General features: G+C 41.8%; 13 protein-coding genes across 17 annotated transcripts; 4 read left to right on the top strand and 9 right to left on the bottom strand.

Annotated features, from left to right (window-relative positions):
• Positions 1-12,705: 12,705 nt before the first annotated feature.
• LOC147201216 (PAK4-inhibitor inka2-like) lies at positions 12,706-16,123 on the bottom strand. Its single transcript, XM_086118833.1, has 3 exons — positions 15,670-16,123; positions 15,500-15,545; positions 12,706-13,696 (listed from the first exon to the last, which is right to left on the bottom strand). Exons 2-3 carry the CDS (start codon positions 15,500-15,502, stop codon positions 12,770-12,772), a joined length of 930 nt encoding a protein of 309 aa, XP_085974959.1. The 5' UTR covers positions 15,503-15,545; positions 15,670-16,123; the 3' UTR covers positions 12,706-12,769.
• A 9,153-nt stretch (positions 16,124-25,276) lies between these two features.
• Positions 25,277-62,807, bottom strand: LOC147201215 (guanine nucleotide-binding protein G(i) subunit alpha-2). Its single transcript, XM_086118643.1, has 10 exons — positions 62,660-62,807; positions 62,361-62,527; positions 42,524-42,566; positions 38,777-38,918; positions 33,871-34,031; positions 29,077-29,205; positions 28,109-28,238; positions 27,149-27,302; positions 26,658-26,850; positions 25,277-26,235 (listed from the first exon to the last, which is right to left on the bottom strand). The coding sequence occupies exons 1-9, from the start codon at positions 62,761-62,763 to the stop codon at positions 26,660-26,662; spliced, it is 1,221 nt and encodes a 406-aa protein (XP_085974769.1). The 5' UTR covers positions 62,764-62,807; the 3' UTR covers positions 25,277-26,235; positions 26,658-26,659.
• Positions 62,808-64,616: 1,809 nt separating this feature from the next.
• On the bottom strand, positions 64,617-73,504 carry LOC147201214 (serine protease 33-like). Its single transcript, XM_086118644.1, has 6 exons — positions 73,389-73,504; positions 71,819-71,839; positions 68,456-68,618; positions 67,290-67,558; positions 66,666-66,805; positions 64,617-65,423 (listed from the first exon to the last, which is right to left on the bottom strand). Exons 1-6 carry the CDS (start codon positions 73,435-73,437, stop codon positions 65,139-65,141), a joined length of 927 nt encoding a protein of 308 aa, XP_085974770.1. The 5' UTR covers positions 73,438-73,504; the 3' UTR covers positions 64,617-65,138.
• A 7,105-nt stretch (positions 73,505-80,609) lies between these two features.
• LOC147201213 (sodium-coupled neutral amino acid transporter 3-like) lies at positions 80,610-103,060 on the bottom strand. Its single transcript, XM_086117188.1, has 17 exons — positions 102,843-103,060; positions 95,846-95,991; positions 95,641-95,661; positions 95,423-95,504; positions 95,222-95,337; positions 92,548-92,621; positions 92,163-92,255; positions 90,865-90,946; positions 86,900-86,982; positions 86,720-86,778; positions 86,150-86,320; positions 85,912-85,991; positions 85,743-85,843; positions 85,149-85,273; positions 84,910-85,054; positions 83,232-83,335; positions 80,610-83,144 (listed from the first exon to the last, which is right to left on the bottom strand). Exons 2-17 carry the CDS (start codon positions 95,947-95,949, stop codon positions 83,040-83,042), a joined length of 1,545 nt encoding a protein of 514 aa, XP_085973314.1. The 5' UTR covers positions 95,950-95,991; positions 102,843-103,060; the 3' UTR covers positions 80,610-83,039.
• Positions 103,061-105,950: 2,890 nt separating this feature from the next.
• On the bottom strand, positions 105,951-113,828 carry rbm5 (RNA binding motif protein 5). The gene is made up of 25 exons (XM_086117903.1): positions 113,704-113,828; positions 113,418-113,460; positions 112,730-112,910; positions 111,509-111,667; positions 111,358-111,427; positions 110,881-110,954; positions 110,175-110,258; positions 109,851-109,911; positions 109,461-109,526; positions 109,213-109,373; positions 109,020-109,117; positions 108,850-108,937; positions 108,699-108,767; positions 108,504-108,552; positions 108,319-108,419; positions 108,109-108,244; positions 107,931-108,022; positions 107,672-107,836; positions 107,447-107,587; positions 107,283-107,369; positions 107,030-107,206; positions 106,859-106,933; positions 106,646-106,746; positions 106,427-106,556; positions 105,951-106,313 (listed from the first exon to the last, which is right to left on the bottom strand). The coding sequence occupies exons 2-25, from the start codon at positions 113,432-113,434 to the stop codon at positions 106,188-106,190; spliced, it is 2,508 nt and encodes an 835-aa protein (XP_085974029.1). The 5' UTR covers positions 113,435-113,460; positions 113,704-113,828; the 3' UTR covers positions 105,951-106,187.
• A 1,478-nt stretch (positions 113,829-115,306) lies between these two features.
• brk1 (BRICK1 subunit of SCAR/WAVE actin nucleating complex) lies at positions 115,307-118,593 on the bottom strand. The gene is made up of 3 exons (XM_086118738.1): positions 118,430-118,593; positions 117,927-118,009; positions 115,307-115,813 (listed from the first exon to the last, which is right to left on the bottom strand). The coding sequence occupies exons 1-3, from the start codon at positions 118,545-118,547 to the stop codon at positions 115,787-115,789; spliced, it is 228 nt and encodes a 75-aa protein (XP_085974864.1). The 5' UTR covers positions 118,548-118,593; the 3' UTR covers positions 115,307-115,786.
• Positions 118,594-120,029: 1,436 nt separating this feature from the next.
• tex264b (testis expressed 264, ER-phagy receptor b) lies at positions 120,030-141,361 on the top strand. The gene is made up of 4 exons (XM_086117886.1): positions 120,030-120,605; positions 125,971-126,192; positions 135,751-135,916; positions 140,184-141,361. Exons 1-4 carry the CDS (start codon positions 120,351-120,353, stop codon positions 140,453-140,455), a joined length of 915 nt encoding a protein of 304 aa, XP_085974012.1. The 5' UTR covers positions 120,030-120,350; the 3' UTR covers positions 140,456-141,361.
• Positions 141,362-144,036: 2,675 nt separating this feature from the next.
• On the top strand, positions 144,037-172,151 carry grm2b (glutamate receptor, metabotropic 2b). 2 transcript variants are annotated; one of them, XM_086117222.1, is made up of 7 exons: positions 144,037-144,086; positions 150,217-150,448; positions 155,357-155,972; positions 165,229-166,066; positions 166,936-167,999; positions 171,511-171,703; positions 171,865-172,151. In XM_086117222.1, the coding sequence occupies exons 3-7, from the start codon at positions 155,460-155,462 to the stop codon at positions 171,936-171,938; spliced, it is 2,682 nt and encodes an 893-aa protein (XP_085973348.1). In that variant the 5' UTR covers positions 144,037-144,086; positions 150,217-150,448; positions 155,357-155,459; the 3' UTR covers positions 171,939-172,151. The 2 variants fall into 2 exon arrangements, with proteins under 2 accessions (XP_085973348.1, XP_085973349.1); XM_086117223.1 differs by lacking the exon at positions 144,037-144,086 and having other exon boundaries at positions 150,047-150,448.
• A 1,267-nt stretch (positions 172,152-173,418) lies between these two features.
• rrp9 (ribosomal RNA processing 9, U3 small nucleolar RNA binding protein) lies at positions 173,419-177,811 on the bottom strand. 2 transcript variants are annotated; one of them, XM_086117224.1, is made up of 15 exons: positions 177,597-177,811; positions 177,380-177,468; positions 177,134-177,246; positions 176,995-177,062; positions 176,845-176,886; positions 176,651-176,777; positions 176,448-176,572; positions 176,285-176,377; positions 175,992-176,092; positions 175,496-175,630; positions 175,296-175,358; positions 175,047-175,204; positions 174,797-174,876; positions 174,633-174,706; positions 173,419-173,796 (listed from the first exon to the last, which is right to left on the bottom strand). In XM_086117224.1, the coding sequence occupies exons 1-15, from the start codon at positions 177,678-177,680 to the stop codon at positions 173,694-173,696; spliced, it is 1,455 nt and encodes a 484-aa protein (XP_085973350.1). In that variant the 5' UTR covers positions 177,681-177,811; the 3' UTR covers positions 173,419-173,693. The 2 variants fall into 2 exon arrangements, with proteins under 2 accessions (XP_085973350.1, XP_085973351.1); XM_086117225.1 differs by having other exon boundaries at positions 175,059-175,204.
• Positions 177,812-177,963: 152 nt separating this feature from the next.
• LOC147201207 (uncharacterized) lies at positions 177,964-183,270 on the top strand. Of its 2 annotated transcripts, XM_086117227.1 has the most exons (6): positions 177,964-178,247; positions 178,464-178,618; positions 178,704-178,854; positions 180,789-180,964; positions 181,041-181,269; positions 182,189-183,270. In XM_086117227.1, the coding sequence occupies exons 2-6, from the start codon at positions 178,481-178,483 to the stop codon at positions 182,344-182,346; spliced, it is 852 nt and encodes a 283-aa protein (XP_085973353.1). In that variant the 5' UTR covers positions 177,964-178,247; positions 178,464-178,480; the 3' UTR covers positions 182,347-183,270. The 2 variants fall into 2 exon arrangements, with proteins under 2 accessions (XP_085973353.1, XP_085973352.1); XM_086117226.1 differs by lacking the exon at positions 177,964-178,247 and having other exon boundaries at positions 178,707-178,854.
• A 1,457-nt stretch (positions 183,271-184,727) lies between these two features.
• On the top strand, positions 184,728-187,458 carry cav4a (caveolin 4a). Its single transcript, XM_086118151.1, has 3 exons — positions 184,728-184,986; positions 185,962-186,149; positions 187,007-187,458. The coding sequence occupies exons 1-3, from the start codon at positions 184,765-184,767 to the stop codon at positions 187,155-187,157; spliced, it is 561 nt and encodes a 186-aa protein (XP_085974277.1). The 5' UTR covers positions 184,728-184,764; the 3' UTR covers positions 187,158-187,458.
• A 5,257-nt stretch (positions 187,459-192,715) lies between these two features.
• Positions 192,716-197,620, bottom strand: oxtrb (oxytocin receptor b). Its single transcript, XM_086118540.1, has 2 exons — positions 196,601-197,620; positions 192,716-193,773 (listed from the first exon to the last, which is right to left on the bottom strand). The coding sequence occupies exons 1-2, from the start codon at positions 197,523-197,525 to the stop codon at positions 193,529-193,531; spliced, it is 1,170 nt and encodes a 389-aa protein (XP_085974666.1). The 5' UTR covers positions 197,526-197,620; the 3' UTR covers positions 192,716-193,528.
• Positions 197,621-214,092: 16,472 nt separating this feature from the next.
• LOC147201204 (SLIT-ROBO Rho GTPase-activating protein 3-like) lies at positions 214,093-248,504 on the bottom strand. 2 transcript variants are annotated; one of them, XM_086117139.1, is made up of 22 exons: positions 248,001-248,504; positions 240,139-240,334; positions 234,040-234,202; positions 232,018-232,080; positions 229,300-229,491; positions 228,350-228,478; positions 228,048-228,269; positions 227,847-227,948; positions 226,398-226,595; positions 226,205-226,289; positions 225,336-225,363; positions 223,533-223,635; positions 222,550-222,610; positions 221,519-221,596; positions 221,116-221,250; positions 220,335-220,440; positions 220,029-220,256; positions 218,780-218,853; positions 218,490-218,670; positions 218,135-218,278; positions 217,368-217,641; positions 214,093-217,123 (listed from the first exon to the last, which is right to left on the bottom strand). In XM_086117139.1, exons 1-22 carry the CDS (start codon positions 248,065-248,067, stop codon positions 216,665-216,667), a joined length of 3,288 nt encoding a protein of 1,095 aa, XP_085973265.1. In that variant the 5' UTR covers positions 248,068-248,504; the 3' UTR covers positions 214,093-216,664. The 2 variants fall into 2 exon arrangements, with proteins under 2 accessions (XP_085973265.1, XP_085973266.1); XM_086117140.1 differs by lacking the exon at positions 223,533-223,635 and adding an exon at positions 222,838-222,868 and having other exon boundaries at positions 248,001-248,503.
• Between the last annotated feature and the right edge of the window lie 2,294 nt (positions 248,505-250,798).

Raw genomic sequence — 250,798 nt, 5'->3', positions numbered from 1 at the left:
ATCCAGTGCGCCTTTTAGTGTGGAAAATACGGTACATTTGATTTCTCTGTATGGTGCTTTATGCCACTCGTGAACAGGAATACTTTGGACTGTGTTGGTTTGATGCATGCAGTAAGTAAACCCACTTTCTTTGTGATACCATGTGAACATGGTCACACATCTGCCGCACAAATAACAGGCTGTGGAAAAAGAGAGACAAATTCAACAAAGGAACAGATTTGCCTCACATTTGCTTCAATCTGTGCCGTGCCAGCAGAGGGATGGCTTGAACCTGATCCAAGGCCCTTAGTGCTCCACCGGGGAGATCCAGCGTGGACCTCCATTGTTAGCTTTGTAACTCAAGACGGAGACATCACTCCTGAATAGCGCTCGCGGGTTGGTGAACAATCAGCCATCAGCATCGACGGCTTGTGCCTCCTGCTGTTTTCTAGCTTCTGTTTGTTAATTGCGGCCTTTTTGTGTGCGCGGTGTTGTTTTGTCAAGATGGTTCATTTGATGGGGATTTTACGAACTTGTTGTTTTTACTTTCGATGTATCATGCATGACCTGTCATGGCATTGGCGTCAACATGGCTTGATGTCTCCTGATGAGGGGGGAGCGAAGTGTGTGTGTGGGGGGGGGGGGCTAATAGAAACCACTTGAGGCTAAATTAAGCAGAGAGAGAGTATGAGTAATACATCAAACTATTTTATAGAGATACAAAAGGAAAAGATGGAACTGATGAAAAAAAAACATCCTGTCTTTCCCCAGCTGTTTTTATCCAGCTAGTCAGCAAGAACGGATTCAACATTTTTTAAGGTTCATCTGTTGCATTGATTGCATGCTCTTATTTTGCTGCATTGGGCCCAGAAAGACTCTCAAAATCCAGTTTTTCGGTCGTAGCCAGTGAAGTTGTTGATTGTTAGGAGTTGGCTCAATTGTGTCGCATTGATCGTACCCTGAAGCAATTGTCAGAAAATGGAGGAGCTGGTGATTGAAAGGATGATGTGCTGTCACATACGGCCTGCTGTGTCTCCACACTTCCTGATTGCTCAATATAACACCGGTAGCAAAACAGGAGTTCAGAACATTCAGACTCACACATGGTATTGGGTTGGGGGTTTCCGTTTACAACAGTGCTGTTGCACATGATATTTTGAGGTTACGAACGGGGTGCAAAGAACTAGTTTAGAACTCAGTCATAAAACCAAGGACCCCGTGTATATTGTGGTGTTAACATACTCTCTTGACTGTCAACAATAAAACTTTCCGTCACATGCAAACTTTTTCTTTTGAAGTTTTTTTATTTTCTCCCTCCACGTGGAAGTGATTAAAAGTGTCTCTCCTTCTGTTTCATTATTTTCTAATTAACGTAGCAATGCTGGCGGGAGAAAAGGGCAGAAGGTTTCTCATTAGTGAGCTTAGTGTGTCGGCCGTTCCAGATGTTTTACATGTCCCACAGATTTTTGCCCAGACTCTCACCTAATGACTTCATGTTTTTTTTTGGCTGTTATTTATGTGTCACATATGATTCTCGAATGAAGAATAATTGAAAGTTCACTTTTGCGCTCAAGTCATGGAAAACAGTCATCCTACCATCCTCGCTCACTCTGTATACAGCGCCCAAAGTGAACTGAACCATACCGCTCGGTGGAAACGGCTCAGGGTTCACAGTGGAGTGGTTCTGATTATCTGCCGTGTTTACATCCATGAGACCCCCCATTATTGGATTTGCACCACTACAAAGCGCATGGGCGTCCAGTTCAACGTAACAAGCAGAAATGTGTCTGGGTAGAAGAGGAGGAGGGTAATTGTTAAGGTGTACAGAAGCAAGAACCAGAGCAACATATTCTTGTTTATTTCTGTAGACATCATGTTGGAAAATACATACAAGTAACAAAGTTGGAGTGATCATTTAAGCATAGCTTTTCAATTGTTTCTATAAATCTAGTTGAGGGCCACAATGAAAGGCCATGGTGTTGTGTTTTCCTGGGCGACCATTTTGACAGCCTGGGAACACTTTGCTTTCTTGGTTAAAAAATTGGCTCAAATGTTGCAACCATATTGTGAGGGGACAGACAACATGGACGTTGAATGTGAGTAGGGTGTGAAAGAGATGTGTACAGTTGACACTATTGTGTTAATGCTGTGGGTGTCATTTATTTGCGTGGATATTATCTAATTCTGTCATGAAAAAAAATGAACATTTTACAAAGGCTTGATATCCTCTGTATGTATTTGATTGTGTGTCTAGCCTTTTGCTGATGATAACCATTTCAATAGTTTGCCACATTTACAACCTATGCCTAGTTGCCTTTTCATTTTATTGTGATTTAATTGCATTTTGTGACTCATCCAAATCAGTTTGTGTCAATTTGTTTTTGTTTTGAAGATATGCCCTGAACATTTTTAATGATTAGGAATTTTAAAATTTAAAAAGAATTTACTGAACAATTTAGAGTACTTCAGTACAAGTAATTTGGAGGATGAGCATTTGCTGAGTAAGCGTCCATTCAATTGGTGACAAAGAATCCAAGCTCATATTTAACCGACGTCAATAAGATGCTCCGATGGCCAATACGCGGAAAAATCCATTGCATTTTATGCAACACAACCCAGACAGTGTGACCTCTGATCACTTAAAGCATTTGATTCATCAATGCTCCGTGCAGTGATAAGAGCCATTCCCGATTATATGTGCCAACAGTCCATAACCCTATATCGTCAATTGCATCATCCTGTTATCAATGTAACATGCTGCTGAAGCATGTATTTAGACTTCATGTATGTCTACTGTAAAATTGGGCATGACTTAAGAGGTTCTATTGTCCCTAATAATTAGAATCCATCGGCCATTTGGCGCACTCACGTTTCTGCAGGCTCCGGCGTGTCCGCAGCACTCTGCTTTATTTTGGGGGCGTGTTTTATTGACATTCGGCCACCGGTCCTTGGGTCATTTTCAGTCAGGTGAAGTGTTGTTATCTTCACATTTGAAAGACAATCGCATTGAGTTGGTGTTTGCTGTTTTACACCTCAATGGGAGCCATTGAAAAGGCAGAGGGTCAGCATGTCAAAGCTCGCACTCTCCTGAGAAGTGCCTTGTCTGGTTGTGTTTTTAAAAAGGGGCTGCGCTGACTAGCCTCCCTGTTGTGTGCTGGATAATTGCGGTGGGTCGCAGGGAACAGTTGGGTGTCCCGGCCATCTGTTTATTCATGGACGTCGATAATGATCGGAGAGCAGATGACACTTCCCATCAAAGAAATAGCACTTTTATATAACACTGCTATTGCCCAAGATGATTTTTGTGGACTCTTGTGACAGTTTAAGTCAATGTTTTTCAAGCTTTATTGAGCAACGGCACATATCTTACATTTATAACATCTCATGGCACGCCATCAAACTAAAATGTCACAAAGATGATCTGTTTAAGCAATATGACATTTGAGGTTGTGGCATTGTACCGTATATTGTCGTGGCTGTGATTGGGTCCAAGACACCGGGCCAAGTGCTGAAGCGAATATTTTTTAGCTTTTATACAACAGTTCTTCAAGCACCATTTGCTAGTTAGCAGTCATAAATGTGTTGTTGTTGTTTTTTTTTTGGTGTTAGCCATAAGTGCGCCATGCTAACTAGCCAAAGCATCATCGTAAACATTCACAAAAAAAATGAAACAAATTAAGCTTGTTTTACATTTAGTGGGCGCTTCGCAATAAGCAAGTGACAAAAAATAGTCCAGAAATGCAAAATGACAACTATGCACTCGTTAGCCACATTAGCATGTTGGCCGACTGGACACCATTCATTTGAGTTACTGAGAAACAATGGTAACGCTTTTAATAGTTGTGATATAAGATACCAGTTGCATTTTTTGACAAGAACTGCATTCAATACTGAGAAAATAATGCAAAACTGAGATGTATTAGCTTTACAATGAACCCTTTTTGATACAGCTCTTGTATTGAACCTTAGTAGGTTATCCAGTAATATCCATACCTGTCAACTCATACGGTTTAGCCATAGTTCATACGGATTTTGTGGGGAATCTTACATATAGGGCCGTATCGCACAAATCATACTGATTCTGAAAATTTCCGGGTTTTTTTTTCACCAACTCCAAATATTTTGGAGTTGGTGAAAAAAAGTAACGCAGGAATACAACTCTGAACACAGTAATGCCACTAAGTAGAATGATGATTAGACATTAACCAGACATTGTATTATGGAGATCTACAATAAATATCATTGAAAATTTCGTGGGTTTTTTTCTGCCGTTATTTTGACATATAAAATGCTTTGGTATGTTATAAGGATTTTTTGCTCTTTATAAGGATTTTTTTGGTAGTTTATACAGGTTGGCGCTCCGAAAAGTTGACAGGTATGAATATCTAAGGTTTTGGAAATTATTGTATTTCTTCAAAAGTCAATAAAGGTTTCTGCTTTTTGGCACAGCATCATCATTCAGAGTTTGTACAACACTCAGAGTGTATAACATGATTTAAATGTTCTATTTTGCTGGAATGTATAGCGTGATCCCTAGACTTTTATGTCACAGGCAGCATCAATGACAGTCAGTGGCCCTATGCTGCTGCTGCTGTTGTATGACGTTAACATATTTGTCCAGGGGCGGGTGGATGCACAAAGTCAATCGGGGAAAAAACAAACAAAAAAAAAACAACCTAAAAACGCCAGAGAGGAAATTGATCGTTTGACATTTATGTTTCCATTCGTTGTTGCGGCCAACACTTCCTGCTTTCACGCTGCCTGATGATCACTGTTATTTAACTCATTGGAAAGTTGCTACCATTTTTTTGAAAAACAGAACTACATACTCATTTTGATCCAAAGTACATTAGCAATTTCTTTCTACAAAATTATTTCTTTCATGACCCCAACCCTTTGAATGGTAGTGTACTGCATATTGAGGAATGCTTCATCCAAAGTGCCTCCAGTCATTATCAACTATTTGCTGGAAAATGATGCTTGACAGCAAACCTATTTACTTTGGATCTCACTACAAGATATTGGTTCAATAAAGACGAACCAGATCATGCACACATAAAGAAAGCTTAAAGACGATTAACACACACCCCAAAAAAAACAACCCCCCCCACCCCCCAAACCTCAAAAGATCAGAGAGATGCTCCGTGTGCCTCCTAAAGTTCACTTTGACGGCCTGCAAACCCGGAGGATTGCGTTTGAAGAAGCAGGTCAACAGCCACGTGGCTTGTAAAAATATTTCCCCTGTTGGGATTCTGGCCAAGATAATGAAGCTGTGGCAGGAGAGCCCTTTTTTTGTGGATAGTCTCTTTCGACAGACTAACCTCCTGCCTCCAAAATCCTTCATCATCCTAAAGAACAAGGTTAAAAGCTCACACAGTCCAAGTGAGTGCATGTGTAATTTACAGTTATTTCTTGACTTGAGAGTCATTTTGGTTTCTTGGCAGGCTCAACTTCTTTTGGCTTTTCTATGTTTTGGGGGATTCAGACATCAGTCAGCAGCCTTTGTGCAGATGAAATGAATTTATTGTGTCTCATCTCCTGGCTGTGGTGAAGTCTGAATTGTCCAAATTAGTTTTTTGTAATTGATTTGATGAAGAAAACAATGACAAAAAGTCAGCTGGGATATGCACGATTGAAGACGTGTGGATTAGAGATGAGTGTATTGGCTGCAAAATTGCACAACTGATCGACGTCACCCTTGAAGGCTTAGATCCAACTGACCCAAAAATGTTTATCCTCCTCTTTTGCAAATGTATTCAACTACAAGCCACACTACACATATTTTAATTCATTCTCATTGCAGTGCATATATGTTGCAAATGTGATGTTATTTCAAGTTTACATCTTAATGCATTGCGCCAGTGTAATTGGAGCTTCGTGATTCTCATGCAGACCACAAGCACAAAAGCTGATTTACAGCTGTGATTAGATTTGAGATTAGGCCATTTCTCCATTTTAAGGAATTTAGCGGAAGACCTTTTAGGCACCAGTTTGTGTGATGTGATGTAATTTCTCTTGAATTCTCTTCATGCAGACCACACATTTTGCCATTACATATTAGCAATGTGCTTATTATTTTGGTTGCAGTTAAAAGTGGTATAAAACTGCATCACAGACAAAGCGGCTTCTAATATTTTTGTGACATGATTTTTAAATGATGAATTATTATTCAGCGAACTACGAGAGTAAAGGTGTAGGCACAAAACCATCCCAGATTCTACCTTTAACCACGGTAGGGTGAAGGATCCTGGGGAGTGTAAGCCATTTTAAACTAAAAAGGAAGAGGGCAACAAGCATCAGTCCCAAAGCGCCACCGTGCTTGCTTTCTGCTTCGATAGAAAGTTTTCAAATATCAATTCGAATTTCCTTTATTATTTTGGAATACTACGATTCAATTTTGAATGGTTGGGGGGGGTGGGGGGGGGTCATTCATTATTGTCAACAGAACAAATCCGGATTAAGAAGGCAAGTCTGAGCCTTAGTATCTTGTGAATATTTCAAAACAGTCTTTCTGTTATAAACAATGTGAAATAACAATAGCTGTCCGTATAATTTTAGGCTTGGAAGTAAAAGTGAAGTTGCATAAAACATAGACATAGAGTATATATAAACTAGACGATGTTTCTAAACATTAGCATTAGCAGTCTCCAGTGATACAGTTTTAGGTACTTTAGAGAGTGAAACCTTGATGAGAGAAACAACAAAAAAAAGACAAATGTCCTTAATGCGTTGCTTAAACTGGAGCAGATCCTGAGATAATTTTTTCCACACCGGTCACATGTTCACAATCACATTTTCATCTTTCCTTGGAGAAAAATGTTTTGGTTTTTACTGTTGCATGGGAAAAGCTGAACTTGTGGCTAATGTTTGTAATTGTTTCCAGGAGCCCGTTGGGCTCCGGCGTTCTCGTTCGACTGTTGTTGTTTTTTTTTTCTCGCTCTGTCTGCTCTGGTATAGAATAGCTGACGTCACTCTTCGTGCAGACCGATGATAGCGTGGCATTGATTGGCTTCAGGTTCCTGCCAAAGGTTGTGCGGCCGATTTGAGCGAGCGGAAGGGAGTGGGAGGGAACAAAAATAGATTCAGATTGGGTGGAAAATGTGCACATACAAAACAAAGTGGGTGAAAAAACAATGACATTTTGATTTGGAAGATAAATGAAGAGAAAGCTCCTAGATTTCATCATCCTGCCAAAACCGTGTGCTCACGTGCAACCTGAATATATATATATAATTATGACCTCATCTACAGATGACTTGGCCTATCTGTTTTCTTAAACATCAGATGTGGTCCTTGAGCACAACGTTTGCCCACCCCTGATGGAAATGCTTGGCTGCCAGAGCAGACATAATTGGACCAAACTCGTCTGCGGAGGAGCCGAGTGCACTTCTTGTGAAACGGACAGCACACTCAAGTGTCATATTTTGACATGTTTTCCTTTTCTGCATGGAAGCAAGTCTGACTTGCTTCTAGCCATGTGATGTTACATGCGTTTGCATGGTGATGTTGACTTTAACTTCTGTAATATCCATCTGCCTGTCCTCATTTTGGTCCCGTTGGAGCTGGAGTGTATTCCAGGCGACTAGCGGGGAGTGACGCTGAACCGGTCTCAGGTTAAACTCTTGCAACAAGAAGACAAAACAACATCGATACACACATTCACATGAATTGAGATTTTAACATGTGTTTTTGGGAGAATGTGGGAGAAAGTTCATGCAAACATTGGAAGAACAAGAAACATCAGTCATCTTGTAATCTTCCAATCTGCTAAGGCTTGCAGTTCTATTCATGTCTTGCTGCACAGTGTGATTGTCCCCAGTCACTGTCCATGCAAACATGCATTTGGACAAGGAGACACTGAGCACCCATCTGCAGTAGTCACCAAAACCTTTTAGTTTTGGACTTCCAGGATTTTGTTCAGCTCGTGATTATCGGAAAACATTTCATTCAAACTGGAAACCTGAAAGTGACATAAGTGATAGGACATCTCTAAAGGTGCTTAATAAACAAATACTGTATGTCACAGTGTGCTTCTTTGAATTTTACACTTCAATGCGGGAATGTATGTAGTTACATATTTTTCGGTTCGATAGGGTTCATTTGGCCAAAGCCTTCCACTTCAACAATCATCCTCTTTCTTGATCATCAAAAATAGTGCCATTCTACTGCAGTAGCGTTGAGACCAACATCCTGGGAAAGACTCAGCACAGGATGTACTTCCTACCGCTGCTGAGGAAACACTGACACAGAAACCGTTGAGGCAATTCTATACAACAGTCATCGAATTGTTACTGTGCTCGTCCATCACAGTCTGGTTTGGTGCTGCCACAAAAAATAGGGAAAATAAATCGAACTACTGGTACAATGGAGAGTTAGGACAGCTGAAAAAAAAAATCACTCGTACCCCCTTACCCACTCTTGAGGATTTGATGATTCTCATTCTGATTGTTGACGGTATAGGATGACTATAAAACTGAAAAAGGATGTTTCATCTACTGTAGATGCACATTTACTCTCCGCGGAAGACCCATTTTGACCTTTGACAGGTTCCTGGGCTGTTACAGCCTTTTTGAATGATGGATGTGAAATCGTCACATCCCGCACACCCTCTTTGTCTCATTCGTCAACCCTTCGCGCACGTGTGCTTGATGCATTGTGTCTATCAGCAGCTTGCAGGAACGAACACACATTAACCACGACTTCCTTGTTGAGGGACAGACGGGGAGATCGGCAGGAAGAGACTTTGGGAAGTCTTTCAGCCTTTCCAAAAGTGGAATGGCTGCACCCGCCTCCCATCACCACCATCACCAAGCAATGCTCCAGGATTTTTTTCTCTCCCAGGGCTGAAGCGCAGCTTTACCAATATATCATATATATTAAGGGGGCTGAGAAAATCACTTTAAAATAAATGGTAGAAAATCAACTAAAATACAGGAGCGGCTCAAGCGGGGCTACGCAGTTTTCTGGCGGGGCTATCGCCCCGGGTGAAGAGCCATCTCTGCACCCCACCTCAGTTAGGAGTAGTCCTATCCTCGCACTGCCGGCAACAACAGTGCATATTTTCGACGTGTTTTGCCACCCTGAAACCAGCTCACCTTCCTCCAGCACATAACAATACAATAGGCATTGTTTTGAAGTGGCTATTTTGCACCCCCCAGGCCCAACATTCAACCAGTACAGTACTCTTAAAAGACACCTCTTAAGTCATTATCAGTCTCGCGAGATAATCTGAATTCCTTCTTTTAATTTCTTCTAGACAATTCTCATATCGGGTGAGCTAAAAGTCAACTGACACTGGGAGGTGAAATATATAAAGATATGTTGTATACTGTATATAGATAAGGGCGGCCCGGTAGTCCAGTGGTTAGCACGTCGGCTTCACAGTGCAGAGGTACCGGGTTCGATTCCAGCTCCGGCCTCCCTGTGTGGAGTTTGCATGTTCTCCCCGGGCCTGCGTGGGTTTTCTCCGGGTGCTCCGGTTTCCTCCCACATTCCAAAAACATGCATGTCAGGCTGATTGGACGCACTAGATTGTCCCTAGGTGTGAGTGTGGGCGTGGATGGTTGTTCGTCTCTGTGTGCCCTGCGATTGGCTGGCAACTGATTCAGGGTGTCCCCCGCCTACTGCCCGGAGATGGCTGGGATAGGTTCCAGCACCCCCCGCGACCCTAGTGAGGATCAAGCGGTTCGGAAAATGGATGGATGGATGGATGGATGGATGTATATAGATATATGCTCTTTATCTTTAAAACTGCAGACTATTTTTTTTCAATGATTATGTACGGTAATGTGGCATATGCCTTTTTCCTATGCAGTATGTTGCTGCTAGACCTGTAGTTCATGTTCTTCCCTTTCCAATTATTATGTAACATTTTTGCTTACACACATATGCAGAGTTCGTCTGTCTCTTCAGGCCATCTTTGCCGAAATTTCCTCACACGCCCACTGAACCTGACAGCATTTCTTCTCAATTTACCTTTATTATTTACCTTTGACAGCCCAGGTCGCTGAAGTGTGTTTGCAAGAAGCTGCCGCCGTTTGAGTTCACAGGCCAGCGGCAGAGCTTTTGCTCTGGGTGGACACATTGACATGCCGTGGCTGCATTCACTGCGCTACCTTTCGGGTGTTTGCATTCCAATTGCGAGAGAATTCTTGGTTTATGAGGAGGGAAAACATAGTTGGAATGTCTTGTCTAAGGAGCTGATAATGACGGTGATGAAGAGACGGAGGAGGAGGTCGAGGTGGATGGCGAATTTCTTTGTTTATTTCTTTTGGTTCAGCCACCGCAGGTACAAATAGTAAACAGCTTTCGTAGGATGAGGTGTTTCGTCCTCCAAGTCTGTTGACGCACACACACTTGAACAAGCATCGATAGATGGGCCATGATGATTGAGAATGCTCCTTCTCAGGTTTCCCAGTGTTTGGTTTAGACGGGTTTAAAGATGGCGATTATTTGGAAATTCTGCAGGTTAGGATGGACGCCCCGGACTGTTTGAAAGGAATCCATGTCTACGTCAACATGCGGTCAATATTCGTATTAAGTTAAAAATTCAGGTTTGGGACAATTTCGTAATAACCTTCACATGCTTGAGTGGACGGAGTCACTCCCACATTTGAGTATCCCGATTTAATGGCGACCCACGGGCAACGTTATGACGCAAATGGACGGAAGTGAATAGAATTCCCGCTCACTGTCAATAAAACACATTACCGGTATGTTTCAGGAATAAAGCAGTTGTTTTCCTCCCTGTTCCAAAAGTGTGCTGCGTGTGACCGCATGTGAGTTTCGCCACGGTTGTTTTGTTTACCGCCGCTTGAGATGAACTGATTTCAAAACCACAAATCAGGTTCAGAGTTGCATTCTGAAAGGAAAACGGGCTTAGATTTGGTGCGCAGGAGCATGTGAGGGTTGTGCGCCATCAAGCCTAACGTCTCTGGGGAGCTGCTGTTGTGTTTGAAGGGCTGACCATGTGCACAGCAGGCCCACATTACAAATGCCCCCTCCTGCCAGCGAGTCACATCCTGTGCATGGCTCGCCCTTCCCTTCCTGACTTTGGGGGGGGGGGGGGGGCAGGGAGAGGCTCTGCAAATATGTGTACACATGGCACGGAATGCATACATGATTTTTTTTGGGAGGGGGCATTTCTAAAACATTGCCCCAGGTTGCTCTGGGTGAAAAAATACTTTTTGGTTTTCACTTTATATCATGTGTTAGGACTACCAAGAGATCTTGCACAGTTTAGCAGGATTCTGTTCAAAACGTAATGCACTTCAAATTTAACATTTTCAAGTAACCACAAAATATTTTTGATCAAGTTCATTTCATCATCAAGAAAAAACTGTATTTCAGGCCCACGATGATGGGGGGGGGGGGACTGAAATGAAGTGTTTGCTTGTTTTTGCAACAGAATTTAAACCTCGTTGACCTTTTATAACACTTCAACCTTTGTATGGCAACATTTGCATGAGTCGCGTGAGGCCTCGGAAGATTAAGAAGTAGATTGAAGGTTAAGAAGTAGATGCTGGCGTTTGCCTGTGGATTGGATGATCCACTGCCGCTGGAGCGCTTTCAAGGCCTAATTGAGGACAGGCCGAGGGCGCTGTTGGAGGAGTGAAGGCAGATGATACTGGAACACTGCACAGCCTTGACTGGTGGAAGGACGCAGCTGTTTTATGCAACACACTTTCTTGGAGCATGTGAGCTACTTGGATGAAAAAGCTGGACGATGAGCTTTTTGCGCGTCCTCGCATGGCTCTGGTTTTTTCTTTTCATAAAACCTCAGTGACCCACGAGTAACTTTATTTGTACAGCGGATACTTGTGATCCTTATTTCGATTTGCATTTAGCATCCTACTTCAGCCTTGCTCGTCTCAGTCCAAATCACATGGTTCTCGTGATGCCTTGCATAGGAAATTTGCTGTATAAATAAAGCTGCCTTGGCTTGCCTTTTTATTGCCTGCGTTAAGTGTTGTCACTTTTTTTTTAATGTTACTGGTACTGTATAAATAAAGTGAATGTCAAATGAGTTGAAATGCACGACACGTCGGCTTACCTCGATTCAATTAGCATCGAGGCAATAACTCTGCGTGAAAACAGGTTCAAATAAGGTAGAAGACAGAAACTCCTGAAAACAGAAAAAGAAGAAGAAAGAGAGAAGTCAGCAAGAAGAGTACATTGGGGTCCACTCTTGTCCAGCGTCACTGAGCATTTCACCGTCATCGAATGCAGACATGATGTGCTTTGAGTTTTTATTTTGGAAGCTTTTCTATTTTGTGGATGTCTTAACCGTTGATTGCGCAGGTTTTATAATGATCCGTTTATGAGTAAAGGAGTCACGCATACAGTTTGTTTTTTCTTCTCTGACTATTTTGTTTATTTTGAACTGAGAACAAACTCCAGGTCGACTGGAATGAATTGCGTTTCAACGTGGAAGTTCCACTGCATACCACAATGTGTAATTCTCTCAAAAGGAAACGATTGCAATGTACTGGCAAATGTTATTCTGCACAGACAAAATACTACAAACAGACATAGTGAGCATGATCGTGTCGATTCTGACGTCACAACCTCTGGTAATCCACAGATGTCATCCAAGTCGCAAGGTGATACCAACAGTGCATCATGCAAAAGCTACCCTGGACTGTATGCCGGTCATATTGCTTGTACACGGTAAAGAATTGTGCTTGAAAGGATTAAGAAACAGTTTACAGATTATTTACAAAAAAATTAAATGTAAAGGAGTTTTATTTGAGTTGATACTCTGAACAAAAAAAACATCCATTGTATAGAGTCAAATGTAGCCGATGATGTCGTTGCATATTATGGGCTGTCGGCTGCCCGTCTTCATGAGTGAAGTGGCGGTGAAGTGGTAGAAGTTTGAGTCGATGGCATGCAAGCCCGTGTGCGACTGGTGGAAGAAAGGTTTGAGTAACTGGTGTCCCACAGGGCAGGACAGTCGTTTCGGAGCCTCGGCAGCCCTGTTCCCTCGAGCGGACTCTGCCGGTTTCTGGTTCGTTTCTACGCTTTTAGACATCCCGGCCAGTCGCCGCTTCATGTTGACCAGAATGTCCTTGGCGAGACGCCGCCCAGCACTTGGCTTGAGTTCTGCAGGTTCTGGACACTCCGGTAGGTCCATCCAGTTTTTTATTAGGTCTGCAAAGCTGTTGTCCCCTAGAACCAGAGGCTGTCTGTTCCTACTTCTGCTTAGCAAGGCTGTCGTCCAGTCCTCTGGGTCGCTGGCCTCAAAGGAAGTCCAGCGCTCCAAGCAAGCGTCCGAGGTGGATTTGGGTCGGATGCGACTTGTCGGTCCAATGTTTGTACGGAGGCAAGCCGAAGAGGAAACTCGCACATTTCTTGTCCTTCTCAGAACAACACCTTCATCATGCCAAGAGGCCTCCGAGTAGCCAGAGTCAAGGTCCAGGCTCTTTTCACTGGTGGGTGGGCTTCGAGCCAAGCATCCGTCGGAGTCTTCTTCTCCTTCTTCCTCCAATGGGTTGGCTAGACAGCAGGCCGAGTCGTAAGTGTTGGCCTCGCCGGCTTGGGACACGCGCTGGTTCCAGAGTCGCTCCTGCTGGGCCTTCTGCTTACAGAGGTGTTTCACAGCAAAGGAGCGGTCGCACGGTTCGCTGAGGGGCCTCGGCCTGCTCGGCTGCTTCAGGTCCTGCATCATGTGTTGCGTGCGGTTCCGAAAGCACTCGCTGGAATCGCCCTTACACAGCTGGTGAACCAAACAGAGACAAAGAGAAAAACAATCAAAATGAAGGAGTGGACACAACAACGAAGCCCGTCTTCCAAGCCCATCCCATTTGAGAGGAGAGACCTGAACGCTTCCTTGTGTTGTTCCTGGGTCGGAGGGATTTTTAGCAGCTGAGATCACCGGCCTCGGTGAGCGTGCAAAAACATTCCTGACAAACCTTCGGGCGGCCATCAACACGTCAAAGCGGTGTGATCCGCAAAAAAAAAAAAAAATCTGAGAGCAGGATGCACATTTCAGATGGGGAGAACGCTCTCTGCTTCCTCTGGCAGGAGAGGAAATTTTGAAGAGGTAGAAATGCAGCTGAGTAGGACATATCCTCTCATACAGGATGTTGACTGCTACATGACTGTTCAAATGCAACATTGAGGATTTACACTATGATTCACAGTGACGTATTCAAAGTCAAACTAAAATCGACATGATGCAGCATCACACGTGAATCATATCATTAACAGAAATGGAAATGATGACTCTGTACACTCAGAAGCTGAACTTTTACAAAATCCTATCCACCAACCGGACAGTTTATGAGGTACACGCACAAAATGTATGCACGATTCAACACAAGAACATTGGGTTAATAAGAGCAGAATATGAAATGAAACTTCCTCTCTCTATACGACGCCTCGTGCGGTTCTGTACAGACGGCACTTTGTGGGCTTCTCTAAATCATGATAGCGGGCTGAGTCCAAACTATAAGACTTGTGAAAAAATATTCAAAAGCAAAGGAACAAACCAATAAATCACAACAATCGCAAAACTCTAACACCAGTCGACCACAGTGCCGCCCAAGTGATGAATAATAAAAGTAATTTGGGTTTTAAACCAGTCCCCATAGGAAGCATCACTCAGTGGTCCATTGATCACATCCCCAGCTCCACCGGCCTTCTCCTATCATGTCCCATATTACACACGCCACTTGCCTGATCTATTCATTTGTATGATATAGGTGTTCATATTTGTTTTTGACATTTTTATTTTACTTAACTGTGTAGATTAAAGTGTATGTGATACATTAATATTTTTTTTTTAATATCAGCTGACTTTGGCGATAGGCAAGGTACTCTAAGCACTACAGCTACTACTGTTACTACTAATACTACGATATCAATAAACTATCACTTTCCAGGAGGATGTTTACAAACACAACAATGTCAACAATTCTGCCTTTACTAAGAATGATCAGTTTTTATTGACACTATGTTTATTGCTGTGGTGCATTCATCATACTGCCGCTCTTTTGGTCATTTAGTTACATGAAAAGTACCGTAATAAGAAACAGCCTTGAGTACAATTGCAGTGCCCCACTGCGGCCAGTGAGTTTTTTTTTTCTATAATGACTAAATAGAAGAAAAAGTGTGTTAAATGTGTCCAGCCTTTCAATGTTTGGCCTTTGGAGACTCCATATGACATGGTGTTATCACAGCTGTGAATTCTGAACCATTTGGAACCCCTCTCCTCCTCCTTCTCCATCTTCTCGTTGTTCCCTAACTTTATGCACAGTGGGGCAGCATCACCATTTGCCACATTGTGCTCCCATGGCAAAATGTTCTCCTTGGCTGCCTTCATAAAACACACAATTGATTTGTCCACATGTGGACTCTCAGCGAAAACTGTTAGTTTTCCCTGGGCTGGTGGGTGAGTGGGGATTAGCACACAGTGCCCAACCGGTGAGCGGGCAACACAATGTTTTGCTAAGATGTTACAGATAAATCAAAACACTGTCGCCAGCATGCAGGAAAACGAGAGGAAAAATAAACTTACCATTGCTTGGAAGTGTCTGCAGTGAAGTTAAAATTTCTCCAGTGTTCTGCAAAGCAAAACACAACAGTAATGGTATACACAATTTATTACATTTCCATAGATTTACTGTAGTATATACAGTATATATATACCTGTATATATACAGTATATGTATAAACATTAAAACTAACCTTGGCATTTGGTTCCCAGCAAAACAACAACTCCTCATTTTTCATTGATATTTGTCTTTGGATGATGCTGTAGCTGCTGAGTCCCCACTCTTGTGCTCAACATGAAGGCTGTCAGCACACTTTGTTGAGGCCGAAGTGCGTGGCTTCAACCAATGAGCGCAACGCAGCCACACTCTCAACCAATACAAGGCGCCTCTAACAAAGCCACGCCTCCGGCAATTTATCATCATGAGATCTGTTTCTGTGGTCTGCAACATACATACTGCAGAGTTTAAAGTGCATTTCCCCTTTAGGGATTGTGATACCTGTAGTAACCCTACGTCAAATCTAATTTCAATTTTTTACCTGACCGATCCATCCATCCATTTTCAACACCGCTTATCCTGAACAGGGTCGCGGGGGATGCTGAAGCCTATCCCAGTTAACTTCGGGTGAAAAGTGTACGGCACCCGGAAAGGATTCACACCGACCTCCTTACCGTCACTGATCGCTGCCCGTTCACAAGTTAGGCGAGTGTCCCACTACTAGTGATGTGTCGTTCGCGAACGAACCGGCTCTTAGAGCCGGCTCCTAATAGGGAGCCGCTCATAATAGGACCTGAGTTTTTTTTCTCCTGTTCCCCCCCCCCCCCCCCTTTCGGTTAAAGCCGCACGTGATTGGTCAAGATCCGTGGTAGAAGAGGGAGGGGAGGGTTACACCTACACGCGCACACACACACACACACACACACACACACACGCACACACACACACGCTGCAGTGAAGAGAAGGGGGAGGACATTCACAGCACACTGTGAGCAAGCAGCACACGAACAGAAGAGACAGGGAGACGAGAGAGAGCTCGTTAGCGCTACAGAGAAAAAACAACACGGTGGAAAGTGGAAAGGTGAGAAAATGGATAGGAAAACACATTGAAATTTGGACTCATTTCAACTTATTTGATAGTTCAAAGGCAGCGTGTAGACTGTACAAGGTTAAAATATCCAATATCAAATTTTAATTTATGATTTGTTGTGTGGTAATCAAAGCTTACTTATGTCGTTTTACTGTAAATAGTTAAAAGCTTATAAATATACACAGAGATTGGAACTTTTTGTTGACCTTGTTTTGAGATGGGTTTTTGTACTTTGTAATTTATTTTTTGTAGCACTCCATGTTGTACTCCATGTTGAGTATGTTCAGAAGAATATAAATAAAGCCATATAAATAATAAATATTTGACATTCTGTATATTTTTTACATTAGTAATTCATTTTACACATAATGTTACATTATTTTTGGTCGTAAATTAATTTAAGCAACAAAAAAAAATGAGGAGCCAATTGGGAGTCGAAAGAGCCGGATCTTTTTAGCGAGCCGAGCCAAAAGAGCCGGCTCTCTAAAAAGAGCCGGAATTCCCATCACTACCCACTACACTCCATATCCTGCCTGCTTTTGATCTGCCTCGCTACTTCAACACACCTGATTTCAATGATCAGCTCATCGGCAAGCTCTGTCGAAGCCTGAAACCAACACCTGAGTTCCATGCACTACCCCATCAGCAATTTACGGAACCCAGTGAAATACAAAATAATAATAAAAAATAATAATAAATAGACATTTTCGTAGGCAAATAGTGCAAGATGATCAGTCCAAATTTAACTCAAATCAACTGTATTTATAGAGCACTTTCAAACAGCCATTGCTGCATACAAAAAAAATTAACTGTGGAGTAATGAGGAGGAGTAATCATCCCAGTCAGCAAAATTGGTCTGGCCCAGCTCTGGGGCAGACACGGCACGTACACTCGGCCCACATACCTCAATGAATGACGGTCCTGCAGTGGCCCACGTCTGGCATCCATGATCTGAGCCGCATTGTAAAACCATATCTGGCCCTACTCCGGCCCGACGCTGGGCCAGAACAGGTTCCTGATATCAGCCTGAATTCAACCTCAACTAAGCCACATCTTTCATGAGCCATATTTGACCCACATTAAAAAAAGTCTCAAAAACGACTGTTATAAAAATATGTTTATTGTCATAATTTGTGAACCTCACATATAACTCCACATACACTGGATAAATGCACTTTTCTTTATTTAACAGTGAACACAAAGTCCAAATTGGGATGCAGCTTACTTTGAACGGTATTTTTTTGTCCATCAAATTGTTGCGCTTTCCATGTCCTCTTTTCTTCTCATACTCTCCTTCCTGTCACCATCCCGATCAGGAGCCAGATCTAGCCATCTTTTGTTTGTGACATCAATTTCCTGGTCTGAGGCCCAAGATGTTAGGCTGTTAGGTCTCACAGCAGCTGTAAGAACTGAAAGAAAACAAGAATGGACAGTGTGTTAAGAAAACAAACATTTGTACATGTCATGAACAATGAATGGTCAGTAAAAATAACCCCTGAAATTTCTTATAATAATAATAATAATACATTTCATTTATAAGCGTCTTTCAAGACACTCTAGGACACTTTACAACCAAAACTAAACTAGGTGTGACACCGTGGGGCGGAATATTTGCCACCAAAAACAAAACGTGAATAACTTTTAAATAGTTTAGACTGAATTTGAATTACGTGAATTGAAGGTCAGTGGCTCGGATAATCGATGGATTTGTATATTTTACTCTGAATCATGTTGAATAACTGAATCTGAATTGTACAATCTGAATTTGAAACGATAGACGTTTTTCTTTGAAACTGTATTTGATCCTCACTGAAAATTAAATTCTGTTTACTTTCATATTCAGTCTTACAAATACAAAACAATGTTTTTTTCAACGTCAGATTTTGTTTTTGAATTGAGGTACTAAGTTTTAAATTAACTTTATGGTCAAGTATGAAGTATCCGGTTTGTATTGCAGCAAACGGAATCAAAATTAACAGTGCAGAAAGGGTTCTTTTTGGCAGCACCTCTGACTGTTCAATCAACTACATTTTCACAAGTGATGTGTCGGTCGCGAACGAGCCGGTACAAATAGCCGGCTCTTTGAAGTGAACGATGAGCCGTTTTTAGACAAAAAAAACGACCATGTATAGTAAGGCGTTTTTAGACAAAAAAAACGACCATGTGTAGTATGGCGTTTTTCGACGAAAAAAACGACCATGAATAGTAAGGTGTTTTTAGCCGAAAAAAACGACCATGAATAGTAAGGCGTTTTGAGCCCAAAAAAAAAAGGACCACGTATAGTAAGGTGTTTTTAGCCGAAAAAAACCGACCACGTATAGTAAGGCGCTTTTAGCCGAAAAAAATAACCATGTATAGTCAGGCGTTTTAGCCCAAAAAACGACCCTGCATAGTAATGCGTTTTAGATGAAAAAAAAGACCATGTATAATAAGGCGTTTTTCGACGAAAAAAACAACCATGTATAGAAAGGCATTTTTAGCCGAAAAAAACGACCATGTGTCGTAAGGCGTTTTTAGCCGAAAAAAATGACCATGTATAGTAAGGTGTTTTTAGCTGAAAAAAAAGACCATGTATAGTAAGGGGTTTTGAGCCGAAAAAAACGACCATGAACAGTAAGGCATTTTTAGCCGAAAAAAACCCGACCACGTATAGTAAGGTGTTTTGAGCCGAAAAAACCGACCATGTATAGTAAGGCGTTTTTAGCCAGAAAAAAACGACCACGTACAGTAAGGTGTTTTGAGCCAAAAAAAACCGACCATGATTAGAAAGGCGTTTTAACAAAAAAAAAACAACCATGTATAGTAAGGTGTTTTTAGCCGAAACAAAACGACCATGTATAGTAAACGCCTCGTTTTTTTTGGCTAAAAACGCCTCACTATACATGGTCGTTTTTTTCGGCTAAAAACGCCTTACTATACATGGTCGTTTTTTTCGGCTAAAAACTCCTTACTATATACATGGTCGTTTGTTAAGGCTAAAAACGCCTTACTATACATGGTCGTTTTTTTTGGCTAAAAACGCTTTGCTAAAAACGCCTTACTATACATGGTCGTTTTTTGGGGGGCTAAAAATGCCTTACTTTGCATGGTCGTTTTTTTGGGCTAAAAATGCCTTACTATACATGGTCGTTTTTTTCGGCTAAAAACGCCTTACTATACATGGTGGTTTTTTGGGGGGCTAAAAACGCCTTACTTTGCATGGTCGTTTTTTTCGGCTAAAAACGCCTTACTATACATGGTGTTTTTTTTGGGCTAAAAACGCCTTACTATACATGGTCGTTTTTTTCGGCTAAAAACGCCTTACTATACATGGTGTTTTTTTTGGGCTAAAAACGCCTTACTGTGCATGGTCGTTTTTTTGGGCTAAAAATGCCTTACTATACATGGTCGTTTTTTTCGGCTAAAAACGCCTTACTATACATGGTCATTTTTTTTGGGCTAAAAACGCCTTACTGTACATGGTGGGGTTTTTTCGGCTAAAAACGCCTTACTATACATGGTGTTTTTTTTGGGCTAAAAACGCCTTACTATACATGGTGGGTTTTTTCAGCTAAAAAGGCCTTACTATACATGGTCGTTTTTTGGGGGGCTAAAAACGCCTTACTTTGCATGGTCGTTTTTTTGGGCTAAAAATGCCTTACTATACATGGTCGTTTTTTTCGGCTAAAAACGCCTTACTATACATGGTCGGTTTTTTTGGGCTAAAAACACCTTACTATACATGGTCATTTTTTTCGGCTAAAAACGCCTTACTATGCAAAAACCCCTTACTATACATCGTCGTTTTTTCGGCTAAAAACGCCTTACTATATACATGGTCATTTCTTTTGGCTTAAAACGCCTTACTATACATGGTCGGTTTTTTTTGGGCTAAAAACGCCTTACTATACATGGTCGTTTTTTTGGGCTAAAAACGCCTTACTATACATGGTCGTTTTTTGGGCTAAAAATGCCTTACTATACATGGTCGTTTTTTGGGGCTAAAAACGCCTTACTATACATGGTCGTTTTTTTCGGCTAAAAATACCTTACTATACATGGTCGTTTTTTTCGGCTAAAAACGCCTTACTATACATGGTGGTTTTTTTCGGCTAAAAACGCCTTACTATACATGGTGTTTTTTTTTGGCTAAAAACGCCTTATTATACATGGTGGGTTTTTTTCAGCTAAAAAGGCCCTACTATACATGGTCGTTTTTTGGGGGGCTAAAAACGTCTTACTATACATGGTCGCTTTTTTTTGGCTAAAAACGCCTCACTATACATGGTCGTTTTTTTCGGCTAAAAACGCCTTACTATACATGGTCGTTTTTTTCGGCTAAAAACTCCTTACTATATACATGGTCGTTTGTTAAGGCTAAAAACGCCTTACTATACATGGTCGTTTTTTTTCGGCTAAAAACGCCTTACTATACATGGTGTTTTTTTTTTTTGGGCTAAAAACGCCTTACTATACATGGTCGTTTTTTTTTCAGCTAAAAAGGCCTTACTATACTATGTAAGGTATAGTAAGACGTTTTTAGCCCCCCCTTACTATGGGGGGCTAAAAACGTCTTACTATACATGGTCGTTTTTTTTGGCTAAAAACGCCTCACTATACATGGTCGTTTTTTTCGGCTAAAAACGCCTTACTATACATGGTCGTTTTTTTCGGCTAAAAACTCCTTACTATATACATGGTCGTTTGTTAAGGCTAAAAACGCCTTACTATACATGGTCGTTTTTTTCGGCTAAAAACGCTTTGCTAAAAACGGCTTACTATACATGGTCGTTTTTTTTGGCTAAAAACGGCTTACTATACATGGTCGTTTTTTTCAGCTAAAAACGCCTATACATGGTCGTTTTTTGGGGGGCTAAAAACGTCTTACTATACATGGTCGTTTTTTTGGGCTAAAAACGCCTTTCTATACATGGTCGTTTTTTTCAGCTAAAAACGCCTTACTATATACATGGTCGTTTTTTAAGGCTAAAAACGCCTTACTATACATGGTCGTTTTTTTCGGCTAAAAACGCTTTGCTAAAAACGGCTTACTATACATGGTCGTTTTTTTTGGCTAAAAACGCCTTACTATACATGGTCGTTTTTTTCAGCTAAAAACGCCTATACATGGTCGTTTTTTGGGGGGCTAAAAACACCTTACTATACATGGTCATTTTTTTCGGCTAAAAACGCCTTACTATGCAAAAACCCCTTACTATACATCGTCGTTTTTTCGGCTAAAAACGCCTTACTATATACATGGTCATTTCTTTTGGCTTAAAACGCCTTACTATACATGGTCGTTTTTTTGGGCTAAAAACGCCTTACTATACATGGTCATTTTTTTCGGCTAAAAACGACTTACTATACATGGTAGGGTTTTTTTTCGGCTAAAAACGCCTTACTATACATGGTCGGGGTTTTTTTCAGCTAAAAACGCCTTTCTATACATGGTCGTTTTTCTCGGCTAAAAACACCTTACTATACATGGTCGTTTTTTTTTAGGCTAAAAACGCCTTACTATACATGGTGGGTTTTTTCAGCTAAAAAGGCCCTACTATACATGGTCGTTTTTTGGGGGGCTAAAAACGTCTTACTATACATGGTCGTTTTTTTTGGCTAAAAACGCCTCACTATACATGGTCGTTTTTTTCGGCTAAAAACTCCTTACTATATACATGGTCGTTTGTTAAGGCTAAAAACGCCTTACTATACATGGTCGTTTTTTTCGGCTAAAAACGCTTTGCTAAAAACGGCTTACTATACATCGTCGTTTTTTTCGGCTAAAAACGCCTTACTATACATGGTCGTTTTTTTCAGCTAAAAACGCCTATACATGGTCGTTTTTTGGGGGGCTAAAAACGTCTTACTATACATGGTCGTTTTTTTGGGCTAAAAACGCCTTTCTATACATGGTCGTTTTTTTCGGCTAAAAACGCCTTACTATATACATGGTCGTTTTTTAAGGCTAAAAACGCCTTACTATACATGGTCATTTTTTTCGGCTAAAAACGACTTACTATACATGGTAGGGTTTTTTTTCGGCTAAAAACGCCTTACTATACATGGTCGGGTTTTTTTTCAGCTAAAAACGCCTTTCTATACATGGTCGTTTTTCTCGGCTAAAAACGCCTTACTATACATGGTCATTTTTTTTGAGGCTAAAAACGCCTTACGATACATGGTCGTTTTTTTTCCGGCTAAAAACACCTTACTATACATGGTAGGGTTTTTTCGGCTAAAAACGCCTTACTATACATGGTCGGGGTTTTTTTCAGCTAAAAACGCCTTTCTATACATGGTCGTTTTTCTCGGCTAAAAACGCCTTACTATACATGGTCGTTTTTTGGGGGGCTAAAAATGCCTTACGATACATGGTTGTTGTTTTTTCCGGCTAAAAACGCCTTACTACACATGGTCGGGGGGGGTTTCGGCTAAAAATGCCTTACTATATATATGGTCGTTTTTTTGGGGCTAAAAACACCTTACTACACATGGTCACTTTTTTTTCGTCTAAAAACACCTTTCTACACATGGTCGGGTTTTTTTCGGCTAAAAATGCCTTACTACACATGGTCGTTTTTTTTTCGGCTAAAAACGCCTTTCTATACATGGTCGTTTTTGCTATAAACAACCAAAACAACATGTCTTTCCTTTGTTTTGGTATAAAGAAGCACAAGAACATTTGGAAAATGTTGAAATTTAATGAACGTATCTTTTACAAAACATTTCATGAAGCACCTTACATTTCCTTCAACAAATGTGCAATTTACTTTTATCATTCGCATTGCAACTGATCCCATTGATTGTACAAACTTTAACAAGTAATTAGTATTGAAAAATATAGTAATGCACTTTATGATTAAACCAGATTTATAAAGAAAGGAAGTTTTAAACCATTTACACGTGCATATAAAATCTAAATGTAATCCCTGGCTACACCTTACAAACTAAGGAGAGTGCTATTAAATGTGTAAATGTGAGAGTGCTATTGATAGCGTCTGCTGTCATGGGTCTGTCTCAGTAACGGACTGAGGCTGCTGTTGTCTTCTTCTCTGGTCAAACAGTGTTTCCTAGCGGATACTCAATGAATTGCACCTTATTAAAAATATTAATTCTGTCTTTATGCATTTTTTTCATTTTTAAATTATCCTGCGGGCCTGATTGAACCTTGCGCGCGCGCGTGTGTGTGTGTGTGTGTGTGTGTGATGAATGGAATTCCGCATCGGTATGCAATTGTAAAACAAGGCTGTGTGTTGAAAAAATAAATCTGAAACTGCATTTAAGGGTGGCTCAATACTGGCTGGCCATGTGCGGGCCGGAGTTGTAAATTGATTTCTGGCCCAAATACTTCACTCCACAACTGGCCCTCATCTGGTTTGCCAGAGTCAAGCCAGTGCCTCCTTTGCCACTCCTGGGCCGTGTTCGGCCCACATGCATTATGCCAGTGCCGACTCAAGGCCAGCTGTGCCAGCTTCATGCCGAATCCGGGCCAGATGCATTTGCTGACTGGGATTTGTGTCATATTTTTACATTTTTAAAATCCATGTAGGGATGGGCAAAGTATGGCCATCATGACTTTATCCATCCATTCATTTTCGAATCAGCTTATCCTCACGAGGGTCGCCGGCGTGTTGGAGCCTATCCCAGCTGTCTTCGGGCAATAGGCGGGATACACCCTGAACTGGTTGCCAACCATTTCACTTCCATTAACCTGCCATACATGTTTTGGGAATGTGGGTGGAAACCCACGCAGGTACGGGGAGAACATGCAAACTCCACACAGGAAGGGCTAAGCCGGAATTGAACCCATAACCAGTCACCCACCGTGCTGCAGTTGTTTATTTGTTTGTTAATTGTTTTATTTTTCCCTCAGCAATGAATGGTCTGGCCCAAATTGTCCGTTTTAAAAAATCAAATGTGGTCGTCGAGCACCATTTGAAGAAGGACAGTGCACCCCCGGCATAAGGCTCTACCTACCGGCCGCGTCAAGACATCGCTTATCATAAAACATTGGTTCCTTTTGATGGTGCCTGAATACAAACACTCTGCACACCTCTTCTTGTGACTTTATGATAACAATTTAGCATTCTTTGGTTTCTCCGGCGGTTTAGAATTGCATACAAACCATTTGACCACGGGACACCTTGGGACACCTTCTCATTTCGTTTGCAAGTGAGGAATGGTCGCACTTATGTGATTCAGACCGGAGACTGATGGAAATTAACTCATTCATGTCAAGAAATAGGCATCGTCACACAGGTCTAAACATTTGCATGCGGTGCTCTCAAATCAATCAATCATTCTTGTTTGTTGCTGTTAAAATTGTGTTTTAGGCAAAGGCACAAATGATCGTGCGTTTAAAATAACTAATCTCAAAAATAAATCAATACAAATAAAGTAATACTTTTAAAAGTGAGATAAAGAAACATGCTTTCTAGCCAAAACATTAGGTACGTCCGCACAATCTTTTAAATAATTGTTTTCATGTTCATAACCTTGAATTACTGTCAGTCCATTTTAAATGTCCTAAACAAATGGGACTTGGAGTCCATTCTATTGAATATATTGACCGTTTCTTCTTCAAAAATTAGAAAAATGTTACGTTTTTCTTTTTACAATTACACATGGAAATCTCATCAACTGTATCTTAAATGCGGTGCCTCGCTGTATTCGCACGTTAGCGTTGCTAAAAATATGACGTTTTTGGACAAAAGGACAGGAGAATAAAACCTCACAGGACCAAACTTTTAATATTTACATTAACCAAATGACTTGATTTGTACTTTAAATACCAACAAACAAGATGCGTTACATCATCGTTCAACCTCTGTGCTTGGATGCATCGTAGGCTATGGGTACAGAGTAGAAATAGCCCTAATTGAACAGTGTGAAGAACAAATGTGAAGATCCACGCGTAAACAGATATCAAGGCACAAACATAAAGTCAAAACGAGAGACTCGGAGTGAAACAAAGAGTACACAATAATCTACAGTAGATCATCAACAGACATAATTTACAACCTCACAGATTGTGTTGAGTGTATTCAAACAAGTGGTACGTAACGGTTGTGAGTGGGTACAGGCTAATTAATGGAATGTCATGCAGGGGAATACTGTGATGCTTACCACATTGATAATTGAAAATGGCGTAGAAAAATGATTTTTCCCCCCACACCGCCACTCACATTCTGCATATGTTGAAACCGTTGTTAACATGAGTTGATGTGATATAAAATATTGTTTCGTACCGTCTTTTAATCAACCTTAAGGGGAAAATTAACATCTTAAAAAAGTCACGGGTGAAGAAAAACGACGACTTAAATCAAAATGACCACAAGATCTTCTTGATGGGTGAGGAATATTCTTTGTGCATTTTACATGCGTTCCAACAATTCAATGAAAGCCAACTCATTTTTCCACACGAGTGGCTGCTAAATTCCTCTCATCCCATGAGGGTGCTCAAACATTCATTCAGGGGACTATCAAGAGTAAAAGAGAGAGGAGGCGTGTGACAACTTTGTATGCATTTGTATGCAGGACCAACGTTACACAGCGATGGTAGCCAATCACAAATTGTTGAAATTCTTTCAAGGTTTCCCCTCTTGTAGGGATTACGTCTGTCGTGGTTTTCATTAAGAAAAGCAGTCATCGTCACATGGTTGACGCGGTCTCTCACGCAGTGTGCACATCCTGCCACAAAACCGAAAAAAAAGAAAAATACGTTAGCTGTTGATGAACTGACAATGAACCCTTTACATACTCATTCCGGTTTTCTCAATGTGTTGACAGAAAGTAGACGAAGCCTTAGGAAGCAGGTCTAAGTTGTGGCGCAGGTGGTGTCACGCGATTTTGGTGGATTTGATCGCTTCACTGAAAAATGTGGTGAATGGCATCATATTTGATATTTATGATATGACAACAGCGTGCATCAAAATCTGTGAATCATTGTCGGAATCAATTCATTGAATGCATTCTTATTATTAACAACATCTTTAGTCTTGTTTTAAAAGGACCGCTCCTGACCACCTGGTGAGTATGTGTGCGTGTGTGTATGGAGGGAGGGGTGTCACCAAATACCTTAACAGACTTTATATCGCTGCGAAGCACCTCACCTTCAGAAAAGCCCGCAGTCCTTCAGGTTATTCTTGATGATGACATCAGTGACGGCGTCAAAGACAAACTGCACGTTCTTTGTGTCGGTAGCACACGTGAAGTGGGTGTAGATCTCCTTGGTGTCCTTCTTTTTGTTCAGGTCTTCAAATTTGGTCTGGATGTAACTGGCTGCTTCATCGAACTTGTTGGCCCCTCGGATGAAAAAAACAAGAACATTTTTTTGGAGTTTATCAGTTGAAGCTAATTCCCCCCCCCCCCCCCCCCCCCAAAGGTTATCAACCAGTGTTGGTCATTAGTTTTATTTCAGTTAAATATTTTAAATGGAGGAACATTTTTGTTTTGGGAGTGTGCCAGGTGTAATTGAGCCACTAAGGACTAGAGTGGGCTCACTCAATGTTGGTCATTGGTGGAAAAAAAATAGAGAAGAGACACTTTTTCAGACATTACAGCGCTAAAGGTTTCAGGTAATAAATGTTAGTTCAGCGTGTACCTGTGTACTCTGGGAAGCAGATGGCAAGGGGGCTACGGGTGATCTTCTCCTCAAAGAGGTCCTTCTTATTTAGGAAGAGGATGATGGAGGTCTCGGTGAACCACTTGTTGTTGCAGATGGAGTCGAACAACTTCATGCTTTCGTGCATGCGATTCTAAGGGAGAGGTCATCCATTGAGCATCCCTATTGCAGTGTGAAAACTACAATCGAGCCAAGAGTAGCTGAAATCAAGGCAAAATATGCTGTGCGTGCCAAGATATCTGGTACAATTGCAATTTAATTAGAATTACGTGCCCCTTATCTACCACGACAACATGCAGTTAGCGAGCTAGCTAGCTAGCAATGCTTACACCCTGAATGGCAAAATTTAGGAGCCCACAGCCTTTCCGATGGCTGAGTGGAGGCCTGGAAGCCTGAGCTCGGTGGTGGCGAGTGTTCTTGTTGCAATGTGAAACCTTAAAGTGGATGTTGGGATGTGTAGGCATAAGAAATGTTGTATGTGAGACACAATAGCATTATGGATTATGGTTACATTAATCTTAATGCTAAACTTTTATAGGTGTAGGTTCTGTATCTGTTTTTTTTTTACTCAATTAGGTGGCTAGTTGATAACTTTTTTAAAGAAATCACGCCAAGATTCTCAAAATTCTCTGCTCTTTTGGCAGAAAAGTTTACTGGAGTCCTTCTTTTTTTTCAGTGTGCCACTAGGGGGAGCTATTGTTCAATATTTCAAAAGCAAGGACTCGCATTGGGGCATGTTGAAGCATTTAACACATAACCTGTTTAAATAATTGGGGTCAAACGGTTCAAGCCACTTTGGATTTGAACACTCACTTAGTTGGAGAGAGAAATGGATTGCGCAATTACAAGAAGACATGTTAAAAGCCTTGTAACAACGAGCAAAAAATCATCATGGGTGGAGATGAACATGCCACAGCAGGCTGAACGTGCCATCCTCACCATCTCTTCATCCTCGGCCAGGACCAAGTCGTAAGCGCTGAGCGCAACGCAGAAGATAATGGCTGTGACGCCTTCGAAACAATGGATCCACTTCTTCCTCTCGGATCGCTGGCCTCCCACGTCGAACATCCTGCAAGGCAGAGGTGACGCAGAGGACACACATAAGCGAGTTGATGTGTGCACGAGGTGCAGGCAAGCAAAGACCAGTGGTACGAAGAGACACAAAGAGAGAAAGTTCAGGTGACATGTAATCCCTGGACGTACATTAACATTTTGAGCCTGCTTTTTGGAAGTGAAGGAGGTCGAAATGCTTCACAAAAAGACTGAAAGTTGTGTACTTGAATGACATCACCGCTACTACTCCTGGGTCGAAAGATTGTTTTGACCATTTACAAGTACAAAAGAAAAAAACATTTTAGATCACTTATTGGACTGTTGCATAAACCTTGAGAATGACCACTCAAGTTTACTCAAACGGGGTAACTGCGCTACTATTGAGAGGCATATTGTTCTCGTCTATATGCACTTCCATAATTGTTAGCACAGGCCCATTTATCAAATGTTTGAACACATAAACCACCGCTGTCCATACATCCTCTGTAAGCGGCGGTGTCAGTCCATTAGTATCCCGCACGAGTGCTCAGGCTGCGTCTCGTCGTGTTTTATTGCCGCGCTTAAAAATCAGTTTTTAGAAACAGACAAATGCAATGTGTGGGTGTGGAACAAATTTATTTACTCTCTGGGTAATCATAATAATTAAGCTTTCAATTGCCGTTTTAATTTGGCGCAGTTGCTTATTTCAAGGTTCGATTCATGTCGAAATGAGCACTTTTCTGTTGGTGATAGCTTTTGTTTCAGAGCAGGTGAGCGCCGCTTTGATGTGTTTTTAGCGTGAGTGGGCGGGATTGGTGGTCGTTTTTTTTTTTTTTTTTTTTACTGCAGGAAGATCCGCAACGGTGCGGCCTTACTTGAAGTGCAGCTCTTTGAACGTGAAGTGAGTCTCCACAATGCCAGTGGTCTTGACACGAGTTCGCAGCACGTCCTGCTGGGTGGGGATGTAATCCACTTTGGCTATCCTCTCCAGATCGTTCAGGTAACTACGAAAAAAGTTGAGAAGGGAATCAAGATTTCGGCACGCTCAAAACGAGGCGCTTATTTTACAAATGGCACTTCAAAACTTTAGAAATGGATCCCGCACAACAAAGCAATATTAGGGGTTGAGAATATAATCATCTGTTTGATCATGAATACATACAGGTGTGTGTATACGTATATATTTTAAATCAAAATATCACCAAAAAAGCCATCGCATTCTAAAAATAAAGTGTTAAGTTTTTTACAATTACTTTTTTAGGAGGGAAATTGAAACATAGGAATAAGATACTTTTTAAGGCACAAATCGTCCCCCCAAATAAAAACAGTAGGAATATTTTTTAGAAAAATCCAAAACAAAGGTTTGGGGGGAGAAAAAGTTGCACTATTGCAGGAAATAAAGCAGGATTATTCGTCATATTATTAGTCATCTTAAGTATAATCTTGACAAATGTCAATACAAGAATCATATTTTTCATTATAGTTTTTTATGAAGTACTAATTTCTTGAGAAATAAGTTGCGATATTAGAGGAGGCATTTATTGCAAAAGAACCCCCCCCCCCTCTTTTTCAGAGTAGTCTGTTCAACTGAAAAAAAGTCATAACAACATGCACAAGAAGGAATCATTTCATTGCATGTTGCTATGTTGGAAAGAAAAGTAAAGAAGGTAGGACGTAGACAAAAAGAAATTATTTGCCTGGTTGAAACCGAACACACCGCCAGCATTTGAGGTGATACTTGTTCAATTAGCGGAGTTTTCTTTTTGAACAGGAGCGCCTGAAACGAGATGATGGATGAGGCCGTAGATGAGCCGAACGAAGCACGATGCACTTCTCAGGGGGCATGCCACCTCCTCAACCAAGAATCAAAAGGCTCACTCACCACACCATAAAACTCACCCAAAGCTGTAATTTTTTTCTTTTCTCTTTTTTTTTACTGCTGTTTACAGAAAAAGGACAGCGCGGTTTTTGAAGGTCAGCAGCTCTTAATGAAGGAAATTCTCTTCTGCTGCAATAAATGATGACTCCAGTTGGGAGTGTGTTTGACTATAAATGACTCATGGATGTTTTGAGATTAAATGAACTTGTCCGAAAACATATTATATCATTCATTTTTGACTCCACCAGATGGAAATTTGTTTCGCTGACTCCGCTTGTCTACACATTTGGTAGACCTTGTTCAGGCCGACACTTGATGTCTGATAAGCAGTGTAGGAAATGGATGGATGGTTATTATCCTGCAGTGGTGCAAGCAGGAGGGGGCCGGTCATGTGTCCTCTATGCAGTGGATGCGTCACAAGTACTTCTTCCTTCAAATAGGGAAGAGTTTGTTTTCCAGCGTGAGCCACGTTCAAATTATCCAAGGATCTTTTTCAAACATCTTGTTCTCCATCCGAGCAAGCAAACTACTGATTTGGACACATGATGACGGAGGTTGTCAACGTCACACATCAGATCACCAGTTACGCCCGGGATAATCCTCATCTCCTTTTCATCAAACCTAGAAGCAGAAGTGCCCTACGGCAAAGCAAGTTCCACATTGGTTTTAAATACCTGACAAGATAACAGCAAGAGCGAAGTAGGACAGAAATGATTCATAAAAGAAGTCAAGTAATTCCATTACAAAAGAACGCCGAGGCAAAATCTCCACCTCGATGCTTTGCCGTGATCATTTTTCCACTGACTAATGCTACGGCAAATGAACGCCCCTCTCCTCGCAGAAATAAACTGGCTTGATGGAGGAGGAAAGACTGCGTAAAAGATAAAATGTCCAACGTTTGGACTCATTTCACACTAACAAAAGATGATAACAATGAGTAATCTGTGCACTGCAAAGCAAAACTCCAACAGCACGTCTTCAAGGGCACTTTATTTTCTGGTTTTAATTCCCATTTGCTCTTTTATCTAGTGCACAGGTGTCAAACTCAAGGCTCGGGGGCCAGATCTGGCCCGCCACATTATTTTGTATGGCCCGCGAAAACAAATCAAACATGTCAACTTCCATCATGCTTGCTAAAATCTCTACCAAAATTTTAAATTCTCATATTTAATAAATAAGAGACATTGTAAGCATTTTCTTGGAACCAACCCCTCATTACAGAAACTTAAACAATAGTTGAAAAAGACGTTATTGACTTATTTTGTTTGGTTTCCGTCATAACGGCTCTCCAAGAGAAACCTGTATCCAATTATTCCATTAATCGATGGGCTACTTGGTGGAGTAATTGTTTCTAAAAATATGTGATGATAGGTGTCGTTCTACAGTGAAAGTTAAAGGGATGACAAAATGTCATGATCCTGTTCTTGTGTGTCTCCAGCAGGTGGCAGAGGAGGACTTTCCCTCCAACGTCCACACCTGCTGCCAATGAGTTCATGTATTTAAGGTTACCGAACTGTGTCACAAAAAGGTGCGATGTCAATGCACAAGAATCAATGGGACATTAATTGAAATTTTTAGGCAGTATGCGAAGCTGGCAACAGTCCCTGATGTTCATGTTCCATGCCAAAGCACAGCCCACAACTTTGGATGGGTGAGGAACCACACCATGAACCGATACCGGCCTAATTTTAAGGTGTCGGGTACTTGTGAGAGCGGAACTCACCGGTAAAATCAGTTCATTTTTCTGATTTTCAAACTTTACTTCTATGCCAAATCAAGGACATGATGCAATCAAAAAATATATACTGTGTATCTTCTCCAACCAAAGAAGTCGTTTTGTGGCTTTGAATGAGTCTCATGAAGACTCATTAAAGGGGCGTCTTATCTTGGAAACATGCAAACATTCTCCAGCAGGCTGTCAGTCAGTGAGCAAGTGAAGGCCCATCTGTGTTTACAGCCCACCTCACTTACAGCGGCATTACATCATTAACAACATCCTCATGGCCAGCTGGGAGCTTGTCTAGCCCAGTCAGCCTTTGTTTCACTCAGAAAATTGTATTTTTAGCAGGCCTTGCATTTGAATTCATTTGAGGAAAAAATATAAACAGCACTTTTCATGACACTGAGTCTTTTTCAGCACTACGGATCAAACTGAACTATTCTCACTGTCCGAATTCCTGGCAATGAGATAAAACTGAGGTACACTGGCTCTTTCTTGCCCCTTAAAAATGCCACACATGGATGCTGGTCAACACACGTTTTTTTTTTGTTTTGTTTTGTTTTGTTTTTTTAAAAACAATTTTAAAGTGATTAAACTGAATTAATCCCCATGCTTCTTGTGGTGTGTGTTTTGTCCAGTGTGAGGCAGTATAATACAGTCATATAGACACAAATGGAGAAGAGTTTTACAACTCGGAATATTATTGTCGCAGAAGATGAATATGTGCCTGCTGGATTGTCTGTGCACATGTGCTGTCACACCACTTGTATTCGAATAACTTTTGCTTTAACAGTAATAACTTGGCCACAAAGATGGTTTTGCTTTGTTTTTTTTTTTTTAATGCCGTCTATGGGATTTTACATTGTGTTTTTGTATAAAGCTAGCAGCCCTTGACAGTGATGTGGTTGTTTTACATACACAACAAGTAACTCTCTTTGTTTATGTCTAGTTTGACATTAAGCTTCAACTTGCACGGCAAACAGCTTGAAGTCTCTTTTTTTATTATTAATTTTTCAATATTTGCTGAAATGCTCCATGTTGTGAAGTGAGTTGAGCTCAATGAACTCGTGACTTTGAGCCTTTCATATGTCGAAATTGAGTTTGAGGTGATATTTCTTTAATTACACTTGCAGTGCAACTAGGCCACACTTTTGCATTGTATAAACGCAGTCCACAAACAAAAGGGTGACACTAACACCATGATAAAGGATTATTAAAGTTCCACATTTGAATTGCTTGCATGTATTATATTTTTAAAAATGGCACTCGCGTTTGTGCAAATAGCAGCCTAATGGAAAATTAACTGAACTCAATTACAGTTGATTGACTCTTGTTGTTTAAGTCTATTCATCAGCCAAAAATCATTTGAATTGATTTTCAAAATTGAGTGTCACCACGAGTAGCAACTTGGTTTGCAATCAACGGTCATCATAGCGAACCCAGGGAGACTTTTCTAAAGGTTGGGATTATCATCTCATGCGAGCAGCTGTGGCAAAACATGTGCACTTTCAATAATGAAGGAAAGTACTCAGGGATTCATCATCACGAGGCTTGTTGTCATAGTTTACTCTGTTTTTTTGTTCCCAGCCATCCGGCAAGATGATTGCTCTCATCTGCTTGACATATTAAAGAATCAAACCGCAGGGAAGGCTAAATAATCAGGTAACAGATGATATCTTGCCAGTCTCTATGGCTCCCCGGGGAGGTCAAAGCAGGTTTTCCAGTACAGACGAAGCATATGAAAGAGGCACAACTCGATACATCGCTAAATCTGAAGAAGAATGTTTTGCGCCAGCTGCGTGTGGCGCAAAACATTCCATCAATAAGCACCACAGTGCAGACAAACATGGCTACCCTTCCTCTTTGAACACAGTGCGAATTGAGGAAAAAGAACACATTTAAAAAGACATCAACTCAATAAGTTGCATTTACATTTATAGTGGTGGGACACTGTTGTGAATTGGAGCAGACTGCATGTGAACTGCTGAAAAAGTGAGACGGTATCAGGAGTGAACTGTATTATTTCCCCGACTGGAAACGTGCCTGCAAAGCATACAGATCCCCACTCACTATGCCGCAGAATCGTTGAGCTGGTATTCCCGCGAGCGGGCGAAGCAGCTCTGTATGCCGCCGTCGGCCCACAGCCGCAGGATCACGTTGGCCAAGTCGTCGGGTAGGACGCCCTGCTCCTCGGCGGAGGCGGACAGAGCGAAGAGCTGCTGGGCGTCGTCCTGCGGGGGCCACACAGAGACACACGGATCCTCGTATTCAAAATTCCGCATGGGGAATAATAACAGAATATGCTACTAGATTTGAAGAACTCTTTCCAGGTTGTGTTGCTGTTTTCTAATGGCGACATTCACAACATGTGTTGTTAATCCATGATAGGGGTTGAGGTCAGGGTTAGGGTTTATTGTTAGGGTTAGGGGGTTAGGGTGAGGGTTAGGTGTTAGGGTTAGGGTTGGCGTGGGTTTTAGGGATTAGGGGGTTAGGGTTAGGGGTTGTGGTTGGGGTTGGGGTTAGGGTTATGGTTAGATGTTAATGTTAGGGTTGGAGGGTTAGAGGGTTGGGGTTAGGGGTTATGGATAGGGGTTAGGGTAAGGGGTTAAGGGCTGGGGTTATGATTAGAGGTTAGTGTTCGGGGCTAGAGGTTAGGGTTAGGCCTGTGAATTGGGTTAAGGTTGGGGCTTAGGGTTAGTGGTTAGGGGTTACGCTTGGGAGTTAAGGTTAGGGGTTAGAATTAGGGTTGGAACTCGGATTAGGTTTAGGGGTTAGGGGGTAGGGTTAGGGTTGCGGTTGGTTTAGGGTTAGCAGTAGGGGTAAGGTTTGGAGGGTTCGGGTTGGGTCCTAGGGTTAGCGGTTACGGGGTTAGCGTTAGGGGTTACAGGTCACGGGTTATGGGTTACGTTTGTGTTTGGGTTACCTTTAGCGCTATGATCATCAGATACGTCCCTTTAAATGTGATTTTAAAAATGTCAAATGCCAATCTCCCAAAACAAAATGATATGGATAAATTACCTCCACCCATACTATATAATGAAGAAAGTTGCTTTAAACTTGTACACTGAATGAGTTTCAGTCATGACTGAATTTCATCCAGCCATCCATCTTCTCTAACCGTAACTCCTCACTACAGTATATTGAATATTGATTAAATTGAGCCTGTTAAATTATTACAGTCTCATAATCTGTTTCCCTTGTATGGGACAACAGTTAACTGTTAAATTGATTTATTAGGCTTTACTGGGATTGTTGAGGAAAAATAATGTTTATTTTTCTACCGACGAGCAGTAGCTGCAAGTGATAAAAGGATACAGTATATGAGTTGACAAGAAAGATGAACAAATGGACTAGTTTTGAACTTCAGTTGTGCCATTTGCACATAAATAGGTTCATTCATTCATATGCAATATGACTTTTGAATTCATGCCATTACAGCCGCGCTTCCTTATTTACCATCTCGTTATTCCACTTCAGATAGCAAGCGTGAATATGTTAGGTCATACTTCTTTGAATCAGGCCAACGATAACTTTTCATACTTAGGCTGATATTCAGGACATACTGTAATGCAAAATCTATCCATCTATTCAATTTCTATTGCGCTCGTTCTAACAAGGGTCGCACAAGAGGTTGAGGCTTTCCGAGCTGACGTTAGGACAAACAACCATATTCACACCCACGGACAATTTGGAGTATTTAGTTAACCTCATGTGCATTTTTATGGATTGCTTTGTGACTGACCTCTTTCCTACGGAGGTGAATTTCCTCATCTCTGGCATGCCCTAGCATGATATGAACATTCATCTATTCACAACGGCTGGCATGACGCAGAAAAGCGATCATTCCTAGCGTCAGTGCCGTGCGGTCAGGCGCGGCAAGAGTCTAACTTGCATCATAAAGAATATACTGTAAGGTAATAAATCCATCCATCCATCCATTTTCCGAACCGCTTGATCCTCACTAGGGTCGCGGGGGGTGCTGGAGCCTATCCCAGCTGTCTTCGGGCAGTAGGCGGGAGACACCCTGAATCAGTTGCCAGCCAATCGCAGGGCACACAGAGACGAACAACCATCCACGCTCACATTCACACCTAGGGACAATTTAGCCTGCCATGCATGTTTTTTTTGGAATGTGGGAGGAAACCGGAGTACCCGGAGGAAACCCACGCAGGCCCGGGGAGAACATGCAAACTCCACACAGGGAGGCCGGAGCTGGAATTGAACCCGGTACCTCTGCACTGTGAAGTCGACGTGCTAACCACTGGACTACCGGGCCGCCTAAGGTAATAAAATGATTTTCAATTCTAGTTCGCTTGTCTGCCTTTCTATCGATATGTGTTTTGTATCCAGTACATTTCCTTGTCAATATTGTTGAATTTGACAGATGCGAGACGAGAGTGAGGCAGCGAGCAGCTAAACATGGACGACGATATTCTTCAATCTATCCATCCATCCATTTTCTAATCCGCTTTTCCTCACGAAGGTCGTGGGAGTGCTGGAGCCTATTGCAGCCGTCTGCAACACACCTGATTCAGACGAGCAACTCATCAGCCAGCTCTGAAGCAGCATGAGAATGATTCTGATTATTTGAATCAGGTGTGTTGCTCCTGGGAGAGCTGGAAAACAGGCAGGACAGTGGCACTTGAGGACTAACTTTGGACACCCCTGCTCTCGACCAACAACCATTCACTAGCAATCGCACCTAGGGACAGGATAGAGAGTTCAGTTCATTTACCATGCGTGTTTTTGGAATGTGGGAGGAAACCGGGGTACCCGGAGAAAACCCACACAGGCACAGGGAGAACAGGCTAACTCAACACAGGAGAGCTTGGAATCAAACCCCCAACCTCTCCACTGTAATGCAGACATGCTAACCAGTCGCCCATCGTGCCGCCCTTGGACAATATTCAATTTAACAATTCTCAAAATTGGACTACCAAACTAAAGTGGATCTCCAAAAACCCTACTTGGGATTATGAGAAAAATTAAATTTCTACCGTGTTCTTTTCTTCACTACAGCATTCTCTGGTGGACATAGTGGGGAAAAAAAACAGACCACTGCAGCACAGGCTGGACAGTCTGGAGTATATAATACTGCGGCATCTGGAGTAGGGGTGTCCAAAAAGTCGGTGGGGAGGGGGGTGAGACACCCACATCCCCCATTATTGGTGCGACACCCCTGACAACTCCTGTGACTACTACTAATAATACAGTATATGGTTTCATTCAGAGATTTTCTTGATATACAACCTGTTAGTACCTCATCGTATCTCCATTTGCCAGACATAGTTCACATACATGCCAGTTTTCGCTCCCCTTTGACATGCAAGACTGAAATGGGTTCCCTTGTACACGTTTGCAATTGATCATGCATAACAGCATACCCACATGCAGGATAGAGTAAGTTTCAGTGGTGCAGTTGGTCCATTTTGCTTTCAAGTCTACAGAATGCATGTGCATGCACGATCCTTTTAACGGCTTGAAGCGAGACCCGAGGGACCTTCAAAGGCCACCGCACAACGCGAAAGGCTGAGGTATTGATGTTGATAACGGCGCTTTTTTTTTTTTTTTTTTTTACGCATTTCCACGTCTTCGTTTCACTAATAATTAGTTGGACTTGTGAGCTTGCAGTGAGTGTATGATAATTATGCCACGGCTAATTAAGCTGTCCGTTTGAAGCCCGAGTCCAAAGTCACACAAACACAAAATCATTAAGATAGTACAAATTGATGCGATACGTTGCCGCGAAAAAAAAAAACTTCTTGAACGTTCAAAGCGGGAGATGGGCTTTCAAACAGTCTCAGAGGAGGTCTGAGAATGAAATTTTTTTCCTGAACGCATTTGGCACTCTTTCACACAGGAATCGTTTCTCGGCATTTACATGTGGCGCCGATACGGTTCTGAAAATAATAGAATGCTTGATGCATTGCAATCGGTATACCACCACTCCCACAATAATCAACTTTTCCTGTGGTATGCAAAATGCTTGTGTGTTATGTAAAACTAGACCTATAAGAAAGTGGCCTAAGTGAAAAGATTCATGAGAGTCGTTAAAAAAATAGAATATTATCGGCCACCCGAATTCTAAGGAGCTCATTACAATGTCATCATTATGGATGCTGAGAAAGCACCTGGGCAATCAAATACAGTACGCTCTGCTAAACAAATTGCCAGCCAGCAGTTTTGAAAAATAATAAAAATAAAAAACAAAAATGCTTCGTGAAGCCAGTGGAAGAAACTGCAAAACTTTCTCATGTGAGAGGCTTTCTTTTCCCATTGGCGACACCCTTCCCTGTCAGATTAGAAACAAATTGAAAAAGGGAGGTAGTTAGTCACAGAGCTCCTCACCATTGGTAAAATACGTTGCGTATTATACATCTTTTGACCACTACAGATATTCAATCAGTTCAACCCACGAATGATTCTGACAGAAAATAACTTGTTGTAGTTCAAAGCTGTCAATCTTTTTCAAGCTAATTGATCTCGATCATGCAACTTGAAGAACACAACGACATGAAAGACATTTGCCATACCTCAACGTTGTTTTGAAAATTGCATCAGCAATGAGGTTAGACAGTTTTTAATTCCTGTTCAGTAACACACAGAAGACATTTGCAACTCATCAGGTCTTTCGTGACTTTGGAACGTGTGCGTCTTGAGGGTGATGAAGGAAGTTACTTGAGGATGGTAAAGATGGACAAACTGGCGATATTCGATACAAGCACTTTGGTGCTGCTGTTTTGGTTCTCAGCTTCAACTGATAGCGTCTATGAACTGAGATCATTAAAGTTACTAGGCTTTTTTTTTTTTTTAATGATGGAAAGATGACGTTAGGGGTTGCCTCAAGACAAGCAACAAAGCAAGAAATGCCGTCTATTAGGACATATGAGGAAAATCTGGTCAGTGGAACAGTGTATCACAATATGCAGAGAAAGTTTACGTTGTTAAAAATGTATGTTTGTGGGTGGGATCTTACCACTCTGCCAGGGTTGCTGTAGTCTATCTTGAGGCTGACCATGGCTTTAACGATGGCCATGATGGACTGTATGGTGTTACTGTAAACCACAGCTCGGTATTGCTTACACTCGTCTTCCGAGTAGCCGTCTTCGTGGATAATCCTATGGAGATGATAATTTCAAAATGGATGGACCATCTAATTGTATTATCACAAGGGCTCGAGCGATATGGCTTTTGTGAGGACGAGAAAGAAAATTCTGATTGCCAACGAAAAGGAAAAAAAAAGAACAATGAATAAAACAGACAGGGTAGTGACACGCGAGAACCGACTTTGGATCTCCCTGCCTTAAAGCTTACAGCACCAAAGATCAGAATTACAGGCGGAACATTTGCTTGTAATTTACAATGCTTTAGTATTTAACGTTACAACAGAGAGGAATTTTCAAGTCCAAAAACAGTCACAAAAAAAAAAAAAAAAAAGCATGAATGCATGTAGCTTTCGATTTAAGCCACTAATCTGTGCCTGACACAAGCAACATGAGTGAAATTTATGCATGATGTCCTTTAAGTCAAGATGGCGCCCGAGTAGGCAGAGTGCTACAAGTGCTCTCATGAGCCTTGCTTTTTTTTTTTTTGTGTTTGTTTTGTCACTTTGTGTTTGTTGTTACGTCGTGTGGACCTGATGTGGACTTTTTTCAGCATTTTTTGGCCACAACATTCATCAAGGAGGAGACTCGGTGCTCGGTGGTTGCGCCTTCTCGGCAGCATGGGTATACCAGCACTGTTTTTGACTGGGAGGAATGTCGGCGCCATTTGACTGTCGTTGCTGGAAAGTCCCGCGGCGCTTGTGTCTTGCGCCTGTAATGGGCAGCATTTTTCACAGCCTCGCTTTGTTCAGCGGAGAGATCGGTGCTGTTGAACGGTCTGCGGCTGGATGGATGTAAGTCTTGAGGAGCCGACGATGAGAAGAAAGGAGCGTTAGCGCGGAGCGCCGATGCGGATTTGGAAATGGGAGTCGCGGCTTGGAGTTTGAAGCGGATTACGTGGGACAGGAGAAGTGAACTCATCTCTTTTCGTCAATGGACGCTACAGCTTTGTTGTTTGCTTTCAAAACTTAGCTTGTAGCAGACGTGTGCACATTTTCAGCATGACGTCTCTGACCCACTGGTGAAAGGACACTTTGATCTTCTCCTCTTTCATCTGTAACTGCTTCAGACAACAAAGTGTATGCAGAATAGTGGTGAAGATTGCACGACTGTCTGTGTCCTATGCGTTGTGTTGTGTTATTTTTGTTATTTTGACTTCAAAATGGCGCCGCGAGAGTGGCTGCCTTTCCAGCAGCTCCTATATTTTGTTGTTCTACTTCTTCCTTTCATAACTTTGCTGCTGTGAATTGGGAATTTCTCCATTGCGAGACTAATAAAGGTTTTCTTATCTTATCTTATCTTAACGTTATCGCATTGCCTGTACTCTATTATTTTCTGGACCACGAAGCAATGAACTCAAAACATGACAGAGCTGCATTTATATCAAGATATAGTTCAACTGAAACGGGAGCCAACTTTAACACGTACAATGCACATTAACCTTTTCATGCACCCTGTAACCCAGAGGGGTCAAAATTCATTTCACATTGTGGGCCACATACGGCCTCGGTAGATGTCAAGTGGGCCGGACCATGAAAATGATACCATACTCTGCTCTAAATGTGTAAAGAATAAAGTATTCACATGTCCTTGATAGCGTCTGCTGTGTTGGGTCTGTCAGGGTGACAGACTGAGACTGCGGATGTCTTCTCTGATCAAAACAATGTTGGCTTCTACTCTGATCAAAACAGTGTTTTCCCTAGCGGATACTCCATGAATTGCACCTTATTCAAAATATTCATTCCGTGTCTTTTATGCATTTTTTCACTTTTAAATTATCCTGCGGGCCTGATCGAACGTCCTTGGGGGCCGCGGGCCGTATGTTTGACACCCCTGCTGTAACCTGAAAACACGATACACTGTCCACTTGTAGTAACCGCTGTCCCTGAAAGGCTTAAGCGTGAATACAATATGAATGCCTTAAATAATAGCTCCAGAGTATCTTTATAAACGCAAAACAAATTCTCTAGGTGTACCTAATATTGTGGCCGTTGGATGTGCATATCCGCTCCCATGTATACCGAGCGTCATTCAGCACGTGAACGTGCTGCGTGTTCAGCACCATTGTCGATCCCGCCTTCCCCCGAGCCTGATTTCATCGATGCCATTTCTGTACACCTGAAAGAGGAATCTGACTATCTAATGCTAAAATGGAATCTTTCAAACTAATGAATCAACCCGTAGAGGGAGAACGCACGAGATCGTAATCCTATTAACTCTCAAGCGAAAAGTGCTTGCTGCCTAACAACTGCAGTCATTTAGCAGACACATTTAGAAAAAGGATCGTTTTCCTCAGCGGCGTCAGGAGGATCTGTCCTCCGTGTGTGGCGTTATATAATCAATTCATGTTTGTTTCTAGTAATCTGACACAGATGTGCATGTGTGTATATGTGTGTGTGTGTGTGTGTCTGTGCGTGCGTGTGTGTGTGTGTGTGTGCGTATATGTTTGTGCTAAAAATCATGCTTCAAAAAAAAAAAAGTGACAGACTGTTTTTGCTCGGAGCTCATAAAAAATGGATCCGATGCCTGGCTAGCTTGGAGGAATGTGAATAATTAAGTCATTTAGGATCCTACGTGTATTCGAATCGGTGAACTGGCACAACACCGTCCTGCTGTTCTTGTACTTTGAGTCGTAAGAGGCAAGTACAGCCAACAGAGGCCACACCAACCCATGGAAGCCACCCAGGACGCAAGAGCAGATTTCTGTTATCAAAACATTGCATGGTTACTGCAAATATTGAGCTACTACTTAGTGAGGATGTCAGAATGGTCTGAGGAACATCGTAGTGAGTACACAACTCTTTGTGGTCTGTTTGTTACATTTCGTCTTCATTGGTATTGAACAATTTGTTTGTTGTTTGTGAAAAAAAAGGATCGCAAACCAATTCAAAATAAACAATCTTACAGCCTCATTCAAAAATAGAACACATTCATTTTTTTTAACTCAAAATTCGACACCCTATAATGACAAACCGAAAAAAATGTTTTTGAATTTGGCGCGAATGCCAGGCATCATCTGACCCATAACATTACGACAGTGTCAGCATGGCGGGGGCAGCAACATGCTGTGGGGATGATTGAGGGCAAGATGAACGCAGCAATATCTGGAGACATCCTCAACTCAACTGTATTTCGAGAGCACTTTAAAACAACCAAAGTGCTGTACATGGACAACAAACAATAACACAATAAACGAGTGACAAAAACGGTAGAAAGCAGAAAAACAGCAAAACCAAAAAAAAATCAAGTCAAAAAGTAGCCACATTAGCTAACGCGTTATATTCTTGGACAAAAGAACCCGATGCAATGCAAATTTAGAATTTCCAGCCTATACATGCCACATTTTATTACCGGTATTTTGTTTATCTTTGGAAACATTTAGGGTTCAATTAAAGTCCTTTGGTCGAACTATGATTCAAAAGTGTTGATTTCATGCCAAAGAGGGTGTTTCAGTTCATTTGCATGAAATGATCCGAGATACAGTCTGCAATGAAAATGTTCATATGAATACTTCCCAAAAATCAACAAAGCCATGATGCATTCATATTAACAATACAAAATTATCTATGTACGATATGCATGGACGACAGAGAAAACGAGAACGTTGTCATCATACGTACTTCATCTGCTTTACGATGGTGCTTTTCCCAGACTCCCCAGCACCTGTTGGAAAATCAAAGATTCGAGTTTATAAAAAAAAGAAGAAAAAAAACCCTCAAACATCTTTGTGAGAAGAACAAAGTTGGATTAGAGTTCAAACTGTCTCCAAGAAAACAAGCAAGCCGAGCATTGAACTGTCAGTGACATCACAGGAGCTCCTCTGGGTCGTCGGCTCTCTTGATGTTGTTCTTTGTGAGACGCATGGAGAGCCCATATACGAGTGTGTGTTTGCTTCTCACGAGAGGGAAGAGGGATGTTTTTAGGCTCACCGCATCACTGGAGGCAAGGTTTTTGTTTACAGGACTGTGGTAAAAATAGACTATTTTAGTGTGGAGCAGGTGGAGCCAAGGGAGACACGGTGAAACGTTAGGACATGTAGTGTACGACAATGAACATGTACAACAGTGAGTGATGCTTCAAACTTTGTGGGGAAGAGTTTGTGGCAGTTGTTCCAGAAAAAAAAACGTGTGTATATAGAAATATCTCACGAGAAAGTGGAGCAAAAACAAAAGTGTCATGTGTTGAATATCGTTCTGAATGAAGATTGTTTCTAAAACAATCCCTAAAAATTATTCGTGTGGCTCCACAAAAGAAAGGAGGCCACTACTATGTGACAGATGTAAGACAGAATGCCATCTAACGCAGAGACTGCTTTGACTACAGTATGTACTGAATTGTAGAGCGATATACGTAGCACCGTTTTAGTTGACCTGATTTTTGCGACGTGGCAAAAAAAATGAAGCATTGAAATCTGGTATGAGTTGCCCCTTAACCCACTATGTAGGAACTTGAGTGCCTTCGTTCGCATCAGCAGTTATCTGGCACAATTGTGATGTGCAATACTTTTCCTTGAGGGTAGTCCAAGAGCCTGACCTCTTTAGAGTGCCTCATTGTCAGCCTTGAGTGTGCAGTCGTCAGAAAGACAGAAAAGCGAGGAAGGGAGACAATGTTTGTTTTTGTTTTTTAAGTCTGACTTGAAAGCTATTGTGTGGATTTGGCCGCTTTAGAACGCCTCGTTGTCGACCACGAGTGTGCCCATCTCACGGTGAGAAAGACAGAAGAGCAACAGCCAGGAAGTGGACCAGGGCTTCAGGTTGGCAAAAACACTTTCCAGTTCCCCGTTGTCATACCACGGGTGAAAGGGGTGTGGTCAAAAGCGGACACGCTCATAGCATCTGAGCGCAGAGAGATTGGCTTGTTTTTTCGGGATTTTGAAGCCTCATTTTGGATACTTTATTATAATTGGGATTTTGTTAATATTTTAAATTGTCAGGGACTCTTCTGTGTGGTGTGTCAAGTTTACAAGATTTTTTTTTTCATTTTCACTTTAAAGGAGCTTCATACATTTTAAAGCAATTATAAAAAAAATTTGGAGGTGGCATCAACTACTTGCTATGCACGGTAAGGCTTCGTCTCTAATCCTGCAGATTGGAAGGGTTTACTGTGGTTTATTAACTAACTCATCACCATATACATAATTCCATGCAAAAAAAAAAACATCCATTGGTTTGATTTAACATTTAAGTTTAAGTGTATGTGTACATGATGTTGTACTTGTGCATATATTATCATTATGATGGTTAAGTAGTAGTGGGAGTGGGAGTAGTAGTAGTAGTAGTTATCACCTTTTTTTTAAATTGCAGTCTTTGCTATTTGCAAATGACATTCTACTACATTACTACATTGAATTGATTTCAATTAATTATTCAGCCCACGTCGAAATTAGAGGCAGACATATTTGATCTGAATTCTTGTGGGCACATGCCCAGCACTGTCAGGAGCGCGCCACCATGCACTGCCCCTGTCACGCCATCTTGACCCAGACGCCAACAAACGTAAGGCCAGAGTGACGACGCCTGAACAAACAGGAGAAGCAGCACTAGCTCCCTTTGCATTGTCGACACTCATCATGGTCACGCCATTTTTTTTCCCCCTCCCTCTAAGTGACACAATGTGGCGTGCCAAGCTGCAGTAGCAGCAGCACGGGTGTCAACGTAAAGCCTGGGGTGGCTTATTCTGTCCGATCAGCTGCCTTCAGTGTCTGCCCGTTAGACTGCCGGAAAGACCAACTCATTTGGTTAATTCTTTGTCAGTCTTTCCTGAAAGAGTAGGGAGAGTATTGGAGCAAAAAAAAATTTAAAAAAAAAATTTCCAGGACATTAACAAGGAAAATAGAAATCTGAAGTTCATAAATATAAACACAGCAGTGTATTGAGATGAATTTAATTAGTGCCGTGACTACGCTCGTAACTTAAAACATCCTCTTTCCTTGAATGAATGGAAATGCCATTAATTCCTTCCAGTCTCTTGAAAAACCCAACAAAAGTATTTGTAATGTTTTTAAGAATAAAAAAAAGTTATATGGTGTTGTACTTCCAAAACGTTTTACTTCAATTTACTGGACATTGTACTGCTCTTTCGGGTGCGGGAACCTCTGCCACTTATGAGCAGTGTAATACAGACATACAGAGCTACATACGAAAACCTTTATTAGTCTCGCAATGGAGAAATTCCCAATTCACAGCAGCAAAGTTATGAAAGGAAGAAGTAGAACAACAAAATATAGGAGCTGCTGGAAAGGCAGCCACTCTCGCGGCGCCATTTTGAAGTCAAAATAACAAAAATAACACAACACAACGCATAGGACACAGACAGTCGTGCAATCTTCACCACTATTCTGCATACACTTTGTTGTCTGAAGCAGTTACAGATGAAAGAGGAGAAGATCAAAGTGTCCTTTCACCAGTGGGTCAGAGACGTCATGCTGAAAATGTGCACACGTCTGCTACAAGCTAAGTTTTGAAAGCAAACAACAAAGCTGTAGCGTCCATTGACGAAAAGAGATGAGTTCACTTCTCCTGTCCCACGTAATCCGCTTCAAACTCCAAGCCGCGACTCCCATTTCCAAATCCGCATCGGCGCTCCGCGCTAACGCTCCTTTCTTCTCATCGTCGGCTCCTCAAGACTTACATCCATCCAGCCGCAGACCGTTCAACAGCACCGATCTCTCCGCTGAACAAAGCGAGGTTGTGAAAAATGCTGCCCATTACAGGCGCAAGACACAAGCGCCGCGGGACTGTCCAGCAACGACAGTCAAATGGCGCCGACATTCCTCCCAGTCAAAAACAGTGCTGGTATACCCATGCTGCCGAGAAGGCGCAACCACCGAGCACAGAGTCTCCTCCTTGATGAATGTCGTGGCCAAAAAATGCTGAAAAAAGTCCACATCAGGTCCACACGACATAACAACAAACACAAAGTGACAAAACAAACACAAAAACAACAAAAAAACAACAACATGAAGGAGATGTTCACAATTGCTCAGTAAGCTGCAGTTTTATTGGTGGTTCTTCGCAGAGGATAAAGAATATATACTGTATGTCTGTGAGTATTGTAATCTATGTTTACATGTGTTGCTCCGCCATTAGTGTTCAAATGTCCATTGCTTCAAGGGTTCTAATCCCACGACACCGATGCACTTAGTTAGCCTTAAGATAAACAGGGTTTTCCTGTTGGTACAGAATGTTCTTTATGTTTATTTTGATGTTTTTTTAACAATGCTTTTGCAGTGCATTTCCCTTTTTTCCATTTCCAAATCTTAGCTACGTATAATTACTACGTATAATTGTAAATTTCCCCAGTGTGGGACAAATACAGGATATCTTATTAGCTAAAAATGTTTTTTTTGCTTTTTTTTTTTAATGACAAGGCTTAAAAGTCTACACTGTCTGCCTCCATTCAGCAGATTCACTGACAAGATGATAAAAATAGTTCAATAAAACAGTTCAAAGATTTGGCTTGCTCTATGACTTCTTTCCTAGTACTCACGCCCAAATTCTAGTGTTGAAATGAACACAGAATCTCTCTGTGGACACACTTGCATGAAGGTCACTTTCCCGATTCCAGAATAAAACACGGCCATTAATATTTCAGGCCCAACGGGAGGTAAGCATGTGAACACTGGTGAGAAAGATGAGTGCAGCCTTGTTCTTCATGCTCAAGATAGTTTTGAAGAAAGGGGGACCACCATTGCTCTGCAGCTTCAGGGAGGAAACTCCAGCTTTTCATATTGTTGCACCAAAAGAGGACTACAAAAATTAGCTTGAGGTGAGAAGATTAACCAACATGAATTAGATTCAGCAGAGCATGAGGGCTTGTTTCACATTCAATTTCAAACATGGAAACATGCACACACGTACTGACAGACACATACTAGTTGATACAGCAACGTCTAAGTAGAAACAGGTAGAATCAATTAGTAGATTCATAGAATGTTGGAAACTCGGTGGACTATGTAGAAATGCTTGTTTTGTTGTGTTTTTACTGCATTGGAGAAAAAACACACTGCGGTATTTGACAAGTGAACGAGTTGGTGGAGCAGCATCCTACTGCTCAATCCAACACTAGCATGGAAACGGGAGTCCAGAAAATTCAGAAAGAGATTCTTCCATTCCTGGAATGCAAACCCCAGCATGCTAATGTAAAGTAAATAGAGCATGTTTACGAGGCTAAGTAAATTAGCACATCTGGATCACCGCATTACATGCTGCATGTCCGACTCAGCACATGTTATTTAGCAAGATGAATCTAAAGGAAGGAAACGACAAAAATGATATTTTGGGGTATGAAGCAAGATCTAGCCTGCAATATAATACAGTGGGTAACTATATTTATAATTTTGTATGTTCCAGTTGCTAAAAAGCAAAGCGTGGAGAGTCTCGGTCGCCGAAATGAATGAGTGCTATCATTGAATTGAGGCCAAGAGCCTCACAAGTATCCACATTCTCTCAATTATTTCTCACCAGCACCTTTTATATTATACAGTATAAAACATTTTAAAAAGCTGCAGTGGCCAGAAGAATTTGCTTCTCCCAAAACAAAGTACAAAATTATTAAATCTATGTTGTGGGTCATATATTATATTTGTCATTACCTAGAAATACACTCCAAACAAACATTTGGGTGTCAATTTTGAGCAAGTTATTAAACATGTTGCAGAAGCCTAATTACTTTTCAAACTTTCATCAAACGAAGGTCAAATATTTACACGGTGGCGTCAGCAGAGAACATCAAACGGCCTCAGATGATCAGCACGTTCGGCTGTGTTATTACTGATAAATCCGCAGTGAGACCTAATGGATGCATGCTGTCTGCACCGCAGCAAGGATGGATCAGTAGAGTGCAGTTTGCAGTTCTCGCATAACCTCAATAAATAAAAGCAGTATTTCAGCCTGTGCCAGAATCATTCTGTGGTTTCTTTTTGCTTTCTCGGTCCTCACGGCTTAGGAGTAGTAACTTGAGCTGTGTAAGATGAGGACGGACGGCAATGACACAACCACCCAAAATTCTCACTCTCCGTTTTATTTCTTAAGACGTCACATTGTGTAGCTGCCCTATGGCTTTTTGGCGGGATAGGGAAGAATAATCTAAGGTTATCCAACTACAGTGTTTTGTTGTTATTTTGATGGCAAAAGTTGGATGCCGGAACAGAAATCAAAAATCGGAGGTTGATGTTCAAGGCTTTTGATGGGGTACGGGTCAGGGCCAGTCAATGTTCTTCCACACCAAACTTACCTAAGCACATTTTGCCTTGAGTAACATTCATGCATAAAAAGAAAAATGACTCGTTTCTTTCGGAGGCGTGTTCCAAAAAATTTTGCAACCTTGCTGCATGCATGTTTGCTGCATGCACGCTGCTCTTTCTGGTGCGGGCACCTCTGCCACTTGTGGGCAGTATAATACAGACATGCTGAGATACATGAAGGAGATGTTCACAATTGCTCAGTAAGCTGCAGTTACATGAGTCATTCTTCACAGAGGATAAAGAATATATACTTGTGAGTATTGTACTCTATGTTTGCATGTGTTGCCCCACCATTAGTGTGCAAATATCCGTTGCTTTAAGGGTTCTAATACCATGACACCGATGCAGTTTATTAGCCTATACTGGTTTGTTAGCATTAAGATAAACAGGTTTTTTTCTTGTTGGTACACATGAATGTTCTTTAACGTTTGTGTACATTTTTTTAACAATGTTTTTGCAGCAAATTTCCAAATCTTAGCGACTTATAATTCGCTAAAAAGGTTTGTGTACGACATATGAGATCTTTGGTGTAGGAGAAAAAAACATGAAAAAGAAATGACATTCAAACTTTTAAACTCCTCACCAATGTGAGTTTACAGCTAGAAAAGCAAACGCTTCTCTTTTGGGAGAGGTTGAACAGACTGTCGGTGCAAGATTCATTTTAAAGCTCACCCTCTACTGATTAATAATAAATAAGGTTTATTATAGAGGACCATCTGAGCGTATCCCGCTGCTATTAAAAAATCCATACTGAAGCACTGACAGTGGGCACCACATCTCCAGCTTCGCCACAATCCTCTTCACCTAACACGTGAAAGACGGCAGACGTGCGCTGTCACAGCATCATAAATTGATCGCCTTTTGGCACAACACCGCACTACCTTCACATCCCTGCATTCGGCAACTGTCAATTTGCAGCTGCAAATGGCTGTGACACAATTCATCTAATCCTGGCCCACTGCCCCCCCAACACGATGGTGTCACGGCAGCTCGCCACCAACGAGCTTTTACAGCCATTTAAAATGTTAACCTCCAGTGGGCGTCGATGAAACAAATCAGAATACAAAACAAGCCGTGTGTTTGCTGACGGACACAGGCTGAATTGATTTGTTTTATGGAGTAAACATATCTTTGTGTCTGTTGGATTTATTTCCTAACAGCAGGGTTGGCTCTCCACCAGTTTTGAATGCAATTTGATAAAGACCGGGTCAACATTGAAAGGAGTCAAACTAAAGGAATTACGGTGTTACCGTAAACATCGTATAATCTTTTGCCAGGCATGTAGCGCAGATACAAATCCAAGCCTTTTATTGCTGCTACTAAAACTTTCAGAGGTGGCCATTTCATCAATCCGGATGTAAGCCCGTTTTGCTGACAAATGGCAGAAACACAACCCGATTGTCTCGTGTGTGTGTGTGTGTGTGGATTGATTCCATTAACTAGATATGGAAGCGCCTTGTGCTTCCTGTACAGTAGGTGGCGGTATGCAAACAGCTGTAATTTGCTAATGAACCAAGAGGGAAGAAGAAGAAGCAGAGGAGGACGAAAGTGCAAGTGCAATCCACGTGTTTACAAATCATTGTTTCATGGAAAATGAACCACAAAAATGTGAAGTGATGACCCCAGTTTTGTTTGCATAATTGTTTTAATCTGATTTATATTTACTGTCATGCTTACTCCGCACTTTGGTTTGGTATAGTTTTGACAAAGTTGTCATCATGAACGCATAAATGACTACAAGTCAGTGTTTCGTATTAATTCACAGTTCATTTGCCTTTCTTTGAACGTAAGCTTTACCTATAGGACCAAAACGTTTATGTTAATCTGAATTTACCGCTTTATCCTCACAAGGGCATGCTGGAGCCTATCCCAGCTGTCTTCGGGCAGTAGGCAGGGAACACCCTGAACCGGTTGCCAGCCAATCACAGGGCACACAGAAACAAACAACGATCCGCACTCACACTCACACCAAGGGACAATTTATGATGTTCAATCAGCCTGCCATGCATGTTTTTGGAATGTGGGAGGAAACCGGAGTACCCGGAGAAAACCCACGCAGGCACAGGGAGTGAGGTCGACGTGATAACCACTGGACCACTGGGCTGCCCTGCTCTGAAACATTTCACAAAAATCATTCGCATTATAGTTTCAGTAGTTCTCCCTGCTCATAGGTTTCAAAATGTTCATTGAAATTGGAAGATTTTTATGTCCAGTAAGTAAATCTTTTATGTTAATTCCTTAAAAGTGTGCAAATATTTTATGTTTACAAACAAAAATATTTAATTCAAAACTACGATATATATTATATAGTATATACAAAACAGGCTTTTTCCTGTATGCGGATGATTCCTATGCATGATGATTAACAGTGTCATTACTAGTGTATTGATCACACCTAAAGCCGACTGCATAGGATCAATTGCCGTACAGTGCGCCTGTCAACCACGTGATTGACAGGCGGTCTCCCCAGGGTGTAGTTTGCCTGTTGCCTCAAGTCAACTGGAATAGTCACCAACCCCCCCACAGCGATGCTGAACAGGAGAAGCCGAGATGAAAATGGACAGCTGGATGGATAGTGATAAATAGCAGACGCTTTCCCCCTCCATATTTCTGGAACTCATACAGGTGTACATTCAGGAAAAAAAAAAGTGCTCATGTTCGTCATCAATACTCCATCTCCTGCTGACCGAGTTTGTTTGGGATGAGTGAAGGTCCATTTTAGCTGTGATAATGTGATCACAAGGCACAGCAATGATTACGTGGGGCCCAACGCTACATGACTCATTCTGCTGCATGACTGGATTGATGAAGCCCTGACCTGTCTATAGAAATGCAAATGATTCACCGTCAAAACAAGAAAGCGTTGATATCAGTACTAGTAGGAATAGTACAGTTCACAATATTCTCTATCAAACCCAACATTTCTGTATTGTCCAGATTGAGCATATTTACATGAGTCAGTATGGGATGTTGTCGGGTACAACCCTTTGTGTTTTTCTTTGACAGAGTCTACGCGAGAGATACATTTGTTTTACCACTTGAGTGAAAAGAAAGATCCACATTGTGTATACTCTGTAATCCATGGAGGTGGGTGGCACAAGCAGGCAACATATGCCGAAAAGGAGAAAATGTGGTCCATGGTTGAGGGTTCTATAGTACGTTATAGCGTCTGGAGTGGTTAAAGTAGGTCACTAGTTGTGCAAGGAGGAAGATGAGCTCCACTGCTGCTCTCTGCATGGAAGCAGACCGCGTTGAGTGTACACAATGTTTAATCCCTTTGTTCTGTTTGCTCAACAGCGTTCGCTGTACATGGGATGTACGTGACCTGAATGCTTCATTCGCACCCCACAACTCAATCTGCATCTTAAAGCCACTGCGGTATCAACTAAAACATTTTTTAATGCAGCATTGTGACTGTGGGATTGACTAAGTAATATCATTCTGTTCCGTTCAAGTTTCTTCTTCTACGTTTCCTCTTTCATTTTAGAGGTGCCACATGGAGAAGACATTAAAGATTGATCCACAATGTAAAAAACACAATAGGGAAGGTGGGGGCCGGGGGAGTTAAAACAGTCCTTTAAGTTGGGACAACTTTAAAATATGAATTATTGACATTTATGGCAACAATGTTAGTCATCATAACAAAGTAAGCAAGTTGTTTCCTGCAAAAAAAATGTGGGTCTATAAAAGAAACAATTAGTTCTGTAAAATATTATTTCTTTGTTATGAAATGTGGTGTGTTGTCCATTTGTGAATGTGAAGGGTTGTTCGTCTATTTGTGTCCTGTGATTGGCTAACGAGCAGTTGAGGTGGTACCCCGCCTACCATCTGAAGACAGGTGCGATTTGCTCCCGCATGCCTGCGACCCTAGTGAGGATGAGATGTTCAAAAAAATGGATGGATGGATTTTTCATGACAATTATAAGATGTTCGGGAAGTACTCCAATGTGAATAGATGAATTCTGAAAAATAAGGTGGCATTGGTGCATCCGCAATTTGGAATCTTCAATGAACCTAGCCTGCATATTTTTGGATTGTGGAAGAAAACTCACCCAAAATGTTGGAAATAAAATGCAGTTTCCACATAGGATTGCCAGGGCACAGTTTGGAACCCAGAACCTCAGAACTGTGGGGCAGATGTGCTGACCACTGATACACCATGCTTACCAAGCCATGAAATATTGGCCCAAAAAGAGATCAAACCGGATGGCAATGCCTTTCAAATCTGAATAACGTCCTGTATCTCAAGACATAACAGAACAATACATCCATCTCCTAATACTGATGACATGCATTTTTCTGCTTCCGCCAGCATGGACAATGTAAAGTATATTCAACCCAAATGTGAGATCTATTAATTGGCTCTTCTTTGGAGCATATGCGCCATTGTGCAGCGTAGGCATGGAGCTGCTAATTGACAGATTTAGCTGACTATCTTCAAAAAGGCTCCGGTGAACATAATTACAGCAGCAATCTGAGCAGCTGTAACATGACATGCATATGATACGTGAACCTTATAATCAATCACTGATCCCTGCAGTTTTGCACTGAGCTGTACAGACTGCAGCAGATACTGGAGGTAATAGTGTTTCATGACCGTACGGTACAGTAACATCACGGTCAGTTTCCTGTGAATACATATGGACCGTGGCGCGTCTTTCTGCACGGCTAATCTGATTTCTAATGCATGCCTGTGGCCAGTGGGGTGGGTGTCACCGGCACTGCTCTTGACTGCTTCATCTCACCAAGCAAGGCAATGACTCACCACTGGCAACTTCAGACATGAGACATAAGACGACGCTCTTTGTCTAATCCTTGTCATTTGGAAGATGTCGCTGTTGCTGGATCAAAGTGAGGCATACTGCAAGAGGTGGCAAGTGGTCTTTTAGGGGCCCTTCATCAAGCCATGGCTGGCATTTCAATTGAGTGGCTGGAGGATCTCTCTCTGCTGAGCAAGAGGTTCCTGCCACCGCCTCGCATTGTAGTAAATAAAGACAACCAGATAAGTCTTCTCATTGTGCGAATGAAGGTAGATAAGCACTCAGGTTGATCCTATTGTGTGCTTCCCCCCGCCCCCAAAAAAAAGATCATTGAAAGACCCCAGTGAGAGGCAGCAGAGACAGTATAAGAGTAGGAACCATTTCGGACAGATAAGACCTTCTTTTCACATCTGGCGGAAAAGGGCTCCACGGCTTTCTCTCCATCTTCCTGTCATCCATTAAACCACAGGTGTCAAACTCAAAGCCTGGGGGCCAGATTACTTTTTTCTTTTCTGATTGATATAAAAATGATTTATTAGATATAAACACATAACGGGGTAGGACTAGATACGTTTTTTACTTCTTCCTACTCCCTTGAACATAATAACTGCGTTGAATGAAGACTGATTTCTTTCTTTTTACTATTTTATCTACCTTATTTTCTGTCAAATTATTCCTGTATATGTTTTATGTTCAATAAACAAACCAAACCAAACCAAAAAAAGATCTGGCCCGCCACATCATTTGACGTGGCCCGCGAAAGCAGATCAAACATGTCAACTTCCATGATCCTTTCTAAAATATCTCCCAAAATTATAAATTCTCATATGTAACAAATCAGAGAGATATTCTAAGCATTTTCTTGTTACCAAATCCCTCATGATAGCAACTTAAAAAATAGCTCAATCAACAGTTTTTCTTGACTTCTTTATCTGGTTTTAGTCATAAACGGCCCTCCTAGTGTAACGGTAACTAAAATGTGGCCCACAAGTAAAATGAGTTTGACACCCCCGCATTAAACAGTTCAATAGAGAAGATCCAGTTTTTTAAAGAACTCGGAGCCAACCCCCCCCATATATATATATATATATATATATATATATATATATATATATATATATATATATATATGGGGGGGGGGGGGTTGGCTCCGAGTATATACATATATATATATATATATATATGAATGTATGTATGTATGTATGATATTCTATGTTTTAAAAAAAAAAAGGATTAAGAGGTACCACATCCATCTCATCCTCTTGAAATGAAATGGCGCACGGTGCGCCAAGGCAAGTATGGCATTGCATTATTGTTGCACATAAAAAATAATAACAGATGCAAGAGCATCATGTGACACATGCCACCGGCAAATCAATCCAAAGCCTCACTTTCTCCTTTGCTCCGGGTATAATGAGACATCCGTGACATGCTCCTCAAATGACTCACATCGGACAGCCCAATTGTGTTGTGCGTCATGCGACGCGTCAGAAGTCGCCAAGCGTGCACTATTCGTCTTTGATGGAAATCAATACGCACTTTCCCTTGTGAGAGTCCCAATGAATCACGCTAATCAACAGAATGTGTACAATATTGTTAATCGATGGCAAAACCTGACAAGCTCTTCAAGAGGGCTGAAAAACTGATCCAGCACGAAGGAAAAGAAGTTGTACCGTAGCGCAGGTCTGCTTGGAAGTACAGTGGTTCAAGGATCCAAACTGATGCTCTCTCTCTCTCTCTCTCTCTCTCTCTCTCTCTCTCTCACACACACACACACACACACACACACACACACACACACACACACACACACTCACACACACACACACACACATCAACAAAGTATTTAAATGGATTTGTGAACAATATTTGAAAGAAATAAGTCTCCAGTGTACAAAGGAAGCTTTAGATCTTTGAACTCAGGTCATGAAAAATGACATCTTCAGTGTAATTCTTGCCTGCAACTCTAGTGTTGGATATGATTCCATTTTTTCCCTGTAACAGTGTAAAACGGTGCCTAAAAAGCTTGTGCAGGGCACAAAATTTAAAAATAAATTAATAAATAAAAGGCCATTACAATGTGAGCGACGTAGCACGGCATCCCATCCGACAGTGACGCCGCTTTAATCTTTCAGCTGTTTGGATGCATTAAACGGTGAAGTGTGCCTCTGAGCTTGGGTTAAAAAATTGGATACGATTCATTTCCTGCAGATCAAACCAAATACATTTTTTTTAGGCTACGGCAAGCTCACTGCCTCTCCAAGCACGAAGAATTGATGTTTCATTACTGCTGACCTGATGCCTCATCTTTAGGGAGACAAACGAGGCTGTTGCACCACTTGCACTTGTGGAGCATCTTTAATTGTTGCTATATGAAGGTGTGGCCTCATTTGTTATTAACAGCTTTCCCTACTCTCTGCCGAATCGGTGAAAGAAGTACCGAGGTAGAAAATGATTTTGTTTTTTTTCTCAGTTGAAAGATTTGTCGAGACTTGCAGACACCGGAATACCCTCAAGTGTGGCTGTTGATTGACTGTCACCCTCGTAAATGCCTTTCTTTATCTCTTCACGCCTCAACACAATTGACTTCCAAAAATCGGGTTTATTTAACACTGACAACGGTGAAAACATTGCACTGAGACACAATTGTTGTTTCAAAATGAATCTTAGGGTGAGCAAACACAATTATGAAACAAACTGGACACTTTATTAGGTACACCTTCAAGTCCACTCTCATCCATCCATCCATTTTCCGATCTGCTTTATCCTCACAAGGGTCGCGGGGTGTGCTGCAGCCTATTCCAGCCGTCTTTGGGCAACCCTCAACCGGTTGTCAGCCAATTGCAGGGCACACAGAACAACCATCCATGCTCACACTCACACCTTGGGACAATTTGGAGTGTTCAATCAGCCTGCCACACGTGTTTTTGGAATGTGGGAGGAAGCGCGAGTACCCGGAAAAAACCCACGCGGGCACGGGGAGAACATGCAAACTCCACACCAAGAGGTCGGAGCCGGAATTGAACCCTGCTTCTCTGCACAGTGAGCCCGATGGGCGAACCAGTCGACCACCTGGCCGCCCCCACTCTCATCCATTAGAAGTAATCTGCATTTATGTAGAAAATCATACTGAAATGCCAAACCACTGCAGTACAAATATTGTTTACCCTGTCAGAACGAATAATAATTCGTCGAGCTCTTGTATTGGATTTTATTAGCATTTTACCCATGAATGCATCGGAGCAGAACAATGCCCTTTAATTTCGGTTCAACAAATGCAATGAGAAGATTTGAGCTAATCCAATCAGCTGTACAATATCACATGGATATGGTTTTCTGTAGCGATGATTAACGGTATGTAGGGCAGCTCTTGGAAATGTAGGACTCAACAACTTGAATGGGATGAAAAAAACATGATCCCAATCAGCTTGATCAGCAAGTATTTTGTTTGCCTGCTGTTTTTTTTCTCCTTGATTATTATTTTAAAAAATGAGCAGTGGAAAACCTGATGGATGAAGCAAGTATAACCATGGCAACCGCATAAAAGAGAAACAGACTGTGGGGTTGCAGTTGGGCTGCTATTAGGCCAACTCATTAAAGAGGAGGTCAAATCCCCAAATTGTCTTGACGCTAATATGTTCTATGCACTTCCATTAGTCTAAACACGCCTTTGTAATGAATATCGATATTGCATATATATATATATATATATATATATATACACATATGCCTGTCCAATTATTTTTTATACTGTATTTTGGTCTTGCTCTGGGTCAGCTGATGAAAATTCCTACTTCATAACAGCAGATAGCGTTCCATTTACGTAGCACTATTTTTAATCTTCCTAATAAAACGGATTTCTAAGTATCTGGCAAGCTAATTTTTGCATTTCATCACAATCCGCCATCAAGCTGAAAAGTGCTTTTTTTTTTTGGTAAGTCAACAGAAACAAACTTCATCGAGTGCCTCTTCCAACAGCTGACTTTGGAGTCAAATGCAATTACGCAGATAGATTGGAGTCAAAAGTGATGAATACTCATCCTGAAAAGACTTTGCCACTCATACGCTCTTCATCGAAGACATGAGAAGTGTGATGGAAAAGACCGAGCAGGAAAATAAGGTGATATTAGACTGCATCCTGAATTATGAATGCCGCCCATAATGGGAGTGTGACTGGAAAATGAAAAATGGGGAAGGATCCAATTAGGCAGAACCCTGAGGAGGAAGCGTTTAGACGTAACGGTGGATCACATGAAGGCCTCGGGACTTCATTGACTCTGAAGTTGCAATGCAATTTTTATGTTTTGCCAGTTTGTTTCTGATCGGTACTTCACCTGGTCTTGTGCTGCGTCAGAGACGAGTGAGGAGTTGAAAACAATCAGAGCATCTATTGAAATATGCTCTGACTATGGCTTTGATGGTTGTCCAAATGCTCGTCAAAGCCTTAAGGTCTGTAGATATTTGCATTTGTCTATCATATGCTTTAGCTCAACTTAGAGTGACCTTTCAAGAACATTTCAGACTTCCCAGTTTTCTGCATTGCAGCGTCATTGTTTTGCCCTTGACGTTTGAATCGAGTGGTCTCCAGGTGGTACCTGAAGGCACTGACACAACCCCATCGTGGATCGGTGTGTCGTTAAGGGAAAAAGCCAGTAACATTGGTGGAAGTCCAACACGATTGTGACGCAAGCCATTCGGATAAAGTGTCGTCTTCACGGGAAACAAATAAATAAAGCCAACCCACTCGTCAATTAGTAGAACTGTTGACACTTCTACTGGTCAACTAGTAGAAGTGTCGGTCCGCGCAGCACACTAAGCAGTACTTTTGTATTTTAGATCATATAAAATGAACGGTTAACGTCACCCACAACAACTGTTTTGCACGAGCCTTCTTCACACACACGCACACACACACACACACACACACACACACACACACACACACACACACACACACACACACACACACAGCTCTTCCTCCTCACAGTCGTCCCAACTGAACCATCTAACCTCAAATCATACTCAGATATCCATCCATCCATTCGTCCATTTTCTCATCCGCTTGTCCTCACAAGGACCGCGGACATGCTGGAGCCTATCACAATAGGTGGGGTACACCCTTAACTGGTTTCCAGCCAATCATAGGGGCCACAGAGACAAATAACCATCCATGCTCACACTCACATCAAGGGACAATTTCGATTGTTCCATCAACCTGCCACATATGTTTTTGGGAATGTGGGAGGAAACCGGAGTACCCGAAGAAAATCCATGCAGGCCCTGGGAGAACATGCAAACTCCACACAGGAAGGCCACAGCCCGAAACTGAACCCTGCACTTCTGCACCGTGAGGTCAACGTGCTAACCAGTCAACCGCCCAACTATTGATTTCAAAATACTTGCGCAAGAAACTCCAAAAAACCAACATCAGTGAACCCAACACATGCGATAACAACTACAAAGGACAGTGACGGCCTCCTAGATTTAATTTTGCAAGTGGCCGTTGTAATTTTATTTGAAATAAGACTGAGGACAGTTTAAAAAAAAAACAAAAAACAAAACAGCCCACTGCAGCCAAGTGGACTGCAGAGCACTCTGTTAAACAACGGCGTCCACAGCTAAGGTGCAGTAACATAGTGTGTTGGGGGGGTCCTAGCTACTTATATGCTACAACACAGGTGTCAAATCCAAGGCCCGGGGGCCAGATCTGGCCCGCCACCTCATTTTATGTGGCCTGCGAAAGCAAATCAAACACATCAACTTCGATGATGCTTGCTCAAATCTGAACCAAATTTCAAACCAATACATTTCAAACTCTCCTATGTAATAAGTAGGAGAGTTATTGTAAGCATTTTCCTTTTACCAAACCCTCATTACAGTCATTTAAATTAATAGTTGAGCATTATTCTTTTTTGGTTTCATGTCATCATGGCCCTCCAAGGGAAACAGTAACTACAATGTGGCCCGTGACAAAAATGAGTCTGACATCCTTGTGCTACAATATACTACGATAAACTAGCGATGATGAATCATTTCAACAAATGAGTGAACAACAGCGGTTTAAATGTATATATTGACTTTGTTCAACAGAGCCTGTAGTACCTGCTATAACCATGAAAAACGCATCAAGTGGAATGAGCAGAGCAGAGCCACATGACGCAATTTCAATGACGGGTTCTTTTGTTCTCTTCGACTAAAGATATTTTTCTCCACTGCCAACCCGTTTATCTGTTCTGCTCTAGCATCTCTTCTGTTGCCTCAACAACATAACCATCAACCGTGACGCCAGATAATGAAGAATATAAAAAATGAAACATGCCAAGTACTCGATTAAAAATCCTGGTAGGATTCAATTGCTTTGTAGTGTGTAGCGATACTGCTGGACATTTGCCTGCATTTTATCAATGCTGGCAGGGACGAAAGGGGATTTACTGATATTATTAAAACATGTCAATGTAAAACATTGCTTCGGTAAATCTTTTGGCGCAGGTCACGTTAAAATGCCTGAGTGCATCAAATCAAAACTGCCCGAGTGTGTACTCCAGCGGAGACAACGTCAACGTCAGAAAACAAAAAGTCAACATCCGAGTCGAAGATGTAATCTGTTCACCTTGCCTAAGTACAGAACAAAGAATGTTTCTAGAAAGAATTAGTGATATTGATGAGAGACGTGCCGAAGTGTCTAGCGTGTCAGTTTGTGGGTGGTTATTATCGTTTGTGGACAGACAGTCTCCCCTTGAGATGTTAGTCATGTCAGTGAAAACCTATTATTATCTTCTTGCGCCCAGGGTGGGATTTACACATAAGTGGCAGTGGATGTTTTGCTGTTGAGAAAAAAAAGGTTACCCTTGGATATTTTCTTTCCAGTTTAACAAATTGTGATTGTCGTCCTTGCTGAATGAACATACTTCAAGTAGGTTCTGGCCTCAATTCACTTCAAATAATTAAAAATCGGCGGTCCGGTAGTCCAGTGGTTAGCACGTCGACTTCACAGTGCAGAGGTACCGGGTTCAATTCCAGCTCCGGCCTCCCTGTGTGGAGTTTGCATGTTCTCCCCGGGCCTGCGTGGGTTTTCTCCGGGTACTCCGGTTTCCTCCCACATTCCAAAAACATGCATGGCAGGCTGATTGAACTCTCTAAAATTGTCCCTAGGTGTGAATGTGAGCGTGGATGGTTGTTTGTCTATGTGTGCCCTGCGATTGGCTGGCAACCGATTCAGGGTGTCCCCCGCCTACTGCCCGAAGACAGCTGGGATAGGCTCCAGCACCCCCCGCGACCCTAGTGAGGATTAAGCGGTTCGGAAAATGGATGGATGGATAATTAAAAATCAGGAAAGTAGCAAAACATCCTTCAAGCAAGGTAGCTTGTCAAACACGAACGTGCAGACAGATTGGCTTGACCCTTCCCTAAAGCAACACGGATGCTACATGATTTGGAACTTTAGCTGAGGCCCCTTTCTTGGCTTGAATGTGCAACCTATCTGTCTATTCATACACTGAGAAGGCAAATCATACAATTTCAAGACATTCTTCACAAAGGGGAAGATTTAGGACAACGCTCTCAGTAGAGTGTATCCTTTATGAGACCGTGGTTGAGAAATGGAGTAAGACTTTGTTGAGTCGTGTATTTATTAATTGTACAGAGATGTTTTTGGGTGGTCATTAAGCATTCTTTAACCATCACACAGGGAGAAAAACTGCTATCAAAAAAAAAAACCCGACCACTGCTCTCCAATGTATATCCTTCAACTGCCAATATCGCTAATATCCTGCCAGAATGGCGGCGTAAACAAATGCACACGGGGATCAGCCACACGACATCCGGAATCTAATTGGCCGAGAATCAAGTTGGCTGCGTTCACTCCCACAATGGCGCAAACACCCATTTCTAATTGTGCCAGTCTACAAAAATACTGAAAGGAATAAAATTCCACCCACGCACACAGTTAGACTCCAATTTGTGCTAGACTTGGGCTGGGCATGAAACTAGCGCCCTAAATCTCCACAGTTTAATGCAACATAGCTCTCAGTTTTTGCAAATGTTTTTCGAAATTATCTTCAAACGTGTATAATGTATTTAGAAACAAAACTGTGATTTCACTTTACGGGCTCTTCAACGCCTTGGCCCATCATTCAACGCCAGTGTTGCTTTTACAGAAGCAAAAGGGACAACAGTCTCTCCATTCTGGCAAGCAACGTCTGGCAACATTTTACATAGTTTACAGTCCGCTTCTCCACCTTCAGATCAGTTCTGAAATTGTCCACCTAGCACAATATGTTTGTGGTGCTTATTTAAGATTTCATACAGACATGCTGGTGTGGGCCTGGTGTAGAACACACACACACACACACACACACACACACACACACACACACACACACACTTGCTGGCCTCTCTTATTGACTTGTCAGCTGACTAGCCATCCTGCAGCTCTCCATCCTGGCTTGCGTTAACAGCTTGTCACAGCAAGATGACACACGTCCTCCAACACTCTCGCAAAACCAAGCATCCTCCCACTCAGCAACGCACGTATACACACTTTTGCACATGAGGAGCTGTACAAGATAAGATCAACGAGGAGTGAGGTGAATGCAATTTGCACTCATTTAGAGCATAGCGCTAATTATTGTAAGTTTTACCTTTTCCAGAGCCAAAAATAAACAGGCAGGTGTGTTACAAAACTAAAAGTGTAATTGGTTCAAAAGAACATTTGAAGGTACAAGCCAGTTTTGATTGCTGTCTAGCGTGATGTGTGTGTGTTTCATTTTTTTGTCACATTGCAAATAATACATTTAACAAATGAGAGCAATTGATTTGACTTTATTGATATTCAATTATGTAATTCGATCATTTTTGACGTTTTTTTTGCCAAAATTGTTGAATAAAAATGTATTTATTTATGTATTCATTTGAATTTATGTTTTGATTTCATGACCTCATTAAATAATTGTTGAAATGATTTACTGGAAATAAAACAAAAAAATGTATCAAACTTTATTTAAGTCGAATTTAAAATTACGTTTGAATATACCACATTTGATCTATTTTATTAAAGAATTGGTATGTGATTTATAATCAATATAATTATGAATCGTAGCATTATGAAATAAGAGTCATTCTTTCAAAGAAAAAAAATATTTATTTTTTTTTATTTCTATTTCGTTTTATTCTCGAAATATTTGCCCATCCCTGTGATCGAGCAATAGAGGAGGGGCAAATGATTAGAGCTATCAGTCAGTATGAGAGTATCATGTGGGCGCAAAATGAGTAAGACTGACACTGTCAATCAAAACCGAGCATCATTACCTTTGCAAGGACACATTTACACAAATGACATCGTCATTAGAGTGAACATGTATACCTAATGTCGTGACGAGCAAGTGTTGCATTGCCCGTCAAATGATCATCGGGATACATTGTACCTAATTGTTGGATCAGAAAACCGAGGCTTGCCTAAAAGCAGCAGCTTGACTTCTCTGGCCGCCTTCTCTCCGTCTTCTCGGAGGTTCTTGTCGATCATTTTGGACCTCTCCGCGGCCGCCTTGTCCTCGGCACTCACCGTGCAGCCCATGGCTCCAAGACAGGGCAGCGCCAAACCTTTCGCCCGGCAAAAAGGCTCTCTAAAGAAACAAAAACCAGCAGAATGCTATTAAAAATATTTGAGGGGGAGAAAAATCCAATGGGGGGAAAAAAGTCAATGTCCGGATGAATGGGAGGCTAAATGGTTCCGGATCATGTGTGTTGGCTGTTACCGGTGGTCCATTTCCAAACAATCAGAACTGCGCGTGCTGCTCGCCTCCACCAAGCAGTTGAAATGTTCTCCCCTGAGTCCAGATCGCCGCTGCTCCCATCCCATATGCGACCTGTCTGCTTTTTTTGCCTCGCGCTACGGTGGCCAAGAAAGCTCAAAAGTGAGAGCACAAACGCAAACCAAAAAGGTGAGCAGAAAGCTGTGATGGGTAAATTTTAGTGTTCAGGGGACACATTTGATTCTTTAAACGGAAAGATCAGCCAGCCACCGTATTCATAGTTGAGGATATAAGATTATGATGTTTTAAAGTTATTTATAGACAATTACTCAAATCATCTTTAATTTGAGAGCACTTTAAAATACCATTGTTGGCTGGTCGACTGCTTAGCACATCCGCTTCACAGTGCACAGGTTGATTCTAGCTCCGGCCTTCCTGTGTTGAGTTTGCATACTCTCCCGTGCCATCGTGGGTTTCCTCCGGGTATTCCAGTTTCCTCCCACATTCCAATAACATGCAACACTATTGCGTGAATGGCTGTTCGTCTTGATTAGCTGGCAACCAGTTCAGGGTGTACCACACCTACTGCCGGGATAGGTTCCAGCGCGCCCCGCGACCCTTGTGAGGATAAGTTTATCAGAAAGTGGATGGATGGATGGATGGATTATGGCTATTGCATAGAGCGCTGTACATGCAGCATTAAAACAGTATTAAAAAACAATACAAAATTCTTTTGAATCAAGGAACATTTAATAAAATGAAAATGTTCACTTAAATATAGCCTATTTGAAATTAGCTAATAATTGAACACAGTGGTACTACTGAGGTATCACCAATATTACTTTTATAGTCTCCAAGTCTCACGATTATGACCAACTGTCAAAGTGTGCATTAAAAACGAGTTTTAAACCCCAAAAGGTATTTTTAATAGTATTGAGCATGCAGCTTCTCTAAAGCAGATATCAGATGTCATGAACAAATTTTACCAATAGATGTCACTATAAGTGTGACTTATAGTGACAGTAATGATAATAGATTTTTTTGAAATCACATTATTGATTTTTTTAAAAATGTGCACAGACGCAAATGGTTATTGTAATATGGGGAAATTACAGAAAGGGTGTACTCTAAATAGACACAGGTCCCACACCAAGTAGTCTCAGTTAACCCTCACCCCACCCCCAGCATTTTATTTGCTATTATAAAATTTATTTATGAAGTGGTTCGAATAATAAATGGATGGATGGATGAATTATATTCTTAGCCCCTCTATTTATCACTCTCGCCCAACTTCAGCCCCAGGAGAAAAAAAAATCCTGCCGCTGTCCTTTAACAAAACAATGTTTTCTCATACATTAAAATAGCTGGAAAATTATTTAACAACCAACATTTTTTTACTCGATAACAAAGTAAACAATTCAACAAATGAATAATAAAAAATAAGAAAATGAAAAAGAATCTAACGCAAATTCAGCTGGAATGTTGGAAAAACAATTGTGACAACTATAAAACAAACTCCAACCCCATGAATCCAAAGATGTTTGTGTTGCTATGGATTGAATATACTTTTATGTTAATGGATGACCAAACGAGGGTACTGGTGACACAAGTGAAGCGATGGCAGTAGAAAAAGGGAGCAGAGGTAAAATGCATCGCGGCATATGACATTGAATTAAACATATAAGTGTGAAGGGAAGCTGTTTTTTAAAAATAACTATTTGTCATCATTTCATGGATGAAAAAGACGATGAAGATGTTTGGCATTGTTTGTTGAAACCGGATACCTCAGAGGAGCTAAAACTTCTCAAAACATTGGCATGGATCAGTACCAATATCAACATTGGTATTGTCGATATTTGGATCGATCCGCCAACGCGAAATTTTGTCGTGGCAATTTGAAGTCATAGGCAGTGCGTACAATATTCATTCTCACTATTCGGCCATAGTAAACGAACAAAAATTAATGTTGATATCAACATGATTTACTTAAAGAGAAACAACCCCAAGTAGAGTAATACAAACATTATTACATTGCGGAGCAATCATAAAAAACGCATTCATAACTTCAAATGTCACAACAGTGCAAGAGAACAGTTTCTTTCTGATCCCAGATTGCAGCATTCACGACAGTGCTCAACGTTCAAATTGACAACTTCACGTCGAAATGTAATTCAATGCAAAACTTTACATGAGGTGAACCTGTGGCAAACAAAAAGGACGTTGTCATGCTGAGACATGTGACTGCTTACATTTCGAACCTTTTGTCATGTAAAATCTCTAAGTGCGATAAAAAGCTACGTACGCATATTTTACTGTTCGCTTGTGATTACTTCATCAAAAATAACAGAAAACCTGAGAGATTAAAAAAAAAAAAAAGAAAGAAATTCTTCATTAGGCAACTCAATCAAATGAGTTTACGGTAGCTCGCTTCCTGTAATGTAATTTTAAGCCCCCACTGTTGACATGATGTTGATGGTCCTCATCACATGAGCACCAGGGAGGTGAAGATTGTCGGTAGAAGAGTGAGAAGTAAAGGTGCCGAAAGGAACACCAACGTAGCCCCCCCTGTGGTGGTTGTGCCAGGCACAAAGTCGACGAAGCCCGGCTGGTCGCCAGTGACGCGATCCGCGATCCACATCTGATATCGGGACACTCGGGCATAGACTCCTGGGATGTCGGGCAATGCGCATCCTCGTCCAAAGCTCACCACGCCGAGTTGGATCCACCGAGTAGCGTTTTTACTCACCAACGGACCGCCTGAATCCCCCTGCAAACAGTGACACAATTGCCAACATTTTTTCAAAGTCTAAGTACGTTCAAGGTACAGTATTTCCAAGATAATAATAATGAATTGCAAATATTCTATGAAGCTCCAGTTACAGGTCGCAGACCCTAAGGAGGCCATCCCAGATTGAAAGCCACTTGAGTTCATCCAGAGAAAGTGAAATGTAGTTTTTAAGTGATGGATGGATTGAAGTGTTCTGGATGAACAAAGACAGTCAATCAAAACTGTCAGAAATGATAGGTAAAGTTTGAGCTATCCTCAGACTTTCACAGAAGTCTCAATTTCACAATTTTGTGCCCCTTCTGTAGAAATTTACAAGGCCACAAGATGGCGCCTAAGACCGAGTCAATGGGGAAGTACAGTACTGTATTAACTAGTGTCAAGTTTTGCCTGGGTTGTTTGTGGAAGTTACAAAGAGTCTTCGGCTGCATGGGCACATATATGGTGTGCACGCGTAGTGTGCATTTTTTTCAGAATGAAATAATCCCTCCATCCATCCATTTTCCGTTCCGCTTTATTCTCAGAAGGGTCGCGGCGGGTGCTGGAGCCTATCCCAGCTGTCTTCGGGCAGTAGACGGGGCACACCCTGAACCGGTTGCCAGCCAATCACGGGGCACACAGAGACGAACAACCATCCGATCTCAAACTCACACCTGGGGACAATTTATTGTGTTCAATCAGCCTGCCATGCATGTTTTTGGAATGTGGAAGGAAACTGGAGTACCCGGGGAAAACCCACACAGGCCCGGGGTAGGACACGCAATCTCCACACAGGAAGGTCGAACCCGCGACCTCTGCACTGTGTGGTTAACGCGCTAACCAGTGGATCACCGGGCCGCCCAGAATCAAATAATCTGTAAATTATTTATTTCAAGGGTGATGTTTGAAATTAAAATAAATTACAGAGGTTTGGGATTGTAGTTTTTGGTTTATTTAAAATGTAAACTATTAATAAAACTAATGTCTTGTATTATTTTGTCATTTTTGTTAACCTTTCTTTTGATGGCGGCGCAGACACCCGCGGCAGCTCCTCGTTTTATGTTGAGAGTGAAGAAATTTCATCTGTGCTGTATGTTACACATACATACAGCACATTTGACGGTAACGTTGAATTCAATTCAATAATTTTCAATTCAATTTATGAACACAAGAAGAAGTGAACAAAACGTCCAATAATACTGTGAGGCTGAAATATTCACCATGTATTGAATATTTCAAGTTCACCTGGCATGAATCCCGGCCCCCATTTTCGGTTCCAGCGCAGATCATGTTGCTGGTGATGATGCCGTAAACGTCGTTGCAGTCGCTGTTGGATACCACAGGAACGGTCACTTCCTGTAGTGCCTGCGGCGACGGAAGCGGGACTGACAAGACAAGAAAGCAGTCATTTTAAAAATTGACTCCAGCATGTCTTTTTCTGCTTCTACAATGTAAAAGACAACATGCACATTTCACACTAGATTTAAAAAGGAAACAAGACAGTTGTGTTCACTCCTACAATGGCGTAAATACCTTTCCAAAAACAAAATAATTCCAAAAGAAAGAAAACCCCACTCATGGGCACAGTTAGCCTCTGCCTTGCATTACACTCGTGCTGGGCCCCCCGAAAGATGGCCACAAATTGTTTAAAAGTCTGTCAAAAAAGTCCATCTCGACAGTCAGCAGAATATCAGTGCCTCTGTCATTACTTTGCTGTTGGCCTCTCATGGTGTCCTAGCATCAAACAAAGGGAGTTTGCAAACGTGGATGCAAACGGAGTTGCCGACTACTGGTATCGAGTAAAGAATTGGGTCATGTGTCAAGAATACAGTACAGAACATATGGAGCAAGCTAAATAGATGTACGTACCGCCGCTGTCTATCGTGCCCCATCCGGTGACCCAGGTTTCGGTTCCGGCTGGGACGTCACTGCCTTGAGCGGCGAGGCAGACGGGCCGAATAAAGGTGGTGAACTCGACAGGCGAGGAGAGCCGCATCAGGGCAATATCGTTGTCGTTGGTAGTAGGGCTGTAGTCCTCGTGGAGGATGATTTGCGCCACATCACGCGCCTGCTCGTTGTCATTGGTCCCCTCCTGGGTTTGGCGGCCCAGAAAAATCCGCAGGCTGGAGGAGGGTGTGCTGTTAACAAACACACAACTCAGTGACATCATCGTACTAGTCGGCACAGAGATACTTTTTGCTTCACTTCACTGGTCATTCTGCTCCTCCTTCTGGTGTGTTTGCACTGACCACCTGGGAGCAGTATAATATTGACACACGAGTTCATACATGGAGACGTCACAATGCTACCTTCAACACTTTGATGCTATGCGTTAGCGTTTGTTACGGTTCCTCATTAGGGGCTCTACTTTATATTCGTGCCTAGCACATAGGGAGGTCTAACTGTGTGAAGGAGCAGGCTACAAGTGTTAGTATTTTCGCATATGCATGCATCTTAGCACAGTTCAACCTGGTACCCGCAGGTGTTAAGTTTAGTTTACTTTCAGCTACCAAATTGTCAGATGCATTGGGTGCGTGTCAAGGGAAGCATTCTGGGTACACCGAAACGCCGAGCATGGCACAAAGCTGCCTGCCAAATTCCCAAACACGCTAAACAAGGCTTGTACTGGTACGAAACTCAAGATGCACCAGATTGTATGCTGGAGCGCACTTGTGCTGCGTACCAATATAGAGGCCTATATGTTAGCATTAGCATTAAGGCAGCTGACTCGACGTGGTCGTGTTAAATTCTAACTGCGTAAGTCTCTTTGTTTTGTTTAATTTGACAGTAAAATTCAATTGTGAGTGGCAATAAAAGGCCTGTAGTCTCATTTTTGAAGAAATGCTCACTGCCGCTCGTCATGAGTTCAGATCACTGCCACCATGCAGTGCTCAGAGCAACAACAAAAAAAAAATGGCCAAACAATGGCTTGAACTTTAAAAAGTGCAGTTAAATGTAGTTAAATGTGTTTTAAATCACGTGGGGAAAGGAGGGGAAGGGGGGTTCAATGTACTTCCGAGTGGAGAGAGCCTCACTTTTGCAAGCAGTGAGCGGCACACAGCACCCATTGGTTGTTGATCAGCGATGCTCCACATATGGGGAAGTTATTCCTGTGTAAGCTCGCCTGCCAGGGCCAAGCCCCCTCGGGTGCCGTCTGACCGCCCACAATCCTGGAGTTCACCAACACTGTGCCACATACTGTATCACACACACACACACACACACACACACACACACACACACACACACACACACACACACACCACATTCAGATTTCCCATTACCATCATCACAATTAACACAATTACATTTTTGTTGTGACTGACAAGTTGTCAATTATCTACGGTGTGTGCAAGGACACACCCATAGCGAGCACCCCCCGCAGTTTGGTGCTGATCCATAAACTTGGGTTTAATGACCTTCCACAACTGCAACTGTTGGAATAGTCTCTTATGGCAAATGAAGAGAATTTTAAAAAAAATACCCATCCCTTGTTTACTAACATCTAGGCTAAAGATTATAGTTAACAGAAGCATCGCAAAGGCACCATTGGCACCTGAGAGGATTCTGAAGAATTATCACACAGAATAAGCAACATTTCTCCTTGATAGGTACAATTTATTGCCTCTTTTAGATTTTTTTTTAATTGAGTGTCTTAAAAACATATAGTAAAAAAAAATCAGTGTGACAGTAACACTCCATTACGAATAAGTCAGGTTACCATCCAAGCTGTCATGGTTAGCATCAGTTTATTTACACGGCCAGCGCTAGTTTAATATTGCTCCCCACAGAGTTATATAGGAATGGACTAACAATGCCGCTTCTGAGAAGAGAAGCCACCAGCTGCCATCTTACGTTGCCACTCACTAAAGGCACCGTACTTGAATACATTCATTTGTCTGCGGCATTTTCACATTTTTGTCCTGTCTCTACGGCAAAAACACCACAGTGCATGGTTTACGGTTGGATCACTTAGTCTGGAAGAAGCACCACATGCAAAATACATTGGTAAAAATGCGATTATAAATTTTCTTATTGAAGCTATATCTCAATGCTCAATGCTACTCAAAGATTTGTCCCCTACCTGTGTCCATTAGTAAAGCTTCTTTTAGTGCCCTAAAAGTTTATGTCACTAACCTCTCTCTGCCGCTACATTCACTGCTACTCTGTCAGTAGTGCTCACAAAAATACAGTTAAGAAACGGCAACATCCTTTTATCATCTATACTTATTACAAGAATTTACAGTGGTACCTCTACTTACGAAATTAATTGGTTCTGGAAGAAATTTCTTAACTAGAACATTTTGTAAGTCGAGACGCGTTTTTCATGTAAATGCCCTAATTCGTTCCAAGCCCCACCAAAATTCAGACATAAATGTTTTCTGAAGCATAAACATGCATCAAAATATGTAACAAATGCATGTTACATGTTTGATTATCGCACAATAAATAAGAGTTATGCATAATGTAAAAATCAAACAATAGAGTAAGGAATAAAAATGATGGTCATTTAACTTTTAACTGCGTCCTCATCGTTTTTTTGCCCTCTTTAGTCCATGTTCTCTCTTGGAAATGGTTTTTGCCTGGCGTTTTGTAAAGAACGGATCCATGGACGTTTGCTTTTCGGCTTTTAACAATCCTTCGAAAACGTCAGAGGCAAGCATCAGCATAGTGAGAGATCGCCGGACTGGTGAACACTTTTTTTCTGGGTGATTCACATTTACACAAAACTAAGGGAACGCTCCATGGCCCGAGGGGCGAATGACGAGGATGCTGCATGGATGCATATCTAATCTATCTACACACATAGACACATACGGTAGAAGTCCCTCTTAGCCAATGGGATGCCAAGAAGATGCGAGGTAATAGCCAATGGCAGAGCAGCTATAAGTATGTTTTGTTCAGGAAACTCAGAGTTGTGAGTAGCAGGCCATACTGTGGTTTTACCTTTCGTATCTTGAAATTTCTTTCGTAACAAGAGGCAATATTTTCCCGTTGAGACGTTTCGTATGAAGAGACGCTTGTAAATAGAGGTACCACTGTAGTGGTATCAGTTCTGCGAATAACTGTATTCAAAATAACAATGTAGTAATGGGTAGTCCATTTAAGAATAAGAAAAGAAAACCTTTATCCGTCTCACATTGGAGAAATTTCCAATATATAGCAGCAAAGGTATGAAAGGAAGAAAGTAGAAGAACTAAAAGTATAGGAGCTATAATAATGACTATTTGTCATTATTATGCACTGATAATGAGTGACAAGCGAACAGCTATTATCAGACCTGACTCACTAGGCCAGTCACAGGACAGAATTTTTCCAGCGATTTTTCCAATTGCCCAACTTCTGTGAATGTGGAGGTGTGACAGACATAAGTAATTGTCGTCTAGCGTACACTTTCATGGTCAGCTAATCAGGGCCAGAGTTCAGGTAGGTATGTGGGTGTTGCCTCAATGCATAGTACAGCCACACAAGAGTACTTGATCCGCCAAGTTAAAAACTGGCCTTTTGTGTTTGTCGAACTCCATTGTTAGCAACTTTAATCTCATAAAGCGGTCTATCACTGACTCACCCCAGGTTGATTGATTGAATTTACAGTACAAAGAGTTTAAAGCACTGCTGTGGGAAAGATTTTGCTGAAAAAACTCAGAAGTAACAGGGGGTGTGTACCAATTGTTTGCGAGCTGGGTGAACGTTTTCTTTTGTGTTACACTAAAGTGAGTTAAAAGCATGGTGGAAACCTTTGGTAGTTCAGAAAATATTTAAATAGAACCCACAGTATATGGACCACTAGTGGTCAGAAGTTCAATAAATATGTTTGATCCAAATTCTATTGCATATTTGAAGGTTTTTCGAAAAAAAAAAAGTAATGCAATCATTAAATTTATTCTGGAGTAATTTAGTTACAATTACCTTTTGCCAAATTAACTTGTAATCACAACAATTAGTGAGCAAATTGTCCAACACTGAGTAGTACTAATACATTCAATATTGTTAATCACAGGAGCCTTCCTATTTCTAATTCACGGAACTTAGTACAGTGCACTCTATTGCATTATCCTTGCTGGAATACCTCTCCTCGACCATTTTCCCTCAACCCAACCGAGTGAGACAGAAGGCCGACCAACACCGAACTTCAGGCTATTTGAGGTCCGGTGTGAGGCGTATGGCTCTATAGTGCCTGGAAGTCATTTCTGCTCTGAGTTACAGTATCATGAATAAAATAAAATTGAGGATGTCAATTCAAGGTTTGCATTAGCATTCTCTGACTTCATGTGGACATGTACACACACATTTGTGTATGGTACACCTTACACAAACCCACACCCACTCAAGTGATGATTAAGCAAGCATTTTTGCTTCATGTTTTAAAAAGCAGTCGAATGGAAAATTTCGCTCACCATCTGGCTGCCCAGCACCACCTGCAGGACAGAAAATCATAAAAATGTCAAGAATGCGGGTGGGGCAAATATATTAGCCGTAATTAAAAAAAAAAAAAAAAAGAAACAGATGAAAAAACATGCAGGCGACAGGAAGTGACTCAAACATAATAGAAACCCAAACTGGTTTGTTTGAATGACGCAACTACACCATAATGATTTTTAAAGACTATTATTGGCTTATTTTTAAATTTGGCATATAAATTGAGGTTAACACATTTTTTGAGGCCAAGAAAGACAAAATTTGTCTTTTAGCTATTTGTGTGCTGGCCCTGTCCCTATCCGTCACGAATCGCGCGGTTCTACTGCATCGTTTTAAGTTGCAACATTACCATTCACCACTAGATGGCAGACAAGGCTTGATTGCACTTGCATGGGGTCTTGCATTGCCCTATACTACAACATGAGTAGCCCAATGATTTTTAATGGATTTTGATTCACATACAATATTATAATTTTGAGTGACTTGATTTTTGTGGGAAAAATACCAAGTCTTGGGCTTCATATCTATTAAACTCGTGCAACCACTTGACAAAATGAAATTCAGTAAATTTATCACACCAATTTTTTCAGTGCATGATTCAAATTGTTTCAATCAGACAGAAATATATGCACGCACATATTTTGTCCATATTCAAAAGATCATTTTGTCATACATCTGGCTAGGAAGTCTGTGGTCCTATGTGGCCCCCTTAGTAGCACTGATGAAAAATTGTGGCCCCCCCCTTCATCATTAGGTTGCCCATCCCTGATCTAAGGAACGAATTTCACATACATGTTAATAATGATTAATATCAATTACAATGTGATTGAGCCACAGAGGTGCAGGGTTCAATTCCCTTCCTTTGTGATGTTTGTATGTTTACGCTAAGCCTGCGTGGGTTTTCTCCGGGTACTCCAGTTTCCTCCCACATTCCAAAAACATGCATGGCAGGCTGATTGAACACTCTCAATTGCCCCTAGGAGTGATTGTGAGCACAAATGGTTGGTTGTGTACCCTTGCGATCGGCAAACTAGTTCAGGGTTCTCCTACTGCCCAAAGACGGCTGGAATTGCCTCCACCCAGCCCGCGACCTTCGTGAGGATAAGCAGTTCTAATAATGGATGGATGATTATCAAGTGAAAAGTAAGGAATAATGAGGATCAACTTTAAAACTTTAAAAGTTAAGGTCAGTGTAATTGGATGGAACATCACTTAACATATAAAGTATATAATATTGAGTAACATGTTAAATGATCAATTAGCTCTGAAAATATATCATTATAATGTTGACTTCTCTTTTAAGGTATTATAGTTGCACTTGTCTTGTCTAATGGCTGACATAAAAAAAAAAGAATTTACTTTAGTTTAGGGGTTTTTTTTTCCTTAAGACAAAAGTCACAACTCAAGTCTCAAGTCCAAGGTGTATTCAGTCAAATCGAGTTGGACAATGCTGTGACATTTCAAGTGTAATGACCACCATGTCATTGACACACAACACACAGTCTGTAAATATGTACTTAAGTAAAGAGAAAATGAAGCAGAACTCACCAGTGACCAAGACGGCGAGGAGCACGAAGCAGAGCCGACAGAATTCCATGTTGCGAATGAAGGGAGGGCCGAAGACAAGAAAGTCAAGAGTGTGCTTCAAAGCCGGTACACCTTTCCTGTCAGCACATACACGCCCATGAGGAAATAAATTATCTTTGTTAATACCAGCAGTTGAAAGCAGCAGGTGTACACACCTTGCGTGCCGCTCAGCCGCTGACAGTACAGCGTAACCCGCCGTCGCTCACACAATGGACTGAAAACAATGGAGAACATAAAAATGACGTACCGTATTTGAACACATGAAAGTCCACATGCATACTGCACTGCAAAAATAAGATCCGACCAAAGTTACATATCTCAGATAAAGCCAAACTATGTATGTCCTTATCTGGCACTTTTATTTATTTTACTTGGCAGTTTTGGTGAAACTGAATTTGCCTTCTTTCAAGCAGTTTTTCCCCCCCGTAAAAATATTCACAAGGCATTATAAGTCACCCTACCTACCCCAACGAAAACCCGAACCCTGATTATTCAGATATATTTACACATTATGAGTATGTACTTAAAATAAGAACTCCCAGAATTATGTGACACACATAAAAACTCATCAGGAAGGCATCCGAACTAGGCAGAATATTTTGCTGAAATTAAGTCATGTATCCCTCACATCACAATGACCCCTCCCCCACTTTTTTTTTAAGCCCAGCTTTGGCAGTGTTGTCGCTTTATTAAGCAGTCGTAGCACAGTGGAGCCGTCATGACTGTCGTCACGCTCACTGAAAGGAATTTTGGAACAACTTTACCAGAAACTAGAAGTTCTTGCTTAACGAAAAGAACTCGTACTTCGAGGAATTAATGTACTAGGAGCAACCGTTTCTGTGGGTTGTTGTTGATCTGTAACTGAATTTGGATGGAATCAAAAGCATCTATTTTCTAATCCGCTTCACCTCTCAAGGGTCACGGGTGTGCTGGAGCCTATCCCAGTTGTCCTTGGGCGGCATGCGGGCTACACCCTGAAATGGTTGACAGCCAATTGCAGGGCACACAGACGAACAACCATTCACATTCATACTCACACCTGAGGACAACCTAGAGCAATGGTTCTTAACCTGGGTTCGATTGAACCCTAGGGGTTCGACGGAGCCTCTGCCATGGGGAGACATACGTGACTCAACATGTCAATTAGTTATGACACGCCCACTTGGCCATCACTGGCAGCCAATGATCACATTATATTGCTTGTCCAATCAGTGCTGTGGGAAATTTAGTTCGCTTTGTAATCAACGTGTGACTGTCTTGATAGTACGTAAAAAAAAAAAAAAGTATACATATCCCTTGAAATTGTATTTACTTTTTTCTGTTTTTAATAAATGTGGGTTTTTTTAATATCTTTAATTTGTATAAAATATACCTATAGATTTTTTAAAAAATTTTTTTACTAATGAAGGGTTCGATGAATGCGCATATTAACTGGTTCGGTTCAGTACCTCTGAAAAGGCTAAGAACCACTGATCTAGAGTGATCAATTAACCTACGTGCATGTTTTTTGGAAGGTGGGAGGAAACATGAGTACCGGTACCTGGAGAAAACCCACGCAGTCACGAGGATAACATACAAACACCACACAGGAAGGCTGGAGCCGGAATTGAACCCTGGGCCTCTGCAATATGAGGCCGAATGCTAATCAGTCGCTCACCATGATGCCGGGATAGAAAACATTACATTTCTTATTTATTTTTAAGGGTGGCCCATTGTTCCGGTGGCGAGCGTGTTGACATCACAGTGCAGAGGGCGTGGGTTCGATCCCAGCTCTGGCCTTCCTGTGTGGAGTTTGCACGTTCTCCCCGGGCCTCCGTGGGTTTTCTCCGGGTGTTGAGGTTTCCTCCCACATTCGAAAAGCATGCGTGGCGGGCTGATTTAACACTCTAAATTGTCCCTAGGTGTGAGTGTGACTCTAGTTAGTTTTTGATTTGACTTTTGTATTTTCTATTCAGTTACTTTACATTTGTTTTAAGAATGGGTTTGTTCGATTTTATCAGTTTTTTTAAGTGATTTGTTTATTTTAGTTTTTAGTTTTAGTATTAGTTTTGTCTCTTTCCACGTGTGGAGTATTGGTTGAGTGAAACAAAAAAGCTGCTGAGTACTGTGTAAAGTAAAACCCCAAACAACTGTTCAACTTTCTGAATTCTGTACATCTGTACAGTACCACCAAAATAAATACCCAAAACGCTCATGAATGAAATTAATTGACAAATAATATTTATATAATTAGCTACCATCAGTTTTTGTGAGTTTTATGAAGGTAAAATATACTTTCAGACAGTTAAAAAATCACTCATTTTTACATTTGACATCTTTAATGAAAATGTTGTTTCAATTTTCGTTATTTCATTAGTTTTTGTTAACTATAATCTAGTATCATAAATAATATAAAATAAATACAGTCATTTTATAGAATAGAACAGGACCGAATATTTGAGCATAGTAGAGGGAAGCAAGTAGGAAAGGGAAGCAAGGGAAATAAGTAGGAAAGCAGCCACGTCATGCAACGGTGGCATTTAGTGTTTGGACAGAAGCAAGTTCTGCTGAGACACAAATGCAGTCAGACAAGTTTACAAGTGCAATCAAGCGTTGCTCTCTGTCGTTTCCTATTCAGCATTGAGCAATCTTCTTTTTCTTTGAATTGTCTATCAGCTGCTCACGAGTGTGTAAGGAATGAGAAACAAAAAAAAAAGCATGCATTTTCTTTCCTGCTTGTAACACATAAGGTTGCTGAAGTCAGGTTTAACCCAGAAAGTTGCCAGCCAAACGCAAATTATTCGGTGACATGGAAACAACCGTTCATAATTGCATTTATTGACAAACTAAAACCGAAAGATGAAAAATAAATACATGATTTCCGTGTAGAGGGAACTGCGGTACCTGCGAAAATGAACAGGGTAAGCCAGGGGTCGCCGACCTTCATGGGAGTGTGAGCTACTTCTTATATACTGATTAGAAACAACAAATTTGCCCCAATTACCTTTAAAAATATGTGTTGTTATTAATAAATAATAATATTCATTTTCAGACATTGGTCACGTATGTTAATGACGTTTCACCATAATTTTTTATTTTTTTTCCCAAGATGGCGCCCGAGTAGGCAGCCTTCGGCAAGTGCTCTTCAAGAGCCTTGCTTTTTTGTTCTTTTTTGGTGTTTTTGTGTCTTTTGTTTTGTCACATGTTGTTTGTTGTTTCATCATGTGGACCTGATATGGACTGTTTTCAGCGTTTTTTGGCCACGAAATTCGTCAAAGGAGAAGTATCTGTGCTTGGTGGTTGCGCCTTCTCGGCAGCACGCCTGTACTAGCACAGATTTTGATTGGGAGGAATGTCGGCGCCATTGACAGTCGGTGCTGGACAGACCTGGGGCGCTTGTGTTTTTTGCGCCTGTAATGGGCAGCATTTTTCACAACCCCGTTTTGTTCAGTGGATATGTCGGCGCTGTTGGACAGTCAGCGTTGGTGCGGCTGGATGGATGGCTGCTGAAGTTGAGGATGAGGATAGAGGAGCGTTGGTGCAGAGCGCCGATGCGTATTTGGAACCAAGAGTCGCCGCTTGGAATTGAAATGGATTTCCATGGGACAGGAGAAGTGAACCAATCTCTTTTTCGTCAATGGATGCTACAGCTTCCTGTTGACTTTGAAACTTAGCTTGTAGCCGACATGTGCACATTTTGAGCATGACGTCTCTGATCCACTGGTGAAAGGACACTTTGATTCTCTCCTCTTTTATCTCAAACTGCTTCAAACAACAAAGTGTGTGACGGAAAAGTGGTTAGGACTGCACGGCTGTCCGTGTTTTATGTTATGTGTTGTGTTTATTATTTTACTTTATGTTAACTGTTTTGTTAAGCGCTTTGTTACAGCTGCCGCTGTTGTGAAAGCGCTATATAAATCAGCATGTATTGTATTGTATTGTATAATTAGAAAACGGGTAGAATAATTTTGTGCAATATTTTTCGTTTTTCATACATATCTGCCAGTGTTTACATTTTTGAAATGAGCATCTTGACAACATTGCTCAAAAAAAAAAAATCATAATGTCCTATCACTGGTGAGCTATTTTATGAAAAGCTCTGGGGACTACTTATGCCGTTCGCACGGGTAACCTGGTGCCTGCAGAGACCAATGTTGGTGAGGCTTGGGCTAATCCGTATATAGAAGATGAATGGATGGATGTACTGTATATTGGGGATGCATGTTGTTCATCCCAATCTTTTCAAATGAAGAGTTCAATTAAAACCCTTTTGATTTAAAAGGCTCCTCTAAATATAGTTGTAAGAAACATTAAGTCTACTTGGGATGGTTGAAAGAAAAAAAAAACTTTTGTCTCGTGTTTCGTTGAATAATAAATTTGATTTGAACACATTGGTCTTTGAGTCAAGGTGCGTCATGGTGGAGCGCAGGCAAACAAGGTCGGCGGACCCAAGTGCTGGGACGCAGGGGAGGCAAGACAGGATATATTCAAACATGTATTTATGAACAAAAAGGAGTTTTTCACTTGAGCAGCAGAATCATGATTAAATAACCAAAATAACCCCAAAACAGTGACTCACCACAACAGGCAACATGTCATGTGACAAGGCCACGAGACCACACGCGGGCACAATAAGTGGACATTCAAGACACTCAACTAAATATACACGCTGATGACATAACACTAGGGAGCACATTCGTGGCAGAGGTCATCTGACTGGCTGATCCGCTAAAAGGCCAGGTTGATATGATCAGATGCGGACAAAGAAATAACGAGCAGGTTCGTTCACTTGATAGTGATTTGTAATTTATAGTAATTTGATAGTAATTTCTTTTTACAGCCCTTCTCTTAATGATTTGTTCATTTTCACTTATGTCATACAGGTTAATGGTTTAAATTTTTGAAATGTTCAATCTTGGTTTCATTTTCTTTTAACCTATCCCGACTCTGGGCAATTAGCAGACTATGCCCGAGGCGTAAACACACATTCTCAATCAAACTGACGCTCTCATTGAATAGGAATGCGAACTAGTCCAACAACAATGACACGAAACACATGACAATGATCGATGTCTTAACTCAATAACATCAGTCTTTTTCAAAATTCTAGCAAACTATGTTCTGAGTTTCAACTTTGTCGAGGCCAGTTTTCTGTTTATCCATTAAAATAAAGCAATGTCTGATTTGACTCGTTCGTTGGAAGTACATTTCAATAACGTAGCAGCGGTATGAGGTAGGGAAGCACAAATATTTCATTACTGCACTTGGGTAGGTTTTTTCCAGGCAGGTTTGTCCTCGAGTATTTTTCTGACGGAAGACGAGGGCTATTTCAAAGAAAAAACGGGAAGTTCACAAACAGCGGCCTCTAGTGGACAACTATAGATTACCAATCAAGGTTCCTTTTGCCAAAAGACCGATCTCGGTCGTTTCTCAATCAGAAATGCCCACTACAGTACGAATCTCGTATTAATTCCACACTTTGCTTTTACAGCTACAGTATTTTTTTTATTGAACTCGATATTATAGATTAAATGAAGCCACTTATTTATCTTTAGGTTGACAATACAGTATACAGTACATAAATTATTTTTTTGCCAATGAAATGAGTGTTTGTATTCATGTCTAAATTTCCCCATTGTGGGACTAAATGTTACCCTGTCTTAAATAAAGATCAATGTATGCTGAATGTGAGGCAACAGACTCAAAACTCAGTGATGCCGGTAATGCGTTACTCTAAGATGTGGACATTTTCAGTAACGATTGATCTAACGTGTGACTTTTCCCAGTCTAGTCATCAGGCTAGAGTTACTCTTCAAAATCACAAAATGTTACTTTGCAGTCTGTACTTACTTTAACTTGAAGGAGATGCCAGGATTTCAATGAGTAGATGCTTCCACCACCACCACCACCGCAGTGGTTTCAGCAAGTTCGTTCAAGTAACTAAGTAACTTTTGCAAAGTAACTGTGGCAAGACTGGCAAAACTAAATTGAGAACATTGTAATTTAAAAAAAAAATCTAGAATGACTTGAGACCAGCAGTTTCTGTCCAAACATAACATTTTTGTATTGTGCAGCTTTTGTTTTGTACCTCTGAGATATTTTCCATAACTGTCAACTGTAACCCTTTCAGGGAAAGTGGTTACTACAGTGAACAGCTTATCATGTTATTAGGTTGTAGGGTGCATGAAAGGGTTAAAATATTGACTATAATTTTTAATCTGAGTGAGATTAAAAATTACTTTACTTTTTACTTTATTACTGTTCTGATGGGGCGGCCCGGTAGTCCAGTGGTTAGCACGTCGGCTTCACAGTGCAGAGGTACCGGGTTCGATTCCAGCTCCGGCCTCCCTGTGTGGAGTTTGCATGTTCTCCCCGGGCCTGCGTGGGTTTTCTCCGGGTGCTCCGGTTTCCTCCCACATTCCAAAAACATGCATGTCAGGCTGATTGGACGCTCTAAATTCTCCCTAGGTGTGAGTGTGGGCGTGGATGGTTGTTCGTCTCTGTGTGCCCTGCGATTGGCTGGCAACTGATTCAGGGTGTCCCCCGCCTACTGCCCGGAGATGGCTGGGATAGGCTCCAGCACCCCCCGCGACCCTAGTGAGGATCAAGCGGTTCGGAAAATGGATGGATGGATGGATACTGTTCTGATTTTGGGGCAGCCCGGTAGTCCAGTGGTTAGCACGTCGGCTTCACAGTGCAGAGGTACCGGGTTCGATTCCAACTCCGGCCTCCCTGTGTGGAGTTTGCATGTTCTCCCCGGGTGTGGGTTTTCCCCGGGTGCTCCGGTTTCCTCCCACATTCAGAAAACATGCGTGGCAGGCTGTTTGAACACTCTAAATTGTCCCTAGGTGTGAGTGTGAGCGCGGATGGTTGTTCGTCTCTGTGTGCCCTGCGATTGGCTGGCAACCGATTCAGGGTGTCCCCTGCCTACTGCCCAGGTGACAGCTGGGATAGGCTCCAGCACCCCCCGCAACCCTAGTGAGGATCAAGCGGTACGGAAGATGAATGAATGAATGAATGAATGTTCTGATTTTTTGGGGTTCAAGAGTATTGAGTAAATGACAACAAATGAAAATTTATAGTATTAGTAGTGCTGTAATAGTAGTTCCGGTAGTAGTAATTGTCATCATCAACAATGATAAAAAAAGTTGGAGTACAAGACTGAAAAGATGACACAAGCCGTGATGGAAAAAAACAACCCAATTAACCATTATATTTTATTGTCAAACTAAAGCCTGCTATTTACACTTTACAATTTACTTTGGCAAATGCAGTATGCCTCACAAATAGAAAATGTTTACATTTATACACATCATCAATATAAAGCCAAGTCTCAATCCCCAAAAGCTATTCATAAACTATGTGTCACTTCCAGAGACGAGAGTATTGTAACGTCAGCTACAAAAACATATTTAGGAACAGGAATTGCATGTTTGACATTTTCTATTCACTGACCTTGCAGCATTTCTGTGTTCAAAGGTTAAAGGCATTGTTTTTTATTTTTTTTCAAGCGGTAGGTAGTTTGTTGTCGTTTTGGTTTTGTCCCTTCAAATAAAGAACTCTCTTGCACAACACAGGACTGAACTCAAACACTGCAAATACATTGTAAGGGACAGACAATGATTTCCTTGAGTTGCTCAAAATTGCTCTGTGAAAATATCTTCATAGCATGAATCTAAATGGCTAGAGCTAAAAATATTAGATTTGATATACCCGGTACATAAATAAAATCTGGCATCTGAATATAAAGTCCTTTTTGGACACAAGCAGTATATCTTGGGGGGGAAAATAGATCTTTACAAAAATGATATGCATTCATTTACACTTGAAACTATATTGTATGTACTGTTTTCCCATCAAAAAACAAACAAACAAACAAACAAAAAAAGACAACTCCAAACAGCAAAAGCAGTACATAAAGTATATGCATGTTGTTAGCGTTATGTCACCCCAATGATAACATGATCCACAACCCTAAATTAATTACGTTTGACAGGAACAGGTGATAAGATAAGAAAACCTTTATTAGTCTCGCAATGGAGAAATTCCCAATTCCTAGCAGCAAAGTTACGAAAGGAAGAAGTAGAAGAACAAAATATAGGGGCTGCTGGAAAGGCTTCCACTCTATTGTGGAAAGGATTTCACTTCAAGAGACAAGCAATGGAATTTTGATCTTAAAATGTATCTGACACCACTGCATCAACAACAAATCAAGACTATTAGCAGACACGTGCTTGCTTAAGTGATGCTTTTGTCATTCACTCATCCTTCCCTTAAAAAATATCTCTGATTTATCCCTCACATCTGAGAGACCATAATGCTTATTTTAGAGGTCATAAATGGGACTTACTTGTGAATAGTAGGATATTTGAGTCAAAGTTAAGGCCATGACTCAGACCGTCATTACATTTTTTTTGATGGTAGTTGAATTTGTCTTTGAGCTGTAAATGAAACAAGAAAGTGACCTCCCGCAAAAATGAAAAGATTTCTAATCCGCTTATCCTCACGAGGACATCATTAGTATGAACAACTACAATATCTGTTTGTCTGTAGACAGCATAAAAAAAGTACAACCCGTAAAGCAACTACCGTTGAATGGATTAGTTGACTCTGAAAAATTTTGGACATCTTGGGGGGTTTTTTCTTTGCATCTTAGGGTTGTTTGGCATTTTCTTATATCACTCCCACTTAAAAGATTAAACATTTTAAGATTTCACTTTAAACTCAAAATTTGACTCAGGTAATAAAGAATTTTGTCCAGAACTGTCTATGCAGTATAAGGTCACAGGTAGTTGTGGAATCATAGTTGTATAAAGAGTGATGAGCAGTTGTTAAAGTTAAAAAAAAAATTATATATGTACTGTGTGTGTGTGTGTGTGTATATATATATATATATATATAGAGTCAGTTTGACATAAGATTAATCAAAACTAAATCATACATAATGCTTCTGAGCATATAACTTGACGAGTAGTTAAATACAGTTCTTTTGAATTTAAAAAGACAGCAGTTCTATAAAATAGACAGTAGACACTCCTGTTTGAATGTCTTTCCTCGACTTGAGCGTGAGATAATAACTTAGCCATTGCTTTTTTTTTTTAATTAGACACTTTAGAAATGTATACAATGTTTGTTTTTACAGTACTGGCTGCCGTTGTTCGTGGGTAACGTGGCTGGATTAGCGCAAAGATGATCGCAGCATGAGTTAATTCATGAAATTAAAGAGCATTATTTCTGCTCTGGTACACTCACTGGCCACAGTCAAATTAGATCTGTCCGCAAAATATTTGCGTTGGCAAGGATAATAAAAGAGGTGATCATTTAAAAATATGCTTATTATCGTATTTGCGGTTAAGTGCACTGGATCCAACTAGGATGTGTGAAAACTTCTGTTAATGTGACGCATTGTAGTTTTCCTCCCATAGAGTCATAAAATGATCAATGCCGCTTTGATGCCTGCGCATTCTCAGGTGTACCTAATCGAGTGGCCAGTGAATGTATGTGTATAAATAACATTGCAGTAAAACGTTATTTCAGCTCCGTCAATACAAGTGTGACATTTTGCTTGGCATGTTTACGTGCCAGCTCTTAATTCTCGTTGCTCCTCCGTCCCCGAACACACTCACGCAGGTTCTAGTGGCCCCCGCCGGCACTGCCGCTTCCTGACGTCCAGTCGATTATTATGAAGCTGAGACTCATTATCATGAAAGAGACACCCAAGGCGGCAAAGCAGGCGGCCTATAATAAAAAATTTGGGAATGGCATCAATGCATCGCCGGAGGCTTCACACGATCGAGATAGTGGAACAGGTCTAACTGATCTCACCAGGATCTTGGGAAGAGAGCTCATGGGTTCGCTTTCTTTGGGAACAATGCGGATGTAGAAGACAGCGGGGAAGATGAAAATAAGGCAAGGAGCAGACGTAGCACCTGGAAACATGAAGCATAAACGTGTGCAACAAACATTAGCAGCACACTATTTCAGCACTGTAAGCAAGTTCTTAGTTATACTCACACAGTCTCGATATGTGCGCACTAAAAAAATAGCCGGGTTGCTTTGCTAGCCCACTTCCTGGGTAGCTGTCGATTTTCAGCAGATTGGGTTAAAACAAACATTTTTTTGAAGTGGCGAGTAGATCACTTAATGTACAAATTTATAATAATAATAATAATAATACATTTTATTTATAAGCGCCTTTCAAGACACCCAATTTGTTCTTTTGTTTCATGTGTGTTCGCGTAGAAAGTTTTTGGAATAATTGTGAAACATTTTCCACAAAAAGTTGCAAATTATAATCAAGAGAGTGTAAGTGAAAAAAGTGGGACAGATACAAAAACAAGTAGCAAATGAACAACAAGCTGGTTGGATAAGTGTGCACACCCTAAAACTACTGCTCTAATGAAAACCCTCAAGTCTTTTTGGAGTAAAGTCTATAAATTTGGTACATCCTGATACTTTTTGACCACTCTTTTTTTGGGAAAAAGTCTTCCAAATGTGTTGTGAGGACATCAATAGTGGTCTTCAGTGCACGAAAACACAACGCAAATGTTGTCTGTTTTATCGCTGATGACCCGAAAGGGTCAAAGTGCGTTCAAGGTCGTCTCTCTGCCAGTATTGTTGTTGACAGGTAACTTAGCTTCTAAATCTGCTATATGTTTGTACCCCTGCGTGTTTGTCAAGCTGTCGGCTGCCTTGAAAATGTCCTTGGCAGTACAGTATGTAAACACTTTCAACTTTCACCTGGCCAAAGAAAGATGACCGCAATTCCGTGAAATAAGTGGCACAGTAATATTGACTCTATTTGGCTGACTTTTTTTCCTTCCCCCTTTTATCTGTCAACATGCAATGGTCACGTTTTTGATTTCCACGGAGGGGTACTGAACGGGTAGAATAATGTCAAATGTAGGTTCAGACTGTAAACACAGACACAATATGTAAGTCATAATCCTAAATTTGGATACTAATTTAGATACAGCTGTATATTATACATTACAGAGTACCTTTGCAAAGATATTAAAGGGGAAGTCAACCCTCCCCTCCCCTATTTATTTATTTATTTTCCCACAATAATATGTTCTCTGCACTTCACTATTCTAAACACTGCATTTTGATTCATACCGCATTTGTGGAATATGAGTTACCGAGCAAAATCCAACCGGCCATCACAAGCGGCGGCCATTTTGCCATGACCTGTCAACTGAAAATGACATTACAGTTGCTCAGGGCTCAGGTAACGACCAATCATGGCTCACCTGTTTTCTGAAGCTGAGCCATGATTGGTCGTTACCAGTGTGAGTATCTGGTGACCAATCCAGGTTTACCAGAGTCACTTGGGACATGTTAACGCTCACTTGTGAGCCTAATAAAGAAAAGCACTAAAGAAAAGGGAGAGCGATTGTGCAGGTGTACCTAATGTGGCCTGTGAGTATAGAGCTTACACTTAGGTGAAACCTGATATTTATAGTACTGTAGTACGAAATAGCTTTGAATAATATGTACTAACCGATGATTCCGAAGATGCCCAGAATGTTGGGGGCAAAAATGACCAGCATGTTGATAAGCATGAGTAGGACCAGAGCGATGGCGATGTGACGCAGCCAGCTGAAAGCCTTGGTGGGGAACAACATCTGCTGGATGGCTCTGCGCACCTGTGTACACACACACACACGGCAAGACAAAATGAAATTAGCCACATTACTGTGCTGTATGGTAGCCTCCAAGCAGAAGAAAGTGAAAACTTACGGGGAAGAGCACGATGGGGACGGTGAGTGTGACGGCGGTGAGGACAGCCACACGCACGCACAGGATCAAAGTGTCGTAAGGATCAATGCGGCTGTAAGTGTGAAGCAATTCTGGCTCCACGTTGCCTGCAGGAATACATTCAGAAATGTAGTAAATATTCATGTATATTCATATATACACATTTTTTAGATATTAAAAAATGTGTTATTCATCATCTTATATTTACAGTTGATGTAAGTATATAAGTAAAAACCACCAAGTTGAAATGCCAGGTTTCTGTGAAGTATTAAAAAATGTCTTTTGTTATTAAGACCCTATTTTATAGTAACTTGAACTCTCATTTAACATCTGTATCTGTAATAATATGAGGAGATTAAACATTCTTCCATTTTGTTTTATTGTATTAGTATGCTTTCACACTCAAAATGGCCCTCTGTGAGGAACTGTAACTATAACTCACTAATTGTGACCGATGACAAAAATGAGTTTGACATTCTTGTTGTAAAAGTAGCACAGTATACTGTACGTTTTCTGTTAACAACTCCAAAACATTCAATGTGTGGATATGATTTGGAATCACATATGAGGGCTCACCATAGAAGGTTAGGTAGCCAAAGAGAGCTGCCAGAAAGTACATGGTGTACATGACAAAGATGGAGATGTTGGACACCTTCTGCATCTTCTTTTTAGTGGGGCTGCAAAAAAAAAGTGCCGTGTAGTTTGAATTTTAAAATGATTAACATTTTGGAGACAAGCAACTCACTTGCGGAGCTCAGTGTAAATGGGGAGGACCTCAGGGTGGCAAACAAAGGCGAAAGCCAAGATGGGGATGGTGTAGGCTGTCTGGAGAAGCACACAATACATTACACCTACAGGAAGTGAACAAGGAATAATAATATGAATTGTTCATTTCTAAGCTGCTTGATTGAAGTTCTTCCACACTAAACCCATCCAAGAATGACTTCATGAACCTTGCTTCCATCTCGGGTGTGTGGGCTCACCTGTGAGTTGAGGGTGAACATGCGCGGCGCGCAAAGGGCGTCGTCCTCTTCGCGAGTCAGGAGGTGATCGCCAACGTGGTTCGACACGTTCAGGCTGGGGTGGGCCGTGGTGTGGTTGAGCGAGTTGAACTGCTCAAAGTGGCACGGAATTTGGAACTTCTTGTAGATGACCTGTAGGAGAGAAAGGGTATTTGAAAAGGAACTGCTTGGTGAAGACATGAATGGGGCTCATGACAGAAAGAAGTGCTGCGCTACCGAACTTAGCAAAACGCACAAGTACACTGGCAACGATGTTAACAGAACACACAAACGTTACAACCTGAATCACATTGTATGCTTTCCAAGTTAACTTCAAGGACATCCACTTCTATGCCTTTCTGTGACTCTTCCAGTCTCTCTTTATCTCTATTTCAACCATCCGATGACATTTTGCGACAACATTTGAACAGTAACCTGAAGAGGACCGTTTTCAAGACAATTTCTAGCTGAACCAGGAAATGGAGTGTGCCATTCGTGGATCAAACATTTGTTGTGAATTTCCCTTAACCATTCCCTCCTCGGTCAACATACCGCAGTGAGGAAGAACACCATGCAGCTGAGAGAAAATCCGCTGGTATAGCCAAGGTAACCTGAAAGAAGACAGAGTAACAGAGGCGATTGATAGATAGATAGATAGATAGATAGACAGATAGACAGATAGATGAACTTCGAGTCAAACAGTATGTGGAAGGGGATAGCGTGTCCACTTACCCAGCTGCTTCATCAGGGCCAGGGGCAGGATGACACTGGCGGAGACCATGATGACCAGGTAGTTGCCATTCAAGTACCAAAGACTAAAGAACAGGAGGGGGAAAAAAGTGTACCGGTACTTATTTGAGCTGATGGGTTTTGAATATCATGTCAATTGTCATTTTGCTGACCGTGCAAGTGCAACCATATTGATTTATTTGAGTCCCCAACAGTGAAATCCGGCACGTTGAAGTTTTGCCGTGACGATACTATGCAGGCCACGTAGCCCCTAAAACATGCATGACCTTTATTGCATTGGAAATTTCAAGGTTGGCACTGCCCCCCTTTCAATCCTGTGTTGCTGACTCACCACCAACTAAATGTGGACACTGCATGTACCTCCCCCATTCAACAAGCTCTCCATTGATGGCATTCATAAAACATAACACCTGAGGGATATACAATATGTGGAGTAGATAGAAATTCCCAATGCTGATTGACTTATCCTAATTTCAACCATAGGAAATAATGCAGGCATGTGTTCCTCGAGCTGTTACCGCCAGAAACCTTTTATTTTGGGTTGAAGTGCAAATTGTTCCAGTTTTGGGGTATTTGACTGTGGGGGGTCCACCGAAGTAAACCTGTTCGCACAGAATTTTCATCGCCAATGTTGCTTTGTGTCTGTCCGTCATGGCTGACCTGCACTTTTGTGAGATGGACCTACAGTCATTTTTTTCCCATTGTTTTGACACCCCTTCAGAACAGTTTACAGTCAACAGACAATGTGCCGACCCAACGATGTGTTTGATGACTGTGGGAGAAAAAAAATCCTCAACTGGCATGCCAAACCAAACAAATATCATCTCGAGGGGGCAATGACGGTAAAGTGCAAACATCGATCATTGGCATCCGTGTAGCAGGACGAGTGCTCCAAGTGTGTAAGTGTGTGTGTGTATATGTGTGTGTGTGTGTGTGTGTGTGTGTGTGTGTGTGTGTGTGTGTGTGTGTGTCTTTTTGAAGTCCAACAATTGCAGGTCATGTCATCTTTTAAAACCCTCCCAGCAGGTCATTGCGGCTCAGTTTTCACATCAAACTTGACAGATCAAAAGAACAAGACAATTCCTGCAGGTTGTTCGAAAAATATATGCCAGAACAAATTTATTTGATGGAATTATAACCTCATATCAAGTTTTGTTTTGGTGTGATGATAAGAAAGCTGACGATGTTTCTCTTTCTCTGTAATATTGGATCAACAATGCTGTGAGACTACGCAAGTCATCCGTGCATGCAGCAACGTGATCTCCCGTGTTCATGTCTGTGTTGATGTTCCTGTGTGTGTATATGTGACCTCACCTAAGGAAAACTGGGCAGACACTTCTTAGAATCAGTCATCGGTTTATATTTGAACTGTCTTCTTGCATGCAAGTTTTTATTAAATTGGAGCTCTCATTATCCTCAAAGTACTTGTTCTGTTTCTTTTTCCAGAAAGAGTTAGCATTTTTTCTTTGACATGGTTACAGTATGCTGCAAAAATTTGGCAGATGATGGACCACCATGTGTGATGTTGGCATTGACCCGCACTAGCAACTACAGGCTGCAAAGACATTGTTGACATTCTGTTATTTTAGATGACATATCTGGTTAACTTCTTTTTACACTTCTACAATTCAAATTGAGATGAGGTGCAGTTTTGGCCATTTTTTTTCTGACTTACACGTCATTACTTATCATTAAAATCAGGATTGTTGTGATGTATTAATATGACCGAACCTTGAGTCCTTCTGTATTTCTAAATCGAATTCAGTCATTCTGCCTCATTTTAAATCAGAAAATCAAATATATAATCACATGTTAATGAAACTATTTCGATAGAAGTTTTAATACTGTTTTTCAGTATTTAGATGGAGACATTAATATCATGTAACGTAACGTCAGCTCATTTTCCAAAGTTTGCATCATCACACTGTCGTCGTGTATAAAGAACAGCCGAACAGTTTAAAACCTAACCATGTACGTAACTTTCAAACGTAGGCGCGCCTTCCTTCTCGTATTTTGTAACGTAGCTCTCATACTGACAAGAACCCCGGTTGCGTGTTCTTACATTTCACTTTTGAAATGGGCCTTTATGTAACCAAGTGAAATGTGACACTTTGTTTGCTTCCGAGCCAGAAGAGTCAATTGAAAGTTCACACCCCTGATTTCAACTTCCCCTTGTGTGGCCAATCACATAAAAATGCACTTTATTTTTACCTCGAATAGTGTGTTCGCATCTCATACTGCTATATATACATTTATATCATAATATTTTAATTACTTCTGAAGTGGAAGGCGTCATTTTGTTCGTCAGCCTCAAGTCATCGGCATCTATTTTAAGAACCGCGGGCTGGAAATTAAAAAAAAAAAACACAACTCCCTCCGCCCCTCATTCCACTCTGGCTGCTCGATGCCATGGATTGGAGCAGCGGGAGGCACGCCAGGCGGACATGAACCTTCGATGAGGGGCGGCGCAGAGCTGACATGTCCTCGCGCTCGGAATGAAGACCTCGTGTTACCATCTGCTGCTGTCACTTGTTTGTGTGTATCTGGTGAAAGCTCATTCAACTCAACTCAGTGAACTTGACATGTTCACCTACAGTGAACCCTGCAGTGAAAAAAATGTAAGCATAAAATGCAGAGAGAATGTGAATTGTAGAGTCAGTGTGTGAGACGTTTGCTTTCAAGAGGGGATTGGTAGGTTGGGGAGGTTATTCGGTCAATTCAAACGATGGCAAGTCACGATTGTCTGAGCATGAGCTGTGGTCAACAGCAGCTCCTATGTGAGTGCGCTCAACGTGTGTTTACTGTTCGATCAAAGTTCAATAAAAAGCTGAAAAGGGCAATCTGCGACTTTGGACCTCCTTTCCCATAGGAGGGCATCGCTCGTGTACTGTTAAAATCCATTATAAAAATAAATAAAGTCTCCACCGATTTCCTTGGTCAACAGCAGAGAAAATTAATGATGAATTAGAGGGGGGGATTTGCAATTTAATTTGTTGTTGTTGTAAACTGCTGCTGGCCTCATTTGGCACAGAAAAACAATTTTGTTGAAAGTTTTAAATTTGATTTCGTCAAGTAGTTGCATGAAATAAAATCATCTGGATCAGGATTTTTTTTCTGTACCATAGATTATACATCTACTTATTAATCATCTGAATCTGGACACATTTTTGAGTAGAATAGACATCGACTTGAAAAAAAAAAGAACTGGGTCAAGATGATTTCATTTTGTGCAACCACTTCACAAAATAAAATTGAGTAAACTCAACACACCATTTTTTTTTCAATTTGTGCGTCTTATTTGAAATTCAAGAAACCACTGCACATGTAACACTTATTTAGGGGGTATTCGTGGACACGGTGTCGCAAAAAGTACAACTTCAAATCAATAAGATTTCATAGAACAAGAAGACTTCATTACAAATAAGGTGCTTTTCTGTGATGTAGCAGGTTAGCGCTTGACGACAGGGGAGAGTATGGTATGAAAGAACGCGACACCATCCACCACCTCTCTCAGCCAACATAAATAACCATATTTTTGCACTGTGTAAGTGTAATTAGGAGGTGTCCCAACACTTGTGTCTGTCTTGTACATCCTTACTTCTCATTCTGTGGTACTGTTGCTTTAAGTATACACGGGAAGTGAAGGATGGGAGTGGTCCGAAGCTATGTGGCAGCAGTCCTTTTGGAGCATGTTTGTTTTTACATTGGAAGAGGCAGAAGGAACCCAGAGCAAATGCTGTGCGGTCTGATGCAAAGCAACTTAGGCATGACTGAAAGTTGACCTTGCAGCTAACACCAAATGAGCTGACAGCAAGACGAGCCCCACCCCCATGCTCGTTCAATTACAAGCTTCCATTCTCATCACACCCCTCCAGTGCCAGCTGATCGGCCCTTGACTAGGCAAGCTGTGAAGTCACAAGTGGTGGGCTGTAAATGCTGCTACTCACTCTGCGTTAGGGTCAGCCTTCAAGAATGCTTGGATGACCAGAGGTAACTCGGACTTCACAATGTACAAGTAGCTGGACATGGCTGCAACAGAGAGAAAATATCCAACCGTGAGTGCGCCTCGTTGTAATAACTGGCACACTCTTAATGTGAAATCTGTGACGGTAGATATTAGGGTCAATGATGCTATTGCATCATTCCAAAAGCCCCATTCCATTTTAAATCAGGTCCACTAACCATTTCAGTTATCAAGAGTCTGATATTTATTATATTCATCTCGCATTTAAGGTTTCACACGTATTTAAAGTTTTTATTTATAATCTTCTTTAATAATTGGATTTGCATTTCTCAAAAATAATACAGCACAAAGTTATCCCACCGCAGCTTTGTGTAATGCTGTTTTCCTTGACATTCCAAAACAGGCCCCTGATGACTAAAGAATATAAAGTGAAAGCGGTTTCAACTCTTGAGCTTTGAGAGCGATATTATCCACCTGCACTGCGAAAAACTGTCCTAACAGTTTTGTAGCGTTCATCTTAATTTGAGCAGATTATAGCCCTCCGCAACAGGCATGAGCATCTCTAACACTGTGGGTGATGTGATATCCATCCATCTATCGAGCTATTCATTTATCCATCCATCCGCCGCCAAGGGACAATTTAGACGAGAGCAATGGTTCTTAACCTGGGTTCGACCGAACCCCAGGGGTTCGGTGGATCGGTCTCAGGGGATCGACGGAGCCTCTGCCAGGGAGGGTAAGGCACATCCGACTCAACATGTCAATTAGTTATGACACGCCCGCTTGACCTTCACTGCCTGGTTCATTTTGTGCACAATTAAAAAAACGTAAGTCTTGAAATTTGATTTAGGTTTTTTTCCTTTTTTTAATGAATGCATTTTGTTCTGTCTTGAATTTGTAAAAAAAAAAAAAAAATCCGATTTTTATTTTTCACTAATCAAGGGTTCGGTTAATGTACATATGAACTGGTTGGGTTCGGTACCTCGAACAAGGTTAAGAACCACTGGACTAGAGTGTTCCATTAACCTGCCATGCATGTTTTGGGAATGCGGGAGGATACCTGAGTACTCAGAGAAAACCCACACAGGCAAACATACAAATTCAACACAGGAAGGCCGGAGTCGGAATCAAACCCTGCACCTCTGCACAGTGAGGCGTACGTGATAACCAGTCTACCACCATACCGCCCGTAATGGGATATGTGCCTCAAAAAAATGCTAATGATGTAATTAATTGACAATTAATCCAAAGCTACGCCCAGTGTGATATGATATGACTCACCTCCTATGTTCTGCAGAGTGATTGCAATACCAGCAGCCATTTTGCCAGGAGTGCCAAAGGCCCTGAAGCCCAGTTGTTCGTAAGCCCGAATTCCTGAAACCAAAAAATTGTCACTTGATATCTCAGAGACACTGCCTACAATTCGTGGACCATTTCTCCTACAAGTGGTCTTGGGTAAACATGATGGTCTTTGTCATACCCAACTTTCTAAAAAAACCACTACAGTATAAGCATTCTCCTTCTTATAAGCTTCTGAGGGTATAATAAAAGTGAAAGAACCAACATCTGAAAAATTCTATAAATAACTGTTTAACATTCTTCAGAGGTAAGAGAAATGATCATTTGAATATTCAATGATGTAAACAACCGGCTAAAATATTCTTACCCACGATGCCAGAGGATTTGAGAAGCAGATGAATGGAATAAGATGACAAGGCAGCCACTGCAGTTAGAAGAAACCTGCAATATGATGCAATTAAGTTACATATTCTGTCCATGTCCATTTCAGTTATTCATATACTGGTTGGAAAGCAGATTCACATTCTAAGGATAGTGTCCGACTACTTTTGTCCAGCGTTACCAGTTCTTTCCATGCCATGTTAGAGAAGTGCTGCTGTTCAACTTCCCATTTTTGTTCAGCTGCTGTTAGTTTGCTATGATTCTCAGCTGGTATTGATGAGCTTTTTTTTATTTATTTATTTTTTGGATCATTTGTGATTGTTGACATGCATTTGAGTCCAACTGTTTGTGACGTTTGAAAAAAAATGGGCATTGAGTAAAACTTTGGACTGCCATGTTCGCTTCTCAGGTTAGCCTCTAGCTAGCTAGCTAGCTGCCACCGTCATATGTTTGGCACTTGGAATCAAATAGTAGAATGTTTTGACATTTCAGATTACATTAGTGGTTCGTTTATTGTTCTACCTGACTGTGAATTTGATTGTGAGTGTTGGTGGGTGGTGAAGGTTAAATTAGCCTGCGCGGGCCATGCACAAGCGCCATCGATTTGCAGTCTGGTCGCGGAGAGGAAAACATCTCCTGCTCTGGCTGAAGTCTCAAAAACAAAAAGCGAACAGAAAAATGCTGGTAGTCATTCAAGGGCTTGGAAAATACAGTCTTAGAAAATTGGCAACACTGACTAGCTGCTCATTCCATTTGATGGCCTATAGCTGCTGGGTAGAGAAACAGAAACATTCCTGTGTATCATTTGTGTATTATGATAAAACCACATCAGAGAACTTTACTAAATCAGCAGAGAACTGTTTTAAATTGTTAAATAATAATAATAGTAATATGTCTTCTTGAAAGAAAAAGTGAGGTACACATTTGCGACTAAAGATCAAAACATTTTGTTGTTTTCAAAATATTAGATGGTTAATTTCTGCTCGTGATGTTAAGCTGTTAATGTATAAATAAAAAAATATTATTATCATGGGGACAGTTGGACTCGGGAAGGAATTATTCTAAACAGAGGTTCCCTAAACCTGAGCCGGAGAGAGACACATTGGTTACAATTGCCAGCATCTCAGAAGAGATCATGTCCTATAATAAACCCACCTATATGCATGCTCTCTCACAGACTCCAGAAAGGCCACAGCCCCAAAAATAGTCCAACCTGCAGCCCGAATGTGGCATCTGGATTTGCTCACTTATGTCCTCTTACCATGTGCACAGTGCAGCTGTCAGGCGTGGCCTTGGTAGCCGCTGGTCATTTAGTCTGCCTGCCTGTTTGTTTGAATGCAGGGTGCATGTACCAAGTGGCAGGAGTGGGATAGATAAAAAGTCTAATGTCTGCCTTAGCCGGGTGAGCTACCGGACACAACTGCAAGCTTATAAACACAACTGCAAGCTTGCCTAACCTCTCTTTGGATGTATAATAATCAACCTGTATGGAATCTTTACTACCTCAATGTTTGGCCTCAAACTTAACATTCCACGCCTCACCTGAGACAAGCCAATGGGATAGAACTAACAGAGTTCGGCATTCTCTGAGTGCTCTTGTTGTGTTTATACGACAGATTTTTGGCTGATCTCTTGTACTGAGTCTCATTAGACCCTGCGGGTGTGCCTAATGAAGTGTAGGTAGGTAATGTGAGTCAAGCAGCAACAACTGTCCATTGAGAAAACACGCAGACACCAAACATGTAAATGCTGGCGCTTTCTCAGGGTTTAGCTTCTATCTGACATGAGTCAGAGCTTACAAGGCCTTCACCCACCCTGAAATACTGACTGGACTTAAGGGCTTGGGAAAGGGGATTTGATGTGGGTGGACCCTCTGACCAAATAGGAATGGAGAACGGTGTGTTCACTCGCTTGTTTATGATGACAAACGGCATTTCCATTCATGTATGGGGCTCTATAGCCTTGAATCGTATTTAATATTACTGCTTTTGTTGTACTGTAACAAAACTATATGATGCTGTAACTACCCATTCAACATACAGTGAATGGGTAGTTACAAAAAACACTGGTCAACAATTTTTTTGCCAATTCTCTCAATCAGTGATACAAGTAAACTTTTCTAGATGAAGTCTTTGTGCTGATTCCAAATATGTCCCAGTTTTTTCTATAGCTTATCCGGTTTTAATAACAATAATAATAATAATGATAATATAATAAAATACCATAGCAGTACAATGCATGGTACAAGCCGTATGCTCAAGCTTTTATAGATCACATTTATAAAATATCTCAAAAACCTGATGAGCTAGATAACAAGGGACATTATTGAAAACAGCATTAAAAATATGCAAAGGAACACATTCCTATCAAGCCATCACTGATGAAAATTTGCTCTTGACCAGTGTAGTTTATCACCGTGTGTCATGCAAAACAACTTTTTCCACATGACTTCTTGAGAGTATCCGCAACCATTAAACTGGTTGTCTGTATGCTATTTTCTGGAGTCCTTTCTCACCATTAAGATGAATTGTCAACTAATTTTGCCTGCAATGGCTAGCTGAAGTTAGCCTGGCAGGTTTAGAGAACATCGATTTTTCTTGATTTTTGTCAAGATGAAATGAATCCTAAATAGGGCACTGAATATCTTTGGTACTACTCACAAGAAGAGGAGTATGCCAGTGTTGGCCATGGCATAAGCCAGTCCCAGAATTCCACTTCCCATAATGGCATTACCCAGGTTGAAGACGGACATACCAAAGGAGGTTTTCCCTTCAAACTGATACAACAAACAAGCAAAAAAAATATATATAAAACAATAACAAATGAATAAACTCGGAATGTAGTCGTTTGGGTTTTCTCACATCTGTGAATCGGACTGGTTTCTTTCCATCCGCACCGGGCAAAAATTCCTCATTCTCCATTCCTCCATCGGTGTCATCGAATCTAATGTGAGAGGTGAAGGCAATTATTTAGAGTGAATGTGAAACGCTTATTTCATTCCCAACATAGTTCAAAGCTTATGGTTCATTCAAGCCAACAACAGTAAATTAAATTGAAATTCAGTATAAACCTGTCATACCTGTCTGTTTGAGTGCCATTTCTGTGCAAGGATCCACCCATTGATGCAATAAAATAAACATGCAATAATGGAAAACAAAAGCAAACAGGCATTAGGTCAACACTCACCCAACCTGTTATGAAGCTCATCAGCAATGACAAATTCTTGCAACAAATACGCTTGGGACTGCACTTGGACATGCTTGTGAAGTACAAGAAACACTCACTGATCGTCATCGAGCGACGTCTTCATTGGTACGTCAACATCATCGCCGAGGTTGTAACTTTTGCCATTGGATAAGATGTTCATCTCGGACTGAGCTTGATCCATCGTGAAAGGTGGATTATATTCGTTGTCAGCAAAATTCAGTGTCTCTAATGGAGAAGGAAACACATGTTACACATTAAGCAAAGTGGACAATGGACAAATAAAATGGATGGACTATTCAATTAACGCCCTACTTTGTAATATGAACCCAAAAATCTGCAAGTAATGCCTACTCTCAAAAGGTTTATAATTGTTTAGATGCCACAATGTGGCAGCAAAGCGCCAATGTCAAAATGAAACTCCCCAACTCATTTCAAATACATCCTAGATCCCAAATTGCCACCAGATGCCGCAAAATTAATTCTTACATTACTTTGGCCAGAGCTCAAAAAGAGTGAAAGGTGAGGTTTTCAGTGAGTAATAGGAGCGATGATCCCTCACAAAATATGCAAATATGTGAAAGCCGAATTCTGAACATGCAGCCTGTACTGTATTTTGCTGTGTGAATGAAACATAGGTGAAGTGTACTTTCTTTGACTTCATTTAAAGACAGACATGTTTAACATTGGCAAGAAATGTCCAACACAAAGTAAGCGAAGCCTACTGATGCTTTTATTCATCACATATTGTCAGCATGATACCATAATTGGCCATGTCATTTTTGAAAGTTGTTCTTAGAACAAGAAATTCAGCAAACAAGCGGAATCCAGTGGCCTCGATTAAAATTTTGCGGCTTACCATTACCAAGATAATGAGGCAAAAAAAAAAAAATCACCCAGTTTTTCAGCACTTAAATATTATTTTATTTGCTCTAAGCTATAATGACTTTAGTGGTTATGCGATTGGACTAATGATATATCGCATGCATGGAAAAACTCAACTTACATTGACGAAGAGCTCAATTGCATTTGGGTCTGCAGGAGTGAGTGATTTAATTCCAACATAGGGCGGCGCTCATCATTTTGCCCGTCCAAAATATCAATTGAACGATACATATATTTTTATGGTTGTAGTTTCAATGCAGTGATGCACCGTATCACACTTAGAGCTGTGTCTGATCATTTGTTTCGGTTGTATTATTTGTCTCTGCGGTTCAATGGGCTAAAAATACAAAATACCATGAGGAACCTTTCGCTTAAAAATTGAAGGCAAAATGTTTCCTGTGATTTAGTAGCTCGCTCTTTGCAGAATATCGCAGCTCGGCCAGGCAAACAAATCACACCGTCTCAGGTCAAGGCCTGGGGGTGGGGGTTACTCTTGTGTTTTGAGAGTCGACACTAGTTTCACACGCTGGAGCAACGGCCGGTGCAACAGATAATAAATGGTTTAACAATACTACTAAGAATAAAACGACTCAAAACAGCAACTCTCAAATGGCTTGCAACATCGCTTGGACAAGTAAGCTAATATCACAATCCCTTATAAACTTAGTGCTCATTTTTACATGAACCTGATTGGGACATGCAATGGAACCTCGATAGTCGAAATCCTCAATGAGGAACCAATTTACAGGTATAACTGGAAATAGCCATTGAACCAGAAACAGTAGCTTCAATACAAAAATGGCCGACTTCTTGTGAATGTTATAGCTCATATAAACTTGAGCGCTAACCCAGTGATGTGTGGTGTTTTAGGAGTGATTTGCCCTCCCAGACCTGCTCGGATCTTGCAGTGAATCATAAATATTAAACCTGTTCAATATTCAAAATGGAAAATCTTTGTGTGCGTGATCAGCATCAAGTTGGGCAGAGCAACTCTCCGTGACTGTGACGTGAAACATGACGATAGGCAAATAGGAAGTGACCAGTGGCTGGAATTCGGTTCAGGTTTAAAACCAAATTTTAAAAAAACAAAAAAACATGATCATATAAATGTAACTTGTTTGACTTTAGGATTTTTGGAAAAGTGTAGTTAAACATTAATTTTAAAATCTCTCATGTAACCATTGTGGAGAGCAAATAAGTAAATTTACTCAAGACATAGTCCAAACACCTTGGGCATACAGAGTACTATTTCAAGCATAACTTGTAGGATTGCTTGTAGAAAGTAAAAAGGTTTTTTTTTTTTGCTTTTCGCTTACTATGACAATGTGGGATTTTTTTTCTTGTTATCCGAAAATTATCCAAAAATGACTTAGAGGCAATTATGCAATAAGACTATTTTTGGATTATCAAAATCCCCAAAACAGAAGTTTAGCACCTTTTATTAATTCCACCAATTTTGTAGGATGTATGTAGTTCAATTGATTCTTTAATCATTTATATTGAAATTAATATGTACATGAATATGTATCTTCTGAATTCCCCTGATATAGAAGCGCAATTCTAACTCTTAAGGTTAGCCACCTTTAAGAGGCAAGAACAGATTCGTATCAGGCTAAAAGTGGGACTGCTTCATGAAGTCATGCAATGTAACTGTCTTAAAAACATTGACAGTGTCTTACGCTGAGACAATGTGTGCACTGTTAATAAGACAAGGTACAAAAGATAAACAAATTTCCTTTTTTTTGGACAGTGATATATTGTTATTGTCATTACTTTTATAAAAATGTTATCACTTTTGGTGAAATTTGGCTACACAAAAGGATCTTTTATCACGGCAAGTGTTGCACCCCAAGTGAAGTTAGTCTTTTGTTCTTTTCATAATCTGTATAGCTTCATGCAAGCTTATCATCGACTCTTTGCTTTTTCCCCAAGAAAGTGCTGAGCATCTGTTCATGACTAATACAGCTCATCTCTACCTCAATTTGACCCATCCATCCATTATGCAAGCCGCTTATCCTCACAAGGGTCGCGTGGTGTGCCTGAGCCCATCCTAACTGTCTACGGGCAATAGGTGGGGTAAACCTTGAACTGGTTGCCAGCCACTCGCAGGGCACAAATGGACGAACAACCATTCGCGCTCACGCTCACACCTATGGACAATTTAGAGTGTTCCATTAACCTGCCATGCATGTTTTTGGGATGTGTGACGGAACCAGAGTACCCGGAGAAAACCTAAGCAGGCACGGGGAGAACATACAAACTCCAAAGTCAAACTTTTGACCTGAGGAATGGTATGTACTTACAACTATTTTGCCATTTTTTCATCAAATTTATTGATTGTCAATTAATATAATAGATCAATAAAAATCAATAAAAAAAGTATAGATCATATACTCTGATTATACATAGACAAACAAAGATGCACTGAACTGACATTTCAAACAAACTCATTTCTATGACTTCAAGGAAGTGCCAAAATTACAAATACCAAATTGTACATTTCCATTTCTTTTTTCCACATTAAAAAAAAAAAAAAATCGAGAACAAGCAAATATTTTCCCTTCTATCCAAAGTCCATTGCCAGTAGCCTCTTCCCAAAAGAGGTTAGTGGATGTGGGTCCAACGTCATGCCTGTTGACAAAACCACCACGAGACGTTTGTTTTTGGCCTCCAGTAGCAGTCCACATATATATATATATATACACACATATTGAAGCTAAAAACAGCTTCCACTCTTCTGAAGAGACTCTTACAAGATGTTGCCATGGCTGTGCAAATGTTTATATTCTTCTAATGAGATGATGTGGCTCGCTACCAATCTGCTTTCAAGCCTAGCATGTCTTGATGCAGTGTTTCCCAACATTTATTTAGCCAAGGCGGCCATTTTACATTCGGAAAATGTAAAGGCACAACACCAAACAAAAATGTCACAAGAAAAAGAAATTCTGAAATTATGATAATATTGCCTCAATTTACCAACAAATTAACTGATATTCTCACAAGACGTCATAATTTATTCTTGTTGTATGAATGGCAACAGTTGGTTACATAGGTTTCATGTACCGACTGCCGTCTACTCAACTCAACTCAACTGTATTTATAGAGCAATTTCAAACAGCCATCGCTGCATACAAAGTGCTGTACATGGAGCAATTTAACATATACAATAAACAGTAAAACAAATCGTAATAAAGACGGTAGAAAGCACCAAACAGTAAAACCAAGAACAAATCTAAGTCATGCTGAGTCGAATGCCAAAGAATATAAGTGAGTTTTGAGGAGGGTTTTGAAGATGGGCAGCCAGGAGGCTTGCCGAATGTTCAGTGGGAGGTCATTATAGAGAGAGGGACCAGCAACAGAAAAGGCTCGATCCCCTCTGAGCCTCAGTTTAGTTCTTGGTACTTCTAATAATGTCTGGTCCGCAGATCTGAGGCACCGGGCAGGTGTGTAGGGGCGGATGAGCTCAGAGAGGTAAGGTGGCGTGAGATCATTTAGAGATCTGAAAACAAATAAGAGGATCTTGAAAATAACTCTAAAATGTATGGGGAGCCAGTGAAGGGATGCCAGAGTAGGAGTTATGTGCTCCCTCTTACGAGTACAGTAAATATTCCCATCCCCGGAATTCTATGGAAAGGAATGTCCTTCACCCGGAATAAAAACTTATGCATTAACATTTTGACTACGATATTACGTGTTACCGGAACTTGCGTAAGCGGAAATTCCACTACCCGTAACCCGGATGGAGGTGTAATGCCGCGGGAGCTTAAATACACGTAACGCCCACCCGATGCGACGGAAAATACACAACGCCGAAACAAGTTTTCACTTCGCGTTTTTCGATCATCAGATTCTAAACGACGATGTGTAAGTGAGTTTTTATTGCGTGCGTTTTACTGTAATTGTGAATGATTTTAATTTTATTCACTTACGACCTGGAGAACGCGGCACGAGCTTAAAAGCAGCACCCACTCGACATGACCGAAGAAACGTGTTCGCTTCGCCGTTTTCATTCATCAGATTCGAAACGAAGACGTGTAAGCGACTTTTTATTGGCGTGCGTTTTACTGTAATTGCGAAAGATTTTAACTTTATTCACTTACGTCGTGTAGATCATGGCATCGAAACGTAGAAGAACTGTAATGACTGTAGTGGAGCGAGTGAAATGCATCCGTTTGAGCGAGGCTGGACACAAAGTTAAAAAGATCCAGCAGACACTTGGAGTCTGAAAGACGCAAATCTACGAAACATTAAAAAACAAGGCATTGATTCAACTCCTGATGACAAGCCACCATCCAGCAAGGAAGCAATGCAAATGGCAACAAAAATCCTTCAGTATGCACAAGAATTACCAGACATCGGTGATCAACGGGACAGTTACTTGCAACTAGCAAGAAAACTGTATGACACGCAGGCAAACATTGTCATAAACCAAAGAATGCATCCAACAAAACAATCCAAAATATACATTTTTTTCCCCAAGACAGAAAAAAATAAACATTAAAATACTGTACGTATTTTACTGTTGTGATTTTTTTGGGATACACCTGTATTGCAGTTTTTTGTTATATAAACAGTTTTTGGACAGTATATTTTTGTATTTTATTGATTGTGTTGTTACACGTGCATTTTGTCAACATACTTGCAGGTTCATAAAGGACATGTACCATGCTCATTTCCCAAATGAGGAATTTCTGTTTTCAGGACAAATTGGACAGCGCAAACACGAGTCCGTACTAGAGAATATTTACTGTACCAGTCAAGAGGCGAGCAGCGGCATTCTGGACCAACTGAAGGCGCTTAATGGAGGACTGACTGACTCCAAAGTAAAGGGCATTGCAGTAATCGAGCCGGGATGTGACAAAGGCATGAATTACTGTCTCAAAGTGTTCATGAGAGAGGAGAGGTTTTATTTTGGCCAGCTGTCTAAGGTGAAAGAAGCTGGATTTAACAACGGCACCAATTTGCCGATCAAGTTTGAAATCACTGTCCAGTTTAAGGCCCAAGTTTGAGACTGTTGACTTAAGATAAGGAGACAGGGGGACCAAGTCTACAGGATGGGATGTACAAGGGCCACTGGGACCAAACAGTATCACCTCTGTCTTCTTTTCATTGAATTGAAAGACATTTTGTGTCATCCAGGTTTTGATTTCTTCCAGGCAGGATAGAAGTGGCCTTAATGAGAAGGTGTCTTTTTTGCTCAGTGGGACATAGATCCGGCAGTCATCTGCATAGCAATGGAAGGGAATACCATGGTTCCTTAAGATGGAACCCAATGGGAGCAGATACAGCGAGAACATAAGAGGCCCCAGAATTGAGCCCTGTGGAACACCACATGACAGATGTCTAATGGAAGAGTATTTGAATGTTCTACCTGTCACTGGCATGAATGAAAAGAGAGACATTAGTTGGAGAAAACGAAAAATAATTTTCGGACCAATTATGTGAAAGTGGCTCTCGATCGCACAGCTGACCCCCTGCCGGATGAAAAAAAAAACCCACCTGCGCAACGTTTGCTTGAACTGGTGAGAACCTGCAGAGTTCGCTGACCGCAGCCGGGCTTATCTGCCAACTAGGACCCAACAGGAAAAAATCCATGCAACAGGTTGTTGGTGTTTAGATGGTGGGGCCAAAGTCAAAAACGATGCCCCGCCATGACCCAAAAAAGGGGTTTGATCAATTTGGATTTTTTTTTTTTTTAGGAGGATCCCAATTCTGTGTTTTGCTCGAAATAGATCACAGACCCGAATGAGAATAAAGCATTTCAGATAACAGATGGATGAATGAAATAACTTTTGATCATTTAATACAAGCAATAATAAAGACATTAAATACAGGCGGAATATTTAACTGTTTATATTACTTTGTTCTTTTCTGTTTGTTCAACTTAACCACAGAGAGTATATTCGGCAAAAAAAAATTGACTTTTTTGGGAGGGTCAATTATTTTTGTCTTGTGTTGTAATGTGCTACTGTGAATAAAATGTTTAATCGGCAAAAAAAATGGCCCCAACAGAACCCTTTTTTTTTTTTTTTTTTTTAATCAGCTAACTAGTCCCTTCAACCAGATCAATCCAGTGCGGCGCACCAATGGGGCAATTAAAACATAATAAACCGTAATATTATAGAAAGAAAGAAAGAAAGAAAGAAAGAAAGAAAGAAAGAAAGAAAGAAAGAAAAAGGAAACATGCCTTACCAAAAAAGATTCAAATGTGAAAATTGGCAGGATTAATTCCTCAGGCGCGTGACGGAGAGAAACTTGTCCTCCTCAGTGTCGATATTAATATGCGTTTGGGAGTTTTACGCACAATCAGAGGGTCGCTCGCCTCGGTAGCGGCGAGCAATACTTGTCGAGAAATGGTCGGCATTGTGAAGCACGTTGCAGCCCAAACTGTGGGGGTTGCAGAAGGTCCGCCTCCTTTGGTTGCGCTCTCCAATCCCCCCTGCAAACCACTCACCCACCCACTCACACTCACGCCACCCACTCACACACACGAGCGCTTCTCACACAAGCACCGCCGCCTCCTCTTGTGGCTCAAGTGGAAAACCATTTACGCACAGAGAGGCCTGTGCGTAAAGCACGACGCTCGTGTTTCTGCTCAGCGTCACGGTAAAAATTCATCATTCCTAAAAGACATTATCGTTACCCCAGCCTCGTCGTGTAAATCATGCTGGTCTGGTCTCAACATTGAGGCGCAGCAGCTTGTTAAGTGGAGTCCAGCGTTACATTTCCGGCTCACGTCTTCCAAGCACGCGAAAACAATGAACGGTCATTTCCGCCACGAGAGGTCTTAAGGGAAGCTAATAATAATCTATAAAATACACCCAGTGACCATTACATAAGGTACACCCGCATGTTTTAATCCAATTGACTCCGTTTTTTATGGCTGTGTTTTACAAGGTTTATTGAGACACGTGTTTTTACGTGAGAAAGATCTCACCCACACCGCCAGACAAAATTGTCACGAAATGCATACATAAGTCACAAAAAGTTAGGGATATTGGGCCTTTGGGTGAAATTTCAAGAACATAAAATAGACGATAACCTTTACAAGTGAACTTAGTTTGACTCTCTCTAAATGTTTGAATGCACTACCTCAATTGGACAACTTTCTGTTTTCTAGCAACACTCATAAAACCGCTGGTGTCGTGTATCTCCTGTAATATTCAATTAGGCTGAGCGCTCCCAATTCAATCAAGACATAAAGCGTCGTCTTTATCTTAATTCATTAAAAATCGGTGAACTCAGAGCCAGCCACTCAACAATGTTCCATTTTTCCGTCGTCTTACGTCACCACGTCAGGACGTAACCTACTCAATACATGACAGCTGGGTTAAAACTAACACACATTAGCAGTCGCGCCGAGTCGCCGACGCGAAAGCTGGAACCAAAGTGCGTGGTTTAACATTCTAGTCGGACCCTTTAGTGCGCTGCGCCACTTAAAAATGAGCGGGAAAAATGAGAAGCAGTCCGCAGAGAAGGAAATTACCACGACACGAGTGCTATTTGCGCGTGTTTGTGTGTGCGTGTGTGTGTGCGTGCGTGTGTGTAACTTTTTTAGTCTCCCTTTTTATTTTAATTTTTATTTAACAGGATCAATATATAAGACATTGCCTTTTAAAATTTGGATAATTATATGCATGTAAAACATCTAGCTTCAGTGTATTTGCAATTTTTGTCCCAGGCAGTCTGGTACCATATCATCCCCTGGCTTGAATATTCTCAACAGATGGACACGGCGTATTGTTACGCTTGCAGACATTTTAGCCCTCCTAATACTGTTTTTTTTTCATCACTGTAATCTTATGACTACAATTTCAAAGTCTGAAGAAAAAAAAAAGGCAAATAAGATTTCGAATCTGTCTTTTTAGCCCTGGGTTGAATGTGCCCCCCCCCCCCCCCCCCGCCATCAAAACCCCTGGCCCCAGCCCGGCCCCCTCAGTGAAATTGATCCAGAACCGCCACTGACTAGCACCATTCTGGGCAAAAGCAAACGGAACTACCTGTTAGGGGGGGAAAAAAACAAAAAACGGAAATTTTCAGAATCCGTATGATTAGTGCGATACGGCCATATACGTAAGATTCACCACAAAATCCGTATGAACTATGGCTAAACCGTATGAGTTGACAGGTATGTGAATGTATTGATAGTTCCTGGTTCCAATTGGTACTTAATGATACTTAAACAGTCCTCTTGATCATCCTGTTCACATGTTGACAACATGAGACCGAACGAAAAAACACAATTGGTCAACAGTACCATTAACGATGCTTCAAACCAGGGGGGTACAGTGGGTGGGCCTAACAGGGCATCCATCAAATTTGGAGGATGGAGAAATGAACTAGCTGTATTGTACTTTGGGCGGCGGCCCGGTGAGCCAGTGGTTTGCACGTCGACCTCACAGTGCAGAGGTCATGGGTTCGATCCCGGCTTCGTGTGGAATTTGGATGTTCTCTGGCCTGCATACGTTTTCTCCGGGTACTCCGGTTTCCTCCCACATTCCAAAAACATGCACGGCAGGCTGATTGAACCCTTATTCCTAGGTGTGTCTAAATTGTTCCTAGGTGTGAATGTGAGCGCGGATGGTTGTTGGTGTCTGTGTGCCCTGCAATTGGCTGGTGTCCCCGCTACTGTCCGAACACGGTTGGGAATGGCTCCTGCACCCCCTGCGAGGACAGATCGGAAAATGGATGGATGGATTGTACTTTGGGGGACAGGGGGCTAAAAGAATCACATTCCACGAAAAAAAGTACAGTACTCTTACCACTTTTGAGGTTCACTGCCAACGCTAAATAAGCACAACTTCAACATCCAGAGCAGAATTTTTTTTCAATCCCATATTTCAGTGGACATGCTTAGGACCTCAAGAAGAATAGCATTTTTAATCACATTGTTGTATAGTGTATCATTTAAAAACTCTAAAATGTTTCTACAGCAAAAAAATTTGGGTTTGAAATAGCAAACCCAGGACTAAGCCATTGCTGGGTTATTCATACCCAGAAAATTGAGTTGAGGATTTGACCCAGCACGACATTGCAAAGGCAGAGAGGCATTTATGGCGCATGACAAGCGCCCTGATATATTTACACTATTCATTTTGACTGTCAGCAAAGCAACGGAAGCTTTTATTTATGTTCAAAACCAAGATGGGCCTTTGGATATGTACAATTGGCAAGCTCACTGCAGTTAAATTATACATCATTTGCACACCAGGTAAACGTGTGACTGATGATTTCTTTTTTTAAGGGACCACAAGCCAGTTTTTTTTAAATGTAGTTTATTTGCTGTAAACAGACAAAACCTTTTGTATAAACTGTACAATCTCTGATGTACTAAGGAATATCCTATTAGAACCACACAGAAAAAGAAAATATGTACAGGATTTACTTTGACTGTGCATATGTACAACATAAATTATATTTACTTATTTAATATGCCTACATGTGAACTTCTTTTTTTTTTTTTTTTTGGACATGGTGGCTAGAAGTAATGAACACACGCTGGAGAATGTGTTGTACCACTTTCACTGTTCATCTCGTTCACTCCAGCTCAGTAAAGCGAGCAAACATGGCTTTGCGGACTGCATCTTTGTACGTGTCCGATGCAGAGAGGGTGTAGTTGCTGCCTTTAGTCCCAAGTCCGGCTCCTTTGGTTCTTAGCTGGGCCTGCAAGAATGAGAAGGGAGGAGAACAAAATCAAGTGTGTGAGTATAAAATCTCCCTATTTGTAATTTCAATATAGCTAGTTGATGGTCTACACAGCAACCACTCCTAAACACCTGAATGGGTGCAGTGATGCCCTGCTGATTGCGACCAAGGCCTTTGCCCTCCTTCCAGCCCATAGCTTGCAACATTTTGTTGCCAATATTGTCACTGTTGAGGCCGTCTCTGGTAGGCTGCTCATAGTTACTGCAGGAAAGGAAGAAACAGATTAGAATGTAATTACAACACACAAGTAAACAACAGAGTGTTAAAAGTTATGAAAAAAAAATTCTTACACAGCTGGTGTTGGCTGACTGAATTTCTTCTTTTTGGGGGCAGGAGGTTCAGGGATGCCGTATTTTTCTCGTCTCTCGGCTGCTCTGTCTCTGTACTTCAACTATACACACAAATAATTAATATGAGTCTATTTGTAAACATGGGCTATAAAGCGAAGCAAATGTGCTACTCGGGGAAAAAAACCTAAAAGCATTAAAAGCCTGAAGGCAAACCTCCGTTTCTCTTCTCTCCAACTCCTCCAGCTCAGCTTCACTCATTTGGGATCGTCGCATAACTTCCAGGTTTTTCTGGGAAGGAACATGTGATGTGAGCAATAGGTTGACATTGTTAATTAGGGTAAATAAATAAATGAATGAATGAATAAATAAATCAATAAACGTTACCTTGTGGAGGTCAGACAGCTGCTGATGCCGTATTAAACCTTCTTTATTGGGAAACTGCCTCCTACACAATAAGCAGGCGAGCTTCTTCCAGTCGGTCAACTTGTCCTGGCCTCCCTCTCCACCGTCGGCTGCCTCCTCGGGGTCACTGTCTCCGCTGTAGGCTGCCACAAGGCCACACTAACAGAACAAATCACTTTTTACACTATAATTGAAACACTCATTTGATCAACTCCAAAGTGAGAGAAAGACTAACCTTGGAAGTGTTGGAGGAGCTGGTGGCCGCGTCCTCTTCAGGAATATTTATCATCTCGGGAATGATTCTGTCTAGTACACCGGCTTGCTGAAAATTTAGTAATATCCACTTAGAGAATAGCAAAGAGTAACATATAACAGAAGTTAATAAATATACTGCGGTACCTTCTTCTCAAAAAGCGTGAAGCCAGCATCAGCAGCAGCAGCCTCCTTCTTTTCCTCTTGACTGATTGGCTGGAAGCTGCTCCTGAAGTTTTCCTTTTGCTTATTAAGACTTTTAGCCCAGCGTTCCATATCTTTGGCAATCTGGAAACAAATCATTGTGTCAAAAGAGAACATGACAGAAAAAACAATTGCTGTCACTGTGCTGCTGTAGGACAAACTTGTTACCTGCTGGGCAGTTTTGCTCTTGGGCTTTTCCTTTTTCTCCTTGCCTTCACGGGGTTCTTTCGCGTTTGCTGCGGGTGGAGCATTCGCATCGACTGACACGGGGACGTATGTCTGCTTCTCACCATCCCAATAAAGATATTGCTGAGTCTGAGAGTTGTAGTAATACTGAGGAGGGGAAAACAATCAAAAGTGAGAAACACCAGATAATGACCCAACACTGATCGTGACAGAAGCACTTTTGTAATTGTGTACTGCTTACGTGCGTGTTTGGGTCATAGTAGTAGCTCGTCTGAGGGTCATAATAATAGCCAGATGATTCATCATATTGATAAGTCGATGTATCCGGAACAACTGCGTCAATTAAAAGGCATTATCAATCGAAACAACAACAGGAAAGTAGTCAGCTGAACCTGGTAACAATCACAAAATGTTGATACCAGTGGTGGCGTCCGTCTTTTGTCCCGAGGTCGTAGCTGTGGCCGCAGCCGTTACCGGGGCAGCAGTCACAGCATCGGCACCTGGGAAATGTCCTGCCTGAGATTTGGCTTCCAACTGCTGAGCCAGCTGCAATGCCTGTAAGCAATGCATTTGTCATTTCACCTACGGAACACTGTTCACTCCATTAGCAGTACAAACAACCACAATACCTGAATAGCAGGCTGACCAATTATATGGGGCTGGTAGACTTGCACAGGAGGGGAGAGAACTACCCCAGCAGCAGTCGGAACAAGCTTCATACTAGGGGCAGCTGTAATTATGTCGATAAAATGTTGCCAACTACTACGGGGCAGAGAAACATGATGATGATGATGATAAGTTCAGCGTTTCATACCTCCAAGAATCCCATTCTCCTGTGAGGTGCTGGCTTGATGATAGTATGGCTGAAAAGAATGCAAAAAGGGTCAGTAAATCACACTACAAGTGATAAAATGGCTCTTAGGGCCATATGCTGCTCTGCCACTAGAGATGCATTTACTGGATTTACAGTAGCCAGTTCGCAACTGGCGACCTCTTCTGTTCTACTAACCTGTGACATTGGAGTGTAGCCTTCGTGCAAGAGGCTGTACTCGGAAACTCCTTCGGCGTTTGGCTGGGGCTGGAAAAGCAACACAATCAGAAATCTGCAGAGATTGATTTAAAAAGGAAGAAAAAAAAGAAAAAAAAGGCAATGCTTTTACCTGACTTGAGGACCACTGAGCTGCAGCAATAGCTGTGCTAGCAACAGAAAAGGCACTGACACGATTCCCATCGGGGAGTAGTAGGTCCCTAGAGTTACAATTAAAGAACAATTACTGCCCACTCAATATACATCCATTTATCAGTCGCAAAGCAAGGAAGTTGGACACACTTTCGAGCACTCTTGGCATAATCGACTCCAATTGTTTTCCCATCCAGTTTGAGACCAGGCTGCAGTCCTTGTAAGATGGTTAGCAGCTGAGAGGCCTCCTGTGACCAAAAATACGGTAGAAATGTACTGATTGATATTCCAACAATATAGTCATTGAGAGGGAAAGTGTCGTCAAAAAAGAAAATGGTTTTACCAGAGGAGAAGACAGTTGAACAAAGGCAAAGCCTCTGTTCTGGCCCGTCTGTTTGTCCTTGATTAAGCGAATGTTGCTCGGCGAAAGATTAGCATATGGTGCCAGGACGGTCATGATGCCTTCCACAGTGCTCTGGGGAGCAATATTTCTAAGGATGATTGCTGTGAATGAGAAAGAGCAAATCAAACACATGTCCTTCTGTTCCAAATGAAGTGGTGCAATATATTTGTAAAATTAAACGCCCATACTGTCCCCACAGAAGTCGCCACCGGGCTGAGATTCATTGACGTCAGCATTACTGCTCGTCTCACATTCTGTGGAGAAAAAGACAGACTTGGTGCATAAATGTGACTTTTAGGCCAGTCAACACAAAGGACCATCACTAAAACCCTTTCAGAGGTCTTTCGAGATAATACCAAGGTTTGTAATTCAGCCAATTGAGCGGGATTTTCTCTGAAGTGCATGCTCTGCCTCCCGCCTGCGCCGAGTCAAATGTAAAAGCGGGACGGGACAATTGTCCATCTTAAACGGCTTCTAGAAGTCCCCAAAATAAACACTGGGCTGCATCCCAACATTGTTGCCGCAGCCTGCTTGCATTGTTGGGGAGTCGGTGGCCTCCTGTTAATTTAACTACTTACCGACTTTAGCTGCTGAACACCTGAAGCACTTCAGCCGCCTCCGGAAATTGTACAGGCCACACTGCAAGTAACCGTTCAACATCATTTTTATTATACACCTGCACAATGCCCTCCTGCACAGTGCTGCCTGAGACAAGCTGAAGTCTGTATTGGCGCAGCACATCCGACTTACCTGGGATACCACATAGCCTCTCGGACTTATGAAAATATACAGCTAAATGAAGACAAAAAGGACTGGCGCTATATGAAACTTGATGACCTATCTTCATGCATGGAGAGTGTGGTAGTTTTTCAAAGTGAACTCAAGACCGCGCATCAACTTACAGTATTGCAGAGCCAGTCGCCGTAGTTGTGTCTGGGATGACTGTAGTGCATGTCCACATTTTTCCCTTGGATGGCCAGACGTTTCTGAAAGAAGAATAGAAATGTTACCCGATTGTTTGTGGCGTGTGTTGATCTCAACTCAACAGAGCAACCATTTTGGAAGGGGAGAGGAGGGGGGAGGGACCCCCGGAATGTATCCTTTGTTAAAGACAGACGTGATGTATGTGATGTGTAGAAGGATCTTAAAGTGTTTGGGACCCAAGTGCTCGAGGTGAGCAGGAGTAAAGTGTATTACGTGACCCTAAAAGACAAGTCTGACTGCGTTCTGGAAAACCACAGATGAGCTCCCCACAAAAATGTTGGCATAATGACTATTAAAAAAAAAAAAGAAGAAAAAAAAATCCCCCATGGATTAAAGTTTTTTTTTGCATGGGGCTATCCAAGTCTATCTAATCAGTAATGCCAGCGTAAACTGTGTATTAAGAGTGCTGTATATTTAAAAAAGGCCTCACAAGTCTAAAGAAATTTGCAGCATAGTACTGGTATTACAATATACTACCTCAAAATACAGTATCATCCAGGGGGGAAAAAAAAAATCACATCATGGGCATAAAAAAAGTTTCGGCTCAAAGCATTTAGGTTGCCTTTGGGGTAATTTTGCCTCGATCTCCAAGATTAACACTAGACTTGGCGATTGTGAAGCAACCTGATTGGTCTCCATCCATCGGGTAGCATCTTGCAAGTGATAAAAGTCCACGAAGGCGAAACCACGGCTTATACCTAGAGACAGCATTCAAATATAGACGGGAGGCGTGTTAGTTAAGAGTCCATGGGCATATTATTAAAACTGTTCCACAAACTGCTTCACGACCCAGGCCTTGCTCGGTAAACAACAGGCCAATCCTTATGAGTTTTACCACAGTAAAACGAAAAGGAGGAAGGAAAACATTGCCCAATACCACTGAAACCCTTGCGCACGCCAGGCTACGTAACAAACCTGTACCTACTGCTCTTCTTACCTATACAGGAATCCTAAGGATGACACTTGAAAAGCATCATTTGAGGTTTTTTTCAAGAACTTATCGAGCCATGTTCTGGGTAAATGGGTCTGACTGGAAGCAGATTTGCCCTATAGATCAAAGGCTAGGGGAAAGTCAAGGTCCGTCACATATCCCAGTCTCACCTGTCTTCTTTTTCATCAGTCTGACATCGGCAGGCTGGGGACCCTCCAGTTGATCAATGGCAAAACATATCTGCGTGATACACAAAAGGGTCAGATCAATACAATCCTAAAAGGCTTCCTTCCACACTAAGAAAAACAAAACAAAACACACATCTTCCTCTGTGACGTGAGAGGAAAGACCCCATAGCATGATGGTCTTGCTCCTCTTCTCATCTCCTGGTTCTCTTCTGTAATCTTGATCTGAGTAGTCGCCATCAGAGTGATATCCATCTTCCGATCTGTCGCTGTTGCGTCTTTTCCGCTCTCTTGGCTAGAACACATACAAGGCCAATGCATCAGTTCCACTCGCATCATTCGACAATTGGAATGTGACACACAGTGAAACATCATGGGACAGACATGCGTACATAGTTTTACCTAGGATTGGGGGCCCAAAATTCACATCACTATATCAATTGCCTCCCTACACGGTAAACGGTGTATATCACCACAAAAAAAGATTTAACATAAATAATAATTTAATAACTTAGAATAAATCTTGATTTGACAGGGACAATGCAGTCAAACAGTTACAAGCTTGCAGCTGATATGATGCATGAAGAAGTTATAGAGACAATGGTCACTCTCAACTTCAGTACCCAGTGGGGACATTGAAGTGCAATATAAAATGTAAACTATCCATCAATTCAAAAAGGCCAAAGAAGCCACACATTTCAATAATCAATAATCAAATACAAAGTCTGGTTAAAAATAAATATAATGGGGGGCTGGGGGGGAAATGAGGACTACAGTTCCTAACTGAAAAAGTTGTCTTCCATAATAACATGGAGATAATTTAATTCAAGTGTTTCTTATTATGCCTTACTTTTTTAATTCATTAGTTGATTTTAACATACAAATTCAGGTAAACGTGCTTTTCTGGAAAAAGACAAATTAACTGGTATGTCATATTGTCATTATAAAGATTAATTCACTACAGAACTCTTTTGATCACGTTTTTGTATTTATTTTGCAACATTTTTTTTTTTTAATAATTCTTGGATTGCCTCGCTCACGCTATCACCAGCGGGTGATTTCTCATTTATCTGTCAAATAAAAATCACAACAACACAAATGTAGCCTGGCTTCTGCATTTAGAAGCGGCCATTTCTGGCACCTGTTTTTGGATGAATGTATTGTACGTAGGTGGAACGTCCAACTTAATTTCAGCTTTCCGTTTGGCTGTGTATCTTTCTTTATGCTTATTTCTTTTTCTCCGGTCGCTTAGTAAGTCGCCTGGTATTTTGCTGTTTAAATCTGCTTACGCTCCACTGTAACGCATTTCCGACCAGACCTATGTAACAAGTGTAGTGTATCACTGTACTGTCATCACCTCTGGACTGTCTCTGGATCCTCGACGATCTCTATCTCGCTCTCCTTCATTGCGCTCACCACGTCTCTCATCAGACCAACGGCGATCACGTTCTTGGTCCCTTTCTCGTCTGTCGCGCCAATCAGAAGCATCACGGGGCGCGTCAGATCCATACCTGCCGCTCCGTTCAGTCCGACTTATCCTATTCAACAGGCGATTGCAAATATGAGTCAAGTGTGCCAAAATAACATCCCTTACAATCAGATTGTTCCATTTATCCAGTTCCACTTATGATGTTCAAATATGACAATTTATTTATGAAATATGGCTGTTCAGCTCGACATATTAGTGGCGAACAGCGTCAGGCAGAGCAATTAAATGCAAGGACGAAAAGCTCACCAGTGGCAGTGCATTGTGATTTCCTCGGAATTTCGTAGAAGTGATCATTTGAAAAAGAAACACATATTTCTGCCTCCTATCTTGTTGAATAAATGTAGACCATTGTTTAGGTACCGCTGATAGTTTCGGGGTCCTCATACTGACAACTGCCACTGTTAATAGCATAAAGTCTGAGCAATTGCTATTCCAAAAGTATTTGGAAAACGGTTAGGCCTTCGTATTAATCAGTGTCCCAGAAGCAGCTCTCAGTTTCAATAGTTTGTTGACCCCAGACCTAAGAATTAACTGCGATCATGTAGCTGCAACTCACCTCTTATCTGCTCCCATCTGTCTCGACTGTTTCCACACGACCTCTAGAAAATGAGCATTAAAAAAAGCTGATACAAATGTTGTTCAGAAAAAAAACAACCACTGGACATGCATTCACAAAGGCAAAATGGGGCAACTGAATGGCTCAAACACGATGGCCGCACAACACAGCTCAAGTGGACTCATTTGAAGCTCCGTGATTTCAAACATTTGAATTTAATTTTAACTAGGCGAACTGAAATAAATGAACGGTGCCACGTTGACATTTTCATTCTGCACAAACTCACCAGTGTGGTATTGCAAATGCTCCTTAGCTATTTGTATATTTTCGAAATCGTTGAGGCAGCTACTATGAAGGACGTCTCTCACAAAAGAACGACGACGCTTTCTTCTTCCCAAGATGCATCGGGGTTTCACTGCATTCAAGTAATTTTAGTATTACCCCGATTTTGTCTTACAGGAGGTTTGGGCTAAGGATAAGTCCTCCTCCAAGACATCGTTATAATTGATATTCAATTTTCACCTTATATGATGAGGTGATAAGATATAACAAATACTATTCAGGAATACATTACAATTTACATTGTTTACGTGTTATTTTTATATATATATATATATATATATATATATCCATCCATCCATTTTCCGAACCGCTTGATCCTCACTAGGGTCGCGGGGGGTGCTGGAGCCTATCCCAGCCGTCTCCGGGCAGTAGGCGGGGGACACCCTGAATCAGTTGCCAGCCAATCGCAGGGCACACAGAGACGAACAACCATCCACGCCCACACTCACACCTACGGACAATTTTAGAGCGTCCAATCAGCCTGCCATGCATGTCTTTGGAATGTGGGAGGAAACCGGAGTACCCGGAGAAAACCCACGCAGGCCCGGGGAGAACATGCAAACTCCACACAGGGAGGCCAGAGCTGGAATTGAACCCGGTACCTCTGCACTGTGAAGCCGACGTGCTAACCACTGGACTACAGTGGACTACATATATATATACATATATATATATATATATATATGGGGCGACCCGGTGTGTGGGTGTGTGTGTGTGTGTGTGTGTGTGTGTATATATATATATATATATATATATATATATATATATATATATATATAGTTTGATTGATTTATGTATTCTTATACCAAGGTCTATGTGACAAAATCATTTTATGTTGCTCTTCTACTACTACCAAGTTGTTACTCTTCACTTCTGTTTGCTGATGCTCAGTTCCCCTGGAACACCGATGGTATAAAAAGAGGATGATGACTGTTCGCGTTGTAGATATCCCGTGGTATACAGTGATTCCCAACCAGGGGCAAAAGTACGGTTGGACATCGCAGAGGCTATTTGGGAACATGTAATATATAATTTCCAAGGTGAAATGTAAATATGCTCAGTCATTTCATGAAACCAGTCAATAAAACTTTGTTTGTGCCCTACAACTTGTTTCCCTGGGGAGACAAGTATGCTGTTCCTGATAATTAAAAATCTTAACTGCCTGTTTAATAGGGAAGAGTTCAAATGAGCTCCGTTTTTTTGAGGGGATTGGGTAAATGTAAAGTTTAAAAATATACTGTAACTAAGTGGCAGCAGCCTCAAATTAGATCTTGATCAGACCAAATAAAAAGGGAAACTATAATCCAATTCATGCAGAAATAGCTGTCACAAACACCGTCCAAATTTCTTCATGATTATTAAACACTTTTCATATTCTATTCACTTTATATAAAAGCATATTTTGGCCGAAGTTCGCAGCGGTATGAAACTGCAAAGTATTATACAGTAGGCATCCACACAATGGAGGTATAGGGAGGGTTGTATTACAAAATTCAAACAAATTAATGACAAGATTCAGTGCCCCAAAATAAATAATTCAAGGTTGGTTTCATTTTCAATTGGGATTTTCTCATATTTTATTACAGCATTTAAATGACATATGAGCAAAGAGTGCACTGTACACACAGTTCTTATTAAAGACCACACAAGACTTGGCACAAAAGGATGGTCCCCACTCATCAATTCTGTATTGTATCATCGACATTATGTAAAGTGGTCCAACGTGACCTTCTGTTACCACACAAGTACCAAAGTCCCCAAAATGTTATAAGGGAAGTTTTTGATGGTTATTTTTTTGTTTCTTAAAAATACCAGGCCCAAGTAACACACACTCAGATGGCCATTTCCTGTATACTACACACACGGTGGTGGCATCATATAAAACCAGCAAAACTAGTGATACAATTTAAACATTAGCATCAAAGAAGGAGAGTGGAATTCATCACGCAAACTCAAAAAAAAGAATAAGTGGGTTCCTGGGAGATGGATGGATAGCATCGGGATACTGCAATTTTCCATGACGATGTTTAAGTCAAGGTCTCGCCTTTTGTTACCTGTAAAAACAGATAAATATATACCAGTAGTATGGCACATTTAAAAGTTACGAAAGGAAAATCGCTAGCGGCTGGCACACACACACACACACAATAAATGAAAAAAGCTAAAATTGAATACTCGCGGGGCCACACTGCACATAATATTCAAGGTTCTGTTTGTTTTGCCATTGGAAAATTATCTTTTTTTCAAGGCTTATACGACACTGTTTACTCTTCGAGGTTAAACACGGCTGCCATATTTATTGGGACCTCATAATGTTACAAGCAAACAGTGCAATACACACTTATATACTGTATACTCATTTGACATTAAAGTTGACCTGAATTTGAAATTATATCTGGTGTAAAGTGCTCGTGCAAAATGGCACACAGCAATGCTGATTTGAGTAACCCACCCTTTTCTGGAACTCAAAGGTATCCCTCATGTTATATTTATCCCTTTGTTTCTGGCAGTTGAAAGGCTTGTGTTTTAGTGTTCGTCTTTGCTTCTATTGTCTATCGTGTCTCCGGTGAACAGAGCGGAATGCTAACGGGTACTAGTTTGCTGATCACTGGCGAGATCGTAACTGCTCGTGTCAGAAATCCATAACTCTAAGTGTGATGTTTAATGTTCATTTCTCCTTTTCTTTGTCATTTAAATTGTTTTAATGTGGTGGTTTAATATTCATTTCTCCATTTTCTTTGTCTTTTGAATTGCCTCAACATGGTGCGCTGAATGTAAAACTATAGTCATCTTCTCAAATGTATAGTTTTGTAATCTTTTTGGGTGTCTGGAACAGATTACTCAGATTTACATTATTTCCTAGGGGAAATATGAGTTCTATTTTTTTTTTACAAGTTGGTTTCACCCAGACTTTTTGGGAAGAGCTGAATCACACAGAGGTTCCACTGTACTTGAAATAAAACGAGGACAACAGGGGATCTTAACAACTTTGAAACAACAGGATAAAGGGAACAGTGTGCAAAGCTCGCAGGAAAATGTTTTTGTGTCCGAAAAAGGTGCTGGTCGGAGAGCTCAAAGCTCATATTGACACGGATAAACACCCAAAACACTGTATGGGGAGAGAGTTCTATGAGTGCAAAGTTGACTGAGTTCTGTCATCGTTAGACCCACGAACACTGGATGGAGAAGAAAACAATTATGAGGAAGAAAACTAAAGCCTGTAAAGTGGTGTTTTTTTGTTCTTTGTTAAATTGTGAGACTACTGTTTTGTTATTGAAGCGGCTCGGATGGATGGAGCTTTTATTTTCTACCCATGCATAGCAGGCACAATATGTTGGAAAAAACATTGTCATTGTAATAATGGCACATGCAGCACAGAATGCCAAAGATGTGCAATAAATTCATATGAAATTGCAGGCTTTAATCTAATTTTGACCAATCAGATGAAACCTTAAATGCGCATCGCCATCCAATGGGAGAACTGTATTGAGGGGTCTTAGTAACACTAAAGAACTTAGAATACTGTACATTCATTTTTTTCTGAATGAAAAAAAATGTTTTCTTCGTTAGAAGAATTTCTTTAGGTACATGTTAAATATGACAATATCATCCATCCATCCATTTTCTAATCTGCTTATCCTTACGAGGGTCGCTGGCGTGCTGGAGTCTATCCCAGTAGGCAGGGTACACTCTGAAGTGGTTGCTAGCCAATCGCAGGACAATATCACTGATATTGCGAAATGTAACACCCATACTGCATGTTTTTTTTCTAATATAATGCAGCCTTACTTTAAGATTATAGGAGTAATAATGCATGAGATCTTTGGGTATCATTTCATTACCCTGGGGCTGGGCATATACACGACAGCTACTTGTGATTATGGTGGGATGAAAACATGTTTAAAGAAAAATAGTACGTCTGACATTAAAGAAAGATAGTATGTCTGAATTTATTTCATTTAAAGGTGAAATCAAGAAAGACGAGGTAGTGCTGCCAATAAAAAAAACGTGGCAAGTCTGCGACTGTTGCTTTCAGCTTCGTGCCGGAATTCTAATATTCACCCAATCACGATTCGTTTTTATTTACAGTGTCGCCCCAATACACCTGTGTAATAAACAGTGTGAGGCACGTGTGCAAGACCGCAAACGCCAACACGTCATACTTACTCTTGCTTCAATGTATTCGATTCTCCTCTCCAAGGCTGTCAACTTCTCATTGAGGGTCGCCAAGCGGGATCGGCACGACATGTCTAACAGAGACACATTCAAAAACGCATAGTCATCAGCGTATTCTAAAGATATATTCACCACCACAGTGGACGTCTACACATCATGAACAGACATGTATGGAACGTTCATATTCAGTCTATTTGCCAAACAAAATATGATGGTAGCCGTGGCGAACCAGCGGTACCAACAGGCAATTCGAAAGCAATTTATTACCATCAGTTTGGGGGTGCTGTATTGTTTAATGCGAGGATTGTCCAACAAGCAAACTATTCATAATGCTGTAATGCAGCTCGACATCATTGTGCCATGTGTGAAGAAAACAATATAAACCCACAAGCTAGATGCTATCTGGGAGTGGCTACGGAGGACATCGCCAGCCTGCGAGCCAAACGCCAGAAAACTCGAACCTAAATCATACACCGTAGAAAAAAAATGTTTACCAAAAGAGTTAAGGAAGTCAGTAATTTTCTTGATGCTGCTCGTGATGACTTCGATGTACTCCCGGTTGGCCCAATCTTGGTGAATTTCTCTCTGCACTGGATCTTCCTGGCCGGCCATGTTGGACGAGTCGAGTTTCGCTTTGCGTTAAGCTAGCGTCCAGCTGTGTAAAACCGGAAATGACCTGGAAGATTCAACGCAAAATCGAGATAAATGCCATTTTAGGGATTTAACTGTAAAATACAGCATAGGCTTGATAAAACGCAGTTTTTATATCCTAAAAAATGTCAGAGTATTTGATGTAGATTTGAATAAAACCAATGAATACAGTACTGCACTTTTTTTCTAGTGGTATTCTGCAGGTACTATATCGGAAACTGCTGTCAAGTATGTTTTACTTGACATTAACAATCACATTTTCATATTCCTTAGAATAAATGCTTTATTGATACTGACAAAAGAGGTTTTAAGAAATAACATTGCAGTAGGCAATACCAGGGGCGGTTCTGGATCAATTTCACTGAGGCTAGGGGTTTTGATGGGGGGGCACATTCAACCCAGGGCTAAAAAGACAGATTCGAAATCTTATTTGACTTTTTATTTCTTCAGACTTTGAAATTGTAGTCATAACATTACAGTGATGAGAAAAAAACAGTATTAGGAGGGCTAAAATGTCTGCAAGCGTAACAATACGTCTGTTGAGAATATTCAAGCCAGGGGATGATATGGTACCAGCCTGCCGGGGACAAAAATTGCAAATACACTGAAGCTAGATGTTTTACATGCATATAATTATCCAAATTTTAAAAGGCAATGTCTTATATATTGATCCTGTTAAATAAAAATTAAAATAAAAAGGGAGACTAAAAAAGTTACACACACACGCGCACACAAACACGCGCACACACACACGCACACACAAACACGCGCGCACACACACACACTCACACGCGCGCGCGCACACACGCACGCACACGCAAATAGCACTCGTGTCGTGGTAATTTCCTTCTCTGCGGACTGCTTCTCATTTTCCCGCTCATTTTTAAATGGCGCAGCGCACTAAAGGGTCCGACTAGAATGTTAAATCACGCCTTTTGGTTCCACCTTTCGCGTCGGCGACTCGGCACGACTGCGTAATCTGCGCTCGGAGGGGGGGCCACGGGGGGGGGGGACAGAATCGGTGCTACAGGGGCACTGGCCCCCGTTGCCCCCCCCCCCCCCCCCAGAACCGCCACTGGGCAATACATTAGTCCAGTGTTGAGCGCATCTGCCAGCTCTGAAATTGTGTGTTCAAAAACGGGCTCTGGCCTTCTGGAGTTTGCAGGTTACTCCCGTACTTGGTTTTCTTTTGGACACTCCGACGTACTACTTCCAAGAGAGTCAGTAATTTCTCGCAGCCATTGCTATTCCGGGAGTGGAATTCATTCTTTTTTAAAGGGTATAGGTTATGTACTGTATGTGGAAAGCGGGTCCAGCTTGCGCGTTATAAAAAAATATATATACTAGCCCTCTTATTGTTGACACGGACACAAGGAAACGCAGTCGTCAGTGTACCTCGTTTGAACTTTTCGGCTGAATTTCACAATTTAAGTTATTCCTAACGTTAAATGTGTTCAAAATGGAAAATGAGACATTCATCTGAAAAACGAATTTTCTTTTGGCGGTGTCGTCAACAACCGGGGTGTTCAAAAACTATTACCCCCGCACCCCAATTACTGGCTGTAATGGTACATTCCAGGAAGTTTCTTTCATTCATTCATCCTGCGACCAGGTGGTTTCATCGCTAAATGCATCACAATTTCAGTCCACATTGGATGAAAGAAAATTCATGCGTTTATCCAATTGTGGCTTTATCCAACACCGTGTCCTAGTTGTGAATACACGACGATTCTTAAATCTAGTGAAAGATTATCACCGACTGTCATGTCAGAGTGGACTAGTCTGTGTGTGGCTGTTAGCTTGTTCCTCACTATTTCGATATTAGCAGGTTATTTTTTGTACTCCGGACTCTTGTCAGATATCATTATATTAACTGGATCTTCTCCTATAAGAAAGCTGATGTTTGTCTACAAGTTTAAGGAAGGACCTTATAAAAAATGTGCAGAACTGTTTAAAGAGGCCAACAGGATCGGACCTGAGCTCTCTTGTATCGGAATATTTTATGATGATCCCACAAAGGTAAGAAAAACACGCACCAGCTATAATCAATATGAGGCATGTTTGGATTTAGCACTTCACCTCGAAGTGTTGGATTTCGGTGGTTAATATTCAGGTAATACACGAATTCCATCGGTAGATGGCAACATCACATTTCTCTAGTCTCGACAGTATACAGCGACAGAAAGGTACAGTCGGGCAATAATTTCCATGGACAGAATTTCAAATAAATACGCACAATACATTGGAATTCATGCATGACAGAATTGGGATGAAATATACATCTCATCATAATAATGAACTGAACCAACAATTTGGGAATGGGTGACTCATTTTGCTTTTATTTGAGTGTTGCTGAAGTATATCTGGACAAGATGTTTTTAATTTCAGATTTGAACCAAATACTATACATGCTTCCCTTTCGGCCGCTGGGACGTGTAGCAAACCTCATCATAAATTAAGGTCTTTGGGGAGACTACAAACAGTCTTTTCTGGCTTGAGTTTATCTTGTGTGGCCTAAACTTGGATTCTTTCCTCTTTCATCTAGAACTTCTTCAAACAACTAAGCATATGCAGGAAAAGTGGTTAAGATGGCATGACTGTCCGTGTTTTATGTTATGTTTTGTTATTTTATGTGAACTGTTTTGTAAAGTGCTTTGTAACAACTGCAGCTGTTGTGAAAGCGCTAAATAAATAAAGTGTATTGTATTGCATTGTCAAGAAGTGTCACCTGCTTTTTTTCCAAATTTTAATTGTTGGGCGTTGTATATCTTTTAAATTAATCATCCAATTAATCGGTAATTATATTTTTTTCCAGTTAAAAATTGTCATTGTCAATAAAATAAAAATCCTTATGGGTTAGGCCCTCCTCAGAGAGACAAACACTGTAGAAAATGGATGGCTAGAAATTCTTTGATTTTCATTTACCCCAGTTAAACCATGATTGTAATCAAGAATATTAGGAAATTGAAAGCAAGAGACAGTTTTAAACAATGTCAGGTCATTTGTCACTTCCCGTTGCCCCCAGGACAGATCATCTGAAGCATCTAAATCATCTCTGCTTCATCACTGTGCGTGTGTTGTAAACTGGTAGGCTTTCCTCCACCTAGACCACTACATATAAAATGTTGTGGGGTGGAATTGTTTGAGATGTTTTCCTACCTCCTGTTCATGAGAGCTTATCCAAACATCACTGAAGCTGCGCACAGCAGGCAATAATATTTGTTGGAACTGCTTCTGATACCTAATCCTGGACACGCTCTGCAGTCTTCCAACTCATGTGGTGTGTTTTCCCACCTGTGAATCCACCAGACATACTGTATTTTCCATTTGGCTTAATCCAAACAGAACTTGAAATTTAGAAATGCCTTAATGTTGGAATGCTAAATGACAAGCGTTGAATGACAGACAGGCAACCAGATTCTGCATATTCTCGTGTCAATGAACTGGAAGTTCCATCGTTATGGAAAGATGCACATTCTACAAGATCGTCCAACGGATCATCATGTATAAAAAGAAAAAGCAAAGCGTAGAAATGTTGAAAAAAAAATTCTAAATAGCCCAAAATGAACCCCAATCTATTACCCAAAATTCACCTGAATAGATTTAATGTAGAATACAGTGGTGCCTTGAGATACGAGTGGAGAGCGATGATTATAGATATACAGTATGGGCGTTTTGTCTTATGAGCGTGGTTCAGGAACAAATTTAACTCGTTTCTCGTGGCGCCACACATGCTCGAACCCCTATCCTAACTAGACTGACACTATACCCGGAAAAGAGTGTGGGCCTCTTGCCTTTGTCTTACTGTACCTTAAAAGAAGCTTCATTAGCAAAAGGGAACTCTGTTGTGAAAGCCACTTTAACGATATGTAATCAGATTTAAAATTGCAGCATGTTACTGCAATTGTGATTGCCCATCAATGCCTCCTACATGATCTGAGCGGTCTTTTAATAGTTACGGCACCTTTCAAATAGCTCAGACAAAATCTTCCTTGCCCAATCTTAAATCTTCCTTTCACAAGCCGACAATTAGGATAGCACTGGGTGCTGGCACTGCACGGTGTCTGCCAAGTCCTGATTTAAATTCAAATAATTGGTGTAATGATCTCAGCTCATTAGTGTCCAAGGCGCTGGGTGCTTTCAGTCCTACACAGGAACCCCAGAGAGTGCTCCCAAATAGGAGCACTCCTATTTGGTGTCTAACCGGGGAGACACTTGCTATTGATGTTTGCGGTGAGAAGATTTTTCAAAAGGTGCAGCTGACAGAGGAGCAGTGTCTGCATGACTACTCTCGTCCCCTGACTTGTTCTTCTCGTGCCCTTTTCTCACATTTACCACCGTTAATTATTTCCTCTGGGGAAACTAAAAACTTCAGCAAGGACTTGAGTCGTTCCTGTGATGGTTGCCATGGATACTGGGCCGGAGTGTCTCTTTTTTATTTTTTTTGTTCCCGGAAAAAAAGGCATCACATCGTCTGGGCCCCGCTCATGAATTCCTCCTCCCTGACAACTCTTCAATTTCAAGCGGTGTTTCCCTGACCTAATGCTGCCTCTTCTCTGCCCTGTGGCTTACTTCATCCTCGACGAAGATGTTTACATGCTATCCACGTTCATGTAGCTAGTTCAGGCCAGTGTTTTGACATACATTGTCTTCATTAAAATCGCCGGCGGTGAGATGAGACGTTTGAAAGTTTCAGCAAGCCGCGTTGAGGTCATAAGATGACGGAAGCTGAGAAGGACGAGTTTGTTGGAAGATGCGAATTAGTGCAGCCGGTGTCTTGTGGAGCCTGATGAAATAGTCCACAATCTCACTAACGCTGTGCCTGACAGAAAGTCCATGTGAAAGTATTTGATATGCCAGGGAAACGGTTGCCTTTCCCCTTCCATTGCGTCACTCACCATAAATCATAAAGAACATTTTAATTCAATGCCACTGGGATGCATTGGATTCATAGTGATTTATCCTCGGCCAAATTGATTTGTGTCATCCTTTTGTTTGAGATGTCCATCTATCCGTTGTGGTCATTTATCTTGTTCAGGGTCACAGCGAAGATAGAGACCGTCCTAGCTGACTTTTAGGACAGAGGCGGGGTACACCCTTGCCTTGATCAGCAGTCAATCGGTCTAAATAATTCTTCACATTGGATGCAATTGAACAGTGTTTCTCACCCTTTGGTTGCACACCGTACTGAGCAATCCATAGCGTGCCGTGGACACAGCCATTTATTGTGTATGTGCTGTGAGGGCGCAAAGACACGCGACACACCCTTAAAATGAAAAATATTCAATTCAAACAGCATCGTCAAGATGACATCATAAAGCGCATCTCGTATAACAGAGGGTCTTGGCGGAGAGATTTCAGAGTGTTAACAATAATACACCAATGCAGAAAGCTTCCCTGTTAATTCCTGTTTGGCCGCTACGCAAAGTACTTCCAAATATGACGACGTTGGCATGCTGCAAGTACAGTGTGAAAAAGGCGAAGGAAGGCAAATGTGCGCTACATTTTAAAATCACTCTTACTCATGCAATTTTTAAGAATGTCATGGAAAAACAAAAGCAAGAACAAAAAATGCTCTTTGAACTCTCCCATGGAGAGACCAAAGACATATAAGATGAGTTGTCTACGGCTGCGTGGCAGTTGATCTCTTCTTTGAAGCGTGTTGAGAGTTTCTTTTGGACAAAAGTCATGAAAATAGGCTTGATAATATTCTCACCATGGACGTTTTGGCGTCTCACCCGATTCGGCTTCTCAACCTAAATGATGTCTTATTTATAAAAGACACTTTCAATGATTAAATCACAACATCATTAAATAGCAGATGATAGTTTTTTCCTGATATTAAGTTTGTACTTAAAACCCAATTTGGTATCACTGTTCTGTCACATGAACCCCCACTGTTGTCTTTTTTTCACCGGTAGCAGTCGCGGTAGTAGCAAAATTTCGACAGCGTAGGCACAGTGAATGCAGAGGCAAAACAAGAGCCAATTGCTTTTTTTTCCTGGATTCTCTACATGCAGTTCTGCGGTTATCGATAAACCCAGTTGGCTGAGAGTTCCCACTTGTGAACTCCCAAAAGATCCATCCGTGATGTCAAGAGTGTGCAGGGTTGGATCATTCGTGAGCAGAATATGGAGCACATTGAAACGACCAATCTCAATATTTCACTCTGTTTTTGACACATTATTTGTCCTGCGTCCTGTGACATGGAATCGCTCGCATTGATTTGGAACAATGATTCGATTTTTTTCCCCGTAATTGCTCTTAATATGATCCTCCCTGATTCAGTTGAGATTTAGTGAACGCACCTAAAATGCTTACAGCTCCTCGTTCACACTTTTTCCGTTTGGATGTTTGAACTAAAAAGGCACGAGCGCTACTGTATTTCATTCAAGTGCATTTTCAGAGGCTCGCACAGCCCAAAATCCAGTGGACAGTCCAAAGTCGTACACAATTTGTTGTCTGAGCCTTGTTGACTTCCAATTCCCAAACGCTTTCCACTCCATACGGTACACTGTCAAGTGAATTGATTTGTTCAAGGTTTGCTACCCTTTTGTGAAACATCTCCCCCCCACAAACAAAAAAAATGAGTATTTCTGGACCGATATCTGTGTGCTAAAAGTACAAATTTTGTCAAACTTATTTTCCCAGGAAAACTTTGGTTGAATTCCAAATTGTACGACTTGACTCCTCGAGGTTCCACTGCATAATAGAATTTCTGCTAAGTGCCATTCCACATGGGGTGAGAGGATTGAGGATTGGTTTTTAACCAAATTTGATCAAAAACAAAAACTCAAAATGAATAGCTCAAATCTTTGCGGTGATCGGTCACAGCTAATATATTAATAATAATACATTTTATATATAACTGCCTTTCAAAATACTGTTGTGGAATGTGAGGAGGGCAACGCCTGGGGACAAAAAAAATACCTGCACGACAAACACATTTTGTTGAACACACCAAAAACAGTCATTATCCTGTAATTTGTAGTTCTCTGCAACACTGTTGAGCCGGACGAAAAGTTTGCATTATGACAGCGCAAGAAGAACATCAACGCGATAGGTTCCCTGCACAAATCCCTCTACCTTAAGTGTTCTGTGCTTCAAATGGCACTCGGCATACTTGGATGTCCCAAGAGAATTCATTTGTATAAAGCGTTGCCTCTCCCCGCTCCCTCCATCGTCCTCTACTTAATTGGCATCGGGTTCCTCTGAAGGCCCAGAATGCCAAATCCGTGTGCGTTTCCTCTCGAAATTTGTCACCTGCCTGATGATACAAAAATATTCATATAGTCAGCGACTCAACCCTTCAAAATAAATGCTTGCCTGTGCATGTTCTGTTCTACTAATCCCCCTTTTCCGACGATGTTTATTTCATTCAAAGGTGCCCGGACCGCAGTGCCGCTGCGCTGTGGGCAGCATTGTGAGTGAGGGGGAGGACAAGGCCGACAAGGAGCTTCTGAAGTGCTACGAGACAGCTGGCTTTAAAGTGTTCTCCTTCCCTGAAGTCACACACGTGGTCACTACCTCATTCCCCCACAGGACCGTTTTCTCGATCCCCCTGGGAGTAAAACGGGTCTACCCACGGCTAGAAAGCTACATCAAGGTATTTTGCCTTTTTTTTTTTTTTTTTTTTTTTTTTGTGGCGCACCCCTCCGTAACACAATCTGCCTTCTATCGCCTTACAAATATTGCTGGAATCTCAGGCTTGCACGTAGAAATGTGATCCAGAATATGACTGTGAGGTTGGAAAAAAGGTCCTCTTAGAAACAGGACACACATATTTAGTTTGGATGGAGAAAATATTTGAAGCATTGTCAAACATGTGTTAAAGTGGAATGTCTATTTATTGAGATAGGAAAGTTACCATTGCATCACACTCATCAAAATTCACAATCCGATTCATGATCCTTGTGCTACTTTCGAGTGTCTGTCAAACTTGTGTTAAAGTGGAATGTGTATTTATTGAGATTGGAAAGTTATCATTGGTCAAAATTCACAATCCGATTCCTGATCCTTGTGCTACTTTCTAGTGTCTGCTCCAGTTGGATCACAATGGAAAATTCCCGTAAATAAAGAAAAATGTCTAGGGTAAAGAATCATGTTAGGCTTAACTACAGCGTTAACTCTACAATCACACGGCTGATTTCTGAAAGTCAAACATTTCTACGACTAAACTCCCAATACGTACAACATAGCCCTTATGTCCAAGCTGCAAGAATTTTGCCTTCTGGTCTTTGGAGTAAACAAAATAGATCATCAGAGTGCAGCTGGATGTTTGTTGGGATTCAATCAAGGACCGCCACTCCTTCATATTTAGCTTGAAATGTTTGGACCAAAAAACCCCCCCAAAAAAATAGTGTGTGCAATGTATGCTGCATCATTTGTTTCCATCGAACAGTTCTGGGTTGAGTATCCTTTTAGTAACGTCAACAATGATTAAAAAAATTCAAGCGTTTCAGTTCAGAATTAAAAAGGCCTTCAGGCTTTGATTTTCGCTCTTAAGCAACTGCATTTACAAATACCGTTTTGTAAAACTATATTCCTTCACTTCCTGGCAGGCGGAGATTTGACAAGACACATACACACACACACACACACACACACACACACACACACACACACACACACACACACACGATGAATCACAGGCTCATTTTAGCGGTGCAGACAAAAGAAATGAAACAAGAGGGTGTGTGTGGGTGACAAAATGAATCATTGCTAGAGGTGAAGTCAAACCGAGGAAATTAAGTCCTCAGTTTGTAACCTCATGAAGTTTCTGTATTTTTAATACTCTTTTTCACATTTCCCAGTATGCTCAGGAGTTGAGAAGGTATTATTTGGGTAGCGCAGCTAGCTGATTTATTTTCCTATACGCGTGGAGTCCAAAGAGAGGAAAAGAAAGTCAACATTCTTTTTAGCACCGAATGATGAAGGGCCTTACTAGGTGCTGCTTGAGGGATGCCGTGTAAATGAGTCACTGGCATGCGCTGATTTGTGTGGTGAATCCGGCGATTGTTTAATTATGCAGCAGGCTCAAAACAGGTGGCAGCACCACAGGTTGTCTTCAGTTGCGCTGCTTCTGTCGGAGGAATGTTGGCCCGCATCCTGTCTGGCTACCGCCGCCATCTGTTCGGACGCTGCCTAAAGCTGGCTGCCCTCCAGCGGCACTTAGACAAGTCGAAGAGGTCGACGCACGCAGCCAATGATCTAACCGGCCACCGGTCTTCTTCTTCTTCACCTAAATGCATCACATTTTTTTATCTTTGCTTCCCCTCGCATAGCTCAGCTGTCTGTTTTAGTCCATCCTATCCACCTGTGCACCCATGAGATTTTGTGCGTGACTCATGCAAGAGCGGTACTGTAGTTGCCCAGGATTGCTCCACTGGTATTGTTCCATTCAGTCGGAACTCAAAGACAACCTGTGAAGTACTCGGATTAAAATTTTGTTTGTTTGTTTAAAAAATATATTTTTTCATATATGAAATTATAGAAATTCTGTACAGACCGTGGCTTCAACGTCACTTGCGGTCCGCGGCTGACAATGATTTCACCCATCATTTCAACAGGAGGGCGTAGACCAGGGGTGCCCAAACTTTTTTGACCGGAGATCTACTTTTCGTTCAACCAACCTCCCGCGATCGACCCGTTACTGCTCACGCGCGCATACGCACGCACGCATGCCATGACGAGCAATAGCCTGACGCTGAGGGATTCGACGCACCGAGGCAGCCTGTTAACGATCGTAGCTCACGCGTACTGTTTTAAAATGCTTCTCTCGGCCCTGCAGATACCCATTCTTTGCCCGTCCCCTCAGTGAATTGTACAAAACAAACTCTGAATGAGAATAATGGTAACGATAAAAGATATAGCGCAACAACTCTGATCACAAGCTGCAACTGCAGACTGCTGAGCGCTAACAACTTGCGGTGACGCAGTCACACGTCACCGTAGTTTAAAGATCACCTGCTTTCTTTTCTTTTTTAAATACTTTTTGTCAAAGTGAGACTGATAGAATGATTAGGGTGCAGTGTGCATTAACACAAAAAATACATTACTAACATGCACAGAGACACAAATGTTTGTGTGTGTGTGTGTGTGTGGGGAGGGGGGTTCCCCTCTACACCCCTCCGATCGACTTGGGACCAGTCCTTGATCTACTGCTCGATCGCGATTGATGTAATGGGCACCCCTGGCGTAGACTTTTTATGTTCATTGTAGCCTTTTGCCATTCCAAAAACCCAAACTTTAACAAACTCTTGACAGGTCTTCTAGAGCTGCAGATCTTCCTTTGAACTATATTGAATAACACTGTCCATTCGGGGCTGGTTCCCCGTGAATAAAGCATGCAGTTGACGTCTGACACATTGAAGATCCCAAATGATGAGACCTTTTCAAAGCAGCTCATCAGCATTTAGCAAATCTGGCTCACCGCGGCAGGATGATTTCTCGCGGTCAGACACCTTTGTTTTGCCACCCTGTGGTCAGGCCTGATATTTGCCTAGTCAGACCATCGATCAGCCCCTGAGTCTTTCTTCTGTGCCTTACCCCTCAAGTGTTGAGCTTCATCACAGATGCGGCAGCGTCTTGAGATTCTATTGGTGCGCAGTGGCCCGGGTCTTCGGACCTTGCAGTGAGGACTGGAACGGGAAGATAATATTGCTGACATTCACAGAGATGTGAAGGTTCGAGAAAGGCAGACTATGGAACATTTGTTTGCTTGAGGGCACGAAAGCTGATTGCCAGCACTGAGCCTCTGTGCTGAATATAAAGCATTTTTACCTTTGTTCCTCAATAACGTCCTTATTTTTAGCAACCGACACATATGGCAACATGCTCACGAAGCCTCACAAAGTGCTGCCTCTTGCAATTTTGTGTTGGTCTTGCCACTATGGCGAACCTTGCAAACCGGGGCGCATCTGCTTGTCCTCAGGGCTTATGAAACATGCAGATATTTGGCTATGATGTAAATTGAGAAAGGTCAAAGAAGGTCATGGGGGTTGGTACTCTGGACAAAGACATGGAGGCGGAGTTGTATGCTGGGGAGACGATAATGTCCACACAAACGCGAGCACCATTACTCAAGACTGACGATCAATCCGCACAATTGACTATTTTTTTTCACCTAATTTATTATGTCAATCCCTAGCTGACTGAACCACTTTTAAATAACCTTTTTTTTCCCCCAGTGTTTTCAATTATTTTGCCGTTTCTCCAATTTATTTATTTATTTTTAATTACTTGTAATTAAATGGACCGTAATCAAATTTCAAGCCACAAAACCAAGTCAGTGTTCTCTCTTTGATGGAGAACGTTGCATCAGGAGCCTGCGAGCGAACACTTCCCACTGGGGGCTCCACAGAGTTTGCCCCTTCAAACATGACTTTCATCTCCAGGCATCTGGGACTCTACTGTTGGTGTTAAATGTCACATCTGCATTTGATTGATCCGATTCAAATTTGACCCTGTCGCTCTGAATCAACATGATGCTGCCAAGTGTGATTGCGAGTTTAGAAGGTGACTTGTTTCTAGATGGTTGCGTGCTGCCGGCGATCTAATCAATCAAGTTAAATGTGTGTTAAAAGCGCTTTTAAAGCTGCCTCCATTGATACGACTTGACTGCTGTCTTAGATGTGATATTGTGTCTTGCCACTAGCGAGATTTACATTCGTTTGAGGTTTGCTCTGTATGTTGTAGGTGTTGCACACTTTAGACAGTTGTCTTGTTCAAATGCCGATCCCAGCTGAGTTTTAGATTGGTCTCGGCCAATCGCAGGGCACACAGAGACAACCGTTCGCACTCCCATTCCCATCCAATGATGATTTGGAGTCTTCAGTGAAGCTAATGTGAATGTTTTTGGCAAATAGGAGGAAGCAATCATGGAAGCTACAATGAGAAAACCAACACAAGCCTGGGGAAAAGCAAGAAGCAATGCAAAGTGCACGCACGAAGGCCGGATTTGAACGGCCAACCTCCGAACGGCAGGCGGATGAACCAAGCACCGACCCCGCTGCGGTGCCCTCAAGGGATTTTGTGAATAGCAATCGAGGAGGCCATCTTAAACCGTTCAAGTATAAGTGCGACAGGGATGGGGTCCTGTTAACCAAGTTGAAGGGGTCTGGGACTCCAGCGGGGGAAATAAAGAAAATTGCGAAGATAAACAAGAGGCTTAGGAATTAACTGCTTTATTCAGGTCACTGACTTTCAGGCATTCCTTTTTCATATTGTCATGGCTGAACACGTCAATGAAGTGAGAATTGCGGCTTGAGTGACAGCAGGATTGTACTTTACTGGCAGTGAGTTCTGTCACTCATGTCTTCAGCACTTTTGCACCTTTAGGGCTTTTCTGTGAAATGTAGACCAGAGGCTTCATGGATCGTCTCATCATTTGTACTTGGATGAGAGAATGGAGGTGTGAGGTTTACCTCGCCGTGATCTTAAAGTCAAGTGTCATTCTGCTTTGTAGCCCATGAGTGTGAAGAATGGTTTGGCACTGCCGTTTAACGTACTTTTGGTAAATGGAAATGTAATGGTGTTTTCTTTTTGGCATTTGAAGAAGAACTAAATAGTTGATTAGACGTTGATGACATCCTGAACGTAACGCGAGTCATGTAATCGCTAAGCTATGTGACAACATCCTTTCTTCTTTACCTGCATTATGCATTTGCTTGGCTTTCTAGGAAAAGGAATCAACTGTCAAGCCATAATGTACGGTATAGGCTAAGTGTATCGGCATGTTTTACCGTGGGAGATGAGAATTATCTGCTTTTAGAGTTCTAAAAATACACGACAGTGTTTCATTTATTTATCCAAGGGAGCGTGACGCACTCACTGTAGGGTCTCATGCAGATGTAGTCCCCCAGGCGAGGGACCTGGAAAGAGAAAACACATCCTCTTCCTCTTGTTGACCATCTATCGGTCACCAGGTCCCTCAGGATGTGCTTCAGTTAGGCGGTAAATAAGCAGCATTTCATCGGTGGAGTCTTTTGGTCAGGACAGTGAAAAGTAAATCGGACAATCGAGCTGCACAATTACAAAAATGTGTTTCTTTGAGCAGCGTGACAAATTTGTTCAGTAATTGAGGTGCTTATTTACTGTGCGTTGGTAGATGGTTGAAAGCATTCGTTTAGCGAGGAAAAATGATACACTTGCACTAAGCAGAGAGAGAGCTGTTCTCAACAGTGCCTCATTTATAGACATTTGAAGTGACAGTCATTTTGTCAGCCAGAGTGATTTCCCTTATGCATTCCCTTAATTGAGCCGCAGTATAATCTGTTCGAATAGTATAATTTGTGTGTAAAGTCTGAAAAGAAATGCTCTTCCCATGACCCTGATCGTCTTTTCTGCCTTTAAGTGCTCGCACTGGTCCCAGTGGTCCCCGATCCTGCGGTATATGGAGAAAATACAACAAAAATCGATAGCGCACCATCCTCAATCCCCTCCCCAATTGTACAAGCATAACGTGTTGTGCGTGTCAAGAATTCCACTGTCGGTCTTATTATTTGGCCTTTGCTCTTTGTCCCAAGCCTCCAGCCGGGAAGTAGCATAGCAAGGGAACAGCAAGGCTCCATTGGTTAAAGTCTTCACAGATAATGATTACAAGGAATCAATCTTACCTGTCCTATTTTCCACACGGTTGAATTCACAGGCCTGACAACAAGTCCTCAATGAAGTATTTTCAGCTAAGGCCTTCACATACATTAAATATAGAGTGGATGTCAAAAGTCGATAAACACCTGTTCAGATACCCTTTTTAAGATTTAAAAAAATGAACCAAAACAAGTCACTTCAAGGCTTTTTTCCACCACAGTTTCAAAAAGATTACTGTAGTCCCCTTCCCATTTTTTTTATATCACAAAAGCCCCGCATTTGAATAGGTGCGTGTTGACTTTTTATAGCCACTGAAGCTAAAATAATTTTTACAGTTTTCCCAAATGTAAAAAGCCACAGTAAGATTTGTTCACACAAACAACAGTTTCCTGCCTAGTCAGAACTTGATGTTCCGCGTTGCCATTGATCACCGCTGTGTTCCAAAAATGATTCAAAACACGTAATAGATGATGTTGAACCGGGCGACGCGTTCTGTCAGGACAACAAACAAGGGCACTCCAATTTATTTTTGGTTCATCCCACCAAAACCTTTGTGCTGCTATTAATATACCGTTCATATTAATCAGATGCTGAAAAATAGTCAAAAGCAACCTTTAACAACTGTCTAAGCCATTTTTGATTAAAAAATAAATCTATGCAAAACTGGAATGGTGTTTTTGCCGGGAAGCCGGGAACCCCATCAAATTGGTCGGAAATGCGTACACACAAAACAAATCTACGACTAATTAGCGGATATAATGAAAGTCCACTTAAATTATTCATGTAGCCTAAATGAGGCGCTGACTGCGGTGCTTCAATTATAGCCGGACAAGCATTGCTGCCGGGCTAAAGTCTATCACTGGATATGATGCTTTTGCATTTGTGGTGTATTTTATTGACCATTTTTACAGAAGACAGACTGGGTGCTGTAATCATCACATCGTATCACTGAAATATTACCTGTCACTACGCTCCTTGTAAAGTAACAAAACAAAGCTCAAGGATCATGATTGCGATTCTTGAACTTTGTATTACAGTGCAATATGTATTCCTATTGTGATTCATTTCGGATTGCTTTTTTTTTTTTACCGGTCATTTCACTTTATTTTGCTTACTTGTCGAGCCATCAGTTATACTCAAATAAAAGCCCCCCCCCCCCTCCCATCCACCCTACATCTCAAAAGAACAGGAATAGGAAACTGTTATCTGCTCATTTCCTTCTTGCTCTTTTTCCTACAAATTTATTTGAAGCTGGGATTCATTTTAGGTCAATTCTAAAGAAGAGCGAAGCTGAACTGCGATCGGACTACATGAAACAACATGACATGATGGGGTGGTGGGGGATGGGGGAGCAGACTCCCTTGGTTTTGATCAGGACCTCAATGCATGCATGCATAGATATGACCTATCTTTATTTGAAACGTTTATTGCAAATGGCTCACAAAGCCCACATCCTGAAGTTTAAAAGTAAAAATTATTGATGCCTTTGCAGAGGACAAAGAGGTTGATTGTGGAAGATTTGAGTCCTTTATTAGACTGCAGTCTCCTCTTAAATAATACTACTTGTCAGTTCATTTGAACTCAGAAGCGTCGCTTCCCTTTCTGTTCCGTCAAATTCTCCGACTTCCATTATTTAGAACAAAAGGAATATCGAATGGAGAACGGACCGACTGCATTACCGAGCCAGCTCCCCTTAATGCGCTCTTTTTATTTTAGTTTGACAATTTCTGATGGCTTGTGTCTGTCACGTAGCACATCAGTATGCATTATGCAAGACATATTCTAAGCCTGACGTTGGATACACAAGCTTCTGGGGCGGTCGGGGGTATTGATCATTGATGTTGAAATCACCGAAATGGATGTTGCTGCATATGGTCGAGCAAGGCTCGTCAACAGCTGAGACAGATGCTGAGAAAGAAGATGGGATGGAGTTTGAAAAGAAGTCAGATGTCTCCTGCAAGAATATACTTTGCGCGCGCGTGTGTGTGTGTGTGTCTTTGTGTGTATGTGAATCCTAGAAGTTGTGTTCCACAAAAAAAAAAAAGCTTCCTGTCTCCACTTTTACTTGATTCAAAGTGGACTATCAGCGCAGCCCGCAAGGATGCTTTTTTCTCTCAGGAAGAAGCCGTAGATCAATCTTGCCGGTTGAAAGTCTTGGAAGGGCATGCGGAATTATTGATGGCTCCAAACACTCAGACTCTGGTACTAGCGATGGCAGCGAAACCCACATTTAACATTTAAACAAAGGCGTAACATTCTAAACCATAGAGACTGTCAGTATCACAATATTTTGGACTAAATGTCTTTAGGCTTTTCCTCTCATCAAATCAAGCGATCGCAATTGTAGATGCATAAATCAAATGCTTTCCTGGTTTGCTTGAGCTTATTTATTTTTATTTTTTGATTTCTGAATAAACTCTCATTTGAGCAGGTTGACCTTCAAATGTTCTTTCAGCTGTTAATCGATGACCCTGGCCTGCGGCACCCTGTCAAATGTTTAGCTCATGCCGAAAGTGTGGAAGTGAGCGGCGCAAGAGCAGAAGAACAAAAATGCGGCATATGAAAGGTTAATGAGCAGTGAGAAGCGGAGCGGGGTTTTGTTATGTGAGCCTCTGGTTGATTGACGTGAATGGGAAAGATGGGAATATGGCAGCGGTGATGCAGTGTTCCCTCACTGATCGCGAGTGTTACATTCCAAGGTGCACTCTGAATAGCCGAACAGCATTTGACCAACATTTTGAGTTTCCGAACAGTCTGAGTGAACCAGCGTGCTCAGAGTGTATGTCCGAACGCACACAGGATGAAGGAACAGGGATTTTGGGGGTTACGAGCTCGAGGGCGCATTCGGAATTACAGTATACTCGGAGCGTGCTCTGCTTCACCCGGACCGCTCCGGAAACTTAAATGTGTCGTTCGGTTATTCAGACTGCCGGTGCGTGCTCTCGGCACTCCCAACTGGAAGGCACGGTGTGCCACTGTGTCAGGCAGTCCAGATGGAAACAGTTCAAGCACGAGGTGCTGATTGGTTGAGGGCATAGGCTGCGTTTAGAAATTAATGAGGGGGGAAGAGCGTTCTCTGAACACACACACTCTCAGAGCGAATTTCTGAATGCGCTCTTAATGTTCATACTCTGGGTCTTTGAAAAACAGACCCCTCGCCCCTCAAAAAAACAAAAAACGTTTGTCGACCATTGCGTTGCATTGTGATAGTACACTTAGCAAAATATCACTCCAGAGCAGTCTTCAGTTTGGGACCGAAAAAAAAAAGCTCTTGCAGTCCAGCAATTTTACAATGCTGTTCCATTGTCAGTTGTCAATTCATGGGTGATGGAATCATGTGCTGACAAAAAAACCCTCACATCTGTCCAAGTTGTACTTCAAACTAAATGTACTAAAGGAGTACCATCTTTGGAAATTTGGGAAACACTGTCTCAGGTTACGCTGCAAATTCTCACTCCGAAGCTATCAGGTGCTGATAGCAAGACGTCAGGTGCATGTGCTTCAAAGAAGATAAGACAAATTGACTTGCATTTTATTGTCTGAGCTCACAAACTTCATTGTGATGTCATCACAGGACAGGAAGCTGTGTGCACACCCGTTCCTCGAGATCTACAGTAACGATGTGATCCACTTCATGGCTCCGTTGGCTCGGCAAGGAGATTTCTACGTTCCGGAAGCCCGTCTAGCGGAAAGGAGGCTTCCAGAACAAGAAGAATTGGACTCTGATTCGGAAATTTCAGGTATTTTCAATTGCACCTTGGCCTTAATGGACTTGAATGTGTTTTTGCACTGTATATTGTATATGTGCACATACCTGTATATTCTTTTGTCCTCTGCAATACCTGATTAAATTATCTTAGTTTACTAAGTCGGTAAACTCTTGTTTGTTGCTGCATGACTGTATTATACTACTTCCCCCAGTGACCCAAGAAACATATACTAGAAGGAACACAGTGATTGGAACAGATTAGTGGCATTTCCATTTATTTCAATGGGCAAATATGATTTGAGATTTGTTTGCTGTAAGTGACGAGCTTGGTCACCAAATGAAATAAACCTGTATTCCAGGGGACGGCCGTATGTCCAATTTCAGTTTTCCTTTATTTCATTTATCATTTCATAACTACTGTACCGGTACATATAATTTTGGAAATGTTTGAAAACTTGACACACAATGGCAGCCTGGCCAAGTGACATTACTCCATACAACACTGGAATCAAAATGGGAGTTGAGATAATTCAGAGTGAGATTCTACCATCCCATTAAAAAGGATCAATTAAAAAAATTATGAAGAAAGTCTATCGAAATTCAAAATTAGAACATGTTTAACTCTGTGCTTTTTACAGAATTGCAACTACTGGTAGAACAAATGCAACACTACTCAATTTAACCCTTTGAGGGACAGCGGTTACTACAGTGGAGAGCTTATCATGTTATCAGGTTACAGGGCCCCTGAAAGGGTTAATTGACCCTGGTTTTTCCGAGTGGTCAGTAGATCGTTACATTATAAAGCCCACATGTCATTCAGCCGTGTTAGATGACCCTGACATTGTTTTTCCACGTCTGTTTTAATTTATGAGGAGCACTGTGTTGTGATTTACACCTTTTCAGGTGTTAATGAAAAGAGCAGACACAACAGCATCCGCTGAATGTGTCCTGCCACTCACCCAGGGGCTGACAGCAACAAGACGTATGCCATATGGAACTTTCACTGTAAAAGATGCGCAAGTGTTTTAACGCTATTCCACTTGACACTAATTTATCCTCATGAGACTTCTATGCTTCTGAGGGAGTGTTTACCACAGTTGCTGCTGTATGAAGCGCATCCTGTTATGCAATGTGTAAAAAGAAGCCCGTGTGATAGGAATGGCAGAATTTTTTTTTTCAGTTCCATAAAATGAAGCCTGTGTTTGAAATCGACACAAGTGGAAGGTCGTACGATAGATCTGTGAACATCTGAATTTTTTTGGGGGGGGGGGGGGGGGTTGTTCAATATATGGCCACCTTGCCCAAGGATGTCACAAGAGAAAGGGCTTCACTTAGTGTTGGATTGGTCAATTACTGTACTGATCGTTGTGGAAGAACGCTTTGTGCTTAAATTAGAAAAGACGATTTCTACTGTGCTGCCGTCATAAACACAATTGTGGTTAATTGTCAAGAGGTGACAATTGGGTTATTTTTGACCCCACTGGTTTTCACCCTCTATCCCGCAGGGCACTGAACAATCGCAAGTGTTGTAGAAGGCAGCGAACGTTGCATTTTCGTCAGGGTTCGTTCAAGCTTGCAAATGTTTGCCAATCGGTCGCCACATGTTCGCCTGTACATTTCTTTTCACAAGAACAAAAACTCAAATACTCTCGGCAAACATTTGTGACCTTGAACGAAACCTGCCGAACTCTGACGTGAACGCGTATTTTTCTACCTTCGCCAACGGTCGCAGTTGTTGGCCTCTCAGTGGGATCAAGGGCTTTAGGGTGCCTAAATGGGTAAAAGAATGACATGGCAACAAACAAAATACAACCAAACGGAGAGATGCAAGTTCCAGATCTGTTAGACAGCATCTTAGGAATTCTCCTGTCACTTTGTGTTCCATGTCTGTTCGCACAAAAATTAATTCGGACTGTTTGCTGTATGAAAATTCATGAACATATGCAGATCTTCTGGGACACACACGACACCTGAATTTTACTCTGCGTTCTTCAGTTCTTTTTGCGACCCAGGTGGAGGCACGTTCTACTGAACACTCCATATTGTATTTCAGTTTATTATTCCAATCGCTAGTCCACCAGTCAAAGGTTTTGAATTTGTATTCCAACTTTTGACTCATGGAGTGTATGTCTCTCCGATGCATTTGGGAGAAAAATGCCTACAGAATCAATTTCCACACCAAAAAAACTGAAGCACTCCTGCAGTTTATATTTCTGACCCAAATCCCATTTAGCGGTTTGATTTTGGCATTGATACAGTGGCATACCATGAAGTATAACTCATTCCTCTTCTACCCTGCAACATGCATGCTTTTTTTCCTTTTCATTTTGTTTTTGTCTTGCCTACATTCATCAAGGGCATACACTCTACATGTAAGTTGATCAATTAAGATTGAATCAATCAAGAACGCTCAGCTACCTTTAATTGTACTTTTTGATGACACTTTTGTATCCTCGTATGTCGATTATTCAAAGGCTTATTTTAAGCTTTCAACGGCATATGTTCTTGGCTTTTCAACATTTGTTATATAGGGTTGAAAACATGCTACTCACACTAGAATTGATTATTACATTACCTGTGATCCAGTTCTCTCTTTAGTTTGGTCCTAATGTTCTCTCTATCGCTCTAGCTAGCTAGCTAGCTAGCTAGATAGACATGCAATATTATAATTTAAAATACCCTTGTGTCACTATAGTTAACTACCAATATATGTTAGAAAGAATAGTTTATGCATTTTCAGTGTATCGTTGACCTATTAATATACCGGTAATAGTTCTTAACGCTACACTCATTTTACGAACCTTATACCCATATTTTCCCACAACAGTGAACTATTCAGCATTAGTTCAACATGAAAAAAAAAATATTAAGACACTTTGAGCCACATGGCTAGAAAGGTAACCCTTCAGACACTCATTCAACCCTCTAAATTGCTAGAATGTAACTAAGCAGCAACCTGGCCCTCTTTATCTCAAACTTGAATTGAGAGATTTTCTAAAGTCAGTTAATGATCTGCGCTGTTTGCATGCTGATATTTGCTCGCCTTGCCCTTCTTGTTCCACGCGAAAGGTTAGTTCATACTGTGTGTTTATCTTCCTCATTTAGTTGGCCGCTAATGACAGACCTGTTGCTTATTTGGACATATTGATTTGAGAAAAGCGCACCCTGCCACACAAAAGGCCAAAAAGGGCAGCAGACTGGTACAACCAGGTGTAAAATTGATCCTATTTACCTGCAAAGGGCAAACTGGAAAAAAACAGTGGCAATCGCAAGGTCATATATGTAATATAAACTTCCCATGAAAGAGAAGAAGGCATTTAGTGGATGTAAAATGTCTTAGTGGAGAAAAAGTGCAAATTTTGACCTTCCTCGTTAAGCCAAGAGGCAATGCAAAATGTCACTGGGGCAGAGTTAATACAGCTTTGGAATGCATATTTTCGGTGGTGTAAAATGTAAAAGCAGGAGTATGAAAATAGTCATATTATTTTGGTGAGCAACTTGTTTTGGAAAAAGTCATTTTACCAGGTGAATATCATGTCAAAACTCCCACAAACGTCTGAGGCGAGCAACCGCAGTATCACTCGAGAGAGCTGCCAAATATTCCCGTACTTGATTAAATATTGGACTTTTTTTCCCCACAGTTTCAAATGATTGCTGAGTGTCTTAATAGCATCTCTGTGGCATGTTTTCATCCGAAGGCTTTTTCTTGTAACTTATCAATTTTAACCTCCAATTGTTTTTCTCTCGAATAATTTTTCCATCTGCGGTTTCAAAGAAGTAAGGGCGAAATATGACTCTGCTATTGACAGCCAATTAACTGAACTAGCCAGTTCAGCTATGTTAATGACAAGGTGAAAGTGTCATCTTACCAGAAGTGCGAATGTGGGAATATTTCCCGTCTAAAAACACACCTGTTCAGGATTGCCTACAACACATAGCTCTTCCATTTCCTATGTTTTTATGATTTTATGTCCTGTTTTTATATAATATCTCGCTTACTAATTTTTACATTGTATTTTCTTATTGTCTGTACAGGGTGGCATGAAAGGCGCTTTTAAATAAAATGCATTTATTATTATTATTATTATTTACATCCATAGTTACATAAATGCATTCTGTGCAATCAATGTTTAGGAAAACAATGGTGGAGTTGCAATGCAACTCAAATTGGAGCAAACAGATTTTGTCTGAACCTCTCGGATTATTTTGGAAGCCCTGCTTTCCTCGTGTTTGTTTATGGAAGTGCGCCCGCCATCTGTCCCCATCTCCTCCTCTTGTTTTTGATGGCCGCTCTCTAGGTGCAGACTCAAACAGCGAATGCAGCTCAGGGACTGGGATTTTCCTGTCAGACAGTCGAGAGACGTCACTGATGGCGTCCTCGACCCGGTCCGAGTCCATCCGGGACAGCGGGTACGCAAATCACACAGGGGAATCGTCCAGGGACCGCTCGCTCGTGGAGACAGACTGGGAACGGAATAACCAAGAACGGGAGCAGTTTAAGAAAGGCTTGAGCCAGGTGAGCCTTGACCCCGTCCCGCACTTGTTGGGTGCTGTTGGTGGCGAGGAGTGAAGTTTGACCCGAGCAGATTTCAAGTCTTAGACAGTTGAACCATGTCTAAGACTTGAAATCTGAAAAAAAAAGTTCTCAGGATGCGCTAAAGTTTTTTTTCTTTCTCTGTGATTCAAAGTCACAAGCCCACTCTTCTCCTGTAGGCATGAAACTTAAATACACATCTTCATGTGTGAATGTCATTTTTTTTCACCATTTATTATATTACAATATAATTTTGGCTGATTGTCACCCTAATGACTGGATAATATACTCTTCATCCTTGCAGCAAGGATTCCTGCTGAGAGATTTTCCCGCTTTTTTTTCTTCCAAGAAGTGCTCCTCTACGTTGAGCAAAAGAATTTTGACTTGAATGATTTCCACTTTGTGCCTCTCAAGCTCATTTCTAAATCTGATTATTATTGCGCTAAGGAATTTATAGACGTGCCCAAATCGGAGGGGCCATTCGTTGGTTGTGGCTTCTTCAGTTTTCATTCGTTCTCCTGTTTTCTTCTTTTCGTGGGAACATTAGCGGGATCAGAGGTCATTGACGCTAGACCCGAGAGAGGGGCCTGCCTGTCTTATGATATCTGTTGTAGGTCATCCCTGAGGTGTTTTTTTGGTGAGGATTTTCCACTTCAAACTCATGCACAAATGCCTTTATTTTGATGCTGGTGCACAAAAAATTTTTTAAATAAATAAAAGAAAAACTTTTCCAAGTTGTTCCTTCAAAGTTGTAAGCGTACACGTATCCAAAATATATTGATACTGTAGTATCAAGAATCAAGATACAGGGCCAACTGAGTGATCCAGTCCTAGTGTCAACCTGTGTTCAAATATTTGTTGTGTTACACATTCTGTCATTTCTGATGGCCACTGATCATTTTAACACACGCACCCGTGCTTGTGCTGTTTTTAGTTCTCTTAAAAGGTTCCAATAAATGTATTTTTTGAAAAAGATGCTTTGTGAATGGATGATTCCTTTCCAGAATCTCTTAAGACTGAAAGGCATGATGATGGTAATGCTTTGGGTGGATTTTTGCCAACCTTAAAGAGCCAAGGCCCCCATTTTATATCCGCTCCCAGCACAACACCAACCAAATATCTCACAAAAAAACGTAGGAATACTGAAGTGATCTCATCTGAATTTACTTACTGTGAAATCTGGACCTGTTTAAATTGAACACAAAGCTGATGTAGCCATAGGAAGCCTCGACATACTCTCCAGAAAAGAGCAGCACAACGGTGATTCAGTTTCAAGACATGACTGTGTTTAAATAAAGTACAACATTACAGAAAGCAATTTCGGGTTTAAAAAAACAACAACATTCCAACAAGGTTTTATTTCTGGGGGGTCCATTTTCTATTTAGGATTTTTCAATGAATAAAAATGTGTGATGATGGGAGGATGCAATTTTTATTTTCTATTTTCTTTTTTTAGATTGATGACAGTTCCAGTATTCGGAAGAATAGAATTCCAATGAATGAAATCAAATACAGTGTACAATAAATAAAATATATACAGTATATATTTTTTGTGCCTGAACGCTCACCACAACAAAGATCTGAATTCCAGGGAGAATATTTGCCTTTACAATTCAACAACACAGAGATAAATCAACAGATTTTTTTTGTGGATAAAAAAATGTTCGAATGAATGAATTATCTTTGCCTCCTGTTGTAATGTTACTGTGTTAAATAAAACAATTAAAAAACAATCAAGAAGAAATTGGCCAATTTCAAAATAGCAAACTAATATCCACCAAATCTGTTGGGCCCTCGTTTTAAATTATGAGTGTGTTCCCGGAACACATGTAACTCCTGTCTCAAGGCACCGCTGTACATCACCTCCAATGTAGTATCCAAAAGTATCGATATTTGATTTTAGAATCCACTTTAGAGCGTAAAGTGTCTTGGAGGGATCGAAACTTCACACTGAATCTCTTCATCACCAGTACACATTTGGTTCTGGTGTTTAAGAGATTCATGGACCCAGAAAATTTGAGAAATCCTGAAGCATGTCATTGATTAAATGACTCTTGTTTGGACAATTATCACCCTGTCACCTCATCCGATTATCCTCGCTTGTAAATTCACACGCCACTTTACTGTTCTGTTTAGTCGTCCAGTTCTAGTCGGCCATTGCTTGGCTCTAACCTAATGTCCCCCCACCCGCCCCATCCCTTGTCCTATTGCTCTTTTTTCCCCTCTCCGGAATAAATATGGCAGCAGCAGTCTGCAAGACCACCTGATGACCCGCAGCTTGTGATGTATGTGCAGTCATATCCAGCCATAGCCTTCATCTCCGAGCAAACAAGAGATCACAGCGAGCTTTTCACAGCAAGCCACTCGGTGGCTGCGAGTGTGCAGGCGGCACACACACACGTCATCAAGTCAAAGGCGCGCCATAAACCTTGATATGGAGTAAATCACCTTTGCGCATGTGGCCTGTCACGAATGTTCATTTAGGACTCTTCAGACTGCCATGTTGGCCTTGATGAAAATGAGCAATATAATGGCTTTTGTCTTGTTTTAAATCAAAGTTCGTGAAGCCCCCCCTAACTTCATACTTGATGATAGTGTGAGTCACTGTGCAATGGTTCCACAGCTGCCCCAGTGGACTGAATAAGAGCCTGCTGCAGGATACCACGATTCATTCTTAGCACTTATTACTTTGCACCGACAGAATTAATCGGGAAACATTTTATCAAAGCCCGAAATAGATCACATTCGGCAGCCCCCCCAACCCCAAAATTTGTGCTTATGCAGATACTTGCCATTCACACGTCGAATATCGACTGCAGTCAATTCTTTTGATTTCAAATAATTCTTTTGATTAATAATAATTCAAATAATTGATTTGAAAACATTTTTTTGGTCATGCAGCCATTCCACTTGGGGGGAAACTAAACTATCCCGGGATGCCATCTGTTTTATTTTATTTTTTTAAGATCTGATGTTGTATTTCAAAATAATGGTGGCCTGCAGATAAAGCTGTCACAGACCCTGTGGCCATTCATATCGGTGCTTATAAATCTCAGCAACTCTCCCAAGAGAAGCGTAGCCCGTAACCTGCTGACCTGAGAGCACAAGCCACACCTCTTCCTGCATTTATGGTTTGGTGAGCTGGATTTTCATTCGAACAGCAGTCAGAAATGTCTACTCATCAGCCAGATCTTAACATTAGGTACAGTACACCGACGCAACTGACCCATAAATCAATGAATATATTAGCATATGTATAAATCACAAGTCAGACCAACTCACACATGCCAAGAACAATAATGAAACATTTATTCAATTAAGAGTGGCGGGAAGGAATGAAGTACAAATCTTTCATGACTGTTCTTATATTTTTCATGTACTGTATTCATTCTCCCCATCCATGGGCTTATTTCAGACAATTGTTTGATGATTCTGGGCAAATATGTAATACCTAAAGCCAGCCTAAAAATCACCAGCTTCGGCCATTTTAAATATTCTGTGTCCAATCTGGGAAAAACAATGAGATGTGAGTGTATTTTCTCCAGTTATTATCATTTGGTAATTGTGCATTTTTCTGTTGCAAGCAGATGCTAGCGATCTCTTAAACCACAAACAACCTTCAACTGGATTTTTTTCTCCCTTCTTCTCAGTACGAGCACTATTTACGGTAAGTTAAGGTATGTCTGAAACTATTTTATGCTCAGTGATTTTTTTTTGTTGTTGTTGTTCGATCCATCCATATTTACAGTAAAAGTGTTTTTTTTTTTAAGTGAACATTTTTACTTTATGCTTTTGTACATCTGTCCTTCAATCCTTGATTGTGAAGAATATGCCATTCATATTCAGTACAAGAAGAAATTGGGCATGTATTATAAATGTAAAAAGTCTACAAGTCGTATCGGAAGGAAAGATGAACAGATATGTCCTGGATCTGGCCCAAGTGTAAAGTCGGCATATGCTAGGTCGGTGATTCAGAGTCATCATATGTTGCGGAAAATGAAATAATTTGTCTTCATTTGTCCCCCCCAAAAAAAGATCATTTACAAAAATATATTTGTTGGTCTATCTATACCAGTGACATATAATGACAGACAGAACAATTGAATGCTTTCTCCATTAGATGGCAGCGCATCCACCATCTGCCATTCACACAATATAAAATCATGGCTTCCTGCAAGCATATCAGCTTTGTGGTGTTCAACTAAATTAAAGGTAAACTTTTGGAGATATTTTTGTTTTGGTAGAGTGCAGTAAGATTTTTTTTTTTTTTTTTTGTAAAACGTGCACCTTGGCTCAGTAGAGGTTGGGGAACACTGTGCGTGGGGGTTGTTTTAGCATTTAGCATCAAATACTGCTTTGGTCAAGATGGCAAAAGAGAGGGGGGAAAAACCTACGGACATAACTAATTCTTTAATTTACTTGTAATCGATACGCCTCTGTGATGCTGAAAGAATGCTGAGTGTTCATCTGTTAAAGGTTCTCCAAATAAGATAATCTATAGTTGGTTTATACGTTCTAAATCCCAATGCTAAAGGGCTTTTTGTCCCCCGAGGTTAAACGTGATAGATGAGATTCACGGATGTAATAGAAGCCCCGAGGTGCTATAATTACCAGCAGCAGATGTACCCCAGCCCTGGCTTGTTTACTGTGCACACACACACACACACACACAGATTTACTGCTGAAATAGCTTCAACTTCCCTCAAAGTCTGAGAGCTTCGAGAAATGCCTTCACACACAAGTCCGTATATGAGTGATGAGAAGAAGGAGATTGACGGGACAGGGCATCAAAGGAATGGGACAGAAACAAGGCGCCTCTTAAACACTCTGAAAATCGGGCAAACCTTTCGATCGTGGAAATGTGAAAATCTCTTTCCACGCTGAACTTTGAAGGTTGCCTCAAAGTGGAATGAGGCTAAAGAAGGGCAGAGTGAGATCATCCGCTGATATTCTGGTTATCAGCAACATCACCAAATTGATTCAGAGTCTGTCAGGAAAGCAAGGACAGGGGGTGGCTTATCAAAATCTGATGATGTACAATTCAACCGAAACTTTCAAGATAAAAATGTTGCCACGTAAGCTACATGCATGACGTCACGTGAGACTAAACATAAGAGATATACTGCACACATGCTGTATTTGAAGCAACCGCATGCCTTTTCTTAAAAGTCTGTGAGCTTAATGCTAACACATTACAGAAAACACCATAGACAAGCTACCGAATTGCATCTCCATAGCGGTGTGATAAATCTTTAAGCAATGAATCTTTCCACACTAACGATGCAACAACACATGTAGACAGACAATATAACAATACAGCCATATCTGTGAAGAATGACTAATAATAATGACTGAGTCACGTACAGTTTTTCTTCCTTTGCATGACTGTATTATTGGCCTACTGCCGTGCGGGTGCCAAATCTCGCACACCAGAAGGAGTTGCAATGAATTCATCTTGACGCACAAATTATTTTAATTCTTCAAACAGTCTATTTCATTATTGTTATATGATTTTACAAAGCCCGGTAGTCCAGTGGTTAGCACGTCGACTTCACAGTGCAGAGGTACCGGGTTCAATTCCAGCTCCGCCCTCCCTGTGTGGAGTTTGCATGTTCTCCCGGGCCTGCGTGGGTTTTCTCTGGGTACTCCGGTTTCCTCCCACATTCCAAAAACATGCATGGCAGGCTGATTGGACTCTCTAAAATTGTCCCTAGGTGTGAATGTGAGCGTGGATGGTTGTTTGTCTCTGTGTGCCCTGCGATTGGCTGGCAACCGATTCAGGGTGTCCCCCGCCTACTGCCCGAAGACAGCTGGGATAGGCTCCAGCACCCCCCGCGACCCTAGTGAGGATCAAGCGGTTCGGAAAATGGATGGATGGATTTTACAAAGTACAATATTATAGCTTGCTTGTTTGCCATTCTAAAATATATTGCAAATTTGTTTTTTGTTTTTTTTTTTGTGGAAGCTGGAACCATTAATTGCAACTTCATTCATTTTAAATGGGGATAGACAATTTGTGATATGAGTGTTTTGAGTTACTAGCGTGGGCATGGAATGAATTAAACTTGTAGCTCAAGGCAGCCCCATTAAAATAAAGGGATGGGAACTTGGCGGTGTTTATATAATAAAAAGTTATGTTCTCTATTATCGGTTAACTTCTTTGTACACTTGTATGACAGTCAACAATTCAAAAAAAAATAAAAAAAGTGAATTTACTTTCCCATAGACTTCGTATCCAGCATTAAAATTTGAGTACACATATTTATTATGCTGCACTTTGCTTCTTTTTACACTTGTATAACCGTTTCGAAAGCTTGGTGGCAGTTTAACCCCGGGCGAAATGAAGTGAAGCAAAGTAAGAACAGATGAGCTTATTTACATGGACGACTGTATTGCTCGACTTAATGTTTGGGTGAAGAGGGCAAATAAACTCATTAACAGCCGCGGCAAAGTTGTCAGCACCAATGAAGAGAACACATTGCAGCATCCACTCAACGGTGGTACGAGAAGTGGGTATCATTTGCATAAAAGTCATATAAAATATCTTCAACATGGCAGAATCATTTAGCCAGATGTCACCTTTAATAATTGGGCCTTCCTTGCACATGATCTATAGGCAACATTTTTACATAATTTATTTTTTTGCAGCTCTGGCACAAATGTTAAGCAGGATTTTCAAACCGTTCTTCTCACGCATTTTATTGCGAGCATCAATCTGCTTAATCCAGATGATTTTAAACAATTTATCAGTTAAACAAAGAGCAACAAAAAACAATTTAACAAACAAACAAACAAACAAATTTCATTATCATGCACTAAACGTGCAACTGTGCAAGATTTAAGATTAATTGACTCATTAGTCGAGCTTCTGTCCCAGCATCAATTAATGATCGGGGGGGGCACTTTTGATTCATTATTTTATTTTTAGTATGCGGCCCAAGAAATCAAATAGAATACTGAAATAAATGAGATGAAGCATTTATGGTCAATTCATGGATAATTAAAGGTAGATTCGTTGTCAACGGTTTTTACTCTTTCCGAGTTATTCCTCATTGGATACATTGATTGCCTGTTGTCACTGTTTAGCAGTTATTTGTCACTTTTTAATAATTACAATAAGACCCAAGACCGCCGCATCCTCACTACAAGTTAGCAGCACTTTGTTTCAGTCCCCCTAACCCCCTGTTATTTGCCCTGACATTAATTGGCATGTTTCTATCTAAAGTCTGAATTCCGCCCACTTGCCATCCATCATTGTAACGTAAACTACAATTGAATTTCAGGAGAAAATTGGTCCCTTTGTGTTAGTTGAGAGAATTATGTAACAGGCTGGACCTGCTCGTCATTTTAATTGCCGCTGCACAGCGAAAGACCTTATTTGCCCAACCCGTCCTGCGCAGCTATTGTCCTGAAATGAAGTGTGCGCGTGTGCACACGCGCGGTTGCGCGTGTGCTTGAAGTATGTGAAGGTGTCTGAACTGCTTGAAAAACGAAGCCGCAGTCACATATTCTGTAGAACCAATTTGATGTTGCTTCCTGAGCCAAATGATGGACTTAATTTGGTTTGTGTAGCCCAACACCTCGCCACTGCTGACCAATTATGCAACAGAAATGCTACTGATGTCATATTCCCCCGGGAAAAGGGGGTAATGCTCAATTAGCTGCGATACAGACTCTTGAATATCCGCTAAATCAGGGGTCACCAACTCTGGTCCTCGAGGGCCCCTAGCCTGCATGTTTTAGATGTTTCACTCCACCAGTGCACCTAATTCAAATGATCTAGATTGTTATAGGGGCAATTTAAAGAGTTCCATTCACCTGTCACACATGTTTTTAGAATGTGGGAGGAAACCAGAGTACCCGGAGAAAACCCACGCATGCACGGGGTGAACATGTAAACTCCACACAGGAAGGCCGGAGCCAGAATCAAACCTTGCACCTCCGCCCTGTGACACCGACGTGCTAACCAATGCCGCCCCATCTTGATTATATATTTAGAAATTCATTGTGGCAGTGCACAAACCTGTTGCCAGACCTCAGTTTTAAGGGAGGCACAAGAAATGCATGGCGGGATTTTGTTTGGTGGGTGGGATGTTGAGGGCCCAATATTATGACCTTACAGTCAGTCAACAGCAGCATTTTTCACAGCCCCGCTTTGTTCAGCGGAGAGATCGTTGCTGTTGAACGGTCTGCGACTGGATGGATGTAAGGCTTGAGGAGCCGACGATGAGAAGTAAGGAGCGTTAGCGCGGAGCGCCGATGCGGATTTGGAACTGAGAGTCGCGGCTTGGAGTTTGAAGCGGATTACGTGGGACAGGAGAAGTGAACTAATCTCTTTTCGTCAATGGACGCTACAGCTTTGTTGTTTGCTTTCAAAACTTAGCTTGTAGCAGACGTGTGCACATTTTCAGCATGACATCTCTGATCCACTGGTGAAAGGACACTTTGATCCTCTCCTCTTTCATCTATAACTGCTTCAGACAACAAAGTGTATGCAGAAAAGTGGTGAAGATTGCACGACTGTCGGTGTCCTGTGTGTTGTGTTGTGTTATTTTTGTTATTTTGACTTCAAAATGGCGTCGCAAGAGTGGCTGCCTTTCCAGCAGCTCCTATATTTTGTTGTTCTACTTCTTCCTTTCATAACTTTGCTGCTGTGAATTGGGAATTTCTCCATTGCGAGACTAATAAAGGTTTTCTTATCTTATCTTAAATTAGCTGCGGGGGAAAGGCTGTCTGTACAGTATGTGCCCTATGATTGATTGGCGGCCTTCACGGCCAGAAATTATTCTGTGCGCACGTTGTGGCTACAGGATATTGTGGTCACACTGTAAATGTTGTGTCCAATCATGTCTGGGGTTCCATAGTCACCAATGGAAATGATTTATGAAGACTGCCTGTCACATGATTGGTGTAGTACATGTTTTAAAATAATATATATTATTATGATTATTACACCGGTTATAATCCCCCAAGGGGAAATCCACATTAGACGTTTCTGTATTTTATTTTATTTTTTTATCCTGCACACTACACAGAACCAAATCACAAACATGGAAGCATGCAATGAGAGATCATATTGTGAAAGGGGCTCATAAACACTGCCACCCCTCTTGAGCTTTGGAGGAGGTTATATGACGCGTTGCTCAATGGCACTTCCACGGTAGCCAGGAAGCAGATTAGCATCTCTCTGCAGTGGGACTTAAATTGTAACCCTACGGTTTCAAAGCCCAAGTCCTTCCAAATGCGCAGGAGCACACTCACCAAAACCTCCAGCTTTATTGTCGAGTGCATGCGCCACTCAACTGGAGTGTGTTTGGGCTTCAGTGAGATAAAGGTGAATGAGGTTGCCAGGTCCTGAATGAAAGGTCCTCCTTTTGTGTGGCAAATTTTTATTTGGAGCAAAAGTGAGGGTGTATTTTTGCAGGAATCAAATTCGCTTTATATGTTTATATATTTATTTATTTATTATTATCATAATTTTATGTGATCGCTCCTGTTCGCCAAGCTGTAATTTTGTTTAAAACCGAGCTTCTCCCAGCCTGCCTCGTTTGGCTTTGTTTGGAAGTTGCTGGCAGGCGGGAGCGCGCAGCGTGGTCGCGTTGCGCTCACTGAAGCAGCAGAGGCGCGTCCGCGTTGCACCACTAGCGAGATTTTGCAGCTCCCTCTTGTTTCGAAGTTCGTTCTGACCACTTCCCCGCGAGGAGAGCTCGTGAAGTTAAAAAAAAAAAAACTAAACAAAACAACCCACCCCCGCCACATTATTCACAATCTAGATCGCTTCCATGTATTTTCTGTAGTGGCCAGTGGCAGCCCGCGCGAGGTTGGACCTCGCTTGGTCCAGCGGTCCGACGGCTGGCAAGTTGGAGAGTACGAAAGAGTTTTTTGCCAGTGTGAGCAAACACTTCAGAACCAAGGACAGATCCAAGCAGCAGCCTGGCAAACATCTTATTACAAGAGGGCTGGTCACCTGAAGCGGCTCGCGCTGCGTGCGCGATCACCAAGGAGAGCTGCACACCAATAACATTTTGGGTAAGACACCACGCTTTCTTTACTTCCATTGAAATTTATTTTTTCTGCATCATGAGCCTGAACTCCCTCTCCATTTGTTGTTGTTGTTTTTTATATACATATCTGGATGAGAGATAATTCCACATTGTATCCCAACCTGTCTTCAATTGAATACAATTTTAGATAAAAAATAACCTCAGTGTGACTAATTAGTTTATGAAGCAAACTTAAAGCACTTGCTAAAAACAGCAGAAACAATCCAGGTCTGCGAGGGACGTTTTATATTTGTAACGTTTGCTCCAAAATATGTTTAGACAAAATACCAGTCCATGGCCTCTTCCTTAGGTACACCTGTAGGTACTGATGGTAGGTCTGATGAACAAAAATCTGCTCTGACGAAAGTAATAATGCTAAATTTGTATACACCCAACTATGGTTATTATCGTGTGTTCTTTTTTTTTTACTTTGATACAGTTCCTGCATTAAGATCCGATCTGTATTGTGCGAGTGTACCTAATCTAGTGTCCGTCGGACGTCAGATCTCCACAGTGATGGATGACAAACGCGGTTGGAGCTGTCACTCTCACTTTCTGCCTTGCTCTTCCACACGCAACGTGTTTGTGTGGCGTGAAAATCAGGGTTGAATCTAAACAAGTGGCATTGTTGCACTGCACTTTTGTACACTTGAAATACCACACGATTTAAAAACATCAGACGCCAAGTGAATTGTGGACGCACAGGAGACCAGGATGAAGTACAGGCAGGTCTTCCATATTAGCTGACAGCAGGTTGATGATTTTAAATGGAGAATCGCCCTTCCTTTATTTTAAAACATGGTCATTTGTCGCCCCCCCCCCCCCCGCCCATTAAATTTGTTTGATGTTGTGTGCACAGAACCTGGTAGTACTCAATCTCGGTCATGAATGATAATCTTGTCGGTGTCGGTGGTGTAAACACGTGGAAGCTTTTTTTAAATTTTCATTCCTTATACCTCACGGGAGGAGTGCCGCGTTCTGTTAGTACAGTATTCAAATTCATATGTACGCATTCAATTAAATGTCACCGCCAGTGGGCATCTGATATTCATTCAACATCAATTGATGTCATAATGATGCTTGCACATTGGAGGATTCCACCAAAGTGTGCACAGGCTGATTAGTATCCGATTAAGCTAATCGTAAACGGTGCATGCTTTTGAGTGATTTTCTTCAAGGAGATGCTGAGCATTCACATCGCATCCAAAACATCCATCCATCCATCCATTTTCCGAACCGCTTGATCCTCACTAGGGTCGCGGGGGGTGCTGGAGCCTATCCCAGCCGTCTTCGGGCAGTAGGCGGGGGACACCCTGAATCAGTTGCCAGCCAATCGCAGGGCATACAGAGACGAACAACCATCCACGCCCATACTCACACCTAAGGACAATTTAGAGCGTCCAATCAGCCTGCCATGCATGTTTTTTGGAATGTGGGAGGAAACCGGAGTACCCGGAGAAAACCCACGCAGGCCCGGGGATAACATGCAAACTCCACACAGGGAGGCCGGAGCTGGAATCGAACCCGGTACCTCTGCACTGTGAAGCTGACGTGCTAACCACTGGACTACCGGGCCGCCCTGCATCCAAAACATCCAATTAAATCTCAATTACGCCCACTGTCGACCTTATCAGCATAATGTTATGAAAACCAATAGGAGGGATGGATCAAACTCTGCCTTTAACAGACTTATAATACTTGCTTTTAATTGTCACTGTTAGAGCGGTATTTATTTAACAATAGTGTATGTTTACTGCGTATTAATTTTCATGATCATGAGGGACTCTTAACATTTTTTTTTAGAAGTTTAATTGATTGTGAAGTCGAGTGTATTTTGTGTAATTGAATGTTATCTTGTAGCGAGGCAATATAGAGTGTCCAAACTCAACTCATTTAATTGATAGGTTGAAGTTACTTACCGTAATTACACAAGTTAACAGAAACGGTTCTCTTGTGATGCAGTGAAGTTCAGCATAAGACAGACTAGGTCCAAAAGAATAATCACAACTCTACTTTCTATATAGAGGACTTTAAAAACACCTGCAGTTGCATACGAGGTGCTGTACACAAAGTAAAACTCTTGACTCATTCAATGACGATAACAACTATAAATTAATAACATAAATGCATCCATCCATTATCTGATCCGCTTATCCACACACATTGGGCAGTAGGTGGGGGACAACTTGAACTGGTTGCCAGCCAATCCAAACCGGTGTACCCAGAGAAATCCGACGCAGGCACCGCGGGGAGAATATGCAAATTCAACACAGGAAGGCCGGAGCCAGATTCAAAGCCACAACCTTTGCACTGTGAGGCGGTGGACAAGTCGACCATCATGGCACCCTCTCTCTCTCTCTCTCTCTCTCTAGAGCAGTGGTGTCAAACTTATTTTTGTCGCGGGCCACTTCAGAGTTACATCTTCCCTCGTAGGGCCATTACGACAGTGAAACCGAATAAATGTTGAATCACCACATCGTATTATTACTTGTACACAACAAATCAAATACATGGATTACTAGTTTTAAAATCTGTCAACTGTTTTTTGTTGTTTGTTCAATAATTGTCTCAGTGAGTGTAAACAAATTATTGCAAAATCTCAACATTATTTATGACACATGACAATTTGACATTGTGGTCCAAATTTGAGCAAGCATCATGGAAGCTGATACACGTGATTTGCTTTCGTGGGCCACATAAACTGACGTGGTGACGTGGATCTGGCCCCTGGGCCTTGAGTTTGACACCTGTGCTCTAAGGCATGACGGAGGTCAACTGGTTAGCACGTCTGCCTCACAGTGCGGTGGTGCAGGTTCCGGCTTCGACCTTCCTGTGTGGAGTTTGCATGTTCTGCCCGTGCCTTGCGTGGGATTTCTCCGGGTATTCCGGTTTCCTCACACATTCCCAAAACCTGCATGGCAGGATCATGGAACACTCTAAATTGTCCCTAGGGGTGAGTGTGAGCGCGAACAGTTGTTTGTCTATGTGTTGCACTGCGATTGTCAACTGGTATGGAAGACTCAGTTGTCCATAGTTGTGAATGTGAGTGTGAATGGCTGGTTGTCCTCAAAAGGCTTGAGCTCACTCGCGACCCAAATGAGGACAATTTCTATAGGAAATGGATGCAAGGATGCTTCACCAATGTTCACAGTACAGGTGGTTCTTGTTATGTCGGGCTCCCACTTAACATCTTCACAAAGTTACACATCGTCGTGCACACTGTGCGACTGTACGTGCCAATCACAGCATAGCTGACCGTGAGTCTGCACTGACTCACACATCACACACTGGCTATATTTGGACGAGACAATGAAGAATGGTGTTATCGAGGCATCTTTTATGCTAATAGGGAATGGACATGTACTCTCTGACTGCCTCCTTACGTTTGAAGTTTCGGAGACCGAACACACTCGTCCGCTGCGTCTACATCGGCGTCCTTTTAATGACCTGATTGAAAACTGATGGCATCATTTGAAGGCTGATTGAGCCCCTGGTTATCTTTCAAATCGGAAATGCCTTTTTTTTTCTTTTTTTGGATTACTTGCGTTTCATGTCCTCTATGGCGTCTGACTGCATTTGCACTTCTTAGGGCTTTGAGAGACCTCCAACCTCCATTTGGCCTAGTTTACAAAGGCTCCCCTAATTGGCTGTTCCTTATGGCGCCATTAATTCACACGGCGACCTTGCCTTTGCAACCAGAAAGCTGCCATCTGCTCCAGTGCGGAAGCGCAATTAGACTTTTTCCACGCTGGACGTGTAAGTGGCACTCTGACCTTCACTCTATTAGGTCAAACGTGTTTGACGACGCCTGCGCCTCTTTTTCTGCTTTTCGTGTTGCCCCCCCCCCCCGCAGACGTAACTTCGATCACATCTTCACACTCTCTGCGAACCTCCTCGCTGGATACAAAGCAGCGCATTCATCAATGCGCCGCTCGAGCTGCCACCCACAACCTGATGTAATATTTATCCTGAGCGGGGGGAATGCAGCATTCATTAGACACTTACCTTCCTGTTGTTTTCCTGTTGGGAATGCCACAGAATATTCTTTGAGCACATTTTGGGGGCGAGCTGCCTGCAAGCAAGGCGGATTGATGAAATGTCAACGGTACATTTTGAGTCATCACCTGTTTCGGAAATATTACGTAGCATGCGTGTGGAAACACTCAAAAGTTTAAAGAAAACGGAATATGAATTAATGAGCGTGTTCGGCATCACTATTATAATTTAATGAGCGCTCGTCATTATCATTCGACATCACAACAACTAAAAAAAATCCAAAAGCCCGCCCCTGTCGAGATCCATATTAGCATACACTGCCCGCTTCCCTGCAGTTCAACCCTCACTTATTTTTTTTAACCCACCAAGTTACCATGGCAACCCCCCTTCAATGAGGAGCACCACCATCTATGTGTCATCTCCTAGTAAGCTGGGAAAATCCTCCTGACTTGAGAAGTGTCTGGAATATCTACGGCTTGGATGTGTCACGCCTCATGAAAAATAAATAAACAGTTTTCAGGGTTGCCCTATTATTTCCTAACAGAAAGATTTGTCTACACCAGGAGAATGGCAAAAAAACAACAACAACAACAAAATGACATACTCTTATTGAGAAAAACTACGTTCCTTTATGTTGGTGAGTGTATCATAATGTTATTATCATCATGGAAACGTAATGGAAAATAAATCCCAATAAAGACAATCGTTTAATGGCAAAATTGATTTCCTTTGTATATTCTTCCTCTTTTCAAATGTTCTTCCTGCTTGACTGCTCTGGACTCCAACGTGACATCACTGCCAAAAATGTCCTGCTAATCATTCGTCTCTCTTCTATTTCCACCCATATTTTCAACCGGTGGGGTCACATTAATGACCATATTCTACATTTCATTTCTAGGAAGTGGTCAACATGCTTTGTCCAATATCAGGAGACACGCACTGTCTGTAAACCACCACCTCCCTCCACTTCGATTTACCGAGCCCAACATCCTGCTCCCGCCATGCTGAGCGACACGCTTCGCCTCAGGTCATCGGCCATTCCGGCACTTTCCTACTGGCCCCTCCACGTCCTCCTGCTGGAGCTGCTGGTACCGGGTAGCCTGCCCAGCATGTCCAGATTCCCCCCTGCGGCCAAGCGTGAGATCCTCATAGACGGTGACTTGGTGATCGGCGGCCTCTTCCCAGTGCACCACAAAGGCGAAGGGACGGAGGACTGTGGTAAAATCAACGAGGAGCGAGGGATCCAGAGACTGGAGGCCATGTTGCTGGCCCTCGACGAGATTAATTCCAGTGATCGCATCCTTCCCGGACTGCAGTTAGGGGCGCACATCCTTGACACTTGCTCAAAGGACACCTACGCTCTGGAGCAGTCCCTCGATTTTGTCAGGGCGTCCCTCACCAAGGTGCACGACCCAGGCTTCATCTGTCCGGACGGGTCCCGACCCATCCAGAATGAGGTCCAGCTGGCCATTTCGGGGGTCATCGGCGGATCCTACAGTGATGTTTCTATCCAGGTAAATGTGAGAATTGAAGCATGCAGCAGTCAAAAAATGAGATTGACATCCCCGCTTTAGGGCGAAATGTAAAGAAGATGCCTTTGCAGAGTTGGATATCTCTATGCAGGCATCCGCACTGAGTTTGGAGATTCTCAGAATGATACCATTAAGATGGCAGATGCATTATTACAACTCGAGGAAAGGCAGGCATGTCACATTTCTATGACATGACAACCATGCCACACATGAATTACATATTGCAGTAGTCAAACCTTGAGAACTGCGCCTACATTCCATCGATTTGAAAAAAAAAGAAAAGCGCCACATCATCAATTTTATATCACTCTGTGGTTGCTTTTGACATCTGGCCGCATTTAATCTTGTGTTTAAGCTCGACTGAGTCTCTGTTTGATTTTCGTGCTCTGCATTAGAGCAAAAGTGAGTTGGATGGCTCCTCATCACCAAATCTATTTGCAGTTCCTTTGCCTCTCCCTGTGGGAGTTGAAAAACATTTTGGCACTGTAATTGCCAGCACCTCCACATAAAAAAAATAACATATGAGAGGAGGAAGCAGCGATTCTTTGAATAAGGCTACGACGCCGGCGCCTGATTTAAATCGTTCAGTCTTGAATCACTTCTGGGCCCGAGTCCAGCATCTCTGTATTGATGCTAAATGATGAGCATATTCATGAGCGTGTCTCCAAAAGACCGCCATTGAAAGTCACGGGCACAATCGCAACCTCCTTTGCTCGCTGTTATGCCGACACCTCTGATAAAAGAACAGCATGCTGGTGCCACTTTTCTGCCAAAGTGCAAGAGACCACCCAGGGCCAAAATGAAGCTCATAACGCCACTGTCTCAACACTCAACTGTCTGTTTTGATGCAAACTGTGAATGGAGCCAAAAGTGTAACCACGGAGTGTACATACTCCACCTAAATATCTGAGGATGAAAATTCTGGTTGAACTTCAAATGCATTATAACTTCCAACTGTTCAATGTGTCAGTACTTTTCTTTTTGCGCAATTTGTTCTCTGTTCACAACAGGTGTTTGATCCATGGGAAATTCCAAGAGCGTTCCACTTTTTTTTTGAGGATTTCAGTCTCTCTGTATCTCTGCTGCAAACTGCTGATGACACTGCGGCATGCGAAGCTCAGCGGTCACTTCCTAAAATCATGAAGATGTTCCGTTGATCGTTTGGGTCTCATGGTGTCAAAATTTAAACAGTGTGGTGAAGCGGACTGTTTCAAAACGGATTCTAATTGAACTAGGAAATGGATTGAGGCATTCATGGATCAAGCCCCTGTTATGAAATTTGCCATTTGCCATTCTGAACCAATCATTGAAGTCCTATTTTCAATAATAACAAAAGACAGCCCAACGGTAAGTACAGTTATTTCGGTGTAAAAATGTTAATTACTCATTATACTAACAACCCATTTCAGTCTTACGGTAAAGACCTGCTCGTTCATTCAAATTTGGACACCCAAAACAATTTCAAAAATATCAGACATGACACCATTATTTTTTCTGCTATTGTGTGAATGCAAAATGGCTGCCCATCCTGGCACTTCAGATCAGATCAAACGTGTTCGAGAAAAATCCAATTTAAAATCATGAAATGTCTTTTGGAACACATAAAAGACATTTTAAAGTGTGATAAAGATTACTTTTTTTTACATATCTCTATCTATCTATCTATATATATATATATATAAATAAATATATATATATAAATATAAATTATGGCGCATATATACAGAGACGTTTATATGAATTTCTTTCAGAAAATTGCAGGTTTACATAGTCTCTCTATAGGGTACGAGTGCCTGCCAAGACTGATCCTCATAAACTTAGGGGAAGTGTCTATTCTTGCCATCTGTGAGATTTCTCCGTTGGCAAGCAGCAAAAGCATCCACCTGTGTGTGAGAAAGAAAGCTGATGGAAGACGAGCCAGTCTCTCGTGAGCCTGACAAGGATTCTCTCATAATTAAACACTTTCATCATCTTTTTTTTTTGTCTTCCCTGTCTAAGTCTTAACTGAATATAAAAGAAGCAGTCTGAACCATCTGGTGGAGGATGGAATTAGCCTTGAATACTGATGTTCAGTTACACTGCTTGTCTGAACGCCCAATTCGGATTTCGTGCCAATATTCAGTTTCTACAACAACAGAAGAACCTCCAGTGGAAGTGCAATTCCTCATAGGTTGCTCAATTTTGAAATGTGATCAAAAGCTACATAAACACACGCGCGCACACACACACAAACTGTCGAACCACTGGCATACATTAGACAGGGGTGGCCAAACTTTTGACCTCAAGTATACATTTCATTATAAAAACGAACAGATGGGCCATGTTACTCGTAGATAGGGTGATTTAAAAAAACAACACCAGCACCAGCACCAAAAGAAAAAAAAAATTAAAATGTGCATGTTAAACATGCCAAGTAGGGAAAACTGGGGCTTGATGTCACACTTTTTTTGAAAGACTTTTATATATTTCTTCAATACGTACCAGATGAAATATGTAATTTTCACATTACGGTAGTGTTATTTTTCTGTTTTCTTTTTTTTTTTAACCATGAAAGTGAACACTGAGCTGCACCAAAGAAAAGAAATCCTTCAAATAGGTGCCCAATCTTTGCTAAATGAGAAATAGGCATTTATATATTTCCCACTGGTGGCTAATTGACATCGACATAGTTTCGGTGAAGCTCCTGAAATTCAAGTGCTCCTGTCAGTGCACCGCAAGTGATTGACACTTCGTCAGTTACGCCTTATGTTTCTAATAGGCTGATTTTTCCTCAGGTACGTGGTTTCCTTAAAAAGGATAATGAGGCCAGAGAGGACTGATTTTTATTTTTTCACACGGATCATTTCACTCATATACTACTGTCAGGTTATACTGACGGTTGGAACAAATGTGACAGAAAGTGATTCTGAAAAAATAAATCGGAAAATTCCAAATCTCCTCTTGAAATAGTTTCAATAATAATAATAATAACAATAATAATAATAACAGGTCAAAGCAACTTTTGGCTTTGCTGCTCGAAGTCCTTAAGTAATTAAACCACAAAGTCAGTCAAGAGGAAATCTTGTCATTTTGAGGCCTCGATCACCAAATATAAAGCACGAATGCGCCATATCTGCTTAAAATTAAAAACGCAGTAATAGATGATCACACAAAACATCTCTGTAGCGACAATTTTTTTTTCATACTTCTCCATCCGTTGCGCTGCTTTCATTTCAAATGTCTGCACTCACTTTTGCACACAAACTGGAAAGTGGAGCTTTCACGCAGAGGGTGAAAACAAGAATCGTGTTGACAAAGGTGTTTTAGTTCATATCTGCTTGTTAAATCTCTCAGCCTCCACCATCCTTTCGTCTCACTTGCCTCACACTGTCGTGTTTGTGCCTGAACCTCTGAACATATTCAGTGCAACACACAGTACAGTAGCTCTGCTCCCAATTAACACATCACACCGACACTCACAAGTCAAGCAAGGCTGGATGACGTCAATTCAGGGCCTACACAGTCAGTATTATTGCGTACTTACTGATGACCGGAGTGGACGTCGCTTCGTCGTGTCCATCTCCAGCATGTTTTTCTTGCCTGTTCTCTCATTGATCATCCCCAAGGAATCTGTCGCCGTGTGTGTCGGCCGGCACAAAAACGGTGCAAAATATACAGCAAGATTGTGTAATGCAAGCAGTTCTAAGATTTATGTGAAGTCAGTGATTGGTGGTGACATCTTTCATCGTAGGAGGATCGAGTGAGTTGAGTTTGCCTCATGTGTCAATTGGCCTTTCTCAAAAATCAGGCCTGAATCTTGGCTCAAGTAGATCGAATGTCATGACAGATGGCACGGTAATAAACGTCAGCGTGGAAGTCTTACTCCATTCTTGTCATGTTATTTTGATATAAGTCACGCAATTCACTGGCATATATTGAGGAATGAAATTAATATATAGCTATACATGCGCATTGGCTAGAAGAAAAATTCCTGAATTGGACATCTTTAACTAAAAATTTCAGATTCATATAGACCATTTTTGTTTACTAAAATATGTAAATTGCTATTCATATATCGGGAGAGAGAGAGAGAGAGAGAGAGAGGAATGTGTATTTTTTTGTGTGTACTGTATGTTTATTTATCACAAAAAAAAAAAAATGCTTACAATTCTTTGAAGCAATTCCCAGCAATATGTCCAACCATGGCGGGCCGGTGGTCCAGTGGTTCGTGCATCGACCTCAGTGCAGAGGTCGTGAGTTCAATCCCGGATCCGGCCTCCCTGTGTGAAGTTTGCATGTTTCCCCCGGGCCTGCGTGGGTTTTCTCTGGGTACTCTGGTTTCCTCCCACATTCCAAAAACATGCATGGCAGCCTGATTGAACACTCAAAATTGTCCCTCGGTGTGAGTGTGAGCGCGGATGGTTGTTCGTCTCTGTGTGCCCTGTGATTGGCTGGCAACCGGTTCAGGGTGTCCCCCGCCTACTGACCGAAGACGGCTGGGATAGGCTACAGCACGCCTCGCTCCCCTTGTGAGGATAAAGTAGGTCGGAAAATGGATAGATGTCCAACCATTCTTAAAAATCCCATGCTTGACTCCCTACGGAACAAAGTAAACAAAATATAATGGGGAATTATTTTTTTTCTTGCCCCTTTGGAACCCTTATCACACTTGCAATCTTGCTGGATAGATTGTCACATGAAGAATTATGCTTCCAGTGGATGATAGTACGCCATAGAGTTCCTTCATGCTTTATCTATTATACAAAAGCGTGAGCAGTTTTTCTGGAGTGTTCGGTGAACCAGAGAAGGCCGCAGGTCTTCAAGTGTCTGCCTGAATGTCATCCGCTGGAGGACTCCACTTGACACGCACCTCTGAGACATGCAGATGGACTTTCTATGTTGAGATGACGAAAATAATCGAGTGAAATCATGACAGCGACATGAGTTAGGAAGCAGTCTATATTCCGAATGTCTTCTCTTTATTTCCGACTCTTTGGAGTTGAATCCCGTAACGCTGCCATAACTGCAAGACATTGCTGTGGATGAAAACAACACAGTGCACTAACTGCTTTAGATATTCAGGCAAAACATCAAATGCATATTCAGTCGTATCGCCGCCATGTTTCTGGATTCTGGCGTCTCATTTTGGTCAACTAAAATTGCTTATAAGAAAGTCTCGAATCACGCAATGACGTCAGAGAGTCTGAGCTTCGCGACCATCCCCGATAATCTCATTAGCTCATAATACTCACCGATGTAGAAATGAAATCCTCCATAACGCATCTTTTAGCGCGCTCACCGAGGCAGAAGTTGTGACACGCAGAAATCGGACCAATTTTTTAGGGGATGAAAGCACTGAACTGTAAAGAGCATCTAATCTGCGACATTCTGGTTGCTGTGCCAAAGTCAATGTGTGAGACTTTGAATAGGAATCTTGGCCAAGTCTCACGCTACGCATCAATCTCGAGCACACGCCGCTGAGCTGCCTACCTGGTGTAATCTTCACGCTTTGCTACTCTACGGAACCTACTTTCCGAATACAAAAAATACTGACAGCATATATGACAAAGTTAACAAGACTTAACCCTTTCATGCACCCTGTAGTAACCGCTGTCCCGGAAAGGGTTAAACATCGTTCAGTTTCACATGCCTGATCCCACGTTCCACAAGAAAAGATATTCCGAACATTTTAGTCCTATTTACGATGTTTTCTAAGACCTTGAACAAGAACAGCAGTGACAGGAAAAGGATCAACGCACACAAGAGAAAATTGCCATCCATGCCAAATGTGGGGATCTCGGTTTATTCTCGTTCATCCACAGCAAAATGAAAGCAACATGATGATACGTTGAACCACGGAAACGAGGACTTACTTCACCTTCCGTTGCAAAAATGGCAACCAGCCGTCTCCTAACATTTCCTGTGTACGACCTGGCAACAGAGGTGGCTAATCCAGGTCTAGAAAGTAAACGGCCGGCCACTTGGCTTTAGCTGCACAAACAAGCCGGTTGAGGAGAAACACCCGTGGCTAAAGCCACACTCTGGGTTTTTACTTTTGGACCTGGATTTGTCACTTGCGTCTGGCGGGAACTTTCTGCGTCAATTTATCCACATAAATAAGACAATCTTTATCATACATTCATGACGCTATCTACCGACCAGCCATTGCTCAGGAGGTAGTGCGGGCCATCCCGTAATTGGAAAGTTGGCTGTTTGAATTTCGTTCTGTCCGAGTTTTTGTTTGGTCCTCGGGCAACACTTCACCCACTTGGCCTCCATTGTCACTCACACGGGTGTACGGCTGGGTGTAAATGTTTGATGCTACAGTTGCTTACTGGCAGCCACACTTCTGCCCGCATGCCCCAGGGCATCTCTGGCTACAGGATGTACACTGAAAAAAAATAGTGTGTTGGATTTGCTCAGTTGTATTTTGTCAAGTGGTTGAATGATATAAATCCATCTTGATCAAGATACTTTTTTTTTTAAATTTAGATTATGCATGGCCCACTGACCCAGTGGTTAGTGCGTCATCCTCACAGTGCAGAGGTACCGGGTTCGATTCCTGCTCCGGCCTTCCTGTGTGGAGTTTGCATGTTCTCCCCGGGCCTGCGTGGGTTTTCTCCGGGTACTCCGGTTTCCTCCCACATTCCAAAAACATGCAAGGCAGGCTGATTGAACACTCACAATTGTCCTTAGGTATGAGTGTGAACGCAGATGGTTGTTCGTCTCTGTGTGCCCTCCGATTGGCAGCCAACCGGTTCAGGGTGTCCCCCGCCTACTGCCCAAAGACAGCAGGAATAGGCTCCAGAACCCCCCGCGACCTTTGTGAGAATAAAGTGGATCAGAAAATGGATGGATGGATGGATAGATAGAGTATAGATCCATAATAAATGTATCTATATACAGATGATTCTGTCAGGAGATAAAAGAGGGAAACTTTTTTTGTGTACAGTGATATTTTTCCCATCAAAACAGGTACAGTATTGTATATAATTTATCCTAAATATGCATTTTCACCTTCTACTTGAGTAGATTTTAGAATCTGTCCTTTTTTTTTTCTTTTACACGTGCAGAGTCTGAGTTCTTCTGCTGCTACCTCTGCTGTTGGCATTTTTCAGCCTGCTGTATGAAAAGCATCGTCCGTATTCATCGTTGAATTCATATACATTCACAAGCCCGCTGCACAGACAGAAGAAGCAACGAGCGGGTGTGTGGCATGCCTGTCTAAATCCATTGCACTGACTCACTTCATACCCTCAAGAGCTGCAGCTAGGGTGCTGCCTGTGCTGTCTCTTGTCTTTGGGCTGTTGCAGCAGAAGGAGGTCAAATGCGCGGGTACGTGCCGATGACAGCTAACGTTTTTAATTTCTCAGGCAACCCGCTGGTGCGTGTTATTGGTGGCGATATATGCATTGTGTCTCTGCTTGGTAATATACTGTATGTTACTCTGTTTTCAAGGGTAGCAATACCCTTAATACACCTAAAGCTATTAAAGCAAAGTATTATTTAGGAAAATGAAACTAGGCCCTTCCGCACTCTTTGGCTGTTTCAAGTTATGGGCAGAGAGAAGTTCTCATTTGTCTTTTTTTTTTTTTTTTACATCCTGTGTAGTATTTAACCCTTTCAGGGACAGCCGTTACTACAGTGGACAGCCTATACTGAGTTAACTTTATATGAGATGAAGCTGACCTTGGCTACTTGCGTCACCTTTTCATTTTTGTTTTGATTTACTAGTGCAGTTTTACATTAAACTACTGCCACAGTGACAGCCATATTGTTAAATGAATGTCCCTTTTTACAGTGACAACCAAACCTGCCGATTGTCGTCTTTGTAAAGGCAGAAAGGGTTAGGGACAGATAGATTGGCGCAGGGAAGGGAAGCAAAAAGCCTGCAGGAACAGCAGAGACGCTTAAGCGCAACAAAACAGCCTGATTAAAAATAATAATAAATCCTCCTCCGTGGCCATTGCGGGTGTTGGCATTTAGCTACGGATCTTATGGCTGGAGCTACGAGTGATGCAGGCCCTGACGGAGTAAACAGCTTAATATTAACAAACACTCCACTGCTCCATTCAGCCGAAGCACTGCAAGTCAGTGAATGGTCCCACTTGACACATGGATGGGTAGAAGTGACGTGTGTTCAACTGAAACAAAGTTGTGGCTTTTGTTTTTGGTGTGTTCGGAAAAATCCTGTTCAATTCATCAAATGATTTTGTTTAGGATTACACGATTCCTCTACATGACCATTCGTTTCGTATGCAATTCACTGCATCAATAAAATCCCTTCAACAATTAATTTCCAACTTAATACCCATCTTTTATTTTTTTTATTTTTTTTACGAGGTCAGATCCCCTTTCAATCAAGCAGATGGGGGTGTCGTGAAAAATCCACAAATCCATCCTTTTTTTCCATCTGCTTATACTCACAAGGGTCGTGGGCGTGCTGGAGCCTATCCCAGCTGTCTTCGGGCAGTAGGTGGGGGGGAACACCCTGAACCGGTTGCCAGCCAATCACAGGGCACAAATAGACGACGAGCCATTCATGCTCACAATCACACCGAAGGACAATTTAGAGTGATCATTTAACCTACCATGCGTGTTTTTTGGAATGGGGGAGGAAACCAGAGTACCCGGAGAAAACCCACGCGGGCACTGGGAGAACATGCAAACTCCACACAGGAAGGCCGAAGCTGGAATGGAACCCAGCCAGAATCGATGTTATCGTAGAATAACTGAATGTTGTTCATGCTTTCTTTTTGCGTCTTACAAGTGTGCAGTTCTATGTCTCCAGATATTGTGTTAACAAGCTTTTATCCATCAAAAAACATCAACAACAACAACAACAACAAAATAAGCAGTAACTCCCTAAAGTGTGGTGCAGGCCCTGCATCAGGAGGCGTGCACACAGATAAAGAGTATTGAGTTCCATGCAAATAGCCTCTTGCTTGAGATGAAGGTGGAAGCGCAGAACAAAACAGTTACCGGAGGGGCCAAATTAACAAATGCTAATGTCTCTCTTTTGGACGCTCCTTGGCAATAAATGTCCCCGAGTGGACCGTTCCCACAAGCATTTTGCAACCTAGCTCAAGATAAATGTTTAATACATGTGAGAGAAGCCATAGGCGGGTCATAAACGTCTTCTAGTAAAAAACTGTATTCACTAAAAATTTCAGTGCGCCACATCATATCACGGTCAAATCGGGTCTTTTGCTGTAACATTGTTTCCGAGCAGTAAACCTCCTTTTGTTTTTCTGTGAAGGTGGCCAACCTCTTGCGACTCTTCCAAATCCCTCAGATCAGCTACGCCTCCACCAGCGCCAAGCTAAGCGATAAATCCCGTTATGACTACTTTGCCCGCACCGTGCCCGCGGACTTCTACCAGGCCAAAGCCATGGCGGAGATTCTGCGTTATTTCAATTGGACATACGTGTCGACCGTCGCCTCAGAGGGCGACTACGGCGAGACGGGCATCGACGCCTTCCAGCAGGAGGCCCGCTCTCACCAAATCTGCATCGCCACCTCGGCCAAAGTGAGCCGCTCCATGAACCGCCAGGGCTTCGAGAACGTGATCCGCTCCCTGCAGCAGAAGTCCAACGCCAAGGTGGTCATCATGTTCACCCGCAGCGAGGATGCCAGGGAATTGCTGGTGGCCGCCGCCCGCATGAAAGTCTCCTTCATTTGGGTGGCCAGTGATGGCTGGGGGGCGCAGGAGAGCGTGGTGAGGGGCAGCGAGACGGCAGCCGATGACGCTTTCACCATCGAGCTGGCCTCCTACCCCATCAGAGAGTTTGAAGACTACTTCACGAAACTGAACCCGTACACCAACACAAGGAACCCCTGGTTCAAAGAGTTCTGGGAGCACCGCTTCGGCTGCAGCCTCCAGGAGCACGGATGCAGCGACCGCAGCCTCAGAGACGGGACTTTTGAGCAGGAGTCCAAGATCATGTTTGTGGTCAACGCGGTCTACGCCATGGCCTACGCCCTGCACAACATGAGGCAAGCGGTGTGCTCTAACACATCCAAGGTCTGTGAAGCCATGAAACCGGGCAACGGAAAACGCTTCTACAAGGAGTTCATCCTGAAGACCAAGTTTGAAGGTGAGCAAAGGAATTTCATATCTAATAATAATACCGACCAGACCAAGACTCGACCCGAACAGTTCCGACTGATCGACAGACAGATATTAGTCACCCACACTGGAATTTAGTGTTTCAGTCGTCTGAATTTCAGATATTACCGATAGGAAAAAACATGATAATATTATCGATATGTATGTACCGTATTGGCCCGAATATAAGACGGCCCTGATTATAAGATGACCCCCTCTTTTTCAAGACTCAAGTTTGAAAAAAGACTTTTTGAACACCAAATAAATTTTTATACAGAAAATAATGACAGTACAGCTGAAACAAATGATTATAACAATATATTTGAGAGAAAAAGCATGTTATTTTGCCTCATTCAAATCTTAATATCTGAACATTTAAATATGTAAACTAAAGCGCAATCACATTCGTAAATGAATGGCTTCTGGTTTTTGAAATGTAAATTACATCACAACTTCTCCTCAGCTGCCGATTAACCTGGCCGATCTTCGACCGACTTTTCTCCAGATTGTCGCTACGTTTCTCCATTTTCTGTTATCTCTTCGATTATTTTCTTCTCTTTTCTTTCTTACCACTATTTTTTATTTTTCTTCTTCGTGCTACCGCTATTTTTATTTTTATTCTTCGTGACAGGGGTTTGCGTTGGCCTGGGGAGTCAACTTCAGCATTCGCTTCAATGGTATCTGGCGCCATCTAGCGTCGTGAATGGGTATAACGTTTAGACCCCGAATATAAGACGACCCCCACTTTTTCAGTCTTATTTCAATGCAAAAAACACCGTCTTATATTCGGGTCAATACGGTATTAAAACATTTGAAGCAAATGACTGAAGTGCTAATTCTTCTTCTTCTCCCTCCCAGCTCCGTTTCGACCCGTCGACACAGAGAACATGGTGCGCTTCGACTCGGTTGGCGACAGCATCAGCCGCTATAACATCTTCCACTACCACAAAGAAGACGGGAAGTTTGTCTACAAGAAGGTCGGCTACTGGGACCAGAACCTGACCCTGAACACCACGCTGGTGAGCTGGCGCGGCCTGTTGCCGCCCACCTCACAGTGTAGCGACCCCTGCAGGAAGAACGAGGTGAAGAGCATGCAGCCCGGGGATGTGTGCTGCTGGATCTGCATCCCCTGCCAGCCCTACCAGTACCTGCAGGATGAGTTCACGTGCGCCGATTGCAGCTTCGGGCAGTGGCCCCTAGACAACCTGACGGGATGCTACAATCTGCCCGAAGAGTACATCCGCTGGGAGGACGCGTGGGCCATCGGGCCCGTTACCATCTCCTGCTTGGGAATAATGTGCACCCTGTCTGTGGTGGGTCTGTTCTTCAAGCATAACGAAACACCCGTGGTGAAGGCGAGTGGACGTGAGCTCTCCTACATCCTCCTGCTGGGGGTCCTCATGTGCTACAGCATGACCTTCATCTACATCGCCAAGCCGTCCACCGCCGTTTGCACGCTCCGCCGACTGGGCCTGGGCACGTCGTTCGCCGTGTGCTACTCGGCCCTTCTCACCAAGACCAACCGAATCGCTCGCATCTTCAGCGGCGTGAAGGACGGCGCCCAGCGGCCGCGATTCATCAGCCCGGCCTCGCAGGTGGCCATCTGCGGAGCGCTTATCTCCTGCCAGCTCCTGGTGGCTGTCATCTGGCTGCTGGTGGAGGTGCCCGGCGTGAGGAAGGAGGTGAGCCCGGAGCGGAGAGACGTGGTCACCCTCAAGTGCAACAGCAGGGACTCCAGCATGCTCATGTCGCTCACCTACAACTGCGTCCTCATCGTCCTCTGCACCGTCTACGCCTTCAAGACGAGGAAGTGCCCGGAAAACTTCAACGAGGCCAAGTTCATCGGTTTCACCATGTACACCACCTGCATCATCTGGCTCGCATTCCAGCCCATCTTCTACGTCACGGCCAGTGATTACAGGGTAACTATCATTCTGTTAGGATGCTGCAGAGGGAGGTCAAATGTATTTTTATAGGCGATATAATGTATGAATGCATGATACATATTTCACTGCGCAAAGTCTCCCACATGTTGAACTGATTATATATCAACATATACAATTTAAACGTTACTTTGAACTACATTTGAACACTGGAAAACCGGCATTTGTTGCCTTTCCACGCTTCTTGAATTTCGACTTTACCGCAAAATCCAATCATTTTGATCCTTTAGAAATTTTTAGGTTTTGCAAATTTTTTATGCTACTCCTTATTTCAACAGCACTTGTGAAGTTTCATCCTTGAAAGAAAGAAACAAAAAAAATGACGCCATTTACTTTCGCTCCTCTTAAAATTGGACTTTCAGCACAATAAACAATGCCACAAAAAATAAAGTTGTCTGGGATGGCACAGTGCACATTTTGACTCGTGTGATCAAAATTTGAGTTGATGGAAAAAATAATCATCATTTATTTTGACAGCATAATAAGAAACAAAAGTGAAAGAACGCTCAAAAATGAAAATGCCCATTGGCTCTGCCATCCTTGGTCTTGGCAACTGAAGCGTCTGTGTATTTGTGTCATGCATTCTTGCATAATTATCACCCTGAAAACAAAGGTGTCACTTTCACTTCATATTTGATCACTCACACAACCATGAAACATTCTTCTCATGCCTTCTCAAGTTGGAGCGAAAATGTGAACATTTCATTAACGACTGATTCATTCAAGAGTGACTCATAATAACGAGTTAAATTAGTTGCAGCCGAAGTTATCCGTGAAAATAAAACAAAGAGTTTTGCATCGTTGTTGCACGTGAATAAAGTTTTGCTTTAGGTGTTACACATATGGCTAAAGGTGGGCTTTAATCTGTGTGTCACAAACAATCAGGAACAAATAGACACATTTTGCATAACTGTGTTGCCCAGCTGCACTGCCTCATACTGATGGCTGTTTCCAACATTTTTCTAATCTAATTTAGTTAAACGACAGGCGAAAAATGACAGAAACAAAATAACAATTCCAAAATAGGGGTTCTTCGGGGTTCAATATTACAACTTAGCGTTAAATAGAAATGGTTGCAGAATCATTTCTAAAAGTCAATGTGGAATATTACTGATTTAAGCAATAGGAAAACACTGGAGTGTGCCAAAGATCCTGTAGTGTGAATTCAGAGATTTGTTTCTAAATACAAATATTAAAACTTGAACACCTACATGTCCCGCGCGAGTCATTTTAGTGATTATTACTATTTCTCCCACGACAGCGTACACTTAGCTAGCTAGCTATGCGTACATGCCGAAAATGTATCTTTCCTGGACGTCACAAATTACCTTACGTAACTGTGTCATTATTTATATCGTCAAGCGAGGAGGTGCCGTGGACAAGCCCACTGCCCGCCGGCCTCCGAAAAAAGGATCAGAAGTCTGTTAGCTTGTGAGCTAGCTGATTAGATCCTACCTCGCTCGTGATTTAATCATGTAGCGATGTGTAGGCAGAGGAAAATTGCTGGAAAAAGTAGCATCCATTTTTCAGCAGGAGGGGACAACAGCTTGATGTTTTTTAAACGATTTTGAAGCTTCATTTTACGTACTCGTTCAAATTTGAAAGGGTTATGGTGCAGTGTGTCAAATTTTCAAAACATTTATTTTCGCTTTGCAGCGACTTTAAGGAACAAATCAAGAGACTATTGGGAGTGAAGCAAAAATATCCAACAGCCTTTGCTGAAGTGTTTTTTCCCCAACCCACAGTATTTTTCCAGGTGAAAGTTAAAACATGTGAGGCTCCTCCTGCTCGTTTGGGAGGTCATGGGGTGTTTCTATTCACTTCATGCTGCGCATCTGCAAATAGAAGTTCCTTGACTGTGGGGATAGCCAGTGGCATTGGAAGATATGATGCTCGGGCAAATGACCTCACCGGTCAGTTCATATTAGAGGCTGAAACATGACTAACATGCCCCTGACTGTTCATTACAACTACATATGATCGGCACTCTTATCCGCTTTTGCCTTCACATGCAGTACACACACTCACATTTAGGCTTAAAAAAATAGACATGTAAGGACAAAAGTACTTGGAGGTGCTGACTGGATTGCTAAAATCAGTATATTACGCTGTAGGTGCAATCACAACCTCACCGTGTTGTTGTGGGCCAAATTTGTGCAGTACGTTTCTTGAGTGAGTTCTGCTCTGCCATATTAAGTGCCCTGGAGCAAAGTGTTGAACTCTCTGTCTCTCCTCTTCCTAATAACTGTGGGGTGCGACGGTGTGATTCAGCCCCCTTACTCTGACTGACATCTCAGTGTACCATGAATTTGCCCTTAGGTGAAAAGCAAAACATTCTATTTATTCATACTACCTTTATTTATATAATTGTGACCTTTGGAAGGTTCTATATAAATTATTACTATCACTATTAATCCGTAGTAATAGTAGGATATACTACAGTATACATACACACACCCATGTAGGTTGACACATGACTGAGCATTTTGGTTTGTTTGTAGCTGGTATCGGGCCGAATCTTTGTTCGGCCGTACCTCCAAAATAATCACGTTTTACAAGACCCCAAAAACGGCATGTTTGTTCAACCATGAACATCGCATCGTCAAACAGAATAAGTCTTTTTCAACGCTTTAGATTGGTCACTAGTTTGTAAAAAAAAAAAAAATAGCACCCACACATGTGGACAGACTAGGAGTATCTTATAGATTTGTGAAAAAATATCACATTTAACAGATTTTACAAAGGAAGTTCTAACCCAATGCCAGCGATATATAATATGATAACTTCAAAACATTTTATAAATAATGACCGCATTGACTGGAAAGAAATAAATCTGAATTATTCGTTTACATTTTGTACACATTTGTGTGCATGTTTGTGTTTTTAATTGAATGTTATTTTTTTTATTTGACTGATGGTCTGACATTTGTGTCCATCCATCCATCCATCTATTTTTCGATCCGCTTTATCCTCACAAGGGTCGCGGGGGCTGCTGGAGCCTATCTCAGCCGTCTTCGGGCAGTAGGCGGGGGACACCCTGAACCGGTTGCCAGCCAATCGTAGGGTACACATAGACGAACAACCATTGGTGTTCACAACCACAATTTAGATTGTTTTGTCAACCTGCCATGCATGTTTTCGGAATGTGCGAGGAAACCGGAGTACCCGGATAAAACCCACGCAGGCACGGGCAGAACATGCAAACTCCACACAGGAAGGCCGGATCCGAAATTGAACCCTGCACCTCTGCATTGTGGGGCCAATGTGGCAACCAGTCGGTCACTGACTGGGAAAGTCGCACTAAATATTTCAACGTTTGGATATGCACAATTTATGTAATTGGTGATTTAATCATCCAGTGGAATAATGAATTCTTGGTTGCTATGTGATGATGGGGGATGGTAGGAGCACAGCTGATGCATTCAAGTGATTTTGGAGGATGAGTTGAATGCGCATTGTTCACCCTCTGCCATCCCATGTATCCTGGCAGGTCCAGACCACCACCATGTGCATCTCTGTCAGCCTGAGCGGCTCCGTGGTCCTGGGCTGCCTGTTCGCTCCCAAGGTCCACATCATCCTATTCCAGCCTCAGAAGAACGTGGCCTCGCTGCGGGTCACAGCCAACCGCTTCAGTGCCACCGTGTCGGCCTCCGCATCCGCTCCCAGCTCCAGTTACTCCAAAGGTGCACACATTCACACAACCATCAACGCCCCCAAAAATCCATAATATACAGTATGATATGCACCAAATACGGTCACCAAATATGGTTCCTAGCCTGGTGACGTGTTTGATAACATCACATGATATGACATCATTGAAACATTTGTTCTGAACATCTCTCAGGGTCAGCGTCCAACTATGTGCCAGCGGTGTGTAACGGTCGCGAGGTGGTGGACTCGACGACTTCCTCTTTGTGAGCGCATGCTATCATCGGTGCGAAAAAAGGCCCGGTTGCTAGAGAGACAATGTGCAGGCTGAACCGATGTTGCCCCAGCAAGCAGTACGGATGGCTTGTACAGATTTCATATACTGTGACTTGTTTGATTTACACTTTGATGTGGACGTGTTTTGGTGAAAATGTGGTAGGAAATCATTCAAAAAGTTAGGCACTCCAAGGCCGGAATACTCTGTTGGGGGGACAGGGGTGGTGGTGGTGGGGGGGGGGGGGGGGGGGGGGTCAAACTGTCATTATTGTGAAATCTTTATTGACTGTACAGGTTAGCGTGGTAACATTGTCAACAATCGTAGTGTAAAAAAAGAAGTTGACCGTGGAAATAGTTTAGCAAGCTCTATTTTTGCTCATTTCAATTCAAAATGAAATTCAGCAAATTGCCATCATGAAAAAAGGCATTACAAATAAACCACACTAAAACAAAAAGAATATTGCTTTTTTTTTTTTTACTAATTAGAAATTACTTTTTTTTTGGTACAAAATCCTAAATTCTGGCGAGAAGTGGCTCGTGACGCCTTGCACCGTGCCTTGTCCTGACTCGTCGTGTTATGTGTGGCAGTAGCGTAATTCGGATGTTCTTATACCTTCTTGTCCTTCCAGTGCTGTGAACATATCCAATGTTTGAAGACTAATGATATTTAACTTTGTCTGTCTGTAAAAATGTGACCAACTGTAGTAAGCATAATATGGAAAATTAGGCAACTACTGATGTATGAATGTGCCGATATAGACATTCTAGAACGTGTGCTTTTATGTAACTAATGTAAATAAAAACATTTTTTGTAATATCAGAATAGAGTTGTGTTTGTTACAAAAACGAGCCAATGAGAAGTGTAATTGATAAAGAACTTGACGCCATCCTTCAAGTATAAATAATTCTTTTTTTTGTAGTGTACCGAGCATGAGCAATTGTATTCATACGGGCATAACCTATGTCTGCTTCCAAGTAAACCTGAGAGCCATCCAATTTCATAACACGAACATGTTGCTTTCATTTGTGCAGAATGAAGTCATTTGCTGAATGTATTTAAATTGAAAGACTTTCACCACTTTTACGCTGTGACGCACAAAAGAAAGGGGTAGCTTGGCGCCATTTCAGTTAAATGGCATCTTTCAAAGCTCATTACTTTGTGTGGAAAATAGTAAGTCAACCTAGAGAAAGACCCGAGATAAATAAATCCATTTGGGCACCTGATTCAAGTTTTTCAATACACTGGATATTAATCATTTCAGTTCCACTTTCAGACTTAACTGCTCGTCGGCTCCTTTTTAAAGGGATTAACAGTGCAAACTTAAGTATAGATTAGCATTAGCAAACATTCGCATCCATTCAGGAAAAACATTCCAAACATGAATTTTCCAAGTTTAGATTACCAAAACAAATGTTACAAATAACCAATTTTCCAACACTAAATAACCAAGAAAGATACAAATAGAAATTCTCATCTCATAGTCATGTTCTGGTGTCAAAATTTAATGTTTTTAGGGTACGGCAAACAAAGGAATGAGCCTCACTGTTTCAATACTTCAATACTTTTGGAGGTGAGTGTTGTGATCCACCCATTCGTCCTCACATCAGCACAATGTAAATTCTTTCGCTGTCAATGGTGTTACCAAACAAACATCATTCTCAAAAGATGTTTTTTTTTAAATAAACAGCAACATTGTGGCAAAAGGTTTTGAACACCTTTAATCTACAAAAGCAAAAGAAAAAAGTCCATTACTCTGCGGTCGGGGCTTCATCTTGATTGGAAGGTTTCCTTTTCAGGGGAATGATACAGATGCCGTTGCGAGCCTCTTTTTGTCTCCACCATCGACCCAATCTGCACAGACAAAGATGAAATGTTAACACCGAGGCTCACAAATGGAAATCCCTATTTTCCAATTGATGCGTGGACAACAACTAATGCACTTTAACGACAAAAGTACTGGGATAAACCATTTATTCAAAATGATCTTTTCCTCCTGATTCTTAATTCTTTATTTCATCAAGAGAGTTTGTGCTTCCAACTTTGTGGGTCCAGAATGAGGAAGGGGTTTTGTGATAGACAGTATCCCAAAGAGATGCCCTCTCTCTGGTCCACTTTCAGTGACCTCTGACACCACAATGTTCAATAGTCCCTGGAGGGAGAGCTGCAGAGGTGGAACTAACACCATATTTTCTCCCTGTAAGGTTCAATGGGCCTTTGCCCCTCCAGTAAATGCTCGCAGATTAACAAATACTACTACTACTGGTAGGTGTGAAAATTCACAACTGATTACCCGTATATGCTAACGGCTACCTGCTAAACATTAGGCAGAGTAAATGCTCAACTTAAGGTAAGCAGTCATCAGCGACATACTGTCTAAATATTTTTTTTTTTAAAGTACGGTTGACCCCTGCATTCATGATGTATGATGAGTTTCAAATAATAATGAAATGGTGTAGGATCATATTTTGGGTTAGGGGTGAAAAACTACCATTAGCTAATTTCTGTGATATTAATGGTTTAAATTAATGCTAGTGACTAGCAGGTGATTTTGAACAGGGAACAGGTCATATGACCTTTCGCTTAAAAGAAAAGTAGAACACTCCCATCTAGTGGACCGAGTACAACTGGTGCGGAAAAAGAGGTCAGAGCAGTTGCCATGGAAACAGCAGCATTTCTGCAAATCTTACCTGTGCTCCTGGCCGACACCCGCCACCAAGAAGTGACCAGAGTGTGAAAACTTCAAACTGTTGACAAAACCGACCTGAGGGAGGGAAAAACGGGGATGCACAATAAGAAGACATGAAGGCTCACGGTGTTGCGTGACGGTCAGTGTGTTTCAAGATGCTTTTACCACTGGAATACTGAACAGAGGCTCAAGCCCTCGATAATTCGGACCACACTTCCACACTTGCACCTGAGAGTTGCTGGAACCTGTCAAAAAGAACCTGCTGTCACTCTGGATCAACGGGGCAGTGTTTGCTGTTGTCGAGCACACTCAACCAAATGGAAATGTGTGTGTATCACACTGAGCTGAATACATTTGCATATTTTCAGATGAGTCATGTAGGTGTGTGTGTGTGTGTGTGTGGAAAGTAGCTCACAGCCAGAGGCACCTGAGGCTACGACGTCGGTGTTCTGAAGCGCGGCCACCGCGGCGACCCAGTGAGGCTGCTCCAGCCCGGCATCGCCATGGCAACCGTGAGCCTGCTTCACTGTACTGAGGGGCTTCTTCTTATTAACGCTCCAAAGACACACGGAGCTGAGGAGGGGGCGGCCCAGAAACGGAGGCAGACGTGATCAAGTTGACATGCTGACAATGGCGACTGTCAAAAGCCGATGACAGGACGTACCCGTCGTCAGCTCCCGTGATCATGTGCTCCTCGTTGATGAGCTGGATGCAATCTATTGAACCCCTGCAAAAACCAACCAAAAAAAAAAAAAAAAACAGTTGTGAAAACGTAAAAGTCGATGTCTGTGTTTTTATTAATGTTAGAAACTTCAACAGTGCAACACTGGCGCCATCAAGTGATAGATATATGCAAACACTCACTCGTGGCCGTGGAAGACGAGTTGCGACTCCTCTGCGATTTTCCACACCCGCACGGTGCGGTCGCGACCGCCGGCCGTCACGCAGCGTTCTCGGCTCAAGCTGTCCAGTGCCGTGATGGCGTCTTGATGGCCGAAGCTGTGCGAAGTCATCACGGTAGGTAAATGCATATTATTAGAAAGAAAGCCATTTCTTTTTTTACAACTACGTCACCCCACTAAACATAAGGTAGAAATATTGATCCCACAGAAGAGAATTTCACTATGACTGTGACAATCAAAATCAAGAAGTACATTATTATTGCAAATTTTTTTTGACAGTTTCTTAGTGTATAGCAGGGCTGGTCTACTTAAGGTGTCACATAGGGACGTCCCGATCATGTGATCGGATATTGGTGTTGATCATGTCATTTTCAGTTGATCCAGCCCCCCCCCCCTTCCAAAAAAGCATGATCGGGGCATCCCTACTCTCACACGAGTGTTAGAGTGAAGTCACCCACAGTGTCTCCACGTAGGCATTTTCATCCACATTCCACACTTTGATGGAGCGATCGTGTGAGGCGCTATACAGATCGTGAGTTCCCCTCCTGAACGAAAGACCCTGCAAACAAGCACGTTCACTCATAAGCGCTTCTCCATGTGCTGAGTTGGAAGCTTGTTTCAACAGCAGATCAGCAATATGGCCTTAAAAAAATCAATCTCAGCTGCTGCTTAATAAAAAATATATATAATAATAATCACCCTGAAAATACACTCAAAATTAATCAATGAATTGCCCTTAGTGACCACCTACCGACACAGCGCCTTTGTGTCCTGTGAATTCGTAGAGATGCTTGCAGGTTTCAGCTTCCCAAATCATGATCAGCTTGTTCATGTCTCCGGTGGCCTTCAAAAGTGCATTTTGTTACTCAATTTGTATGTGACTTTGTTTGTACTGCACATGTGTTGGTCCTCACCAAATATTTTCCGTCGGATGATATGGACATGCACAGTACTTGAGCAGTGTGTCCAACATGGCGATCCTCCGTACCCTTCCTTCCACCAGGTATGACTCGCAACTTTTTCCCACTCTCGATATGCCCTGAAGAAATATAAAGGTGGACATTTATAGCATTTTTTTTACATCCACAATGCTGAACATACACTGAGGGTATCTTACATTTAATTATGGAGCAGTCTTTTGCAGATGAGAATATGCACTTATCGTCTGGGCTGATGACCAAGCAAGTGATTGGGAGCTTGTGTCCTCGTAACAGACGAATTTCAGAAGTGTCGGGTGGTAATAGCTAAAAGACAAAATATTTAATTACCAGTCACCAAGTGCACCGAGTGTTTAACTTTGTTATTCCTTACATCTTTGGCAATAAGTCGCTGTAGCTTTCCTTTCTGTTCAAGCTGTAAAAATAAATAAATAAAATAAATGACACAGAAGGTTGCATACCAAATACATGCACGTTCTTCCCACAAAATGAGTGTGTCCATACTCATAGCAGTCAGTCTCACCACTTCTTCTTGAAGTCTTCCCGCAATCAAATCAGTCTCAAACGATTCATCTTCTACCTTTTCTTCTTCTAATGAAGATAGGAGGAGTAAGTGTAAGAAAATGTAGACTAAAGAATAAATGGCATTACTATAACCTAACCTTGTTCCTTTAACTGGTTGAGATAAAGTTTGGCTAATCTGAGTTTCTTCTCCTGTGGAGTCTCATCATAGTCATGCTCCTCTTTGGGCTGTCTTTTCTTGGCAACTACCGGACTGTGCAGCAAAAATAAGACACACACACATACATACATACAGATATATATATATATATATATATATATATATTAGTTGTTAGTATTTCCAAACATATATCATATATCGTAACAAGTTTATCTGAATTGGCTACCTCTCTGTCTCAGAGCCGCTGGAAATCTCTTCGTTGTACTTTGAGTTCTGTTTTTTGCCTTTAACTTTCCCGGCCGTGTCGCTGTCACCCTGTGTCAAAAAATATATTTTTTAAAAATAGATTAATCGTGACATGCAATGAAAAGTGTACATTTCGACGTGCAGAGCAACATTTAGCGATTAGCAGTGGCTAGCGTGTCTCAGCTATTCATACTTACTTTCCGCTTCGATATCACTGTCTTTTTCCCAATTTTCGCTACTTGAGGTTTTTTCGACCCCTTGATAAAGAAAGACGACGACATCGCGAAACGCGTCAACAATAACTACGTTGTCGTGGAGAAAAGAAAATATCCCAACTTTACGAAGATTCAAGTGAACATTGGACGCACATGGGTAACATGCAGGTCAACCTCACTTGAATTACATCGGAATGATATTGGTGCTCATTGGCCGATGACTACTACATCCCGCCTTTATTATCAGGATCTGTTATCTTATTGGCCTCAAAGATTTCAGAAGAACAGGAAACAGTCCCCAGGAAAAATAGGTCCCTCGGAGAAAAATGAGTCGCAGGGTGTGTTCCACATATAAAATTTTAAAAAATCATACATCACCGTTACTCCTGACACATTCATACCACATATATTTAAAACAAATAGAATTAGTTTCCTTGGTGAGTTGAGCCAAAAACCTTCCAAGCTGCTCATGAAACAGTGGGCAGTATCACACCGGGCTCCATGTACTGGAGTACTGCAATAGTACTGCTACTTCCTCTACTACGCAGTATTCGCATTTGCATATATTGCACTGCCTTTGTCCTCAGTGGGTGTCGTTGCACTTTAATTCCTCGATACAAGCTGAGGGACCAGGTGAGGTTCATTTCCACCACTGTGTCCTTAAAACGCAAATTTATTTGCTCCTGATACACACAGATAGTGTTTATCACGATGAGCTAAATGGGCAGTGGAGGGGTCGAGCTGAGGACGCGGCGTCAACTAACTTTCCATTTTCGTCTCCCGCCTGTGGGGGAAAGTTAGACGCCGTTCCCTGGGGCGAACTTTACAAAACGTGTCTTCCCTCTCTAGATTTCCCTTGAAACCTTATGCCACCTAAGAGAGAGGCGGGGGCGATTCCATCCCCGACGCCGGGAAAGATGCTAAAGATCAACACGGTCCCACTGGAGGCTGGTCCAATGGAGGAGTTGGCCGAGTCCACTTACTCTCCTTTTCTCCACACCGAGGTAGGATACGTTTGTCTTGAACGCCGCACACACGTGTATCGTGCACTTTCCCCCACTATAGGCTTGATTTCCTCTCACCCGACAGCAGGAATTTGAGGGGATTGAAGACGTCGAGAGTCCAGGCATCCGAACGGACACAATCAGCCTGCTGATGAAGATAGAACAGCTGCAGGCCCAACTCAAATATGAACGCAGGTGTCGAATTCTGGCTGAGAGAGAGCTGAGGGATATGAAAGGTGGGCGTAAAGAAGAAAAAGTTAAAAAGATGGGGAGCATCTCTGAACGTTCTGAACTCCTGTTTCCATGCCATTATCGTGTTGAAGAGGATAATGTGGAACTTAACTTCATAGTTGAGACGGAATATTCCTTCCTTCCTATACTTGAGCCCAGGCGTGACTAGCAAAAAATACAAGTAATTGAAAGCATCCAAAAAAGTTGGTGATTGCTTATTTTAAGTGTAGAGTTTGCAGTGATTTAAAAAACAAACAAACTTTGTCAATCACATATGCAGAGGTGTCAACAATATTCATTACTCAAGTACAAGTATGCATATTGTGATTTAGTAATACTTTAGTCTAAGTTGTAACTATCAACTCCAGATTTTGACTTAAGCAAAGGTATAAAGAATAATGGTTTAAAAACTACCTAAACTATAACAGTAAAAGGAATACAAGGAGAGAAAAATTCATTGAAGCGGAAGTCAACTCTGTTTTTTTTTTCCAAAATGTTTTATGTGCCCTGATTGTCTAGACATGTTTTTCTGATTAATCTTGCAGTTGTTAAATAATAATTAATCTGATGAATCCACACCATCCCAGAACATTTGACTTGACTTTAAGGTCAAAAGCTTGGGCTGCATCACAAGTGCATAAACTGTATATATGATCCAAGAGGAGAATATTATTTTAGGAAGATCATCCCTCTCGGGACCCTTCTTATGCGCTAACTGAATTTTTGTTTATTATTTCGTATTTTATCACAGCGTGACTGAAACGAGCCAATCAGAGACTGTAGGGACAAAAGTCATGACCGAAGGATGCACAATCATTTGCTCATGAGCACTGTGGCTCATAGAGGCTCATGGGGAGACAGGCAGGCAGAGTGGAGACTATTATAGTTAAAAAGGATCAATTGAAAAGCTCTCCACTTCATGTGGAGGGATATAAATATAATGTTTGAAGCTCAGACGGCTGTATGTGGATGGCTGCGACCACCGACGTGACTGTTCCCATCAGGTCCTCAGGTAACTTAATGGCCTCTTTTATGTTCTGAAAAAATACAACATCAAACCGGTAACAATTCATTTTGAGTCAATGGAGAGGAAGTCACATTAAGATAAGATAAGAAAACCTTTATTAGTCTCGCAATGGAGAAATTCCCAATTCACAGCAGCAAAGTTATGAAAGGAAGAAGTAGAACAACAAAATATAGGAGCTGCTGGAAAGGCAGCCACTCTCGCGGCGCCATTTTGAAGTCAAAATAACACAACACAACACAACACATAGGACACATACAGCCGTGCAATCTTCACCACTTTTCTGCATACATTTTGTTGTCTGAAGCAGTTATAGATGAAAGAGGAGAGGATCAAAGTGTCCTTTCACCAGTGGATCAGAGACGTCATGCTGAAAATGTGCACACGTCTGCTACAAGCTAAGTTTTGAAAGCAAACACGAAGCTGTCGCGTCCATTGACGAAAAGAGATTAGTTCACTTCTCCTGTCCCACGTAATCCGCTTCAAACTCCAAGCCGCGACTCCCAGTTCCAAATCCGCATCGGCGCTCCGCGCCAACGCTCCTTTCTTCTCATCGTCGGCTCCTCAAGCCTTACATCCATCCAGCCGCAGACCGTTCAACAGCACCGATCTCTCCGCTGAACAAACGGGGCTGTGAAAAATGCTGCCCATGACAGGCGCAAGACACAAGCGCCCCGGGACGGATTAGCAATGTTAGCATGCTGCCGCACACGCTTGTTAGTAAGCAAATAGGTGAGTTTTTCAGTGAATTTCTGACAGTTCGTTTCACCATCCCCCCCCCCCCCCAAAAAAAAAATCAGTAAATTGGGACTATGTCCTCCCCCCAGGGAATTTATTACAGTATTATAATTAAAGCCGTTAGCCGAGGTTGTGGACATGATAACACATAATAGTATTTTGTGACGCTCGGCGCAGAGATGAACACTCTCATGGTGGAGATGCGACACACGGCTCACGACCTCCGAGCCACGCTGGACCACATCCTCCAAGGCGGCGACCCGATGATGGCCACACACAACTCCCAAGAAGAAGGCATCTCCTTCCTGTCGGAGCACGAGGCTGACATCGTAGCAGTAGGCGACAAGCCAGAGGTCGGCACTCATTTGTCAGTGTCGTCGGACCAACTCTCTAGTGTGTCGTCACACGTTCAGTTTTTGTCACCCTCAGGACAGCAACAACTACATGTACCTCGCCGAAAACCTCCGGGTTCCGAGGAGTCTTTACGAGCATGTGGGCGAAATTGCAGACTTCAAGAAATACACCGGAGCGCTGCTCATGATGCTTTTTGACAGAGAGACCCTGGCCACACACTCGCTGCAGGGCCGCAGGAACGCTATGAGTGGGGAGGAATGCCCCAAACCCCAGCTCCCACCTGAGATCCTCAGGAGTATCATCGGTAGGTTATTGATTGAGAACGAATGTCATGGAATGAATAATTAAGCTTTCACGCCAGTGTTGCCACGAGTGAGACTTGCGTCAGATTTTGTTCCGTATTTTATTGATTCTTGTTTGCAGTATCAGTTGGGCATTAGTGGTAGTGCTCTTGAGTGGATAAGATCCTATTTGGCCGATTGAAATTTGTGTGTAAACCCTGGTTGCTCTGCCCCACTGTTGATGGTCTTCTCCAGGGTTCACATCTGGGGCCTCTGCTGTTTTCATTGTATATACTGCTCTAAAGTTCCATCTGAAGAAAAAAAAAATTTCCTTCCACTGCTCTGCGGATGACCGTCAGATCGATGTCCCGCTAAGAAAAAATGTGCTTTCCTAATTAGGCTACTTGTCCTTTCTGGAAGAAGTCAAGGCCTGGCTGGCACAGAATTTCTTTAATTTCAATGAAAAGAAAGTCGTGTCGTTTGGTCCCAGTGGCCCGTGTACATTCCACCCTGCTGACTTGGGCCCCCTGGCGCCTCATCTAAAACCAACAGTCTCGAACTCGGGTGTTAAACTCGATAATAATTTCAAATTTAACCGGCAAATGGTTATTGTGCACATGCTCGAACTCACTCCTGACAACATCTGAGCATGCGCCTGAAGAGACAAACGGGGGGTCTCGTGTGTTTGAGCATCAGTCTGTGGTGAGTAGTAGATGCAACTATGTGTGATATGCCTTAGGTTCTCACAATTGGTCCCTTGCTCAAGCAGTCAGGATTGCAGACTAGCCTCCTTCCCACAGCCACTTTTTAACCACTGTTGCCCTCGATGGATAAGAACTCGGTGAAGGAACACAGGGGGTGTCCGTGTCGGGATGCGGGATTCACCGGATGACATCATCACCTTTTGATCTGTCTTCATTATCGTCTCGTCACTCCCTTCAGAGCATGTGGCGGTCAAGTTTGGCGTGGACAGAAGCCAGATCAAGACGGCTATCCGGACCAAGTTGAACAATGAGGACAAATTGCTGAAGAAGAGAATGGGCTTGGTGAAAGTGGAACACAAAGCCGACGTATCTCTGCCCGACAACGCGTCAATATGATTGATGCCAGTCGGCGGCGTGCTTTGGCCTTCATCTTGTCTGCTCGTGTGTGTGCTGTAATGTAACCGTGTGACAGGTTGCCTCTCCTAATCGACATTATTCAATGTAGTGCTTGAATTAGGTTATTTTTACCGTAGCAACCTTTTTGTAAACTTGGGACGGCTCTCATTCGACAGTATTCTATATCCTGGAGAGCAAATGTACAGTGCTTTTAAGCTCACGTATGCTAGAGGCGAGTTAAGTTCTTATGTTAATGTTCTATGTTTGCTTTGGCGGCTTTGTCGAAAAGCTATTCGTTAGCCAACAAAAACACTTTTACGATTCACTTTCATGGATGTCCAGCCCAGGATGGGTCGCCTCCTTGCTTACACATTTTCAACCAATCTTCAACATTTCAATCAGTATTGACTTTTTAAATGAAACAACCCAACTTTGGGTCAGATGTTTTTTTTTGTTTTTGTTTTTTTTAATGAGCACTTTTGGTTGCAGTTTTAAGCACACGTTCTCACTAATCAATAATTGCTTAGTTTCACACGGTTTAACTCGTTGGACACTACTTTAGCTTGTATACATGGTACTAATTATTTGTAAGGGGCAAAAATACAAGAGCTGTATCCAAAAACCTTCTTTGACAAAGATACCACCGCTCAGTTTTGATTGATACAGTCAGACCAGAGCTGTTTTTCTTAAATTATATTCTGCCAGGATACATTGTCATCTTGTTTCCTTCCAAGGGTCCAAGAGTTGATGAAACTAATTGAACACAGTAGGTAGCGGGGCTACAATTCCATCTGAATGTTCAGGAATGCACATCTTAGATTGTGTCTGGTGAGTTTAGGTGCACATAAACAATATTTGATTAATCACTTTGTTGTTGTGCTTCATTGCATTTGTGCCAATAATAAACTGAAGGGAATGGTTATATTCCGCTCTTGCAAATTTCATTAGATCAGTGTATGAATGGGAATTTTCTCCAGCAATGCCGTCAGTGCTGAACTGCAATTTTGAAATTTGAAACTCTCAAATGACCCCGAAATATGGTCTCAAATCATCACAATGTTTTGGAAGACATTTTGGGGATAGAGCAGAGTCAGCTCGCTTAGCAATTTCCGTTTATATTAATCAGCCTTGGAGGAACAATATACTTATGTTGGCACAGGCTATGGAGGAACTGGAAAAAAAAACCTGATCACGTAAAGACACAAATTGAGGCCTTGACAGCTTCTGCCAAAATAGTGCCCTTGAGATGTTCCATTTATTGAAGAGATGAGATGATTAAAAACGAAATTTGTATACACTAGTACAATAGCAGGAAGAAAGAACACCAAACCAGTTTTTGAGGTATACATGCAGTCACATTTTCCGTCTTCATTTGCAATCGTGGGAAAAAAAGGCATATAGTGCATGAATCCGTGCTATTCATTCGTTTTGTGAATGTCGGGGCTTTGCAGTGAGATGACTAACACATACAGTGAAGGACCACCGCAGCCACTTGTGTGCAGCTGCTCCTCCCAACAAGAAGGCTCATTAAATCCCATTTCAAAAGGATGGAGGAGGGTGTCGTCGATGAATTATTCTCATTGATCACATCCCTTCCGTGACACGATCCCTTGTTTTTAAAATCGGACTAAATTGCAACCTAAAAGCGTGCGACCATATTTTTGGGATGACACTGCGAATTTGCAATGAGCATCTCTCTTCTTTTATCTATCACACACAAGAAAAAGACTCGACAAAGAACCAGTGTGAACAGTTCAAATGTGCAGTCCTCTTTAAAAAAAAAAGGAATGTGTGCTAGCTGCAGGGACTGTCTAAAATGTATTTATTCAGAGGAATGTAACAAGATTTCTGTTGCAAAAAGACCTGTAACACAGTTTTCTAAAGTGTCAATGTGAAGGAAGAAGGCAGTCGTTTCCAGCGAGGCTTTTGTTGGAAATTGCTATGCTACATATATGTATACTTACTCAATATGTTTATAAAAGTAAAAAATATATTTATACTCAATGTGAACAATAAGACAACGTGCAGTATGTGTTTCTGCATTTAGAAGTGAATAGTTTTGAAGGCACAGCTTTGCGGCAGCAACACTGATCCATAAAACCAGACGAGTTTTTCGACCTCTGACGTAAATGCATTCACGGATCTGCCACATTTGTGAGCCACTCCTATTTGTCATTTAATATGATGAACTGGCATAATATGGGGGGTTGGTGTGTGTGTGTGTGTGTGTGGCCAGTATTTATATCCCTCGATCGTCTCACAGCTCAGGAAAGTGATCCAAGTTGAAAGGTCATCTGAAAATACCATCCAGGCCAACGCAGCCTTCTCAATATAGCCCCCCTCGCCCACAGCTGAAAGGGGCTGTGGCCTCAGTCGGGAGTTTGTACTGTCGGTACTGTGTTGTGTTCACCTATCTCAATGGACGACCTGAGGAAGGGGGGCGATTTGGAGGAGGTGGAGATTGACCTGAGGGACTCCAGTGACCCAGAGGAGTTTGAACAACCAGAGACGCTATGGAAAGTGGGGCGCTTTCATGACCAGGAAGAAAAAAGTATTCATTCGTCTTCCCTTGTGGATATCAGCGATACCAAACCCTTGCTCGATGTTCGAGACCCTCGGGGGATGAACGACTGCCTTAAGGTAGCAATTGCTAATATGCTAAAGCAATTGAACTGTGGACAGTGACTCGGATGAACAGAATTGTTCACATTCTTTTTTCACATCATCAACCTGTTGCTGGGCGGAATTTAGGGAGCACGATCAGTCACAAAAATGGCGCCTGGCAGCCACGCCCACATTTATTTATACCCGATAATTCTACATCATTGGTAAACATCCATCTTTTCATCTTTGATACAGTTTATCGTGTTCAGGGTCACAGGTGAACCGTAGTCAATCTTGATTTAGGGAAAAAGAAAGACTACACCCTGGATTAATCGCCAGTCATTCACAGGGCACATATAGTAGGGAGACAGCCATTCACATTCACACTATCACTGTTTGGGTACTGAACTCATGACCACTACACTGCGAGTGACAACATTGCTGCTACTCTGTATGAGCTATAAAATACTTAACAGAATGAATAAATGAAAGACACTTCCCCAATGCAATCATAGTCAAGATCGAAATTATTAAAACACCACAATCGCTACTCTGTATTAAATATAAAATGAATGAATGGAAGAACAGCGGGTGGCCCGGTGGTCCTGTGGTTAGCATGTCGACCTCACAGTGCAGAGGTAGCGGGTTCAATTCCAGCTCCGGCCTCCTTGTGTGGAGTTTGCATGTTCTCCCTGGGCCTGCGTGGGTTTTCTCCGGGTACTCCGGTTTCCTCCCACATTCCAAAAACATGCATGGCAGGCTGATTGAACACTCAAAATTGTCCCTAGGTGTGAGTGTGAGCTCGGATGGTTGTTCGTCTCTGTGTACCCTGCGATTGGCTGACAACCGGTTCAGGGTTTCCCTCACCTACTGCCTGAAGATGGCTGTGATCGGAAAATGAATGAATGAAAGAACAGCATGTACTTTTTGTCCCCGGCATTTGGTCTTGTCAAAGAAACTTAAAACCTTGACCCATGGATCAACATACAATGTTTTTCTTTGGGCCTGCAGGTGACGTTTGAAGATGTTATTGCTGAGCCAGTGTCGGTGCGCAGCGGGGACCGAGTGTGGATCTGGAGCCACGCTTTGTTTGAAGTCTGTCGAATTTGGGTATACAGGATCATCACAGTGCTTCTGGCCATCCCCATGTCCATCCTCTCTGGAATCCTCTTTGCTGTTCTCAGCTGCATACACATATGGTAATTGTGCCGGTTTGAAGAAAAAAATGCTAACAGTCCACTTGTTAACACGTACACAACAAAAGTTTATGTTGCTAAATAATCTGGTTGAAGTTATCAAAATGCAATCGTTTGGAACGGGTTGAAAAAAAGTCAACAATCAGTCAAGGCTGTCCTCTGTTTTAGTTTGTTAAGCATATTTTGCAAAGAAAAAAAAACATTTGGATTCCAAATATTTGACACAATTTTTGTTCAATCCAAAATATTAACGAGTAAATTTTGAATTGATCACTGAGCATTTTATTTTAGTTTTTTCACAAAATGCAATTGTGTTTAACTGTTTGACATAAAAGTACAAAGTAAATTCAATGTTTTTTAAAAAGATTACTCACATTAAGGTAATATAATCTTTATTTAGCTACAAATAAATACTTTAATCTGTGATTAATGCTTTTGTTGTCATCACAAACATATAAAGTATATCCAACACACATTTTAAGAAGACTCAATCGGTACCGTTTTACATAAAATCACATAAATATATTAAGTTATCAATGATTTAAAATGAGTCACTTAGCTGAGGGCCACGACACGTGTAAAAAAGGATCAACCCTGAAATGTAAAAAAAGAAGTGTTTCACGAGTGAATCTGTGCTCGTATAATTATGCTGTAAATGTAACTTAAATTGTGAAAATGGACCATCATGTTATTATTCAATAGATAAATCAAGACCTTTCGCTTTTGCATCCTGCAAAATTAAAAGCATTGTTGCTCATCGCCAAAGAGAAAGCCATATATCAAGCTGTCTACAATGAGTGTACATTAAATGTACATACAGGACAAAAAAGATACTGGGTGTGTGTTGTTGTGTTCACCAGGATGATCAGCCCCTGCATTAAGTGCATTCTTATCGGAACACGCTGGCTGCAGAACCTTTGGAGCGTCGTGCTGGACGTCATCGCGAGGCCCTTGCTGACCAGTGCCGGGCGGTGTTGTGGCGGCTTTAGCGTTCACTTGGCCGAGGAATAACACATACTTAGGCTACCTTTGAGTTGTAAAGGAAACACAGCCACCAAGTGGATGACCTGATTGTGGACTTCATCATAATGTGTTTACAGCAGCTTTGCTAAGAGTTTGACAGTGTATGAAATTTGTAAACGATAACATGTGCCTGACACATTTAATAGTTAGGAACAGTGTGCAGTTTACAACTTTATGTGGTACAAACCTTTCTATTTTTTATTTCCTTCAGATTTTTTGAAAAATAGATTTTTTTTTAAATGAATGAAACATCATACTCCCGCACAAATGAATTTTTGGAAAATTAAAATAAGTGACCCCTCCAGAAGAGGATAACTTACCAAACTAGTGATGCATTTATGTCTTGTTATTATTATTATTCCTGCATCTTGTCCAAAACTGACCTTTATAAGAAATTTCATTTGATTAAAACTAGTTATTTGCATATTACATTGCATGGATGATTTAAAAAAAGACATACCCCCTCTTCCACCATAAAATGAATTACAACATAGTATAAAACAAAATGTTTTTTGAGTAGTGTATTGACAAAAAGACAACAGCAGAAAAGTGTCCCACATCCCTGATAGAGCGACGTGTGGCCACAGGGGGGCAGTCTTACCTCACACAGACGGTACACTTAGTTTGATGCTTTGTAACATTTTGTAGCAAATGAAAAGAACGAAAATGAACAAGGCCAGAAGTGTTTGTCCCTGAAATGCGGATGAAAAACACAATGAGCAGTACAATTCGACACACAAATGCTGTTCAGCGGGGGCTTTCTGTGATATTTGCATTGAGTCACAAATTGGACACACCTCATAAGTGAGTGCAAAACATGCATAGTTGACTGAAAGGAGTCTTTATTGTATTCAATGTCTCCTTCCAAATTAAAATCAGACTTTCACTTCACTTTCACATGTTCATAGAATATTTCAAAATCGACTGTTAACATAATATGAGAGATATCCTGTCTGGTTCTCCAAATATAATCACAATGACATTTTACAGAATCAACACGTTCCTAGAGGATGCGGCAGTGAAAAAAAGCTTGCTACATATTGGGTGGAGAGTAGCCTCTCTCGTTCCTTTCTCTGCTGTGTGGCGCATCCCAAGTTTCTGCGGGAAGAAACAGCATAATGTGATTTTAAAGGAACATTGTTTAGAATATAGCGCTATCTTGTGATGAAATACTAGAATGCGACGACCACAACTCCAAGTACGTGCATTTAGAAGCACTTGCACTGTCAGTCGACGATAGTCGACTGAGCAAGCCTTCCACCTCAGCAGATGTGCAAGCAAACGTTTTTACAAAAGGCTTCTATAAATCTTTCAATTGACAAACTAATTGCACTGATTTATTTTTGACCCATGCAGTCGTCATCATGTGACTTCCTTAAGTTTGTCAGCTTTGAGTGTCCGTAGCGGAAAGATGGCGGCGAAAAATGGCAACCTCCTGTAGCGTTTTGAGCCGGAAAAAAAGGACCACATATAGGAAGGTGTTTTAAGCCTAAAAAACCGACCATGTATAGTAAGGCGCTTTTAGCCGAAAAAAACAACCATGTATAGTAAGACGTTTTTAGACGAAAAAAAACCCGACCATGTAAGGCGTTTTTAGCCCAAAAAAAAAACGACCCTGTATAGTAATGCGTTTTTAGACGAAAAAAAGACCATGTATAATAAGGCGTTTTTCGACGAAAAAAACGACCACGTATAGAAAGGCATTTTTAGTCGAAAAAACGACCATGTGTCGTAAGGCGTTTTTAGCGGGAAAAAAACGACCATGTAGAGTAAGGTGTTTTTAGCCGAAAAAAAAAACCCATGTAAAGTAAGGCGTTTTAACAACAACAAAAAACGACCATGTATAGTAAGGTGTTTTTAGCCGAAAAAAAGGACCATGTATAGTAAGGCATACATAGTGAAAGGCATTTTAACCCGAAAAAAACGACCATGTATAGGAGGGCGTTTTAAGCCGAAAAAAACTGACCATGTATAGTAAGACGTTTTTAGCCGAAATAAACGACCATGTATAGTAAGGCGTTTTTAGCCGAAAAAAAACGACCATGTATAGTAAGGTGTTTTAACAACAACAAAAAACGACCATGTATAGTAAGGTGTTTTTTAGCCGAAAAAAATGACCATGTAGTGGAAGGCATTTTAACCCGAAAAAAACGACCATGTATAGGAGGGCGTTTTAAGCCGAAAAAAAACGACCATGGATAATAAGGCGTTTTAACAACAACAAAAAACGACCATGTATAGTAAGGTGTTTTTTAGCCGAAAAAAATGACCATGTAGTGGAAGGCATTTTAACCCGAAAAAAACGACCATGTATAGGAGGGCGTTTTAAGCCGAAAAAAAACGACCATGGATAATAAGGCGTTTTTAGCCGAAAAAAACGACCATGTATAGGAAGGCGTTTTTAGCCGAAAAAAAGACCATGTATAGTAAGGCGTTTTTTAGCGGAAAAAAACGACCATGTGTAGTAAGGCGTTTTTAGCCGAAAAAAAATGACCATGTCTATAGTAAGGTGTTTTTAGCCGAAAAAAAAGACCATGTATAGTAAGGCATAAATAGTGAAAGGCATTTTAACCCGAAAAAAACGACCATGTATAGGAGGGCGTTTTAAGCCGAAAAAAACCGACCATGTATAGTAAGGCGTTTTAACAACAACAAAAAACGACCATGTATAGTAAGGTGTTTTTTAGCCCAAAAAAATGACCATGTAGTGGAAGGCATTTTAACCCGAAAAAAACGGCCATGTATAGGAGGGCGTTTTAAGCCGAAAAAAAAACGACCATGGATAATAAGGCGTTTTTAGCCGAAAAAAACGACCATGTATAGGAAGGCGTTTTTAGCCCAAAAAATGACCATGTATAGTAAGGCGTTTTTAGCTGAAAAAAACGACCATGTATTGTAAGGCGTTTTTAGCCCAAAAAAACGACCATGTATAGTAAGGCGTTTTTAGCCGAAAAAAAACGACCATGTCTATAGGAAGGTGTTTTTAGCCGAAAAAACGACCATGTTTAGTGAGGCATTTTAACTCGAAAAAAAACGACCATGTGTAGTAAGGCGTTTTTAGCCGAAAAAAACGACCATGTATAGGAAGGCGTTTTTAGCCCAAAAAATGACCATGTATAGTAAGGCGTTTTTAGCTGAAAAAAACGACCATGTATTGTAAGGCGTTTTTAGCCCAAAAAAACGACCATGTATAGTAAGGCGTTTTTAGCCGAAAAAAAACGACCATGTCTATAGGAAGGTGTTTTTAGCCGAAAAAACGACCATGTTTAGTGAGGCATTTTAACTCGAAAAAAAACGACCATGTGTAGTAAGGCGTTTTTAGCCGAAAAAAACGACCATGTTTAGTAAGGCATTTTAACTCGGAAAAAAAAACGACCATGTATAGTAAGGCGTTTTTAGCCGAAAAAAATGACCATGTATAGTAAGGCGTTTTTAGCCCAAAAAAACAACCATGTATAGTAAGGCGTTTTTAGCCGAAAAAAATTACCATGTATAGTAAGGCGTTTTTAGCCAAAAAAAACGACCATGTATAGTAAGGTGTTTTTGGACAAATAAAAACGACCATGTATAGTACGGCATTTTCGGACAAAATTTTTAGCCGAAAAAAACGACCATGTATAGGAAGCCGTTTTTAGCCGAAAAAAACGACCATGTATAGTAAGGTGTTTTTAGCCGAAAAAAACGACCATGTATAGTAAGGCGTTTTTAGCCGGAAAATACGACCATGTATAGTAAGGTGTTTTTGGATGAAAAAAAAAACGACCATGTATAGTAAGGCATTTTTGGATGAAATTTTTAGCTGAAAAAAACGACCATGTATAGTAAGGCGTTTTTGGATGAAATTTTTAGCCGAAAAAAACGGCCATGAATAGTAAGGCGTTTTTAGCCGAAAAAAAACGACCATGTTTAGTAAGGCATTTTAACTCGAAAAAAAACGACCATGTATAGTAAGGCGCTTTTAGCTGAAAAAAATGACCATGTATAGTAAGGCGTTTTTAGCGGAAAAAAACGACCATGTGTAGTAAGGCGTTTTTAGCGGAAAAAAACGACCATGTCTATAGGAAGGTGTTTTTAGCCGAAAAAACGACCATGTTTAGGAGGGCGTTTTAAGCCGAAAAAAAACGACCATGTATAGGAAGGCGTTTTTAGCCGAAAAAATGACCATGTATAGTAAGGCGTTTTTAGCTGAAAAAAACGACCATGTATAGTAAGGCGTTTTTAGCCCAAAAAACGACCATGTATAGTAAGGCGTTTTTAGTGGAAAAAAACGACCATGTGTAGTAAGGCGTTTTTAGCCGAAAAAAACGACCATGTCTATAGGAAGGTGTTTTTAGCCGAAAAAACGACCATGTTTATTGAGGCATTTTAACTCGAAAAAAAAACGACCATGTGTAGTAAGGCGTTTTTAGCCGAAAAAAACGACCATGTTTAGTAAGGCATTTTAACTCGGAAAAAAAACGACCATGTATAGTAAGGCGTTTTTGACCGAAAAAAATGACCATGTATAGTAAGGCATTTTTGGATGAAATTTTTAGCCGAAAAAAACGACCATGTATGTAAGGCGTTTTTGGCCGAAGATTTTAGCCGAAAAAAACGACCATGTTATAGTAAGGCGTTTTTAGCCGAAAAAAACAACCATGTATAGTAAAGCGTCTTTAGCCGGTGCTTTGGCTCAGTGGTAGAGTGATGGAGTGCCACACCAGAGGTTGAATGTTCGATCCCTGGTTGTTGAAACATTATCTACTCTTTAACCACCATATACAACTTATTTGAGGAAAAACACAATACAACCCGACAGTTCATTGTGGTGGGTTAGCTCAGTGGTAGAAAGCTGAAGTCCCAAATCCAGCGGATGGGTGTTCGATTTCCAGTGTTTGCAAAAAAGGTCACATCTTTCTTTAACCACCATTTGCAGCTTTATTGAAGAAAACACAAAATAAACAAGAGGTTATGTTGTGGTGCGCCTTACTATACATGGTCGTTTTTTTTCGTCTAAAAACGCCTTACTATACATGTTGTTTTTTCCGGCTAAAAACACCTTACTATACATGTTCGGGGTTTTTTTCGGCTAAAAACACCTTACTATATATATGGTCGGGTTTTTTTTGGCTAAAAACACCTTACTACACATTGTCATTTTTTTCGGTGAAAAACGCCTTTCTGTACATGGTCATTTTTTTCGGCTAAAAACGCCTTCTTATACATGGTCGTTTTTTTTGGCGAAAAACACCTTTCTGTACATGGTTGTTTTTTTCGGCTAAAAACGCCTTACTATATATCACTGGTGTCAACCTCATTTCACATGGTGGGCCACATACGGCCTCGGTAGATGTCAAGTGGTCCGGACCATTATAATTATACCATACTTTGCTATAAACAACCAAAACAATATGTCTTTCCTTTGTTTTGGTATAAAGAAGCACAAGAACATTTGGAAAATGTTGAAATTAATGAACGTATCTTTTACAAAACATTTCATGAAGCACCTTACATTTCCTTCAACAAATGTGCTATTTACTTTTATCATTCACATATATGCATTGCAATTGATCCCATTGATTGTACAAACTTTAACAAGTAATTGGCATTGAAAAATATAGTAATGCACTTTATGATTAAACAAGATTTATAAAGAAAGGAAGTTTTAAACCATTTACACGTGCATATAAAATCTAAATGTAATCCCTGCCTACACCTTACAAACTAAGGAGAGTGCTATTAAATGTGTAAATGTGAGAGTGCTATTGATAGCGTCTGCTGTCATGGGTCTGTCTCAGTGACGGACTGAGGCTGCTGTTGTCTTCTTCTCTGGTCAAAACAGTTTCCCCTAGCGGATACTCAATGAATTGCACCTTATTAAAAATATTAATTCTGTGACTTTTATGCATTTTTTTCATTTTTAAATTATCCTGCGGGCCTGATTGAACCTCGCGCACGGGTGTGTGTGTGTGTGTGTGTGTGTGTGTGTGTGTGTGTGAGGTGAATGGAATTCCGCATCGGTGTGCAATTGTAAAACAAGGCGGTGTGTTGAAAAAATTAATCTGAAACTGTATTTAAGGGTGGCTCAATACTGGCTGGCCATGTACGGGCCGGAGTTGTAAATTGATTTCTGGCCCAAATACTTCACTCCACAACTGGCCCTCATCTGGTTTGCCAGAGTCAAGCCAGTGCCTCCTTTGCCACTCCTGGGCCGTGTTCGGCCCACATGCATTATGCCAGTGCCGACTCAAGGCCAGCTGCGCCAGCTTCATGCCGAATCTGGGCCAGATGCCTCTGCTGACTGGGATGTTTCCATTGAGGCTGCGGAAGTAATGACGTGCCCGTGAAATAAGATGCCAACTGGACTGTCGGATGGAGTCTCAGTGTGCTGGCTCCCCTGTGCTAGATGTGTGCGAGAGGCTTTTATGGCTGCCGTCCTTCTTGATGGCGTACGCGGAGGAGTTGCTGTGATGGTGGCTGCACGAGGATGCCGCCACATAGCGTCGACAGCAGAAGAAGCCGCTCGCCACACCCTGGAACATGTGACCGGCAAAGAACATGTAGATCCACGGGTTACAGCAGCTGTTCAGACTGGCCAGCAACATGGCGATGATGAAGGCCGTGTCTGTCAATTACAAAAAGTTGGTCGGTATGACTACATGTGCAGTTACGAACGTCTCTCCATGCGAATTTTTCAAGTTACGAAATGCCTCAAATAATTTTCAAGATACAAAAGGTAAAAATATTCGCAGCTCCGACTTCCCTGAACGCAACATACTTATAGCTGCTCTGTCATTGGCTATTACCTGGGATCATCCTGGCATCCCATTGGCTGAGAGGGAGCCATACCCTACGTGTCTGTGTGTGTAGATAAATAAATAGACAGATTTGTGTCTATGCAGCATCCTCATCATTCGCCCCTCGGGTCACGAGCTTTATGTGGAAAACGCTTCTGTACTTACAAAATGCTCTAGTTAAGAAATTTCTTCCAGAATTAATTACTTTCGTAAGTAGAGGTACCACTGTAAAGTAAAACTGGTGTCCCATGAGAGTTTATCAGGCAGTTGCATGAAACTCACTTAATTTGTTCCAAACTCTGACCATTTTATCTTTCTTTGTGTATCTTTGCCAGTTACGTTGATAGGCAGAACAATGAAATGCTCCTCATCACATACATGTCAGAATGTGGTAATGGGCCTGTGTATCTGGTTTTTATTTGGTGGTGTGCTGTGTGATTTTTTTATTTTTTATTTTTCAAAAAATAATGCCAACCACACAGAGGGATGCCAGAGGCACGATTAAAACCTTGAGCCTTAGAACTGTGTGGCAGACAGGCAATATATAACATGATATTATTATTATTATTTTTTTTAAAACCCTCTTTGATACATTTGCACAAGTGGAAAAGAGACATTCAACAATTTCACTTTTGTATATCGACAGTACCTAGACCAGCCACAACTTGGGTCAGCTGGGGTGATCTTCCAAATCAGCGATAAGACCGCAGAAACATCTGGCATTATAAGTAACCTTGATGGATGCCACACAAATTAAACTTTAGGTTGCTTGGCGCTTTTCCGTTGGAACAAGTAATGATACATTTCCTCAGTTCGTGTGACTGTCCTGCATGGAAAGAAATAATGTATTATTCATGGAAATGATGATAATTCCAGTGATGGGAGGCACAAAACACACAGGGGGGAGTTTGCCATTGGGAAAGGGGGAAAGAATCCCTTGCATGTTTCCATGCAAGGGATTTAAGCTTCGCCAAAAGTTTTTTTTTCTCCTGAAGGTGCTGACCTCTTGTGTGCGAGATGGCATCAGCCTGTTCATCTGATGAATAAACCGGGTGGGAAAATGATTGCGACGGAGTAGTTCCGCAGGGAAACAACAGTGAACTTTCAACCTTGTTTGACTTATTGTTGACATATATCCGAAGTCAGAGATGAAACACTTGTCTTCATTTCACGCCTCTTTAACGAGCGGCGGTGCGAGAATGAAGTTGAGGTCGTGTTGAAATCCAGAGGAGGATTACTTTGACAACACCATTGTGTATCCGATTAGGAGCGTGTGCGATATCAAAGACCAGAAGTTAAGCAAACAGTGGATGAGTGCACAAAATCCCATTTGGAGTTCAAGCCCCGTTGGGCTCATTTAAGTGAACTTCCCTACATGGCTTCGAAACATGAGAACCGACCAGGAATCCAGGGATGAAACTAGAACGGAACTCGGGAGAGCGCAGACACCCACTCAGAAATGGAATATGCCAAATAAAAATTCACGTTAAGTTATATTGTGAATAAAAGTGGAAACAAATCTGAGATATGCACTAATTACTCATCCATTCATCCATCGATTTTCCGATCTGCTTTATCCTCACAAGGATCGCGGGGGGTGCTGGAGCCTATTCCAGCTGTCTCCGGGCAGTAGTCTGGGGACACCCTGAACTGGTTTCCAGCCAATCACAGGGTCACACAGAAAGGAACAACCATCCGCACTCACACTTAGGGACAATTTATAGTGTTCCATTAACCTGCCATGCATGTTTTTGGAATGTGGGAGGAAACCGGAATACCCAGAGAAAACCCACGCAGGCACGGGGAGAACATGTCAACTCCACACAGGGAGGCCGGAGCTGTAATCGGTACCTCTGCACTGTGAGGTCGACGCGCTAACCAGTCATGGCAACAAATTAAAACAGCACATATCGTTTGTTTTGTTTCTCACGTGTTCGAGCAACGTTTGTATGATTTGACTTTATTGTATTCAATATTTACAGCCAAACAATGAAATGCTTAGAACGCTGCCAATTCTCTGTATTTCTGTCTGCATCACACGTACGACATTCATGGCTTTCTGATGACAGTTCAATGCATTTTGTAATCACCACGAATTGACCATTTGATTTAATCCAAAGACTGACTTGATGTCGCTTCTCCCAGTGGAGTGCATTGATCCAAATAAGAATATAACCCTCGAATTATAGAAGAAAAAAACTACTTCATTAAAGATTTGCACGATTGCATGCCAAGAATAACTGAAAGATAATGAAATTTTAATCGTTTCCCGCTCTTGTGTCCAGTCTTTGGAGTCCTCCATTTCCCCTCCCTTGTGGCTCCGGGGGACTTTTTCCTTCCACTGATAAACACTGTCAGTGATACCCTCATTCACTGAGGAAAGGTCCCATTGGGAACAAGTCTGGTACACCATTCAGGCCCAATACTTTGGAAAAAAAAATCAAAAGAAGATATTATCTCTTATCTTCTCTGTAAATGAACGACTTTCCAAACACATTACCCTTTTTTTAAACTTCAACTGCGTTCAACTGACTCATCTGTTAAACTCAAAAGTTCGCTCTTATTTATTTATGTATTTAATTTATTTCCGGTTTGTCCTGTTCGTCAAAGTTAGTGTCTATGAGCGCGTAAAAGTCCATTTTGCGCGCAGCTTACCTTCCCGTGGAGCCGCATCATCCCACGCAGACCACATCTGGACAAAGAAAAAGGGGGTCCAGCACACGATGTAGGCCAAAACCACCACGAAAGTCATTTTCACGGTGCGTATCTTGGCTTTGGAGATAAGCCTGACGCTGCTCACCCGACAGAGATTACGCGCATCATTGAGCGATGGAGCCAAGACGTGCTCCCTCCTGGTTTTCAGGTTAAAGTTCTGCCAGATTTTGACACAAATCAGGCCGTAGCACACGCTGAGGACGCCCACGGGGAGGATGTAAATGCTGATGTTCATCCATGTTATGTAGGCCTTGGCGCCCCACGGCTGCACAAAATCCCCCCAGCAGTCGTACACGCCGTCCCCGACGTCCCGCAGGGAAAAGATGTACACTTGAGGCGTGCTGAATATCAGACTGAGCAGCCACGACGTGCACACGCACGCGCGGTCCCTTCCCCGGCGCACCGGTCGGAGTGGCTGGCATACGGCCAAGCACCTGTCGATGGACATCAGCACCAGCATGTAGGTGGACGCGAACATGCCCACCACCTGCGCGTACTTCACCAGCCTGCACAGCGCGTCCGGTCCGTAGAAGCGGAACGTGATGTCCCAGATGAGCTGCGGGAGAACCTGGAAGACGGCCACCACCAGGTCGGCGATGCTCAAGTGCCTCATGAAGTAGAACATCCGAGATTGGCGCGTCTTGGCGGCGCGAATGGCCCACAGCACGCACAGGTTGCCGGTGAGCGCGAGAAGCAGCACCAGCACCAGCACGGCCACTTCCGCTTTCGCCACTTCGTCGTTGCGTTTTAAAGCGTTCGCGGCGGCGGTGGCGTTGGCCGAGTGACTCTCGTTCTCCCACGCGCGACACCTGGTCGCGGACGAGTTGTGCGGTCCGGTGTCGTCCGCGCGTAAAAAGTCCTCCATCGTGCGTCAAAAGCGCAGCCGGTGGTCACATCATGAAAACGGAGTCCACACAATGTCCCGCCAATTGAGTTCCGTTTACTGTTCAAATAGAAGAATAGGACATGATGTGGTCTCGAGCATTCCTTTGAGAGTTCAAGAACACAACACTCCACGTGTCTAACTGAGTGCACTGTGGAGGTCTGTTCAGCTGACGGGCTGTATGGGTACAGCAGTCTCCTCCCCTAATCGCATTTTCCTCGGGGGGAACCTGAAGGATTATGATAAATCACATGCAAGGTCTCTGATACATATTGCATACGTATAATCAATATGCATATCTATGCCAGTCTGTCTGACTGTCTCTATCTGTTTAGCTGTCTACAGTGAACAAAAATGAGTGTTGAATTTACTCAATTTTATATCATCAGGGAGTCTCACAAAATGAAATCATCTGGTTGCAGATAGATGTGAAGTAGATGTACAAAATGTTTCTGGATCCATATTATTTCATTTCGTGCAATCGCACGACGAAATAAAATTGAGTAAATTCAACAACAAAAAAATGTTTGTTTTTAAACATATAAAGAAATACTCTTTGGCCTCCTCTCCCGAAAAAAAAAGTGCTTTGATGTCACAGTAAGTTTTTAGATATCATCCTCATGAAACAAGTGGTCATCTGAGCAAATTCCATTCAGAAAAAGATTTACAGGCAATCAAAATGTTCTTCGAAGAGGCGACATAGTTGAAAACAGAAAAAACAAATACTAAGAGAGATTGGAAGTGAAACTTGGCTCAGGTGAAAAGACCACAAATCGGAAAGGGTCTATGTTTTGGCTATTTATCTTCATATTTTCCTCACTTTATTCTATTTATATCAGGGGTGTCAAACTCATTTCACAGTGTGGGCCGCGTTGGGTCTATCGCGGTAACAGACTGAGACTGCTGTTTTCTTCCCTGATCAAAACAATGTTGCCTTCTGCTGTGATCAAAACAGTGTGCCCCCTAGCGGATAATCCACGAATTGCATTTTATTTAAAATATTCATTCTGTGTCTTTAATGCATTTTTTTCACTTTTAAATGATCCCGCGGGCCGGATCAAAACTCCTTGGGGGCCGGTTCCGGCCCGCGGGCCGTCTGTTTGACACCTCAGATTTATATATATACATTAGGGTCATGTTTTGTCATTTTTCATCCGTTAATCAATATATGACTATCGCTTCCCCCGATTGCAATCCAAGACACAAGGCCACATTCTTTTTTAATTAAAAAAAAGAGGGCAAGAATAAAAAATACTTTCAAAGGTCATACAATAGACATTCATTGGATCCTAAACCGTAACGTTCCACCTGATATGGACTCCAACTGCGCACCCCAAACGCATCACCAGACTGGCATGTTGTGACAGTCAACCGTGATATAAGCGCAAGCGCCGTGGCACCGCGGGACTGACAGGGAGCCGGCAGAGGTCACGGCAAAATACACTCCGCTCTTTCTACTGCCGCGTGCGGCGTCTCGGAGCTCTTGCACAGGTATGAAAGCGGCGACTCGTCCGTCTAACCTGAAGCATGTGTGTGGCGCCGGAAAGCTCACAAAACGGGGTCATTTTAGAAGCTTGCGGGACCGCTGCCAAAGCTAAACAAACACTCTAGCTAACAGTTACTCTCTTTCACTCACACGCCTGTTATAATAATAATAATAATAATACATTTTATTTATAAGCGCCTTTCAAGACACCCAAGGACACTTTACAATAACAAAAAACACAAAACAATACGGGTTGAGCAGCGGCAGCCAAAACGCGCCAGCGTTCTAGAGGAGTTATGATCATGTGTATGAAACGGCAAAGCGCATGAGCTCATGTTATTTTCCGTCTCGTATTATATTCAATATACTGTATTGTCATCGCCGCAATGTGAAAACATACGAGTTCTCTTTCAAACACGAAGGGGAATTTAATCTCATTTTAACTACGAGGAGTAAATATGATGTCGTTGTGGACTAAGAGGCCACATTCATGTTTTGTTCATAAATGTCTCAAATGCAGACACGGAGGTGGTCAACGTGCGGCTCACGGGCTTGATGACACTCCGAGGATCACCTTTAAAAATATAGAAATGAAATAGTTTTGAAGCATAAATAAACACTCGTCATTTTGTAGGAGACTGGACTGTCTTGTTCAATGTTATTTATTCCTTGGTTGTGAATTTTGTGATTTCCTGACTTGATTTTCTGTTCTGATGGATTATTTTCGATTTTCTTGGTGTCATTGAAGTTATCGTTAATTTACGATTTTCGGAGGCGGTCCTTGAACGCCTCTCGAATCGAACGCAAGAAGAGAAGGCACGGAGAAGGCAAAGGACGTGCCTGTATTGGTTGACATTGTGAAAAGCATTAATAAACTATACGTTCTAAAAAAACAACACCGCAGCTCTCCTTTTTCAGAGCTGCAACAATTTGCTTATACAACATTTAAGCATATTTGTAGTCTGTTGCTGTAGGAAATCCATTTGGGATGAAAACAACTTTTTTCTCAGAATGCTTGATTGATTGAAATGCACACATAACAATTTTTGTCATCAAATATTGCCGTGTGTCCATCTTATAGGTACACATTCTCCCAAGTGCTTCAGTCAGAAAAGCGCATCCTGCTGGCTAGTATTACAGTCAAACCTCGGTTTTCAAACGTCTCTGTTCTCGACCAAAACGTTTTTCGACAAAATTTTTCGAATTTTTTATGCCTCGGATTACGAGCGAAAATCGGTTCTTGACCAAACTGAGCGCACTTGAATGCACCACTTGACTCCTCTCGCCTTCCTTACACAAGGAAGTGACGCTTCCTCGTGTAGCATTCCATTGTGAGCAGACGTGTTCAATATATATTTATTTTTTTAAAAGAGTGCGGTTTCGGTTTTCGAACAGCCTTCTGGAACGGATTATGGTCGAAAACCGAGGTATGACTGTACTTTAAAAAGTTGCTTGAAGTCATTTGGAGAAATCTTCAATATTATGCTCACTTGGCAAAGCCAAATTTCACCCTTTTCTGCACCCTGTAACCTGATAACATGAGCTGTCCACTGCAGTTACAAATTCAACAAATTACATTTCGTTTTTTGTTACACCCCTCATACAAAGTACATATTGATAGGAGTACCACAGGCACTGTAAGGGGGAGAAAAGCAATGATGATTTTAAGGGCCTATGACTGACAGGAGCCCTGCAAAATATTATTCTCAATATGTTGTGTTGAAGTGGCAGTTGCCCAAATCCTATGCAATTATCATCGATAGTAGACGATAATGACATACAGCTTTTCCTTAACTTTTTAAGGGGTACACCCAACATCAACATCCCAAAGGATTTGGGGCAGGTCAACTCTCACCCCATGTCGTTGAAATAGCCGCACCTTACTTTGGAAAAAAAAGTCCAAACAATGACTTCATGATGAAGCATCCAAACATGGTGATAACATTTGATGAAAAAAATCACGCATCACTGCACCAAATTACTATTTTGCTACAGTACATTGCTTCAAAGTGACACATAGGCACAACAGTTGGAAACGACATAACGTGCAGAGCTAAACAAATAGCAAGTTGTTTTTATGATGTGCTCACTTGGCTTGGGTGTGAGGGGGTGGGGGCAGGGGGGGCACTCCAAAAAGTTGGCATGGATTCTCAAACCACAACTGAAGTTTGGGGAATGTTTTGATGTTTGAATTTTGGTCATGCAAGTCAAACTGTCAGGTACATCTCAATAAATTCAAGAAATAATGGAAAACTTCAGTCATTCAATTACAATAAATAAATAAATAAATAATTCACTCTGTTATATGGATTTACCACGCAGAGTGAAATAATTGATATTTTAATGTTATTCTGAAGATTATAGCTAATAAAAAAACCCAAAACAAAATGCCCCAATTCACCATCTTAATAGACAATGAAAAATGGTTTTGATTTAATTATTTGCTTGGGATTATTTTTTGGTGTGCGGTGATTCAACATTACGCTGGAGTTCACCTTTTTGAATTACCGATTCAAACGAACAAATCTACAATATCATAATTGATGAATCTGCACCCGGATTATTTTTCTAATCGGAAACATTGCTTGCCATGACTTTAAGTGTTCAAAAGGACTTTGGCAGTTATTAGATGAGCTACTGCGAAAGCAACGTCCTGGTTGCCAAATGGTGCTTTCCCCCCTTTTGCCAGTGAAATAATAGCACCAGGAGCACATTGCTAAAATGACAGTTTATAATAAGACTTCCGTTGGTCAACAATAGCAGTGCCTGGGGTCCACAGAACAAGAGACCAGACAGATAAACAGGAGCTAGTTGGCACAAACTGAGCCCACAATTATCGTGGGAAACAGTCTTTTATTTGTGCTTTAATGTATCATTAGGGGCGGCCCGGTGGGCCAGTGGTTAGCACGTCGGCTTCACAGTGCAGAGGTACCAGGTTCGATTCCAGCTTCGGCCTCCCTGTGTGGAGTTTGCATGTTCTCCCCGGGCCTGCGTGGGTTTTCTCCGGGTGCTCCGGTTTCCTCCCGCATTCCAAAAACATGCATGGCAGGCTGATTGGACGCTCTAAATTGTCCCTAGGTGTGAGTGCGGGCGTGGATGGTTGTTCGTCTCTGTGTGCCCTGCGATTGGCTGGCAACTGATTCAGGGTGTCCCCCGCCTACTGCCCGAAGACGGCTGGGATAGGCTCCAGCACCCCCCGCGACCCTAGTGAGGATCAAGCGGTTCAGAAAATGGATGAATGGATGGATGTATCATTAATAAAAATATGATCACCCCAAAGTATTTATATTGGCTTCATCAAGGTAAACAACGATTTGATGATCCTTGTTCTTTTGTGCTTTCTCCTTTTCATCAATTTTGCTGCTGTAAATTGCGAATTTCCCCCCCCCCCCCCCCATCGTCTTTTTCTTCTTTTTTTTTCTTTTCATTTAATTCTAACTGGTGTTCAATTCATGTTTTGTCGCAGGGGTGCAGTTGTGAGCCAGCCGAACCTAAAACCATTCAAGGTTTTTTTTTCCTCCTGTAGAATCAACATGCGCGGAGAAGAAGCAGACCAAAACTGTGATGTCGAACAGTGTTGATGCAATGTGATGACAGCACTTGTTACACGGTGGCCTGATAAGCAAATAAGCGACAAAAGTAAGCATCCGTATTAAGACCACGTCTGTTTTCTCAGCCCGTTCACCTCCTACTTATGCCCTCAAATGTTTCCCATATGCTCCATTAAACTTTTCAATGATAACAGCGCACAGTTTCTGCCTTCCTCTTCGACCACTTCAACTATTTAAAAACACGTTTGTTTTAAGATAAGATAAGAAAACCTTTATTAGTCTCGCATTGGAGAAATTCCCAACTCACAGCAGCAAATTTATGAAACGAACGAACAACGGACAACATTTTTCGCTGTTCGATTGTTTGTTCGTTTGTTGTTTGTTCATTCATTTGTTCGTTGTTTGTTCGTTCATTTGTTCGTTCGTTCATTGTTCGTTGTTTGTTGTCCGTTCGTTGTTCGTTCGTTCATTGTTCGTTTGTTCGTTCATTGTGCGTTCACTCGTTCGTTGTTCGTTCATTCGTACGTTGGTTGTTCGTTGTTCATTGTCCGTTTGTTCGTTATTCGTCCGTTCGTTCGTTCATTGTTCGTTCGTTCATTGTTCGTTTATTCGTTCATTCATTGTTCGTTGTTTGTTCACTCGTTCGTTGTTCGTTCGTTCGTTTGTTCATTGTTCGTTCGTTCGTTGTCCGTTCGTTCGTTATTTGTCCGTTCGTTGTTCGTTCGTTCATTGTTCGTTGTTCGTTTGTTCATTCATTCATTGTTCGTTGTTCGTTGTTCGTTCACTCATTCGTTTGTTGTTCGTTCGTTGAGGTGCGGTGACAAAAATTGGTTTGACAATAGCGGGCGACATCCAGTTTTATCCTGTTTCAAATTCACTTTTACCCATCATAAGGTGAAAAAGCTACTAAACCAAAAAAAACAAACAAACATTAATAATAAAATTATAGTCATTAAATAAAATAAAAGTACAAATACCAATCTAAGACAAAACAAAATGTAAAAAAAACTACACATTAATAAAATAGGTGGAATAAAAAAACAAAACTATATCGGCATGTGAACGATTTCTTTGCGCCATCCACAATCACTTTTGGAAGACAAATCAGTTGTTCTTCCTGATATGCTGTCTTCGATCGGCGGACCAACCCCTCAACTGGTCGCCAGACAGTCACAGGGCACATCGAGAGACAAACAATAATACACCCCCGCAATAATACACGCCACCACTGACTGGGAACCGATCCCACGCTGCTCACACACAAGTCAGGCGAGTGTACCGCTACACCATTAGCGACTAATACGGAAAACCCCCCCCAACAAACTGATTCATTCGATAAAAATGCCATCTGGCAATGTCACGATTGGGAATGATTTGGGACCTCTTGTCCTTTTATGATCAAAATTAACCACAGAGCCTTGGGGTTGTTAAAGTTTCTAATTTGTTTCTTCCTGACGTGGAAACGCTGATTATGTGTGTTTGTTTGCTCCGTTGCATGAGAAACTGAGGAAGCTTCGACAAGTGGTTCGGACGTAATTGGTGTGATGATGATTGATCAAGACAAGCGGATTAGTTCGATTGGGAGCACATGCAAGCAAAAAGAGGATGTTTGGTGTTGAAAAATGTTGGTTTTTTTGAAAAGCAAGTAAAATTAGAAACGACTGTAAAATCTCTCCCAGATGGCCGCCATGTAAGACTATGACTACTCGTGTAAACAATAAAATACCGGAGAAGATTTATGACTTTGTTCAGGGTTGATTTATCATCAAATATTGAGCGATAAGATGTCTCATGAAAATTCACTGACACTTGTGCATGAAGCAAAGAAATGCATTTCATATTTTGCAGAGTCTGACAAATTGAATTAAATTGTTTTCAGTTAAAAATTTTTTTGAATGTAATGATAATGCAGGCGGCTTGGTGGTGCAGTGGTTAGCGTGTCAACCTCACAGTGGAGAGGTCGTGGGTTCGATCCGGGCTCTGGCCTTCCTGTGTAGAGTTTGCATGTTCTCCCCGGGCCTGTGTGGGTTTTCACCGGGTACTCCAGTTTCCTCCCGCATTCCTAAAACACAATTGACAGGTTATTGGGACACTGCACATTGTCCCTAGGTGTAAGTGTGAGCGCGGATGACTGTTCGTCTATGTGTGCCCTGCGAGTGGCTGGCAACCGGTTCAGGATGTCCCCCGCCTACTACCCGAAGGCTCCAGCACACCCGCGACCCTCATGATGATAAGCACCCTCCCACATTCCAAAAACATGCACAGCAGGTTGATGAAACACTCTCCATTGTCCCTCGGTGTGAGCGTAAGTGCGGGTGGTTGTCTTTCTCTGTATCTGGCCTGCGATTGGCTGGCAACCGGTTCAGGGTGTGCCCCACCTACTGCCCGAAGTGAGCTGGGATCGGCTCCAGCATACGACCCTTGTGAGGATAGAGCAGATCAGAAAATGAACGGGTTCTTATTCTTAGTGGTGTCAGGTTCTTTACATGTTCAATTTGGAGTTCCTTCTTTGCCTCTCTTACGGTGCCATCACAAAAAACAAGGCAAATGCAGTTAATACGACTGCACCGAAGATTGGCGAGATGTCGCCATCATCAATCTATGCGGATTTTGGCTCATTTAAAAAAAAAATTGAATTCCCAATTGTGCGCCCTGATGGCAATTCGGTGACGGAGGTTGTAACGTAGTATGTAGCAATAATGCCCAAGGGACCAAAGCGATGGCGCACAGGTGAAGTGGAGCTGGGGAGAACAAAGAAAGACGGGAAGTCAAACAAACTGAGAACACGTCAGTGACGTTTAAAAAGAAGTCAAAACAGGAAAAAACACAAGATTGCTGAGTTCCTCCTTTGTGGCAACTCAAGTGGCGAAGCCTTCCCCAAAAGTGATTTTCAACATGTCACTGGCTGTTCCGCATCACTATCAATAGGCCTCACCTTGACGGCAGCCTGCTTCTTTCGAATCCGGTTCTGACCTTTCCTGTGAGACCTGACCTCTGCGCTCCTTGCCTTTTCCTCCCTCGCTCTCGGGAAATCAAAAGGAACTTTCACGGAGTGTTTCACCGGAATTGCTGCAGACCTGCCAAGCGACACGATTGCACGTAGCGTCCATACTTGGGCCATTGAAGTCTTTGGTGTCCCTGTCGAGTGATCACCTTCAAATGGACATAACCTGATTTAGAGTCAAGCAATGATACTTGTTAATGACTTGAGCATGTTATTAGTTTTTTTTTTACGGAAGGACAGCAGGGTCTATCTTTTCATTCACACAGTTGCTTTATGATCTCATCCAATGTCTCTTTTATTAGCCTCAAGCTAAAATGTTTGGCTGATTGCTTCAGATATTTACTTTCATTAACAATGTTCTGTTCCAATGAACTGACATTAGATAAAGAATTAAGAGTATTTTGTTGAAAATTGTATGCTTTTTCATTTCTTTTTTCTTTTTTTTTTACTTTGTAAAAAAGAAAATCATGAGAGGAGCGAGCGGTTTGCAATGGTCGATAACTAGTGTCTGTGCGCGCGTGCGTGTGTTGCATGTCTGCGGTTCAAGCTCGGACTGCCACCGCACAATGACATCTTTCAAGTGCGTTTCTTGTCAAAAAGTGTAAACAGCCCAGAAAAATAAATCTGAGCTCATAGATTTATTTTTATCGTCCATTCAGCAATCCAAGAAATCGAACAACCAACCAACCAACAGACCCACCAACCAACCAACCAACGAATGAACGAATGAACGAACAACGAACAAACCAACCAACCAACCAATGAACAATGAACAAACGAACAACGAACATCAAACAATGACATCACTTCCAACATCCCCCATCCATCCATCCATTTTCTGATCTGCTTATCATCATGAGGGTCGCGGGTGTGCTGGAGCCTTCGGGTAGTAGGCGGGGGACACCCTGAACCGGTTGCCAGCCAATCGCAGGGCACACATAGACAAACAGTCATCCGCGCTCACACTTACACCTAGGGACAATGTGGAGTGTCCCAATAACCTGTCAATTGTGTTTTAGGAATGCGGGAGGAAACTGGAGTACCCGGAGAAAACCCACACAGGCCCGGGGAGAACATGCAAACTCCACACAGGAAGGCCGGAGCCGCCGGGATCGAACCCACGACCTCTCCACTGTGAGGTTGACGCGCTAACCACTGCATCACCAAGCCGCCTGCATGATCATTATAGTCAAATGTTTTTTAACTTAAACGGGGAAAACATGCAAGCTCCACACAGGAAAGCCGGGGCCAGATTTGAACCCTGGATATCTGCCCTGTGGGGCTAACCAGTTGTCCACCGTGACCCCCCCCCCCCCCACTCTTATTTTTTTAATCACTGTTTACTCTGTTTCATTTCACTAACGCAATATTATTCAGAGTAGTGTGTTTCAACTCGTGCTGGCACATACAATACATTCACGGTTGAATAATTTTTGGGTTTAGCTCCCTTTGAAAGTGAAATCCAAACTCACTGGACTTGACAAATGTATTATATTAGATTGAAAAAAAAGTATAAGCCATTGTAACATTAAAATACAAATATTTGGCTAATCAGCAAGACATCGAAAACATGCTGGGTAGGGGCATTTGAGGACACCCCTGTACGAAAGGGAGACAATACAGCACTAGCGTTACGCATACAACACTTGGCAAATTACATTTTGCAGACGCGGTTATGAAGTATGCGCTACATCCGGGTTTACATCACAATGTATGCATGCAGGATGTGAGGGATAAAGTCGAGCTCCGTCATGATTCTGCTGGAAACATTGGAAGGAGACCTGCCGGGTTAGCTCGCTTGTTGTCAAAAGGATTAGTCTGACTTGTCAGATAGACTTCATGTTTTTCTCCTTTCTTCCCTCCAAATTTTGCTGCTGTAAATTGCCAATTTCTCAATTGTGGGACAAATAAAGGTTTTATTATCTTATCTTCGCATTGTTTGGTTCTAATTCATTTCCTCAAGACCTCTGAGCTCTTGACAAGCACGTGGAAAAAGTCCCACTGTGCCTTTGGACGGCTTCTCCTACGTGGCGACCGGCCCACTTTAAAAGCCATCAGACGTCTCGAATGGACTTTTTGGGCTTAGGAATGCAATGCTGCTCAAATGATAAACACTTTGCGAGAATATTCGTGCGGTGGTGGTGGGAATATTTTCTATTTGCTTTTTTCCATTGGTCACGGACGCTGCAATCAAGCAGCGACCGCTCTGGATCGAAAATAGAACATTAATAAGAAAGCAAGGCTACGGTTTTATTCACACGCGGTTACCGTAAGCTTTCTATGTTGACATAGGAAGAGCTCAGAGTGAGCAAACAAACTGGACCTCCCCCCAACCCCCTCCCAATACGCTAATTCCATAAGTAACACATTACAATGGTCATGTGGGAACAGGATCCGACATCTGCGTCTCATCCAGACACAGATGATAGCCATGAAATCTGATGACGCTTCGAGCATTGCCGAGAAGGCAACATTCTTGGAGCTGCTGGGGAGATTTACAAGAGTTTATCCATATCCAGTCTCAATGTGCGCCACTCACGGCCATTTACATAACATGCGTGTATTCCACATGGAAATCATAGAAGCCATCATGTGAGAAGACATTTAAAAATCCCAACAGAATATTGTGCCTGCATGTTGATACGTCGTCGCAGCATACCTGCTTACCGAACATGGAGAACACACAAACACATTTTTGAAACATGCCGATAATTTTGAGGCTAATTCAGCAAACACAGATGTCTGTTCCAAGGTGGCAAAAGCATTCAAACTCATACCGTACGGGTTCTTGTTTAAAACGAGAAATATTAATTCCAAGTACAGATTGAAATGTACTACAGTGAGCAAAAGTAAAAAAGGATTGTTATTATTATTATTATATTTTTTTTTTTACACTTTTTTAACCTGAGCACAATGACATTGTCACTTGAGTGACAAGACTTGTGTTGGCCGCTGCATCTGAAGGTTAAATGTAAACAAACAACTGCTGTTTTCTAACAGCTCAAATCCATCCATCCATTATCTGATCCGCTTTATCCTCACAAGGGTCGCGGGGGGTGCTGGAGCCTAGCCCAGCCGTCTTCGGCCAGGAGGCGGGGGACGCCCTGAACGGGTTGCCAGCCAATCGCAGGGCACACAGAGACGAACAACCATCCGCGCTCACACTCACACCTGGGGACAATTTTGAGTGTTCCAATAACCTGTCAATCGTGTTTTAGGAATGTGGGAGGAAACTGGAGTACCCGGAGAAAATCCACGCAGGCCCGGGGAGAATATGCAAACTCCACACAGGAAAGCCGGGACCAGATTCGAACCCTGGATGTCTGCCCTGTGAGGATAACCTGTTGTCAGCCTGCCACGCATGTTTTTGGAATGTGGGAGGAAACCGGAGTACCCGGAGAAAACCCACGCAAGCCCGGGGAGAACATGCAAACTCCACACAGGGAGGCTGGAGCTAGAATTGAACCCGGTACCTCTGTACTGTGAGGTCGACACGCTAACCACTGGACCACCGGGCCGCCCCAGTTCAAATGTTCCATGTAGCCGCCTCTCTCACATCACTTCACTCTAGTGACAGCTCTCCTTATCTCCTCCAGGAGGCGTTCTTTGAGGTGACGACAGCCACAAAATAAATACTTTCCTCAAGTAGACACACACACTGCGATAAACTTCCCACACTGAGTCCCACGGTATTGTTCTTGACAGAACTTTAAATTGTTCCGGAAGTGAATTTCTACAGGCGGGCCGCTCGGGGATGCTGGTGGCTATGTGGGCAACATCCAGGGGTCAACCAACGCAACGTGTGAGCTCAGGTGCCAGTGTGCGCATTGAAAAATGAGATGCGTCACCCCCCCGGGCTCGGAAAAAAAAGAATACTACATTTGCTGTGAAAAACAGAAAAGCAATTTTTGTTCTTGAGTCGACATTAAAGGCAAGCCAATGTGCCAGGCTTTTGGCAAGCTGCTTGCACTTATAAAAACAACAACAACAAAAAATTTCAAGTGTGATTACAGTGCTAAAGGCACTACATTGGACATGTTTTGAAAGGCGGCAACTGTTAAAAAGAGCCCCTCAAAAAAAGCACACAAATACATTTATTCGTCGAAGCATCACGTTTATTTTGTGCTCTTCCATTTTTTTCCCCCAATTTAAAGCCATTTTCACTGTGTTGAAAAAGTTTATCGAATGTGCCAGATGATTTCACAAGAATTATCTTCAAATCAAAACTGTCATACTTGGACCTGGGAACCAAAAAGTCCAATTGAAAATCTTTTCAAATGTCATTTTTGAGGAAAAAAAAAAGTAAATCCAAACTTTTAAGTTCTGTAAAATTGGAACCTTTTTTTGAGTGTGTGTGTATGTATGTATCTATATGTGTGTGTGTGTGTGTGTGTATATATGTATGCATACTCATTATTTATAAACTAGAAATTGTAAAGGCCCCAATGGGAGAAAAAGGTGCCCCCGCTTTAGTGCTTCTGAAGAAAATTGCAAGTAAGGACATATTTGAGAGCGTGCATACCTCACTAAAGACAGCAAATCTGCATTTGATTGAATAATACCACAAAAGTGGATAACGCTCGTGCACAATAACACCGCACAGGATTTGGTTGTGTAGACAGATGTTCCCTCATAATGTGTGTGTTTACAAACTACTGATCCTCTTAATCAATTGTTTTTTCTTCATGGTAAATTGGCCGAAAATACAATTTGTAGTAACCAATGGTTTCGGTGGCCAATTTTAACATGCTAACTTTAATTTTGCATTCTAACTTTATAAGGTTTACTTTTATGGCACACCTGTTATTTTGTTGATTTAATTGTTTCCTTCTCACCTCATTAGTGTTACATAATGTGGATAACTAGATAGTTTTCTCATGATGCTCTAAATGAATATCTGCTGTTTTGCAAACGTTTATGGATAAAATCCAGTAATCAGTTTGAGTCCTGAATGGAAAAAAGTATGAAAATCTATGAAGTTCTGACAGTGATGATTCATGTGGGAAACTTTTAGAATCCAATCTTCGTTTGTAGCAAAGTCAGAATCCAAATGTAATGCAAATTAAATAAATCTATATTTACGTCAGTAGATTTTATTTGTTCTTATGATCTTTAAAAAATGCTTTGAGTCGTGTTATGGAAGTGATTTCAGTGTCGCAGGAGGACAATGTCTCCATCTGAAGAGCAGGATGGGAGCTGCGTCCTAAGTCTGTTGCATTTAAACTGCCTTTAAATGTAAACAATATTAATACTTTTTTTTCCATTTTGAATCGTTTTTTTATCCGTAGTTGTCTTCTATATGTAATAGTTATAGAATAATTGACTTTCAAATGTGCATATGTATACTATAGTTTGTTTCCTACCAAAAAAGTATTACTATAATCACAATAGATCGTAACATTTTATATATACAGTATATATATTATAGCTGTCAAACGATTAAAATATTTAATCTGATTAAAAACGCAACTGTCATAATTAACTCATAATTAATCATGATTACTCACATTTTTTATCTTTTCTGAATTTCCTTTTATATTTTTTTGCCCTATTTTTCCCCGTTTTAATGCTCTCATCAACATAGAATCATGGAAAAAATGTGTGAGTAATCACGATTAATTATGAGTTAATTATGACAGTTGCGTTTTTAATTAAATATTTTAATCGTTTGACAGCTCTAATATATATATATATATATAGAAATATATATATATACAGTATATATATATATATATATACAGGATCATGAACAGAACCCAGTTACCATAACAGTGGCAGACATACAGGAAAGAGTCTCACATATGAAGAACTGGACAGCAGAACTGGACAGCACCACATGGTCCACACCTACTGGCTAAAGAAACTCACAGCACTCCATGAGCGCCTAGCAGCACAAATGAACCAGCTGCTGAGGGATGGGACTCACCCAGGATGGCTAACCGAAGGGCGAACGATCCTGATCATGAAGGATCCCTCAAAGGGTGCAGTCCCATCCAACTATCGGCCAATAACCTGTCTCTCCACAACATGGAAGCTCATGTCAGGCATCATTGCGGCTAAGATAAGTGGACACATGGAACACACATGGACACAATACATGAGCGAAGCACAGAAGAGCATTGGTAGAGATACCAGAGGAGCCAAACATCAGCTCCTGGTTGACAGAACAGTCGCACAAGACTGCAGGTTCCGACGTACCAACCTGTGCACAGCCTGGATTGATTACAAGAAAGCCTATGACTCGATGCCACATACATGGATCACTGAATGCTTGGAGTTGTATAAGGTGAACAGGACCCTAAGAGCCTTCGTTGCGAACTCGATGAGGATGTGGAAAACCACACTGGAAGCCAATGGCAAGCCTCTTACCCAAGTGTCCATCAATGTGGTATATACCAAGGTGATGCACTCTCCCCACTGCTGTTCTGCATAGGACTGAACCCCCTAAGCCAAGTAATCACCAAGACAGGCTATCGATACCGCCTCAGAAATGGAGCAACAATCAGTCACCTCCTCTACATGGATACAATACAATACAATACATGCAAATTTATATAGCGCTTTCACAACAGCGACAGCTGTAACAAAGCGCTTCACAAAACAGTTAACATAAAGTAAAATAATAAACACAACACATAACATAAAACTGTATGACATATGACATAAAGCTGTATGCTAAGAGCGAAAGGGACATAGACTCCCTGATCCACACAACCAGGATCTACAGCAGCGACATCGGGATGTCATTCGGGCTTGAGAAATGTAGTCGGATGGTGACTAAGAGAGGAAGGGTAGTCCGCACTGAAGGGGTCTCACTCCCTGAAGGAACAATAGCAGACATTGAGGACAGCTACAAGTACCTCGGTATACCACAAGCCAATGGCAACCTCGAACTGGCAACTAGGAAAGCGGCTACGGCCAAATACCTCCAGCGAGTGAGGCAAGTCCTAAGAAGCCAGCTCAATGGCAAGAATAAGACCCGGGCAATAAACAGCTATGCCCTGCCAGTGATCAGATACCCTGCAGGAATAATAAGGTGGCCAAAGGAAGAGATTCAGACCACGGACGTTAAGACCCGAAAGCTCCCAACCATGCATGGAGGGTTCCATCCCAAATCCAGCACCCTGAGACTGTACGCAAGCCGAAAGGAAGGAGGCAGTGGACTAGTGAGTGTGAGAGCCACTGTCCAGGATGAAACATCCCAAGCTCCATGAATACATCAAGGAGAAGGCTCCAACGGATGACGTACTCAGAGAATGCCTCAGACAATGGGGAACAGAGGATGAGGCGCTGGAAGAGGGACCATCATGGGAGGACAAGCCCCTACACGGGATGTACCACCGGACCATAACTGAAGTGGCCGATCTCAAGAAGTCCTATCAGTGGCTAGAGAGGGCTGGCCTGAAGGACAGCACAGAGGCACTCATCCTGGCTGCTCAGGAGCAGGCCCTGAGCACCAGAGCTATTGAGGCCCAGATATACCACACCAGACAAGACCCAAAGTGTAGGTTGTGCAAAGAGGCACCTGAGACGATCCAACACATAACTGCAGGGTGTAAGATGCTGGCAGGGAAAGCCTACATGGAACGCCATAACCAGGTGGCTGGCATAGTCTACCGAAACATCTGTGCGGAGTATGGACTGGAAACCCCAAGGTCAAAATGGGAAACACCTCCTAAGGTGGCGGAGAATGACAGAGCGAAGATCCTGTGGGACTTCCAGATCCAGACTGACAAGATGGTAATGGCGAACCAACCAGATATCGTGATTATAGATAAAGGGCAGAGGAAAGCCGTTGTAGTGGATGTAGCGGTCCCAAGTGATGGAAACATCAGAAAGAAGGAACACGAGAAACTCGAGAAATACCAAGGGCTCAGAGAGAGCCTGGAAAGTAAAGGTGACAGTCGTGCCTGTGGTGGTCGGAGCACTCGGGGCAGTGACCCCCAAACTAGATGAGTGGTTGCAACAGATCCCGGGAACAACATCGGACATCTCAGTCCAGAAATGTGCAGTGCTGGGAACAGCAAGGATACTGCGCAGAACCCTCAAGCTTCCTGGCCTATGGTAGAGGACCCGAGCTGAATGAGGGACGGACACCACCCGAGAGGGGGTGAGACGAGGATTTTTTTTTATAAATATATACTGTATGAGCTAGAGACAGCCCTTTCTTTAGTGTGATGCTGTATGTATTTTTATTGTCCTTTTTTTTGTATATTATGTTCAATTGTCAAAAGTTCTATTTGTATTTACGTACAGTCCTTTATTTCAGCTGTGGTTTTATTAAAGTGCTCTACAAATCAAAGTAAGGTCACTTGAGTTGAATATAGTAAGTATCCTTATATACAATAGAGCATACAAATTTGCACCAATCAATAAAACACGTTTTTAAATGTATAAAAGCTATAGATGTAGCTTGGCAATACATAATTATTCTATTTAGTCAGTAGTGAAATGGCAAAATGGTTGAAAAATCTACGTGTGGTTGCAGACAAACAATGTGACAATGTCCCCCGATGTATTCTTTAATTAATGCTTGTGCAAGGATAAGAGTTACAAAAAAACATCTACAGACTAGAGATGATAATATATCCTGTTCCTATTATACATTGTTATTTATACAAGTCATCATTTCAACAGCATTTACGTATTCGATCAAACGTACCTGTTACACTTGAAAAGATATCGTGATCATCCTTGCATGACGGATGACGAAGCGTAAACGGGCTCATCTAAGGGGAAACCGTGTGCGATCTATGACGACACAGCCCCAAGTTTTATTGATGCGCTAGTATCAAGTTTCTAGTAAAAGACAAAGAAAAAAAAAGAAACAACACTTACGCAGCACAATTCCCGCAAGTGTTTTTAGTGCGTTAGTTCATTGCAGGAAGTCGACTAGTTTGCTGATTTTTTTCTAGTATATATTATTGAAATGTGACTTTGCTATTTCCTTCATTTTCTATGTAAAAGTTACAGGAATGCCGTGTGTGGTTAACCCTTTACAAAGTGCCAATGTTCTTGAGATGTTTCTAATAAATACCTTAAGCAAACACACACACACACGCTTTGATTGTGCTAGGTCGGTCCATCTAAAGGTAAAGGTAGCAGCCCACTGGTGCTAACATGCTATCACACTGTTTGCTGAGATGGTAAAACTGGCGTAAACCAACTGGTAACTTTTGTGCTTGAGATGCTGAAATTGGCAATGTACAGTATGAGTGACAATCGCATTTACATTGTACAAGATTTCCTCAAATAGCGGCCAGGGGAATTCATTGACTCAACTGCAAAGTACGAGACGTTGATTCAACTCAACAACCATAATGACCAAGTGGCATGTCATGAAAAAAATTGACACTACCGGTTGAAAGGACAATGGCCCCAACCCACCTTTGTTGTTGTTTTTTTTTTGTTCCTTTTATATTTAATCACGACTGCTAGCGTTGCGTACTATGCTAGGCTGTCATGCTTTTTCTATGGTGCTGATGTGCCAGCTACTCGGGGAAAGGAGTTCACGTCTTCAGGTGGGACTAATTGAAGCACATCTATTAAAATGGAGGCCACTATTTGAGGCGTGTCTGTACGCATCCGTCTTGAGTTAATAAAAGCTTAAAAGCAGGCTGCTCAATCATTGTAGCCCATTTGTTTTTCCAAAGATTTTGTGTGTGTGTGTGTGTAAAATTCTATTCAGCTGCCATCCACATGGTCTTACCGGTTAAATATTTCCTACTAACACTGGAGGGAGCCACAATTCAAATCCACCACAGCATTTATAATATGCAGCAACCTCATTGCAAGTCAAAGTTCCAGCCACCTTCATTTAAACCGTGCAGTTGTTTTGTTGAGCCACGCACTGGCTAGTAGGGACGTTCCGATCACGTGATTTTAAACTGATCGGGGATAGGAGAGAAAATATTGTTTTGTTTTTTTACTACATTTTATGAAATTTACAAGGTCACAAAGTGACCAATTAATCCAAAGCAAAACAAATCTTGTCAAATGGAAATGTAATAGCGTACATGACAAAATGTTTTGCGGTTTATGCAGTTTGCAAAAAGCAATTGGCATTGATTTAGTGGAACGGCCCATATAATATAAATACTGTGTATATGTAACAACTAGTGGTATAAGAAAAAACACATAGAATAGGAAAATAGTTTTTCATTTGACAAACCAAATCAAATTGCTACATTTTAAAATTGTGGCGTCCTTCAATCGTATCCCACCCCATATATCGAGATATGTATCGGAATCGTCTTTTATATGCGATGTACACCAGTTATAAATCACTTTGACGTTGCTGATGATTATTGAACGTAATTGATTTGGACAGTTATGGATTTGGAGATCTTTTACATGTTGCGTATGAATAAACATGACCAAAGCTACAGCTGTACCATTTCGACTTGAAGCTTAATCAAGCAAATTGTTCCATTTTAAAATCGTTACATCCTTCAGCCGTCGTATTGAAAATCGAATCGAATCGTCTTTTGTGGAGCGATGTACACCTCTATTAATATCATTTAACATATGTACGCATTTAGATATATCTAAATGTATGTTTGTATGTACATTTCTATATTTAGATTTGGATGCATGCTCATTTTTTTTCCTCAACGCATTGCCGAGGTAACGGATCAGTACTCTGTATCTGCAGATACTTAAAACCAAAGAATCTTACTCGGGTGCCATAAAAAGTGCAATCGGGACGTCCCTACTAGCTCCCTTTAATTCAATCAGTACATCGTGAAGAGTTTAACAGACAACCGATTGGTGTGCCACTTCTTTGCCTCACACTGGCAAGGGCAGAAAAGTCTCAGCTCACAGCATGCGTGTACCCTCATAAAAGTCACTGACGTGATCCATATTATTGGGGAACAAAAAGATTTTCCAGTGCATCCATTTTAAATTCCGCATCTATACTATATAAGTGTTCTATTTGACAGCTTAAGTCAAGGTGTGAATGGAAATTTGTCAAAAACCAGCAGTTGGAGTGACCAACTACAGATTTAGTGCCGTTTCAGTTGAGTGAAGGCGACCGGATGCTCGTTCGCAATTCTTCATTTGTGTCTGACCCCTGCTCCTACACGTGACCCTGTTTGTCTGAGGACGAGGATGAAGTGGACGGTGAAGGGGAAGGAGCTTTAGGAAAAACCCTGTCCGTGGGAGTCATGCCCGGACTGCCCAGACCTGATGAACTGGAGCTGCTGGATCGGTGCGGCCCCTGAGTGAGCACGGGAGCCGGCCGGACCGGTCTGACGGGCGGCGGCCTGACAGGCGCGTTGGGCCTGCGCACCGCCAGGGCGGGTTTGAACGTGGTCATGGTTTCAGAGGAGGAGCTACTGCTGCTTCGCCGCTGGGCCGCCTCGGGATCTCTGATGGCCATGGTGTGCAGGGGGCTTCCGGGGACGTCCTGGCCACCGCCGGGGTGTTTGAGAGGTTCCAGCGTGTCCAGGACAACATCAGGAGCGTGTTTGGAAACATTCTGTCGCTCCAGCTCGCACAGCTCATGGAGGGCTGTGTTCATTGTTTTCTCAATGTCCTGACAAGTGAGGTTGAGGGACAAAATAATGCAAATATTTAGAAACCGATGCCAGCAGGCGGTAGGGCTGAACAGTTAATCAAAGTCAAATCGACATCGCAATGTAATAGCATGTAATTTTCAACCATTCAGCGTTAGCAGGAGGCTTGATTTCAATTAATAACGTTCCAGGGTTTCTCAAACCTTTCGAATCCAGGGACTCCCTAGAGAGACGGACAATCCGTTAGTAGCTATCACCACTCACCTCAGCAAGCGCTTCCGCCTCCAGGGCTTTGTGGCCTCCCACGTTGGTGTGCCGAGTGGTGACGGGAGACGAGCGCTGAGGGTGCCCGGCGGCCCCGAAGGTGGCGAGTCGCCGCTTCTCCGGACTGTCTGTCGGGCCCCTGCTCATGGCAATTTTGTGAGGGCTGCAGGGCCGAGGCGCGACCCTCGGGGGCCCGTCGGCGGTTCTGGTGGGGCTGTGGCCGTCGCCGTTCCTGTGGCGTTGAAGCGGCACTCCATCCGGCCGCACTTTAGCCCTAGAAAGGTTCATTTGAAATCGGTTCATTGCTCTGGTTTTAGGTGGTACTGCACACGCATAGACAAGTGGGCCAAATTTTTCCTATCTCGCGAGCAGTGTCAGCAAAAGCTCGAGAACGGTTGGGCCAACAATTACAAATGTTATGTGATAATATTTACGATCACAAATTGCGATGTGGTCAACACCGAGTTCCACCAATGCACTCATTGACTGTGCGTGACTGTGACGTGAAATATAATCGCAGCCAATGAGGAAGTGACATGATGCTGTTGACTCACAAGGTATTCATTCACCAGTAAAAATAACAATAGGAAGAGTTCACAAACACAACGGCGCTAACAATTAGCCTAACTTTTTCTACTTCACTGACAAAACTTTGTATGTCTGGATGGACTCCAGGACTACGGTTAGTCTCACAAGTCAGTTTTGGTGTGATAGCATGTGCTGAGCGTGCTGTTGGTCGGAAGTACTTTTTTCAAATTTTAACTCACCTTCCCATCGGTGCCCCATAGCGATGTTCCAGAGGGTGTTCAGAAAAAGACTGGTGCTCATGCCTGGTTGACGATCGGTCCTCGTGATATCCGCTGCTGCTCTCACTGTCAGTCCTTTGTATGCTTTCTGAGAATGCATCATCCCTGTTTCCCCCCCCCCCAAAAATAAAAGCAAACACATTGCTTTTTCCTCTTAAGCTCTCTTAAGCAGGGTATCATTTTGTTAAGTTCTGAACTGTTCCAACTATTTTCTTCAAGAGCCCCAAAAATGCTAAACAGCTAGTCACTTGCACATCGTCATGTATGTCTGGATGAACAATTTTTTTTTCAAGAAAGCAAAAAACATTTTACGTACATGTCCTGCACCACAATGTACTGGTGTGGGATGAGGCCGTCCACCCCGTTATGTCGACCCTCCCACCAGTCCTCAGAAGCTCGTAGGTAAAGTAACAGCGAGGCTCCTTTCTTGAAGGAAAGCTCTCTGGGAGTTCGGCCCACATAGTCAAACTTCGCGATGGCTTCTATCTGCTCCAGCTCTGCCAAAAAACAAGTAATTCAACCAAATCAGATCTAATACTAATAAGATGAATGATAAACGGAACTGTATGTGTATGTGTGTGTGTGCAATTCTCAGGTGTGACTCACCGTCATCACTGGTGTTAGGTCCGGTACCGTTGTCCACCTCATCAAGAGCACCGGCGTCACTGTGTGGGCTCTCACTGTGTATAAAAAATAAAAAATAAAAAAATAAAATAAAAGATGGAATCACATAATATAAAGAGAAAGAAAACAACAACCATTCTATTCAACGCCTGGGATGAAAAGTAATGTCCATTCGCTGCGAGGTTTTGAATTTCTGTCATTTAACCCTTTCAGGGACAGCGATTACTACAGTGGACAGCTTATCATGATATCAGGTTACAGTACACAAGTGATTAAGAGCAATTATTGTACAGTCATCCCTCGTGTATCGCGGTTAATGGGGACCAAAACCACCCGCGATTAACGAAAATCCGCGAAGTAGCGACCAATAAACATATACAGGTAAAAAAATATATATATACACTGTATATTATTTTGATTTTTTTTTTTGAAGTCCGCAAAAAGTCCGCGAGAAGCTGCAAAACAACAGCGAGTCACGTGGAGCAACATATAAAGTACTGTACTCCATGGATATGGAAAAAAAAACACCAAAAAAAAAATTATGAATATGTTTGAAAAAATCCGCGATGCACTGAAGCCGCGATAAACGAACAGTGAAATGGCGAGGGAACACTGTACATGTAAAAACAGATCGAAAACAATAACAAGTTTCATCACAATATGATATCATATCGAGCCAGTTTGATAGCCATAAGAACACAAGATATTCTGTGGCACACCCACTTTTGACTTACCGTATTTTCCGCACTATAAGGCGCACTTAAAAGCATTCAATTTTCTCAAAAGCCAACAGTGCGCCTTATATATGGATCGCTATTCTGATTTCTTGGACGTGGTATTTTCGATGTTCTGTAAAGCGCTTTGTTACAGCTGCAGCGGATGTGAAGGCTCTTTGTAAATAAAGCTATTGTATTGTATTCCTTTTAGCGTAGCTCCATCTAGTGGATGCCTAATGCAACCGAGGCCACATGTGTAGCTTTTATTCTATGCGCCTTATAATGTGGTACGCCCTATCGATGAAAACAGTTTTAAAATAGGCCATTCACTACTCTGAAGACGCCGATAGTGCGGAAAATACATTTGTTCTTCTCTTTGTTTTGAATATCTTTGAGCATTTCAACCTTTCTTTTCACTTTTAACTGTATTTTTGTAAGTCTTGATACATTTTCGTGTCGATTTGAGCATTGCTTTATTTATTGCCACATGCTGGACACCTTCCCTTCAAACTCACCAGTATTCCTCGCCTCCGGCCATGCACTTCTCATAAACAGGTCCCTCCAACTCACGCTGGGGTGGGAATATGGCTTCATGGTGAATAATGATAGTCTTAATGACCTCGTTAACATGCGCCTGGCAGGCAACCGGATCCTGGTCCTCCGGTATGGGCATCAGCGTGGGGCCGAAGCAAATGGCCAGGTTGTAAGGGTCCATCATGTTTTCGTCACTGTACTGGGATAGACTGAAGAGACAGAGGCAATTAGTGCCACCGCAGAGCTGTCACTCAGCAGAGGAGCACACTTGCTGCGAGGCGACTCACTGATTTAGAAAGGCGAACAGGTATCTCATGACGATGACCACAGGCGGCTGGAGAGTGGCAATAATCTGCTGGAGGTGATGAGCTCTATCGGAACCAAAGTCCAGCTCTGAAAAACAACATCAGCTGGAGAAGTCAGCTGCACCAAAGGCTTTGTCACCTGCAATAGCAATGAGTGAATGGCTAAAAAAGGACGACATTCATTCTGGATGTGACTTAAATCTTAAATGTGAATTGCCGCATGTGATCCATATTGGAGAGAATGTCCGTTTTTGGTTATACGGTAAATTTGTTACGTTCGATTTACTGACGAATGAAAACATTTGGAGGAGATTTCGAGGGTTGGTTTTTATCTGAATTTGTTCAAATGAGATACAAATTAACATGTGAGTTATTACAGATCTGAGTGGAAAATAAGTAACGGTAAGTAGGGCCACACCGGAGAAAAAAAAATATATACTGTATATATATACAGTATATATATATATATATATATGAAACAAACTATGGAAAACAAAAATGGAAAAATAGCCACTTATCTCATTTCTTTTGTTGGTGTGAGAATTTTCACATTGCCATGTTAAAATTGCTGTTTTAGTCTTTTTCTTGAAAATAAAAACTGCCTCACTTATGTAATTGGACTCCTCCCCACCCCCTTTCCTCCGAGTAATGCTTTACAGAGAAAGTCAGCCACTTTTAGAATGTTCAAAGAAACAAACAATGAGTGGCCTCCCAAAACCGAGTACAGCTTCATGCTTGACAAGTTGCCCGGAAGATGACTCACTCGTAGTGGATATGAGGTCAAGGAAATGCTCTTTAGGGAACAGCGGCTTCTCCAGGCCCCTGAAGTAGAGTTTAAGAACGCCGGCCACAGAGTTGATGTCATGATCCGACTGATCGTCCACCAGTGGATCTTCTCCTACAGACGCATTCAAACCTTCCTCTTAGTCAACGTAACAAATAAAATTTGAGATTGTGTGTGGAATGTGCCTGGGCATTTACTATCACGCCAAGATCTCATGCAAAATACATCTACAAAGGTTGAAATATGCATTACAGTGTTCCAAGTGGTGCTCTTTCTTGCTTTGCACTTGAGAGACCTTTGTGTTTTGTTTTTGTTTTGTTTTTTGCTGCGGACAAAGCAATCTATAGACTCAGTCGAGATGGACGAAAAGACTGACACTGACCTCTTTCAAATGCATTTTTAATGTCATTGACTTCCACTTGGGATCCCGGAACTCGAAATATACCTTGCTGCTGAAGACCTGCGGAGAAACAAATCCGTTGGAGTACATTATAAAAGGACAAAAATAGAGAAAAAAAAAAGAGTCAAACATTAGCTGGTGTACAAAAACACATTATCTGACTTCTAATTTTTTTTTGGGAGTTTTTCAGGGATATAACAGTTTGGAATTTTCCATTATAGTTAGTTTTTAAATGGGTTTTGACTTTTGGTTTTTAATTCATTTAATTTTAATTAGTTTTTCGCAAATATTTGATTTAGTTTCACTGCAATTCTCAAATGACTGTTTTTGACCTTCCTCTACCAAAAATAAATACATTTAAAATAAACCCCGAAAGCTTATGTATGACATGAAATGACAACTAAAAAACATTCTAGCTGCAGTTATAGTTTAATTTTTAAAAAAAATCTGTCGTTTTTTTTAAACAAACATTTTAATTTTAATTTTATTTTGTTCACAACAAAGTTTCTGGATTTTAGTTTGTTGTTTATTTATTATTAGTTGTCAGTAACTACACTAACCTTGCAGATTTGGACGTGATCATTTTTCCCTATTCCAAACATTTTCCGAACCGCTCGATCCTCACTAGGGTCGCGGGGGGTGCTGGAGCCTATCCCAGCCGTCTTCGGGCAGTAGGCGGGGGACACCCTGAATCAGTTGCCAGCCAATCGCAGGGCACACAGAGACGAACAACCATCCACGCCCACACTCACACCTAGGGACAATTTAGAGCGTCCAATCAGCCTGACATGCATGTTTTTGGAATGTGGGAGGAAACCGGAGCACCCGGAGAAAACCCACGCAGGCCCGGGGAGAACATGCAAACTCCACACAGGGAGGCCGGAGCTGGAATCGAACCCGGTACCTCTGCACTGTGAAGCCGACGTGCTAACCACTGGATACCGGGCCGCCCCCTATTCCAAACATTTATTTTTAAATCAAACTTTTCTCCCGAACACAACATGGGAACCCACCATAAAGATTGATGTATCGGACACAACTCTCAACCACCACTGGTATGGGCTGCCCCGAATCCTGCGGTCACATTCAAATTATTATCGTCAGATGAACAATAAGTACATTGAATAAACCAAGTATTCAATATTTTTAATCAAATCATATGAAATATTACAGCTGCAGAACAAAACTATGAAATGCAATGAATGTTATGATTTAAGTATGTCCACATAAACGAGTATCAACAGAACAGAGGCCGAGAAAGTAGCAAAATGGTGATGCCACCCAGCTGAAGGACAGAGTACCTGAGTCCTGGATCGGACATTCCGTCTTCCCCTGGGCAGAGAGCAGTAAGGCACGTAGACAGTGGAAGAGAGGCGACAACAACCACAAACAAGTTAGTGAGGAAGACAGATCTCACAGAGAGAAAAAAAAAAAAAAAAAAAAGAGGAGGTCTGGAAATGCCGAAGCATCGATTCAGTGCCCTATAGGGATGCGCACATGAGCATATTGCTTCGCGGAACTGGGGAGCTACATAGGAGAATACTCGTCTCAATTCAAAGCCTGCAGATGCTTTCGTTAGCACCATACCGCAAATTACCTTTTAAAAAGAGTTGGACTGAGGAAGTACCAAAACAGCAGAACAGATGCTGACTCTGCTCGCCATGTGTTTATTTCAATAGTCTAACACGGCTGGTGCACGGCCAACTGGCATGTTTATCCAGCCAGTGGACTCAATTTTGCCAGGCCTACTGGGCCGAGAGCATTAAAAGCAAACTGCAGCTCCGCCTTTGGTCGATTTGCTGGTGCCTGATTTGATGAGGAGGCGGCGGGGGACAAGGGGAAGAGCAAGAGAAGAGTCAGAGCGTGAGCGAGCCAAACGTATGAGTAAAAGAGTGGCCAAAAGGTGAGTGGAGGAAAACGACCACAACCCCAAAAGGGACCACCGGCGAAATAGCAGAGCTCACCAAGGGACAAAGAGCACACGATGGGCTCGTACCTGGATGAAGGCCTCCATATTGCCGTTAAACAGCTTACGCCTAAAAATGGAGCGAGGTCTAGACTTCCGTATTCTCTGAGGTTTAGGGGGAAGTATGGGGGGCCTGGGGAGAGGGTGGGGGTGGGGGGGTTGCACCGTTGGTATGACAATTATGAATAATAATGCAATTGCTATTCTGTACTAGTTCACAAACATCGCATCCGCCCCACACTGTTTACAAGTCCTCGACTCTCCGGTTTTGATTTGACTCATGTCGGCAAGCTCATAAATGCTGCAATCAAGGAAAGTGGATATCCCACGATTTGACGTAATGTTCCAGATGGAAGCAAATAATTGCATTTATTTTTACAATTAGCGTGCAGTGACAGATCACCTTGCGTGCAACGGGAAATTACCCAAGTCCACGTAATTTGTTGGTCCATAAATGATTACCTCTTTGCCCCCAATAATGTTTCCTTGCTCATCTATCCATGCTAGCGACGTGTACTGACAGGCACAATGGTGACATGCTCTCTCAGTAAATGGCAAAAGGCACAATTAACCTGTGTGACCTGCCGCAATTCACACGACATTAATTCACATAAATCAATAAACAGGCCCAGATTTCCAACTGAATTCCAGTTCAGCAATTTGTGAGTAACTTAAGACGCCATTATTTCATCATTATTCTTTTTGTGAAATGTATTTGGATGTCTACAGTAAGGTTTGACCCATCCATCCATGTATCCATTTTCTATAGTCTACCGCATATTGTATTCGGATTGCGGGGACCAGGAGCCTATCACAGCTGACTTTTGGCTAAAGGCAGTCCATAGCCTCGATTGGTTGCCAGTTAGTCGCAGGGTACCGACAGACTCCAGCCTTTCTGTGTGGAGTTGGTATGCTCCCCCCATGCCTGTGTGGGTTTTCTCCGGGTAGTCCGGGTTCTTCACACATTCCAAAAACATGCATGGTCGGTTAATGGAGCATTCTAAAATTGTCACTTGGTGTGACCGTGAGTGTGAATGGTTGTTCGTCTATGTGTGCCCTGCGATTGGCTGGCAACCAGTTCTGGATGTTCCCCCGTCTAGTGACCGAAGACGGCTGGAAGGGGCTCCAGCATGCCCGCGACCCTCGTGAGGATAAACGGCCCAGATAACGGATGGATGGATAGATGGCTAATCTTTTCATAGGTCTCAGATTGCACTGTTCCAAATCGGAGGCAGAGAATTTCCAATATCGTTTTCTGGAATGCAACACATGAAACGGCTATCACCACAGCTTAGCATTTGGCACATGACTGGGGATATAGATGCTGTATGTATCATAGCTGTCAATTTATTTTCAAAGACAAATAATTTTAAAAAAAAAGGCTATCTTGTCTGTTATCTAATTTGTGGTTTCACCGTTTCTAATTTGTGTGACATCGAGTTTTAAAGCGGTACTAATCGTCTTAAATGTCAAACATTTTGACCTGTCAACAGAAAACTAGTGCAATGAAATACACTGGACCTCAGAGAATTCCCACAAATGTGACTCGGTGAAGTTTTAACGACTACATGAAAGTAACAGAAAAGCCCATGCACACTTAGATTGTAATAACATCATGTCTGTAATTGCAATAATCTGATCTTGTTTTGATACAATGGTATCCCGTCTTGCGGAAAGCTTCAGAAGAAGACTTATTTCCATCTCTTGCGTAATGTTACCATTGACATTCCCATTCCCACACCGGCATCTCATTTTTGCTCTATCCAGCGACAACAAGGGAAGGATTTTAATCAATGCCTACTTTATTTGCTCTTTTGTCACTGGACATCTTACCTTGTCGTTCCATATTCAGCCCTCTCCCCTAAAAGGCAAAAGAGCACAAAAGACACAAAATTAGAATATGCCGCTTTTCAAATGGTACAGTTGAGTGCCAACCCCAGAAAAAGTGAGGCTGCCAGATTGGAGACGGAAAGGGGTGTGATGAGAAAACAGGCATCTATTCAGACACACTCAATGGGGTGAGTACCATGGCCGCATTTGTCACACCGCCAAGCTGCCAGCCATTCAGCAGTCGCCCTGGTAACGGAACACGAGCCCCCCGAAGTGCCCCGGATAGCCTGACTGCTCTCTCTGCAGAGTGCAAGCATATCCACGAGCAGCTTTTGGCGTGCTGCCTGATCGAGGAAGGTTTCGTAAGTGTCCTATTTTGATGCGCACATTTTGATCAGTAAATTAGAAAGGATTGTTTAAGCATTTTGTCACGTGTAAAGGAGCTTCCTGCACAACCCCACTTCATGTCGCATACTTGTAACCATACAGCAGACGACTTGAATGACTTGATCTTGTTCGGTCATTATTTGGATACAAGTTCAAGCCAATGTAAAAAGTCAACGCTCATGCTTTAAGAATCTAATTTGTCTCTATAAAGTATCTGCGTTGGCCCTAATATAGGACATTTCAAGATTACCAATGGTGCAGCGTCTTATGAATACGCCAAGAAGGTGCGCTGATGTTTCTCGGTGACTTTGCAAGCACTATTTTGTCTTTCTTTAAAAGAGGCTGAACAAGTGGATCGTTATTTACACGGAAGTAATCAATATCAATTAACACAAAAACCTTTTGGAAAAGCTCTCTAAACTCTCAATGATACGTTGCAGTGATTTTTGACTGCACCATTTTTGTATGCATGTCATAAGACTCACCTTCTCCCAGTGTCTGCTTCAGAAGGTCATGTTTGGCTTGAAGTTTGACAATAAGGTTGCTGCCATTCAAGTACTCTTTGTATTTCTGCAGGGGGAGAAAAGGGATAATTGAGCTTTAAAAATATATACGAACAGTATATTTTACAGATGATACACAAATATTTTGTCATTGTTAAAGCGTATCAGAACTCACGGTGAAGTAGAAGCCCTCTGTCTCTTGCTGATTGGCTCGTCTCTTCGAGATGTTGACTTTGCTCATGTAGGAGTCAGATGAGGCTGACTTTACTGACTCTGTGGACTGACTGTGCTGGAAGGCCTCGGAAACATCGAAGTCCTCCACTGTGAGCATGTCCTGAAGGGTCTGCATTGTGGCATCCAGAGTTTTCCTCACCTGACATAAACAGGCACACACGTATTGAGTATTAGATGAGTATTTCATAAAACCTCTATCATCTCTCGAATCAATCCATCAAGTAAAAAGAAAAGCATTTTGATGAAAAATATTAACTACATGTGAGCAATGTGTATTTGGATCAAACAGTTTTACGAGAACTAAACCATCTGACGGTGTATAAAACCAAAAGAAAAAAAGGGAGCATACTACCATGCAATCATACGGACATATTAAAATGTTTTTCAAGGTAACAATTATTTACTTTTGTACCACTGAACGGTTCCAATAACCTAGCAAAAATTGGTTTATGAAGCTATGTAGCAGCTGCTGCGCTCACAAACAGCTGCAGTAGTATAAAAGCGCCTTACAGAACATTTAACATCAAATAATAATACAACAGAACACATAACATAAAACATCAACAATGGCACAGTTGTAACAAGTATTCCTACGTGCGCCTAGGTCTTTGAAATGGTTATAAACGAAAGAGGAGAGAATCAAAGTCTCCTTTCACCAGTGGTTCAGAGACATCATGAGAACAGCCTGCGTGACCTCACACACGTCTGCTACAAGCAAAGTTTGAAATTAAAAGTAAATGAGAAACTGGAGCAACACTGACAAACGCAGAAATGGGTTCAATTTTCCTGCCCCATGTAGCTCCGCTTCAATTTCAAGCGCAGACTGTCAGTTCCATCTTAAAGATTAACACTGTTGTAAATACCAACATTAACCCTTGCGGTTCTTTTAGTCCTTCTGTCAGCATACTAGCAAGCAGTAGCTAAACAATGTGTTACCCGAGTGACATCTTTTTGAGAACGACATCATGCATTTATATCAGTATACAGAATTTCTGAGCATATAGGGTCCTTGTTTCAGGTTTAAAGCCCCTCATAGTGTTGCTTCGCTTCACATTTTAGACATCAGCTGTAGCTTCATATTTAATGTGGTAGTTCAAATAACCTCTCAGAAAACTGCCTACAGAGCAGCCGATATCAATCTTTCAATCATTCTCCTGTTCTACTACATTTGGCTGGCTTATGTCTGATGGCTTATGACAAGACATTTAATATCCTACCACAGCGCCGATTCTTTCAGTAAATCTGTGTGACAGGAAATTGTCAAAACCTGCATGGCGGGTTATTTGACTTTGTGCTTTTTGATGGTATGTACACTGAAGTAACAGTGGCAGCTATCATTGAAGTTTATGTCAAGCCAGTCAAAGATTTGTGAAAAAAAAAAACATGTCACCTCTTCATTTTCTATTTTGAGCGTTGCCAGGCGAGTCTGAAGCTGCTGGTATCGCATCAAGAGTTCCGTCTGGACAGGCTGCTGCGCGCTCACCTGGCACACCTGGCAGGAAAGCAGGACACAAACTCTAATGTGAGGACTTGATAAGGATCACGCAACAAAAAAAAAGACCTTGAAATAAGCTCGACATCTCCCACTCACCTCGTCGCCCATGTGCGGCTGATAGTCAAAGCGTGCCGGAGGACAGAACATCTGAGAGTGCATGTCCATGAACTTGTGCTTGTCTCCTCGGAGGTCCATGGCGTCCACCGCTCCTTCTAGAACATCCAAACCCTCATGTCGAGATGTCTCCAGGCTATATTCGGCCGACAGGTAGGTTCTCAGGGTCCGCGTCAAGCTTGCATGGTAGCCCATATCACAACACTATGTATGGGAATTGAAACATAATCCTTATTAATGTATTCAACCGAGTGTGTGTTTATCCACTGAGTGGTTGTACTTACATCGATCATATCGGACACATCATGGATATAGTATTTTGCCACCAAGGCATTAGTGGCTGCCAGATTGAGAAGATAGTCATTGCGGGCCTTAGTACACTTGAGTTTGTTTTCAAAATACTTGGCTTGTCTCTATGAGAAAGAGAAAAAATGGATGCATGATGATAAGGAAAGTGAGTGCAGCTTACAGAATTGCGACACAAGTGAATAACAATGTGGCATTTTAAGACCTTTAAGGATATTTTTATGAATGAGTACGAAATTAATATCGGAAAATGAATTGAAATGTACCGTATTTTCCGCACTAGAAGGCGCACCTAAAAGCCTTCCATTTTCTTAAAGGCTCACAGCGTGCCTTAAAATCCGTTGCGCCTTGTGTATGGTCATTCCGGTAATATGTCAACCCCAAAATGGCTTCTTGCTCGAGACATGCTTACAACGTAGAGTTCAAACTTAAGGCGATCGGTTTCGCCGTTGAACACGGAAATAGAGCAGCGGCAAGTGAGTTCAACGTTAACGAGTCAATGTTATAACTTGCTGTTGGTTAAGTGAACTGTGTTGCTGCTTTATTAAATAAGTTTTACTGACATCTGATCGTCGCAATATAAATCAGGGTGTAGTGTATGTAGCGTTCTGTTGGCATTTCCTTGAGTGTAGCTCCATCTAGTGGATGCATTGTAGATTACGTCTTATGAAGCGGTGTGTCCAATATATGAAAAAAATTACAAAATAGGCCATTCATTGAAGGTGCGCCTCATAATCCAGTGCACCTTTTAGTGTGGAAAATACGGTATATTTCCCTCTTTGACAGCATTTACCGTGCATTCATCACTATCTATTGAGCTCTCATGGGGCTGTAAATATTTTTTTCATATAACATCAGATAGCCATGAAGTCAAAAAACAGCATACACAGTATCTCATTTGTAACAACGAGTCCATCACAAGACACACCTTCTCTTTCATTTTCTCCATCTTCTTCACAGAGCTCCGTCGCTGCGGCCTTTCGTCGTGACCGTATCGCAGCAAGGCGGCGCTGATGTCGTTGCCCTTGCCGATGTGCTTCTCCTCCTGCTTCTCCGCCTCCTTCAGCTTGCCTTCGGCGCTGATGCTCTCCGTGTGGTACATGTGGTATGTCTTCATTACCTGTCGCGAGACACACAGACACACACACACATGCTCAGTGTGAGATTACCTACCGCTTGATCAAAGGGTTGTCATAAGAAAAATATCCAAGGAGCCTTCAGAAGTAACATATTTGTAGCTCACAACACTAAGAATGCAACCTAATTTCATCAAATTAGTTGAAAATATTGTATTTTGGAGTCTTATTTTGAACCCTTTCATGCACCCTGTAACCTGATAACATGAGAAGTTGTCCACTGTAGTAACCGCTGTCCTTGAAAGGGTTAAAGGGATGGGAGCATACGAATATGTTTTCATATTCGTTTCCATGGCAGTGTTAGATTTATCGGACTAATCTGAGTGGATGTAACTCAATTTACCAGAGATGACATAGTTTTGTCTTCTTTTGAGAGCAAACTAGCTGAGACGACAAACGATGCATTCTACACGGTGCGTTCCATTTGCTTTAATTGCTTCAAATACTCCCCAATGAATGCCACACAATCATCAGAATTCTTAAAGCTCAGTTCATCAAATAAATTAGCATGCCCTCTTTACAAGGGTAATGGTCGTGATGGTAAACCAAAGATTAGAAAGACAACAATGGAACTCAAAGATAAACTTCAGCTCTTGCGTGTTTATGGAAAATGAATGGATGACTCCAAAAGTTTGACCCCTGGATCAAATCCATAATTACTAAAAAAAAAAAATTAAGTCGTCAAACGGCCTTGTGGAGCCAAATGTTGCATCAGAAAAATATGAACAAATGAGAAAATAAATGATGTAAATATGAGGTTGTACATCAAGAACAAAATAATGACCACAGTATACAGAAGGGGGTGTACATTAGCTGAAAATAGTGTAGAAGGCTACACATGTCAGTGTTATGCATTTGCTTCCTCTACCCTTCATCACACCAGGGAGTGTAACTTAATCATCTTGCTGAACGGGAGGCTTTTGAGCTGGGTGTGTCTTTCTAATGTGCTTGCGTCTCTCTGTTTGCCTGTTTGTCTTCATCTTTGAATACCAAACCAAAAACCATCCCTACATGTTTTTAGACCACGCTAGCTTCCCTTTCCTTACCCTTTGTTTGATCCAAAAGACAAACACAACCGAGACACAACATCGTAAGGTCTCAAAGGAATGTTGCCACCAAAGACTGCCACTATTGAGTATTTTTAGAATCCATTATTCTATCGGATATTCCTTTGATTAATCGAATCATCGGACGCAATTTTAGTTTGCATTAAAGTGTAATACGAAACAATTCCCCCTTCAATCACTGTTTATCAAACAATTATTGTTTATTTGGTATTGTTTACCCAGTATCCCATGAGAGCGATTGTCACACTCGCCAATCTTTTTGAAACAGATTCATTTACGGTTTCCTTCATTGTTTTCCAAGGAAAAAGCAGACTTTTGCAAATGCCTGATTTTAATCAAACACAGAAGATTAATTGGTCTACTTTCATGAAGGACTGAAGCTGAAATCAGAGGATTTGGACAATTTTAAGGTAAGCAATGGCTCTAAATAATTATTCGTTAATAAAAAAAGTTGTCGATTAATTCAGTGATTTGGATACCTGGAGTGGCCACAAACACTGACAGAAAACCAAGTTCAACATGTGATGTTGCACGAATCGATGATTTATCTGAAAGACACAGGCGCTCAATATCCGGTTTGTCAGACGAGCTGAACAGCCAAAGCCACAAAAACAACCCTGATGTGGATATTTGCTATACTTATCATCGTAAACCCCAGACAGGGAACACAAATCCTAAAATTAAATATGCCTTCTTTCAAGAACGCCACACTAAACTAAATAAACTACGGTAAACTAATATCCACTAAACAACCACAAACTGAATGTCCCTCAGCCTCACTCCCTGCCAAATTATGGTTTCCTAGGCAACACCGTCTGTAAGCGATGTACCAAAAGGACAGCCAGATCGATTAACAAGGGAGGAAAGGGCGCTTCATAGTGACAGCAAGCGGCGCTCCAAGTCGCAAACCAAATAGCACAAGAAGCAGTCAGCCGATCAATAGCGTGTCACGGACGCAGCGAGCTCCCGAGTTTTGCAATTATCATGTGAGCTGGACGCAGCTGTTTTCCATTTGCCACACGGACCTGCCCTGCAAATGAACGCGCATGTGCATACGACATGCATACATGCGCTCTTCGTGTCAATGGTAGTAGAATCTTCAGAACGCACACATAAACGAACAACCTATCCCAACAAACAGATGTGTCCGACCTTCAGCAGCTGCTCTTTTTCGCCGTTGTGAGTAACACAACCACTCCACTCTCTTCCCCGGGGAGAAATTCACAATAGATGAATGCAAATGTGCGTGACCTCAGGAGAAGTTAGAGGATAAACTGCTGATCAAGCAAGTCTGCCGTGTGCAGTGTCAGGGCTGGCCAGCTGTTTCACGGGTTATGGTCTGACAATTGAGAGGAGGCAGGATATAGCAACGCACGCACGCACGCAATGCCAGACGACCTGTTATGGACATTAAAAAAGGACAATAATATTTGGTTGACTCACTGTGTAGAGCTCAGTGGTGACTTTCACAAGCTCCTCATGCATCTGCACTCCGATGTCTTTGCTCTGTAAAAGATATTAGTCAACATTAGAAGAGAGGTGGAAAAAATTGTGCTCAAGAGCAGGGGTGGTTCTAGGATCAGAGGTTTAGGGGGGCTGAGCTCCCATCCTGGTAAGAAAAATGTGACTGTTTTGTGTTGTTTAACACAAATTCGATGAAAGAGAAGCGTACCACTTTTTGGGGAAGTCGGTGACTAACCTATAATATTAACACGTGTGCATGACACAACAGCCAGCTTCTCTCATTCTAATTCAAACAGAGGACAGTGGTGCTCTTTCTAACCGACGCCAACATTTCTAAGTCGGAATAATAAATAGTCAGCTATCATTCAACGCATCAGAATTTTAAAATGGTAATGATAATAGAGTGTTGGTATTATGGAGTGGAAATTGAGAAATATTCCACAAATCCCAGTTTAGGCAACGTAATGTACTTTCACCACGGCTGCTTCTTGACTCGACGGAGCTAGCTAGCTAGCTAGCATGCTTAGAGCCCTGTCAAGGTAGGACTAGGTGGAACAAACCATTAATGAACCAAGGGGGTGCTATATTTTTGTTCTGAAAATGTTATGCTTCAAAAAAATGACATACAGTAAAAGAAATAATCTCTCAAATTTTAGCGATGCGGTCCTTCAATCTAGGTTTAAAAGAAATTGGTATAAACAGCTGTGCTAGAGGGCCAGATGCAGTGCAGGAAAAAGTTGATATAAAATGAGCAAAGCAATTTATAAAATGATAAGGATATGTCACTTTTATGATATTCTATGTAGTGTATTATGTATCCATAGGCTTCGTTGTATTTAAAATGAAATAGTTCACCGACTATTCAATATATTTAAATTTCAACATTTGACCGTCCAGTTTTGCACAGAGGAACAACCCACTCTACGAAGCAGTTGACGCTTAGCATTCAACGGTGTAAAAGAACCGCGGCAATGCGAGCATGAATGTAGCCCAGGGAATATGATGAAGCAGACATGTCGCCCTGCCAATGCTAACAGGCCCTGAGGAAGAGAGGGTTCAAAGGTGAGGAACTCTGTGAAGTTCACGTCTTTGCCACCTCCCAAGGGGCCACTTGTCAAACACAACAAGCCTGTGTTTCCCCAAAAACTGAAACGTCGGCACATTCGCTCCATGTATTCCCCAAGAAACACGCAAGTCATTCCAGTCCCACACGTGCAATATATTAGCAATGAAGCAGTGCTGCGGATGAATGCACCAGAACGTGATTTTTTTGTTTTGAATAACTTCTCCAGTTGCTTTAAACTCTTAGCAGTGGGAGACAGACTTTCTGCAGGCTGTTCCTAAAACGCCTCTCTTTGTGCTGGCTGGCTGAAGACAAACCAATCATGGCTCCCATCGTGACACTGCAGAACCCCCAAGAGAGGGCATAAATTATCCTCCATTCCCTCTGCTGTCAAGCGATAGTGATTTCAGATCGCTTGGACAGAATATTCAATTACACCATTTTAGTTGAGTTACATACAGTAGACCGGGGGTCGGCAACCCGTGGCTCGAGAGCACCCTAGTGGCTCCCTGGAGCTTTTTCCAAAATATTTGAAAATGAAAAAGATGGGGAGGGAAATATATTTTTTGTTTTAATATGGTTTCTGTAGGAGGACAAACATGACAAACGTTCTTCACGTTTTCAAATGCTATAAAAATGTGTAGAATAAATATTACATTTCAAAATTTGTAGTCATTTTGATAGTAGGCTGATATAGCTAATAAAGATACATATAGCGTGTGTTTCCTTCATGAGAAGGCTGATATAAAGCTTTTATTTTTTTGTGGCTCCAGACATATGTGTTTTTTTGTTTTTTTTGTCCAATATGGCTCTTTCAACATTTTGGGTTGCCGACCCCTGCAGTAGAAGGATAACACTTGACAGATGACGTGTGACGATTCATGTTACGGCCATCAGTCTGGCTTGCACGCCTTCATCAATTTCATTCCACCGCTGACCTTTTTGAAAAGTCTGAGGACATCATCGCCCACATGCGTCAGGCGGACAATGACGTTGTTGTTGTAGATGTCACTTAGTGTCGCATGGTCTCTGCTCTCCCGCCGAGTCTGTTCCAGAACCAAGTACCAGCAGTTGATAGTGGACAGCAGATTTTGGTCCTTCCTGAAACCACCATGGCAAGATGCCAAGAACAGTTAGTGGGGGGGGGGGGGGAGCACAACCAAGGTTATGATTTATTTGACTTCGTTGTTAATATTTCACACATACTGTAGATCAAATCACTTGTTCCGCAAAGTCATTCTTACAACAGATGGCACAAGAAAAGATCTTTAAAACACCAAAACAAAGACTTGTGTGTTCATGTGAGTTGACATTGTTTCCGAGAGAATGAGCAAGAACACCGAACAATAGTCACCAGCCCGTCACAGGCAACAGGGAGGCTAACAACCATTTAAACTCATCGTCGCGCCTCTGGGTAATTTAGAGTCTTCAATAAGGCCAGGGAGGTAAATGTGCCAACCACTCGTCCACACCTCATAGGAATCAGTCGTGAACACATAATACATTCCCTGAACCCTTCGACATATTCTGTATTTGACTCAGTTATCGTCTTAACCCTAAAATGACACGTTGACCAAACACTGCACTAAATTTTAGGTTATCTCTTGTTGTCCCCGCCCCCATCAAAACGTCCTCTCAAACGTTATAAACTCAACTTGGTCCTCACAAAGATAGCTGGATGGACACACACACACACACACACACACACACACACACACACACACACACACACACACACACACACACACACACACACACACACACACACACGCACACACAACCAGCATGCGGGCTGCTCTTGCCTCATTGCTCGAGGGAGCATGTGAGTTCAATTACGTTCACACCGAAGTTTGTTTATCTTCTTTTTTTTTTTTTTTTAGGGAACATGAGACTGTTTTTTCCATCATCAAACTGTTTTGACTGAGACACCGATGAAGCCAACAAAGACTCTTATCATTAAAGGCTATCATGGCATTTTGCTAACAGCAAATAAGTGACCAACACCAAAATCTGATCAAAGTTCAATCTTTTCTACTGCTATGACTGATGCGGCAGATGGCTGGAAATGATGTTGGAAAGAATGGAACACTCTGAAGTTGGAGGGGGAAATGACATCTCTGACAAAGATCTCTTCTAATTCTCTCCCAACTGCACAAGAATCATTGCTATTGATTTGGAAGAAGGCAGCCGCAATCAACTTTACATTATTCATTTTGCAAACACTATTTAATTGTTGATTCACGTGCTTTTTATGTCCCTGCTAGTTTTCTTAACGGACAACTGTCACAATATTGGATGGCTGGTCAGCACCATTTTATTACATGATACTCACTGGGTCATCTACTTTCATGCTCGATCCAAACATATGGTGTACCAATAGCAATACGGATCAAAGATTGAAAAGTATACTATTATTAACTGATGTCTGGATTCAGGGCCTGAACTCTGAAATCAAATGACAATTCAGAGACAGAGTGTTTATTTTTGGAGCTCGTCTCACTTTTGAAGAGCATTTTCAAAAGAATCTTCCATGTTTCTCTGTCAAGTCATGAAACATTTTCGATTGTTCTTGTCCCTGATGAGTCATTGTTTGGCTTTTTCATTTCTTAAGTTGATACAGAGAAGCTCAGCGTCTTTCCTTGTTGTTTTCAGGACATAAGTTTGAGTTTTGGATTTATCATTGTCGCACATTTTTAAAAATGAGATTACAATGCGGCGCAGTTAGAAAACAACATACATGACAATTTCTGTCTTAAAAATACACGAACATAAGTTTTATTAAATTTGACGTGATCTCGATTCATGAAATAATTGATCATTAAAAATTTGGACAATAAGACAACATTTATTGTTGACTCATCATAAATGAAGTGCAATACTTGGAACCAACCAGCAGAGGCGCTGTTGATTTAATTTGAACTACTTTGCATTGATGTATCTTGTACTTATGGCTACCGTATTTTCACGACCATTCGACGCACCGTATGGTTGGGCGCAGTCTCATTAATGGGTGCTATTTCTGTATTTTACAAATAGACGAAACGCACTGTATTACTGGGCGCAATTTTAAAGTGGTAAAACATACGCCAGCTTAAACATACGGCATGCATGCGCGCACGCTAAAAACACGTTAGCTTGAAGCATACGGTAGCATGCCAAGACATACAGATACAAGCTAAAAACACGTTTTTAAAAAGGCAACGGAAAACTGAGTTCCGTTGTATTTTATTTAGCCATCGTACAATGTACTCACGTTTTTCGATCAATCATCACCCAGAAATCCATCAAAGTCCTCATCCTCTGTATCAGAATTGAACAATTGTGCAAGTACCGGTAATCCATCAAAAACGCCATGTTCCCTCTCGTTGTCAGTCACTCTCATTGCCATGTGGCTCCACAGAAATGATGCCGGCTTTGCCAAAAACTCGAACAACAGTGCAAGCAGACACGTTCGTCCAAGCAGCCACAATCCATTCGCAAATTGTGGCGTAACTCGCCCGGCGCTGCCTCTCACTCTTTGTAAAGTTGTGTTTGCCATCGATCATTCATTGTTCCCATGCCGTTCGCAACTTTACTTTGAACGCCCGGTTGATGCCGATGTCCAGCGGTTGGAGTTATTTAGTCAAGCCTCCGGGAATAACGGCAAGCTCAGAGTTCATTTGCTTGACTTGGATTTTCACCGCTGCTGTGAGATGGGCACGCATGCCAAAAGCATAACCGATGGCTTGAAGTTTGAACTGAGCTTCGTAGGCGTGTCTCTTTGTAGAATTTATTTTCGGGGGTTCTTAGAAACCAAAACCGAAGTTGTTTTGCAACAATGCACATAGCCACACTCTATACAGGTGTTGGTACCTGCTTGGGGCGTACCTTTAGCGTCCACTTACACGCCCACCCTTCACCCATTGGCGGACTTCTTCCCCGCATGCCTGTCCTCACTCACATCTGCCTTTTCTCTCTCTCGCTCTCCATATGTGTATATATACACGCCCACCCTTCACTGATTGGCCGACTTCTTTGCCGCATGCCTGTCCACAGTCACTTCCGCCTTTTCTCTATATAAACAGCGTGTCGGCTGTCAGTCAGGTTTTGGAACTCAGCGCATAGAAAAGACGCTCCGCATCATAAGGCGTCCTGTCCATTTTGGAGAAAATTTTAGACTTTTGATGGCGCCTTATAGTCGTGAAAATACGGTAATTGCATACTTTTGCCTGGTTGAGAGGCATTTAAAACAAATGCAACATAAAAAAAAGTATACAGTCGATTAAAAAAAAACCCATTCAGGTAAAAGACACAGTTCGCGTTGCTGAGCACCAGCATCTTTTTGTTATTCCCTTTTCATTCCAGTGATGTAAAAAGATGAAGCCACCCTCCCCGCAGGCTTTTCTTTCAAAGCCAAGCACAAGTTTGATCATTGACACTCGATGCTGTGAGATTAACTTTAAAATCTTTTGCTTGTTGGCTGCTCCTCAAGAACGACGAGAAAAAGTAATATTCATGACCAAGCTTTCGCAGGTCAAGAAAACAGCACTCAGCGAAAGAAAAGCAAAAATATTGCCAGCGTTCATTATTTGATGTGAAATCCTCTTCGGTAAAGTGCAGAAAGTAATTGCTGCATGTTGAACTTACACTGATTGAAAGTGGGGGGAAAAGTAACAATTAATCTAAGACGCGGTCCACAAACCCTGAGCCTGTTTCTCCTCAAGAAGCTGGCCCCATCTTTTATTGCCAGGTGCTGGGCTCCATGCACCAGAACAGTTTTGATGAGTTTATTGCCTAATTTGTGAGCCTGTTGCGACATAATACGGTACTCAGAGCAGGTTTGGTGTGTGCGATTCAACCAACAAAAAAAACAAAACAAAACAAACAAAAAAAACAAACCCTAATCCTGTAAGTAGGATTGCCAATAGTGTCTCTTTAATGCAGCAATTCGTAAGCCCTCTCATTATTTGGCCACTTCTTTTTGAAGAAGCTCGCTATATGTGTTTTTTTTTGTTTGTTTGTATATTTAAATATTTAAAGTATATTATGACTGAGACAACTGTATTGATGGAAGTCCAAGCAAATGCACCTGATTTTCAAAATAAAACTTAAAAGATCAATAAAATATTTTTTGTTCAGTCTTTTGGTCCCTGTCCATTGCCTGGTGGTTGTGGGCTGCTGAATTCAGTAATTGTCATTGAAAAACTTTTTTTTTTTTTTTTTAATCAAAGACTATATCCTTGGATGTTCTGAACTCCTGTTTCAATGCCAGTGATTGATTGAACACAATGCTTCTGTCCAGAGGTGTGATTTAAATGACAATGGAACTAAGAGATTTAAAATTTTGGAGTAGAGAACCAAGCCTTTGACAGACATTTGTAATGATGATCATTTCAAGAGATGGGAGTGGAGTTTTAGGAGCGGGTGGGGGGTGGGGGGGAGGGGTCGGACAACGGATGACATGAGAATTGGAGCGATGGGAATATCTTAAAGGGGTCTCCCTTTGACTGAACGCTCCATTAATCAACACCCCAGACATGGCAGCTCTGTGTGCTTTGACTACATTTAAGTAATTGGCCGAAGGGAAAACTGAAAAAAAGAGAAATCAAACTGGACAGATCACCATTGTCAATGAAAAAAAAAAGACAGAGCCAGACAGGTAACATGAACTTGACATTGACTGACTTGGTTCTTTTTCAACATGTGCATGAATTGAATTCATGTTGACATGTGAACATGTTCCATAACAAACTAGAACTCGGGTGCCAAAATCTAAAGAGCTGCAAGGGTGTGTTTGATTCACAACCACACTTAAAAACGACAACAACAAAAAACATTTTTCATTTCGAGGCAACATTTCATTCCTTCGACTCTAAGCGCAGTTAATTCTCTGTGACCGGTGAGGAAATTCGAGGATTGGAGAGTCGGCGTCTAGCGTGAAGTGAAATGACAAGCACATAGAGAAGACGAGCTTGGCGGAGGTTGGCAGAGTGGGTAAAGTCTGACCTAGTTGGGGGGAACACAGTAGCCTGAGGCGAGGCTTCCTTGGCCCTGGCTGCATTTCAGGTCAATTCTTCTACATTTATACTTTCTTTTTTTTGATTGTTCATTCCTTTGTTCCCTGCCCGTATAGTCCTATTTCTACCAAGCAGCACTCACCAGAGTTGGATTTGGGCATGTTGTGAAGGCTACCAATACAGAAAAAAAAAAAAAACTACAGAATACTGTGCCCTCCATAATCATTGTAGTAAACTAAAACCTATTAAATTATTATTAAATTATTAAAATGGAAAAACAAAACGAAACACATTTTCATTAAGAAAATAAAATAACGAGAATGCTGTTACCAAACGAAGAACACAACAAACTACATCATACATTTATAAAATTAACCAAAACTAACTATAATTATTGCAAAAATGTCATTTTTTTTGGTCTTAGTTAATTAATGTCATAATGAGCCTTCAGGGTTCATTTAAAATGTATTTATTTCGGTAATGCTTTCTGTCTGCACATAGGAATGTGCAGACATAGAAAGGTCAAAGAGTCGTCTATAGTTCACTTAATGACACAATACTTTGTGACATTCTTTTTTTTGTTAATCTAACAAAAAATACTACATAAAAAAGTAAATCAAATGAAAACTAAACTGAAAAAAACATTTTAAAAAAACAACAACAAAAACAAAAAAAAAAATCCAAAACCATGATAAACTTTGTGTCCTCAATGTTCTTTTGTTTACTGGCCCCATTTTTCTCATTAGTGTAATTAATAAACGGGTTCATCTTGCTAAACCATACCAGACCAAGCCCTTTAGTGAAATTTGCACACTGCTGATCCCTGAGGAACAGGGAACCCAGGGACCAGATCCAGATCTTGAGTCAGAACCTTGGTCAGGAAAACCGTCTGGAAATTACTCTTTCAAACATGTTTTTCTGTTGTGGAGTAAATTGAAGAACCCAAGAGTGAAAATGACCAAATCAGGACTCAAACATAAACCACAGATCCATCATGTCGCCAATGTAGCTTATGTAGCAGTTACCAATGCAGGAACTCACTTGAAATGCTGGTGCTCTCTAGAAGTGCGGATCTTGGATGAGTAGCGCTCTGCAAGTTTGTCTAGACCTCTGGAGAACTCCAGTTGGAGCTCAGCTTTCCGGCGGAAGAAGTCCTGTAGGTCCTGCAGCAGCTGCAGGCGGGACTCCGACTGCTGCTCCAAACACCGGAATTGCTCCACCAACTGGTTACGGATCTCTGCCGATCAACAGGAGGGAATCGGACTTAGTAGGAAAAGAGCCAGCGATGGTTCATAGGCCATGTCTGATGCTGGCATTATAACATTGTTGCACACTGCCATAGTATCGCGCTTGCGGAAGCACTTGTTTAAGAACAAAGACATCCTAATTGGATAAAAGCAGATGTCTAACTGCATTTGTCTGTTGCATGTGTGTGTGTGCGTCCGCGCATGCATTGTGACATGCATGTCTGTTTATCGCTGCAGACAACACAGAAAACAAACTAGGTCAGCATGCATTGTGCTGTGAGAGCCTTCAGAAAGATTTGTCTCCAAACAGCAAATATGAGGAATTCTTTTAATTGCAAGATCGCTGCTGTTTTCACATGAAGAGGTTGGGAAATTTGCTGCTTCCCATCATAGGCAAACACAGAGGGAATGGATATAAAATAGATACAGTTTCTAGATTATGGGGACAAATAGGACGACGCAGCTCCTAAAAAAGTAAGAAGCTATTGGCTATATTGAACGACAGGATGGATAGCTGCTGCTTGTCGCAAACTTGTGAAAACCATTTTCACACCCAAATTCATTGCAGAAAACAAAGGTGTGTTCTTCAACATAAAAAAAAGTTACTTTTAAGATTGCGCTTCAAAAACAAACTCTTGTTTTAGCAGAAAAAGCAGACCAGCAAACTGAAAGACAATCAAACTTGAAGCCTAACTAAATGTCTTTACATGAAATAAAAAAATCAATTAACTACAGCTTGCTGGTTCTTGTTGAGAAATACGAGCAATCCAGCATTCACACAAACTACTGGCAGTCATTCCGTAAAATGCAAACAAACACAGATGAATGAATGCTAACATTGCTAGCCCGTGTGTTAACTTGACTAGCCTAGCTAAACTCACTCCATTTACTTTCCGTAAGTGTGCGTGAACGTTCTCAACTGCCATTTCCATACCAGTGTCATATGTACAAAATGTTTCAATTCGGATGAGGCTTTTGCTGATGTCATATTGTCTTCTTTGGACAACAAACTAGCTGACAGGGCCTCAGCTGTATGAGCCAAGTGGTGCAGTCCATTTTACAAGCAGGAGTTACACCAATCTCACACAAACATATGAATTCTCAACAATCAATGAAACTACAAATTGGTTATTATGACCCTTTCTGGTTAAGATATGTTGATTTGCCATTTACTGACGCGCGCACTTAACTTACACACACAATAGACAAAGCGCCATTAAAATATTTGAGGAGCATGAAGGAAGGCGAACAGACGTTTTCAAGCATGCATATGATTTCTTCACACAAAAAGGAACTCTGTAGAACTTTGTTGAAGAAAAGAGCTTCTATTCTTCTTCAAAATGATGGAAACTGAAGGACAAAAGGTGTTTGTAAATGGGCGCCCATCCTGTGAACATGTGAATGAACCGAGAGGAATACGAATCAAGACAAAATAAATATGCGGTCCCTTGTCGGGAGGATGTTATTCTCATGGTCCCCTTTAGTATTGCAGTTGCCCGGTTACGTGTCTCTGGAGGCATCGGAGCCGGAGCGAGCTAGTCGTCTGTTTGACACTTGGACCAGTCGCTCGAACTGGCGTTTGGGCAATGACAAAGGCGACTTCCTCCGCTTGGAAATGCCCAGCACACAGCCAAGGATGAGGACCAGTGAGGCAGCAATCAGCTCCAAATTAGAACAAAATGTCACCGTGCTGAAATTGACCAAAACTTGGGATTTCTTTATTTATTTTTACAAAAAGTGAGTGTTTATGGTGAGCAAATAAGACCATTTGGATTGCAGTGATAGCATAATGTCATCAGCGAGACATCAAATAGACTATTTGCATTCACTTTCCTGCAAGCAGGTTATTTTTAGGAAGCTAAACTGTTCCGAGGGACTGTGCAGTATTGCACTACATGCCATGAATGATTCAAGCTTTCGCAGAGTGCGCACATAATCACACGAGGACACGGGCAAGCACTTCACAGTTCCATGTAAAACACCAAAAAGTTCCCCTTGACATCACACACATCAAGCTCTCAAATGTAAGCGGATAGGTAGGTGTACACCGACCGGGATAAGGAATTTGTCTAAAAGGACCTATTTATAATGTAATTAGTCGGCCAAGCCTAATAATCAACATCCTGGTGTGTTCGGGCACTTTGAAGAAGTCTTTTGTACATACGTAACACTTAGCTTGTAGAAGCAGAATACATTTCAGTGGAACCTCCAAAGTCAAATTTTCCATTGGAAATAATGTAAAGTGAATTCATTTGTTCCAGGCCCAAACTGCTATCAAAATCCCTTTTTTTAACTGCACAGGCAATGTTACAAGTAAGGATGCGCCAATACCAATACCTGTACTAATACGGTGTCATATTATATAATCCACTAAAGACAATGGTTCCCAGACTTTTTACACCAAGTGTCACCCAAGAAATACTTTGCTCTCCAAGTACCACGTCATGACTAAAATTCAAATACAGTAGCATAGTAGGACTAAATGTTCATTAATGCACAGACAGAGGTTTTATTTATTTAGTACCAGTCAAAAGTATGAAGACACTTCTCCAGTCAATAGCATGAGAAAGTGCTTCAAAAGTGTACATTTGATTGCAACCACTGGAACATGATGCATGTTTTGAACAATAAAACGGCACAATGTATTGGACATACAACTCTTTAAAGTATTACTGAAATAAAAGTTTAGAAACAGTCCTTTAACATTAAATGCTGAAGTCTTGCAGTAAAAGGTTAAATACAAATTTAATGTACGGAGGCATTGATTCTTTCCTCGCTCCCATGAGTGAGCCCGACTACCACGAGGGCTACTCGTGCCACACTTTGGGAATCACTGCACGAGATGACAGTGCTGCCACAACAACAACAAAAACACGAAAATAAAACAAGTCAGACTTTAAAGATGTCTGACACTTAGCAGAGAGGGAATGGAAAACAGTTTGTTGTTATGTTAAGTCGTTACATTCTACTTGTTAGCTAGAATCTGCTTGGTAAATTTAATATGTAATTAAAGTTGCCGCACATATTTTCCTGAGCAGTTCAATTGTTTCCGATGTGGTACCGAAGTTCTCAATGTGGTTCCAAGAATATTACTGTATTTTTTTTCTTTGCCAATAATGACATTCCTGTGTTGGCAAAGCATAACTTTTCGATTCTTTCTTGAGTTTTGCAATTGAAATGCCCTGATTGTTTTGTCTTTTAAGCATATCATTAAAAGAAAATTGCGGTTGAGACTCCACTCCGCTATATTCTCTTCCTTTGCATACCAGATCCTGTTTTTAAACACAAGCAGTGTGACATTTATTCAGTGCCGCTCCCATGTTTAAAAACACAATTCATGTATTGGGAACATGCTCTGATGCACTTGCATGTGGCGGCTACATTTGTGGACTTTTGCTGTACACGGAAGGGAGTGGGCCGTGTTGCCTTGAAGGCAAGGCTGTTTGTGCAACAATCCCAGATTGAGGAGTCATTGTCGTGGAAGCAGCCCGCTCCGGTTAGTCCGCCACAGCTAGTGTCGGCTCTCCGGGGCTGCGTCTGCAGTTAGCCATGCGTGGCTAGTCACATGTGTCCTAACCCAGACTGACACGTTGACATCATTTGGTTCGAATCAAGGCCGTGAGCGTCTGAATGCACTAATGGTCGCGCAATGACTTTTTTTTTTTTCTGAATCGTGAGTTCACATGTTGTTCCCTTCAATCCAAATGCTTCAAAATGCTGTCTGTGCAACCGCAGGACAGGAAAATCCACATTCTGCTGTGCTGACATTCCACGCAGGTTTCACTTTAAATGATATGACACCACAAGGCAGCGTCTGCAGCTTCACACGCTGGCAACAAAGACGTAGTTTCGCTGTCATCATGCAAGCCCTGACATTTCTAGGCAGTGTCACCCTGACCATTCTTTTACTATGATGAATAAACAGCGAGAGCCGTCGGCTGTGGCCACGTGGGCTGCATGGAATGCATCGATTGACACTCAAAACGGCAAAATATGAAAGCTCATACCCAGCATGAAAAAAAAAAATACAAATGTGTGAATATGTAGTAAAACACAATTCTGTTACAAAGCATACAGTACTATTTTGTCATCATTTCTAAACAGTTTTTAATGGCATTTAAAGAAAAACTTGTGTCATGGTAAAGTGACGAATATTAGCATTGATGTTAATGAACAGTCACTGTTCAGAACTGTTTCGGAAGACATTTACACACAAACTAAAATTATGTCAACCGTATGCTTAAATGGCATCCAAAGTAAAGCTATGTTGAAATTTCACCCGAGAAAGAAAACTTTTTCCTTTATATGGTACACTGGCTAGTGCCAAACATAGATGCTAATGCTAATGCTGTAATTTCCCCATTGCGGGACAAATAAAGGATATCTTATCTTAATGTTCACTATCTCACTTTCTATCTTTTTTTTTTGAACATTTCAAAACACACTAAAATGTTCACACGTTTAGAGAATATGAAAAAATGACGATTGTATGTTTGAAACGTATTCAGAGCAAGACTACAGAGTAATGTCAAAATCGAAACTACTACAATAAACTCACTAACCCCAGCATAATAATAATGGGTGACGCGGTGGTCTACTGGTTCATACGTCCACCTTACAGTGGAGAGGTGCAGGGTTCGATTCCGGCCTTCCTGTGTGGTGTTTGCATGTTGCAAGCAGGGGCAAAAACAGCATAGTTGCTCATTATTTAGAACACACTAAAATGGTCACTAACTGATCGACCGAGATAGATAGATAGATAGATAGATAGATAGATAGATAGACAGACAGACAGACCTCATAGCTGAGCTTCATTTGCTCATCGACATTTTAATGTAAAGATCACGCTAATAAAACTAGCTAGAATAAGGGGAGGAAAGAATAAGCATTCCTGTATGAGCTCTTCCTGTATCTGTTGTGATACACAATTAGAAGTGGAAAAACTTACTTTCCGTTGAGTTTACAGAAACTGTCAATCAATTTCAGAAGAGTAGATGACTAATCTTTTTTCCATTTCATGAATGAATATTAGCTCATCAATGAAATATTTGGCGATATTCATACATTCAAGTCCAAGCGTGTACAAGACTTCACTCGTCAGTAGTATTTCTGTGTGTACGTGTGTGTGTGTGTGTGTGTGTGTGTGTGTGTGCGCGTGCGTGTGTTAATTGTGCTACTGTGCTGCCAGTAAATCAGTATTACTCCAGCCAAGTGTCAGTGTCAAATGAGCCCACTCGCCGCTTCACGCCGATCGAATCCCAGTTCCAAAATGAGTTTAACATTTCAGTTTAGAAGCTTCTCATGACACAGGGCCATGATAAAAAAAGCTTTTGGTGGCTTTTCTAGTGGTCACCGAGGCCGTAGAGTAAATAATGAACCAATAAGAACATGCATGAGGCTTTTGTTTGATAACTAGCTTTGATCAACTTTCTTTATCAGGCAGGAGTTGTCATAATATAAAATATCTACATCCAGTGCCAATAAAAACTAGATTTTTACTGGTGGCCGAGGAGGTCCCAAGTTATCCCCCCCCCGCCCCCCGTGTTGTTAAGATATAAACATGATCAATTTACCCTAGAGACTGTCATTTTGGGAAACTTCAGTGATGTCATCACTTTGCATGGCACCGTGGTGAGTACTGGATCACCCTTTTTTTGGTAAGAAGGAATGGCCTCAACAAGGGGTGTGAAGAGAAGAAGATGCTGTACAGCACAGGTGTCAAACTCAAGGCCAGGGGGCCAGATCTGGCCCACCACCTCATTTTATGTGGCCCGCAAAAGCAAATCATACATGTGAACTTCCGTGATGCTAGCTAAAATCTGTACCAAAATTTCAAATTCTCATCTGTAATAAATAAGAAGGATATTGTAAGCATTTTCTTGTCACCAAACACGTCCTGACAGTAACCTAAACAAAAGTGGAGTGAACCGTTATCTTGACTTCTTTATATGGTTTCAGTTTCAAAGGGTGACATTTTTGCACTCGTTAACTTCTTTTTACGCTTGTGCGACAAGCCCATCTAACTATTTTTGAATAGCACATGCCTCATTAAGGTGAACTGGTGTCTAGCTCGCAGAGCTGACTTTAGGAAACTGATCGCCAGCCAATCATAGGACATGTACAGCGAAACGACCATTCACGCTCGCAATCACACCTAGGGGCCATTCAGAGTCTTCGCTTAACCTAACATGCATATTTTGGGAATGTGGGAGGAAGCCAGAGTACCCAGAGAAGACCCATACAAGTCTCGGAGAACACACAAACTGAGCCAGAGTAGAAATTCGAACCACAAACCTCAGAAATGTGAGGGAGACGTGCCAATCACTGTTTCGATGTGCTGTTGTGCAACAAGTTGTTGTTGATGCATGCAATGTTAAAAAGTTCATCAAGCACAGCCGCAGTGTTATGTTTAGCATGTCCCACACACTGCTCTACAAACTACAGTGTGTGCAATGCGTGGTTAAATGTCAAATACAGCATTACTTTACTTGGGTTTATTATACATAACTTATTTGATAAAATGAGTCATTTTAATCACGCATAGTTTCATAATCAAACGGAATATTTTGCATCTATCTGAAATTGCTTTCCACCCTCTCATGATGGGGTAACTGCCCCTTTGGCAAACCCTCTGAAGGACTGACATATGTTGTCATTTTCATCGTATTATGCGTGGAATCGGATGTTGGCAAGCTTATCATGTCCAGTCTGTCACTGCGAAATATATTTGTTAAACAGTTACTTAGTGAATGAAGGTCGACATGCGGTGTGCTCATTAGATGCTTAATATTAGCAAGAAAATGTCCACCACGTCATTGTCCGATGTCCACCCTGTAAGCTGTAAACTTTGTCTCATCTGGAAGGAACAGACCGTTCACTGGAATGGCTCTGTCAACAATCGGAAGTTGATTTTAACTGTTTTGTTGACCAAACACGAAAACAATTGCAAAAAAATAAAAATACTGACTAATCAATTGACTCTGACTGACTAGGACATGGGGAGGACAATGCACCATCTGCCGCAAGAAAACTACTTCAAGTTCACTGCCGCATGCACATCCTGCACAGGGTTAGTTCTACTCCTTCTCAGCCACAAATTTAGCCTCAGAAAGGAAAATCCTTTCATGGTTTATAATTGATGCAGACGCCATCCATTATTGATGGACTTTCTCAACTGTTTGCTGGTTGACCTTCTCCAGCTTCTCTTGCCAAACGATCTTTTTTTTTTTACTCAGCATTATCTTTAGTATCGTGCATGATATCTGAGATAGATGCGTGACAGATTTTAGCGAAGATTTTCCATGCGAGGAATTGGAGCCATTTTTTTCCCCCCAGTTGGGTGTGCAGCTTAAAAGCTGCAGTGTGAAAGTCATCTGCAGCAGCCTGACAATGCAGCCTTGCTTACTAGTCATGCAGCCTGCAGTCTTCGTGGCTCTACACGAACCGGTTTGGTCAAGTTTGAACCTAAGTGTACTGCCAAAAAGATCATAAACAAGGGTGGGGGATATCGGACATTTCCAGTGGGATGCATTTAGGAGCAAATGCAGCCAGACCCACCCCTCAGTATTGCACGCGCGCGCACACACGCACGTAGTCAGTCATTAAGCTTGTTGTAAAGTTGCACAATTATCCAAGATGAGCCGCGGCAGTACCGACCTTTCACTTGGCTCTCATATTCGGCTATGATCTCTTTGTCCTTCTTCACTTTGGCCTGCGCTGACATGGTTGGAAGAAAGCTTGCTGGCCGATGGTCGAGGCGGGAAGAGACGCCTTTTACTCCGTCTGCACTCGCTCCGTCTCCGCGGCGGCGATCAGAGGGCGGACATAGCCCGAGATTGGGGCTCAAATTCGGAGGGGCGAAAAGAGGCAGGGGGGGCAAGAGGGTCTCTTCTGTTCTGCTCTGCTCTGCTGCGTTGTGTTGTGCTCTCACACGGGGCTGCGTTCAAGGAGACGTCGAGCTGGAAGTGCACACGCGATCCAGACCACTCCTCCCTGCAAGGACTCCTCCACAAGAACTCCACAAAGAGGAGTCACTATTGACTCGCATTTCGCGAGAGAGAGAGAGAGAGAGAGAGAGAGAGAGAGAGAGAGAGAGAGAGAGAGAGAGAGAGAGAGAGAGAGAGAGAGAGAGAGAGAGAGAGAGAGAGGGAGAGAGAGAGAGAGAGAGAGAGAGAGAGAGAGAGTGGGAGAAAAAACTGAACGGAAAGACGGTGGCGCTCTTTCTCTCTCTCTCTCTCTGGCAGTTCCTGCTGCTGTAGACAGGGGAAAAAAAGCCCGAATGGACTAAACCAATGAGAGACTCCTCCCCTTAACCTGACCACCTTCATGCATACATATTTAATGCATCTATCTATCTGTCTGTCTGTCTGTCTAGATAGATAGATAGATATCGATTCTGTTAGAGTTGATGCAGTCACATATCTTTCCCCGTATATCTATCTGTGTAGATTGGTACCAAATGGCCCATGGGCCGGTATCAGGCCACGGACCGGTGGTTTGGGACTGCTGGTCTGTGCTCATTTAAAATGAGTAATGAGAAGAAAGGAGCGTTAGCGCGGAGCGCCGATGCGGATTTGGAACTGGGAGTCGCGGCTTGGAGTTTGAAGCGGATTACGTGGGACAGGAGAAGTGAACTCATCTCTTTTCGTCAATGGACGCTACAGCTTCGTGTTTGCTTTCAAAACTTAGCTTGTAGCAGGCGTGTGCACATTTTCAGCATAACATCTCTGATCCACTGGTGAAAGGACACTTTGATCCTCTCCTCTTTCATCTAGAACTGCTTCAGACAACAAAGTGTATGCAGAAAAGTGGTGAAGATTGCACGACTGTCTGTGTCCTATGTGTTGTGTTGTGTTATTTTTGTTATTTTGACTTCAAAATGGCGCCGCGAGAGTGGCTGCCTTTCCAGCAGCTCCTATATTTTGTTGTTCTACTTCTTCCTTTCATAACTTTGCTGCTGTGAATTGGGAATTTCTCCATTGCGAGACTAATAAAGGTTTTCTTATCTTAATATCACCCGTTGCTGGGAGCCTTAGCAGCCATCAACAGCTAGTAAGGCGATTTTCTGACATGTCGCAATATCGAACACAATGCTTATTGCTCGGGCCCCTTGGCAATTGCTTGGGTTGCCTTGTCTGTTGTGTCTCTGCTCCAAGCTGATGTGAACTCGATTGTGCATCATCCTCATGTCATCTTATTTACAGCAGCTTTATGACAATCACCCATACGGGTTCCTCACAACGACTGTCTGTTAGCCACAAAGTAAAATAAAATTATGGCAACCTGCAATGGTCTGCTTCATATTTAAAAAAAAAACATGTGACTTGTCTCTCTGACGTGTCCAAACATGGTAGACTGCATATCACCAAATCATTCTAACAATTTAACCATGACCAATATCCTCACTTAAAAACGCATACATTTAAAAATATGTCTTTTCCCCCCACTTTTTATTGTTCTTTTAACAGGATCGTTCTTTGGTTTGTTGCTACTTTGTTTTGCACTCTAAAGAATCTGAGAGGATCATTTTGATTGTAAATGGGGTTGCAATCATCCATTCATTCTCTTTCACACTTGTCCTCATTAGTGTTGTGGGTGAACTGCGTATCATTTAGGGGGTTTCAATACTGTGTCAAAAGGAGGGAAAATGTTTGTGCTCAAATTACAATTTTAACCCTTTCAGGGACAGCGGTTACTACAGTGGACAGCTTATCAGGTTGCAGGGTGCATGAAAGTGTTAAAATGGACAGAAGTGCTAGGTCATTCGTAGTCGAAGTTCAAATAACAAGAACAGGAAATAATAATTTAACATGTTTATGTAGAATATGTGAAATACTTTTTAATCATTCAGCCATTGCCATTTTGAATGTTTTCCCTATAATGCATTTAAATTAATCAATTAATTATCAATCAAAACACATTTTTACTGGATAGGCAACATTAAATAAAGGTGAAGAAGTCAACCAATTATTTATGCCAATAAAACATTTATTGGAATTAATTTAAATTACTCTGAAAAAAATGGATATACAATATAATGATCCAATCCTAGGCGGGGGGGGGGGCTCAAATCAAATGCCTAATTAACGTATCATTTGGTACAAGTCACTACTGGATTTACTTTGACTTTTCCTGATCCAAACTTGCAGTGTAGTGGAAGCCATGTTGACTGTTCAAAACGAATTCGAAAGGTACAGCTTTCATAAAGTGCATTACTGCCCCCTGCTGGTGCGGTGGATGCATCAACCACTCTTTGTGTGTCAATGTAACTGCAGTCCATTAAGAAATAAATTCAACCTGTAGGATTCTGTAAACGTGTGTTGTACAGTTGTACTACAAAATGTACAGTATCTCAAAATATGTTTAGTCATTCTCATTACTCACAGTGTCACATACAACACGAGTGGAAACAAAACATTCTCCCCTGGATACACTTTCGAGTGAGGTAAGATTCC

The sequence above is a fragment of the Hippocampus guttulatus genome, chromosome 8 (assembly GCF_054856545.1).
Source record: "Hippocampus guttulatus isolate MCC_2025c chromosome 8, RoL_Hgut_1.0, whole genome shotgun sequence".
NCBI classification, from domain to species: domain Eukaryota; kingdom Metazoa; phylum Chordata; class Actinopteri; order Syngnathiformes; family Syngnathidae; genus Hippocampus; species Hippocampus guttulatus.
The sequence above is the reverse complement of the archived record's forward strand: the minus strand, read 5'-3'. Positions and strand labels throughout refer to the sequence as shown.

Excerpts from the sequence above, each read along its gene's own strand:
- oxtrb (XM_086118540.1), bottom strand. The coding sequence starts at position 197,525 with ATGGAGGACTTTTTACGCGCGGACGACACCGGACCGCACAACTCGTCC. Across the intron at positions 193,774-196,600 it reads TGATGCGGCTCCACGGGAAG|ACACGGCCTTCATCATCGCC; the intron begins GTAAGCTGCGCG and ends TGTAATTGACAG.
- LOC147201213 (XM_086117188.1), bottom strand. The coding sequence starts at position 95,949 with ATGGATCAAGCTCAGTCCGAGATGAACATCTTATCCAATGGCAAAAGT. Across the intron at positions 95,505-95,640 it reads AATGGCACTCAAACAGACAG|ATTCGATGACACCGATGGAG; the intron begins GTATGACAGGTT and ends CTCTCACATTAG. Across the intron at positions 86,779-86,899 it reads GGCCCTGATGAAGCAGCTGG|GTTACCTTGGCTATACCAGC; the intron begins GTAAGTGGACAC and ends GTCTTCTTTCAG.
- grm2b (XM_086117222.1), top strand. The coding sequence starts at position 155,460 with ATGCTGAGCGACACGCTTCGCCTCAGGTCATCGGCCATTCCGGCACTT. Across the intron at positions 166,067-166,935 it reads CCTGAAGACCAAGTTTGAAG|CTCCGTTTCGACCCGTCGAC; the intron begins GTGAGCAAAGGA and ends TCTCCCTCCCAG. Across the intron at positions 168,000-171,510 it reads TCACGGCCAGTGATTACAGG|GTCCAGACCACCACCATGTG; the intron begins GTAACTATCATT and ends GTATCCTGGCAG.
- LOC147201215 (XM_086118643.1), bottom strand. The coding sequence starts at position 62,763 with ATGGGATGGGAGCAGCGGCGATCTGGACTCAGGGGAGAACATTTCAAC. Across the intron at positions 34,032-38,776 it reads ACAGCAACCCTGGCAGAGTG|GACGACGCCCAGCAGCTCTT; the intron begins GTAAGATCCCAC and ends TGGCCCCCGCAG. Across the intron at positions 29,206-33,870 it reads CTCAACGATTCTGCGGCATA|TTACCTGAACGATCTGGAGA; the intron begins GTGAGTGGGGAT and ends CTTTTTTCGTAG.
- LOC147201204 (XM_086117139.1), bottom strand. The coding sequence starts at position 248,067 with ATGTCAGCGCAGGCCAAAGTGAAGAAGGACAAAGAGATCATAGCCGAA. Across the intron at positions 228,479-229,299 it reads TGGAGAAAATGAAAGAGAAG|AGACAAGCCAAGTATTTTGA; the intron begins GTGTGTCTTGTG and ends TCTTTCTCATAG. Across the intron at positions 218,854-220,028 it reads GCCGGAGGCGAGGAATACTG|TGAGAGCCCACACAGTGACG; the intron begins GTGAGTTTGAAG and ends TTTTATACACAG.
- tex264b (XM_086117886.1), top strand. The coding sequence starts at position 120,351 with ATGTCAGAGTGGACTAGTCTGTGTGTGGCTGTTAGCTTGTTCCTCACT. Across the intron at positions 120,606-125,970 it reads TTTATGATGATCCCACAAAG|GTGCCCGGACCGCAGTGCCG; the intron begins GTAAGAAAAACA and ends TTTCATTCAAAG. Across the intron at positions 126,193-135,750 it reads GGCTAGAAAGCTACATCAAG|GACAGGAAGCTGTGTGCACA; the intron begins GTATTTTGCCTT and ends ATGTCATCACAG.
- cav4a (XM_086118151.1), top strand. The coding sequence starts at position 184,765 with ATGGACGACCTGAGGAAGGGGGGCGATTTGGAGGAGGTGGAGATTGAC. Across the intron at positions 184,987-185,961 it reads GGATGAACGACTGCCTTAAG|GTGACGTTTGAAGATGTTAT; the intron begins GTAGCAATTGCT and ends TTGGGCCTGCAG. Across the intron at positions 186,150-187,006 it reads CTCAGCTGCATACACATATG|GATGATCAGCCCCTGCATTA; the intron begins GTAATTGTGCCG and ends TGTGTTCACCAG.
- LOC147201207 (XM_086117227.1), top strand. The coding sequence starts at position 178,481 with ATGCCACCTAAGAGAGAGGCGGGGGCGATTCCATCCCCGACGCCGGGA. Across the intron at positions 178,619-178,703 it reads CTCCTTTTCTCCACACCGAG|CAGGAATTTGAGGGGATTGA; the intron begins GTAGGATACGTT and ends CTCACCCGACAG. Across the intron at positions 178,855-180,788 it reads AGAGCTGAGGGATATGAAAG|AGATGAACACTCTCATGGTG; the intron begins GTGGGCGTAAAG and ends CGCTCGGCGCAG.
- rrp9 (XM_086117224.1), bottom strand. The coding sequence starts at position 177,680 with ATGTCGTCGTCTTTCTTTATCAAGGGGTCGAAAAAACCTCAAGTAGCG. Across the intron at positions 177,063-177,133 it reads CAACCAGTTAAAGGAACAAG|AAGAAGAAAAGGTAGAAGAT; the intron begins GTTAGGTTATAG and ends TATCTTCATTAG. Across the intron at positions 174,877-175,046 it reads AGCCTCAGGTGCCTCTGGCT|GTTCCAGCAACTCTCAGGTG; the intron begins GTGAGCTACTTT and ends TCTTTTTGACAG.
- brk1 (XM_086118738.1), bottom strand. The coding sequence starts at position 118,547 with ATGGCCGGCCAGGAAGATCCAGTGCAGAGAGAAATTCACCAAGATTGG. Across the intron at positions 118,010-118,429 it reads TGACTTCCTTAACTCTTTTG|ACATGTCGTGCCGATCCCGC; the intron begins GTAAACATTTTT and ends TGTCTCTGTTAG. Across the intron at positions 115,814-117,926 it reads TCGAATACATTGAAGCAAGA|GTAACAAAAGGCGAGACCTT; the intron begins GTAAGTATGACG and ends CTGTTTTTACAG.
- rbm5 (XM_086117903.1), bottom strand. Across the intron at positions 108,938-109,019 it reads TATGCCAAGAGTGCTCGAAA|GGACCTACTACTCCCCGATG; the intron begins GTGTGTCCAACT and ends TTGTAACTCTAG. Across the intron at positions 108,245-108,318 it reads TTGGTCAGCCTGCTATTCAG|GCATTGCAGCTGGCTCAGCA; the intron begins GTATTGTGGTTG and ends CATTGCTTACAG.
- LOC147201214 (XM_086118644.1), bottom strand. The coding sequence starts at position 73,437 with ATGGAATTCTGTCGGCTCTGCTTCGTGCTCCTCGCCGTCTTGGTCACT. Across the intron at positions 68,619-71,818 it reads TGGTGCTGGGCAGCCAGATG|TATGTGGCACAGTGTTGGTG; the intron begins GTGAGCGAAATT and ends TGTGTGATACAG. Across the intron at positions 66,806-67,289 it reads GGGCACGATAGACAGCGGCG|TCCCGCTTCCGTCGCCGCAG; the intron begins GTACGTACATCT and ends TTGTCTTGTCAG.